Source organism: Channa argus, chromosome 2 (assembly GCF_033026475.1).
Source record: "Channa argus isolate prfri chromosome 2, Channa argus male v1.0, whole genome shotgun sequence".
Lineage (NCBI taxonomy): Eukaryota > Metazoa > Chordata > Actinopteri > Anabantiformes > Channidae > Channa > Channa argus.
Genome location: NC_090198.1, coordinates 23,182,541 through 23,470,898, shown reverse-complemented (window position 1 = coordinate 23,470,898; position 288,358 = coordinate 23,182,541). Strand labels below are relative to the sequence as shown.

General features: G+C 41.2%; 1 protein-coding gene and 1 long non-coding RNA gene across 5 annotated transcripts; one reads left to right on the top strand and one right to left on the bottom strand.

The window, feature by feature from the left end:
* The first annotated feature begins 72,680 nt into the window (after nucleotides 1-72,680).
* zfhx3b (zinc finger homeobox 3b) lies at nucleotides 72,681-242,248 on the top strand. 4 transcript variants are annotated; one of them, XM_067485311.1, is made up of 12 exons: nucleotides 72,681-72,747; nucleotides 95,806-96,170; nucleotides 153,152-155,668; nucleotides 155,842-156,421; nucleotides 159,226-159,722; nucleotides 183,970-184,201; nucleotides 214,702-214,809; nucleotides 225,300-225,436; nucleotides 225,991-226,191; nucleotides 228,787-228,910; nucleotides 229,538-235,093; nucleotides 235,633-242,248. In XM_067485311.1, the coding sequence occupies exons 3-12, from the start codon at nucleotides 153,188-153,190 to the stop codon at nucleotides 237,354-237,356; spliced, it is 11,640 nt and encodes a 3,879-aa protein (XP_067341412.1). In that variant the 5' UTR covers nucleotides 72,681-72,747; nucleotides 95,806-96,170; nucleotides 153,152-153,187; the 3' UTR covers nucleotides 237,357-242,248. The 4 variants fall into 4 exon arrangements, with proteins under 4 accessions (XP_067341412.1, XP_067341414.1, XP_067341405.1 ...); XM_067485313.1 differs by lacking the exons at nucleotides 72,681-72,747; nucleotides 95,806-96,170 and adding an exon at nucleotides 107,044-107,640 and having other exon boundaries at nucleotides 159,229-159,722; XM_067485304.1 differs by lacking the exons at nucleotides 72,681-72,747; nucleotides 95,806-96,170 and adding an exon at nucleotides 107,044-107,640.
* Nucleotides 99,146-108,629, bottom strand: LOC137104339 (uncharacterized). The gene is made up of 3 exons (XR_010911678.1): nucleotides 107,853-108,629; nucleotides 99,941-100,090; nucleotides 99,146-99,790 (listed from the first exon to the last, which is right to left on the bottom strand). It is a non-coding gene; the product is annotated as an uncharacterized lncRNA (long non-coding RNA).
* Nucleotides 242,249-288,358: the final 46,110 nt, after the last annotated feature.

Genomic DNA, 288,358 nt, shown 5'->3' with positions numbered 1-288,358 from the left:
TGGCAACATTTGGATCTTTTAAATAAAAAATAAGCTCCCAATCACAACCCCCTGACCTCTGACAGTATGTGTGAAGACTGCTCTGGTGTCAAACGATCAAATAGTGTTGGTTAAAGGACCCTGATAAAGGAACACTGCTGCACAGACACAGTAAAGTTTGGAATAGAGGTAGCTTGAAGAAGCAGGTCCTTGGAGCACACCCTCAGCTCTTACCCCACTCTCCAGGAATTAAAAAAAAAAGTCCAATAACGAATTCTCAAACAATATGTTTTTTTTTCTTCTTTCCTACTTAATTACTGATATTTCTCTGTAATAGGTGCCTGATTTGAGGAAGATAATTAGATGGGATATTGAAGTGGGCCTCCAGGGGGCTCAGGTCTGGTTGATCAGGGGTAAGAAGATGAGGCGAGACACCATCTTTTCAAATTATTCTGGGGGGCCAGCGCTCCCAAGCAGCTTATGCAGCTAAGGCTTGGTAATTAAATTATAATTTAACCTGCTGAGGGTGGAGTGGCAGGACTGGACCAGGCTGGGGGTAGAATGGCACTGACAGGATTTACACTTAATGAAATAATAAAGCAACACCAGCGAGGTAGCTGGCAGTGAAGAAACAGATGCACCGCCACTTGGCTCTCTGTTTATCCATTCGTCAGCACTGGGAGAAGGTTCAAAACTAACAAGTGGCTCCTTCTTCTTCCCCTTTTTTTATGCCATGTTCTGTTTGTAACTGCAAGTTAATATACTTTGTTGACTGTCTGTGCAGTCAGTAGACTTGTTTGTGTGTGTGTGTGTGTGTGTGTCTGGCCAGATTTTGTGAATGATTTGAAGTTCAGTGAAAAATAGCTAGAAACGTGTATAGGTAAAATGTATATAGTTATCCAGTTGTTTATATTTGTTCATCGTAAATCCCATCCAATATTAAAGAAAGACGAGATAGATTACATACTTGTTTCTTGGGTTTGTGCTGATGGCTGTATTACTGTGTATTTACACTGCTGCTTTTTGCTAAGGGCTTATGTTTCTACTTGTGCATACTAATTCTCCTTTGGTTGATTAAAGTGTCTCAGTGGGGAACCTTAAAGTGCATGTAATTAAAAACTCTCAAAGTCCAGAGTACACATAAAATGGCTCACCCTCAAACATAAATATTGCAAAAAGCAGTAAGTCTTGTTGTGAACAGCTTTGGTCTCAGTTGTGGGTGGTGCACATGCAATTATGTTTTTGAATACATTCTGCATGTTTCTCCTTTTTACCTTTCCTATAAATCAGCTAAAGCCTGGTACACAACTGTGTTTAATGAACAAAGTATGTCAGCAATTTTTTTTTTTATCTCCAGCAATCTGATTCCCACCATATTGAGGTGATATAAATGCAGAATGCAGCTCACTCACGCTCAAGCATTCAGCTTGATATATGTAATGTAAAGTGCTACCTAAATCCATTGTATTTTCTGTGTAACATGAGAAGAAGCCGGGAAATGAAAAAAACAAGGAGAAAGTGAGTGAGAGGGAAACAGACAAACTGATTTAAAGTGGGATGAGGTAGAGAGAAATATGGAATCCAAAACATCTGTTTTGCGTCTTTAAATCTTTTTCCTCTCCTTCCCTTCTGTCCTCTTTCTCTATCTCTGCAGCTGTGAAGATGGATGCCTCACAGCGGAGGGAAGAACCATGCAGTGTTCCTATAGCTCTGCATTGCCGCAAGCTCATTACAACCCTCCCCTCCAAAAATCATTCCCGCCCTCGCCTGCCCCACTCTCACCAGTCACCCGAGCCTAAATCTGCCTCCACCCCAGCCTCAGCCCAAGATCCAGCCCCAGCCAGCATGACAGACAGGACCAGTTAACAGTCCCTATAAGCGGGGAAAGAAAGCCGAGTAGAGAGGTAAAATGACTGGACCGCAAATGACAGGTGTAGTTAAAATAGTGAGGCGCAGAAAGGCTTGAGGACAGAGAGCCGGGGCGGCACTGTAATAAGCAGGATGAAGGAGCTCAAGCATTGCCTGAGTTTTCCTCTCTTCTACTAACATCCTTCCTCAGGCAAAGAAAGGGAAAATAAGAGAAAGTTAACTTTTTTCCTTTAGATACTCCGTCTCTTCATTCACTCATTTCACTCATGTCATCCCTGTCTTGTACTTCTCCTTTAAGCATGCAAATGATGCATTATTGCCACAATACAGTATATTTTTTAATGCAAGTCTTTTAATAACATGCTGTGTGACAGGGCTACTTGAATTGTAAATGGGCAAAGGGAGGCCATTTTGTTTGGTCCCCTTCGGACTCATTTAGATGGACACAGAAGGGATTTGCCTCCACTGCTGATCTGCATCTATTTCCTATGCCTTTCATCCATTTTCTCTGTGTTGCCTTTCTATCACAACCTTTCTGTCAGATCCCACCCAGCCTCATGTTTAAAATAATCAGGGTTTTTTTGCAGCTTCTCCATGCTGGGCAGGGCAGGATGTGGGGGGCTGAAGAGTGAATAGATTTAAAGAGTGTAAAAGCCAGTTATAGGGCACTGGGACAGGACTGTTATTGCACCACTTAAAGACGGTGTCTGTCGATCATCAGTCTCTTTTCTTCAGTCCAGGTTGTTAAATCATTATAATTATGAAAAAAAAGTAGAATACATAAAAATTACATAAAAAAATACCAAAAGTGACAATCTTAGCATGTGTTTTTAAAACAGGTATAAAATTTGCTTTAGAAGCTCATATGTGGTTCACGTTAAAATGGTATTGGTGCATTTCTGTACCACATTTAACAGCATTTGAGAGGACATCTCACTAACAGTGTGTGTGTCTGCCTCGTTGTGACATCATCAAGTCATTAGGATCCATCCGTTGGTGACCACGAAATTCTGTATAAAATTTTATAGTAACAAATGAAAGCTGACTGACCAGTGGACCAATGTTGCTAACATCTATAGAGTGTTATAATAAAACATGTGCCCAACAAATGGGCAAAACATGGTAAATTAATCACACTGTGTTTGAGTTGCTTAAAAAAAGCTTATAATAATTATAGCCATTAGTTGCATTTGGGTGTGTGTGTGTGTGTGTGTTCTTTCCCCGATGAAACTCCCATTACACTTTCATTTGATTATATTCTCCCTGTTCTCCTCCTCCTCCTCTTCCTCCTCCAGCTATCGCAGCCTGATTCTGATTCCACTGCATATCTGATTGGTATTAACAGGATTATCAATGCTGCTGCCATAATTAGCAGTATTGCACCACCATTACTGATATAGATCAGGGAGATTAAACTTCTTAAAGAGGAGCTTGCTTCCTGACAATACATTTAAGACTTTTTGGTCATATGGATTTTGTTGATATCTACATGTCATTATTTATAAAAGACTGTTTGCTCATGAGTTATAGTTTAATATAATTATTGGCTTTCAACCCACTTTAAGCCTGGCAGATACTGGTCATGTGAGTGGATAGTTTTCTATACTAAAATGGAATGTGGCCCAAACTTGAGGTGATGGCAGAGTGTTTGTTACAGTCCAGTATTTTGGGTGTTGATAATATATTTCATCTTTATTGAGCAATATTTTTAGAGGGTAGTGACAGAAGAAGCGGAAGAAATAGTGTTGTTATTGTTTGACCAGCTCTTCCTAATGTCACAGCACATCACATGGACCAGAGTCTACTGAGCTATAGAATGCCCCTACAGTCAAATACGAAATATTATCTGCTGTAACATACTAACATGTATTACATTAATCTCCAGATTCTATTAACCAGAATCACTGAGGGGCCTGTTGTTTCAGATCTATGGGTCATTGACCTATAGAATACAGAGTATGGCCATCTGCAGGAGCTAAATTTAGCAGGTCCTTTTGCAGAAGAGGAACATCTGTCTTTATCAGCAGCGGTTAACTCTACAGGAAACCCAGCACATGTAATTCATGCAATATTTAGATGTGAGGGTCAGAGAGCTCCTGTGGGGATGAAGGCAGTCTCTGTAGCACAGACTGCACCATTGACCTGGGCCTGGTCTGTGGAGAGAGGTGCCAGCTCTGATCTCTTTGAAGCATATGACAACAAACAGGGATGTCATGATTCACCCATTGGCAGAAGCCTTTATATAAAAGTAATGCAGCCTATTAGAAATTGGAGGATAAATGATGGAAACAATCACTGATGTTGAGATGAAATCAAATTTTGAATTAGTTGAGCATTTACATATTAGACTAAGTAAAATTTGCTGTCCTGGGATAGTGTACTGAGATTGTATTTATATTTTTGGAGCGTAGTACTTGTAGTTAAACATCATATTTTTAACAGTCCCACACAGAAACCCAAAACCAACAATGAATTGCCTCTATTCAGCGGTAATGTCTGTCAATTTACAAGCTTTATTTATTTTAGCTTTATTCATATGGCGTTATCTAATTAAAATGCATCAACCAGGCATGTTGCCACAAATGCACGGAATTGCCTGAACTTGGCCTAAGCTAAGGGTCAGCTCTGCATATGCAACAGATGATGTCCTTCAGCACAGACTTCTCAACCTTAGTTAAGAGTAGCCTCAGACTGCTCAAAGGGGCCATGCTGACCCTTGTCCTCCATGACATTATCAAGACCCCTAATATTAATGTTGTGGCTGATTGGTGTAGGTTTAGAAAATGTCCCTAACTGTAAAGTGGGACTGTATAATTTGAGTTGGGGAAACCAGGTAATTTTGGTGTTTTGTCCCGGTTTGTCCTATATGTTATTGATTGACTGAAAACTATAACTACAGCTAGCTAAACATTAACATATACAATATATAAAAAAAAAAATCCTTCCCCAAATTTTAGTGTTATTTTACTTTTGCTTGCTTTCAGTAGCATGCGGCTGACTGTTTTGAGAGAGTACAATGGAGCTCTTCTCTCTTTCTACGGTTGCCCAACTGCCACCTCCTCTGCCATTTTAAACACTCAGCATTCACTCAGTATTTCTTGGCACTGGGCCTGTCTTTTCTTAGGGGTGTCACGCTGTAGCGTTGCTCCTACATTGCTCAAATAAAAGCCTAACAGAGGCAAAGAAAGACAGAGGAAGGCTGAACAGTCCTGAAGTCCTCCCAATCCCCCACCCACACAAATGCACAAATACACACACACACACTTGTGCACATAAACACAAACCAGTGCTGACATGGATTCAGCAAAGACACAGACCTCATAAAGCTGCAGCACAGAGGTCACGTGGCTGTCTAGCTGTCAATCTCTGTCACACTAACAATAATATGATTGCTTCTTAAATATTGGTGTAGCTTATTAGCAAGTCCTACTAAATACCTACTACATGCTAGAAGCTGATCTGTCTTTTAGTGCACGCATGATATAAACTGAACTTCTTTCCAGGAGGGATGGAAGCTGTACTCCAGCGAGCTGATAAGCAGACAAAATGGCTGCAATAATATTTTTTTAAACTGTTTCTATAAGCTCCCATCGGGTAGAGAATCTCTATCTTATTAAAGCAGTCGTCCACTGACTGATACAAAATAATGCTACTTGAATAGTAACTTAAAAAAAGAAAGAACATTTACGAATTGGGCTGACCACTTTTTCCTCTCCTGCTAACATTATTTAGAAGTGTAGCCAATAACCTGTTAAGATATATGAAACTCATTTGTAAAATGTTAGAAGAATTGCTGCCAGAGGGTTGTGGATTAATGCATTTTCTGTTCAGAAGATTCAGAAAGGGGAGGTAAATATTTCAAATAAAAATAATATCACCATGAAACCATTTCCAAACTTAAAGGGCACAAACACACACACACACACACACACACACACATATTCTCTCAGGCTTTGAAATGACATGATATAAAAACGTTGTCCTTCATGCTCTGTAGCTGATGTCTGATATTTCATCCTCGTTGTTTTTATTAAAGATTTAAACAAGTTTACATCTCCAGCAAATACAAATTAGCCAATTTCTCTGACACCCACACTGATCTAATGGGGAAGATATGGAGAAAAGAGGAGAGAGAGGTGGAAGGGAAAAGTGAGAATGCAATGGTACATTATATTTTCTGTATGGGAATCTAATACATTTATAGAAAACATTATTTTATGATATCAGTGCTGAGGAGGTGGTGGCTCTGATACATTTTGTTGGATTTGACACGTCAGAATAGGAGACCGTGGGAATTCAGCAGGCTCCTAAAAGTCACAAAATACCTTTTTTTACTATTGTACATGCATGGAGGCATAATCTCACTGTAATGTATCGGATAATGGTTATGTAATGGTTACATATTAATAATAAATGAATAATATTGCTTCAATGTTAAGCTACAGTCTATCTTATGTTAACTGCGTGGAATAAATGGGAGACCTCTAGTAGCATCCCTGCAGCCATCATCTTATTTCTTTAACCTCCGTTTGTCGATCGACTTCTGGTGCCATTGTTTTATCCTTCACATTTACTACATTTAATTTCTCTGTCTCGCACTGTCGTCGGCTCTTATGTCTCTGCTCCTCTAACATCCTCAAAGTCAATTGATTATGTCCACGGCTGATGTTCTCGCTCTCATCTGCTGCATTGAGTATCTATCCCTGGCGTTCTGACCTGGGCAAACTCCCGCCTCGCCCTGTGGCTCCTTCCGAACTTTGATGGCAGCATCCATATCTATGTCACAAGTCTGACACTGTCCGTCCTGCATCAATAAACATTTGGGGAGGGCAGATTTTTCTATACTGAATAATTTATAGTGCATGATTAGAAACTTTATCCTGAGTGGAGGATCTGGTTGCTTGTGTGTTTGTCTTGGATCTTTACAATAAAACATGACCTCGTCTGATTAGAAAGTCCGGTGCCAGAGTTTGTTGGGCGTATGTATGACAGTGTGAATGCGTGTGTGTGTGTGGGAGAGAGAGTGAGAGTGAAAGGAAAAGAGATATGGCATGTAGCTTTGTTCTGAAGGGCCTCTGGATGAGCAAACTTAATAAAGTAAAACTCCATAGCATTCTCAATATAAGAGAGAGAAACATCCACTAAGCGAAATGTCTGTTTAATTTGTGACACTTCTGAGACATCATAGACTTGCAATTAAAAGGAATTGGCAGATTTTTGTGGAGCACTTCTGTTTGATATAATGAAACGGAGACTCTGATACTGAATATGATTTCTTTAAAAATACGAACATTATAACCTCATAAAACAGTGTATCACTGTAGGACATACAAAGACATGCTAACATTGTTACAGTTGTTCCAGAAAATTCCAATGATTACAAGCCTATGAAATTTATGTGCAAACCTCATAACCACAGTGTGGATACTGATGAATATGTACTTGATGTTTTTATATAGTTGAGTAGTCTTTTTGTTTAGTTTATTTCAAGCAGTTTACTTCAGTAACTCACTAAAGTTGATCTTGCATCTTACTTTCTCACCAGGGTGCCTCCAGTGAAAAATGAAAGCATTGCACTGACAGGGAAAATGAAAACTTTGAGCCATTATCTTTATTTAAAATGTGCATCCGTACCAACAACTTGTGGTTGTTTTTCTTATGATTCAGACACAATCCGGAGCCTCAATCTTTACCATCGACATCAGAAAGGATGCTAAACTTTAACTTTGAAAGTGATGCATTCCTCCCATGCCAACGCTGTATTGGTTTTACAAATTTCAGAGGAACATTCTGCGTCGTCTACATCCAAAACCTTTCAGTTTCTCACACTTGCTGAGGCTGCTGTAAGGCAAGTGTCTTGAAGGCACTGTTGTCCTTCACTGGGGCCTGCTTTGCTTTATGTTTGGGAGGGACAGTAGAAAGAGCGTATCATGAACTTCTCATCATACAGTAGCTCGAAGTGTGTGTTTGTGGTGAGGAGGGGTGTTATGTTCATTAGCACAGTCAAAATGCCTGAAGGCATAAGCAGAGGAGAAGTGAGTGAAGGAGCGGAGGGAGGGAGGGAGGGAGGGGGTGACTTGTATGGAAATTGACCAGTGTGCTGTAACTGTTCATCTAGTGTAGGCCTTTGAAGTGAGCTGTTCAACACTGCAGCCGGCCTTGTTCTTGATAATTGCCTAAATGATCTCCATGGAGCGCAGGGTTGTGTTACAACTGAACTAATCCAGGGGCAACCCACTGATGAGAGCTCTGCGCTGTGTCAGTCTCCCCATCCCCCCCCACCCCCCTCCTCACCCAAACAACAGCCCGTCTTCCATTCTGTTTCGTGTGTTTATTAGACTAACACAGCGGGGGGTGTCATGGTTCTGATGTGTGTTCTTGAGGCGCGAGGGGATTCTGTTTGTTGTAGGGATGATGGCCTCTGTGCTCCCCAAGCTTAGCCACACGCTTAACCCACACTTCTTGACATCATACCCTCCGCTCGCCCCCATTGATATGTTAATGAGCAGCAACCCTGTTTGCAAATGAGGGAGGAATAATTAGTCAGGAGCACTTAGCAACAACAACAATAATACACGCGTCTGATCCAGGCTGAGCTGCTCTCTCTTTGTCATTTGAGCTGCTCCTGGCAATCAGACAAACCCCCCCCACCACCACCACTCCCCGTACCCCTACACCCCCATTGCAGCTATAGAGACACTGGTGGGTGGTGGGGCATCCACAACAAGTACAGTGTTTGGCCTTTTGGAGCCTCACCAGGGTTTTGGAAGCCAGTGGAGCATGGAGGCCAAGCAGAGCCCTAGGCCAAGAGCACAGAGTACGGAGCGCAGCCTGGGTTGGAGACCTTTCAGCAGGGAGGTCAGAGCAGAGAGTGAACCGGAGAGGAAGTAATGTGGATACCCTGAGACTGGAGCTTTACAGGTCCTGAAGGAAGAAAGAGCACTGTCACACACATGTCCATGAAAAAGCCAAGGCTTAACTGAAAACATTTTGCTTTAGTTTGTCGAGGAAAGAGAAGATTAGTGTATACGGACAAAAAGTTGAGGGAATAAGCAAGAAAAAACTAAACAACATCCATGTCAGAATTGGACTCATTGACTGAGAAAAATGGATTATTGTGGCCAATTTACAGACAGCGCCGGTGCTTCAAAGAGGCGCGTGTCATGTTAGTGCTGTGGTGCCAGGCGTAATGAAGAGGCCCCGTCCTCACTGTCCCAGGACAGGCCCAGTGGCAGGGTATCAGGTAGACTGAGGTCCCATATAAAAGCGGCCCCTATGAATTATAAATCATAGGCCACTGGAGCCACAGCCTGTGGGATACAGAGGGGGTAAGAAGAACTATATTCCCGGAACAAAGGACAGCGATGGGAGGGGGTAAAGATAAGGTGGAGAGGTGGGGGGTTAGTTAAAGTTAAAGTAGGGCAGGCAGTTTGATGGTGTGGTCATTGCTGTCACTGTCTAACATCCAGAATATCGCTGTGATAACGTCTGAAGCATGCAGTGCATTTTTACTTTCTTAATTTACTCTTTTTCATTTCCGACTGGAAACATTTTTTCACACGTGTGCCACAGGGGGATGCAACAGGAAAGGCTTGGATTTCAGAATATTTTCTACACCATTTTGAGTTTTGGCACACACATAAGAATAAGCACGGCCCCATGTGTTCTACTTTATACTATGGTAAATGTGAAACATTTTGGACCCAGTTGGAGTTTTTTTGGTCCTCCCTATTGGTCAGTAGGTTGTAGGCCTGGTTCAGTCAGAGGTGATTGAATAGAAATATTGTTTTTTTTTTTTTTGTTTGTTTTTTTTTTTTGGTGGGGGGGCATGCTGATGAAAGGTTGATTGATATGGTGTCAGGCGCTCTGTGATGGATTAAATTGTGTGTGCAGACGTTGTGGCCCTGGCCAGTCATGGCTGTTGCTGCCTTTTCCACCAGCCACTGCTGCGGCAGCTTTAAGAAAATTTGATTTTCGCAGCTCAGAAACACACAGCAGCCCCTTTCTCTCCGCTGCCTGACTTCCATTTAGTTTGAGAGTGCACAAGTGATTCTTTATTGGATGAAATCTGCGCCGGATTGGATAAAGTGTTAGAGCGCTGAGCCATCTATCACTATCACCGCCCCAGCTCCAGTTTCATTTTAAACGAAAAGAATGAAAGCAGAAAAACAGAAAAGAAGAAGAAGAAAAACAGACAGCCATAGGATGTTGGAGATTTGAAAATTAACTGTGGCAAGGAAAAAAAGATCTATCCACCAACCACTAAGCCTGTTTCCTGTGTTGCAGGATACCAAGTTTTGCTCTGTAGAGATGCCTCCTTGACTCACTCATAATGTCTGGTGACCAGCTCGAGCCCACACCTGTTCACATCCTGCTTAGTAGGTCTAGTTCATTGCACATGGTGGTTGCTTTCTCCCCCTACCTATGTTGCCCTCCACATAACTCCAACATCTTAAAATGACAGAATACAGGACTTAAAGTAGATATTTGAGGACAAAGCAGAAGACAAGTGTAGGACCTGGTTGTCTGATTACACTTTAGGATTGTGACGTACCTGGTCACGCAGTTTAGACATCGCTTGCAATCCACTTCCACAAACCACCACTTTCCTGATTTTGCCATCTTTTAGAGATCTTTTAAACAACCAATGCAGTGTAATTCAGTTTAATTATATGGTGTCAAATCACAATAGAGTCGGGACCATTTTAGGGTCAGGATCCCCCCTTGGAGTTGAAAGTTTGGATCCGCTCATTCACTCAATTCTTAAATATTTATTAACATATTTCTAGTTTTTTTTTTTCAGTTTCCATTTTCCCCAATTATTTATTTCTTAATTGAAGAAAAATGTCATAATTAAATTAGCAATAATAAATTCTGATTGTGAAGTTTTGGACTGTGGTGTACTGTCTTCTTTTCTGACAAAGTGACAAACTTCTTGATGTTACAAATAACCTCCATATTCATCCCAGCCTACATAAGCGTCGTCAAACCCATCAGTCCCGCCTCTCCAGTGCATCCTACCCCAGCCCAACGGGGCTCAGTCAAAACCTGTGAATAAGTCAAACTTTGTTTGTTTGCTCACATCGGACCATCTCCGTCCCATTCATTTTTAAACACTATCCCTTATATCCCAATGTCTTTCCATTAGTGCTGGGCTGTATAAAGCAAATGGCTATGAATTTACCCCAGGGCGATGCAGACGAGCACTTCGTTCGGAAGAAAGAGTAGAAAAAGGAGCTGGGGAAACAGGCGGCAAAAACTGTGAAACTCCTATGTATTTCATTTTGTCTTACATAATTTATTTTGAAATGCATCTTAGATGATGTAAATCTGTTCAGAGGCACCCTCTATTCCAAGCCTTTACCCTTAAATGTCTCTGTGGTTGGAGTATCCTGAGGCAGTTTGGACCCACCAACCTTCCCCACCCCCAGCTATAATAAATCATTATGGAGCAGAGCCGCACTTATCAACCTGGTCAGAGACCTCTAATGAGCGCAGGGACCACAAGTCTGCACAGCCCCAGAAATATTTTATTAAGCGCACATTTAAACACACACTACTCAGGATGTATGACCACACTGGTGAGCCCCTTGTATCAAATCTGCATCATAAATAGCAGGCCTGAGACCGCAGACAATACTGTGCATGAGCTCAACACATTGTTTAAGCTGCCCACCGTCATGCAGCTAACTCTGGTCTCTTGTCTTTCTTATCCAGTGGCCACTAAAACCGAGTGTCCTCCGTGGAGTGCTTGGATTATTTCCTGGATCCATATGGCTCCTGTGGGGCCTTATGACCTTTGGTCTTATGCTCTAGTTATGATGGTCCTTCAGAGAAGAGAACATACTCTCAAGTCAGACTCTCTGAATAACTGTCTTCTGCTTCTTTATGTCCGTTGTGTCTTTGGCATGTGAAATCAAATAGACAGAATTATAAAAATCTACTGGTTTCTTGGAGGCAAGCCTCGACCAAGACCCAGTTAGAGATTTTGTATAAAGTATGAACATTTTCCTTTTACATTAAACACTAGGCTGGCTGAATTCATTATTCTTTTGAACTAAACATTATGCCAATCAAATACTGTAGCTCCCTCTTCTCTGTATCGCAGGCTGAATTAATTGGTAAAGTCAGATGCTGTACTATTGCACTGAAATAAATCACAAGAGAACACACTTGGTTTTGAACACCACTTAGCAATCTTGCTCTTTGTGACAGCTTTGTCAAATGAAACTTTTTTTTTTGTGAATAACAGAATTGCAGCTTGCATTATGTGAATGAAGCCACTAGCATTGTACGCAAACGAGCCTGTGTGGTTCTCCTTATGTGTTTTTTCCTAATGAATGAATGCAATTTCCACCGACATTTGGTTTTAAAATGAGAAATAGAGATCATATCACAGGTTAAGGCCACTCTCTTTGATACAGGCAGACTATCATTAAAGAAATGCTCAGGCTCTCAGCAACGAATCCGTCATTCAGAAATACAGTACCTGACCCAGGATAATGGCAAGTACATTGTTAATGCATCATTTTTTTAATAAGTTGGAAAATTGCTTAGGCCACTGAACAAAGTCAGATTGAGCAGAGACTCACTGACAGTAATAATAAAAGGTAAGAAAGTCTTTCTTTTACATTCCTTTTAAGTTTCCAACATCCAAGACTGGAGAAAGCTAGTAAGAAAAAAAATCATTACGTGGTTATTTCATCTGACTCTTTTCTTCCCCAGCATAGAAACACCGGGCTGATTAAAGATGACTAAAACCGACCAAGCTACGTACTTCTTCTCTTTCCTCCTCTCTTCAAGTTTTATTTTTAATGGAAAATCAGCCCCAAGCTCGTTTACTCAGGAACAGAGGGATATAAATGTTTTAAAATTTAACCAAAAAAGAAAAAGAAAGGAAAGAAAATGGAATGGAAGTAGGAAAGGATAGGTAATATGAGAAAGATTTTATTCTTAATAATTCATAAAGCAGCCCCTCACTGCTCTTTTTCTCTCTGCTGACTGGTGTTTGATGAAGATACAGGCTTTCTCTCTGCTGGACTCCAGCAAGGTAAATGCTGTGTGCTGTAGATAGGCCTCAGATAAGGCCGATATATGAGACACTTGCCAGGGGGAGTGGGAAAACGGCATTAGCCAGGCAGAATGTGGCGAGCAGAACAGAGCAGGACCGCATCAGAAACAAGAAACCAGGTTAGAAAGGCAGGAAGGGCCCTAAGGGAAGCCAGGCAAGACAACAAGTCAGACTGCACTGTAGGACCTAGGGTCGTGGGGTCAGTGAAGGTGTGGGACGTGGACACTTTAAGCTCTGAGAGCCCACGTTTGCTTATATCGAAATTCAGTAGAAACCTATTGGAAACCCCAATAAAACTTGCATTGGTCAGAAAAGGGTGAATTTTACTAGTATGATGCATTGATGGTGAGTGATATTAGTGACAGCAATGATAGTTTCATTATGGTGGAGATATGCTATTTTTAATGAGTGTAGCGCTGGCAGCAACAGCTTACACACAAGAAAGATTGAGTGTATTTTAGGTGTTTTATATTTTTGTCCAGAATTCAAACTAAAATGTTCAGTGGTTTGTAAGCATGGAAAGAGTGGACAGGCTGAGAGTGTGTGGAGAGAGCGGCAGAGATGAGGAGGAAGGAAGAGTTCTTTGCTGCTCTGAGGTACAGCCCTCTGATCTCCTTTTAAGTTGTGGCTCAGCGTGCTCAGCAACACAGCCAGTCAGGGTTCAAGCTCTGCTCAAAGGGTTCTCCTCTGTGAGGCTCCTCCGCGTAGCTGCCAGGCCATCGCTCCTTTCCACCTCAGTGATCACACACACTCTCCCCAACCAATACGAGCATGTTGACACAGTGTTTGAGGAAGCGTTCTGTGATAATGTCCCAGTATTGATCAGCTATCTGTGATGATAGTTGTTGGGAGAGCAACCTGAATTCAATCTGGAATGCTTGTTAATACTAGTTGGGCGGCTCAGCCTGCGGTCTGCCATAGTGGGGGTGAGGCTGCTGGGGTTCAGGGTTCACCAAAGGTGAGGGGCCCTCCTCCCCATCTGTAGTCCTGGGAGTCAAGTTCAGCCAGAGGGTCTATGGGGGACTGGAGGTCTGGACGCCATGTCCATCTGGATCAATCTGCATACATAGGCCAGCTGACTGAGACAGCCCCTCCTGGTTAGTGACAGGAGAAGTTGGCTGAAGCGGACGGTTGATTTGGAAAATGTGATTTTTCTAAGCAGTAGAGACCCAAACTGCCAGCCTTTATATTTGGTTAATGCAATGCAAATTGATTTTCAACATTACCATCACTGCTTATATCTCGCTGGTTCATGTTTATTTGACTTCCTGTCTGTATTTAATGGAGGGATTTGGTCAATAAATATTAAAAAAAAAAAAAAAAACCTAAAAAGTGACACTAAACATTTAACTTTGCAACTTAAATGTGTGCTTCTAAAAATGGCAAAAAAAACATTTTTAAGGCCTGCTAGCATTTAAACGTTTTTTAATGTTTCTTTTTTTTTTTTTTTTTACAATTCTTAGGGTGGACACTGACTGTTTTGTTTGCTAGTCGATGTCGTGTCCATGCGCGTGTGTGTGTGTGTGTGTGTGTGTGTGTGTGTATTCATGAGATTAGGGTGAACCTTGTTCTCCCTGAAGGTGCAGAGGCCAGGCACACTGCTGCCGCTCATATGCATCTCTTTTATTGTCTATTGTGTGTAATCACAGTCCTTGTGCTTCTCAGTGCCAGACTTTTGACCCTTTTTATTTTGCTGTCCATTTTTAGCTGCCCTGCAACCTAACAGGCATTAGACTACTGAACAGATGTGCAGGGGGGCCAGTCACTGAATGCTAATGAGTGCTTCTAAAATACCAAATCCCTTTCAGAGACTGGATGACAAAATAAAAAGTAGTGGTAGTATGTGCCATGTCTGGGCTAATTTTAACGAGATGATGGATTTGTTTAAAAAAAAAAAAAAGCTTTAATAATGGCCGAAACTTAAGAAGCCATCAGAGTCATAGACCAGGTGTATATTGTGCGTATGTGTGCGCATGTCTGCCTGTGTCCATGTGTGCACGTACCCCGGCGAAATGCAAGTGCGTGCATTTCCGTCGTGGCCGTTCGTGGCTCTGTGTATCTGTGTCCCCAGGCTAGACAAAGCGTGCTACTCCTTGGCAGCTCCCCCCCTGTCACTGCAGAGGCCTCCGTGTGCGAGTGTGTGATCAATCTCACGTGGACCAGTCATGGTGTCAGGGCAGCAGTGGATCTGACGCTCTCCCTCTCTCTCTCTCCCTCTCATCTCTCTTTGTCTCCCATTTCTTTCCCTCTTTCTCTCTTGCTCCTCGCCATCCATCCTTTTCTTTGACTGTGGGACAGTAGGAGTGCCGGGTCAGGAACGAGCCTGGTAGAGCACCCAACTTTCTAGAGGATAATTAATGCACGGCAAGCTTGAGGGCTGATCCCACCACCCAGCTGCTCCGAACAGGTACCTGTGCCTTGTTTTTCTGTGGAGCCGCCCTGCTCTGTTTCAACTCAGCTTTGCTGACTGACTGATTTGCTGACCAGCACTCACTCAGGGTTTTAGTTTTCACACTCTCACTCTCTCCCTCCCACCCTCTCTCTCTTTCGCTCTCGCTCTCTCTCACCCTCTCTTCACACACACACTCACTGTACACAGTGTAGTACTCACATGCATGCACAGCGATTACTGAGTAACTTTTATTAGCGTTTGCTGGAGTGAGAATAGCTTGGTTTCCCTCTTGATCTACATTGTGTGGGTTTACAGGTGTAGAGTTAGAGAGACACGTTTTATGCTCTGAGGTGGCAAATGTCATGTTTTTGAAGTTGAAGTGGGTTGTCTTTACTGCTCTGGGCTGTACTAGGTGCTTCTACACCTCTGATCGACTTTCTCAAAGGTTACAGCTTTTCTCTTTTCTGTGATTTTGTGTATTTGATGTGTTATTCCTTGCTGAGATAAAAACCAAAATATGTGGCAAACTGTGATGATTCTGAAGCAGTAAATCTGTTTGACTGCTTTGCAACATTGTTAGAATTTACCCTGAAGTGGTTACTGAAATATTGCAGTGTAAAGTCTAAAATTTAAATAGAAAGAAATTTAGGCTAATGGATATTTCCAACAAGTACCCACTTCTGGATTTTGATACATCAGTATTCACTGGTTAAGATAGTGGCACACATGGTACTTTGGTCTATTCACTTTTTATACTCACTTTTACAGACATGTCTTGGGTAACCTAATACCATATTGTAAATTATAATCGCTTGAAGTCTTCAGTTTAAGTAACTATACTTCAAAGTGAAGTGTTTTTCTTAGTTTTCCTTGCCTGGATCAACTTTCAGAGTCCTGTAGGTGTGTAGGCAAGCAGCTACTTCATAGGTTTGAGGGAAGAGGAAGAGTCGCTTCCTGCAAATGTCAGTCTCATTTTTAGATGAAAAGATATTTTTCTAAGGGGTCAGCACAAGAATTTATGGTAGGTGCTACTCGGGGAGCTTTGAGAGGGGGGTTAATTTGGAGAGCATGCGACCGTCTCTCAGAAATAGTAACCTTTTTCCGCTCAAGTACCCACCTGCTCGTGTACCATACGATCATCTCATGTGTGGTAGTGTATGTTAATATGACTTAAATATGTTAGCGTTCTGTTTATTAGATGATGCTAGTTGACCCATTTAGAAGTTGTTTTAAACTTAATTTACACGTACATGTTCACCAGTGCAAAAGGTTAATGGCTGACAAATTAACCCCTGCAGCATTATCTTACAAATGGCCTGCAGCATATGATAACCTATAATCAATATCACCAATTATGTGTCAGACAGAGGCTATTGGCCATGACCTGCCTCTCATGAAGAGACTTTCTGAGGAAACAGGATCTCTTGCACTATGCAGATGCAGCATCTCTCCCATTCTGATGTCATTACAGACACCTGGGACCACCTATCATCCACTGACTCCATCTCTTCATCAGATTTTGTTGCTGCTCTTCTCTGCTGCTTCTTCTTCTTTAGCTTCTCTACTTCATCTTTTACATCCTCATTTTGTCTTTAATTCATTTTTTTGTTTTTCACCCCGTTTCACCCCAAGTCAGTGTGGCCTGTCTTCAAGCTTAAAACACTGACAATGTAGTTTTAAAGGTTGTAATTGGGTTGTTTTTAATCTCTCGCTTGATGAGACAATTTCTGCTTGAATTAAAATACCTAAGACATTCTTGATAAATTAATGTTCACTGATATAACCATAAGCATAATGCTTGATTTAAATTTAGTTAGTGAAGCATATCATTGATGTTACAGAAAAAACCTCCAGTGATGAAAGTTTGAGAAACTTTGTATCTCTGCTCTCAAATGACAGCCAATTGGTTCAAGTTATCTTGGAATCTATTTTGTAAATTAGTGCAGGATTTAAAAAAAACTGAGCCTACTGTTGTATTTAAAATAAAATCTGGTGGTCATGTTGATAGGTGAGTGACACTCAGGGCTGGGTATTTTCCTCAGCAGGCCATTTCCAGTTTTAGGTATTACATTGTAATTAAATAATTAATTTGTAATTAATAAAAAATATATACAAAGATAAATAGTATTAAGTAATTTTTACAACAGTTTTTAAAGGTCACTCAGGTGTCCAGATGACTGGGATGCAACATTTTTAGGGTTTGCACGGTGATAATTAAGTCGATCCTTTCGAAATTACAGCCACTGTTCAGTTTCACTATAAAATTGTAGCTTTTAATTATTTTATTCAGAACAGTGTGAACAATAAAAAGAAGTGTGTGGCTAAAACTTTTCAGTGCTTGGACTAACGAATAAATTTGTCCAATTATGGTCCTCAGCGCAATTTAACAACTTCTTTTTCATTTGTTCTAATTAAATGCACGTGCTAAAATCCGTGTCCGACTTATTTCAGTGAGAATTAAAAGCCATTTGTTTTTTTTTTTATCTGTGTTTATCAAATGCGGAATAACACTTCCTTCTGTAAACAGTGAGAGATTGAAAAGTAAATTAAATTCAGCATTACTGCACTAAGTTCAGTGTAGTGTGGTGTAAATTGTAGTGGCATGTATTTCTTTCTGGATATTAAGTTTTTTTGTTTTTACTCTGAGCAAAATGTTAAAGCAGTGGTTAATATTAACGCATCGTTTTCAACTTTAAAAATCATCAACACTACTCCCACAAATACCGAGGTCAAACTCGGCACAACATTTAATTTCCTACATGAAATAAAGAATAATAATAAAAATAACAACAACAACAATTTATTATTATTGGATCCCTTCGGACTGAAGGCGCTGATGTCTTTGTCCTGTCGGATCTGTTGGTCACTGGCTGCGGAGACCTTGAACTTCACCGGATCTGGTTGGGGGTTCAAATGCTGGAGAGTGGGGACAGCAGCTGGGAGCCATATGCCTCCATGTGACTGCTGTGACACCCAGCGAAGACTGAGTGATGCTCAGCGGCGCTTATGGTGAGGACAAGTACCCACTGCCGGACAGTTTTTCGGTAATTCTAATTTCTTTGTGAACACCTTACTTTTTTCTCATAAATCTCTCGTTAGCTAATTTCAGTGGCAGTGATGCAGCAGCTAAAAAAAAAACTCCAATTGGTGACAACAATTAAAATAATAATAATAATAATATTAGGTTTTTAATCCCTAAACGTCTCTCGGGTTTAGATTTACATGAAAAAAAAATCACCTTGCACAGTGTTTCAGCTGTTGAGGCCTATAAAATATTCAGCCTCGACTAACTTGCTCAGTAAGTGATGAGTAGGGATCAAAAGGTGGGTTTTCCCCGCTGTTACACCCACCCAAACACTCATCCAGACTCTGTTCTTTCCACACCGCCTTCACATTTAGGCCCAGCTTTGCCCTTCATGGATAGGATGGCATAGAGAGGTGGGTGGGGGGTGGGGGGTAATAGCTTACTGTAACCAGTATAAATAGAAACACGCAGACAATTAATTATTTCTTTTGCTCTTTTCTAAATGTCATGGTTGTGGCTCGGCTTCTTTCATCGTCTGTTTTTTTTTCAAACACGAACTATTTTGTTTCACAAATGTTAATTGATTAATGATGAAACATTCTCGCGAGTAGATACATTTACATCCTGCATTGATGTTTCAGGTTTCTATTTTTGTTGCCCATCAATTTGGGCTATGTAAGACTACAGGCCATATCCTCTGTACGAAATGGCAGCTCTTGGCAAGAACTATGATGTCATGTTTGAAATCCCTTTGGTCTCTGAATGACTGAAAGTAGCTCCTTATAATGAGGACTAAATAAACATTATTGGGTTTTTGTTTTTTCGAGCGAGCAAATAGAGCGAGTTGAGACGAAGGTGAGGGATAAATAAATGATGTTTAAAGTTGAAACTTGAAAACAAACTCAGGTAGATAAAACGTCTGATTGTTTGAATATGATTCCTTTGCCCATTCAGCATCTAAAAAATAAAAAGTAAAATTCTGCTACAGTCAAGTAGCACATTTGCTGTTTAAACTTTGATAAAATGATAGACAAATATTAGGCTTTATATTTGTGAGATGACAAACAGGAGGCCTGTACATTAAATCCACTCAATTGCTAATGTGCCTAATTACAAATTCAAAATAAATATTACCTTTATATTTCGAGTCTAACGTAAAATTGAATGTGGAGCACCTGCTTTGTCTGTAGGATAAATGATATAACTATATTTAAAATATGTTTTAAATAATATGTTTTCAATAAGAAGCTCAGTGAGTGGTCTTACAAAATAACATGTAATCCCATCGTGTTGCTGGTCGGGCCTAATTGTATTCATGCTAACAAGTGTCCTATTAGAATATAATGAATATTAAATAGACGGAATAAACTTGTCAGTTTCAATTGGATCACTCGCCAAATTCCACAACTGTTGGCCTGCGAGGCAATTAATACAAGCTATTACCCCGCGATAAAGCCTAATTAACTCCCATTAGTTCAAAAAAAGGGAGGGGGGGGGGGTTAATTGAAAAATGCTTCACAAAGGGAGGTTGTGTATTGTAGAAACGGGGTTCTTATAAGCAGCTCTCAGTGGTAAATACCATTCACATTCAAATGAGAGTGACAAAGTTTGGCACAGGCCAGGAGGCGCCTCTGAAACCGCGCTCCGCCTTTTGTTAACCTGACACGTGTTTGGTTAATTCTGTAGGAGGATGGCACGGTGCCCGACAGCGTGGAGCAGGACCGGAGCTCCAGTCACGACCAACGACAATAATTAAAACGGCACCATCTGGATACACTTTTTTTTTTTTTTGGCTTTTTACCTTTTTAAATCTGCTATTAAATTATAACAACCACAAACACGCAAGCGCACAGAGTAAAAATAGACCACAGTGTACTAAAAATCTTACTGGAATAAAGAAGCGCGCGTGTGCGCGTGTGTGTGTTCAGAATGGACTTTAAATGCATTTCAGCTACAGAGCCTTGCACCTGTCTCCTTATCGTTGGAGACTTGCACCCCTCCTGCTGCCGGCGTTAAGGAGTCGGTGTGTGTGTGTGTGTGTGTGTGTGACTGGCCATGCATGTCATATTTCCGACCGAGACACACACTCACACACACGCAAACGACGCCTTTCCTGCGGCATTTGTCTCTTTCTTGTGCATTACAGTGAATATGTGACCTAAATAACCATTTTATTGTCTGCTCCCCCTTTTAGACTTCTCATAAGAATAATCTGTAATTTTGCACGTTTTGTTGCACCCCCCCTCCCTCTGTATGATGTAGTCTTCTTTGATGAGTGTAATATTAACATGATAAGGAGATGTCAATGAAAAGCTGTACCTGACTGAGCAGACAGCTCTGTGATATACTGGGTCTAATGTAATATTAATGCATGCAGGGCTTGTTTCTTACCAGCAAAGATCTCCCTAAAATTGTCCTCCACAGGGACCCACTTAGAATGAAGAACACAATATAGAAATGATCACTCTTTTTCAGCATGCATCTGAATGATATCACTCCACTTTATGCTGTAAGTGACAAGAATTTGAAAAGCCTAGTTCATTTAGGCCTAGCATATTTTTTTGAGTTAATGCAAGCATTTTATTTTTGTTACATTCACAAGTGCATTTCAAGCTTCTAACAAATAACATTTTATGATTAAAAAAAAAACCTTGAACTAAACTTAAAACTGAAAAAAGTCAAAAGTAATAAATTCTATTAGATTTTCTTTGCATGAGGAAAATCAGTACTCAGGCAAATCAGTGATGTCCACTTTAATTTCGAAGTGATTAATTCTAAATCCCCTTTTTTATTTAACTTTTTACACTGTTTCTGTAAATTGTTGAAAATAAATAAATTGGCGTTTCTTTGTGTAAATTACACTAACACACTGGCTTAACCTGTCAGATGCTTATTGATGTATTATATCTGAACATAATTCTAAACACTTAAAAATATGTTTGCATACAGTCTAAATATTAAATACATTTTTAACTTTTAACATTTTAATCAAGGCAGTTAAAATTGGTTTAATTGAATAGTGTTGTCAGGTGAGGGTATTGATTGTAGGACTGTGACGGTGTAGGTAATCTGGAGTGTTGGACTGTGAGCAGAGAGGACATAGGGATATTGAGGTGTAATTCTGGCTGAGACGGGGCCTCCTGCCGAATCCCAAATTATACCCCAGACCAAGTGAACATTCTCCTGGGGGCCATAAGGTCAAGTCCATGACCCCTGACCACAGAGAGTCTGGGTCTGGGGACGAAGTGAAGCAGGAGGTTGAACATGACTTCTGCTGATGATGGGGAGGGAAGTGCCAGGGACCTGGTTGTTGCCTGCTGTCCTCAGCTCTGCTCCTCCCCGCTTGATTTTAGCCAACACGCCATCTATTATTTAGCAGACTTATTAAAAGTTATTTCAGAGCCATCAGGTCCTGCCAGATGACCTGAGAAAGGGGGCATCCCAAGTGGCCAGACAGACTGGAAAATCCAAATGGACACAGTGGAACTGCTAAAACACGCAGGCTCAAAACAAACAGAAAACATAGTCTGCATTATTAAGAGCTGCATTCACTATAGGAGAAATAAGAGCTCTTCAATATTTCAAAAGCACATTGTCAAATATAGATAAATGTTTAATTAAAGCCAACCTTTACAGTAAATGTAACAAATAAACAAATAAAAACACTAAACAGTAAATTACATTTTAGCAAGGAATTAAAAACAAAAGAAAAATAACTTCACTAATACTTTTAATTGTATGCTAAATAAAAAAAAATATGTAAACGGTCATTATAAAAAATATCGTTAGTATCGCAATTTCAACACCTAAAATGCATGGAAATACACTTCTCAAATTAATTTAAATAATTTTATTGGCGCAAAACATCTGTAAACTGTCTCATCATATGTGGGTATTTAAACACTGCAACAAGCCAGAAAATCTAAGTCAAAGTTTTATTTTTAATCTCCTTCAAATAATTTCAGCCAAATTGACACCAGTGAAAGCAGTACTCAATTCAAATGTATTGGCTTATCCTTTTGAGACTGACTTAACCTATGTCTTGACACAGCTTTAGCCTGTGCATAGTTTTGAATATTCATATCTTTGTTGAAGAAGCGTGACATAACCTTTTCCCCCTAATGTGATGTGTGCACATGCACTTCCCAGCTGTGTCCAGAGAGGGCTGGGCTATCATAGGGAGTGGGGGGGGGCGAAAGGCATATAGAGCAGGAGCTGGCCGAGGCGGAAAGGTCAGGGGAGGCAGGAGACAGGCGGGCTGGCCGACTGCTAAAGCTTTGAACCTAACAGATGGTGAAGGTTAGGTGACGTCCCCTCGCCTGGCCTTTCCCCAGTAATTGAGGATAATTTGAGCACCAAAGAGAGCAGGCCTGTCCACTGTCAGGCCCAGGGAGGAGAGACGAGGTTAATATGAAAATGATTTTGCATTATGGCTGGCTTTGTGAGGCAGGCCGCAATCCTAATCCTGGCCTGAGGCAGCAGGAATGAAGAAGTGTCACCCTGGGTCCAGGCGCCACGCCATGCACATGAATACATCTCCAACCCATGGCCCTGTGCCCCCCATTAACCAGCACTCTGCCAGGACCGATTACACACTCCCACTCAGGAGCCAGGCAGGCTTTGGGGGCATTTTGGGGAGGCTTGGAAGTGAACTGACATCACCCCTTATCCCATAAGAACAAAAGAGGTGCAGAAAGGCCATGTGATATCAGTGGAGATTTTTCACCTCCCCACAGCTACTGTGGCTGAGCACACCACTCCCTTTATTGCAAATAAACTTGAATCACTTTTTGGAAGTTGTCAAAATGTTCCAAATTTGTTTCTGCTTTAGTAAAAAAAAAAAAAAAAAAAAAAAAAAAAAAAAGGGCAAGTGTGAAATTTTACAGCCAGTTGGATCATTTATTTGTCCCTACATTTTTAGAGAAACACTACATTTATAACATGAATAGATTGACTGGACTTACCCACAGCACCGTCTTGTCAAGTTGCAACTGTGGGACCAATTCTGTCCAGAAAGTTGCCACTTTGCTCTGATGAAGTCATTTACAACTATTGATCTAATAGTCAAACTGGGCATGTTAACCTGAAGAGCCTTGGAGGGAGTTTCTGGGAAAGTGGAGGAGCCCTGGGGACCCTCTCATAAGCTAAAGCGAGACACAGTAGACAGAGATGTAATTTAAAATGTTAGCTGTGGTCTGGGTCCTCTTGTAAGTCTTACTGCTGCAGTCCCGCCAGAGCTTCCTGGATCTATTGTAATAGTAAAGGTTTCACAGCGAAATCCATGGCAGGGTCTGTTGGCCTGAGACGAGTTACATTTCATTTGTAAAACAAATCTTTAAGCTTGCAGTAAATTAAAAATATGAAAGCCAAAGGTGAATATCACTGTAGAGGTAGATGAAGTAAGATTAGTGTTTCAGAGGAACATTTGTGTTACAATACACACAACAGTTAAAGTCTTAGTGCCAGAAGGATCAATGCAGTGGAAGAGGAAATACAGTAAAATCTAATTCATAATTAAAAAGCATTCATTTATAGTTGCTCAGTGTTTCAAGTATTAAAAAAGTGAGATATGTGACTTTCATACCCAGGGAGAATATTAATTGTGTTTTACTGCGTAGTTGTCTTGAACTCTAGACTGTGCAGCTTTCTGCTGCAATAGATTAATTAGATTAATTGTTTTTCAATTTTCTATTTCATTTATTATATGTAAAGTGTCCAAAAATGTTGTTCACACACTGAGATAAACACACATTCACTTTTTCTCTTAGGGTTCTGTGTGTGAAAGTGTGTGTGTGTGTAGAAGCTGCTGTTCTGTGCTGTCGAGCCGGGTGGCCCGTGGGCTCCCCCAGGTGTAGTCCAGATGAAGGGGTCTTTACAGGGGTGTCCCTGCTGCTGTGCCCTCTGGTTGTCTGTCTTGTTCCCCAGGAGTGGCAAGCTTTAAACTGGCTCGGCCTGTGACCTCCTCTTCCAGCATGGCCTGTCTAAGCAGGAGGGGGACCCCTCCTAGCCCTAGACGACTTTCCCCAGCCCCCACCCCAAGTTTCTGTAAATTGAACCAAGTTCAAGTTCATGTACAGAATGGAAATTAATAAAGATTTATTGGTTGTGCTCACACCACAGATTTTGTAGATACAATAATTGTAGATGAAGGAGTTTGGTTCAACGGGGCAGGCAGAGGGGCTTATCCTCCTCTCTCTAACCCCTCATTTTCCCTCAATGCCCCCCCCCCCCTTTTTTTTTTTTTTTTTTTTTGCTTTTTGGGGATTGGTCAGTTGTCAGGTCATTGGTTCTATCTGAGGAAAAAAGAGTGAATTAAAATTGACTGCTCCCCTAAACAATGAGAAAAACTGCTGTTTTGTCGAGCTAACAGGCCATTTTCCTTTTCACAGTGCAACACAAAGATGCACACGCAAGCGCACACACATGTACTCATGCACACACGAGTGGTATGATTGAATTTTTCCACTATTTTTTATAATGCAACTCATATTTCAGTAAATCACAATAATGAAAAAAATTTCTGGCTGTTAAAATTGTATTTATTTGCTCTCTCACTTATTGTATCTCTTCAATTTTTGCTCTAGTCAGAGATTTTATCTTGCATGTGTTTTCTATTTTACATTTGCAAGTTGGAGATGTGGTAAGAGCCAGTGGAGCAACAGGGCTTTCTGTATTATTATCATTTGATTATTTCATTTTTTTTTTTCGGGGGGGATAACATTCATAGTTCTTTTGACCCACAAGATCATGGCAGAAGTATGTCTTTGAAAAGTAAAACAAAAAATCCACTATTAAATAGGATCAATTGTAAACAAACTCAGGCAACCCTTTGAAAGGCCTCACCAAGAGATTTACCTTGCCCTGTGGCAAATAATATTTCTTGAACTGGGTTTAAATTTCAAGTGTCTTGGGTTTACAAAAACCTGGAACAAAAGAAAGCCAATCTCTGAACAGCAAATATTATCTGCCGGTTGGGCAAGATGTCAAGATTGCCTTTTTGTTGTCTCAAATACAGGGCCAGATCCAGTGTCTGGCAAATCCCAGAATAATCCTCAGAATTTATCCCTATTTACTTGAATTTGCTAGGATCACTTTAAAACTACATCTACATGCACAGTTTCAGATAGTCTTTTGTGTGTTGAATTTTCAAAGGCTCTATCCTTATAATATTTTTTTTATGTTTGGCTTTTAACAATGTTAAACTTCGGTCCAGTGCTATTTTGAATAGCACTGGAGTCTGCTGGCCAAAAATGTAATACTATATAGTTAGTGGCTCAGAACATCATACATCATTAGAATAATTTAGTTTCTATCAACTTCTATTTACACACTTGGCAATTTGATGTTTAATTTTAGTGAGAATATTTGAGACGTGGTGCTCGCTTGCTTTGTTGTAGATATATTTAAGGACAACAAACTGTTTACTGTATTGTTAGGAAACCAAGTAATCACCTGTTCCCTCGATCAGGCTCATATCAAGCCGTGATGAAAGCATATGGGAATTTATTATAGGAGCCTGGTGTGACACGCCATACTCCTTTATTTCCTGCAGTCTTACCTCTCTCTTCTCTCCTTTGCCCCTAATATCCCCAACACTGAGAATATAACCCCCCACCTCAGCATGCACATTCCCACCTCTCCATTCTGCCTGCTGCGACACACTTTATCTTTTGTTTGTTTATGTTATTTAAAAGAGAGGCACATCAGAGAAGGATGGCTAAATAATCATAAAAGCAAGCGACTGCTGCTGCACCTCCGAGTCACTTTTCTTTTAATTGGATGCAGCTTTTAAGTGAACTTCACTGCCTGGATCGAAGGAGGAGCAATACTGTCTGTAATTTGGTTTTCCTTTGTAGTGAGCCCTTGTCAGTGCCAAATAAACCCAATGCAGCTCACCGACCGGGCAACCTTTCTCTGCAAACCATTGCACCCCGGCAAGAGAGCCCTCTCTGTCATCTGATGTTCCACTCTACTTAAAACAGAGCAGAGGGGGTAGAGTGTGGGGTGTAGAGGAAAAAAAGGAGAAAAGCCACGGCCCCGCTATCATCATTTTATTTTGATTTTTTTCCCCATCCCATTCTTTAATCCCTCTGATGAAGTCTGGACAGGCAGAGGCATGCTCTCGCAGACAGCAATTTCACTGCACCATATGCGCCTCACACATCGGATGGCAGGCAGGAGAGGGGTCTGTCGGGAGCACAGCCAGGAGAAAGCATAAAGGAAGAAAATACACGACATGAAATCCAGAGTCGGGGCACACTGATACCCCGTGATGTTTTGTCTGCAGCATCTGCTTATGCTCCTTTAGCAGCGTGCTCATCCTGCATTCACTGTTAGAAAAATGCACCAAATGAAACATTTCACAGAGCACACTTAAGCTCGTGCTAAAATGTTAACACGTATGCAGGTAAACAAATGAGCCAGGTACTCACACAAAAGGAGGCAGGTACACACACAAAATGGTGGTGAGCTGAGCACTGCTTGGCCCCTCCCTGCGCTGAGGATGTAGTGCCGACACCCTGATCATGTGAGCAGAGAGGATGGAAAATAGCTGCACGTCGGCTGTGGTTGCCTTCAGAGTACCCTGGTTTATTCATTCACCCAGAGGAGATGCCTTTAATTTACTGTACAAAAGTGTAAGTGCATCGCAGAGGGACAAATAGAAGCACAACTAATATTCATTTATGCATTTAACACCTAATTTAACAGAAATAGGTTAAATTACTGATGCAGTAAGTTTTTGATTCCAAAAATCTGTGTTTTTGTGTGTATGAAACGTTTTGTTAGAACATCTTCAGGACGAGATGCCTGTCATTGTAAAGGGGACAAAAGGGGGGAAAGTGGATGGGTGGAGGCTAAAATAATTAAATTTTGGTCAATAGACCTTGCACAGTTACATACAAGGGAAGATCCATAACCACATTTGTTCCTTGATCTGCTTGCATTCTCAGCGCACACTGTGCTGACCAAGCAGGTTGCTTCTTAAATCTCACACTTGCTTCCTATATCCATAATATATCCATCTTACATCCTCTAGACCTGTTTACTCCCCCCGGTGAAATATGTGTCGACCTCAGGAGGGAAGCATTGCATTCTTTCCTCTCTGAGAAGTGGGGAGAGAGATTGAGAGAGGAAGGAGAGGGGGGGGTTTGGGGGGGGGGGGGGGGTGCAGAAGGTTACACTTAAGCTCTGATTGGATAGTATGTAATTAAGGCTGCATTTGGCAGCTTTCAATTTTAGGTGAGAATTGAAGGGGAATTAGAGTGACTGTGTCTATTACTAAACTCACCTGTGAGCTCAGGAGCATGTATCAGTTCTCTGAAGCTGAGTGCTGTCTTATAGATTACCCCACAATGGGCTGGCTAGGCTTGTTGACATTGAGGTGCTTTAAAATGGGCTGGCGTCTTTGGTAGTAATTCTGCAGTGGCAAAGCAACCAATTTCCTTATTTTTGATGATGGTGATTACGATACTCTTGCTCACTTGCAGAAACAGGAAATGGAGCACAGAGGTTCCCAGCTGTTCCCGACGGCGAAACATTCTTCACAGAAACGCATCGGCATCATTGCATCCATGCGGAGTCGGACAGTGGCCCCAGCGAATCGTTTTAAATGTATTTTAAATGGCGATAATAAGGCCTGCTGAGTGATTGATGCTGTCAGTGTACAGCGTATACCTATGCAACCCCGGGCCCAGCAGGTGTAGATCAGCAGCACATTAGACAGACAGGGCAAATGTGGCGCGCATGTGGCGGTGTCTGAAAGAAGAGACATACATCAGCTGTCCCTCAGCAGCAGCCTTACAGTACATGCTCCAGCCCCTGGAAGTGTGGTAAAAGCTCTGCCCAGGAGGATCTGTATAATGATCTTCATTTGCTGCAGGGAAAACGGAGACATCCCAGGGTATTGATCCAACTATTGACATCATTTGATGGTTCCTTTCGAGCATTTTGTTAGGCTGCCGAGGAAGTAGCGTGAAAGTGTATAGGGGTGATCTCTCTGTCATGTCCTGGTGTATGTATTGTAGTACATGAATATTTGTAATGTGTCCAAAAAGACTTCCACAAGACAACATGAGCCTCTTGGCCCCAAACTGCTGCGAGACTCAGACAGTTTTTTTAAGATTGTGGCCCACCCTTCCTTTATTTCTTTAAAATATGAGATATCACCAGAATTTCAACTATTAATTTGCTTTAACTGTATCTTTGCAACTAATTCAGTCGTCAGGTGAGATGTATTTGAACTCTAAATTTAAAAGTTCTTTCAAAGATTTTAGTATTTCATTAACTAATTTGACAGTTTCCTTGGTCCTGTGAGAGGCTTATGCTGTGTCCTGTAAGCATTTGGGCTGTGCAGGCTGCCCTTGACTTTGAGCTGTTCCCAGGGTCTTGAGGGCCATGAGGGGCTTGGGTGGGGGGGGGGGGGGGCAGCTTTGTGTGACGCACAAAGAGCAGATGTTCCTCTGCATTTGTGGCCAGTTTGGGATGCCATCTCTGTCCAGACTTGACCTGTCCTGACTTTTTAGGTTGATTAGCATGCTCCTGCAGTAGGGGTCCTAAAACAGATCTCACATATTCAGTGCAGCTTTGGAGTCAAGAATTAGAAAACTCAGTTTTATTTTAAAAAAGCTTTTTTTCATTCTGTGTAGGATGCTGAGTTTAGCAAGTTTAATCTTAGAAAAATTACTTTGATAGTTAATTAGGAAATTCGAGGCATATATGTGTAAATTATAAATAGTTTCATGTGTATTTCTTTGTTTTCCTCATTTCATGTAAAGTATGCTAACATGCATGAAGAATGATGGAATAAGACCTGCTGTGAATTACTATGTAATATCACATTTTAAAAATCCCACTGCATACTTTCAGAAGTTCAGCTTCAAGTTTTCACAGTATAATGGATTATTTTGACATGACAGTGTTTGTGTATACTGCACCTACTGAATGCACGGTGTGTGTGAGAACTCCTACACGCAATGATGTAGGACAAGCAACGGATCCCTGCTGAATATATTACACTGCTCTTAAATAGTCAGGTCATGAATTTACAGTGGCACCTCTATCTCTCAAATGGGGGTCCTCTCTGCTCTCTCCTCTCACTGTGTATGGTACAGTGGTGAGATGTTGTGAAGCTGTTCCCCACTGACCACCTTCAAGCCCCCGGGCTTTCTGTGGGGAATGAGCTACTTGCTGACCACTTCAATAAAATTCAATCATGGGTATCATTCACAATTCTTGTAACTATGTTCAGACTTTATAATGTGACAGGCTCTGTCAAAATGTAGATTATTGGAATAGAAGTTAAACCAAAAATTTCCTCCAGTGCATCATTTGTGAGGGGGTCTAATGCTGTTACTGAGAGGTGAGCTGAAAGGATGGAAAGACTTTCAGAATATTGATTCCTGTTAAATCAGGAAAGTTAACTTTCCTTCGCTTATCAAACTAAATACAGTGTGGGGAAAGTATACAGGAAACTGAGTTTGTCAGTGTAACTGACAGGATGATATAGGTTTCACTTAGTGTGGAGTCTGATGTTTATGAATTATGAACAGATTCTTGAGAAATAATAGTTTGTGTTTTCCTATGTGAAAATAATTTTGGCACAATGCCTTCATAATGCCTTACTTGGAAGTCCTGCTAAAATGCAAACCTTATGCTTGTTGTTAAATTATTACTAAAGCCCTGAAAATATGTATATTAAAGAGCAAACTGTGCCCATTAACCAGTATCACAAGTGAGAGTTGAATTTAAAGGAGTCTTGACATGTTTGCCAACATAATATTAATCATTACTGTGCCACACTTGTCCAAATTATTCAGGTCAATTAAAAAGCTTTGTGTTAAATTCATCCAGCTCCTTTTATAAGTCAGTTCTGATTCCTTAAGAGTTAGACTTTAAAAAAGTTTTGATTGGGTAGAAACGGTCTGTAGAGAAACTCCGCTCTCAGAGACACGCTGTACGGACTCAGGTTGATTTGACCTCAGCCACATTGTTGACTCTTTCAAGGTAATGGGACACATTTTATTGTGTTGTCTGACGTGCTGTGATTACTGCTTTCCCTATGAAAGTTTCTCTAGGATCAAAGACTCTCTCATGCATTAATAAAGGGTGTTTTGTGAGAGTCTTATTAGCTGTAATGTGCCTGTCTGGTAATTCATGTCTGATGGCAGCAAGCGTCAGTTGTAGGCGGAAGAATGAAAGCACACAGACAGTGTTGTATTTCAATATTGCTGCCTTTTATGGGCACTGAGGCTAAATTTATATTGATCTGAATTTGATAATGATTCTATTAGCTTTATTAAATTTGTATATATTCAAGGGCTCGGTCACACACCGAAACAGTAAAAGAGCCAAAGAAAACAAATTAGTGTGTAAGGGTGGATTGTGTTGCATGTAATATAAGAGGGGACCATTTGTGGGGATCATCAGGAACTGTCAGTGAAGTTAGAAAGAAGAGAGCACGAGGCCTTGTTTGTGCGTGTGTGTGTGTAAATATCTGGGTCTAAATTGCCTCTGGATAACTGTACTTGATGTAGATTTAATCAGTTATTCAGAGGGGTGTGAAAGTGTGTGTGCATGCATGTAGAGTGCATTTATTTCAAAATATCAAATGCTACCATTTTTTTTAGTTTTTGGTGCTTTAACCCTTTTGATTTTTTAATGACTATTTGTATTTGTACCCTCTGTCTTTATTTACATAAAGACACATGTTCCTATAATACAGAGACTGGGCAGTTGGTTGTTGACCAATTATTGGCTCCTCATTGACACTGGTCAGCCAGCCTGCCAATGCCTGTCTCTTACTATCATGGCCAGACGGAGGTCATTATCAGAGATTTTGGCCACAATGGGGACCTCAGGGACTCCACTATTCACTGGCTCAACAGGCCTATAGTCAGGACAGGTCAGGTCAACACAATCCAACACCCTCCCACCTCATCCTCCCTGTCTCCCTGCTCTGTCTCTTTCGGTCTCATCAGCTTGTTTTTCCCTTAACTCATGTGGCAGCTTCTAAGAAAGAGTTTCCTGGCACACCTGGAGATTTTCTTAGTTTCTGGGGATGTTTTCTATCAATAGATTTACAGCGATGTAGGTTATCAGCATTGAGCTTCTTGGAGCTCTGCCTGTGGCCCCTGCAGTTACAGTTGATATGGAGGAATCGTTGCACAGCCTCAGTGTTTTCATTTCAGTTTGCAGCATGATGCTGATAAATCTTTGGGGAAACACTCATTTGGATGGTATCCATATGGATATGTCCCTCGAAAGTAATGCGTATTGTATACTTAGGGGAATTAACATAAGACTTTTTACACAGTCTAAGAAAAATATAATTCATGCATAATTGATTGGCGGCATGATTGCCTGAGTTTACTGTCATTTTTCTGTGGTGAGACAAAGTCTTTCCTCAGGCTGTTTAGCCTAATGGGCTTTGGGGATGTTTAATTTAGGGCTGTCCAGGAGCAGAAATGGAGCTCCAGAACTCTCATTCTCTTTTATATAACATGCATGGCTCCCACACTCAAATGACTTTCATTTAGCATGCAAACCCATGGTCAGAGCCAGTCTAATTGCCTGTCATTTTGATAAACTCTATCAACTTATTTAAATGTGTTGTGCCTCACATCTCAGTTTGAGGTGCAGGTGAGAAGAGTGCAACTATTGGCAACCTTTCATGTTGTATTTGATGTGTTGGACCCAATGTGCGGTTAGATGCATGTTTCATTTTGAGCCACAATATGTGAGTCACGAGTATCTTTAGATGACATGACCAATGTAATAGAGATGTCGTCATTAAGAGTATGGTGCAGAGCAATAAGTGTGTAAGTTCACGTTTGTGGAACTTTTTGGGATGTTGCACATTTATTTTAGTGTGGTTTGTTAAATATACTCCTCAGTGATTTTTATCCTGGATGATTTTAGGGATTGGTTGACAGTTGCTCTTTTATACAGAGGGGTGGGATTTGGGAGATGGGAAATGTTGAGGATATAGGTTTTTCCTCAGAGTTATTCACAAGGAGCGGCTGAGCAGTCCAACATGGTGTTAACTGAAGAATGAAAAGCTCCAAGTGGCAATGGACTACAAACCCTGACCATTTTCACACCTAAGCACTTTCCAAGCTGCACTTCAGTCAAAGCATACAGCAGGCCTTATGATGGCTCGGAACAGGACTGGTTAATAACCATGTTCAGCAGCTGGCCCTTTCACAGCAGGGTGGACGGGGTGAGCAGAACATAGCTGAGCCCCTGGTCGCCGCTTCATTATCCCTTAGTAACCAACCACATCAGCAGACGCCTCCGCTCCAGCCGGCTGGGCCTGCCGCTGCACCGGCCACTCGCCCGAGACGAAAGGCAATGAACTCCAAAACATGCCGTTCATCTTCCAGATGGAGTGATTTACTGATTTAGCATGGGCTCTGTCCCCCAAGAGCCACCGCACCCATACGCCAGCATTCCCAACTCTGCTGAATAAACATTTATATTCTTTACCTTGATGTTCTGATATTATGAAAATAAAAATCAAGCAGTCAAAATGCATTTGGACCATTCAGTGCATAACCGACCGATGGAGAAAATAGAGAAAAATGACACTGGAGGAGTAAGTGGGGAAAAATGAATATTTCTGACTGGACTATGGTGCTCAGAGGGGATTTGAAGCTGTACTGGGGAGGGACGGGAGTGGGGGTTACTGCTTTTCCTGCTGAGCTGTACCAAAGAGAGGAAGGGGCACTGTTATTTTTATTTCCTTTTTATATTGCCTTACACGAAGGAGAGTTTTGTAGAAGCTGGATTTCACTTGGATAATTTTCTCATCACTCAGATACAGCCACCTGTGTCTAGTCAAGATCCCCTTCCTTTGTCTCTTAAATAATAAGCCTACATCCACATACCAAATGGGGTAAGGAGAATGACCAGGGAGGGAAAATAGAAGGTGTTAGAAAAGGAGGCGAGAGATGAAATAGGGGGGAGAGAAACTGCATTTAAAAAACCTGTATCCGCATTAGAAGACAAGAGGGTGGGGGTACTAAAAGATGAGAGAGGTGACCTTTTTCTCCCCGGCTTGCATCTGGCCATCAGTAAGCAGCCATGTTTGAGACGGACACCATTTTCTTGCCCCGCTCATTACTGTGCTTTATATTCAGCTGTGTTGGGAGGCGCTGGTCACTGCTCAACACCGCATTCATGTCAGGCATCAGTTGGAAGGTGTGTATTTTATCTGTGTTGTGTGTGTGTGTGTGTGTGTGTGTGTGTGTGTGTGTGTGTACACTTCAAGGGAGGGGCTATGAAGGGTAGCTAGGGGCACTCAGGATTAGACCCCCGGGTTGGAGGCCAGAGCTCAAGTTCATCACTGCAGACAATAGAAAGCTCTTCAGAAAGCAATTGGGCTTTCGGTGATACCGGCCTCTGTGGCGTAGGCTGAGCTACAAAACTCTCTTTAACATCCGCCGCAGTTAAGGCTGCACCTTTGCTCTGGCCTGTCCTCTCCCAGTCCAGTTCCCATCCCCTCGTGCTCATGCTTTTAATTATAGCCCGTAAGCACGACGACAGTGTCCTTTGTGTTTATTTGGGGTGTTTTTGTGCGTGCGGAAGACAGAGGCAATGTTTTTTCTAGGCATGTGCTCAGGGTCAGACATTGCTCTGAGTACAATACACAGCGACATTGCAAGCAGATACACATACGTGCACGGGGAGACATGCTTCCACCACCATTCCTCCTCCCTCCTGTCCTCCTCCCAACCCCAACCTCCTCCCTCTTTACACCCCTTCACTAGGACATCTGCTCCCCCAGCGTAGCTGCCATTGTGATGCTCCACACTAACAGGGGTTTTAGCCACTGGTGGTGTGAAATTAAACAGCCACCTCGTCCCTTGATGATAAGTGGCGTCCTGTCTTCATGCTGCGGCTATCTCCTGTCACACAGCACAAGGTCACGCTTTCAAGGGTGATCATGGGAATTAGAGTTCACTATTGTAAAAAAAAAAATAAAAATGAAGAGTGAACATGAAGGAGAGATGGTTTGACAATGTTTGGATCTATTTTTATTTTGTGCTATTTTTTCTATTGTTGACTTAACCTCCATCTGATGCTATATTGGACATAAATTTTACACTACATCACCTCTGCTATGCTGCACCCATGTCCCTTTTTGTGCCCCGTTTTCATGAAAGTGAATGTACTTGTCACTGTCTTGTAGTGAAAATCTAATATTCAGTAAATTGATGCACAGCCAAATATTCAATACATGATAATTACATATTGTTCACAGAACTACAATCAGGGAGCTACACTTCAAAAAAACCAAGAGTCATAAAAGTAATCAAAAGACTTTTTCCTGGGCAAATTATCTTCTTGAAATGAATAGTTAATATTTTAGTACTGCTATATATTTTTAATTTGCCCTTTGCATTTTTGCAAATATAATGTATCCTTCCATATTCATTTCACTGCACAGCCTTGATGAGTACTTCAAATCTGAATTAAAGCACTCCATTTTAGGAGGAAAATGAGTAATAATTCAGAGATATTAATAATACATAAAAATGCTATTCAGGAAAATTGAAAGTTGAAAAACAAAGGAGAAGAAAGGAGGAAACATTAACTCTTGGATTGTTTAGTGATGTTTTATGGTTGCCAATCTGGAATATGATGTACACAGAGTCCTGCCAGAAAACAGGGGGGCAGTTTACATTGATCCTGGTCAGATGGAGTGGTGCACTTGAAAGTTGTGAGAAGCAGGCTACTTAAACAACCACATGGCGAGACCATACCAGTTATTAATATTAACTGCCTTGTTTATTTTTCAATTTCCTCAATCTCTTGTGACATAATGAGACTGGCAGAGCACAAAGATGCTGCAGATGGACACAAGTGTGTCAGTGTAAGGGTCTGGGGGGGGAGGATTAGAGGTGACTATCACCTTCTTTCCTTGCCTCATGAGATATCACTTTCTTCTCTATTCACTTATTCTCACCCAATTTAAGATGGTTAAGCAAAGGAAATGAAATTTCTGATTTTTTTTTTTCTTACCAAGGCTTTTAAAAATAATATTAGAAATTCTCATGATTATGATAGTATTAAAATGATTGAGATGGACTGTTAATGCCAGTGGAGTAATTTTCCAGTTCTGCTTAAGCCCTAATGGTGGTGATAGAATGGCCTGGGTGGGCCCTGGGCTACATCATTTCTTTTAGCAGGTACAGTAGATGGACATCCTGTGGCTGCAGACCAAGCTGTTAACAGGCTTTACTGGGGGGCTGACAGCAGGAGACCGAATTAGACTTCTGTATAATGAAGTGTGGCACAGTGCGCCTCACCTGAACAGTCATGAATTCTATAAACAATTAACTTGAAATTTTTTTTGTAGGTTTTAAATTTAATGTGTGTTTATAAGTTAGGTAACTGTATCGTTGTTTGGAAATTTAATGATGGACATAAAATCTGTTCAAGTTTACTTTGACTGTGATATGCAGAAATTGACAATTAGGTATTCAGCTTGATGATTGGGTCTCTGTTGTGTTCGTTTGTTTCTACTGCCGAGGGAGAGAAGGAAGGGCAATAGTGCTGACAGATTCTTGGGGGTCCACTCTGCAGTCATGACTCCTGCCTGGCTCGTTGCCCCCATGGGTGCACATTGCAGCGGTCCGTTCACCAGCATGGCAACTCCAGCTTACACAGTCATTTCCAGCTAACCCCCCCCCCCCCCCCCCTGCCTCTCTCCACGTGTGAGAGTCTGGGCCTGACTGTATCCAAGCTTTGGACCATACTGCTTATTTATAGGGTCTCAAAAGATCTGCAACCACTATTTGGTGGCAATATTATTAATTATAGCCGCTATAATTCCTAGATATAAACTAAGGCCTTGTTTTTTGTTGCATACTTGGTTTAGCTTAAATATATGTATATACTGAATGGGATGAAATAACTCAAATGTATTTCGGAATTTGTGCTTTTAACACACACAGATGTCTTAGAGACTTCACTCAAATGTGTAAGTGTATGTTCAAAATTTCAAGTTTTTATTTTAATGGGTACTGCTATTGATATACTGTTTTTAGGTTTCACGTTTATTTTTTTTCCAAAAGTAAAACTAAAACAGTTAACAAAAGGACATTTTATCAAGGATTTGTTTAGATCTTGAAAATTTCCAAGTGAATGATAAAATAGTAAAGCAGGTCGTGTTTAATATTTAAATTTTTTATTAAAGCAGTTTTTATTGAGAGTCAGAAGGCTTCACCTACTTTTTCCTAACAGCTAAAACCTGGTTCATTCAGATAGTTATTATACTAATAAATATACAAATTAACAATTTAAATGCCTAAATAACTGAAATGTTTGTAAATTGTTTGCGATACAAAACCAGCTTAGTGTTATTAGAATATTAGAGCATTTCATTTTCTGGAATAATTTAATTGCGAAGTAGTCAATTACGTGTAACATTATTTGCGAAATTGTAGCTTTTTGAAATGGCATAGTTAAATCAGATTCTAATTACTTTTTAAATTAGTCGTACTGAAATTAACGTTTTCATTTTAATTGTGCATTTATAAACACAGCCATTGTTAGCAACTGTTTGAAAGTTTACACTTTTAAAATGACTGTAAATAGCTAATTGTTTTATGTATTTTGCCTTAATGTGAATATATTTGTTAATATTTAATATATATAATATTTGAGCAATATTTAAACATTAGAATATTATATAAGTGATATATAAGTAAGTTTTGTTTTTGATTCAGAAATCTTATTCACATTTTATTATAGTTTTTATGATAGTCTCCCCCACTCTATCACTTTTTCTTTTTTCTTTCTCGGTCGCACACACACACACACACACACACACACACACACACACACACACACACACACACACACAGTAATAAATTGAAGTCATTTTAGTGAAAAAAAAGAGCTGCTGTGTGATTTGGGACAGCTTGGAGAAGCCTGCAGTGATGTCATTAAGCAGCCCCCTGGATGATAAGGCAGTCCCTGTCATTGAATAAATAAATAAATTAAAATCATATCTTATGCATTTTTTTCACCTCCTTTCAGACCCTCACTATCCCAAATCCTGACCCTTCATCTCTACTCTCTACCACCACCCCTGCTCCCCCCAGACACACACATCACAAACACACCCCTTCACTACTGATGCAGTCACCAGCGCTGCTCCCTTCCCCCGCGTGTCCACCAGTATATCAGGGGGGAAAAAAATGAATGCAGCTTTTCCATAAATAATGCATTTTACTAATACGCATTCAGGTGGAGTCAGTCTTTGGCCCCCATCTCATGCCCATCCAGAGAGAAGAGAAATATAGAATCCAAGAAGGGAAGGCTTTCCTCCTGAACTGAAAGCGGTGACGGCTCGGTAATAGGCTAAAACAACGAGCATGAGAGTGAAAGAGTGAGTGAGAGAGAGAGTAAGAATGAGAGAGAGGGGACAGAAGAAGAAGGGGGGACAAGAGAGAGGGAGAGAGTGGCAAGCATATTATAAGTCATCCATGTGGATCACCCTAGTAGATTGGGAGCAATCCCTTGTTGAAATTGTCTTCTAAACACTTAGAGAGAAGGAGACAGAACGGAGCAGCCAGCCCATCTCAGTGTGCCTGTGTGTGTATTCTCACACTGCCTGCTATCCCAGCCAAGGTAGAGAGACCTCTGACAGACCGCTTGCATGTGTGTGTATTTCACTTGGCTTGCGTGCGCGTGAGTGTGTGTGCGCGCGTGCATGTGTCTGTTCCGTTGCCTGTCTTGCGAGGCAACCAGCTAGTAAGTGTGTGCATATGTGTTGGGGCTGGAGGGAGAGAGAGAGAAGATGTGTGTGTGCGTGTAAGGAAGAGGGGGTATTATGCACCCTGGATGTTGCCTCGTGCTTTAAACAGCTGCCTACAAGCCCAGGTAGCGCGCGCCGGCTTCTAAATAAGCAGCACATTCACCGTCCCCCTTCAGGACAGGAGACCAGGCTGCAGAGTGTGAAATCAGACTAATACTGTGGCGTAGGGCTGAGCAGGAGCAGGAAGCAGCTCCTGCATGACTTACTTAGACTAGAGGTTTAGAGGACAAGAACCAGCAGAAGAAAAAGAGGGGATTGGACGTGAGACAGAGAAGGGAGGAAAAAAAAAAGTAAGGTCAGTAAATCCTTTTTTAATTTCTGCTCTGTGGATTCTTTCTTTCAGTCTCCAGTACTTTGAGCACAGTTAGTGTGGAGCTGGGACTGAGGCTGTGACTGCTGTGTTTTGCTGGAGAAAGTATTGATTCTTTGTAAGTTTGTGGGAAGTGTGCTCCTTTTGATCCAGCCAGGTGAGAGCAGATGGAAACAGTGGATGTAGGGGGGCTGGCTTAGAGCGGCCCAACTCTTTACTTTGTGTGTGTGTGTGTGTGTGTAGCTATTGTTCCTGTGTTTACATAACTTTGAGCATAGATATATAAATTTTGTATGCCCTGCATTATGCACATGCTGTGTTACAAGAATAAATGTGTTTTATTTTTGGTATTTTGGAATTTGTGGAGCAAAAGTCAAGTGAGTGTGTGTACTGATATGCTGAGTACTAGAAAGAAGGTGACTGTGCATATAGGTCAAGGCAGTGCCCAGTAGCATTGGAATGGACTGAATAAGAGGAAGGGAAATAAAAGAAGTTATTCTAGGAAAAAGCATAAAGATAGAAAATCACTTTGCTTCCTCACTTTGTGGGAATGGCGTAAGCAGTAGACGTCACGGACAGACAGACAACATATGCTCCAAACCCACCAGTCACTGTGGCATGTGGTGACATCCCACCCAGTGATGGAGAGGGTCAGTGCATACAGGTGCTATAATAACATGTAACCACAGTACACACACACACACAACAGATGAAGTTCTCTGTTTAAGTGCAGAAACTTGTGCTTGCAGTAACGCTACACTTTTGGAATTGTTTTGAATACAAACATTTAATCCGGTAAAAGTTGACAGAACAGTATTGGATTTAAACCAAAAAAAAAAAAAAAAGCGTTTAGTTTATGAATTTCTAATTTTTAAGTGTGACATAAAGGATTTGAGCAGGTGCAAAATACCATGTGTTGGTAGAGGTTTGTGCCAGTGTTTGGATGTGTTTAGCCACACGCAAGCACAGTAAAAGTGGAAAAGCCAGGACTACCAAATTGTCAGCAATACTAAAGACATCAACACAAAAATTTCAGCCATCCATCACAGCTGTCGGCCTGTTTCTGTGGCGACAGTGATTTATTCTAGGGCTGAAATCCATTTGGACTCTCTCTCTCACTCACTCACTTTCTCTCTCACTAACTCACTTACTTACTCACTTACTCACTCACACTAACACACACATAAACCCAAATACCATGCACAGCAAGTCTCCCAATGTTAATAAGTGTTGATTTTTTTTCAGTTGCAATTACTTAGAGTTCTTGGAGTTGACAAGTGTTGATTGGAGAATTATCTGTCCACTCACAGAGCTGACATGGCTCTGGGGCAGGTGTTCAAAATATCAAATATGTTTTACTCTGGTGAGTCTGGACTTCCATGCTGTTTATTTTTGCACTTTTAGAGGCATATTAACCCTGATAGTTTGCCAATGTCTGAGTTTAAATAAACTAAGGAGCCACTGAGTTAACTAACAGCCATGTAAAGCACCAATTTGGGATTTTTATGGAGGCATATTCATAACAAAGGTTATTTTAGTCTACTCTTACGGATATAAATTGGATGGCAACAAACATTAAAACCATGTCTCGCTGTGACACAAAACAGTTCAAAGCAGCACAGACCACAGCCTTCAAAATGATTTAAGTTTCTTCTTAAACATATTTCAATGAAAACTGAACATTTAAACCTTCTGATGTATCACACTGCATTACTTATAGCTATGTGTGCCCAATAAACCCGCGACTTGAACTCGTACATATGATTAAAAGAAGAGACTTTTCTTGTTTTCACATGCTAAACTGTAGCATGTGTATGTATGTAGCACATACTCTATCCAACACATCAGGCCCTCTACTCCATGAGATTGTTGTGAACAAGACACAAAAATTAGGGAGTACTTTTAATTTCTTTTTCCATCGAGATCGTCATTATAACAAAAATTATAACAATTTTTAATAATCATCAGTAGGCCTCCTTTTATTCTCTACAGCAGAGTAAACAGTATCCATAAAGGAAAACTGTCACAGAGTGATGAGCCCGATTCTAGGGTCTGTAAATCCCACACAGGAAGTCTGACTTATTCTTACAAGCATACAATCCTGCTTTTGACACATGTATAAGCCATATGGTGTTGTAGCTCCCATTGTGCTCGTGACACCATCAGAATAAATGTAGAAACATGACTGAAAACTCATACACAGATTGAGCTGACAGTGTGTGTGCTCCCACATACAGAATGTGTTTGTGGGTGAGGATGAAGAGCAAAACAGATGCCTGTTGCAACGCTGGGTTTCTCCTCTTCTTCACCCCCCCCCTCCCTTTTAATTTCCTCTCTTTTCTCCACAGCTTCTCTTGGTATTTTTTCATATGTCAGATGATAACTCAGGTCCTACACTGTGCAGGAAGATTTATCAGTCAACACGCTGCCCCTGATATTCTCCATCTGCAGACAAGCACACCCAGTTCTTTAAGACCATGCTCTACCCCCTAAGCCTAGCCCAAGCCCAAAGACTTCACCCCAGGATTACTTTTGTGTGTGTGTGTGTGCGCGTGCGTGTTTGTGAAAATGTGTAAGTGCATGCTGTCACGTGACTGTGTGCTGTGTTGTTCTATTGGCTGATGGGTATTTGTGCCTCTGCTAAACATGATGCTGCTACGTTTGCATGGTCAGGAGCTGTCAGCTCTTAAAACAGTGTGTTTGTCCGTCTGCACAGCTATCTTAGATGTCGATCTGAGCTGAGTGGAGCAGAGAAGGCTCTGCTGTGTGCTCTGCTCTGGCCCAGCCTGTGTACGTTTGAAGGGGTGAGGCTAGCACTGAGGCTGACCAGAGAGGTCACTCAGGCTCTGTGAGAGCCAGTACTCTGACCGAGCTTTGTTGGAATGCTTCACAAAACACCACAGGAGAGGCGTTCACCTATTGAGTTAAAATCTATATCCTGAATGATGACCTCCTTAAGCACCATAACTGTGGAATTCCATTTGAGTTAATGTTTTTGGTATATCACACTAAGCTAAGTGGGAATATAAATAAAAAGAAGTCATTGATCATTTAGGAATTTTACTTAATTTTTTATGAGCATGGCTGTCATTTCAGTCCACTTGTGGTGCCACTCACATCTGAGTCCTGTGTGTCAGATGCAGTCGGTGATTCTGCATAGAGACTGAACTGCGGCTAAAGTCTGGGCCTTGCTATGATAATGTGCCAAACTTAGCTTTGCTCCTAAAATCCTGGATTAGTGCCTGCTTTAGAAACTTAACATGGTCAGCCATTGAAACATGCACTGGCTTGACTGGGCTACCTTGGCTGGCTGTTATCTCCTGCACAGTTTTACAAGCACACAAGCCAGCGGGGGACAATTTTAGCTCCACAACTGCCTGTGTTTCTCCACCCTGTAGTGCACAAGTCATGACACACTACTCTTCTAGGCAAAACGTGCATACTGGTAAGTTTCTGTATGTAAATCCTTCAGGATCTGATGGTTTATTTTGTAAAAAAAAAAAAAAAAAAAAAGAGTTATTTTTCTGAAGGCTCTGATCAAACATAAAACTGTCACTTTATGTAATTAAAAAAAGCATTACTTTGTATTTCCCAATCCCTTTGTTCCTTTAATGTAATTTTCAGATAAATACAAGAGAGGAAACGATACAGTAATTTAAAATAATATAGTAACTTGAATTTCCGAGAAATTATAACATTATAAAATAGCAAAAATAGGTTGATTTTAATATCAACAGCAAGTATAAGGAACATAAAACTTACAGTCAACAAAACTTTCTCCCTCCACTCCTTCCTTCCTTCCTTCCTTCCTTCCTTCCTTCCTTCCTTCCAAAACACCTGTTTTAATAAATACGATTTACTAAAAGTCTCCACCTTTTTCCCATTTGTGTGAAGTGTAATGTATAGTTGAGCAATACCTGTAAAATAATAATAACAGCACGCTACCGTTGCCAACGAAGTGTGATAGTTTTTCACTTCTGGCTATTCCATTCCATACGCCTCTTCTCCTGGTGGATGTCCACCCCAGGTGCTGTCAGTGCTTCAGAGGAGCTTGGATTAGATTGCGCCTGCCAGTATTGACAGTGTTTACTGACACCGAAAAGAGCTACAGCTAAATTCTTGACACTGTTGCTGCTTTGCTCACCACTTTCTGTCTGACCACAACAGTGGTGTGTGTGTGTGTGTGTGTGTGTGTGTGTGTGTGTGTGTGTTTGTGTGTGCTCAAGTTTGGTCAGAATTCCTGAGACACGTGCAGTGTCTAGTGGGGGCTGTGGAAAAATTGCACAGCCCCCAGAAGTTAGGAAGTCACATCAAGCAGGCAGAGAAGCTGATGTGTCCAGGGGATCAGTTTAATTTCATTAATGTCCCGGATTTCTGAAATTCCCCTTGACGTCCTTATTGCCTCATTTGTTGTGGCTTTCATATTTGTTTGCATGTTAAGCTTGCGGTTCTTTAGCCTTAAATCTCTACTAAACACTGTATTGAGTAAATATATATAGTCATCCTGCATCTTATTATGCCCTTATACTGCGGTCATGTGTGTGATCTCTTTATGCTTTTCTCATGTATGAGTAACTTTTTCACCCTCATCTGAAAATCCAGCCAAAGACTGTTTTACATCACTACACTGTTTTGTCATTCATATCTACTGGGAGAAATCAAATTGGTTGTTTGATTATGATGCCTTCTCAAGGTTAAAAATAAGAGCTTGGTATTTTTCTGAAAAAGCATTATCACACTTTGGCCTTCACAAGCACATTTGTACAGTATTTTATCAAGATTTGCTCATGATATAGTTGTCATAATGTAATTTATAATGACACCATTGTGCATAGCTGTTATTCAGTTACACGACGACCAACAGTTAAAGCACTATGCTGTCGAGTGAGCGCGACGGTTTGTTATTGTTTAGCTTTACAAACTGAGCTTTTGAATTCCCAGTGCAGAATTTCTCATTATGATGTACGGACTGCGTGTTTCATGGTGTGCTGTGTGTAAGAGTAATGATGGTGGGGTTTGGTGCTATGTTGATTCCATCTTGGCTGTTCTGCAATAATTCAGGATAGGAGGAGGAGGGGCAGGCTGGTTGGGAGGCACCATTTTGCTCCTCCAATCCCCTTCACCACAACTGGAATATAATCTGCTGTCTCCTGACCTTCAAATCATGCAGCGCTGCAGTCATTTCAATTGGCCCGGCCGCCATTAGCGTGAAATGTCCTCTAGCCACTCTGTTTCTGCACATGGAAGATTTCCTTTCTCCCAGCATGGTTTCCCTCTTCTACTTTGCTCCTTCCCTCCATCTCGCATTCTCGCCACCGTGCCCCCCTGTAGCCTGGCTGCGATGGAGGGTGGGAACCTCTTGCACTAAAGAAATGAGCCACCACAGGAGATGCTGTTGGTCAAAAGACAGGATGAAAAACACTCACTCCATTAGACTCTGATATGTTTGTGTTTCCCTATGTTCCATCAGAAAAAAATATTTTAGAACACATCTTACACTGCTTTTTAAAATGCCCAAGTGCACGTGTGACCTTTACAAATTAAAATGATTTTTTGCGGTACACTGTACTCTAGATTATGGGCTGATATTTTGCTCCAACTGCTAAATTGTTTGTGGGATTTTAAAGACACAAGTGACATTAAATAGCAGTGAACATAAGGAAAATATTGGCTTCAAACCGTTCTCTTAGGTGCATTGCCATCTGTGCATCTTTATCTCTTAATTTGAGCCCATACAGCAGATACAGTTTTAAGGACTGACACTTTGCGGTCGCAGGGTTTGCTGCTGCGTGCCCAGGGTGGTTCCCTTGGCCAAGTGCATCACATCTAGGGAGGAGCCTGTGCCCTCCTTATTAAACTGAATACAGGGAAGAAGATGTATACTGACTGGGGCATAGAAATCACATGCCAAAGCTCAGCATGTGTTATGTTGCTACGAGATAGATAGATCAATTATTGAGAGAGGACATATTTGATATGATCTGAATATTAAAAATATATCAGAGGGCAAACAACATTCATGGCTGTCTTCAGATCTGTGCTGAGAGATGTGTGTCAAATCTCTAGAGAGATGCTTTATTCAGAAGGGTCAAGAGGTTCTCTGAATGTTTGATAAGATGCAAGAATGTTTTTTATTATTATTTTTGTTGTTCATTTATATAAAAGTATTGTAAAAAAAAATGGCAGCAGTACCTTTCAAAATTATGTTTATTATCAGCATGGCTTATAAATTATTACTCCTCCATATTCATAACTGCAGATAAATATCATATGACCTAGAATTCATCTCACGATAAAACATCATTACACAAGCACACATCGCGTTTTCATATTTCTCCTGTTTCCAAAAGATGTTGTTTTTCTGCTTATGCTCTGAGCGAATTTGGTTCACAGTGACATTACTTATTATGTTTCTGGGACAATGACAATTGGAAATGTGTACTTCTATTTACGTATACTGTCTTCCAGACCGGTTTGCCAGCATTGGGAAAACAGTGACCCAGCTGCAGTGTGTGAAATGATGAGATTTGTTTACATACACAGCCGATGTGTCTCGTGGTCTTACACAAGTCCTCATCTGAAAGCTTCCCAAACTCCATTTCTTTCTACTGGTTGTTATTACATACACCATATATATTTATGATTAATGACTTCACTGGGGTATATCCATAATGCTATGACCTCAAGGTAAAATTGAAATGCATACACTGGATGTAGAGCATTCTTATATTATTGCCCAATATACTTAACAGCCATTACATTTGTTGGCACTGGGGAAAATAAAACAGAGGACTTTGAGGTTTCAAATCAACAAGGCCACTCTAAGAAATGGACTTATTGGAATTGCATTAAGTTGATTAGACTGAAAAATGAATACTGTTTACAATGAAGCAGTGTTAAACACTCTTGTTTCTCCCAGCTATAGGAGTGCATTGACAGACGGTCAGCATCAATTAAATCTCCTGATCTGTATATCCTGAGAGGCCGGACTTTTTGTCTTCTAATAAAGCCGGTCTGTGGCAGCAGAATGTTTCATTTCCTCTCGGAGATTGCCCTCAGTAATGCAGAGTGCTTATCGTAGTCCTGGAAAACGACTACAACAACGCAACGTTCTGATGCTTGATACCCAGATCAACCTGAGGCCAGTGCTCACAGTACTTCTAAGCAGCAGTTGGACCTTTTTTGATGCGCTGTCCATTTAGACTCAGAAAGCCTCTTGCTTTTTTATTCAGGGCGATGGCATGTTTGGTATGTGTTACTGTGCTGTGCATTGCATGGTAAAAAATTTGTAAAATATTTAAGTTGATGGGATTTTTCTGAGAAGAAAATATGTAGTGTTATGGGAATATTAATAGTTTGTTGTATGTGTCTGTATCTGTTTGTGCAGATGAAAATGATAAATGTGGTCTGGGAAGGATGGGGTTGTGAGGGGGCCAAGCTGTCCCTGGCCATTCATTCTATGTGGCCCCCTGTCTAATTAATGGGCCACGTTCATACACGTTACTGCACCAGAGGGTCTGTCACTCATTAATCACGTGACCTTCTGTGGCACAGTTAATGACCTTGGAGGAGTACATCAGCTGGAGATGGCTGAAGCTATGGAATTAAATTGTTTCGGGAAGTGGTCATGGCCACATCAGGCATTTTAGCAGCCACTCTGCTCAGGCCCCTGTTTCTGTCTCACCCACAGGTCTTTGCAGGCATGCCACAGGAATGGGCAGGGGAATTTCAGACACTAGGGTTCAGGATTAGCATAGGCAGGGGATGGAACCAATGTTGAACTCAAATCACTCAGTTATGACTTTATTGGCTGATTTCCTGCATGACCACTGCCTGTCACTCTGCAAATCACTCATAAAAGACCAAACTTGTGCCAACTTTAAAACTTCTCTCATCAAAGTTCTGGGTTGCGGCTTAATATTCAGTGAAGGTTCTGATTTTTTTCAAGTCTAGTAACTGCATGCTGAAACTCACAACTTTTTTCAGGCTTTAATGAACCCTCTAAATTCATTTTAAGAAACATTCCTGCAATACTGAAATAATTGTTAGTTGATTCAATGACAAGTAGACAGGTGTGGAATCATTTGTTTTAGAATGAATCAAGTAAGCCATTATTAAGCATTGATACTAGATGAAAATTGATTCCAGCTGTTCAATAACACAGTGTAAAGTGACACAGTTTACATAAAAGTCTGAAAGAAAATTAGATTTCCACAACAACATAATTTATAAAACAATTTAGTAGTAAATTAAATGCAGGGTACAGGGTGGTAAAGAAAGCCCTACACCAAGTTTGATGATGGTCACAGATTTATGACATTTTGTGTTATGTAGTGTTTGGTAAAGCCTAGACATTTGATGTCAAATCGCTCAATGGTGTTAGGTTTTATGAAGAAATATGTCATAGTGTTGTTTGAATAGTAGTGAATTGTAATGTGGTTTCAGGAAATGATTCACTGAAAACATCAAATGAGAAAAATCAGATGGCCACAGACAGTATTGTGGGTTACACCATGGTTCATATATGCCCCTCGCCACCGACTGATGTATGTTTACTCTGTCATCTGCATGACCAAAACGTGAACTACATACAGTATGTTAGTATGAATCCTTTAAATTTGTGATACCAATGACTCAGATGAGTTCCAAACTAGAACAGCTTTGCTACAATAATGTAAGATGTCTAAAATCATTTTTCCTGGTGTGAAGGCAAACAAGTAAACCAGTGAATAAGACAAATAATTTCACTGCAGTGGCCCTAAACAGTAATTAAATTTTTTGAATGAAAAAAAAAGAAATTACCATGTGTCCAAAGTTTAAATGATGATCACGTTATGGCTGCCATCCCCTTTTCACAATTGCAGCATTAAAATGTTAGCTTTCTTCTCAGTGACATTGAAATGGAGGGATTTTGTTTATCCCTGCCTTTGTTTATTTAACATTTTGCTCAGCGGGGGGAGTTTCAGATAGATTGTTTTCAAGACAGTCCCTGCAGACAGTGAGCAAACAGTCTACAGCTTCATCAAACAGAACAATCTTCAACTTTCCCCTTCTGCAGTGTGCAGGGAGATGTGACTGAGAGGAACATCATAATGGAATATGACTGAAAATGATCGTCATAATTTTTCTTTCTGAGCCTGTAACAATATGCAAGCACTGGTTTTTAAGAGGAGCTATTTAGAGCCTTGGGAAAGTGTAGCCTTACACAGAAAAAAAAAAAAAAACACATTGATGGATGAAAACATTTCATTTTTATGTGGCAAACATTTGCCAGTTTTTTTTTCTTATTAATGAATTCACTCATGTGTGATAGCGTCTAGATTTTTTTATTCCTCACTAGGAACGCATCAACAGACATCTGAGCATGTGAAATTCGACCTGAAATGCAGAGAGGGAGCTAAAACAAATCTTTGTAAGCTGAAAAGTGAGTTCACCTCTGTATGAAATGAGGTCTGATTTGAGCTCATTCCACGTTTGTGACTCCCTTTTTGTGCAACTGTTAGTCAGATACATTTTAGTAGAATTTAGTTTTTGATCTAAAGATTTATTTTTGACAAAGGAGTCAAAAGTCCATTGTCAAAAATGGCATGTTGTAAAATGGCAAGGCAGTGTTGGCACATAGATGTCCACAGCTTGATGGGGACTGGCATGGACACATAAAATCAAACGTGCGCACACACGCACACACACACACACGCACACACACACGCACACACACCCAAACTGTACTATAATTCTCTCTCCTCCTCCTCCCTTGTCTCTCTCGTACTATTCTTCCTTCTGTCTCTCCCTCCACTATCTCTTTCCCTGTTGCAAGTGCAGGCCTTGATTAATATTTTCCACTGTTCCGTAACCATGGCAATAACATCACTGCATATGATACTTAGTTGTATCTTCCCAGTGCTTTTGTGTGCATCTTCTGTGTCCGGACAATAAAAATCTTCCACTGATGACTCCAGCCCCTTTCCGTTACTCCACTCCCCTCCTCCATTCTTTTCATTTTGTGGCCCATGAATTTATTCATTTGTTACCTCTGCTACATCTTTCTTGTAATCCCTTTCTTTCCCGGCCTCTCTGTGACCGAGCCTTCCTTGTCCTGTCATAGCGATTTACTTTTTTAATTTTTTCTCAAACATTGTTCTCCAGCGTGCCTTGTCCTTCAGCAAGGAGCAGGGTGGTGTCATTGCTATGGTGTACAGCCACATTTTGGCTTTTTCTGTTTGTTTGGCCTTTTGTTTACACCCACCTGCTGGAACAACACTTGATGGCTTATTGTTCTTTAATGCCACAGTAATGCATACTACCTGGGTTCTCATTCTTTGGCCCTCTGATGTCTTCTTTCTTTGTAGGTTACTTACGGCTTTTCTCCCCATGCAGCATTTGCATACATCAGTCTCAGGCACAATCATTAAATTGATTTCAAACGACACTGATGACTCAAGTGGCGAAACAAAACGCCTGGCGGCCCGGAAACCATTGGGACACAAAGTAAGCCACTGACACAGGCTGCACTCTAAGCAGGTGTTCTGATTAATGCCTAACAAACTGGGGTCCTCTATGATCCGGACATAAGTGGAAGACATGTCCCCTCTTCACAAAACACATGAGCCAACACGTAAACACATGCAGACTGAGTCTTTGTTCACGCTAGTCGGGAGGCTAATCCATGACAAGAGGGGATGCAGGTTCACAGGGAGAAAACACTGGAGTGGATAAAGAGTGGAGGGGTGAAGAGGAGATGGTGGTCTATTTGGGGGGTTGGTTTTATAAAACAGCATGACCGACAAAAAAACCAATTCAGCTGTAATACATGGTTTAAAATACATTTTTAAAATTCTACTTTGTATATACTATGTAAATTAGACCTTTTGTGTTTAAATAAGTCATAAAAAAATTTAGTTTTTCATCTGGTAAAATATTATTAGGTAAAATATTATGTTTACTGTGGTAGTTGGCAGGTCATTTTCCTGAAAGGCCCATTTTGGTAATGTTATTAGATAGTAAAGGAGTTCTGCTTGATCCAGAAACAGTGTGACATTGATTCTGAGCCAATCATTAGACCCAAATAAAACAGAGAAACGGTGGATAAGTGTCGGGATAAAAGAAATTTACACATCAGATTTGACATATGCAGCATAAAATAACCATTAGCAGTTGCCTACATTCTAAAGTGACACTCTATCAATAATGTCACTCTGGAAATGGGACAGGTTTGTTGCTGTCTTTAAATCACCAGAGGCTCCATATAGCAGCAAAGCATGCAGGTACAGGAAATGCATTAAGGCTTTATGGTAATGGGTGTGGTGGGAGCAGTGGGACACACAGGAGCACAGAAGGACATTGCTCACCTCTCACTGGGTAACGTGCTTGAGACACCTGCCTGGTCTGAGAGAGTTAGTCCTGGAGACACCATCTCCTGTAGTTACATGTACGAGCTGATACCGGTTTAAAGAGTAGAAATGCGTTAGCTATTTTTGTTCTGTAAACCTATCAACTTTGAAATTATCAACGTGCAGTTTTATTATAAGATATACAATAATTCATATCGTATGACGACATTGATTTTTTTTTTAAGTTTTTTTTTTCCACAATTGCAATTCATATCATGAATGTCCTCCCCATAGGGGAGTGGCCTCTGTAAAATAAAGTTGTATTGAAACGTCCTTTACAGTTTGAATCTTAAACCATGCAACTTCTAAACTACATTCAATGTTACACTTGCCCAAGCAACTGCGCTTGCAGAAAAAAGGCACATACACACTGACTTGCATTCACTAACTGACCCCGTCCTCACTAATGGAGCATTTGTTCACAATCAAACTTTGTGTTTTGTATGAATGGACCTATTAATAAATGGGACGTGCATGCAGTGTCTGCCAGCTTTGAAAGCCGAGAGCAGCACACGATTCATTCCCACCACCGCGTTTATTAAGGAAGCACGTGGAGGCTATATTATGCCCATCTGCTCCTCACACACGCCCCATTTCTACCATGTGCTGGCGTAACAGGCAGGCATTGTAGCAACAAGTGTCTCCACATTACCACACTTGCCAGCTCCCCTCACTTGGCAGCGAGCCTGCTAAGCTGCCCGCCCCCTTTTGAGAAAAAGACTTGATTGTGCCAGGGGAGAGCTTAGGGGCAGGAAGAGGAATGAGGAGGGGGATTTGATTTACATACTGCAGCTTAGGCGACACTCATCTGATTTTAAACAGCTCCAGAGCAATTAAGGGTCATTGGTTCTTTTGTTTTCTGTTGTGGCACAATGTAGCAGTGACGGCATCTGAGGCGAAGTGCCCCCCTGTGGGGGCTGCCTGTGGGAATGTCAGCACTATACAGGGTCTGTCTCACACCCTTCTTCCCCATCCATTCATTCATTCTGCTACTCTGCCATTGACACTGCCTACTCTGTGTGTAAACAAACACTCAGCACCAGCCTGCCACTGCAAGGGAAGCCACTTTGGCAACCACCCAGCTCTGGAGTATGCAGCTGTTGATGGCGCGGGCTCAGGAGGCACAGGCTGCTTATCCTAATTATCGTGATCGTGACAACAATTTCTTTCATATGATATAATTTGCAAATTGGCATTCAATTAAATTTGTTTCTGGCAAAGACACATCTTCACACAGTAGCACAGTGTAAAGCGCAGTAGGAATTTCAGCTCATTTTTTAGTTTTATTGGCCACGTACAGTGTGATGGTGGATGCACCGTAAATCCATGTAATGTGTTAAATAAACATAACAATGCAGATATGTAACACTATTTATCACAAATTATGACTTTGTTTCTCAACAAAGATGCAGCTTATATTTGATGGATTTCTATATAGTGGCTGTACACTATTGGAAAATTTAAAAAAACATCTGAATTGAATATAATATCATTCTAAAAAGTGGATGTGATCAAGCAGATATTTTAAATAAGGTATAATACAGAGAATCACAATGCCTCAAGGTCAATCGCACAACTGTAATGAAGCCTGGGATCTATTCTTCACTATGTTTATGTCTGTATTTTCCATTACTCACCTAGCAGGCAGCGGTGTGTTAAGGACCCCTGCTACTGCGAAAAGGCATCAAAGGCAGCAAAGAGACAGGTATGGTATGGAATGTGAATGTTCACATGTCCATTTGTGTGGCTGTAAGACCCTTCTCAGTTGGTATAGAAAAACACTTACTGCTAATGTAAATAGCAGGGCAGCATAAATCAGGAGCCACACGCAGCCTGGGAGAATATCGTGTAATAGTTATTGCGAAATGAAGTGGCATTGGGATCAATATCCCACTATATCTCACTCTGGCGTAATGGTGCAGAGGGAAGCTTGAGGCCACGGGTGTCCCGTCCCTCCACCCCACCATGGGCCCATAAATCTGCCTGACCTGCAGCCCGCTTATTAAAGTGCATACACAATCGGCAGCAGCCCTCCAAAAATACAAGCTTACTTACTGACCTGGAGTCAGAGGAATGGCTGCCTTTACCTTGTCTAAGGGCAGGGGTGAAAGGCTGATCGAGGCAACAGTATCATCCCACCATACTGTACAGAGGGAAGTTTGAATGCAAGCAACACTGTAGATTCATTTGTTTCTGTCATAATAAGTCCAGTATATAGTGTGAAGGTTTGTATCAACTCATTTACCGATATGTACATTTGTCATTTATTCTAGTATCTCAGCACAGCGCTTATGGTAGTGCGAAGCTAGCAGATACGCTCACTAAGCTGTGGCTTACTCACCACAATGGAACCATATTTTGTTGTTTGCTGAGGTGCTGCTATTAATAATTAATTCATTATAAGTGAAACAAATTATTTTCAAGAGTGTGATTTTCCCTTTTGAAAACTTTTTTTTTGGATTCAAAGTTTGGTTTCTGTGACTACACAGCTACAGCTGGTTGTTTTTATGAACAGAATTAGAAAAGAGCATAAAATCAACTCGTGATAAATTCAATGACCATAGCAGCCGTGAAGTCAAGTCCAAAATTGATAGTAGCAGTGGGATAAATGCAGTTTTTGAAACAGTTGTTATTTGAGTGGGTAAGGTCAGCAGCTAACAGTTATATGAGCTGTATGATGAGAGTAAGGGAGTATTTTCTTTGCTTTGGTAACAGAGTTTGAGGAGGAGTGACAGGAGTGATTGAAGGGGGCCTAAGTTTTAGGAGGATGGAACAAGGTGCTGGAAACTTTTTCTAAGCTGCTGTGTTAGTTTATGATTTATATACATATATCTTTTCCAGGAAATACAAGTTGTTGTTTTTTTTTTTTTTAGTCTTTTATGTCTTTGGCTTTTATGTGTTTTATGCATAATTTGCCTGTACAGTGTCCTTTTCTTACCCGCAGGTTGTAATATAACTTCATAACAAACAGCACAGAGCCTGCAGGCAGAAATGAGTGCAAAATAACAATATCACGAAAGTGGCTGCCTGTGATTTGCCATATTATTCAGGTTTTATCCATTTGTACTCAAGATTTTGCTCTAAAATCAGTAAAGCCTTGTGTTAGATACAATTGGTCAGTAAGCATGTTGACAAATGATAAGGAATAGGTGTTGTAATAACCAAAACTAAACAGTGCGACCAGTGGTTTATGTCTGTTTTATGGAAGATGATTGTTTTACAGCTGAAAACTGTGAACAGTGATATATTTCTCTTATGTTTTGCAGGACTGCGAAGGAACCCTTCCTGTGTTAAACAGCTGGTAAGTGTTTCCTTGAAAGTTTTTTTTTTTTTTTTCCATTGTAATTGCACCATGTGTATGAAACTTTAGTGGGAAGACTTTTCTTTGAGGAAAGTTTGTATTTTATAGATTTAATCTCCAAACAAACTCCTGAGAACTTCAGTAGAGAAAATAGCTATCAGCTAAAGGGTTAGAGTTTAAATTATAAAAGAGGGTGCGTAGAAAGTCTTTACTGATGCATCCATTACATCCACATATCTCATTCTTTCCAAACCGTACCCTATTATTGTCAAAAAGACCTTGTCAAGGCTCTTTTGGGCAACATGTTTGGAAAGAACTTTTTCACTCTGAATAATTCACTGCCTGAAGCACATCATGGCTGTCTTTAAGTCTATTTAATGGCTCAAGCTAATTCTTTTGTACCATTGTGTAGAAATGATAAACCTAATAATTGATGAAGGTATGTAGAGGTAAAATGCTGTTTCTTGTTTGTTTTTTAATATTCTTTTATAACTGTGAGCAGTGGGTGAGGCATAAAATGTTAAAAAGTTGAAAATCCAGTTAAAAAGGTTTGTTTTTGTAAAATTAACTGAACTGAATCTATCAATCTATAGATGGATAACACTTATGTAAACAAGCTTAGTAATTGTGTTAATTGTGCCAGTGTTGTGTTTCTGAGTGACCGCTGAAGCCGTCCTTCCTCATCAGTTGTTTGTTTGTATTGAGCAATTGTAGTAATCAGCATTAATGAAATTGTGTTTTAAAATGATATAACGTACACAAGTATGAAAAAGCTATAAAAAGCAGCAAAGTACACTTACTGTAGATTATTATTATTAGATCTATTTTTTTAATGAATATTCAGATGCACACAAATCTAAATAACCATTTTTAACCATGTTTACATGCTGTTTTTTGTGAGCCTGCCTATCCCGAGCCTTCCTATACACAAACTGACACCATAGACACCGCTTCCCTAACCTGCCACTCCCCTGACCTTGAACCTTGAAGGGTTAGCAGGTTAGAGGACAAAGGTGAAGATGAGCAGGTGTGCAGATAAAAACACATGCTGATTTTCATGTGGAATGCAAGAGAAAGGATGAAGGTTTGGAAAAGGCTTAGGCGACAGCATAAGGCTGTTTGTGCTAGAGGTGATACTCTTAACAAGAGCTGATGTAATGATGTAAATGTGCAGGGCAGACTGACCATTGCCCTGTGTGTGTGAGGATCTGTGACCAGCGGCTGACCCGTAAACAATAGAGAGGCATATTGATCTGGTCAGTCTTCTGGCAAGAGGGTCAAGAGCCTGACACATGGCTGGAGTCTGCTTTGTGTCTGCAGGTAGAGTGACGTTAGCATGGGGCTCTTTTTGTCTTTCTACCAACTGTAGTCATGTGCTGCGTTGCATGTGGATCAGGCTTCTGTTACAGTTCCTGCGACATCCAGGGCTTCATGTGTCTGTTTCCATGTCCCTTACTTTGCTATTTTAATTAGGATTAAAAAAGGCTACGTCTAAAAAAATATTTAAAAAAACACATGGAAGGTTGGATGACAGTCTCAGGAAATAGTTTCTCTGCTCAGCACAAAGACGGCACAAATTGCCTAAAATAAAACTTATGCCTAAAAGCTTTAGTAACATAAACCATCTAACACCCCCCCCTCCCAAAAACAAAATCAAAAAAATAAATAAAAGAAAAAGCGAAACACATGTCTGCAAGATCCCTCTCAGAGCCCCCACTTTTCCCTACTGTGCCTGGGCGGCTGCTCTCCTCTGGGCTCTCCCAGAGAGGGCTGGCCAGCTCCCACATCTGGCCAGACAGAAGAACAGAGAGAAAGAAATTCTCCAGCCGACCACTAGTTCCCCCTGTTGAATACAGAAACCTTCCCTCGCTCTTGCTCTCTCTCACTTGGATTCTTTTGGAGTGACCGGTGATAGAGGAACATCTGGAAGGAGCAGCAGTTTTCTTTCCTTGTGTTTTTTTTTGGGGGGGGAGATCTAGGCCCCCGATAATCCGTCTCCCTCCTCATTAAAGGAGCTGAATAAACACAGGCCTCTTCCAGTTGTTCCTATGAATTTCCTCACCAGGCGTCAGGAGACCCAAGCAGGGGCTACTGGATCAAAGCCGCCGGCGGCCCCATGTGTGCCGAGAGTGAAAGTGCGTTCCGGGGTTGGGCCCATTACCTTTCTCCCTGGGAGCCTGGGAGGCTCCTAGGTCACTGGCTGTCAGCTCTTTGGCCCCAGCTCAGTAAAGGAGGAGGAACGAAAGGAAAGGAAAGGAAAGAAGGGGGAAGGAAAGTAAAGGATAGGAAAAGAAAATAATCATTTACTGAAGGAGATCAACAGTTACTATTTGAGAGTAAATGAAAAGACAGCACTTGAGACAACAGCAGAAACGTGGATGGAAACCGGCTTGCTGATACACAAAAAGGAGCTCTGAAGGTTTAGAGGGTGGTCTGCATGTTGGACTTGAATGGCCGCACACATGACTGATTTCGTCAGTTATTCTTTGAGAAGTTTTACACGTGGTGTCTGCTAGAGGGACTGATATGCAGTGAATTCATTTAAATGTAGGAAGAAGTGCAAAACAAACCCGTGTTAGCATGTTGTTACAGGTGTTGCAATATTGTGAACAGAGCGCATGTTCATATGTGTGCCACTGATGCACTGACCCTGGTGTGACATTAATTTTCTAATTCCCTGCACTTCCTGGCAGTCAACTTAGAGGGGCAGTGGTTCGCTGGACAAGTTTGCAGTGGAAGCAATTAAAGGCAGAAATCTAAGCAGTTGCAGCAACAACAGCCGCAGCTAAATCAACAGAGGCAGAAAAGGATGATGCCTTGCACTGTAATTGTTTCTCATTTACTCAGAAAGATGATAAAATTTATCAAATTGCATCCCTTGGGGCCCTAAAGAAAAAAAAAGTCACTCACATTATATGGCCAATGTAATTAACTTACCTGGCTACTAGCTGCATGGTGGGTGCAGACATGGTTGGAAATGACCATAGTGTTTGTATTTGTGTGTGTGTGTGTGTGTGTGTGTGTGTGTGTGTGTGTGTGTGTGTGTGTGTGTGTGTGTGTGTGTGTTTGTATAAATGACCCTGTGGTCGTCATCAGGCTCCCATCAGCCCCTCCATTAGTTACTGAGCTTTGGGTCCATGCTGGAGTCTACCTGCCTTGAATACAGATTAGGAGAGTATGGGCGGCTAGCACAATAGAGACAAACACAGATGCTCACACACACTCACAAAAGAAAACAATAAAAATATTTTCTACAGTGACAAACAGTGACATATTTTGACACACACTTTCCTGATCAAAGTAATTGCAGTTTACAGATAAATGACTGACATGTTGTATCAAAATCACAGAATGAAATAATTAAGAAAACAGTTCTGTGTAATGTCCCTGGCTGCAAAAAAGCACACACATCTGAATACTCACATGTGTATGCTATCACTGGACACTGACACACCAGCATCAGTGGAGAGCACTTCATCTGCCGTAGGCAGATCATAGCTTACGCATTCTGCAATAACGTCACACACAGCAGAGTACACACACTTGCAGCCCAGCACAAAGGCAAATATGGTCGCATACTTCTCTTCTCCTTCTGGAGCCGCAGACTCACACACTCGTGACAGGAAATCTGCAGGCAGTCATTTCACCAAGCCAAGCAAACACGCAGCCGCCACACTCACTGATAATGTTTTCACATGTGCCCCTGCTATGTTGGAGGCATAGCCACGAATATGTATGTGTGTACAGAAACACAAACACAGCTTAAAAATATAGTGAAATCTATACAGTACAAAAATCCACACTGAGGGACACTTTGAGTCAACATGAGGGTTTTAATAAAAAAAAATAAAAAAAAACATCATTTGAATTTATAGTCTTTCTCTCTCTTCCAGAAAGAATATTATCATGTAAAAACAACATTTTTGGGGTTGGTTGTGTATTTGGCTTTGGTTAATATTTCAAAACAGCATGTGAGTGTATCTCTAAAACATAACATTTTTTAAAATAGCCACAAACATAAATTAGTTTAAAAAAAAAATTAAATCAGAGAGGATGACTGTTTTTTTTTTTTTTTAATACTCTGTGAGCTTAGGACAGAAGAACAATGTAAGGTTATAGTAACCTCATCAGTAACAATGCGTATGTTTAAGGGGATGTCAGGAAAAAGAAAAAGTGGGTGGTTCAAGGCTGAAGACCAGGGCGCTGTGTTGGAGTTCAAGCAGGAGCTATAGGGCACGAGGCCTGGGGGAAGGGGAGAGGGTGTGGGATGGCCTCTGTGTGTCCCTCTGGCAGTGCAATGGGACCCTTGGGACACCTGGGTCAGGAGGCCTCCCTCCAGCCCCCCCTACATTACTGTGCCATTTAAAGCCACCCAGCATCTATTTCCTCCAATAAAAACTAATAACCTTTTCTGTCGGAAATCACGGCAGCTCGAGTGCTGGAGCAAAGGCCTGGCTGGATGGCCTGTAATTGCAGTCCAGAAGTCCCCCTTTAGTTTATTTTTTGCAGTGTTTTGGATTTGATTTTTTTCCCCCAGTCCTCTTGGTCCTCTGCGCTTTGCGGCTGATTGCCTGCACAGCTCACCCCACACTCAGTAATCAGACAGGAGCTGGAGAGGGGGCAAAACAGCGACTCAAGGACCTTTTGTAATTGGGAGGGATTTGGAGGGCAGTTGGACTTTACATTTGGTGTCAGAATAGTTGTGATGGTAACTGTGCCCCCATTGCAGTCAAGTAGTTCGCAGTGAGGCAGCTATGAATAGTCTGCATATACTGTATGTGTGCTCTGTTACCGTCCATTAGATGGTGGGAGTATCGTGGCATAATTTTGGAAACCAGCTAAAACAATCCATCGACTGGAGTTATAAGAAGAGAAGTCTTTAAAAACATTTTCACCTGGGCTTTAATGCAATTTCAGCATGTACCTGTTACTAAATCATATTTGGAGTCTACTGTAGCTTCTCATGGATTTGTAATTATTTTTTCTGTGATAGATGGTTGAAATTGTGACTAATAAGATTTTAGATGCAGCATTCTGTCTTATAAAATATAATATATACATATATACATACATACACACATACATATATATATATATATAGAGAGAGAGAGAGAGAGATAAGAGGCCTACTTCATTTTTGATAGTACAGAATTGTAAATGTTTATTATTTCTGTGACATTTTGTAATTATGTGTAGTATAAAGGTTTTGAATGAATGCATATGAAAACTTTAAATCTGTTTTGAGGTTTTCAAATCTTTAATAACATGTTAACACTGCATCGAGTAGACAGTACTTTTACCATCCTTTACCTGCCTGGACCTAAATGAATCTTTCAGTGCTTTTTCCAAAAGCATATTCTTAGCAGGAGATTAAGTCAACCACTCCAATTGGGTGTTTAAGTAGGGACTCTGCTATGTTGTGGCCACATTGTAGAATAATTTGGGACACCCAACAGTCTTGGTGCTGGACTGAGGTGATTTCAGATTCAGCTCTGTGCAGGATGCCCTGGGGCATTAGAGCCCAGCTTGCCCAGGACTACAAAAGGTCTAGAGTGTAGCCATAAGCAAAGTGCAGTGTGAAAAGAATTGGACTCGCTTGATTCTCCATCTGTCTTTGGATAATTAGAAGCTGGTGTCACGGTTGAGTTTATTTGAGAACCCAAATACGAAACGGAGCTAAGGAGAGTGATAAGTTTTGAACATAAACCACTAAGGGCAGCAAACGAGCAAACTGAAAATCTCCCCAAAGGTGGGCAAAACCAAAGGATCAAAGAACAGGTTACAACACTACAAAACTAGGCAGTGGCATACAAAGAAACCAGAAACTAGTCTGGAGAGGAAAGCTTAACTATTATGGGTTGGGACACGGCTATAAACAAGTAAGAAGGTAACGAGAGCTTACATGAGCGCAGGCCAAACAAAAACACGGCGGGATGAGCAGGATGTGAACTAGTGAGTTCAAAGACAAAAACTACTACAGACAGGAAGCCAGATACAGATGCTGTAATGGCTGACAGCACTACACTAACGGGGCACAAACAAGGCACTTACACATGAACCTGAGTCAACATTGGATAAAGACCAGAAGTGAGGCAGGACATGGAACAAAACCTCAGTCCAATGACCAATCTACAACAGATCACAAACATGAGCAGAGTCTGAGGTAAAGCGAAGAGAAAAGCTGACACTTGGCAGAAGCTGGAGTCTTAGGTGCCAGTGAGTTTGTTGCACAAGCTCTGACAACGCTCTGGCAGCGAGTGAAGGCAGTTGAGGGCGATATATAATGTGGCTTTATTGGTGAGCAGTTGCAGCTGGACATGGGTGTGGCTGATGGCAAAAGGAGGGAAAGTGAATAAAGGGAAACAGCAAGAAGTGTGTGTGGCCGGTAGCTAAGCGAGCAGAGTACTTTGTAATAGCCAGGTAATAGCCGACCGTCGGCTGGCGTCGGATGGTATCTCACGCACTGTTGGCACTAGTCTGAACGTTGTCTGCAGCTTTGCGGCCAATTCGACACGTTGAATCCGTAAATGGTAAATGGTCAGCACTTCTATAGCGCTTTTCTACCTATTAGTTCTCAATTGGGTACTTACACTGCTTCTCATTCACACTCACACACCGATGGGGGAGCTGCTACGGACTCACCGGGAGCGACTAAGTTGGGGTTCAGTGTCTTGCTCAAGACAAGTGATCAGACCAACAACTGCGGGAAATAGTGAACGACCGCTCTACCTTCCTGCGACACAGTCGCCCCAAGTGCGATCACTCTGATTGGCTGTTCAGCTTAGCGAATAAGTGAAACGACAGTATTAAAAAATTCTATTTGTACTGTTGTTGTAGCTTCTTATCAGACATATCTTCCATCAGAAGTAGTTATAAACTGTGGCAAGGCGAAGGGGCTTGAAAAGCTACCACTGCTTTGTTTATAGTTTATATATAGTATATCCACAACCCCAGGTTTTTGCTTTCTCATGCATGCATAGAACATGCAGCACTACAAGCTTAATGGTTCTCGCCTTTCTGGTGTGCTTTAGAGCCACTAGCGTTGGTTGACGTCAGCTTGATGGTGTCATAAGACGTGGAACCTGACAGCTGGTTTGATAAGCAGCTGTAATTAACCAGATTTGCATAATCAGTATATGTGCAATTTCATTCATTTACTTAAATATGGTTTACATATACTGTATACATTTTCTAAGACAAAGTCCACCATTATGTCCTTCTTCCTCATGTTTATTTCAGTATATTTATCTCAGATTAAGAAAATACGAAGCCAGTGTCGACATACAAGTTTTTTTTTTTTCTCAGGTTACTCGACAAAATAGGAGCAATTAACAAACTGCTCAACATACACTAAAGATGTCTCTTTAATATTTGCAGAAACATTTTAATGAATCATATCCCACAGAGAAGAGGTCAGTGAGCGTGAGGATTTGGGAAGCAAAAGAGAGCAAAAGGGGCTCATACTACTGGAAACAAACTCTGGGGTCTAATAAATTGGCCAGCTTTTAATTGCATGAGGGGAACGGTGTGCTTGGGGAGGCACTGCTGGATACTAATTGAGGAGAGCCATAAGCGCCCTTGAGGTCACAGTCTGGGGCTGCCCATGTATTGCACTGATATAAAGACAGCATGCCCCTTCTGCCACAGAGAGCCACTGCCCCCCAGGGCAAAGAGGCCACAGCCTAGTCTTGCTCCCTGACAGTACAAACAAATATCTATAGTCCAGCAGAACAGACAGTTTTGTTTCCACAGTGCATGACATTGGGTGGCTTTATCTTCTAAATGTATGGGGGAAGTACTTTTAGTTTTTTTCCTTTTAATACTACAGCCCATAGCCAGCTTTTAAATAAACTTTTAACTGTTGACATTGTGTTGCACAAAATATGTTTTATACAATTTTAACATGCAAACTGTACGTGTGTTTGTGTGTGAATTTTTTTCGGAACTCAACATGCACTTCGACAAAATCTGTGGCAAAAAAAAACATGGAACATGGAAAAGGACACTTTTTTTGGCAAACCTTGCCACAGCAAACTTCATTTTTGAAAAATATAAAGTGTGTGTGTACTGTGTGCTCGGAGTCTGATGGTGACTCAGGTGAGCTAGGTGTTTTGCTGACATCCCAGTTTAAGTCCTGTCACTTTTAAGGCATTGAACTTGACTAAAATTCTTTGGTGAATAATATAGCATAACGATCATATCAGTAATAATATTGAACATGTGCATACTGTTGCAACCATAGTTATTTCCATGAATGTGTTTGTATATTAGAGAGAGAGCGGAATTACTGTATGTGTTAAGAGTGTTAAGCACATGGAGCAACACAGTGTTGTCATTTTCAGAATAGTCATATTTTTTAAAAATGATTTCTTCTAGTATTGTTTAACCTCCTCATAAACAGGTTCGAGTCTGCTTTGACCTGTATTGGCTGCGGCTGGCTGTCTGACAAAATACTAATGAAAGTATTGGGGAGATGAGGCTTCCACATAAAGCGGTAAAGTGAGAGAAACAAGTGGCAAGATTTCCCAAGCTGCTCCCCAGCCTGTCTAAATAGCTACTATAAAATGACTTTTCCGCCTTAACTTAAATTAAATTTCTCTCCTTTCAAAATAAGGAGGGATGGGTGGAAGCGTAGCCTTACCTGCAAATAACAAGGCATCTGCACATGCAAAGTTATTCGGGAATCAGCGGCTTTTCACTTCTCAAATGAGTTTAAGCATGCAGTTTGTGCTGTGACAAAGTGATGTTTGAACGTAGCTGATCCTTTAGCACTTGTTGTCACGTACTGTATGCCAGAGGACGGGCTGAAGTGTTGGAGCATCATTGTGTTGTCGAGCCAGAGTCATGTCATTCCACCTCACCCCTCAGCCTGTGTCTGTCAGTGTGTATGCTTCAACAACTGAAAAAGCTGCAGTCTTTTAGAGTACGTGAATTTAGTCACTATATTGTACATATCTGTGATACTTATGTTCTTCCTTATAAACCCAGCGCTCAATTCAGACAGAACTTTAGAAACCTGCGGTCCCAGTTGTTAGAAATTGACCTCAGTGTGTCAATTTATTCGGAGAGTTATTACATTTAGAAAACATTCAGCATAAATGACAAGTACTCATGTTTTATTACTTTACTGGTATTCTGAAATCAAAGCAAGAACAAGAAGTATTTGTATTCAGGCTTAGGAATGTTCCTTATGAGGCCACACAAACAGAAACATTTGTATTTGTATACAGAAGAATGTGAAGTATTATAAATAAAATGGGTGTAATTTATATTGATAGAAGGCAGCCTCTGTTTTTGTATTTGCCTTTGAAAATCTTAACACAACCTACTTTAGCTCAGTGACCCTGAAAGTTACTGTCACATATGATAAAGCCAGGCCAAGAGCCTACATTGCCTGATAAATTAACCTTTTCTGCTTGCCTTTTTCTCTGTTCTTCCTATGTGTTCCTGTTTTTGTCTTTCAGAGTATTACTGCATGTTTGTGTGCACACTTCCGTAATTGCATTAAGAGGATGACGCACTTTCTTACTCTGTTTAAGCTCACTTTAATTGCCTCTGAATGCTGCGCTAGGGAAGCAGGGACTGACGGCACAATGTGGACATGCAATTAGCTATCTTTCATAAGACGCTCCAGGGAAAAAGAGAGGGCTCCAATACATAAAGGAATTTTGCGCACAAGGCAACAAATGCTATTTTGTGTCACTGCTGTAGTGGCATCTTGATGGAATGCCATTTTATTCATTAAAGAATCAGACATTCAGGGAAGGCAAGACAGAGAGATCCAGTCAAAGAGAAAGAAGAGGGGCTGTGATAAAAGGAAAAAAAAAGCGCAGTGGTAGCAGGAGACACCAAGATATACTGTAGGAGAGGTGCAAATAAAAAATGAGTGGAGAAAGACAGGAAGAGTAGGCGAAAAAGGAGAAGGGGTGAGGAAAGAGTGATCGAGGTGGATCACACTAGAGACATGAGGAGATATGTGTGCTCACCTCAGTTTGCAAGGAGTTCACCAATCATGCTACAGTGGCTGCAGAAACTCTCAGGCCTGTGCAGCAGTTTGCCACTACAGACATATAACAAGTGGAATTAGAGGAAGGGGCCTAAAGTTACGTTTTTAAAGCAGAGGGGTTAAACATGTAGGATGCTGCCAAAAAGTAATTTTATGCTTTACTGTTGATTGCGTATATTGTTGATGGCACTGCAGCTGCGTTCTGGTTTTGTTGTTTTGTTGTGCTCATACCTTCACCGAACATTTTTAGGGGTCTTTGATGTATTTCAATATTAATTCTTTAATAAATAGATTATTTTCTCAGATCTGTCTTAATTGACAATTAGAATGTAAGTAGCTCTTTAATATTAATATAGAATCGTAATCTAGTTTGTCACAGGCAGCACATGCATTTTTCGGCCGTATAAATATGTAAGTGTAAGGCATTAAGTACATGACGTCATGCATTAGGTTAATGGCATTGTTGTGACACGTATTTAATAGCATACAATGCAAAAGGTAGCTCAAACAGCACTACTGATGCTCTCTATCTCCTCCAGCTGCCCCTCCCTTTCCTTCTTCCTCTCCTTGTAGTCATTTTTCTATGCTTTTTTCCCCTTTTTCATTTTTCTGTGCCCACCACCACCCCACCCCTGTCACCCCTTCCCCCATCTTAGACAATCTCTCTCTGTCTCTTGCTCTCTCTCCTGTTCTTCCTCCCTCTCCCTCTCTCTCTCTCTCTCTCTCTCTCATCCTAACTCCATTCTCCCTATCCCTTCCTCCACTCTTCTTCATTTAATAGTGGACCTCAGAGTGGTTGCCATGTCGACCAGCCGGCATATTACTATGGCAACCAGTCTGAGCAAGACGAGGCTGCTGATTAGGGAGAGATGTCTAGTGTAGCCTGGCCAGCGGAGGGTGGGGAGGAAAAAGGGGAAATGGTGTTGGGGTGCTAGGGGGGGTTGTATATTATAGGTCTGAACAGTGTGTGTGTGTGTGTGTGTGTGTTGTACATGTGTGCATCTCAAAAAAGAATTTGCAGAGGCTGGTCAGTTTTCTAATAGTAAGCCAAAGCACATTTAACATCAGGTTTTAGATCAGACCGTTACCTGCAGCCATGTACTGTCAAGACGTGTCTGATAATCCTTTGGTTTCTTAAAAGAAATACAAATGTATCATATGGAGTTTTAATGTACAGTGACAGATTCTCTTAAGTGGACCACACTTATGGGCATTTTCTCCTAAAGAGATTTTCCATGTATATGATGTAGGAAAATACAAGGCTGCCATAATGTTTCACTCAAGGCCCACAGTGCTAAGCTACTTTGTTTTGCCGCTAACCTGAGCCAGGCTGGAAATGGTTTTCTTATTGTATTTGTGCAGAATCATATCTGGTGTTATGACATGTGAGGGACGGAGCAGACAGAGCTTTAAAAAGCTGCACCCTCCTCCAAGAGCACTAATGAATGCTGTAGAGGATGCCTCAGACCTCCCAGATCCATCAGAGAAACTAATTACAAGATCCAATTAAAGAGAGAGGAGGAGAAGAAGGGGAAAAGAGAAAGAGAGTGAGAGAGAAGATGGGGGGGCTCTCCCTTACCATTGACCTAGCCAAGCCATCAGCTCATTCAAGACAGTAATTATAGCTTATTTATTATTCATCCTTGAGCTAAATAAGAGCGTGACATTTCAATAACAATAATAAGGGCATAAAAAAAGGCAGCACAAACTACAGACTTACTAATTGCAGTGCTCAGAGATTAAACGACTGGAAAAATGTTGTTATTTACTTATTCATAACATCTAGACCAGCCATAAGAGCGTGGCAATGCACTTTGCTGAAAATGAGTCTAAGGGGTTCTCTCATGAGATCTCCCTGGTGGACATAATCCTCTACAAAACCGGGATGCCATGCTCCTCTTAACAAGTGTTTTTAGGGCCTGTATCACTGAGCAAGGACTTAATGACTTTCTCTTGCTGGTTTTTTTATTGTGACTATGTCTCGTTAGAATGAGCGGTGCACTCTTGTGTGTGGGCTTAAGTTTTCCACAGATCCTAAATTCTTCGGCTCTTGACTACACAATCAAATAATTTATTAAGGCAATGCTGTAACTCACAAAACAATACCAACGTTGAATTAATTTCTTGATAGTTAGAAGCTCGCGTAAGGCCTACACTCCTGGTCTTCCCACGCTTCTTTTCTTTCCATACACCGATCTTCCCACCTCTCTTTCCTCTAAGCTGAACTCTGAGGTACCTCATTAAGACTGCCAGCTCTTGGCCTCATTGGCTATGGCAGAGGTGAAGAATATCACATAATCATGAAGTGGAGATGGCATTACACTCATCACAAATTATAGATGAGCTTTACTGTGTGGCGGCAGGCCTGGCAGACTAGTGCTTAACTTAATTGACTGTTACATAGGGTCTGCAGGCCCCCTCCTTCCCTCTAAAACTGTCCCCATCTCTACAGCTGGAAGTTGCATTTATGAAGATTGTCTGTCCCAACCGTTTGTGTATTCTAGCACGCATAATGAAATAAGTTCCCATTTTTTCCGGGAAACTGCCCCTTCCTGCCCTGTCGTACGGAGGTACTGCATTGCTACTCATGGGGAAGTGCTGTTTTATCCAAATCAAATACTTTGAGTGGCACTTTCTCTTCATTAAAGATGAATATCGGTTTATTAAAATGCAGTATAGTGGATACAGGCTCAAACTAGAAACTAAGTCCATAAATAAAACAAATGACAATTGTAATTGATTGGTTGTTGCCTACCTATATCTACATTTGAATACATTTGATCAAACAGAGAAGACTTTGTTGTCTTCTGTCATTTACTTGCCAGGCACTAAGAATAACTGGTTTTGATCATACGATTCGTATGTTAGGCCTCATGACCAATTATTGCATTGAGCTGGGAAACCCAAAAAAAGAAAGACAAACTGCAATCTGATTTGCCTTTGATTTGATCTGTTTGCATTTATGTGTTTCTTTACTAAAGAGGAACACATAACACTAAGCTCCATAGCTAAGGGAGTAATCTATAAAAGTACAGTGTAACATACAGTAAGCCTGACCGTCACATTGCCATAGGGCAGCATCACACTGTTCTCTGCCTTGCTTCATTTTCAGCTTAATGCAATTGTCCTTCACTCTCAAAGGGACATTGTTAATAAACTTCTATTAGGTGAAATAAGCAGCCACGGGCTTCAGACGGTTTAAATGAATAGTCAATGTTTGGAGATATGGTAAAGGCACATAGAAAGAAAACTCGTTATCTGGGTCATTTTGTGTTTTTGTCTTAAAATACTTCAACAATAAAAAAAACAATGTTCAGCTATTGTGTTTTCCTTAACATTATACATAAGTACAGTCATACACCAGCTTGAACATAATGTATGGAACCAAAGGAAGAAACTGTGACCTTGCACAGCTGAAAGAAGGGTAGCAGCAGAGGATGTAGCAGAATAGCAGCTCAGTGACCTATAGACGATGGGGGCTTCTTTCACAGGGCTGGAAAGCTTCTTCGCTCCCACTCTTCCGGATTTTTTCACTCTACTCTTCCAGTTCTAACTATGTTTCTTCATACCCTCCTTTCGCCGGACGAGAAGTGACTGGGGCAGGCGGTGGAGGGGGGTTACGCCACTTATCAGCTGATATGGGCCATGTCCTCAGACGGAGCTATTGATTTTATTGATTGATTCATTTGTGGTTTTCCCATGGAGTTGTCAAGAGGGCTGAGCCTATGCAAAGAGTTATGGAATTTGTTTGAGGTGCTTGGCAAGACTTCAAAAGACGAAGGTCATTGTTGTGACTGTAGTAAAGAAATGAAAAGGTTCAGAAAGCCCAGTAACACATAATTTATATGTTTTTTTTTTTATTCATTCTATAGGTTAAATAAACTGAAAGTTTATTAAAACAAAGAAGTATCTATGCACAGCCATTGAAAATGTCTTTCTGTGCCATGAGCTTCCCTTTTACCCCTTTTCCCATTGGAGTTGGTGCAGAAACTGTGCATGTGACTGCATAGGCCATACGAGCCGGATCCCAACTGATGCACAGATAAACACATACACACTGACCAGATCACACCCCCTCGGGGCTGTGTGGCAGTGCTTGAGCGATGTCTCCCCAGGGGGCTGATATTTTATAGTTTGTGTCCATCAGTGCTGTAGCCCAGGGCACCAGGGTTGACAGTAAGTGCTCTCAACACCAGTGACACTGATTCATCTGAGCTATGACACAAATGAGAGAGAAGAGGGAGGGGGGACACTTAGAAAAGAAGTATAACACACTTAAAGAGCAGGTAACTCTTATGCGTTTTATTATGAGCATTTGCAAACCATTGCATTCACTTTTTATTTACATTTTACCCGGTGTCCCAACTTTTCTGGCGGGTTACAAAATGCATAGACTGTAAAGCTGTGCACGTATAGCTTGTGCAGTTTGTGAAAATCAAATGGTCGTCTCTTTAGTGCTTGTTGGTACATAGTTTCACGGTCAGCATAACACACGTGGCTGTACTATAATGTGGTGATACTATGATATCGTGATATGGTGGTCTAATATGGGCTACACTGGGCCAGAGAAATTGGCTTGAGAAAAGGACTCCAATTTAACATGGCATTTCAATTTCTCATTCCCCCTCATGGCTGTGCTGTGCACTGCTGCACCTCTTCTACATATATATAGGGAGGACGCCTCTGAACCCCAGCCTGCTGGATGCGCATACTAAGCAATCAATGTGTCACCTCTTCCTGACAATCCAATTTTTTTTCATATGGGGGCCATGCTCATTTTTTCTTGTCAGCAAAAGGTAATTTGCTGTATTGTGATTCAGTCCTAAAACTTGGTGACGAGGTGCCTGATAAGTCACTACCCCCCCCCTGTCTCCACCACTCCCTCACAGTCCCCCTTGCATCACCCACAATATGAAAAACCTAAGGTAGAGTACCCCAACCCCCATCCTTTATACACCCAACTGCACCCCCACACCCTTGTCCCTTCTTTCCACCAAGCCCAACATAGTTGTATATAAGGCGGGCGGTTAAATTAGATAAGCGGGGCTGTGGCGCAGCGCCCCTGATTAATAAAAGATGCAGTGCTCCCTGGGGATGGCCCCTCTGAGGGCCGAGCAGAATCTACCCACAGACAATGGAGTTTGCTTGCACACAATGAACAGGAAATGGAGAGAATGAACCAATAATGGAAATATAACATTTAAAGCAGAACTATCGTGTGACCCTCTGTAACATTATGCATGCATCATAATAGATAATAACTAATGTTAGAAGTGAAGAAAGAACAAAAATATGAATATATTCATTTATTTAGGGAAGCATATTGTGCCATTGACATATGTTGGATAGAACTGCACATTTCCTGCTGTTTTATGACATTCGGAGAAGCATTTCCAAGTCCTTCTGCACAACTGCTAAAAATCCGCGGTCAGTTTCACTCTTGCCCCTTATAGTGCAAGTTTAACACATTGGTTATTCCGCATTTGGCTGTAGCTAAAAAGAAAAAAGCTGAAATAAGTAAGCTTTTGACGAGCAGTAAAAATTGTTATAAATTGGCTATGGTTTTTGTTGCAGAACATTGGTGTTTTTTCTGGTTATTTTCTACTTTTTAGGGAAGCCAAGAGAAAGATAGAAGATACTCTGTAGCCGTTGTAGTACTTCCCGTTTTGATTGCAAACAGGGATAAGGTGGCAGCAACAGAGTGTATGAGATGGTCATGATTTTAATTAAACTAATGTGAAGATTTTATACTCATATTTAAACAGTAAGTAATTAATTAATGAAAGATGAAAAAAGGCATACTGGCATAATAATACAAAAGAAATCGATTCAAGTTTGAAGTTTATGAAGTGTAATTATCCTGTGTGCATTTTATTTACAATTTTAAATATAGTTATCCCAAATGAACGTCTAATTATACCGAACTTATACATCAAGACATCTAAAAGAGTATAAGGAGAGTTATTTCTGGCAGCGATGTGCCTCAATCTAACAAGCTACATATTAGCAACAGAACGGAAAAGACCAAGACTGGACTTCTCGGGTTGTTGTACATCTCCTTACAAAATACATTATATTTATAAAAAATTACTATCTGAAAGGAACATCTGTGGACTAATACTATACCAGAATTATTCAAGGGCGCAGCAAATAGACTTTCTAAGGAAATTCTAATAACTACCAACTCTCTCCTCCCAGCCAAAATGACACAGCAGTAAAATGTTGTGTGGATACAGGGAATTCAAAATGAGACAAATACAAAAATTCTTACTCCTGAAAGCTTATTTCTGACTGTACTGGAATGAGTTTTTACCTAGTTCCTTTCCCACAAACAGTTATTTTTCTTACTCTGTATATTAAAGTTTGGGTACATTATTTATTTTCTTTTTCTTTTTTTTAACCAGTCACATGCTCACTGGAAAGGTTTGTATTCCAGATACTGTTTCCTTAAATACAGCTACACTGAAACATGATTCATTTGTAAAAGATCACTGTAACCTCTGTCCATAAATATAATTTGAAATATTAAAGCTTCTTAGGTTGTAGTTTTTAAATATATCATTATTAAATTAACGGGGAGATGAGAGAGGTTAAATTACTTCTTAAATCCAGAATTGTGCCTAAAAAATGTTTGTGTGGGTCTCTACCTCTGTGGGAGAGTGTACAAAAAAGACTAACGGATGCTCAGCTAGTTTTCACACCCACAGCATCACGTTGTCATGTCATTTCAGTCCTACATCAGTCCTCTTCACATTCGTCACCTAATGGCTTTGTTACCAGGAGGATATTATCCCTCTCACTACTCGTGTTTATAAGACAGCCAGCAGTGATCCAGTTTCCTATGGAGACCACTGAAATCAAGGCTGTGTAATCATCTAGGTTTCCTTTCAAAATTTGCGCTGTGAATTGTGCATTAGAGCTGTTCATTTTAGTGCTCGCATAATAATACAAAAGCATTCACTGAAACCTGCTTGCCCAACAACGACAGGCAGGTTTACTAGACAAACACACAGCTACATCAGCACCAAACAATCAACACGAACCCCTTTACACACGTGTGCGCATGTGCACTCATGCAGTCACGCAGCTTCAGCAGACATGTTTCTCCTCTGCTCTGTTGTGGTGTGGGATTGTCGCAGGGATCTTGAACACTAGAGCATTTATCTTTAAATAACCTCCACCCCCTGTCGCTACTGAACAATAGCGAGATGCGTCTAATTTTCTGCAAGATAATGGTAGTCATATTGAGATGAAAAAGGTCAAGGGTTGGCTTGTGAGGTTCTGATTGGTTCGGAGCATCGTGCTGCCCCGGGAGATAAAATGGAAAGTGATATTTCATTTATAGCACCACCCTTCTAGACTGCATAGCAATTTTAGGTGATAGTTCCATGAGGAGGCCCAATTCTACAATGATTAGAGTGCATCTACCAGACACTAAACACAAAAATGTCTACTCTGATGTCTTGCATCAGCAGTTTTGTGTCGTTTTTTTATGATCAAAGGCACAAGCTGTAGTTTTCCGCATGCAGTTTTTAATATTTAGCGATTCAAATTTCCCCCACCCTTTCCAACTTGCAAAGATTGATGGGTTTTGTTTATGCAAATGTGTAACATGCGCATATGCAGTTGAACCTGTCTTTGACCTTCATCTGCTCACATGTTTTCAGTGAGCTGCCGCAGTGACACTTTGCATTGTAGTGCTTTAAAAAGAAAATATAACACGCCATGCATTGATTCTCCTCAATTCTCAAGCCTACATTTATCATTATTCAGAAAGTGCAGTTGCGCTTTATTCTGTATGTGCTTCAATAGAGATGTGGAGGATGTTACTAAAGTGGAGTGGATGAACCTATGCTGAACCTTTAATTTTTTTCCTCCAACACTCTGTGAAAGTGCAGTGCTGTTCATTGAATATTTAATTTATTTTTGGACCAAAATGGTTAGAAGATCACCACTCACTGGTATATGAATGTATGGAAGACCAAATTATAACTGACACATGTGACATTTACCATAGGGCCACACAGAGTCCACACAGCGTATAGTCCAGTATCTCCTGCACATTGCTAAAACCTTTATAGACCACAAATCATAAATGAGCAAAACTTAAATGACACAAACTCTCTCTCCTAACAGAGGTGCCCCTGAAACCTAAAGCAAATTTATTACATAACTCTCACATTAAATTGAATTATATTATGTAAATTCCCAAAAGTAGTAGACAAACAAGCATTTGTCTGGCCTTTTTTCTTTTGTGTTGTTTTGCCCTGCTTGGCAGCTTTTGCACAATCTTTTTGGCCTGGTTTCTACATTGTGTTTGTGCGTGTGTTTCTATTCCAGCCCGAGGGCCAAGTGCATCACACATTATGCAGTGACCCAAACTCCATTTCCCAAAGAGCAGTCCAGCCAGTGGGAGTGGCCTGAGCTTGTTGAGGAGACGGCCCTTTAAGGTCATTACAATGGTCATGCGATAGGCCGGTGGAGCCCCATGGGCTATGTGACAAACTGAGCTGCCAGGCCGAGGTGTGTGTCAGGGGTGTTTTTCCACAAAGCATTCTATAAAATTGTAACTGGGCTGTATTTGCCCTTTCCTCCTGCTATGCGTTCAGCCAACAGGCCCCTGAAGATCTCTTAAAAAGTGCTGATCCACAGAGCTGGGCTGGGGCTCTTGTAATCCTTCTAACTCTGCTCCACCTCCCTCAACAATCCCACCCTCTGTATCTCCTACTTCCTCCCTCACATTCCCTCACTGTGTCCTGCTGATGTGAGCGACAAGGTGATGGGATGAAGGGGCTTGTTTGGGCCCCAAGCTAATTACCACACATTAGAGCATGACTAAATAAATCTTAAGTGCTGCTAATTGCTTGGCAGTGAAAACAATAACGGTGGTACTTGCCCAGAGGCTCTGTGGTAGCGAGGGGCTGGGGCACTGGGGAACGGGGGCCCTGGCACTGGGCCAGCAGAAGACACCAGCAGCGTCAGTCAACTCCCTTACCCCCTCTGCCTTCATGTTAAAGTCACACACCACTTGGCACTGTCACAACGTATGCCATATGCCCACACCCACCACATCCACCACCCAGTCCCTAACACGCTCCCTGCAGCCCTCATCAGCACAGCATAAGCCACGCATGACAGGCGCAGACAAGCTCAGTCTGTGTGTAGAGCCATCATACATCACTGCATTAATAACCATGAATGAGTAATGGCACAATTAAACTGGGTTGTTCGGACATTTACTTGTACAATAATAGTGTTTGCCAATCTGCAGCCCCCTTTGGCCTGGACTCCAGGACCATCCGACCTTAGACCTTCAGATGTGAGGGATGGAAGGAGTAGAAATGTCCTGCTCAGTGTGTCTTGGTCACAGTTTTTAAAAAATTATTGCGACTTTCTTTTTTCTTGAAATGTTCATATTTACTAATATGTTGTGATCCGATGGCTTTACGCTGTGCACTGTATGTACAGTATGTGTGAATGTGTTTGTGTTCGCTTGCCTCATAGGTTGCATTCTGCTGTGTGTGTGAAGAAGACGTTTCTACTGCCTGTGCTCCCTACTAGATCTGCTGTGGCCCGAAGGTATGATCAACACAGACATCCTATCTGCCGCTTTGGATGGGGCATCATAAAGCCTTTCACAGTGCCACAGCACTGACAATTCATTGTACTTTGTGAGAATAATTTAAATCACAAGTCAAACTTTATCTCACTGCTTCCAACTAGACTTCATTCAGACTAAATTCAGTCAGTGCAGTTACTAGACACCACCCTGTCTGATCTGGACTGAAGAAGTGGTACATTTTGTTTCATATCTTGACGTATCGTGACCAAGAAATGCTTTACTCAATGCTATAATCACACAAAGGAACTAAGTTTGATTTAAAGTTGGGAACAGTTTATTTCCCGGTACGCAGATATTTTATTTAGTTTGCTACAATGCCACCTGACGCCTTAACGCAATATAGTAGGTATAATCAGAGGAACAATATGTCTTAATTTCAGTCGAAGTCCATTAGCATAAAAATATTGGCGACCTGAAAACTGTGTACCCATTAAACACCTTCCTTTTTGCACACAAACATCCTATTGTTTCCCTTTTTTTCTTTTCTTTATCATTTATCTCTCATTCAGTTTTGTTTTCAATAAGAGCATCACTTTCCCAACAATGACAGTGATACGTTTCCTCTCCACCACTTCCTGGTCCTCCCTTTCCATCCTATACCAGCAGCTTCTCATTTGCACTGTCACTCTTCCGCAGTGTGTTATTGCTTTCCCAGGGGACTTGTGCGCTTTTGTTAGCTTTTCTTTGAACACACACAGCCTAATTGGTTGATTAGTTCAGGTTGACTGGCCTGTTAATTGAATACTAATTTAGATTTGATGTGTCTAATGAAGATCCTAATTTATTGTTTGGCACTCATCCAAGGGTTTGTTTTTTGAGAGTAGGAATCAAACAAAAAGGATGAAAGGAAAACAAGGAAATGATTCACTGTCTCAGTGCCGCTTTGATAGCACATGTATTAAATCTTTAGCTAAGGTGATAGCAAGAAAAGGTGCTTATCTCACTGAAATTAAGCTGATATAGACAACAGGAAGGTACCAATATGAGTGCAAGCCACTGGAAATGTGATCAAATGATGCAGCCTTTTATTATCCAGTGAGCAAAAATAATGGGCCTATTTATGTATAAATATTTATGTATAAATATGCAAAAACTCCAACACAAAAATGAAAACATTGTTGAACCGAGCTGCTCGTAAAGTGGGTGAATTTCTCTTGTTGATGCTGTCCTATGTAGAAATTTTGTATCCATAAATAAATATCAAACTCAAATATACTTGTCATTATAACTTACCAAATACAAATGAGACAGTGGCTGAGAAGACTGGTACTCATATTTACCCTCTACACTATTTTGCAACGTGAACCTTTAGCTTTAATTTTGCAAGGCTTCATCTCAGCGATATTTATTGCACAAACTGATTTAGGCCACAGACCATTTCATACTATTATTTATGAGGCCCTTGATTTTCTTATCAGTGCCCTATTATAGTGAAATCATTTTGCCAATAGAAATTTTAATAACTTATCTTTTTATTGTTAGCACAGTGTTTTATCTGACTTTCGAATACTTTCTAATCAACTTCAACCCTCTGTGAACAAACACACTCCTCTCTTTCATTTGAATGGACCCAGGATGGCAGCGTTGTGAGGCTACTGACATAAGAACACAGGGATGATAAGCTGAATCTCCTCAACTCTTTCCACAATGCAGCATCATCAGCAAGGCACTACATGGGCAAATGAAGCATGTTGTAGATGTCTTTGCAACATGAACTCTATAGTTAACTAGTGGTCATTGTGACGAAAGAAAAAATAGTTGCTGCCATGATGACGTTCCAGAGTTTTAAAATCCTGTCAAACTATGCAGTGTTCTGGTGTCCAACACGTGTTCTGTCACTGCAGCTAGACTACTAGTAACTCAGCAGTATTTTTGTCAGTGTGCCCCCAACAGTGCAGTCGCCTCTGTTGTGTAACACAGAGCTGTTAGCTGCTAAAGGTTTGCTACACAAAGTTTCCCTATTACTGTACGTACTACCACTGCATGTAATAGTTTGTGTTTGCTTTATAACGTTGCACATAGCAGTTATCCACATGACATGGTTGTGACAGTTTCTCGTGTTTGTCTCTTGTCTGTGCGACCATTTTTAACCCTTGATCCAAACAGAGCCTTCTGCAAATGATATATTCTATGTAGTTTACGTGGCAATGGTAATGAGAAAAATTGATGTTTGCTGTTGCTGCACTGAACACATAATCTGTGTGTTGTGTACACTGATCAATTTGGATTCAAGCAGACTTTGTATTGTGTTTATTTTTCTTTCTCTTTTGAACATCATCACTTGTACTGTACCTGCACTACAAGTACTAAGTACACTAAAATACAGTACAGTTACTAACATGTACTAATTTGAGAGCTGTGTCCCACTTCCACAGTATATAATCATTCATATGAGGTTTAGTGCTTAAGTGTAGTCATGTGACTTTGGAAAAAGCTACATTTTATTATATAGCACATTTCATTGTAGGGTTCATTGTGCTTCAGCTAGTATTCATACTGAACATACATAATCAATAATGTGCAAAAAGGAAAACGCAACTAACTAATACAAACTTAACGTTATTGCATGTTTAAAAATGATTCCTTGAATTTTGTCTAATTATAAAATGGAAGTTGCAGTGTGGAGCTGGAACACAGCCAAGGATGAGTACTGCCACAGATATTTGCATTGTGCATTGAACTGTGATGTTTAATGTTTTTAGGGTTTATTACCATAAAAAAACATTAAACATACTTCAAATCCATACTTCGCATCCTTAGTAGATTGTTCATTCTTTTTATTGAACAGCATGTTCATAGATGTGTAAACTGTAGAGTTTAGGCCTTTTCCCCTTAGTGTTTCCACACCAGAGCTTTAGGGAAAAGTGATTTCATGAGCATTAGGGAAATCCCCACTGGTTTCAGAGGGATTTATCAATCCTTCAAATCCACAGTTATGCACAGGAAAATCACATTTAAAATCAATCAATGGAAACTTTTTTCTTTTGGTATTGAAGGATGATCCCAAAAGCCTTCTGACTCCTCCTCCCATGCAGCACCGCTAAGGGCTTAAAATTAAATGTTCACGGTGATTGTAAAGGGTCCAGCCAGTGGTCCATCCAGTAATAGTTTCAAAAACATTTAAAATAAAATGAAAATTTAATCCAATCCATTGAATGGTCAGTATGCTAGAAAAAAAAGTCCCAAATCTAATTATATCCACATCAGCTCAGAGCAGCAACAGTGTGTTTTTTGCTGCAGTTTGTTCACCTTCTTGCAGCAATTTTCGTTGTTACAGATCATTGTTCATTATACAATCAACCTTGCCTTGATTATTAACGTTCCTGTTCCTTCCTCTGAGGGTGGTTATATCCAGGATGCCGCCCACCCCATGCCTAGGTCTTTGGTTTTCTCCAGTTTTCAGATTTGAAATAACAGCTGAACCCAGGATCCTGGTGCTGTATGTGTTAGGCCTTCTGTCCCGTGCTGGCGCCCAGGCGAACTGGTGTTCTATGACATTTTTGCCACTTCGGTTCATAGGGAGGTTTTTCTAGACAAAAAAAAGAAAGAAAGAAATTCAACAACTAAACTGTCACAATACAGTGAGTATTAATAAAGCTGTATCATTACTTTTTTCAGTGCACACCATCCATGAGCTGCATCTTCTGCCTCCCTTTCTTACTCAGTCCCTTTGATTCTCATGCAGTCATGCACACTTATGCACATGCAACAATGTACCTGAAAGTGCTACATAGCAGGCCAAACTAGTACAGGTAGAACCAATCACAGGTGAGGGAATCCCCCCCACCCCCCCCACCCCCTTTCGTGCAAACATACACCTTGCTTTGCACTATGTCTCAATCTGTCACTTACCCGCATACTTACTTAATGCAGTAGTCATTAGTCGCCCTACCCCCTCCCTTCCTTAATGAGAGAGCAATTACCATAGTCTTCTCCCCAGTCTCACTGGCCTATTGGCATTGTCCGAAACCTGCTTCCTCACCTGCCTTCAGCTCTGCGACTGCTTTTCTCTCAGATTCCCTTCTCTTCCCTTGTACCTCTTCTCCCTTTCACTGTGGCTGCAGACTCTCTCTCTTTCTCCTTCCTCTCTGCAGCCTCTCTCTTTCGCTCCTCCCATCTCTGAGCTCTAGGCTGCTCTGGGTTTTAGACGGATCACTCTCACAATGGTTGATCAATACAGGTATTGATCCACTGGCAAAATGTTTATAAAATCATTCTGGGCAGCTGCGGTGCAGCGGGGAGGGGAGGCGGGGCGACGAAAGGGCCAGCATGCCATGCCATTCGCCTACGAGGGAGCAGGCATGGACCTGATTGGCTGTGTGTCCGCCTGCCTTGCCAGGAAGAGGGCTGGCATAGTGTGCATTTCTTTTGTCATTGTTGCTTGGTATACCACAGCCCTCCCTGGCTTACGCAGCTAAACTTTCCAGACCACCAAAGCAGAGTACAGCAGTTTAACCATTTCACCGCTCGATGCTTAAAGCTGCCCAAGCAGTGGTACCCTCTCCCTCTCCTTTCACATCAGCCAAGAAATTAATTTGCATAAATTAGCGAGCTGCAGGCAGCTCCAGTCTAATGATCCACTGTCATTTTATTTCCCCTAGCTCCCCTCTCTTTGCAAGAAAACACTCATTTTCTTTAGTGCCGCCCTGGTATTGCCCATATGTCCACATGCCCAGTGCGAGAAACGTGTCACTTCAGAGACGTGTGCATTTTATGCACACACACAGACATATATACAGACACACACATAAACAGACATCACACGCACATGCTGTGGAGCCCAGCATGTGCAAATTTAGGGAAAATCATTGCCTGGGAATATGCAGAAGAACACCTATCCACAGCATGTCCCTGTTGTACTGTCATGAGAAAACAGGGAACCGTCTGGGGACAGGACATTCCTGTGGCTGTCGTCCTTGCCTCCCTCCAGACACTCACACTTTGAAACTTACTGTATATGAAAGGACTCTGTTCCAGTCTTTGTTATTTCATTGTGGGGATCATTAGCAACATTAGCAGCTGTGCTCTCTCTACAGTAAAAACATACTGTTGTGCCACTGGGGAATGCTACTGACAGGCCAATTAACTCAAACATTGTAGCATTTTAGTGCCATGTAGCTAGAAAGTTGATTAAAGTTGTATGGTGTATCAAAGACTCTGTAATCCAAGAAGTGGTTTTTGCTCATGTCTTGTTGAGTGATGATGTATGAGATGTTTCTGTACACAGAGAAGATAATTGCAATGTGAAAGGAGTGTGGTGTAACTTTTTCCAGAATCACAACTCTTGTCGGATCAGACTAACATCTGTCAGCCATAAGGCCAGGCAGCCTCTATGACCTACAGTCAACCTCACCCCTTTGGGGGTGTGTGGCTTTGTCTGTCCCCCTCCCTTGCTGGCACCTACCCTACACCCAGATGCCCAGACTCTGTCTCAAACCGCAAAGTCTGGGCCTGCCCTATCCCCTCTCCCCTCTCCCGTTAAATAACAGTGTCAAGCTAATTATGGGAGATGATACATATGACAGTCGCTGCCTAAGTTTTACACTCTTTTAATTAGCTGCAGCAGTTGCTTCTGCCTGGCACATGATGGAAAAGAGCTCCTGGATTTTCTTAGTGGTCCCCGGAATATGATGAGCTCACATGCATACGTATAAACATGCACTGACAGACAGACGCATGGCTCGACAAACACATCCAGGAAGTGTCAGTCACACTAACACTGAAGAGTGGTAATTACTCTAACACATCCAGAACTGGCCACAGCCCATTCATTACCATAACATGTTGTAATGAAGTTTAATCCCTCATCATGTTGTCTGTGGTTGGAGAGTGGTGTGTGGCTGTTATCCTCCACTACTCCAGATGTCTTGCAGGCTGTCTCTCTTCGGCGCTCGACTAGACCGAAGACATGACATTCAGTACTTTCACCTTTAGCCATTTCCCTCTGTTTTTATCTCTTCTTTTTTCCTTTGTAAATTCTTTTTTACTTCATCCATCTTTGTTTCTTCCTTCATCCCCTATCCCATTTTTCACCTTCTGTTCCTTCTTCCACACACCCTACTATCTCTAAGAGAGTGCGTTATTTATTTCATCTGAATGCAGGGGCTCTTTGGTGCATGCTTCTCACAGAAATCAATTTCAGCTCAGACAGCATAACCAAACAAAGCACTGCACTCGTTTCAGCACGGGCATATGTGTAACCCATCTCTCTCATTTTCTCCCTCCTGCTCCTTTATTGGAAGACATTTTGTTCTCACTCTGATGCCATTATGTCAATCACTGCAGACACGTGGTGATGTGTGAATGCAGCTGCTAAATGAGTCATGGCAAGCAATGATCATTAGAGACTGGAGAGTTTACATCTATGAATGTATATGTCAGTTTTGTTGCATATGATTGTCACCTTTCAGTTCCTGTGCATACATAGAGGTTTGTAGGTTTTTCCTCCATTTCACAGCTTTTAGGATACACAGATGTGTGTGTGTGTGTGTGTGTCATGTTTAGATCTGTTTTCTTTTATTCAGCATCTCGCAACCTCCTTTCCTTATTGCATGACAACATGAAGTAAACCAGTCAGCCACACTGTGTGTCCTGACACCTGTCGATCAATTTTTCACATGATGACCCCTGTCCTTCACCACATTAATACCCAGAAGCATTAATGTTATGGCTGCTTAGTGTTTATACAAAAGGCCGGTTTGTCCTGCTGCTCAACGGATAAGGAAGACGCAAGCTGCCAGCTCTCATGTATCCTTTTCTCTGCCAGCCATCCTCTTTGTAAAGCAGTTGAGACCACCAGTTAATGCAGCCGCTGGATTGGCCTCTTTCCTGGCTCTGCTTTTATTGATTTCAGCCAGACACAGAGACAGACAAAAAGAAAGGGCCTTTTCAGGAAGAAGTTAAATGGTCAAGTAGCGGGTGGAGGGTGGCTTTCACCACTTTATTGACGAGGTGGAAAAATGTCACTATTATGGAAGCCCTTGCAGCAGATAGCGAGCTGATTGGATGAGTGCCCCCAGGTCAGAGTGGAGCACGTTCCCCCTGCAGCCAAACGAGAGCAAATGAAAGGGCAGAGGAATCCGCTTGAACTGGAGGTGAGGTTTCTCTCTTCCAGGCCTCTCTTTAGGCAACACTTCTCTGGGTGTATACAGCAAAGCACTTGGAATTTGGACTGAGGGCTGATCTCTGGTGGACTCCTTCCTTCTGAACTCCCTCCTCAAAGCATTCTGGGTTCACAACATTTTATAGCTTTTGAGATTTAAATGTTTCACATGTTACACAAGCCTATGATACAAAGATGTTGGACCCGCACAACATTTCTATAACTACAGCTCGATGGCTAGTGTTCATAAAAGTGGGTGAGAGATGAGGAAATTGATGAGAAAAGCAGAGATTGGAGGCGATGATTACTCAGATCACATGGACAGAATGGCCGACTGCCTTGAGCGTGACACATGTGCACCGATCAGCCACAGCATTAATTCCACTTGGTAGTTTTAATGTTGTGGTGAACAGGGGTCAGTGAGGGCACTCTGAGCAGTCTGCAGGTATGCAGTCCCATGCACAGCAGCTCGGAGGCACTGTGTGTTCTGACACCTGTCGATCATGGTCAGCATTTATTTTTTCTTCTGCTGGCTGACGTCCACCACAACAATAAAGCTACAAGGAGGTATTGATGTTGTGGCTAATCAGTAAATGAGTGATGCTAATGCACACATTTGTGCAAAAAAAGGATATTATTTTTAAACCATATTTGAGATCGTGTTTAAATATGCACAAGTATAAAGTCCAAAGAGTGTGGGGGGGAAAAAAAGAAGAAAAAAGTCCAGACCAGATGTGCTGTACGATAAGGACAACCGGCAAATTTAGGATTATGACTGCCCTTTAAAAGTTGGAAATGAAGAAAAACTTTATTAGAGTGAAAACAAATGAAAGAAAAATGCATGATGACGTATTTGCAAAGAGAGATTGTGTATTCAGTAGATAAAAATAAAATCGGGCTTCTAACGGCCTCTGACAGAGATACAGTTGTGAGTCCTGACAAATGGCCAAGGGTTCAAATACAAGCCACTCTGAGGCCCTGCCTGCTGACGTCAATCAGTCTAATTAGCCCAGCACATCATCTGGCTGGTCCCTCCTAGCAGCACAAGACAGACCTCTGGAAAGGTCAGCATGCCACAGCAGAGACAGAGCAGTGCTTAATCAGAGGTGAAATGGTTTCTCTTCCAAATTGATTCCAGTTCGGATCAGACAAGAGTGTCTTGTGTTGTGCCAGTTAAAGACGAAAGGGAAAGGTGGCAGGCACTTTTAATAGGGCTTTTAAAATAAGATATTAACAAATAAAAACTGCTCTGGGGACATCTGGACTGGGGCCCAAAGACCAGTGGGTCGCATGAAAGGTCCGTCTGTCTGTCTCTATCTTCGTCTCTTGCTGGTCTCTTTCATCTGTTTTCCCCTCTGTGCATCGCTTTTTCCCCTTCTCTTTATGAGACAGTACACATTCACATGAGGAAGCAGATACTCAAATGAGATGAGGAAATTCATGCACAATCTACAGGAAACTTTTTTCCCTCTACATTGTAAAAATTGTAAAATCACTTTTATAATGTTGACACAAAACAGTATGAAATAAATATTTTGTCTTCACTTTCGCAAAGTAAACCAAGTACCATTAACACCGGACCCCTGAGGCATTATATCTTTTTAGACCCTCTTTAAAACTCTTTTTACAACAGGCTTGTCACAACCATGTATACATAGGAGGAAACATCTAGGCTCGCCCGCACCCACACACACATCTGCACACTGCACATTCACCAACTCCCTTATGCGGAATGCATAATATATGTAATGAAATAATGTTTCCAGTGGGGATGGTTGTGACTGGGGGATGGAGATGTGTAGTGAATATCAATGTGGCTCCCCCCAGACTCCCTGGTTCAATTGGTGCGATGGTGGGGGGTAAATGAATATGTGGGAGTAAGAGAAGCATTATCCCTCTGCCCAAAGCTACAGTGTGGAGTCCACACAGAAAGAGGAGGGGGTTCTTCACTGGCCCACTCGCTCATTATGAACTTAAGATTCATACATTCTAACTGATGGTGTGTCCCCTGCATCACATGAGCAAGCTGGATGCTAAAATGATTGAATTCAGTGGTCTGCTGGCTCCTCCACATTGTCCCATGCTGGCCACTTTTAATGGGAAAGTGTTGGAATCTAAAGCATGTGGCATTTTTGCATTGCAGATTACAATAGATAGCAAATATGCTGTGCATGTGGTGGCGGGTTTAACCATGCCACCGACACTAGGCACATGGGTCTAACCTGCTCTACACCATAGCTTCACCGCGAAATCTCAATGAAAATCAATCGCATTTTTTCCGGCGCCTCACCTTGACTAACTCAAGTGAGCTCATCTGTTCCATCTTGTCAGAGTTAAAATGCTGTGTCTCTGTCAGCCAGGGCTTTGATCTTTTAAACATTACCATTAATAATGTTTTCAGCATCAAAATTAATTGCTTTGCTACTGTGTCCTGCTCTCTTCATCCTAAGCTGAAGCATGCATAAATCAAGACTAACTACCTTTGTCTTGAAATATTGAGGTCAGGAATTTGGGATGAGACCACATTTGAATGTGTCCAAGTTGGCGTGTGTGTGTGTGTTGCAACTACATTACATGACTCTACTTACATGTATGGTTTCACATACATCTGGTGGAAGATGTCTCATATATGTTGGAAAATAAAGGAAATACTCATATACGAAGCACAAAATCCACAGTGCAAATTTATGTGTAGACATTTGTGTATGGCCTGTAGGGATTAAGGGTACTTTTCCATGGCCTTAACTGTCGAAATTTGAGCAAAAGATGCGTGAGTATTTGCCAGAGTAACCGGTATGCCGTTCGGACATGGCTATGCTGTTTTGCAAAGAAATGTGAAATATTGTATCTGTCACTGAGTTAGCTTTGGGATGGCGTTCATTGCAGGATGTGGTGACATTTGAATTAGTTTGGATTAGACGCTAGAGAAGTATTTTTGTGACTTCCAGATGTTCTGTTATCTATAATTCCCAGCTGTGTTCTGAGAAGTTAAATGAGCTGGAAAGTTTCTGTCCAAGTTCTGTTATACTCATCAAACTCAGGGAAATGTAATTAGTGCCTTTCTGAGTTCACATTGCCTAGCAACTCACTCCTAAATAAACAATAAAAAAAAATTGCCTTCCATTTTTATTTAGCCACACCTCTTATTTGCCAAGCGCCTCCTCTTGAGTGGCTTTGGCCCTACCCAGTCTCTGGGGTCCTGCAATGTGAAGACAGGGTGAGGAATGTGTGAAGCATCCAAGGAAACATGAACTGCTATTTTCCCACAAGTATGAAAAAACAGAGGCCATGGCTGTGGAATCTTTCTGATGCAATCAGCTAGTGGGATGGCGGATGAGCAGTTGGGATTTTGACATGGCCTCAGGTCAGGGTGCTGTTAAAGCTGTAGTCTTACGGCTATAAAGACCTAAGTTGGACCTGGGTGGGTTACAGAGCTGCTGACGATTGTAAAACCCGATGAGCAAAACTGGACTGAGAGATGGCAGGAGTTTCTGGATGGCCCCGTTTGGGAGCATTCCATAGTTCCAGCTATTTCATTTTACTTGACATCTGTGGGGCTGCCTATTAATTGTTTGTTGGCCAAACCATCATTAAAAGAGCAGACAGCAGGGTGGCTTTTACAGAGACGTGAGACAGAACAGAGAGCTGAACAGGAGAGAGGATCACTGAGGTGGCCCCAAGAGGCCCTTCTAGAAACCTAGATGATTACCACACTAGAACTGCCTCTGTAATTCTTCATACATTAAGACACAAGGTTGAAAGGAATTCCCAAACACAAAAACAGAGCAAACTTCAATAAGTCTTTCTTTCTTTCCTGATCTAATTATTGCTGCCCCCATAATCGCTGTTATATTCATCATAGCGCTCAGTATTTATAGGGTCTGTTTTCATCATAGTAATAATGTCACTCTGGAATTCCCATGCAAAGAGAGAGAGGTGGGGGGGGGGGAGAGACATGCATCACAGAGTATGTAGAGGAAGCTGCTGGAAATAGGGAAGGCTGGTTCTTGGATCGACATATCATTTGATGTTACGGAGGCCACAACAATGCGATGGCTCCACTACCTCCCTGCGGTGTTGCCTTGTTTTGTCTGGACTTTCCCCTGGCTCTCCTCTGTTGAGTATGCAGATGAACTGGCTTCAGCCCTAACCTCTGATCCTTGTCTGGGTCCTGGAGCTGGCATTGAGCCTGCCTCACTGTTTTTGGCCCCTGCACACTTGGAAAGCCTACAGAAATTTCCCCATTTTTCTTACTTTAGTATCAACAGTCCTGCTGTTCTTTAATTCCCTCTTGCCCATTTATACCAGTATCATATATGGACGCAATCAAGCACATACAGCAGTTGTTGTTTCACGTCCTGGTTCCAGCAGGTCTCTCTGTTTTGTTTTGTATTTAGCTAAGTGCTTGATACACATTGATCTCATGGCTGTTGACATAGAGTGGCATCTGCTCCCCTATAAGACAGAAAGTATTAAGTTAAGTATTTACTGACAGAGGGCCCAGAAAGAGCTACATCTAAAGTCACTGTTGCTGCTTGGACCATTTTCTGTCCAACTAAAACAGTTGCAACTGTAATTTTGTTTAATTTTGAAAATGCTGATTTGCTTTAAAAAGCAGAATTTCAACGGTCCGAGCCACTTGAATTATCATAATTATTATGATTGTGAGAGAGTGCCAGTAAAAGTTAGGAAATAACATGGAACAGATAGAGAAGCTGAGGTCCCCAAAGGATTAGTTTGATTTCATTAATGTCAACGATTTGATTCCCTTTGCATCCTTTTGTTGTTGTTGTTGTTGTTGTTGTTGTTGTTTTTGTAGTTTTTCTTTCACTTCATGCTTAGGGTTCTTTTGTCTTAAGTCTCTAATAATTATTCTTTCGTTCTCTCTTCCTCGCTTGCTTTCTACACGCCCCAACTCTGTATCCAGCTCACTTACCCTGTTCCCTCTCTCAAATCTCCATCTCTTTCTGCCCCCCTCCACCACCAGCCCACTCCCTTTCCAAAGGAGCCCAGTGCCTCCTGTTCTCTGCCCCCACAATGTTGCTCCCAGTATTTGGGTATATATTTAACACCCACATGTGAGGCCTGGTGAAAGTGCCTGGGGAATGGAAAGGAAAACAAGCATGCCCTCTCTCCCGGCCCTTTAGTGCTGGTCTGCTATAAATACCCCGGGGTGGCGCGCCAGTTCCAGCACCAGTGGCATGGGAACTTCTCTCCCTCCTCTGGTCCATTGCTTGGCCACTTAAGTCCAGTATGGGAAGGCTTTAGCCAGCAGGCCGGCCCGAATGGTGGGTGGGTAATTAGGTGTGTGCACTGTGGGCGACGTAGGGAAAAAGGATGGGGGTCTGTGTACGGCAGTGGTGGTCTTCCTGTTTGTTTTGTCTGCTCCTCTGAGGAGCATCTCTGTGTCTTCTTCTTTTCTCCCTTCCCATCATCTCCCTTTTCAAAAGACTTCATGTATACTGTATTTATGCTGTTTTGCCTTATGAAGATTCTATGAATATGTGCTTTTCAAACAGCTAAAAAAGAGATCCCCTTTTCTTCACTGCGGTGAAGCGTTTGTTATGTTACTCCCCCAAAAATTGATTTAGACTTTTCAAAGGTTTGTTCTTCACAGTGCTGTCTCTCTGTGTCGATGCACGACAGGCTCAGCTCATATTTTCAGAGATTGAGGTAATAGTTTTAAACTGACAGACTAAACATCTCTCTCCTCGGCTGTTCCACTTCTACAGAGTAAATAGTTTTATATGTGCAAACACACACACACACACAAACTGGGTGACTGACTTAGTCTAATGATTATTTCTTTTTGGTTTGTGGGGGTTCAGGAGAATTTGCTGGGTTGTAAGTTTATGGATATGGGCATAGGGCCTGTAGAGCACTTTCTTACCTTCTCTGCTTTGAAAATTTAAGTTAGCCATTATAACTTTGTATACAGTTCAAGCCAGGCAGGCACACACTGTGTGCTTTTGGAATTTTTGGGTTTATTTCTACCGATAGCCACTGTAAGTTACAGATTTAGTCGTCAACAGACTTGATATAGATTTTTAGCAGTTGATTTTGCCAGTTCCTCTGTGAGCTAAAAAAAAGTGCTAGTTGAGATCAAACCTTTTTGTTTGGTCATTTAGCAAACAGAGCCTACAGATTAAATGTCTTTGTGTTGTTCCCTTTTTTCTCCTCACACCTCTTAGCATTCTCACTACGTCCGTTCTTTTCTCCCTCTCCCTCCCCTAATACTCTCCTTTCCTCTCTCCCACCCCTACAAGGCTCACTTGTTATTTTTTCGTACAAGGTCCTGTAATTAAGTTTGACATAAGCACAGGGATTAAATATGCGGTTGAGGAGGGAGAGAAAGGAGCTCTGTTACAATCTCAAGGCCAGCTGTAAAATGGAACCAGATTGCGACACTTGGAGTTGGAAAGTTTGGGAAAGGTGCCGAGACTGGAGCTGTGTTCTACCAACAACGGGATCTGGGTCTTTCTCCAGCTTTAAAGCTGCCAAAAGTCTACTGAATCCCTGGCCAAAAAAGCTAATATTAAAAATCCTTAGGCAGAAGACTAACACTCCGTCCGATCCAATGATGTTTCTTTTTTCAGCTTAAAGACTGCCAGCTCCTCCAGCTAAGTATTAACTATTGTCTGTCCAGCCAGATGGCTGAAATCTTTACCCCAGCCAAAATGTCTGCTGCCAACATAAAACTAGAAAGCAAAATATTAGCAAGTTAACTGCTCATTTAGGATCTATGAGCATAATGTATAGTCCTCGAACAAAAACAAAACCAATTTGTCTGCAAGTTCATACTCACAGTAGTTATCAGACCCAGTGAAGCGAAAATTGTGATTAAAACCAGATGGTAACTTCGTAAAAGAAGTGAAAAAAAGCATACTTTTAATTTAAGTTTACAGGTAACCAAATTAATCTTACAAGTGAAGACAAAAAGTGCAGTCACACCCATTACCTCCCACTGATGGCAAGAATGGAAAAGTGATTGTAACAGCAGCAGGAAAAACCATTTCACATGCTATCACTCAATCACTGACACCAAATATAGAAATATAGGCTAAGATCAGCCCCCAGTGCACAGAGCGTGTCGATAGGATTTTCTTCTGTTCTGAACTCTGAGAGGTCTCACATGGAACTTTGCATTCTTAAATAACTCTGGCAAAATGCTTTAATCTTAATGAGTCTGAACAGCAAATCTCTCATCTGCAGCAAAAAGGATTAGGAATGCAGAAAAAAAAAGACTGCCGTTCCACTTTGATGAATTGTGTTTAGAAAATCCCTGGGCATGAAGTTCCCCCCAATGAACAAAGCGTTAGGCTAGAACGGATGCTTTTAAACAACACAACTTATCTGAGAAAAACAGAACATGCATTTAAGTGAAAATACAAAAGCAGAGCTGATTTGACTCTTCTGCAAATGATAAAAGTGACTCACTCTTTTCCTCAATCCACTTAGCTATTTTTGGAATCAAACCTGGAGTAGCTTTGCACAAATTACGTGTATTGTGTTTTCAGTGCTTCATCAGTGGTGTGTTTATTTACTCTGCGTGATGCATTTTGCCACTGTTAAGCATAAATAAATGAATTCATAATTTTTTGTTTTTTTTTTTACACCTCTCGGTAGAAGCACTTGAAATGGGTGACGCAGTGATGAAGAAGGGAGTTGATGAACAGAGACAGTGAAGTGCCAAGAGGTGTTGCATTCAAAACCGCAAAAACTCTGCTGCTTCCAGGGTAGTTTGCTGTGGTTTTTCTCATTACTTAAAGAAGTGTGAAAATGGAGTTACTTAAGTAGGCTATTATGCAGAGGTGTTTATTTGTATTTGATTAATACATTATTGATAATATGTTAATGTAATCCAAATCAAAGCAATTCAGCGTTTACTTGATTAATTATTACTCTGTGGTGTAATTTCCCCAAACAGTCTCTCTGAGTGGTAGGGGTTAGAGCAGTAAGCCTCTGGCTAGTTCAGACTGCTCAAACTACAAAGAGCCTTACTGCACTGGGACCTGCTCTAGGTACCCCCGTTCCAACCCCCCACCCACCTTCCCAAATGCCCCCAGGCCTTTAGAAAACTACGCTGGCTGGTTTTCACCGTATTTATTTTACCTTTCCTCCCAAATCAGCGCTCCCTTTTGTTTCCCGTAATGGACATAAAAATGAGATACTGCCGATGCAGGCTGGACATAGGATCCATATTAATGAGAAACATCGTAATGCTAGTTATATTTCTTTCTCTTGTGGGTTTTTTTAACACATCTTAATAATTTTCTCTGGTCTCTGTGTTGCAAAGTGTCAACGTCTTGTGTGTGTGTGTGTGTGTGTGTGTGTGTGTGTGTGTGTGTGTAATGTAGTGTAGTGATAAATATTACCATGCACTTGACCTATATTGATCCCCCTGTAGGATGTATAGCTACTCCACCACGTTGAGCCTAAACATCTGGCCACCAGAGTGTTTCTTTGAATGACAGATAACATCTGGGAAGTCTGCTGCTATCACAGGAAACAATGTTCCAATCTCCCCCTCCCTGCCCCACTATCTCGCTTCAGTCTCTCCCCCTTGTCCCCCTTTGCCCATGTCCTGCTCATAAGCACATCCCTCTCATTGATTTCCCATTAACCCTTTCTAGACTGTGAGTAGCTGCCCACCCAGACACGCAGACACCACTGGATTGATTAACAATGTAATGGCATCACTGTGGTTGCCCGTTCTCATCAGTCTGACCAGGTCTGCAGGTCGGTCCAGTCCATGTCTAGGTCTGCTCCCACATCTTTCTCTCCACTTGCTATTTGGCTTTCACAGTATTTTCGGACATCCTGAGAATACAGTGAATACATCAACAGTAACTTCCTTCACTCCTCCATTACTTCCTTTCTTTATTTCCTGTTCCCTATTTCTCTTCCTTCCTTTGTTTTTCTTCCCTTATACCCCACTCTTTCTTGTTTATTTCATCCTCCAGCATGTTTGTCCTCGTCATCCTCTACATCTTCCTCCTCGCCTCAGTTCCCTGTTGATATTCACCTGGCATTCAGCCTCGGGTCACGCATGTACAGTAAAACCACCATCTGAAGCGCTGCTTCTCACTGTTGCTGTTTGCTTTCACAATACCAAGATAAAACATGTCTGTGTATGTTTCTTTGCCTGTGTACCGATATCTCACTTTATGCACGTGCGGTTACGTGCTGATTAGTGTCACTGAGGACGACAAATTACCCCTCGTTTCACAGAGGGGTCTTAGATGAGCTGTGATCTACATGTTTAGTTGCATCAAAATAGCAATGCAGCCTCAGCTTCAATTACTATGAAAACAAACTAACTTTTGCCATGGATAAGAAAATTAAACTTGGTCTGTGTGTGTGGGGGTGGCTGTATTGATGTGTGCTTATATTTAGATTTTTTCTTTTGTTGTTGAACAGACTGTGTGTTCAAATTTATACTTACTGTATATAAAAGGAAGCCATCCTATCTGTTTTACTATATATTTCCTCACTCACTTTGGCAGCTGCTTTGGTGGCAGAGATAAAGTAAATGTGTTTGTTAGGTTGTGTTTGTGAACCACAACGGAGGCAAGTTAGAAAAAGCCCTTCATTTAAGCATGGCGTGCCTCCATCAGTCCTAGTCTCTGATGTACAAAGAGCCCAGAGGAAGGAGCTTCACAGCTGTTTGTAAACTATGAGAACAGGAAAGGTCAACAAAGTAATGCAGTGCGTTTTTTGTAACGCATTTTCATCTCTCTCTGTTCCATAGTGAGACAGCAGGGCTGCGCCCTGCCTCAGTAATACTGGTGCATTTAAATTACTGTTCTTGCCTGGAGAATAATGGTGAAAGCATAACCCCATTGTATTCTTTGATAAACTCTGGAAAATGCATGGTATAAGCTGAGGAAGAGGCGCGGTTTAAGGGCACAATTGCCTTGCAAATTTACCATGGCAAAGTTTTTTCTGAGGGAGAGAGAGAGAGAGAGAGAGAGAGAGAGAGAAACAGTAAAGAATAAAGTGGTGGGAAGAAGGAGAAATGTTGAATTGAGGGTTGAGGGAGAAAGAAAGGGGAGAGGGAGATGGAGAATCCAGCATGTGGGTAGAGTAGGGGGGTCTGTGTTGCAGGGACATGTGTTATCTCTGGGTGCAGAGGTCTTTGTTTGCAGGGCAGAGAGGTATAGATTTCCTCTCCATGTCAGAGCCTTTATTTTGGGCTCAGCACAGAGGGGACAATAGCAAACTAATCCACTACTGAATCAGGATTAATATTCAAGCTGCAAATATTAATTCACAGCCAAAGAAGGAAATGCAGAATGTGTCAAAATGCTCAAACAAATAAAGAACAACAAAAAAAAAAAAAAAGCCCCAGATCCTTGACCAAAAATTCTATCCCGAGTCTTTTATATGAGTGCATTATTTTTACTGGGTCCTACAGTCTCGTCTCAGCATTCTGTTTGATTTCTGTATTAATCTTCATAATGATTTTCTATAGAAGAGTGAGAGCTTGGGGAAACTGAAGAGCTGCATGTTGTTTTTGGCTATTCTCCTCACTAAGCTCTGGATTTAAGATCTGGATTTGAATATTTATGATAGAAAATAATAGAGGTTATAAAAATAAGTCCCTGCAGAGCTGGGCTGTAAGTTATAGGGGTAAGCAATGCTTCCCACATCAAAGGCCAGTAGTCTGATGCCTGTAAAAGCATATAGCTCTCCATCACGGCCCACCACCAGAGTGCTCATGAGCACCCAGAATTGAGTAAAATTAAGTGATTTGGTTCACTTTAGTTTTGCCTCCCTCCAAACAAAAGAAAACAGCTCTGCCACTGGGGTGAGATCGTTTGACTTGTTTCAAATATAGTTTACTTGTTTTGAGATTGAAACAAGTGACATCATTTGTAACTGACAGGTGGATTACTACTCCAGTCTCAACATAATATCACTTGATCCAAGAAAATGTTTTAAACATGCTGGTTTGCATTTGAAACAAGTGACACTTTGCCTTCTGTTTGACAGTTTTTTCATTTTTCATAGAATACTTAGATGTTAAGTTTCAATACCAGACTTATGATGATGATATTTTGGAGATCTGTGGAAACGAAGTGCTCTCTGTTGTACTCCTCTTCGGTGTTTCACTAGCAGGGCAGAGCGACCTGTCCCAAACGCACGAGGAGTTAACATGGGCAAGGCTGAGCCTGACACTGCTGTGTTTCATAATACACTCGTTGTATGCCGATAGTGCCGGACTACCAATCCATATTTGTTGAATCTATTTAATGTAACAGGCCACATCTGTTAAATTGAGACGTTACATTTTACCTACTGGTCTCAAGTTGCTCTTTTGTTTATTTTTGTCCCACACGACTGTGAAAGGAGGTTTAAATGAGGGTTTTACACCGTATTAGTACTTCAGTCCTGTGCAAACAAGCGAGCATGCATGTCCACACCACACCCACACAAGCACAAAAATCCCACACCAGGGGGTAGAGGCCTGTTGTACGGTAACCATTGTGGTGTTCAAAGGGGCTTCACAGAGGCTCTAACCATTGATAAGGTCTAATGTGATGAGGGACTGTAAACTTCATCTTTTATACATGGCAACATAATGTGAAAGGTCAGCTTATCTTAATCCTCAAATCTGCAGCGTCCAGGCCCGTGGCCCAATTTCATGAAGTTAAAGAAATAATCTTAGAGTCTATTCTGAAGACGGCTCTTATTATATTCTCCACAAGGTCCAATCAGAAGATATCATTAGAGTGTACTATGAATGCACTGTAAGGAATGATTATTTCTTTTTTGTAATCGACCCCAATCATATCATCGAATCAGCTGGACTGTGTGCTCATGGTGAGAAGCTTTATTATGTCCAGTGATTAATCATCAAGCACTACCTTATCCCTCTTAGACACAGAGCACACTGCTGGGAAAGGAAAAATGGGAAAACGTCACCTTCATCAGCACAATGCTTACCTGATTTTTCATACTAGCTCACCCTCGCCAAGAGCCCTATACGGTAAAATTCTGTTGACTCTCTTGGACTCCGTGTAGAGGCTAATCAGTTTGGTACCAGTGGAATTGTGTTTTGCTCCATTCATTGTTTTAAATGTGCCAAACCATTCAGATTTTTGGAGGAACATTTTGTTTGTTAACGCTGTGATCTGGTTTGGTCCAAAATTTCACATTTCCTAAAAATTAAGTAACAGTGTGTCCTTGTATCGCAAAACAAATTGAGGACAGATTACATAGACAATCATGAGGTGGAAGTCGCTACAATATTTCATGAATTAATTCAGGTCATACAGGGTTCTTGTCTCAAGGCCACATTTGGGCAATTTGTTGTTTGGGAATTCTTTGTTCTCTACTGAAAGTATGTCAAATGTAGACAGATTGTGAAATATTTATTCCTTGACTGCGGATCATATTAGAGCGTTATTGTTTGTTTCGTTTTGTATTCCTCCCCTAATTTGCCAGTGGTACACTTTCTCGGGAAGTCTAACAAACGCACATCAACTTTAACAAAGGTAGACCCCATCCTGTAGACTTAATTAGAAGGAAATTGTAAACAGACGTATGCCTTTCTTTTACGGATTATCCATACTTTATGACTGAATGTTTGAAGTTATGAAGGATTCTGAATCAGCACAGTGCGAGTGGTGCTCTTATAGGACATTGTTGTCTTCAATTATTTTCAAATATTCCAGTCTGTAAGAGGCAGGGATCATTTATTATTTAAAGATGCAATCGTTGCTGTTTATCTGGGATTTTTAAAACCGGGTTATCTTTTCACATAGTTTTTTTGATTAAAAGGAACAAAGTGTAATAAAGTGCAGTTTCAAATAGATGCTTGTCTCTCCAGCGCGAGAGCTCATCTGCCATTATTGTGATTTAATATGAACGGTGCCAAGCTGCTGCCGAGAGACAAGATCTAACGAGCGTCAGGGATGCTTTAGTATGTACATAAAGGGTCCTCCACAGACACCAGGTGGGACAGACGCACACACACGCACAAATACACATTAGTTGCAGACTAACAATCACTCATATCTTTAAGCATATGTTTTAGCTTTAAGATGATTATGAGAAAGATTCATAACTAATTGTTTTTGCTAGTTTTTTTTTTTATGGAGGGTGATTCGAAAGAACACTTTAAAGCACCACAAATAATAATAATGATTGTTGAATTCACGAACGATTGTATCCTGATCTGTGTGTCTGTTTAGAAGAGAGCAGCAAGGATCATCGTCGACCTGCAGGTCTACATTCAATTAAAGTAAAGTCTCGTCGCTGTTTAATTTCACTTTGCTATAATGTCCTTTCATTTCTCATTAAACTAGTCAAATGCAGAGCTTCATCCCCCAAGAGTAGACCCTTTTCTGTGTTTGAACAGCAGCGATCCTTCTGTCCTGTTCTTACTTTCCACTGTTCTTACACATATTGTTTTGAAATCCCAAACTTCCACAACTCTTGTTGTGTCCCTCTTATGGTCACTAGTATCCACTCACCCCACCATCACTCTTGTTACTTCCAATACTTAACTTTACACTGAAGCCTTTGCCCTTGAGACCCGAGTGTTGGGAGATTAGTCCAGCCTCAACCGGAGTAGACAAAGTGCAATCAATACCTGATATAAGCAGTCCGCCTGGGTCAGGTGACCTTGCTGTATGGCGCCCAGTGCAACTCCAGTAAAGTCCTTATAAATTCTGGGTGACTGACCCCTGACGACCTGGGCAGATAAGGTCAGTCTAGTCACAGTGACCTAGAGCCAAAAGGCCAGTGTCCAGTCAGTCTGGTTGTCCTATAATGAAGTGGTCAGTATTGCCTTTCTGTCACTCTGCAATTACTGGGAGAGATATGGAGCGATAGATAGGTGCTGAATGCACAAGGAGGCAGTGGCCACAGAATTACATTCACGAGGCAAAGGACCAGTAAAGTGACATGTAAACTACTCTAATGTGGACTAGTAATGACAGAGAGCAAGATGGATCGAAAGGTGTCTGACAACTTCAATGGGACTGCATTACTGCGCGGGCAGGCGCAGGAAGCACTACTGTACAGCTTATGTCCGACAGCTGATCCTAAAAGTCTGACGATTTGCATGTAATGACAATCACACTTTAGATAATAATTAAATTTTTCTATTTGCAGAATTATTTAAATACTGGATGTGATCAACAATCCTGATTATTACAGACTTTATAATGTATGTATCAGGGCTTATCCAACATAATCAACTCCCTAATGTATTAATGGCACAGGTGTAGGTACACCTGTTAGAGAACTGACCTGGTTAAAAGACAAACGGATTGACATGTAGGCGGAGGTCACGCTGCCTGCACAAATACAGGCCTGCACATGTCACAGTTTTTCTCCCATGGCCTGTTGTGCTCCCCGACACTGGTCAGGGGCAAGGAAATCCCCAAAGCCATCCAGCTGCTGCCATCAGAGACTTTCTGCATTCTTCTCTCTGCTAACTATTTAGTTGTCAGTGATTTGGTTAAGTGGAATTGACTTTTATCTGCGGTGTGCTGTGGGGCTGCCACTGGCAATTCAGAATCCCCCTTCCTCAGTTCCTGTCTTAGCTTGGTGTCACATCCAACACATTGCTATTGGCAGCTGAGCCAGGCCTAATCAATAGCCCAGGTCAGGGATGGCCCGCGGCTCTGCTGTGGGTGGGCTATTGATCCGACACACACACACTCCCACAGGTCGCCCTGACAAACCGGGAAGTCGTGGCCTTGGACGAAGTGAGAGACAGTGGAGGAGAGACGACAAATTAAGAGTGCTGCTTTCAGCCGGCTGCAAGTGCTGACAAAATTCCGTCATAAAAAAATAAGTTATTTATTGCTTGGCAAGTAATGTACTGTATACTCTCTGTTTAAGCAGAAGTAAGATGATTCCGAAAAGCTGAGCACACATTACAATCAAGATTAAGAAAAAGTGCTAAACCCAATCAGATGCGGGCCCTCGGTAACCACACACAACCTCTGCCCTGCCTTCTTCTCTATTCTTCTTACTCATTCTTCTTTCTCTTTCCTGTGTGGATCCTCTATTGTCACTCTATCAGACCTGTGGCCAATGAGCAAGAGTCATTGGTTATTTTTGTTGCAGTTTTAAATGTTGCTCCCCAAGCTCCTTATCAGCCCCACAATAAAAACTCTTGGGAGCAATTAAACATGGGCTTTGACTCAAGTCAAACCACAGAGGTAAAAATAATCGTACAGTGTTTCCAAATGGATGTGGCTTCAAAAGAGCTATTCAGTTATCACAAGCCGTCTGTCTCTCCTGCCTGTATTCCCAAACTAAATCTCTGTCACTGTGGAACTATTGGAACATATGACAATCATATTTACCCAGCTTCACAAACCAAACCCATGTGGAATTCAAAGCCTTTTTTTTTTTTTTTTTTAACATGTTTTTTTTTTTTTTCATCGCTGAAATTGACAGTTGAATAAATATGTATTGTCTATCAGACTTTGTTGTTGTATACAGGAGATCCTCTGCAGAACAGGCAATTATATATGCTATTACAGGAATATGTCTTGTTCTGGTTACAGGGAAATTAAGTTTCTCCGGAAATCTTTTTCATTTCTCATTTTGAAAGTCTTCAGTGGTATGAGAGGGGAAAAACTACTCACAGCAGCTCATTTGCTATTAAATGTAATCTTTAAATCATAAGAGGCTGTCCTGCAGTCGGAGCATACAAATAATTATAGATTAATGTTATTGGCTCAAAGAACAGCTGATTAATTTTAAAGTCTTGATGGAAGTCATGCGGCTCTGGTTTGTTTCTCAACAGAGACATTTATTATGTGCTCAGATTTCGGGGATGAGGTACAAAAATTGTGGGTGTTCTGACAGGACTGCAGTGGAACTCTGTCGTGATTTTTCAGCCCTGTTTCTGATGCCGTTTTCCTTTCTGTGTTTCTTCTTTCAGGTGATGGTGTCATCCTGATTTCTTCTTCTTGTGACCTGGGAGTCCCTAAATCCCAACCCATATAGCTTTGGAAAACCCTGGAAATACCTGGAATTCTGGGAGTGTATCACCAAAACTTCGTAAGGTGCCCAGGCACCGGATCAATAGCTTTACATTCTCTTTTATTAGTTTTCGTGTATACAAAGAAAGACACAGAAGTCTGAACGTTAGCAATAGCCGCTGGCCATCCACCGTTGCTTCGACAAACCTGCTGTGACCAAGAGGGCGTGACCTTTCTACCTGCTGACTTCAAACAAGCACTTGAAACGAAAACACAGTCAGAGAGGCTTCCGTGTGGTGGCCACCCAGACCAAAAACCCCATCAGGTAAGGCTATGAAGTCCCCATTGCTCCTGCTGTCCAAGCCCTAAGCCCTTTAACTTCTCCATGGGCTTTGAAGCCAATTTGTCCCCAGACTGTGTCCCCCACATGGTTAGCTCACCTTCAGAGTTTGTGTAAAGGAAAGGCGGGCCGATAAACGTTCCGCTTTCATGCTCTGCTGACCTGTTTGTTCTTCTTGGATTAGAGGCTCTGAATATGTTGATGTTGTTTGGTCGACAGACGCTCACCCTGCCTTCACTTGCAAACTTGGTCAAGTCGGCGTGTGTGACCAGATGGATTACACACCGCATACACAAACACAGTATCCTTAGCTACTGTAAGTGTCACATTGTGTGGACGGGCAAACACATCCTGTACTATAATAAACTTGATCAACACACATAAATGCTCGATAAGATGGCTGGGAAAGACACGTTATGTCATATCTGGTGTACATCTCCATTTACAGTTATCAGTAATGTTGTCATTAATGGGATGTATGAACCAAGATATAGGTGTTTTTTAGTTTACAAAGGGGACGAATCGTGTTTTTCTAGCTGATAAAATGCCACCCCCATTTGAGTGCGTCTACAGATGGGTGAACGTTTTCTATGTGAGGGCCTGATGCGTATAAGAATAGATGTACAGTGTGTTTAAATCATGTCTCATAAATGTGCAAAAATGCGAGATTTCTGATGCATACATGCATTTTTGAGCTTCATAGCACGTGATTGTGAAAGGATTTTGAAAACTGCTTCAGTCTTCTGGTTTTATTAGCGTTCACTCTCCTGGTTGTTTTGCAAAAACTGACAATACATTTCAGTGATTAAGACCTGATCCCATCTGGACTACATTCAATTATTCTGCTTGGTAATAGAATGTGTATGATTTTATTTTTATCTTAGGCAATGAATTAGAATCAGAATGTGCCTGATAAGACTTTGCACCTGCATGGCAAAGTACTTCCTCCCCCAAACACTGTTAGCAAAGACAATACTGCTAATTTTAGCTCCTCAGCTACAGACGTGTATGTTGTTCTTTACTCTAAAAATAAGCTAATTAAAACACAGAGGTGTTTATATAATTAGTGTAATAAAAATGCACAGTGAACACAGGTTGACACAGTGAATGAGATGAGTTATGTCTTTAAGGATCTTAAGAGCTTTGTTGAAAAGTTCAAAGTAATTTGACAAAATTTGGGTCACCGAAATTTGGAAACCAGCAGCAATTTGTTGTTCTGAAAATGAGAATGAAGGAACGGAAAATAAATAAATAAACCGATTTTTTTTTTTTTTGTTTCTCCTGCATCTTTAAAGATTATTTTTAGTGTTGGGAAAAATAAAACACTTGAATGCACAGTAAACAATATTTATTATTGTTGAGATAATTAAGGACGTGACCTGAAATGTATTTTCTATGAAGTCTGATTTAGGACCCAAAGGGTCAGCTGCCTCACAATGGTCCAACAATCATACAGCAGGAGTCAGGAGTGGAGAGGGCTCCAGTCTGGAGGAAAGCAGCTCCCCTCCTGAGCATGTGCACTGATGGAGCTGCACTCCTTGCCCAGGGCTTCGACACTAGACCTTATTTTTCATGTGGGCTGCACACTGTTCTCTTGCAGTTGTGGTTGCTCCCTTTGTGCCAGCCCTCCCCCTTTTAGAGAGATAGACATGCATGATTTCATACATGAAAGCTATATGTAATTGACAGCAGGGTCTATGCAATACATTTACTATTCTAAACAGACCAGTTCCCTCTTTCTCCCCTCTTCCCTGGTTTCTTCCTGAGGAGATTCATGTGCACATAGTCAAAAAACATAGGATCACAAAGTAGACAATACACAAGTTATCATTCTTGTTACAGCCTTTGTCTCGTATGAATGATGAAATTGCACAAAATCCACAAGCACTACCAATATATCTCACACAGGGAGGGTGTGACTGTAGTCTTCAAACACTACAAGAGGAGAAATTTTGCTTTAAATAAAATTAAAATGTGAATTTATGTTTGCTAAAAACACTGGACACACTGGGGTCTTATAACAGGAGATCTCTTCCAGCAAAATACCAATTTATGCAAAAAGAATCAGAAAATTTTGACTTTTAATTCGAGTTCAGGATGAGCAAGAAATCAACTGGTTTGTTTCCAAATTTATTGACAAGCGGACATGAAGTGAATGAATGTGGGTCTGTGATCCAATGCATTTTGTCCTCTAAGCTATGAAAGGGAATATCACATCACTGTCTGTCATTTGACCACAGGGAGGGTATGGCCTTTTGGAATTCAAAGACAGTTTTTCATGTTGATATCTTTTTGCCTTCATAAGCAGCAAAACAACGTGTTTAACTGGATTAGATGCAGCGGATACAGCACAAAGCTGTGAAGATGCACAACACTACAAATTATTCAGTAACTTCATAGCTGATAGAATTGGTATTATACTGTTCCCAATTTATTCTAATGTGAAGTCAGACCATGTGAGCTGCAGGTAACAGGAGCACCTAAACCTAACCGCTCCACTAATCACTTGGTTTTATAGGCTTCAGGAACACTTAAGTCTAGAAGGGGTCACCTATATTAAGGTTTTTAGGGCATAGGGGCCGAACCAGCTGATAGACAGGCAATTCTCAATGACCCCTGCCTCTCAACTCACCAGGTGCAGCAAATATGGGTGGGATCACCTGCCACACAGACAAAGTTTAGGTGATCTGGTAGGATTTACGCATCCATAAGATGCTCAGCCCATCTGAAATTACTTCCACACAACTCCAGGTGGCTTTTGGTCCAGGGCACTTCTGCACAGCTCTGGAGGTTTGATCACATGAGCCCTCCCATGGCTTGTTGGTTCTCAACTAGATGCTGCACGGATGCTGTCTGTCAACACGACTTTGTGTGCAATATTGTGATATGAGTTGTTGATTTTCACGCATGTAAAATTCTGCATGACCCCCCCACCCCTACGCCCCACCCCCTATGTCTGTATTCACTTCTCTGGCTTGTTTGAATAGCAGCCCACTGTGTGCGTGACTGTGTGTAGTAACTGGGTCTATGTCACTGTCAAACGCTGAATAGCCACTGAGTATGCAAACGACAGTCAAAAGCTGGTGTTTTATTCATTGTGGTTAGGCTTCTCCTGCCATTATCGTCATTATATAGACTATGTGTCATTATTAGTCACTTGGTGCCATTGTTGTGCATGTTAACGTCATTGATGGAACTGTAAAACTCATTATGTCTGATTGATTCGCCAATAATCAGCAATTGGGTGTGTAATTTGACACATTATTAGCCTGCTTAGCCACTACACACGACTTTGTTTAAAACTCTATATCAAATGTGTTATAGCCCTCACTTGATATTTATCTAGTAGTTTCTGGATTGAACATCAGGCCTATACGTAGTTTGTTTTATTTATTTTTTTTTTGTTATCAGAAGACACACTTGAAATGATTGCTGTCTTGACCCAGGCTCTGTACTTGAGGATAGATGATGTGGCGGCATCCAGAGGTAGTGTGTGATGCAGGATTTGGATTTGACCCCAATAGTAATAATCCCACATGTGTGTTTGCCTTTTGTGTCGCTTCCCCCTGTCATCTTTCATCTCTCCGTGTTGTTTGGCGCGGCTCCTGTCGACAACAGGGAAAATGACTCTGTTTAAGTTTGTTATATTCAAGTGCAAATGCAGCCAGCACGAAGGGCCCATTTCAGTCGGATGCATGGATTTGTGCCCCCCCGTTTGCTCGGGTCGGTTTAGCATCAGCTAGGGTTGCTGTTACCTGGAGTGGTCATATGGCTCTGATTTGGGATCCCTCTGCTTCAGGGAGCCTCTTCAAAACGCGTGAACCCCCACGAGTCGCGCCTGTCTCTCCCCCAGTGTCTGTGACAGCAGCTTTCAGGTTTTCTCCATTATTCACTATATCTGCGACCTGAAATGAGCATTATCAGAAAGCCTGCTTATTTCTGCAAATTCATCTCCCGTTAAGGGTGTACGCATATGCCTCAAAATAATGCATATATTTAGTACACAACTGACGTGGTTAAATTCAGGGCTTATTACTGTATCAGCCCTGCGTCGATGTTTCCTTTTCATCACTATTTAGTTTGTGCTCTTGCGCATTTCACTGCTGAGTTTTTTTTCCCTACTATTCGTAAGGTGGGAATTCATATCTGGGTGGACTTGTAAGCAATTGAGATCTGAAGGCTACCAGCAGCAAAATTGTTAAAAACATTTTCCTTTTTAAACGTACGAAAAAGTGAAAAGCACAAACACGAACAGAACTTTTTTTTAATTATGATGCCGAGAGCTTTAATGGGCTGCGCAGTTAATCATAATATCAATGGCAGGTTTGGCAAAGAGCAGTTTGACAGCGATTGTTCTTACAAAAACAGATCATGAACTTGACGGTGTTGAGTGTGAGGAAGCAGGATGGAGGCTCACAATATAATAAAAATAATTATTATAAAAAAATTTGTATTTCTTCCATTTATATCTAATTTTAAATATGACAGGACGCTACAGTGATACCCTCCAAACACACACTAACACAGGAAGGGGTGAGCGAAACAGGGAGAATAAGAGAAAAAGAGTCATGCTCGCTGATTTTTGGGGGGATTTGTGCGTGCGTGCGTCCGCGCACGCCAGGCGTGTGTGTGTGTGTGCTCTGTGACTCAAATTCATCGCAGTGGTCAGGATGAAATAATCTGGACAATTGAGTAAAGTCAGCAGAACATCGGAGATTTCTGGACGTTTTAAGACATTTTTCAAATATTGACAGACTCCAGATTTGGGATGAATATGTATTAATCAGACGGCTTTTCTAAAATCCAAACGTCAAAATTGTTTTTGAATTATGCATAGGGACATTAATAAGGTAGCACTGGCTGAACGAGTAAACGGATGAGAGAGAGAGAGAGAGATAGAGGGGGATTGATATGCCTTCTTGTTTTCATGTAAATGAGGCAGACTGACCAGACGGCCGCTCGTCATTTATATTACTCCGTCCAAACTCTGAAGTCACACCACCAGCAGCACAAAACGGGTCCTGATTTTTTCCCCACAAGCTGCACTGAGAAATGATGTCAGGTTTGCCCCAGCGTTGATGGTGTGCATACGATCTAACGTTAACGTGTATAAAACTATTTCACATTGTGATCAGAAATATTTGACTCTCGGTTCAATGCTGAAAACAAACGGGCACTTGATACATCGAATTCTTCCAGGAGCACTTTAATATTAAGATTTTATTTTCAGAGTAGAGACTTCCATCAACAAATCAAAATAAAATACACACACACACACACACACATATTATATATATATATATATATATATATATATAAAACATCAAAAAATAAATAGAAGCATATTGTCTCTAAACAGGCAGTAATGAAATGCAGCAAAGAGAAAAACAGTAGGCCAAACATTCCCACAATAAGACGTACAGAACATGTGGAATAACAACACAAACACAAAACTCCAGAGCACATGAGTTCAACATAAGAGCAATTTTACAGGTTTACACCAAATGTCCACCAATATGAACAAGATGCGGACATGTGAAAGACTAAAGGCAGATTTCTACTGTGTGGATACATTTATGCTTTTCTAATAACGTTAAAAGCAGTTGAATGATGAATACATGAACTGACATAAGAAATGCCGTAATACAAACATCTCTGTAAGTACAACAATAACAATAACAAACGTTGCATTTCAGTTTGATGCAGAAGGCTACAAACACACACACACACACACACACACACACACACACACACACACACAGAAATCCCCACACAGAGCTGTTTCCTCTTCAAGTACATTTCCCGTGTGTCAAACATGACACAAATTTAAAAAAATAAAAAAGAAATTGGGGGGAACTACGAGGCCAGCGACGGATTTGGAATTAGAATATTTGCAAACTCTGTTTAGAAAAATTACAAAATAAAGAATGCATTCAAGAAAAGGTTTGGAAAAAGAAAATGTTCTGTCCACCGGGAAAGCTTCATAGTGGAAAATCATCCAGAGTGAAACACATGCTGCATCTGCAGACACAGGCAAAGTAGAAACCGGGTAAAAGGTTGTTTTTTTCATGAAAACGTGCATTTCCGTAGAAAAGATGTTATTTTTTCTGAATGTAGATTTGTATGTCAACTGTGCTCATTTCTGCAGGATGCTGTGCTAATTAGGCCAAGTTCAAGTTTGATCTGAGCAGAGCTTTTGCTTATCGTTGCTCTTTAACAGTCAAGTGAAAAAAAAAAAACATTTACAGTTTCGGATAAAATGCACCGTCCTCAGTGAACCAACTGTTGTGTTGCAATGTTGACCTGAAATGATTATGATTCCCGCCGTGGACACTCTTCATCTGCTTTGGCCAGGCAGTAGCTGACCATGTTGATTTGCATCAATTAGTCGCGAGGCAGTCTGATATATAATGTTGGACTGAGAGGCAAAGGTGCGCTTTTATAAAAAAAAAAAAAAAAAAAAAAACCCAGCTGATCCGCAGGCGCATGGCTCCTGTAAAAGAGTTGATGTGCTGCTTGATCCCAGTGGTCAGGCTGAACATAAGAGGGCGCTCCCATTGCACCTGGCTGCGCTGCCCTATCCGCCCTAGACACATGGAGAGCCGGACACCAGCCTCTCATATGCACAGAGATGTAGCGGTAAACTGTCCAGTTTGAACACTTAATCATAAAAAAAACACTAACAATTGGTATTGCGAAAATATATAGGTCTATTCAAATATTTTCTCAAAATTCAGATCAGTCGTTTTCCCTTTTTTTACATCCATAACAAAGGACTGTGCTAATATTAAAGTTATGCCAAAAAAAAAAGTTTCAGTGTTTTTCAATCTCAATTTTAAAAAAGAAAGGGGGTGGAGGGGTTGTCCTCCATTGCAAACGTGGGGTCCAATCCTCTTAGACAGTTGTCAGCCCATGTGCTGTGACTGACTGGAGAATCCAACCTGCAGGCGCTGCATGTGGCTCCCCACCTTCTGAGGTGAACTACAATAGCAGTTTAATTTTTTATTTTAAAAATCTGCTCAGCGTTTCTTTTTTTTTGTTGGTTTGTTTTCTTGAACCCCAACGTGGGCTTCCGGTTCATATACACTATATATATCACAATATATATATATATATATATATATATATATATATATATATATATTTCTATATATTTTTTAGAAATATTTGCATTCCATTATCTCACTCAGACTCCTTCCTCAAGAATGTCGGATGCCCTTTTCATCTGTGTTTACCATAGACGCCCTGCTTGTTAACCCTACGAGCATCTGAAATCCGCAAATCCTTTGGAATATAATGGTCGTTATCTCTTTATAAAGTTATATGACTTTTCCAGATAGCAGCGTTTATCTTTAAATACTTTCACCTCTTCTCATTTCCTCGGTTTCCCTTTGTGCTTTGTCTGGGATTGCGCGTCCGTGCGCCGGTGCGCGTGCACGTGCGCGCGTGAACACACATGTCATAGCTGGTACATAGGTGCAGTAACACGCATTTGCATTTAATGCGAGGTGAGTGTAATAAAATGAATGTTTCTCAAAGTTGAGGAGAAGTGCACGCCGGTCTGCGAAATCCCCCATCAAAGAAACGACTGTGGCGCGTTGCGGTTCTGGTGATGGTCAAGCGCTTTCACGTGCCCCGCATCTCTGGAGCAAGTGTTTTAAGCTGCTCTGTGTTTCTTTGTCGTGTCCAGGGGCTGTCATAGCCACAGGTTGTGTTGAATTTGCAATGCCACTCATCGATGTGTGCCTATTGAGGCTGGCACGTGGACATTTATCCTTCCCACAGAGAGGCGCAATTGAATGCTGGCAACACAAAAGCTTCAGACCCTGTCAGTTCCCCCTTTTTTCCCTTTTCAGTGATGCATAGGCCCTAAAAGCATCAAGGCCTCCGTCTGTCTCCTTTTGATTTAGCCAACACTACACTCAACGTGGCCACTGATGGAGTAATGTCAATCAGGCCTTTGCATAAATTTGTAAACTGAAGTTTGCATTGTTGAGCTTTAGGCGACTGACTGGCTCAAAGCTGCCTCCTACAAGCCTCAAATTACACCACACTCTTTTATTATCTCGTAGCCCCGTTAACTCCACTTGCACGCTATTTTCAACCTATTCGTTTTTACAATCTCTTCTTCCCGAGAGAGCAGACACGTCGCAAATCCTCGGGATTCCTGCAGTCTGCCTCTCACATTGCAAAATGTGAGCTGTTCGCCGGGGCGATGCGGTTTTCTAGTTTTTGGGTTTTTTTAATTTTATTTTTTTCTGAGAGAGGCATGTATGTACAGCAGATGCTACATTGCTTAAAACAGGTATCGGTGCCTGCTTGGGCTCAGGGAAGGCAAGTGCTGAGGTAACGCCGTGTTACAGCACACCATATATTTCAGCAGCAGAGAGGGAGAGAGAGACAGAGAGGGAGTTGGGTCTTGGTCCTATGAGCTACAATAGAAGAAGTTTGATTTTCATAGGCTTTTCAAAGAGACATGTGCTATTTAATCTGCAGAAACGCTGCGTCCCATGGGGGGGTGGGGGGGGGGGCTTCATAACCTTCCTAACCTTCCTAACCTTCCTAACCTTTAAAACAAAGGCTTTTGGAAAAAAAACATGAATACAACCTATATATTTCATCAGCCATCCACACCACTACAACATCACGGAAGTCTGCGTAACACGTCAGTTGTGTGCAGTTTTAGAAAATAACAAAATAGACACCCGATTTAACGTGCCATGCATTTCCAACACACGGCTGAATAAATAAATAGGCCTATTTCCGAGCATTTTATTAACCTAGATATAGCTCGTCTCTTCTAAAGCATTGTTTACTGGCTACTTTATGTTCTGTTTGGACCACGCTTACATTCATCTACACGTGCCATTCAACTATTGGCTCTGCATCGGAATTCACTGTATAGGCGCACACGATCAAATCCGTATTGTTTCAATAAACATAGCACGTTATGTGATCAGTGAAAGCTGCTGCTAGTATTCAGTGGACTAGGACTCTCCACGGAGGTGTTTTCACAGAAAGTGTGCACAGTGAGAGTGAGGGATTGTCCATTTCCTCAGAGAATCAACAATAAAAAATTATCATAACAAAGAGCACAGAGAGACTCAAAGGTTGATTTTTTGGCAGCAGTCTTTTCATTCGGAGGACACGAAGGACAACAGTTACAGAGGTGCTTTGCGGAAATGTGATCAAGAAAACAAACGCTATAGCCTCTGCAGGTTTATGTGAAAATCGATGATAAAGGTATTTAGATATTCCTAATCTCGAGACCTATCCAAACGAGATGTGACCATCTGGGCTTGTTGGTTTAATATTAGAGTAACTCTGCTACTCAGAGCAGATTTCATTTCACACAGGCCGGAGATGACCACACGCCTTGATGCAACTCACACATCTATATATTGTTATTTAAGAGAACCTACACGTATTGACAGTGTTTTCCCACCAGTTCCCTAATAGATGTCACGATAACCTGCCCCCCCCCCCCCCCCCTTCCCTCCCCCCCATCAACCCTCTGTGTTACAGCTGCACTTACAAGTATTTCACTTGTGTGCTAACACAATCACAAACCTGTTTATATTTTCTAAACACACATATTGTAAAATTTAAATAAATAGTTTCAAACCCATATACGAAAGAGGAGGCTTCAACAAGTATTTATTAAAAAAAAAAAAGGAGCTCAACTTACTTTGCATAATGTACAAAAACAAAGCAGATTCCAGGAGTTTCCCAATTTCACTGGGAAAAAAAATAAACCTTTATGCTATGATACCCTCACATTATTAAAACAAATCTTTTATTTGTTATTACAGTAATGTTAGAAAGTATCATAATAAATTTCAAGTTGCACTCATATTTTGAGATGACAGTAACTGTAACAACGACAAAATCCTTCCCGTCATGTTTAATCTTTGGCACATTTTATAAAACTGAATTTTACTTTTTAATATTTTGTTTTGAGTTTTAATAGCTCTGTTTTATTCAAATAAATCCTTGCATGCACACTGGGGTTCGAGTTGGAAAACTCTAGGTTTTACTAAAGTAGTCTTTAGTCTTCGCTTATAATTAATCTACATCAAATTAATATTTTACATGATTTTATTCAGTTTAAACATGAACATAAACAGGGATTTTCGCAGTTTGAATCACGTGAAGTTGATCAAAGTTCAAATTTGAAGCTACGCATCAAGACTATTTAATGTGAGTTTCTCCCTCTGAGCAAGTGGGATTTCTGTAAATATAGAAGATATTTTTACCGATACAAATACACTGTTCACTCCAGTAACACCCAGGTGCAAGTGTACTTACATTGTACTTAAGATGAGCACTGCTCATTGCAGATGACAACTGTGCACCGCAGCAGCCTGTGTGTTGCTCTTGTGGACAGTTTTTTTTTTTTTTTTTTTTTTTTTTGCAAACATGGAGAAATCGCTTTAAACGTCCTTTTAATTTTTGGGGTAAAAATCTGTTTTACTTGCTTTACAAACGCCACGGTTGTTTGCGAAATTATAGGTCGAGTACACACAGGAATATAGCAGCTGTATTTCCATTTTAGCCACTTTGGTCGCCAAATGCTCTGTTGTGTATTTTTGATAAGTTGGTGTTGAAAGGTAAAAGCAACTACAGAGACACAGTCCGGTGCAGCTTTGACACCGCTAAAATGACCGAGCGGGGTTGAACAGGAGCGAATAAAATAAAACACGATCGCTCGTGTGCTTTTAGTGGCTACTGCATGTGCATGTGTTACAATACTACTACTAATAATAATAAAAGTGCCAAAAACCGGGAGGAAAACGTTGGAAAAAGTGGAAAAGAGCGGAGGCAGAGCTGCGCCTGTAGCGCCGGGCTTCGCCTGCTGCGGCTGCCTGCTCCAGTATTAACTTTCACTGTCTTCCGTCTAATCAAACTCTTACTTTCCGCTGTTCTTAATTCCATATTTTCAATTCCTGATCATTACTTTCCTCTTTTTCTACTTGTATCTATCCATCCCTCCCTCCCTCGTCTCTCTCGCTCCCTCCCTCCCTCTCTCTCCCGAGCTCTCTCCTTTGCTGAATCTTATTGATCCAGAAGGCGGCTAATTAGCCCTTCCCTTCGTGCCTGTGTAATGAAGCACATGCGCACTGAATTAATCACAGCCATTTTTTGCAGGAAACTAATTAGCAGGAATAAAGATCCAAAGAGTTTTTTCTTTTCAATCATCAGATCTCACTTTCACCTCTTCCTCGCTCCCTCTAACACAAGACTCATCGCCTGCTTTGCATCCAAATTATTTTTATATTGCCTTTAACAACTAATAGTACCTACTTCGTTTTTTACACTCCGCAACAACAATGATCTTTCTTTTGCCACCCTAAGCGCAAACTGACCAAAAGCGGACTGCCTTGATGGGATCTTTAGCTAAATCGTCTCAATACTGGATTAAAAAGCGAGGATCACAAAGCGGCAGCGAGAAATTGTAAGTTTCAACTTTGCGTTTGTCTCTTTTCCTCTCTGTGTTTCCACGATCCTATTCTTTTCGCTGTAGACTTATCTGAATCTCCTTCCTATCTGTTTGTAGTTTACGTGTAGCGGACCTGGCTTTTCCCACATTGTGGGAATTGGCTAGCGATCACAAGTTCATTTCATGCAAGTAGTTTGCTTTATTCTCGATGTTATTTGTATCGTTACCTGTGTTTACATCAGCGATCGTCCTCTTCTCCTCATGAATGGAAGATAAGAAATGGGCAAGACAGCGATCCTCTCCAGGCAGTTGATCGCAGAAAAGCACGGTTTTCAAAACAAATGTGTGCGTTTCGGTGGATCAGGAAAAGGTACAGAGGGCTTATGGTGGTCGAGAAGCGTGTTTTGAGGCACAGATGCAGTAAGAAAGGGGCTGTGTGGAGCGTACGGAGGGCAGCGGTAGCTCCACATGAGAGCAGCCCAGGGAAGGAGCTTCAATTCCAGCCTGTGGGTCCGTGTGCGTCCGGCAAAAGGAAACATGTCTCGGGCTCTGATTTTGACAGATTTGACACTCGCCACATCCACGGGTTTTCAGCACCGTCGTGTGCTTATAAAATCCTCTTCTGGATAAAGACATTTTTGTTCTTCTCCGACACGTCTCTCTCTGAAATGTGCAATCCCTCCGCCCTGCCTTAGTTCCTCTAGCTACACTTTTCCTTTTTTACCCCACTTTGTCCATCTTTTCTTTTTTATTTTTCGTGGGTCTTTGCCTCTTTGAAGCGATGTTTTTGAGTCGATTCTTGCTCATTCCCTGACGAAGTCACATGCAAATCGATCGACCTGTGTGTGTGTGTGTGTGTGTGTGTGCGTGCGTGCGTGAGTGAGGGGTTTGTGTTTGCGAGGGTGTGTGTGTGTGTGTATTATGTGAATGTGTTGTGAAAATCGGAGCCCCGGGTCTCCTTCATGACAGGAGCGGATGAGCAGGACCTTGTGCACGGACAACCCGAGAGTCTGAGTTGCGTTTCAGAGAACAGACATGTGGTTTAGGGAGGACATAGGCAGGCTGTATCTGCCGCCTCGAACTACTTGGCTACCGTATCTGACTTTCTAGAGAACATTTTTCCCCGAGAAATGCTGACCGGAATGAAAACAAAACACTGCCCTGTTAGTCTGACCTTAAGCAGAGATAATCATTCCAAAGTTACTGCCGGAAACTTAAAGTACGGTTCAGGCTAAACCTATAGGTCACTGCATGCATTTAGTAGCCACTTAGCCAGTTAACATTTGTAGTTTTTTTAAAAGTTAAACTACACAAGATATTTTCCACATACAAAAAAAGCAGAAGAGGCTGCAGTCTGAAAGGAAAACACAGGCGAGCTTTGCAGAGAGACACTCTGTCTAAACTGAATGGGCCTTTTGCACAAATATACTTCATTTCTGCCTGTAGCAACATTGTTACCAGGCTCACAAAAAAAAAAAAAAAAAACATTTTGTGGAAAAAGAAAAGCAAAGAAAAAGGGAAATGCAGCTGTTGACGTTTTGGGTGTAATTGCAAGCCGAAAATTCCCATGAATATGCTGAAAAATAGCGAGCACTTTTCGGACGGGATGGAGCTGCGTAGAGTGAGGAAAGGCAGCGAGAATTACAAGTCAGTCTGTGATGTTTGACGCGACACAGAGTCGAGAAAAGAAAGACAGAAACAGGAGATTTTGCGAGCGAGCAGAGGCACAGATAGGATATGTGTACCGTTGGGGGAAACAGAAAGGGGACTGAGAAGCTGTGTGTGGGGGGGGTGGGGGGTAGGTCAGATAGCAAGAAACAGGGGGAACAGGGGTCATGAAGTGAGTGCAGAGAGGATAAAAAAAAAGAGAGAGGAAACCCCCTCGCAAACATCAGAGGGATGATGGGGAGAGAGTGGGTCTGGCTGGGAGAAACGGTGATGGTAGTTGTTGATGTTTTGGGAGCCACACAAAGTGCATGTGCTTGTTGGTTTCTGTAGGATTTTTGGCTTTGGTATAGGATGAAACAAAAAAACGGTAACAGGTTTAAAGAAATAAAATGTTAACAGAGGGGGGCAATGGAAAAAAAAAAGGAGGGGAGGGGGGGTGAGCAGGGGGGTTGGGGTGGAGGGGTCAGATAGCTATGGGCCACAGAGGAGGAATCAGGGGAAGAGGTCAGATAAACAGATTCCTACCTTTCAGACTGGAGAGGAGCAGACGGAGAGAGATTAGCTGGGGGAGAAAGAGGGGAAAGCACTCGTACTGGATATGTCTAATCAGGGACAATACTTTACACTCTGTTTTGTTTTTGGTTTAAACATAATGTTTTACCATAGTGTGTGTGTGTGTGTGTGTGTGTGTGTGTGTGTGTGTGTGTACAACAGGAATTTGTGTGTTTAGATTCCAGCCATTTCTAAATGTGAAGGTGTTATCGGGTGCAGGACAGGTAGGCTGCTGTGCCAAAACTGGAATGATCTCCCTTCCTCCCCTGTCTGACAGTAACACTCCTCTCCTCTTCCTCCTCCTCCCTCTTTCCGTCTTCTGTTACAAAACAAAGACAGCAGACATGTTTACTGTCATCTCACCTGTCTGATATTCATGTCTTGTCTCATAGTCATATTTATGTTTAATTATAACAGATCCTGGCAAAGGTATAGAAGTGTCATCTACCTAATTTTTTTCAAATATACAGTATTTGTGTCAGACATTTTGGATGGAGATAACTATAGTATCTTAAGCTCATCCCTGACTGTGGTACTGGAAGCATTTTGTACATGATGAAATGCCAGTGGTGATGAACACAGGCAGCATTATAAAAACATTTTTCAAAATTTGTTTTGCTATTTGTTTTATTCAGAACTCATGACTTGTGGCCATTTTTTTTCTTTAAAAAATATAGCTTCTCTCCCTCACACACAGACACACACACACACACACACACACACACACACACACACACACACACACACACACACTCTATTCTGCCTGTATTCAAACATTTAGGTGTAAATATTATTTTCCTTCAATTTCAGTAAACGAGAAATAGTAAGCAGCGTGACTGGATTAAAAGTGTAAAAAAAATTCCTCATGCAAATTCTTTCATCATCTTTTTATTTTAAATAATTTTAAATATTTAATTTTAATTTGTTTGGAATAGTTTTTTGACACTAGGTAAACATTTTAAACAATTACAAATATGGTTTTAAAAGAAATTGACACTTGTAAATGTAATGTGAAAATGTTAGACACATAACACAGTTTGTACTAAATCAGAAAAATTGAAATGATTAAAAATGATTTTCTTCTAGTTGTTTTGTTAATCATGTAAGTGCATATGGGTTCAGTTGGTATCAGTGTGTTGTTGCTGTTGAGATTATTAGTCATAAAATGAAGAGGATATTTGGTGCTGTAGTGCTGCGATGATGTGATGACAGTTTTCACTGTAGAGATGTGCAGTGATCCTCCACCAGCAGCAAAGCGGATGTCCACTGTTTGCTTAGTCCATATTACCATATTGAATGGCAGGTAAATCCAGAGTATTCAGGTGTCATTTGACTGTAGGAGTGGGAATAGCGCGTCCAGTTGAGGAAACAAGATTAAGGCGGTAGCAGTCGTCATGGATAGGCTTGTTTCATGGTTTCGAGGTAACACAGAGAAAGAGGAGACAGCGCCTCTGGCTGTCATAACCCCTTCTCCTCCTCTGACTGTGTCTCTCCCCCTCTGTCTCTCTCTCTCTCTCTTTCCCTTCCATCTCACTCTCTATCTGTCTGTGCATATCTCCCTCCTTAGCTCCCACCTTTTTGTGCACTGGCACCGTAGGGGAGCTCACTGCCATGTCCTTGGTCGGAGAGAGCCCTCTTTGGGTGAACAGTAGGCTAAGGCCATACATGGGGAGATTCAGTACTCCTGTGCTAAAGTGTTTGCACAAAAACAAAAATGATGAATAAACAATTTTGAATTATTATTTATTCAAATTATTACTAGTATGTAGATTATTTGCATTTATAGAATTAAATTTAAAGGTCACCAGTCACTTTAAATGAATTGTTTTCTACTGTTTATTTTATGGTAGTCAAAGCACTTTTAATATGAACTGGTTTGCCTTTGTGTGGATGCAGCTTCACTGAAGTCACAGTCAAATGTAAAGTGTCTGCCCCATTAGCTGCATAGCACCCGTTTAGATGAGAGCAGTTGACGCAGATGATGGTTTGAATCTTGCGTGTAGTTTTGAATATGCAAGCTCATGCTGTGAGGACCAGTTCTTCCGGTTGTCCTGCAGCCGAGGCCAGTCTACATGTTATGCTACCGTAAAGCAGGCAGGGGCCGGGGATCTCGGCTCAGCAGAGGGGTGAACGAGAGAGTGGAGGAGATGGTTGGTCATGCCGGGTGTGTGTGTGTGTCTGTGTGTTTTTGAATGCTTGTTTGAGGTGTGCATGAATGTTGTATCTGATCTTTAATCCTAGTGACCAAATGTCTCCTCTTTATCCACAGAAAGGGCCCCCCGTTCGCTAACCCCCCTTTCTGTCTTCTTTTTGAGCTTTTCTCCTTCAATGTCATGCTTTTATCTTTTTGAAGTGAAGTTGGCGGGGATTTTTGTGGTTTGCTCTTTCACAATATGTTATCGTGTTAACAATCTTGGTTAAATCATTGTGGTAGACTAGATTTATGACTGAGATGATGCGCATGTGTCTCTGCATGTGTGCGCACAGCCAATTTCTGATTTGTGTGCATGCTGACATTATGAAAATTTCATTCCTATTGAATGTGATACATCAAGGCCTTGTTATGATACACTTTTTCATAGTCATTATTTTTGATTAATTTTGAAACACAAATATAAGCGAATGTTCATATTCAGACAAATCTCTGCAGACCTATGTTGTCTGTGATAACACAACATCGCTCAGATTTTCTTGCAGTCATGCAGAGGATGGAAAGACGGAGGGAAGCAAAAAAATTATTTTCCATTTGGTTTGTGAAAGCAAAGTGTGGGATCTATTTGGACTTTCTCTCCCTTCAGTTAAGGAAACAGTGCAATACTATGTGATACAAATTTGTATTCCATTTATTAATTCAGTTGCCATCATGGAAGGGGACTATAGTGTGTGTGTGTGTGTGTCTGTGTCCTTGACTAGAATATCAATATTGTTTCTATAATAAATGTACATTATGAGTGTTGTAGCAAACAAGGCTGTTTGTTAAGGTAGTGGTATTGTAACACTGATGAGGACTGTTGTATTTCTGGCTTGCTGTATCGACTTTTAGTAGAAGACCTGTGTGATGCATGCCTGCCCAGGACTGGCACTATTGTAAAAGCTAAGTGTGTGTGTGTGTGTAGCATAGCAGCTTCAAGTGACTGTGTATGTTTCCTATTTGGGGCAGCAACAGTAGCTTGCTCTAGTGTTCAGGGTTGGGTGGAACAGCGGTTTAGTGTCTGTATGCCAACATGCGGGCAACGCTGGGATGACAGGGACCAGTCCAAGGGCTGCGAAATTAAACTGAGTTGCACCCCAGCCCCCCTTAGACCCACCCCTCTCTTGGACCCTGGAGGCCAGCATTCCACCCTCCGCACTGGTGCTTATCATCACAAAGGACAGAATGCATAAAACATGGAGGACGCTTAGACAGAGGCGGCCCAAGTCGCCTTTCTCTCCCCACACTGAGACCTGGAACAATGCACGGGCCCTCTGGCCTGTGACTCTGACGACACACACGTCGTCTTTTTATCCTCCCCTATTTCTTTGTCATCCTCTTCCTCTTCCTCTATGTTACTGTGCTCCACAGAGTGATAGCTGCCCTCGCATTGTTTATCTGTGTCTGTGAAATCTGCATTGTGTAAGTGAAACATAAGTGTGCGGACATGTGCATATTTTGGGGGGGGGGGAGAGAAATAGACAGCGAGAGAGAAAGAGGTTTAAAATATTGACAGTCCATCAGCTGCTTAGCTCCCGCTTTTGTTTTATATACTATCTATTGTATTTTAGATTTTAAAATATGTTTCATATTATTTAAACAAAAAATAATGTACCCATCAGATTTGCATTATAAAGCTTGATAATTGAAATCATTTAATTTTGTATTAAAGTCAAAAATTTGATCAAAGAAGACATGTGAGGTTCAGACCGTCTGCATGTCATTTTGACTCATCACTAATTTTAGGGCAGGTCACCTGATGATGACATCATGACTAGTGCCAAATATAGTGTGTGTGTGTGTGTGTGTGTGTGTGTGTGTGTGTGTGTGTGTGTGTGTGTGTGTGTGTGTGTGTGTGTGTGTGTGTGTGTGTGTGTGTGTGTGTGTGTGTGTGTGTGTGTGTGTGTGTGTGTGTGTGTGTAATCAGCTCTTCAGCTTTTTTGTCGTCAGTGGGCTTAAGTTGGCCTGAAAGGCCAGATCAAGCGTTGAAATGTGAAAGTCCTATGAGCGTTGTGCTGTATGAAGTCCATTTTCCTTTTCTCCATGCTAGTCTTGCTTTTGCTTTTCCCCTTTTTTTTTAATTTGTTTCTTTTTTTGTCAAACTTTGATATTTTATTTCAATTTGTTTGTGAACGCTCTGTTTAGATTTCGGATCTAGGTTCTTTTTTTTTTTAATTTTTAATTTTTCTGTGGTTGCTCTGACAAATAGCAGTTATGTTCGGGTTTTAGTCTGTGTGTCTGATAGCTGGGCTATAGGAATGTACTTGGGATGTGCTGGACCCCAGCAGGTCTATGGCACTTCCTCTCTGTGTACCTCACAGCTTATCCTCTTCAGGATTATAGAGAGAAGAAAAGAAAAGAGCACCCTTTCCCTCTCACACCCTCGTCCCCATTTTTTCGATTCACACACACAAAAATCTCAACAAAAAGTGTAATTCACTTGCAAATGTGTAGTAGCCCGTCCATGTTCCCAGTGGAGGAGAGAGAGAGAGGGAGAGACAGAGAGAGATATAAGGAAAGGGAGGGGCAGAGATTGTAAGACAGAGAGAGCAGGCAGCAGTGCATTTCAGTGTGAGACAGAGCTGAGGTGAAGCTACCGACTGCTTCTTCCTGAACAGGAATAGCAGCCGACTGCACCTGCCCATTGATATATTCTTATGGGGTTTGAGCATGTTTGGTTTCTACTGTGTAAGTAACTGAAGGAGGGTTGGTCTCATACGGTAGGTGTATGAACTGTGGCCCACTATTTGTCATTCCCCTAGCTTCTCCTGAGGTGGCCTGGTGTTGTTCGCTCAGTGCCCCAGGCGACTGATCTGCCAGTAGTGAAGGGGTTAAGAAGCAGGGATAGCCCTCTTTTGTCTCTGCGGCCCTCTTTGCTATTGTTGTTGTGGAATTGAGCTCTGTGCTCCTCACTTGACCACAGCAAAGCGATAAAATGGCCTCTAAGTGCTGTAGCCTCCGTAGTCCTGTGATGTCAGCTCTCCTCCAGCGTCTGCTTCTGTTTTGCTTAAATCTACAAACACATGGGCATGTTTCTGTGCACTGGACAACATCTGCACTCATATAATGTATGTTAGCCAATTAGCCAATTTAATTATTTACTGACGTAAGATTATGCTCACACGGTTGATACCTGGTAAAAATGCATGTTGGTTAATTTTGCCCGATGTTGGTGCTTTGCATTCAAGCACAAAATACATAAGATCTATATGTATACATAGATTGTACATAGATTTTAAATGACCTATTAGCACCAGTTCTGCTGAAATGGACACATGTTTATTAGATTTAGACTACATATATTTTCAGAGTAGTAACAATGTTTTTAATACTCTTTGTGTCTGCCTCTTTAAATGACAGTAAAAATCTAGGCCGGTGTGACGCCACCAACTGATAGTCATTATCAAATCAAACAAAGAAGTTCTGCTTTTATAGCTGTTGAATGAGCTTGATTCAGGGTTAGAAACCTGTGTCCCTTAGCTATGCACTGTTACACCATTTATTTATTTTTTCAGTTGTATTCTTATGAATAATGATACAAATAATGTGCATAACAAATTTATTTTTCAGTTTGAGAATGTACTATTATAATGTATAGTGTTGGTGGTATTGCATTTGATTGCACAGATGATTGTTTATAGCAGAGTCCCACCGCTGCAGACATTGTAATTAAAAAGAAGATATACTGCATGTGCGTCTGTCGCCATCCCATCTCATCTCGTCAAATAAGCATCTAGCTGAACACTGAGCATGTCAGTGGATTTATGAAAGATTTCTCATTGGTTGAATTATAATTGGCACTGTCCCGAGTGTAAACCATTTATGCCAGGTGTCATACAGACTGCATTAAATGTTGCGCCAAACTGCAATTAAAGCAACATTTCTTCAAAGCCACAATATTACACCGCCAAATTATTCTGAAGGGTGTCTCTGTCTTGTGTGCCGTTGCCTCACCCTTCTCCTCTCCTGCCCTCCTCCTCCTGGAACACGTGGGATTTTTCTCTCTCGGTCTCACTGTACCTAAAACAAATGCTCTTTCTCATTTTCCTTGTGTTAAATGAACAAACATAAGGACCTCGGTGCCTCATAATAAATTGATTAGAGAGAAGCACACTCACACAGCAACACCAAAAACTGGAGATGTAGTGTGTGTGTGTGTGTGTGTGTGTGTGTGTGTGTGTGTGTGTGTGTGTGTGTGTGTGTGTGTGTGTGTAGCCTGAGGAGAAGAAGACATACTCTAGAGACATAATCCCTCTTTCTTCCTAACATACATACACTAACATAGCAACAACAAATATATATTTACTGTATACAGGTTAATGGCAGTTCTTATGTGCTGGTCCTCATGCTCCCACCTCTCTGGCAGGCTATGCTCTAACCACTGTTTTGTGCCCACTGGTTGATGGCTCATGACAGCAACAGTGCTGTAGCGTTTACGTATTCCACACAGAGCTCTCTGTGACTGTTTGGTTTTCACTCGGATGTTCAGTGCCACAGAGCAGAGATTTGGTCTACACTGGAGGGGGTGGGGCAGGTCTCATGGGGCTGACACAGGGCTAGACGGCCGTGAAAGACTGGTGACCTCGGTTTTGTGACGTCATTTGCCTCGTCTGGTCACCATGGCATTTATTTCCCCTGCTGTTTAATGAATGAAGATAGGGGCTCGGTTTATGCAGCTATTGGTGATGTTCAGGTGAATTTGGATACTCCAGTGGAAACAAAAGAAAGCCTTATTGCCAATTTATAACGATGGCTCGAATTTAAAGCGTCCTTTCTATTACCCAATCATCTGCTGTGTGTCTGCAAGTCTCTCACTCTTCAGTGTAGGTTTAATTAAAAGTGACATTTTCTTCTCTTTTTTCAATCAGGGTTCAACATTAGACTTTACTGTTTTTCTCAGGTGGTAACAAATGGCAAGCGAGCATTGTTGTGTGAAGCAGTAAAACCAAACACACCCTGACCACATATAGGAAGTCAGCCTGAGGTAAGAGCTAGGCTCAAAACGGATACTGACTGTTAGAGCATTTTTCCCCCCTCCTCTTTACATGCCAAGTGCCAGTTCTTTCACAAGAAATGCTCAGCTTTTCATGTCTTCTGCTGCTCTCTCTGCCTCAAAGCTAAGGTTGAGCACTTTCTTCCCAGAACCATTGTAAATCATGCACATTTCATATGATATAAACATCACCTAATAGATTAGGTAAAATCAGGGCAGCATATCATCTGTACATTCACTGTTCACCCTGCAACCCAGGCAAGGTGTGTATCCATATCAGGAGGAGGATGGCTGTAAAATAGGCAGCTTTTTGTTGGAGCCAGGTGTTTCCTCATGTTGGATCATGCCCTGATGAGGAACAACAGGCCACATGACAAGTTTTTAATACTAGTGGATAGCTTTTCACTCTGTGGTCTTCACGTGAGCAAAGCTCAAAAACTCTTGCAAGCAGTGCAGACTGATAAAATTACACTCCGGGCTGAGGATTAACACAGGAAGTAGCCCTTGTTTGGTGCAGGGGCTGTGTGGATGTACGTTTCCCTCCTAGCAGCACCAGGAGCAGAACAAGTGTGTCGCTGACACAGCCTTTGTTTACACTGGAGAGAATATGGGTTTGGAGGAAGCAGAAAAAGGAGGGAGGCACTGGTCAGAGCAGGAGGAGAGAGGGAGGGAGGGCACTGACACCACTCTCTTCCTTCCTTTCTATAGTTTTCTATACGTTTTCATTATGAATCCTTTTGTCAAAACAACAGTGGACTGAAGGGGAAGCATAGAATGGCACGGGCAACATGAAAAAGATTTTGCATAAATATTGTAGAAAAAGTGTGATTGGAATATTGTTAAACCTTGTGTAAATGCATTCTCCTTCTGACTTCAGGCACTACCCGTCTCCCAGACAGACTACATTAAACAAACGTGCATGTTTTGACCCCAACACTCATTTCTCACACTCTGTAGATTCTCAACTTATGGAACAGCTCCGTGCATGTTTGTGCGTGTGTGCAGATGTGTATGGATGTGTGATTGTACATGTGTGATATATTTAATATGAGTACTTTCCTGTCTCCCACATAGAATTTCGATATAAGTAAAAAAAAAAAAACACGCTTACACCTGCACCCTCTCTCTTGTTGCGTGTCAGTCGTGTGGTCAGGGCAAAATGTACTTTCACATGACAGATGGCTATGTGGGCCTTTAACAGGAAGCCTGGCTACAGTGTTTCACAATCTTTCTAGAAACGAGAACTGAGTACCCACACTATGGTGTGCTACCCGCATTTTGTGTAATGGATGCCAACTTGCCTGTAGTGGGTACAAGCACGAGGGGAAGGGAGGGGGTACCCTGACATAAGTGGACCCCTGAGACCTCCTAGAGGGGTAGAGGTGTGGCGAACGTCTGTTTTGGGCATGGCTTGTGTCATAGTGTTTAGTGTTTGCTTGTGAGGGCATTTATATGCAAATGCTAAACAACCTATTGGGCTGCCTAATTACAGCAGGTCTTTTGTGTGTGCCAGTCGGTGAGAAGCAGGGAGTTTCTAGCAAGCCAGGCCTGGACTTCCCCTGCTTGTTTACTCATTGTCTTTCCTTATTACCCCCTCATTGACACTCCCCTTTTGTGTGGCGCTGCCGTTTGCCTGCATGCTGGCTCCTCCCCTTGTGGTGCTGGAGTTAATGTAGTAGATTAAAGAGGCAGCACTCTGGCCCTGTTTACTTCCTCTTTTATCTGGTGGCCCTGCTCTGCTTTACTCTACAGCCAGCCCACCACTCTGTAGCTCTTGTGTCTGCACCACCCATTCAGGAAGGATTGAGGCTCATAGTACTCTCTCTCTCCAGCAACTAATACTCAGCTAATTACTTTGGGTGATAAAAATGCATTTAGGTCAGGTTCTAATGCAATGCAAATTTATGAGCAGACAGAAGCAAATATTAACTTGTAGAGTCGCTGATAGTTATTGGCTGGAGACAAAGGTACATTTCCCTTAACTGTCAAATATAAGGGTTTTTACGTGCTTTCTGTATGGCTGCCTGTTTTTTTTTTTTTTTGCTTTTTGTTTCCTTTGTTGTCAGGGATCTGAGGACAATGACAGCAGGATCCTCTGAAAATCTTCTAACTCTATGGGCTGCTGTATAAAGATACGTGTATGATGACAAAACAAGTAAAGCCTGCATACTAAGCTCTATTTTTATTATTGTGTAAAACCTGAGTTTAAAATATAAATTAAAGTTTCTCTTCCTCTTCTCGTCCTCCCCCCCTACTTCTGTTTAAAAGGTGTGAATGCTGTTTTTAATGGTTAAATAAGAATGTTATTACTATTGTAACTGTGAAAACAAAAAATAGTAACACTGGTGTGCGTGTCTGCGTGTGCACATGTGTGGTTCTAAGTGAGAGAGGGAGGACAGACACCCTGTAGAATTGCTTGGCGTTTGTTGTGACTTCACGATTTCATCTCTTTTTATGATTAAGAGGTTTGCACAGAGAAAGGCAGCATTTCGCCTGTTTTTAAGGTCCAGATTGAAAACTTATTCACACTGTTAGTTTTTCCGATTTAGTTGAATTCCTCTTTTATTTTATATACCGTGCATCAAATACACACTGCACCAATACCCCTGTTTATTGTAAACCAAACTGCATTTTGTCCTTCTCAAAATATGTGTGTTTGTCTCACTATTCACTTACTTCTCTTTTTTTCCAAAAATTGCTGCTGAATATACACAACCATATAAAACTGGCCCTGCTGCATTCCTGTGAAATTATTTGTCTTGTGCTAAAACAAAGAGAGAGGAAGAGAGCAAAAGCCCTGGTTTAGAGTTGCCTCTCACTTCATTTTACCTCTTAAGTTTCAGCGTTTGTTCCATGGTTTGCCACCAGTTGTGCCCCTTAATGCGCCAATTACGCTGCCACTTTCATGCATTCTCCTTTCTGACATACACATACCCTGAGACACACTCATACATCCATACACAGAGGGAGACTTGACTGGCCCAGGAAGCCAATCTGGATCAAAGGCGCTGTGAGGGTGTCAGGGTACCTCGTAGAAAACAGCTGCCCCTCGCTGTCTCTGCCTCTCACCCTGGCCTGACAGCAGCCAGAAATATGAGGCCTCCCCAGACCTCTGTCCTGGGAAAAAAGGACAGGACAGCACACATACACTGAGAAAAGCTTTTGTCTCTGCTCCCTCTCTCACTCTCCCTCGCTCACTCAAACATACAAAGACGAAAGAAAGCCATTTGTCTATGCTCATTCATTCAGTCACAAATAGAAATTTTCGTTTTGCGTATACATTCCCTCTTCCAGCCTCACAAAACCATTAAATTATCCCATGCTTGATTTCTCTTTATTGTCTGTTTGTTAAACTCTTTCATTAGCTGTTTTAGTCAATTTGGTGCAATTTGTCTGTCAATCTTACTCTGCGTTTGCCATTCTGTCTACTTCTCTCCTATCGTCAACATTGTGCCTTCTCCTTCTGTGAACCAGGCCTTCCTCAGCACTGTCTGAGGGGGCTTTTCTCGCCACATGTCTGGGATTTCTCTCTGTCTGTCTCTCTCTGTCTCTCAATGTCTGTGTTTCTCTCTCTCTCTTTCTGTGTCTCTCTGTCTGTCTGTCTGTCTCTCTCTATCTCTCTGCCTGTCTCTCTCTCTCTCTGTCTGTCTCTCTGTCTGTCTGTCTCTGTCTCTCTCTCTGTCTCTCTCTCTATCTCTGTCTGTGTGCCTCTCTCTCTGTCTGTCTGTCTCTCTCTCTCTCTCTCTCTCTCTCTCTCTCTGTCTGTGTGTCTCTCTCTCTGTCTGTGTCTCTCTCTCTCTCTCTCTCTCTCTCTGTCTTTCTCTCTGTTTCTCTCACTCTCGCTCTCTCTCTCTGTCTATGTCTCTCTGTCTCTCTCGGTCTCTCTGCTCTGCTTCTCTGGCGTGTTTAAACTCTGACAGAATTGAGAAAGGCATTCAGCTCCTTAATCCGGGCTCCCTCTATCAGGAATGCTAATACGTGTGATTGTGTGACCCACTGAAGCCCAGCAACATCTGCAGGAGCCTATGGCGAGCCCCCAACCTCCCACACCCACCCGGCCCCCTGTCTTTGAGCGTTCACTCACTGCCATTATTTCATTGTTTCACTTCACGCTTGTGACCGGGCAGTGCAGTTAACCCTCTGCTTGGCAGGCCAGGCAAGCTGCAGTCCTGCACACAAGGCCGGAGGGGTCCTGAGGAGGGGTGTATGGGTTTGGGACACCCCTTTCCCAGGAATGGCCTCCCTGCCTGCCCATCTGGACCCCTACACACAACTCCACTCCTCACACTGTTTATTTATGCGTTCCACTTGTAGTCAATGCATTTGTGTGTTCACCTAGTCTGTTTAAAAATGTTGTCACTTGTGAGTTAAGGCATAATTGCAGGAACTGCCATCTGTGGCTCACTGTTAGACCTTCTGGATGAGTAAGATTTTGCTTTATCAGCGACATCAGGAAAAGGAAACTCGCTCTTGATAGGATGAGATCTGAAGGGATAGTGGAGTTAGCAAATGAAAACCTGTTATTAAATTTTCACCAACCCTTTTGCCAGGTATTGGAGTTGAAAGAAATTATTGTGAGGATAGTGTCTGTTTTCAGAAAGATGAATTACTGGTAAAGCACAACTGACAAAGTGAATCTTTGTCAGGCTGGAGTGCTGCTGATTGAATTACCCTTCTCCTCAGCACTGGCTGTACTCCTGCATATGTATTCAAGCTACACCATACCATAGAGAAGCAAGGGAGTAGATTGGATTTCTGTGTGCCTCAATCACATCCTAACATTAAGCTATTAAAGCTTTAGGATTGTTAAACCTGTCAGAATCCAGCTTGTATAATCTGTTTTTACCGGATTCCAATAAAAAGTCTGTGTATACCACGTAAATTGTAGTTTCAGAGCAATGCAAAGCTTCTTGGATGAGAAGAAAATTCAAGCAAAGTTAATATTTTATAGTTGTTTGTACAATATACATCAGGCGATTGCCTGTGGGTTTTCATTAGATGTCCACTCTCAGGTGTCTAAGTAATAATTATTCATTCCAGGGAGTAAAGGAGCAGCAACCTTTGAGAGTAGGTGACCTGAATATGTCCATATTCAACACAGTAGCAGTGTTCCACATATTTTACATCAAAACAAAACTACAACCACATTAGTTGTAAATTAATTTTAACGTGTGCTACAACCCACACACAATAAAAAGACACTTATTGTCTAAATATCAGTTAATTGAGTTTGCTACATATGGGGAGGTATTTCCCTGCAAATCTTTTTAAACTAATTCTACACAAAGAGTCTGATCTGTATCCATTCACAGTGCATGTGGTGACCATGAGTGTTCCAAGTTCAGAGACAATGTTCAAATACTCGCACACTTGTCCTGTTAATGTTAGAACCATGATTTTGTCCATTGTTATCAAATCTGGGATTAATCATTACATTTGGGGCCATGTTCCCACGGGGGGGTATATGCTTTGGATATCCACAGAAAACTTTACAATTGTTGTACAACTCTAGGTTGTGTCTAGAGCTGCTACAGGCCAAAGTATGTAAAGAATCACTGTTTTGGGATTCTCTGTCTCTTCGCCCGACCTCTGTTGTTCAGGCTGTGCTGTGCTAAAACACATTATTGGACAATTCAGCATGAACGTTTCCTGCATTCCTCTACTGGTGAATGTCATCGTAGATTTATTTTTTTTAATCCCCAATGCTTTCGTAACATTATGAAAAGTTCCTTTTTCACTCTCCTAGTATTCTTAACTGGCTGCACCAAAGACAAACAAAAACAACCCTAAAGAATAATATTAATAATTTTGAAATTCACATTGTGGAGATATTAAAGGCTATTCTTAATCACAAAAGTATGTGCCTATTCAAAACTATGTAAAATCATACTTTTTATTGTTTGATTATGATGCCTATTGTGTCTGTCTTGATGTGCAAGGCCTAACATAATTGAGGGAACATTATCTACTGTTTAGAGCCTATTTTACAGAAAGTAAAAGTACTAGAAAAAAGAATTTATTTTGTCAGCCTTCACTGAATGTGCATCTGAATATGAAATGCTAAATTGAACCTTTTTTAAATTGCCTAGAAATGTATTAATGCCTGATAATAACATTATTCCATGATGTTTGGAAATAGATGTGAATGAATAGGCCCCAGAATTATGTTATACTATTAAAATACTGTGGTGCCACAAAACATAATTAGTATATGAAGTCAAAATATGGTTGAAAAAACATTTTCCTTCAACTTCATTCAAGCAAGTTCCCTACAGATGAGAAACAGAATTGTAATACCTGAACATTATCAGATGAGACAAAAGGTTTTTGTGGGACTCACCTTTTTCTCTGATATTTCAGATGTCCTATGATTTGACTTGCATACATTTTTCATAGTTTCCTAAATCGGACTGTCAAGATCTGTCCACTTGCATTTTTAGTTTATCGTTCTTCCCCACAGTTTCGTGTGATAACAGCTTTGCTTGTTCCCTGCAAAAACCATTTAAAGTGAATATGAGCCATAGGGGAATGTAGATGCTCCTACCATTCCAGTTCCCAAGATGGTTCAATGAAACTAGGGACTAAAGGATGTTTTCCGATTTTAAGATCCGACTTCAAACCATAACAGGACTTCCTTACACCATTTACATCTACAGCAACACATTGCTCTGGAATGATCATCTACTGTGCTTAATTATACACACTGTGACATTGTTTTGAATCTGTACATTCTAGGTACATTCTGTCTCACCAATATAAGATGTAAATGTTTGATTGAAATAACTGCTCGTCCATTCCTTTGTTTACAGGGTTTCAAGACAGTTTAAAAGGAATGGGCTCTACAGAGCCAAATTAGATCTCGGTATGTAAATACTGCTCTGATGTTTAATGAGAAACAAAGTTAGCTAATTATAGCAGCTCTGAGAAACATGAGGAGGACAGTGGGAAATGTTTCCATCACTCCCTAGCTCTATAGATTACTGCCTAATTGCCTCAATCGAATCAGGCGGAGACATTAGCCAGAGAGGCAGAGAGTGAGAGAGAAACATGGGGATGGGGCTGATTATCCGTTGGTGGCTCTTTAGATAATCCAGCAGAGGACCAGCAAGACGGCCTCTCTGACATAGCATGAGCCCGTCTGTCTCCTTTCATCTGCATATAGCCCATGTTATGCTCCCCTCCCCCAGTGCAGTTATGAAGGTGAGGAAAGCAGTGTACTGTTTTCTCTCCTGCCACACCAGCCAGCTGCAAAGGTGATTCATACTCCCATGCGGAAGTTTTTCAACTGTAATTACATGTAATTCTGACACATGTTTATGCCTGATTTTACCAGACAGCGTCTCCACTAATGATAAAGTAGGACATAACATCCTCCCAAACATTTGTTACAACAATATTTTTCTACCTTATTATTGTATGTTGTAATTTTAACTGCTAGGTGGAAATCATGCAGAGCTGGTTGGGCTGACCTGTTGAGAATTTGGGAGAATTGAATCTTTCCTTTTACAACAAACTACATATTATGTGTTATGTTGACGGATTGTTTTAAAAAATGTCCTGATGCCAAAAAACCAAGCTTATATTTATTCCTGTTTATCTACGTCTTAGTGGAAATAGGGAGGAGAGGGACAAGTCACTTATTTGCTTTATGTGAAATCTTCTAATTCCTGTTAATGGTGGTGGAGAAATAAAAGGGAGGCATTTTTTTATATACAGCCATTAAATGTCCTGCCTATATCTTGTAGACAGAGTAGAAGAAATAGGAAGCTCCATTGGATCCGTTTCAACCTCACAGCACAGTGATATTCAGGTCAGCTGTCCAAAACGATCTCATGTTAAGGAATCGACGAGTCAGCAGGGTCAGAGCAGAACCGCCATGACAACACTTTCTCCACGGTGATAACACTGCCCTCCTTTCCCTCCCCTTAACTTCCTCTGCCTGGGTGTAGCATAAAAGATTCTGAACTGTGTCTGTGCATTTTTAAACTCAACCAGAATGGTGCTTCCTTTGTCATCCCACAGAAACAGACTGGGAAATCAGGTGAAGATAGCCTTAGTTAACATTAATTTGACCTTTACAGTTCAGATGATTCAGAGCTGCCTCGATAATCCTTCCATTTTCTTTAATCCCAAACAAACATCTGGACTGCTGACAATAGCCAGCAGAAAAGAGCTGTTTCCTGCATGTCATGTGAACAATTCTTCCCTTAGTTCCCCATACCCCAGTGGATTCATTTTTAACATTTCCGTTGGGGAAGTGGGCACTGTGAACATATCACCAAACTCATGCAGAAGGGGCTGGAGGAAGGAGGTCTCTCTTCTCCAGACATTGGCATCTTGGGAAATCCACGTGGGCGTGAGCGAGCTGGGCATTTTACACTAATGCTGATTTACATTCCACTTTTCCCGCCGATGTGTCGGTAGATAAAATGCCATCAGTTGGCTTCCCAGCTGTTGGACCAAATGTTGTTGAAGCGTATTGAGCAGAGCTTTCAAGGTTTGTTTTTGTTGCTCTTAGGTCATGTGCACCCATCTCAAGTGACTGAAAATAGACTTCTGCTCAGACCTCCTTTTCTATCCTAAAATCAGTCACATGTAACGCAGGTCTTTCACTTTCTCACTCTCACACTACTTTCTCACCCTTTTCTCTGACTCTCTCTCGCACACATGTTCTGTAATTTATGGCTGCTGGGTCCTTGATCAATTGATAGCAGGGGATCCTTTGGTAAATAGAGTTTTAGACACATTGCCAATAGACCTGGGCTATTGATTGGAGTGTAAATTAAAAACTTAATCAGGTCTCTGAGATAAGATTTATCTCCGCCCCAAGCAAATTACAGGGCTGACTTGGAGACATAAAGGCAGGCCGGTGGGCAGATGAGCACTGCCCCTTCGTGGGTGCCAAGTCTGGTCATGATTCTCTGTCGCCATCGTGCTACTGGTGGTGCCACCACCTCTCCACCACTTCTAGGTTCACTGCCATGTTGCAAAATAGACTTTAGTGTTGACATAATAGATGAAGACCTTTCTTAGTCTTTAGTTAGTACATGAGTGACATAGACTAACAGCGTTTAAAGCATCTGGTGGACATATTTATCCAATAGGTCTTATTGTTCCATGATACACTTTTAGTACGACTGACCCAAGTGGGAAGTAGTTTTATTTCTTTGTCATTTTGTTCTGTTTAGCAGTTTGTCTTGTTCATTCTTGTCAATAACCCCCCCCCTCCCCCCCCTTTGCTTTCTCACTGTGTGTTTAATCACTTACTTTCATTGCTGCCTGTGATAAAAGATGTAAATCATTACACCAGGCTTTTATTTCTTCAATAATATTCTCATCTTGTTGAGGTCATTTTACGCCACGATAAATTCATGCACATTCATAAACACATGCAGTGTTGTCTATATTTTATATGTATTAAGACAATCCTTGGAATTGCACATTGATCAGTATATGGATTTCCACAGTAATTGCTGAGGGAAATTTTCTCTGTCTCTACTCTTCTTCATTATTAATATTGGGAAATGGGTATACATCCAGAATGTCTCTGAGTATAATTTCATCTTAAAATAACGAGAGCACTTTTAATTCATGCCAGCTAACACAGAGCAGCATGCATATGTGAACAGGGCTTTCCTCGGGTTTCACAGATAAGACCCCCTCACTGAGGATCTAAGGATACGTACCTCGCAGGTATCTGTCTGGATCTTTTAGTCTGTAATTAAAACATACACCTTTTTTGTGTGATTAAGAGCGGTATTAGCTGCCTCCTAAGGGATTATAGTGCTTCACATTATCTCTGCATATAGTCCTCATATGAAGAAGCCATAGAAATGACATTGACCCGGAGAGAGAGAGAGACAGACAGTGAAAGCGGAAGATGGCGAGCAGACAGTTGAGGAGGTCACAAGTTTAATAGCAGACAACTTTAAATATGCACAACTATTAAAAATGTGCAACACCCCTGAGGACTATTAACAATGGTGGTGAATATATGGACGTTGTTTTGGCTTGTGAAGTGCTGGGTAAGTGTTATAGGTCCCCAAAAGAGCCATGCAACCAAGCCATTCAGTGGCTACATAATGGTGGCCAACCTTTCTCTTTGTCTAGTTGTGGGGGAGGCTGAGACCATCGGTAATAGGCTTTTTGCCTGATAAGCCCGGAAAATACTTGTTTAGTTAGTGAAAGTGCAGAGGGATCCTGGCCTGATAAACCCGCTGTTTCCTTCTGTAATACCCAACAGCTAAAATCAATAGCTGGGATAATTCACCCGCTAGTCGTCCAGTCTCGTTTATCTGCAGGCTTCCTCAACTCATGTACATGGGGGTGGTGGTTAGCTGGAGTGTGCCTCTGTGCGTATTAGAGGTTACATGTTTGTAGTTGCACTTACATATAACTTTGCTTGTTTGAATGTTGCTTGTATTTGTCTTAAATGTTTTTTTCATTGCCACCATTTGACAGTAATGGCCAGAAGTTTGCCATAAAGCTAGGAGATTTCCTCACTGGGTACCTGGAGGGCAACCTTATGGTTATTTTATTGGTAAGAGAGTCCTCATCACGTGGATCCAACTCTCGGCAATCAGCTCAGGTGTTGTCTCAGAGTGAGTGCATGTATAAATCTGGTGGGAGGAAGTGGCTGTCAGCACTAATTCAGCCTGGCTAAGAGCACTGTGCTCTGTCAACACAAGCTCTATGTTCTGACACAGGTGCTTGATTAGGCTTAAAAATACAGCGCATTTAGTGCCTTTGACACAGCCACAGGATTGGAGGGTTCTGACAAGAGAATTTAGGGAAGGAAGTGAATGGAAGTGATGCCCCAGATGAAGGGTTTATGTTAAAACACACGGAGTTTTCCCCTCCATGAGCTTCTCCATACACCTTGCTATTGAAGTTGTGCTAGACTGCTTGATCCGTCATGGTTCAGAACACAAAATTCCTCCCATTCCACTTTAGCCAGTGATATCGTTTTTGTTGGCAAGGTCTCCCAGAGTCAGTTTCTGTGTAATCTTCCTAGCCATCGTAGCACTGCTGTAAAAAATGGCCTCAGGTGTTAGTAGGCAGGGTTAGCCTGCAACATGGTTGCCTAAAGTGCAGTGTATTAAAAAGCAGTCAGGGTCCTGGATCACAGTATATCACAAGGGAGAGGCAGCGATAAGGCCTGCCTGCAGATCAATGAAGGTTACTGACATCATATCACAAAGTGAAAGCGAGTGCTGCACCCCTAGCTATTTATCAGCATGGGATCAGACCTGAAAGGAGGTGGAGGAAGAGACAGGACAGCACTTTTCCCCCTTGTAGGGGCTCAAACCTATAGACTCATACTTCCTATAAAATCACTGACTCGTCCTCTAGACTCCAGTGGCTCATGTATGGCAACATTTTTTCTGATGATCAGCACAGCCAATCACACACTTTTCACAGACCTTTCTCTACTGTTCTCTGTGTCTCTTTCACTTCCTTTCTTTCTACTTTTGTATATGTGTACCTCCAAGGTCCTTGATTGCCAGATGAATTCAAACTTTTTCATTTGACAATTAAAATGGGGAGATTTGTGTTAGGCCTTGGTCCATATTTCACTTGCCTTCCTGAAATATGAAGCTGCCCGAGGCGCCAGAGGGATATGGATTTTAATTGTTGTATGATAAGTTAGAAAGGGACAATGTCAGCCCTGAGACAGAAACACAACAAAGCTTCATCCACCGCACACTTGTCTGTATCTCCTTTTTCTTCGTCTCTTTACCTTTCCACAGCTTTATCAGTTTATTGCATTATATATCATAAAGCCCCCATTCTCCTTGCTTATGTCTGCATTAGAATGGTAGTATTGAGCTGTGTGTATGTGCAAATGCACTTATGCGTGTCCATGCGTAGGAGATCATGCTTACAGGTACTGTATGAGTTCCATTTATCAGCTGCCTGGGGCACAATGTGGAGGATTTCCCCCAATGGGTTAGTGTGTAACTGCTCTGTCAATACATGCTTGTCAAGGCTGGGAGAGTGTGTGTGGAGGGGGGAAAGGCCCCTCACTCTAACGCACTGAAGCCACTTATTGAGCAGCCAATAGCTATTTACCTCTTGACGGTGGCAGGCGGAGAGGGGGCCCAGCCTGGCAACAGGGACTGTGTGGCTCAGTCCCCACTCCCAGGGCTTCGCTGCTTCTAGCTTACTAGGAAACAAGCCCATCCTGAGCAAGGAAGCAGAACCAGTGGCTCAGGCAGGAGACAGGGAGGTCTGTGTTTATGTGGAGCAGGTTGTCCTCTCCTGGCTCCTGGTCTTTGCAGGTCCTGGCTGTGTGTGCAGCTTGCTGCTGTAAAGCCCTGCTTCCTCTCTGGAATCTCGGTGTTGACAGAGAGCATCTGGGCCCTGGGAGAGCTTCCAGCCTGCTGGGTCCTCACATGTACACACACAGAGGGAGGGATGGAGGAGGGAGAGTCAGAGAGGTAGAGTGCAGGTTTCTGTTAATACACTGCGAATGTGTTTATCCGTTCTAACTTTGCTGTGCCCATTGACCAGCACACAGGCCCACGTCTAACTACCCCCCTCCCCCCTTTCCCCAAAAGCACCTAAAGGTGGTATGTTTTATGAATGGGTGTTTTGATGGGTGTTTCTTTTATCCTCGTCTACTTTGATTCAACAAAGAAAAGAATGTTGTCAAGGAGGTGTTCATCTTTCCTCTTCCCCTTTTGTTTTTTTAGTCCTTCGTGCTCTGGTGAAAATCCCCCTTTTTGTGGGCTGTGTAGATCCCTGCACTGTGTTTTGGAGTTGTGGGTCGCTTGTCAGGACATGTCCTGTATACCTGAGTCACAGAAGGATTAGTTAACCCTCACCGTACTATTGAGGAAAGTCTGCCAAACTATGCACAGCTGGAGTTCAGTTAAATGGAACGAGAGAAGTTGGGCCAATATTTCAAACTGTGCCACATAAACTGATCACAGTCTACAGGGTTAATCACCTAATAAGGTACTTCTCTCACAGCCAACTCTATATGTGTTTTATATATATTAAACTGAAATGCAACATCAGCTTTGCACAAAGTAAGCCATACAAGAGCAGCTCAGCGAGATGCCCCGCTGTTACAGAACAGCTGTACAAACAAAGAGAGGGGAAAAAGAACAAGAAAAACACATTATATCAACATTTAACAACAGTTGCTCTGTAATCTGGTATTACTTCCACAAGCAAAGGAGGGGCCTGTGTCAGGCCAAAGTGAATTTGGATACTGTTGTGGCAGGAGGAAGCCAAGTGCTTTCAAGAGGTTAGCCCGAGATGTGAAGGTCCATAGACTCATCCTAATCTCGGAGGCTTGTACTTAATCGCTTTTGATGTGCATGTGAACATGACCTGCTTCAACATTCCAGCCCTGACCATACCAAGTTCAGAAGACCAGGGCAAGGCTGAGCAGAGGGGTGAGGGTGAGGGGAATAGGGGTAGCGGGGGTGGCTTCATCTTGCTTGCACTAATTGGCTGTAAGGCTTTCCTATACAGCCTGGGGCAAAAGGAATACCCTGCCCTCAACCCCAAGTGTCTTCCAGCTGTTCCCTTCAAAACTCTTTTACTATTTCTCCAGACCCTCTGGTGTCCCCACAATTTAGTGTGTGTCTGTGTGCGTGCTCATACTTGCACATGCATGTGTACATTCTCCTCTGTGTAAGCTGGCACATTATTAAGGGGAATTCCAGCGAAAAAGAGAAGTTGAACAGAGAAGGGTCTGTCCCTGGGGTTTGCAGTGGGTGGCATCCTTGCATTCTTCTTTGTGTGTGATAACTGCCCACAGTGACCCTGTTTATTTCTCTGGTCCAGTCAGTGTTATATTACTGTCCGGTGGCACATAAGACTCTTCCTTGGAGCATGAGAACTCCCATCTGCCTTAAGTTCACTGAACTTATTGTGGAGGTTCGCAAAGACTTGGAACTGTTGTCAAGTCGGGTTTCGGTAGACTAAGTTAGAGAGATTTGGCTGAGGCGGGATAGAGCTTTGCAGCCAGGCAGTCATCCAGAGTGACAGAGCACAAAGATGGAAAGGGAAAGACTAGGGTAATAGGAGCAACAGGGGATTAACAAATGAAAAGTCATGACTTGGCATCTGTGAGTGTGGTTCACACACAAATCCACGCACATACACTTTGGTATAGTGGAGGAGAAAATCCTGGCACACGGTAACATCTTCCCAAAGCATGGAGAGAAGTGCAGGCTGTGCATAAGCCTGTTCCTGTTTTGTCCCTGTGTGTGTGTGTGTGTGTGTGCGCGTGTGTGTGTGTGTGTGTTGTAGAGTGGTTCAGGTGCGGTTAATGTTGGCACCAGATCTTCAGGCCTGCGGCAATAAACAACAGAGCAGGCAGGAGGCCAGATGCAACTCCACAAACTTTTAACCTCTCCCTCAGCTAATCCCTTGCCACACTAGTAACTCTTTCTTTTTTTAACTCATTCTTTCACCTCTCACTCTCACTCTGTTCTTTATTTCTCCTCCCACTGCCTTCTCTTCTTTCTCCCTCTCTCACTCTCTCTCTCTCTCTCGCTCTCCCCTTTAGTCCCACTCTTCTTTTAAGTGAAGTCAGTGTGCTGACCTCTAAATAAAGGCTGGAACACTACAGCTGTTACCAACTTCAAACAGCCAGTGCGCAGAGTGGAGCCTGTGCGGGCGTTAGGGGTAGAAATAATGTGCCTATTAAAACTAACTTAAAGCCCTCTTTACTCTCAAGGCTCCCTGGGTCTAAGTTGACAACACTAAACTAGGCTTGATACTTACTGCGGCTCAGCCGACACAGTCACAGTGCAGCCAGCCCTAACCCAGCCTAGTGTTAGATAAAGAAGGAGCTAAGACAAAAACACTGTTCATTTTGAGTCCACAGCATCTGTATGATTTCCACTCTTTGATATAATCTTTCCATGGTGAAGAGCAGTAACAAAGGGTCACCTACACTTCCTCACATTAGGCGCCAGTTACATCATTTGACTGGATATGACCTAATGGAGTCTCATGCAAAACCATTGAGGTCCCCAAATTGTACATTAGTGGTTAGTTCTCTGTTCAACACTGTGTTTTTTAATTTCTTTTTCCTGGCACATACAACAGTTAAACAAAAAGAATTAAAAAAAAATCAGTGGGTTCACAAGGACACACTAGAAGTTTTAAACCAATAAATGTATGCTGGTCATAGTCGTTATTAGTTAGATCTTGATCAGTGGAAAAAGTTCACCTCTGTTTTCATGGAACAATTTAAGCTGACAGAAGCCAGATTTGCTTCTCAATGAATCATCCACCTCAAACCCATATTAATAGAACTTGTAAAAAAAATGGAGGCTGTCTTTTATCCAAACACACACAGAATGTCTTTTTGATACAAAGACTGAGCCAGAACCCAAATGGAAAGCATCGGGATTAGTCACCTCACTCTTGTGATTGCTGTAAAGGGAAGGGTTTCATGATATATAGTCTGTACAGATGGTTTTCATACCTTGACTTATCCCCCTTATCTAAGTAATGTTTACACTTAGATAATCTTTATCAGTGTTTGTCCTGTTTCTGCAGAAAGCTGAGTTACTTTGCAGGGCATGCTGCCCTTTCACTCAGTTAACGTGTTTACAGGGGATGCTGTTGCCTTCCAAATCCCCTAAGTGACTCAGCATGTAAAAAATAAGCAATAAAACATCATAGGACAAATTTGTGTAAAATACAGTTACGCAGTTTGTGATTCAATAATAAAATGACCGTGTAGCACTTGCAGTAGTAAGCATTAATCGAGGTTCAGAACAACAAGTACTGTCAACGAATTCATATAATTATGTTCCAAAGTACATTTCTTTTTAGTAAACCACACACTTGAAACCTAAATAAGATGTTATAAGTTAATTATTATGCCATTTGTATGTCATCATTATTTCACATTGGTTACTGTGAATCTTGTCTTGAATGCTGGATTTCTCATTTAAAGGCACTATTATCTGCTGGGCCTCCCTTTTTTGTGTTTTTATGCTTTCATGTTTTTATGTTTTATGAATACGTCTGTCTGTGTTTGTCCCTTGAGAAAAAATAATTACAAGTTGCACAAGTTGTCATTATGAACCTGGCTGTCCAGCCTTCCCCCTGACTGCAGGGCTGCAATAGGTTAATTACATGTCTGATGTTGATGACGTCACTATGTTGGCAACTTCTCCAGGCTTGTGGACACAGACTCACTTAAGCTGAACTGCAATGGCTCTGGTTGCTCTCTCAGTTGTAATAGCTGCTTTAGATGTTTCCATTTTTTTGTTTTGTTAAAAAAAGACTAAAAAGTTGTTTCAAAGAGACATTATTTTGGATCGTCTTAGTCATCAACCACAGAGAACTCTCTCTGCATATAGCCTTCGTCCTCCTGATGTTTGGTCTACTGTATGTCTCAGCTTTAATTTATTTGTACTGTGCATGTGGTTATTTAACTTGCCAGTTGAGAAACAGATAAGTAGCTCTGTAAGTCTAACAGGAATGGACCTATGCCAGAAAAGATACTGGAAAAAATGTATGTGTGTTTGTGTTGTGTGACTCATTCTGAAAATATACCACTTGACCTTTTCTGAATGGTTACAGGAAAAGCAAGGCAGATTTTCAAAACTAAAAGAGAGTATTAAAAGATAACTTGCTATTATATGGAAACTAGTATAGTAGTGTTACTGAAGTCGGTGAACTACGTGTAGAATGCATTCCAGGCTGAAGTGGATGAATGGGCACGCCCAGCAATGGACATAACATTCCTTATGGAACACCTGAAAGGTTAGGCGGATGGTGGCTGCAAGCTAAGAGCATGAGTGCAAATCTCTGCCAACAGGCTGTGCCTCCTGCTCTGCCCCACCTGGGGAATGTGTTACCTAATGGGCCACAAAACTGCCTGGAGACCACAGCTCTCTTATCGCAGATATTAGATGACCCTGCAAAAAAACAGGAATCCATCATGAGGAATAAGACCCTTGCAGAAAAGTAGGATTGAAGGCTTTTTCCTTTTTCTGTGGACAGAAGGAAAGAATGGTAGGTAATGTTATCTTGTTCACAGTTACCAGAATCCTGCTCGCAGAGGCTATGGGTTTCAAGTTTCTAATATGTATATAAAGTTTCACTGCACAATGGATCTTTTGTCTAGAGCAAACTGAACACTCCCCCTCCTACTTTTCCTCCCTTCTCTTGTAAAAAAAAAAAAAAAAAAAAATGCATTCATGTGCTTGTGGGGCTGTGAGGACTCAGGTTTCTGCTATCTTTGTGTGCCATGTCGTCACTCGCCCCCGCAAGCTGAAATGTGCATCTTGCGCAGGCAGGCACATTGCCAGGGGTGCTTCCAGCCACGGATTAGGGAGAATCCAGGAAACAACGGATTCCTGACAAAACAGCAGCATGACAGGTAACTGAAGTTGCACTTGGGAGAGAGGAGGCAGACGATAATTACAGAGCTTTTTGTTTTCTGGGCACTCTTAGCTGGCTACTTAAGTGCCTGATCTGAAATCTGTGCCTTGTAATTACAGTAGTGGGCCCCATTAGGGCAGAGGTCTTGGTGGGGATTATTCTCCTTCTCTTCTTTCTTCTGTATGAGTGTGTGTGTGAATGTGAGACCTCCCCACCACCTCCTGCGTCATGTGAAAGCCACAGCAGTCCGGGCAGAAGGACGAGCAGGAATTAGCCTTCCTCTTGTCTGACTGTCCTGTATGCACAGTCACATTCACACATGCTGCCAGACCCCAGAGCCACTGAGATCGCACCACAGCCTGTACTTAGTGTGTCAGGCTCCCTTTTTTCCCACTCACTAATACCTTTGCTCCTCATGCTGACGCTGAGAGATTTGTGTTGATTATGACAGGGTTGTCACTGTGATGAGTGTGTGGCGTGGAGTGTGTCATGTCGAGTTGACAGGGACTTTTGGCATGGCGTCTGCTGAGATGGGCTGTGGCTCTAGGTGAAGCTGGTCTAAACACCACCAGAACTGTGTCACCAGGTTGATGGAAGAATGCCAGGAGATTTGCTGCTGGAGTTCAGAGGATAAACCTTGGAAATACCTTAGCACATGACTGTATTTTTGTGCCACCGGCCAGAACAATAAAGAAACAGAAACCCAGAGTCAAACGGTCATGGGCTTGAGTGGAGTCGGCACAAATGGGGTCATCAAATGCCTCCAACCTTTAGGCACAGAGATGCAGATCTTGCTACCAACATTAGATAGATCCTGCCTCTTTAAGCTGCTAGCCCTCCTAATAGATTCTTAAGCACTGGCTTTAGTGCATGTTAAACCAGGATTACCCAATCAATTATGGTCAGTACAAACAAGGATTACTTAAAACAGTACATTTTTCTTGTTGAGAGGCTAAAAGCAGGGTAAATGGAAGACGCAGCGCTGCTGTTGATGCGAAGAGCAGTCACGATGAGGTCACGATAACCCCAGCCCTGGGCACCACAGGATGGAGGTAAATCCTCGTGTTTCTTTGATTATATTCAGAGAAATTTGTACAGGGTCTCCTCAAATGTTTGCTACGGTTTCTGCAACAGTAACGCCAAAGAAAACTGAATCAGTTTTACTATACAAATCTGCATTTGAGCCTCTGCCTGTCTGCGTAGGCTGACAGCAAGACCACATTTTTCCAGTAGGTGTAGAGGACTGTGAGAGTTGATCAACACTCGAACTCACATACTCGCCCTTTCTCTGAACTCGGCTTTTGTTTACATTTTAATCACAATCAACAGCTGTAACCTCCTTCACAATACCCAGCAAGTAAGGGCATATATACTTGCCAAACCAGATCCCTGCACTCATGTGTGTCTGTGTTTACACATTTTCCCTCTCCCACATGAACCACCACACACCCTTTAGATACTGAAAATACATAACCCTAGAAGACAGTGTGGACAAGTGAACCAGAGCTATTGTCTCAGCGTCCTGAGGCAGCAGTAAGTATATGTCATTAGAAAGGATACGCGATGGCTTTGAGTGGGCTTATGTGTCATTTTTAACCTCTGCATGTCAGTCCGTCTTTAGAGAGCAGCCAATTCTCGCAGAATTCTGAAGGATCAGGACTGTTGGACTTCTCTCTCTTTCTCTTTCTCTTTCTTTTTCTCGCTCATTCTCATTCACAACACACACACACACACACACACACACACACACACACACACACACTCCCTCTTTCATTCAGTTTTCCTCATGTTGTCAGTCAGTGCTGAGTGAGTGGTGACTAACAGCCCTCTCCTGTGTAAAAGGTCAGCAGGCTCATTGGAAAGAAACAGTCAGCTGTCTCTTTGCAAAGCAACTGTTCCCAAAGCATTCAGTTCCTCTGTCAGTTCGTCCGCCATTCCCAATCAGAATATGTTGTTAATGGTGAAGGATGGTGAGACTGTGGGGTCTAGATAGTGTTTGTGACAAGGGGAAGTCTACAGTGACTGGTACTTATTAGAATGAATTGTTTTATGACCACAGCCAGACAGGAAAGGCAAGGTGGACTGTTCCACAACAGTACTTGTGGCATTACTGTTATTATCAACAGCTGCTGTTTAATAACACTTCCTCCAAGGACTTAATATATCAACCTATGTTTATTGTCAGGTTTTATTATTATATATCCCTGTGTTTGATTAGTCATTTGACAGACTGGTTTATGCGAGTATGAAGAAAATGCTATTGTTTTGGTCACATAAAAACAACTCACCAAATTAGTAAATTTAAACACAACAACCTCGCTCTCCCCTTCCAAAAAAGTGACTGTTTGTGCCCATTTTCAAATAAATCTTACTTAATTAAGAAGCAATAAGAGTCCAGAGATAGCATTCCTTCATTAGCTAAAGCTGACTGCTGTAACCAGATCCACTGCATTAATGACAACACAGCCCTGTGAAAAGCATCATTGTTCTCGAGATAATTGTCCTTTTAGTTAACGCGGCCCAGGAAGGGCTCTCCTTGTTAGAGGAGCTGGCTGGGACCAAGGACAGCCAGAGGCAGGGAGGGGACTGGGACTGATACTGGCCCAGTGCCCGTTGTGACAAGCCCACTTGTGCCCTCTGCTTAAATCCCCTTGGTATGCTGTGGAATTAGCTGTCCCCAGGGTGTGGCACCAGGGGGTTGGTCATTAATTATATACCCTGAATCTTAACGAATGAAGAGCAATCAATAAAATAAAGCAGATGTATGCAAATAGCATGCTGATTATATTGCCTAATGACATGTCATGTTGTTGGCAGGAGAGAGCTGAAGGGGGGAAAAAGGAAGGAGATGTAAATACACAATGAGCCTAAATACCAGTCCTGTCTCATACTGGAAATGTGCATGTTTTTGGACATAAACATTGTAAACTACTTTACTACATTTTTAATAGCAGTAGAGTTGAGCATTGTTTTGGACTATGAAGCTGCACTGTTTCATTAGCTCGTTAGATTCTGTTTCAGATCTTATCACTGTAGTTTTATGTTTCTCTGCAAGACAGGCTGCAGTGACTGTCAGCCAGGAAATGGTGTGAGACTTGGGGGTTGAGTCGGCTAGAATTTGAACAAGATAGGGTAAACTCTGTTGCAGTCTGAGGCGTAGGGATGTTAGTGGCACTGCTGTTGGAGGACTGATAAGAGCTATAGGGAAAGGAGGAGAGGTTAGTTCACCTGCTTGGAAGTCTGCCCTTGCACTGAGATCTCCATTGTATCCAGCCAGCTGGAGCTGTTGGAAACTCTATACCTGCCTTTAAGCAAAGAGGGAGGGCAGCCAAGAATTAACTGCTGCCTCATCCTGGCAGCCGCCAAGGATGCTGTCTGGCTCCATTCATGGCAAGCGTGAGAGGGCAACAAGGGAAGAACAGAAAGGGGAGGGGAAAGAAACAGTGCCGACGATGTGTGTCACCAAAACCTGAAGGAAATTGTGAAGAAAAAGGGATTAGCTGTATCAAGAGGAAAATGTCCTGCACACTGTGTGTGTGGAGACTTGGTCTGTGCAACAGACATACGATAGAAAAATGTACATCTGCACTTCCTCAAGGTGAACACATCTCATATTGGTGAGTAGTGTCAATTTCATAGCCCAGCTATGTCTTTTTATGCTGCACCCGGTGATATTTTTGCATATTCTCTTTGAAAAGCCTTAACACAGTGCACTACACTACTGACGTTCTGATGTGGTGTTCATTGACTCGACTCGGCGTTTGATTATGGTACCCTATGTTCTTCCAGCTTTCTTTCGGGATAGTGAAATCCAAGACATGGGCAATTCAGATAGTCCCTGATAGTCCAAGGAAAGGCCAGAGGACAGGTGGTGACCCTGTGCCTGCGAGTATATTATTGACCAGGCACCAGCGGCCAGATTGATTACTTTATTGTATTGCCATGAACCTCAGTGGCCAGAGACCTCTGTATGACCCTGGCTGGACAGCGCATCGCTGTGACCCTCACCTTAGCTAAAGAGTTATGTGGCTTTGACCTGCTCCGTAATGGGGAGGTCTTGACCTGCTCAGCCACCGGCCTGAGTACAGAGCTAAAGTGGGCCTATGCTTCTCCCTCCTTGGTGTCAGCCTCTGTAATTTAGAGGCTGGGAGTAGGCCAGGGTCTTACGTGGGTACCTAGTTTTTTGACTGACTGTGTCCTGACTTTAGACCTTTCTCTGACCCACCAGTGTTTATTGTGTCAGCAAGATGGGCAGAGCAAGGGAAAATGTAAATTAATCTTCACCAAATTACACTAAAATGGTGGGAAATCAATACATCTCTATCAGATGTTCTCACTTCCAGCTAATGGGTCAGATGGATGACTCATGGTGAGGAGGATTGATAGTTTTAATAGAACATTGCATTGCTAAAAAGGTTTGTTTTTAATATATCCATATTTTTAAAAGCTATAGTTATGCTGTTACACATCTGAAGCTGTGAAGAAGACATGTTGATGCCAAAACATCAACTTCTGAAATAAGGACTGTGATGTGCAAGTGTTGTCTCACCTCTCGTTTAGTTTTTAATAGATTTTTCTAATAATTAAAAAGGTAAAAAGAAAACTACATTCTATTTTTGATTGTTTCTCACGAGCAAATGTAACCTCACGGTGCCGTGTGTAGTACTGCAGTTTTCTGGGCAGGATGCCACATTGACTAACCTTGTGCCCTGTATAAACAGGGCAAGACAACAGGCAACACAAGGGAAACCGCCTTTACTCTGGTCGAGGCTGTTTCCCCTCAAATCACTTCCTACTTCCACTTAGCTGACAGACAGAATATCTGTCAGGCAGGTTTTTCCTGTGCTCTACAGACTTTTATAGTTGTCAGCTGCAGCTTCTCATCAGAAAAAAACAATAATGCAGTAAAAAAGCTGGGTAAACAGTTGATTCGGCTATGCCTCTTCTACTACCCCTTACACGGTTGCACTGCATCTGTTGCCTTTGTTTAATCTGTTCGTTTCTTCACTAGATTTCCATCAAAAATGCATAACGTGAAACGGATGCTTAAATGTTTGAATATTGCAGTCTTATTTTTTACTGATGTATAATGCATCACATCTGAGCTACTCTACCTATGAACAAAAAAAAACAATCTCCCTACTTTACAATGCAGATTTTTTTTTTTTTACCTCCATCTTTGGCTCTTGTTTTCTTCCAGTAAATTGAAGGCTGTTGAGTGGAGAAGAGTTGATTTGCTTTCTCTTTGAAGTGGATACTGTGGCCCTGCTTAAAAAAACAGGATGTGAAGGCCACTTTTCTTTAGTGCAAGTATCTCCTTATGACTGAACAGTGTCTAGGAACTCCTCTTGTTGCATTGCTTGACTTAGTTTTTTTTTTTTTTTCAAAAACATTCATATAAGTGAACAGTCAACCACAGGCCATAGTCGCCCTAATTTCATTCCAGGCCCCAGTTCACACTTGCTGAATCTGTCTTACTTATGTAGAATGATAGAATGACAGCATTGTCATTTTCTAAGATGGCACATGTAAGTAGTGAGGGCTACTTGTGGAAGTAACTCATGGGGGCGGCAGGAGAAAAAGGGTAGATGGTGTGTTTTATAGGTGCTCCCTGCATACCTGCCCAAAACAGGGAATGCATGACTGAGCCCATGCAACTGCAGGCAATGTGGTTAATTACCAATAATCATCTGGCGATGGGCCGGACAAACAGATGTTCCTGCAAATAACCCCCCTCTCTGTACTACCAACTCAACACACATTATTTTCTAGTTGTTTTTCTTCTGAAAAACATTTCTCAGCCAGGCAATTGTGTGAAAATGCTGGCAACATTAGGCAGCTCACATTAAGACACTGTACAGCATTTCTACCAGAACTGCATTGCGCTTCATCACCCGCCCTCCTCTTTCTATGTCCCAATTAACACTCAGCCCCCATTACATTGATTGGGAGAGGTGTAGTATTGGCTGGGTGGGCCATGAGCGCATTGATCACATTGACCCACCATGTGAACCATGAGAAAATGTTGAGCTGCATATTTCTCCGTTTTCCCAAAAAAAAAAAAAAAAAAATTACTAGTGGACATGAATCTGTTGCATACTGCCAATATATACACACAATATATTGTGTGAGTGTTTTTGTTCTATAGATGTGTGACTGTTTGCATCGGGTGTGGCTGTGCTGTGTTGTGACAGGTTTCAGTGAATGGGCTTTCATGTGGTTTTAAGAACCTAACAAGCACACGCCACACCTAAACTATATTCTTTGGGGGCCCTAGCTAAAGAACAGTTTTTTCCCCCCTTATCTAATGATGCCTAGCCTGTTGCACGCACATCCATAAACACACACACACACCCTTATAGCCAGCCAAAGGGCAAACCGCTGCCCCACCTCCTAAAGGTGCACCTGGCATCTGCGAGTCCACTCCAATTACATTTCCCCAATTACAGGTTATGAACCAATTAGTCGCCCTCTCGTTTTACACTGCCCCTATCACCCCCCCACCCCCACCCCGACACAGACATCTTAGATATGGGGGCATCTGTTCGAGATGGGGCAGAGGATCCTGTCGTTGATCACATGAGAGAGGTTCTTGTTTGGGGCATTTGCTGGTCAGTGTAGCTCAAGGGAGATTATATTCTGTTGTTCTTTTCTGTTGGGGAGAGATAATAGTTGACATGTAAATACCTCATCCAGAACAGCTGTCTGGAGGCAGTCGCCTCAGCAAACTCCAACATGCACATACATTGTAAGAAACACGTACTGGGGATAATTTAAGCTGTCAACTTGTAATTTGTAGTGGCACTCATCTTGAACTTTCAGGGTGAGCCAGTTGGCCGTGCTCTTATTCTCACCTCCTCACTAATGTGTGTGTGTGTGTGTGTGTGTGTGTGTTTACCTTTAGGTTTACTCTAAAGCTTTGTTGCTCTTAGTGTGATGTGTTGGACTTTGTGTGCGTTTTTCTGTGTATATGTCTATCCTCCCGGCCTTATGGCTTCATTTCCAGTTCTGGTTCACATGTGTAAAGATACTGGCACAGCAGCCTGAGTGGAAACTCACAGCACCATAGCAAGAATTCATTCACAATATAGCACTGTATCTGCCTGTTATTTAGTCCCATGTGCAAACATATGACCTGACACATGGGTGTGTGTGTTCACACAGACAGCGTGGTGCAGAGCTAACAGTTTGGCAATGTGTGCAAAATATTTCTTTACTGTATGGGGATTGAACGGAGGCACCAGGGTTAAGATCCAAAGTGCTTTGGCTGTGATGTCGAGGCTTTGTGGTTCCTTTGGTATTCTGATGCCGCTCTTCACGTAGCTGGACCTCGTTTATCTTGTTTGTTGGGATGCTCATTCAATGTCAAAACAAATGATATCATTAATTAAATGTGTATTAAATGTGCAGTTGTCAAGGATCACTAAGCATTGCTGAATCTGCTGAGTGAGGTTTGGAGAAAAAAATAACAAGTTTTATTATTTGTATTTTTTTGCCACTAGATTAACAATATGAGAATATTATAATACAAACTCTTTACTTACGCAGTTGTCAGTTGTATAATGTCAAATTCCTTTATAACCTTTCCATTATAATTAGGTCGTATATTACTATACTCACTTCATTCTTAAGTCCATTAACGGATTTTTCTTTATTCTGTGAAGTTCACATAGTGGTTTGTATGCCTTTTACACATGCTGCCTGTACTAGACTAAATCAATTAAAATATATCAATAAAGTAATGCTGGGGTCCTCTTTATGTGCTTGCTTTTTCCATCGAAGAGGCATCTGTCATTGGCTTGAGCTGCTGATCCTGAAGCTAATTACCCAACAATGTAAATTACAGTAGAGTTGAGTTGAAGCTGGGCTTCTTGCTCTGTCCCCTTGGCTCCTTTTTTTCATTCTCCTTTTAGACATGAAGAAACCCCCTTCTGATCCACCTCAGGTCCCTGTGGTGACTTTTAGCTATGAAGAGCAACATATCATACCAAACTCATGACCCAAATCCCTAGCAGAAGATAATTTGTTATTCTCACCCTTTACCTCCCTATGTGCATTTTTCACTTTTTTTTTTTTTTTTTAAATAATTCTCTGTGTGCCTTCATGCTTTTATGTCTTGTATATCTGTTTGAGGATTCACCCCAGACAAAGATCCAAGTGCTTCAGAATACATTTAATATTCAAGTATAAAGTTCGTGGGTAGACTTGTGGAGTGGTGGGAAACTGGAGCGTTAGCTAGTTCATGCATCCGAGTTGGTGCAAACCTACACATGCTTATGCACGAAAAATGTGTGCCTGTCCTCTGAGGAATGTGTGGGTTCTCTTGCAGTGTTTGACCTTCAGACCTCAGGCTCACGTGACTGAAATTCCACTCACAAATATACACACACATGCTTCATACAGTATGCTCACCAACACACATACACTTGCCTACTTTTATCTATAATTTACACCACTTAAAACTACGATAACACCCACAACCCCCTAAAGTGAAAGGGATAAGAAAGCCCAAAGATAAATGGCAGCAAACAACACTCTTTAAAATCATTTTCTGTTTTGAAGCTGTTCATGGCTCTTACTATGAATCCCTGTAGCGTGGGTGCTTCAGTGTTCCCCCACCTAGCCTCAGTTGTGCTACGCTGTGCTCACCAGGCTACCCAGCTGGGGCCCAGATGTGGCAACCATGTCATGTGGAGTTGGGAGGCAGAAGATAAGAGGCCGATGCTAGGCTGGCTTCTCGGTCTAGGGTCTGTTCTGCAGCAGTTCAACTAGATGTTGCGGTTGGTGTGATCTGAACTTTGACAGCCCATGTCATGCTTAATGCCTCACTTCCCAAATACAGCTCAGTAGGGCTGATTTATATCTACCAGGTGCTACAGTGTGCAAGCAGCTCTGGGATGAGAGGAGGCATGTGGCCATTTCATTAAGGCAGATGAACAAGGGCTACAGTGTGTGTGTGTATGTGTGTGGAGGTGAGGGGCAGGAGGCTGGTCTTTCTCAAATATAGCTCCAAAGTACTGTAGCTGTCACAACACACAGACCAGGCCAGGAGAGGAGAGGAAGAAGAGGAATGTATTAACGCACACTGCATTTCTTAAAATATCGCAACAGTTTGTGGTTTCTCCCAGCTTTCATTTATCTATTTCCTCTGTCTCTTTACATCTACCCATACAGATAGGACTTTGGAAAGTGCTTGGACACTTCTGGGCGCAACCATGCCAAGTTTAACTGCAAGCACTGAGCTGCCAACAGCTTTAATAGCCATATATTTGTTGATTTTTCTTTCAGCTCCTGTGCAGTAAAGATGCGTTGACTCTGCCCCTAGCTCCCTTTCTGTGGTGCTTCTCGTAGAGGGCTATGTTTACCACCCTTGCCTCATCTCTCTGTGCCACACACACCCTTTTAGTTATACAGCTCAGGGGTAGACGTTTTCTAAATAGGAACTGCTTCATTGTTTGCAATTGCATTTTATATATATTTTTTTCTATTTCCATTTTGTAGTTTGATGGCAGCTGCTTTCCCTCGTGTTAGACAGGTCTCCCTGGAGGTCTGCAGCTCAGAGCAGAACTCAAATTTAGTGCATATGAACACTTGTGATTACTACTGCAAGAGGAACTGTTGTCTTTTAGTAAAATTTAATCTCTTTGTTTCCTGCCAAACTGTTGTGTTTTCTTCACACAAGGGTCTCTGAACACTGTGGTCTGCTCTGTCAGTGCTCAGTGTAGCTACAGAAATGCTGTTTGATGTTACTTGCACACTTCAGAGTCAAGTGCTGAGGTGTCTTTCAGCATTGCCCTCCAGGCCACCTTGTTATACACTTAACAAGTTGTTTTCTTTTTGTTTTTCTTCCCTTTTCCTCTGTTGACAGTTCCTCATCACTGCTCTACTCAGAAGGAATGCACATCACCTTCCAAGGTTTACCTTGGAATCTGTCCTTGTAAACTGTAGGGCAAGCTCTGCACTCCTTTCACGATGACGATTCCATCAAGTTCTGATTTATTTTCTGTTTATTTTTATTTATAAACTGCCTGTGTAAAGATTAGGCCCCCTATCAGCTGGGCTGCTCTTCCAGAAGCTACATTAACTTTTTTGTTAGTTTGTTTGTTTAATGCGGTGAAATTTTAAAAATATATATGTTCTTGCAATTATGTTTTCCTGCATTGGGAATTTGAGAATTCTGAATCTGATAAATGTAATTCCACCTATCACACTCCCTCCTATTTATGTCAACTATATAAGTGTGGGCACCAACTGGAACAATTGTGGCACAAGCATAGTCATATATCAGTCACTGAATTCCTTTAAAGTAGGAATCCTTTTAATATTCAAAGCAGTCAAAAGTCTTTGTTTTTAGAGTTTAAAACTATTATTACTCTTTGCTTAGTTCACCCTGAGTGTTTGGACATGTAGTGTCCCAACATTTCTTGCTCACTTCCTTTTTTAAAACACAGGGCACATTATTCTTTTAACTTTATTAACTCTCATAATTCAGCAGGGGAAAGGGGCATTAGAAAACACTTTTCCCCTGAGGTTTATTGTTTAAAACGGGTGCAGTTCTTTCCCAGGGTAAGAGCTTCAGCTAAGCAGAGAGGAATTTGGGCCAGGCCTCATAAAAAAAGTATTTGTGTACCAGAAAGATTTTTCGCTTTTCCTTTCTAACTCTTTGTCATTAATGACTTTAGCAAATGTGAAGTGGGGAGTGAATGGCGCTGCTGCGCAAAGTCTTCAAAGGAACCCTCTAATTATTTATCCAGGATATCCTACTCTAGAATTAGAGGCCAGGTCACCATTGGCTTTCATACCTTTTTTTTCTGCAAAGAAATAATTTCCACAGAATAGTTTCATTGGGCCACCCTCTAATCCCTGCTCTCTCTCTCTGTATGTGTGTGTGTGTGTGTGTGTGTGTGTGTGTGTGTGTGTGTGTGTGTGGACACACAGGGGTATGCGCATGGGACCCCACTACTCCTCGGTATGAGGTGTGTAGCAGTGATAGTACGTTTCCATTCTCCACACATAACACTGCATGACTTTCCACATCTTTGCTCGTACCCCAGACAGCTTTCACTCAAGACAGCTTTCACCCACATTACTCAGGTTTCCTGGTGATTTGGCCTTAACATGCCTTCTCAAAAAGGATCTTATCACCCTGCTCAGGTTTAGACTCCTACCTGCCTAGGGGCCCAACCCTTGGGCTTGTGGCCTCACTGTTTCACTGCTGAGCCTTTGTGTGTCTAAACACATGCCCTCATCCCATTGCACGCACTCCAGGGTCCAAGCTGTAGCACTAAATAACTGATATTTTAGAATTTGTATCTATTATGTCACATTTGTTTTCATTTGTCTTTATTTGTTGCACAGCATTTTTACACTGCAGTGGGGGGGGGAAACGGTATTTCGATTATTCAGTATGTTCTGTACATATTGCGAATTGACAATACAAGCAATCTTGAATCTTTAGAGTCACATCATAAATGTGCTTATTTGAATTTGACAGCTTTTCCTAAGAAAATAGACTCTCAGTCTACTTGTCAGTGTCTTGTGAAATTCCATTTAGCATTTTGCTAAAGGATTATTGAAGGAGTGTGTCCCCTTTAAGAATGCTCTTCTGCCGGGTATATTTGTCTAATTCCAGGTGCCACAGAACCCTGTGTTTTACTAGGTGCAGGACTGGGCCATTACAAAGGTATTTGTTTTCCAGATTACGAAGAGAGGCTCAGGATTAAAGACACATTATCCACGTCCCCTATCTGTCTGTCAGGCCATGATCCCTGCATGGTGCCTCGGTCCTGCTCCACTGTATGGTCCTGTTTTCTGTCTTGTCTGCTTGAAATCCCTCAGACCACATCCCAGAGCTACTAGGTTGGTCTGTAGACCAGATTCCCCTTCTCCCATCTCTCTGTCATCAGCAGGTTTGGTATGCTGATCATTACTTGATGGAAGTAGAAGCAGTGGTAGTGACATCTCCTTGTTCACCCCCAATCCCTCCTATCCTTCAGGTTTTGGATGGCAGAGAGTGTGTTGTGTGTGTGTGTGTGTGTGTGGTTGGGGGTGAGTGGGGTTGCTACATCCCATGGTGGATGGACAGCTGATGGTCTCTTCAAAACATTTACATAAAGCCCCACAATTGTGATAATAAACCGTTTTATCATTGGGCTTTCAATCAATAATGCGGCTCCTTAAGGTTTAATATTTCAATGGTATTGATCATTTTAACAACTGCGTTTGTGGTTGAGTTGCCTTAACGGCAGTACTGCAGGAAGGTGTCTGTCTGTGTGTGTCTGTTTCAAAAAGTACAGATTCTATGTTTTATTCAGCCTTACAGTCTTGTTCACACTATGTTCTGTTCTTCACTTTCCAAAATAAGTTGTGGTCATTTGTTCTCTTAACCCCCATCTACCAATCTCATCCTGTTACTATAGAACAAATGAAATGGAGCGAGTGCAAACATAAGCTCTGAAAGCACTGTAGTTAGCAGATTTCACTTCCATCCTCTCTTGAGAGAACGTCTGCTTCCCGCAGATATAAATAGGGGGAGATTTGATAATTAGTAGAAATGAAGGTCCTGGGGCTCAAAGACTTTGATCAGCACATTTCCTCCTTGTCCCTGACCTTTCATTGGACACGTGTCTTCTCTCTCACTTTCACTCCTGCTTCATATCTCAATCTCACTTTCTACAGGATGTGTCTCTGTCTTCCTTCTCTCTTCTTTGTAATGTAAGAACACTACAGAAACACAGCTTTACGTGCCCTATATCTTCAAATATCTGGGATTTAGAAATATTTTACATTTTCATGGACTGATTGGTGCCAGGCTTACTAGTGTAGAGTATCAAGTGTCCTCTCAGCATTTCTGCATTCCACACGATGGGAAAAGTCAGCACTGCATGCTCAGTATTCAGTATACATGTCTATTGGTCTGAAAGCAAGCAAAAATGAGGCATGTGTATCTAACTAATATTATTACTAGTATTTGAAAGAGACAGCTAGAACCCCCCCCCCCCCATTACAGCTTTACTGACACCCTACTGAGTATATACCCAGTTTGCTCTGAGCACTGGGTTGCCTAGGGGCGAACGTTAGTTTGTGCCCGATAGCCCTTCTCCGATTTTACATCAATGCCTTAATTCCAAGGATAATTTATGCTCTTATAAATTACAAAGCTTTCTAAACAAACCACGTGGGACATAACAGGAAAATGTTACAGTGCACTCTTTCAGTACGGTTTGTTCATGAGGAAAGATAGCTTGTGGCTGCTGTATTAAGTTGCTTCAGCAGTAATTAAAATAGTCTCTGCTCTCTTGTATTTCTAATCCGGCATTCTTTAGGAATCTTAGTCATTATCTTTTTTACCATGACTCTTTCAAATTTCACTGCAACTTAATTTTTTTTTTTAACAAAACTATAGTAAAACATTCTCTAACAGCATGGATATTAAACTAGAATGCGCTTTGTCTGCTCCCACTTTATTGCTTCCCTTGCACTGAGGTTTGAATGAAATGATATGAGCTTTGCTTGAAGCCCCCCCATGCTGGTTGCTAATTGGCGGGAGACTGGGAGCTTCCTGCTGTGTGTTCGCTGCTTCCCTTTGCTTTGCCACCCCACCAGGTCTTTCACCAACACTCCGCAGAACCCAGTAATTAACCCAAAGCTAATTAACTACTTCTAATTACACCAGCACGCTGTTTCTATCACACCCTCCAAAACCAAGGAAACACTCTAGTGCCGTGTGTAAATCCCTTCTGGAGGGTTTGGGAAGTTAGCTGAGCCCCAGTCAGATCATTTAATCAGACTGCCCTGCACTATGATTTCACTGCTGCTTTGTCTTAAATCACTTACGTTCTGCAACACTGAATGGATTAACTGATTTTGATGGTTTGGTGTAAAGACTAAAATAATTTTCAAGGTTCTATTTCAAGTCTATTAACGAAGGAGGCAATTGATACTACAAACAAATCAATTTTGCTTGTTCTGGACAGTGTTGCTAGTGCAAAATGGTTACTAAAATTGAGTGCTGTGAAACTGGGTAAGGTGATACATTTGTTACACTAGTTTAATATATAGAAAACACATACAGATGTTTTTTGTGTAACTCTTAGTCTTGTCTCTATATCACCCAATGCCTCTAGGATTTACTGAATGTAACATAACAGAAGCTGCATGCCTCAGTTCTGCTATCACTGAAAAAAGCTCCCAGACATGCCAGTGACTGACCCCCTCACTCACTCACTCACTCACACACACACACACACACACACACACACACACACACACACACACACACACACACACACAATCGACACACAACACAGCACTGTTCTTTCCCTCTTCAGACTCAACACAGCCACGGCTATTTCTGTTCCACGGACTGATAGCTCCTACTGAAGATCATTGATTTTACGGGAAACCCTGTTTACAGGCTGAGTGCCATCGACCTGAGGTGACTTTTTGTCTTCTGCAGTTGGAGCAGTACTGGAGCACCTTTATGTCTGCATTAGCAGAATTGTGGACACAATATTTACAGTACATGACAAACAACAATGTTATGCATGGTTAATTGCCTGATTTACAATGTTTGGGATTATGGAGAACAAGATCTCCATTTACCTAACAGAAGTACAATAGTGTATTGTTTCTAGAACTGGTTGATAATGTCTGAAACCACATGAATCTGTGATGCAGTCTTGGAGTCTGAACAATGATTTTCAGATTGTTCAACTTTTGTCAGTGTATATTTTAGGTATTAATAAGTTGAATTAAAGTCGATTGTTGCAATCAGCTTGAATCAGTTTAAGTATTGGATGTTTTTTTTATCTTTTGCCACAAATCTGCAAGTCTAGAACCATGTTTGGCATGGATATTCAGTATCTTAGTTGAGTGTCAGGCTGTTGTATTAGGCTTAGACTACAGTTAATTATGGTAGGGAATAGACAGTAGACAGAAAGAATTCAATGTAAGAGCACAGGGTAAAACCAGAATTTAGTCAAAGTCATGTCAGGCATTATAATGGACTTATGTTAAAGAGTGCAATGCATGCATGCTTTCATCTGTGATTTAATTGGAGAAAACCTTGGAGATAAACTTGGGCCTCACTCTGCCTGAGGACTACAATGGTTCCCCCATCAATGAGCATGTCCCTAGTGCAACATCAAAGGCCTTCCCCTGCTTTATCAATAAGAACCCTTCCTTCCCACATCTTCCTGTAACTTGCTTAGCGTTCATGCCATTGATTTTCCAATAAGCGCCCCTTACCCTGCGGTGGCTGGCCAAGCTCTGTGATGGTTCAGACACCAGACACAGACAGGCAACATCACTGAGGAACAATTGAAAATCAGATCTGGTGTATTGTTAGGAATCCTAGAGGCGTATTAAGAAACAATGTTTTTCTGTTTTAAAGAGGTGTTCCCCTAAAGCTTACTGTTGCGTGCGGATAGGAGTCAGGGTCACTGCTACATCACAACCTTAGCCCAGCAGGATTCACGGTTCGGGCTGAGTCAGAGCTAATTCCCCCAGGAAACCCTGGAGAGCAGGGTCCTCTAGAGGCAAGGACCAGCCTTCAGGCAGGTGATCAGGCATGCTTGTAATCAGATGCTTCCTTAGCCTTTAATTCCTCCCTCAGTTGGACATTAAATCCCCACCTAATAAAAGGACCCATAACTTAAAATATATCCTATTCTCCATTCCTACCAAATCACATCCAGACCCGCTCTCTGACAATGTTGATTAGGACTGAGGCCTTTTCATAATATGCAAACTTAGCTGCTGTCATACGGGAAATGGGGATGGTGTGAGTGTGTGTGTGTGTGTTTGTGGGGGGAGTGCAGGGTGCAGGGAGACCCCCTGGCATAAAGCCTTTGAAGGCAGGTGTGCGAGTGCAAGTTTTACAGTCAGGAACTGTGCATCAGCATGTTCCCCTCAGTTCAACCTCAGGAATCCTGCCTTTTCTTCTCTCTGTTTATCTCTTATTGTCAGCCAGGGCTTGTTTTGGCTGTCTACAGTCTACTTTTTGTCAACTCAGTGGGCCCACATTTAGAATTATGATACAACAGAGGAGAAGAAGAAACTATGGCAGGAACACTTGTTTTGTGTAATTAGCATTAAGTGCCAGTATGCAAAATAATATGGAAATTTTATTATACACATAACATGCTACATATATAATATGCTCAAAAAAGGACAGTAACATCATTTAGCAGTAGTTACCTTTACTAGGCTGTAATATCATTTTGACTTGTAGTTACTAACACAGTAAGCACAAAGACACCATCCTCCTCCACTTCCCCTTTTCTTCGACCGCGTCTCTTTGTCTGTCTCCCGGACTTGTTTAGTGCCTCCAAGAGATTAAAGCTTTTCCTGCTTTAAACAGGTGTCACTGAGCCAGGCAGACCTCCGAGAGACAAATAGCGTTATATCAGTTGGCCCATCTGCGACTTGCCGACTCCAGACAATCCCATTGCTCATCAGTAACCACTGCAGGTTATTGAATTACACCATCTTGATTTTAAAGGGCAATCCTGTTTTCTGTAAGCAGTGGACACACCAAGCTGGCTCAGAGCTGCAGCACTGATCAAGAGTCATCGTGTTATCCTGTCTACTGCTAATTGCTTCAGGTATCTTACAGCAGTAATGGGAATGGATGGGTACAGACCCTCAGTACAGTAAACTGCAATCTCTCTGTTTGGATCCATGAGGGCAAAGATGCGAGTAGAGGTCATTGTTAACTAGCAGTCAAAACTACTAGATGTACATGTGAGCCCTGTGATCCCAGGCCTGGTCAAGACAGGCAGAGGAATCTGGAGGGAGGGGCTGAGAGCACAGATTACAGGAACAAGGTGTGAAACACTCCATGTTCAGACAGGACATATGGAGACTTTTTTTCTTAAGAGGCAGTCCTTTGAGACAAAGCACATTTTCTGCTTTTTTCAATTTCATTTGGTGCAGTTTATCCTCATGCTTTTAGTTTGAAGAATCACTGTCTGTTTGACATGTGGCATATTTTTTTTCTTGCATTACTCTCACTGCCCTCAGTCCATTTGTATGAAATGGCTGTTGAGCTCATAGCCTCTTATTAATGGAGCAGATAATAAATACAGACCAGTAGGGCTAGTATCCCCTCACTCAATATGGCAGCCATCTCTAAATCATGTCTGGCTGTATAAAGCAATCTTGTTAATAAGCCAGCCAGTCTAATATTCGTTCATTTTGTATGCAAAGCAAGAAAAGGGTCATTTGAGTTAGCTTCTTCGGTGTGTAAACGAAGCAATCAAGTGGACCGTACTTACAGATAATGTCTGCCTCCAGGTATTTATGACATTAACATATACATGTTAGCAGTCATTTTAAAAATGTTCTAAAAGTCAGTAATTTATGATTATGCTTCGCCTTTTTATTACTTTTCCCACCATATGTTTCCGGCCTGTTATTCATTAGAAACTACAAATAAAAAAAAAAACATGTCTGTGAAAGGGGGGGGGTTATTATTTTGTTGCTTTTAGTGGATGTGAGCTGGAGAGGTCTCAGGTACGTTGTGTGGGAGTTGAGCTTCATCAGACATTCATGAAGATGCAGACAGACATTATCAATCTCTTCTCTCCCCAAGTGGTTAATATGTTAGGGTGTGGGGGTAGACTCCATTCTGATCACAGCTGAAATTTGCATCCCTAAGTAAATAAGTAAATAAATCAAGTGCAAGCAGAGAATGTGCTAATCAACCGGGACATGGCAGTGAGCTTGGTGCCGGGAAACTTTGCTCATGTAATATTCAGTATTGGTGGGTTAAAGGGCAGCCCAGAGTTATTGGTTTCAGCCCAATTGCCCCCTTTAATCAATGTTGGCTGCATCCCTTTAATAAAATTATTAGCTCAGCAGTATCTCGCGCTATCATTTTATCTCTTCTGTGCTCTAAATTGCAGCCTGTGTTGGGCCTCTCAGACGCTCGGGGCATGGCCAGCTCCCGAAAGCTCAACTCCCATTTATTATTTCAGAGGCGGAGGATGGCTGAAGTGTTTGAAACCAGGCTGAGCATAGAGGTTATTGGATGCAAGATCTAAACACAGCTGCAGTAAAGTCCCAACCCAGCTTATGTATTTTCGGGCTCATAGAAAAGGCTGCCTTTTATTGCTCTTGTTTGAGTTCATACACAAATCTATTTACAACTTGTAGTTGGAGTGATAATGGTGATACTCTCAATAATGTTTTTATTTAGATTTCCCTCTTTTTCTTACAGTTATGTGAATGTCCGATGTACTGATGGGTGGCTTGTCAGTATCTAATTATCTCACGAGGAATCTATTTGATCCATTAAGTTAGCCTTTTTCTCCTTTTTTGGACGGCGAGTTAATTAAAAACGGATATAAGATGTGCAGAATATAAGATTAGGGGTGTTGTTTGGAAAGTGAAGATAAAAGATGGCGACTTCCTGATATGGCAGGAAGATGAATCATGTACGGCTTATTAGTGCTCGTCTCAGGTATTGTGTTTAAGTACCTAATCTAGCATAATGAGCACGTTGTCATTTTCCCAATTATATCTCAGTGTTTTGACTCTCAACCAATGTCACATACACTTGATTTTTATCTCTAAAGGTTGCTATACATTTTATCAGTTTCATATTTTCTGTGTCTGATTTCTTCCTAATAAACATTGTAATATTTTGGACACAGTAAATGATGACTTGTGTGTGCTTGGGTACAGTATTTTTGTTTGCGCCAAACATCCAATTTATAACTCTAATTCCAATCAATTCTGTGTTTCTCCAGGCCTGGATGCGATGAACGCCTCATGTAGGCATCAGCATGGACAGCTGTGAGTCTCCCGTGGTTTCTGGGACAGACGATGGGCTTGGCTCCTCCCAGCAGCAGCAACCACCACAGCCCTGGAACGATCACTCTAACTCACAGGTCCCTTGCACCAATCAGGCCCCTTCTCTGGACCCCCTGTCTCTCTCTGCTCCCTACCCTTCTCAACCCCAAATCCCCAGTGCACCTCATGACGGGGTGAGAGAACTACAGTCTAAGCAGCAGCAGCCAAAACAGGCATCACCCCAGGCCCGTCATAATAGCTCTGCCGCAGGTCAGCTGCTTCCTAGAAGAGAAGGTCTAGAGGAAGAAGAGCAAGAGGGTGTAAGCTTTGGAGAGGAGGACGAATCTGAGGACTTAGATGAAATGGAGATAGACAGCTGTTTCCCAAGTCTTCAACCTTTTCCTGGGGTGCCAATGGCTTCAGGGGGAGGGGGCATGCCCACTCTTCTGCGACATCAGCCCACACGCCAGCAGGGAGCACCTGAGAGTGGGAGTGAAGAAGGAGAGGAGGAAGAAGAAGAGGATAGCAGTGATGTGGAAAACCTGGCTGGAGAGATAGTTTACCAGCCAGATGGCTCAGCCTACATCGTAGAGAGCCTCAGTCAGTTGATCCAAAGCGGTGGGGGCATGGTACCCAGCTTGCTTCCCACAAACTCTCTCACTAGTGGGGGAAAACCGGGGGAAACTGCTGGGACTTCATCCTCGGTCTACCCTCAGATCATCAACACGTTCCACATAGCCTCGTCCTTCGGGAAGTGGTTTGGCAATTCAGACCAAGGTTTCCCCAATACCTCAACCATGGCAGGCCTCAGCCCTGTTCTGCACAGTTTCCGTGTCTTCGATGTGCGGCACAAAAGCAACAAGGATTACCTGAACAGCGATGGGTCTGCCAAGAAGTCCTGTGTATCCAAAGATGTTCCCAACAATGTGGATTTCTCCAAATTTGATGGGCTAGCTCTATATGGCAAGGGTAAGCCCATTCTCATGTGTTTTCTCTGCAAGCTGTCCTTTGGCTATGCGCGTTCCTTTGCCACTCATGCCGTCCACGATCACCGTATGACACTGTGTGAGGACGAGCGGCGGCTGCTAGGGGACAAGCATGCATCTGCCATCATCCAGGGCATTGGGAAGGACAAAGAGCCCCTCATCAGTTTCCTGGAACCAAAAAATAAAAGCACTCCTCTGCCACCTACCCTGCTCTCCATTAACTCTGGCCAGAGCTTCTATGGCACTTTTAGTGGTGTCCATCTAGAGGCTGGAAGCAGCAGCGGGGGCAGCGAGACCCTCCTGAACAAAGACTCTGACTCTGGCCTCCAGCAAAAGCAGCAACAACAAACCCCATTAGGCTCAGTTCTCTCTCTTGGAGGGTTGAGCATTCCCAAAGCATCCACTCTTACCTCGTCCTCAGGCTCTGCCAAAGACTCCAGTGCCCTACCCAAACAGGGAGGGAGAACAGAGGAGCCTGCTGGGAAAGAGTTGGCATGCAAGGGAGGGGATGGGGACAATGAAGGACATGAAAGCAAGGTACACCTTTCCAGCCAGATGGGGGGCTCAGAAGAAGAGGAGGAACTGTTATTAGGGGAGGAGGAAGATGAGGTGGAGGCAGAAAGCACTGCAGTCGCATGTGGTGGTAACAGTAGCAGTGGCGGGGGTAAAGCGGGGGAACCAGCTGTCTCAAACCAAAGCATTTCCAAATCTACTTTATTAATGCCTAGTAGCGCTCTCCAGCCTTCTGCCTGTACCTCTGCGGTCAGTTCTACGCTTAACAGCAAAGCCCCTGCTTCCACTTCCTCTTCTGTCAAGGAAGCAGGTTCAGCTGCAGATGGTGGGGGGAGGACCACAGAGCTCCCTCTGAGCTTTAACTGCCAGGGGCCCACTGTTCCCATGGCAATGGCGGCAGCTGCCGTCAGAAGGAGCGAGGATGACACTGCTGGCACTTCCTCCTCACCTCTGTCCTCCAATGCTGCTGCAGATGAAAGTGCCAATCGAGATAGTGCCACAGCTCCAGAACCAAATGATTGCCCAGCAGAGGGAGAGGAGGAAAATGGAGCCCTTCTGCACCATCACCACATGCACCACCATCATCATCACCTCCACCCTTCATCTCATGGCCACTCCCATCCGCTCCCAGGGGGCACCTGTGACATAACAGGAATGGGTGAGTGTTCACAGAACCATGGGGCTGGTGGCAGTGGAGGAAGTGGGGTAGAATGCCCTAAATGTGACACCGTTCTGGGTTCGTCACGTTCCTTGGGTGGTCACATGACCATGATGCATTCACGCAACTCATGCAAGACACTCAAGTGTCCCAAATGCAACTGGCATTACAAGTATCAACAGACGTTGGAGGCCCACATGAAAGAGAAGCACCCAGACTCTGGAGGCTCCTGTGCTTATTGCAGTAGTGGACAGAGCCATCCCCGTCTGGCTCGTGGAGAAAGCTATACATGTGGATACAAGCCCTTCCGATGTGAGGTACGTAGCAAAAATATGTGCCAACGCAAATGACTTCAAGGGTTGCAAATAACTTTAATATAGCGTTTTTGTGTTGCTGATTTGTTTCAGACTTATGTGAGTTTTAATTTGTTTTAAAAGCAATGTCTATAACTTTTGTTGCTGTTCAAAAGAAAGTGTCTTACATTTTTTAGGTGTGTAACTACTCAACCACCACAAAGGGCAACCTAAGCATCCACATGCAGTCGGACAAGCACCTGAACAACATGCAGACACTGCAGAATGGAGGCTCTATTGGCTCTGCGCAGGAGCAGGTGTTTGGACATACCCCAGGAGGAGTGGTGGCTGTCCCCTCAGTGACCCAGGCCAGTAGCCATCACCCTCCCCATCACCATCCTACACAGTCCTCCACCCATATGGCTGGACCGTGTGGGGCCCCCTCACCGACCAAGCCGAAGAGCAAACCTACTTGGCGGTGTGAGGTATGTGACTATGAGACCAATGTGGCACGAAACCTGCGTATCCACATGACCAGCGAGAAGCACATGCACAACATGATGCTACTCCAGCAGAATGTGACTCAGATGCAGCATGGCCGACTTGGCTTGGGAGCCATGCCTTCGCCCTCTGAGGCTGAGCTCTACCAATATTACCTAACTCAGAACATGAGCCTTCCACCAGGCCTCAAGATAGACCCAGCTGGAGCTGAAGCCCAGTTCTTGATGGGGAACTTTCACCTGGATCCCAACATGGCTGCCCTGGCTCCTGCACTTGGTGAGCGCTTTTTCTGCCCTCTCTTGCCCTCAGAACTGCCTTATTCATTCACAATTCAGGGCACATTCTTTCATGTGGAATCAGTTTCAGTTTGAATCGATGTTGAGTCCTAATTTATCACTTTACACAGAACTTTAATGCCACTCACTTTTGAGGACAGAAATATCAACATTGTGCCACTACTTAGTTAGGCAGCTGCCAGTCTTTTCATACACTTAGCTTTTGCAAGTATGCAAGGTCTTGTGAACTTGACAGTTTTACAAGGAGTTTGTCACTGAATCACAGAAAGAATTGACAGAAATATTCATTTTGGACAATTTTACAGCCTTAATATAGACCCTCTCTATACATTCTTGCTGATTTATATTTGCACAACAATCTTCATGATTCAGTTTCTCAATTTCACTTGTATAGTGAAACCAACCAGATCACTCTACCAATAAGTTTCAGCTCCAAATGTACATCTACATGTGTGTCCTGTAGCATGTGTCATCTTATTGGTAATTTGTTTTTCCTACTACATAGTCCTTAACAGCACATCCAAGTGCATGTATATTGATGTAATCTTCACAGAATTTTGAAGTTTACTTTGCAATACCCAAGCTGAGTTAGAGGGCCAAACCTCTATGTTCGTTTCTATCTGCCCTCTCCCTCAGGCAGCAAACCTCAGCCTTTTATATCATTATCCCCAAACTGCTGCTGAACTTCACCAGTGGAGTTCTCAATTTTTCCAACTTTATAATTGCAGCTATAAATTTTATCTTGGTCAAAAAAAGGAGGTTAGAGGGCTCAGCAAGGGTAATTCAGCAGCATAGTGGAGTGTTTAGCGTGCCAGTTACAACCCCACAGTTTGTACAGACTTGTCTCGAACTGTCGCCAGTTCAAAGACGCAAACAAAAATTGATTGCTGTGACTAATTCTTTTTCCCTCTTCTGCCATCTGGTTCATTTTCCTGTGAGGTGAGTTGTAATAAGCATGTTACAAGGGAGGCAGTGATTACACAGTCGGGACCCATAAACTACAGTGGTGTCATCCTCGGTCACACTTTAAGGGACCCTTAAAGCAATCGCACACACACACACCCTGATATTAACTCAACAGCATGATACAGAAGGCTCAGTAAATCTCTTGAGAGAATCTGCCATAACAAGGAGATCTAAGCTAAAATGAGAAGTGCCTTTTCATGCTTTAACTGTGGATTTTGTACTTTTGAGTGTGTTGCCAAAGGGATGGATAACAAATGTTGACCTCTAGTGATCTCAGCGCTGTGGTAATCCTTGTTCCCTAGATTGAGCTTCTGTAGTGAAAGATTTGAGATGGGGTGCAAGAGAGGTCAAAGGGAGGGAGGGGGGCAGCACTTGTTGTTGTTGTTGTTGTCTATCATACACTGCGGAACAGCACCATAGACCAGCCAGACAACTATTCAATTCAAGATTATTTTTGGAAAGATAATGTATACGTTTCACCTAGAAGTAGTAAACTATTACTAAATGTGGATAGAGGTCAAAATGCATATCTGCACAATATTTTGGTTAGAATTTAAAAGATAGCATGAAAACAGATGCAAAACTACACTACAAATCAGAGTCTTGGTCTAAAAGTCTACAACAAGAATGTAGTGAGAAATAAGATCCAGGTCTGTGGTAAATCATTGAAGCTGCAGAGTAATGGAGGATGAGAGCCAGGTAGCAATGAAAGATGATGAGCAAGATGCAGAAAAAGACAGCCCTTGGATAGTGTCTGGGTCTGTTTATGCATCGGTGTGTTTGTAAGAGAGAGTGTGAGGAGCTATGATTGGGGACCTGGGTCTGTGAGTGATTTCAGGGGGCTTCTCAAAGGTCTCTCTCTCCTGGCTATAAAATCCCAGGTAATGGAGAAAAGTCCAAGAGCAGGCTGCATACTGCAGCAATAAATAAAAAGGAGCTGCTGGAATTAATTTAGTGTAAAGCCAGGCGGGGTCAAGCCTGCATGCTCAGTCCAGGCAATGAAAGATTAAAGATCAGCAAGCAAAGGCAAAAACTGCAAGTACTCTTACCTCATTTTTTAGTATTCATTTTTAAAGTTAGCCTTAGATTGTAAAAACTCAGTTCTCAGGTTGTTGAGGATTTTTGCTTGCTGTTCCTTTTTTCTTTCTGTTGATTTATAATTTTTAATCAGAACCGAGCTGAATTAATCTGCTAGGTCTCCATATTGCTTTAGAGGGGAGACAAGTCCAAGGAGACAAGTGGATTTTTGTTATTATTCAGTCAACAGCCCGTAATGAAGTAGATGTACAGTAATACGTACTTGGGAACTCCTTAGTTTTTTGATAATGATAAATACCTGGCTTTTTCGGTGGCACTCGTGTACTCAACCTTAAAAGTTTACCCATTGAAACAGAGCTGCATGTGCATTTTTTACCTGGCTGTATGATGTTTTTTTACTAAGGAAAAATCCGGGCTTTCTTCTTTCCTACCCCAAAGAACAGTTATAGGTCCAGAAATAAATACATTCTACATTATCCCCTCCATGTGTTATGATGCCAACAGACAGAATATAGATTTTCAAAGTTTAATAGCCTACTGTGTTATTCGTGATGAGAATGGCAGGATTCGTTATTTCCTTTCAAAAAAGCTGTGGTCAAAACTAAAAATAATAAGCTATTTTTTTCCCGAAGGAAATTACAGAGACATTAAATTATTTTTGAAAAATAATAATTTATAGTCTAAACTTCTATGGTGAAAATGTATGTTTGAAACAGTTAAAATACCTTTATTCACAGTTGCTCTCGTACATTTTGCCTGTCTCTGTTCCCTGCTTCCTAGTAGGTGGGGAGATCCCTATGGATGTGCGGCTGAGCAGTGGCCAGTTGGTGTCTGAAGAGCTGATGACCCTGGGAGAAAGTCTATCACAAACCAGTGATCCCTCTCTCAAGCTCTTTCAATGCGCTGTGTGCAACCGCTTCACCACTGACAACCTGGATGTGCTGGGCATGCATATGGGAGCTGAACGCAGCTTACCGGAGGAGGAATGGCGTGCTGTGGTGGGCGACTCTCACCAGTGCAAGCTGTGTCACTACACCACTCAGCTCAAGGCCAACTTCCAGCTGCACTGTAAGACAGACAAGCATGTACAAAAGTACCAGCTTGTGGCCCACATCAAAGAAGGAGGCAAGGGCAATGAATGGCGCCTGAAATGTGTGGCCATAGGCAACCCTGTGCACCTGAAGTGCAATGCCTGTGACTACTACACTAATAGCCTGGAGAAGTTGAGAATGCACACTGTCAATTCCCGACATGAGGCTAGCCTCAAAGTCTACAAGGTGAGTGTAACTCAAGCACCTTTGTCAAAGCCATTACTCAACCTTGTCTTTACAATGGTCATCTTTTTATATGAATGTGGAGTATATACACAACTGGCAACATTTATAACCACAAATAAGCATTGTTAAAGGGCAACCTCACAGATTTTCAACTCAATTTCTACGGCTTTAGTTTGGTGTGTAAATGTACAATAATGCAGTTAAATTTCCCTTTGACTTCCCTATATTATAATATTTCTCTGCTTCTAGTTGAAAAACTCCTCCAGATGAGATCACCGGGAGGAGTTTTTCATCCTTAGGGGTTCAGATGATGTCATTTGGAGAAGCACTGAAAAAACTCCATAGTGTGAGCAGCAAGAAGACAATATTCTGAACTGAAGGTTCCTCTGAGTGATGTCATCTGGAGGTGTTTTTCAGCTAGAAGTAGAGAGATAGAAGTTTAATAGGGTTCATTTGCATGTACTACTCAAACTAGAACCAAAAGAAGCAAGTTCAATATCAGTGAAGGTGTCCTTTATTGATGCTTCTATTATTCCATTATCTGAGGTGTTAAAATATGACCTGGAGAAATAGTTTGTGTCATATTTGGGAGTGTGTATGATCCAATTGAACTTTGAGTTTCACACTAATGGCAAAATGTGCCCTTAATCCTCTCCCTGCTAACTTGATACTCCTCCAGAAGACACATTAAATGCACTCAGGTTGCCCACACCACTGTACAAGCTGATCTCCCAAGGCATGAATGATAGCCTTTTTTTAATAACTCTCGCCTTCCCAGCGGCTATATACAGTAGAAGCAGGGCCACGCTGCTGCCATGAGATGAACGTGGCAGGTGAAGCTGGTTTGGAGGCTTGGGGGTGAATGAAGAAGTGTGAGGAGACAGAGGTTTGGTGCTAATACTCCTCGGAGCGGGAAAGGCTGAATCGTTCTCGACAGCCGTATTGATTTTTGCTGGACTTGGAGCTTCACCTTCTCCTCTAATCATTCCATAATAGCCAATGGATGAACACTCTCCGAACAAATGGCCATAAATCTAACAGGCCTGATTCCACTTAGGTACCTATCCTGTGTGTCTGCGGCTTTGGCCACTCTGTGCTTAACCCAAACTGGCATAGCTGCGCACACGCACACATTCAACACTCTCACAAAACTGATACAAACGCTGACAACGCATACTGCTTGTAAGCCTACATCACAACCTCACCAACAGAATCTAACATGTAACACTGTAACTCAGACATTTTGACTTCAATGAAGCCAACTTATTATAAATGGTGTTTGACTTCTACAAGATAAACAAGGAAACTATTTGAGCAATTCTATTTCTTGACACTTTTCTATTGGCATCCTAGTATATGATAGTATGAACTTCCTTTGCAAGGAGGTATTAAAAGGCATGTGGAAAATGCGCTGCTTCCAGCCGGGTGTTTTTAATCACATTAAAAACTAAACTAAAGTGGCGCATTTAAACTCCCTCAAAAAGGCTGTCCATTTGAAAACTATCCAGCGTTTTGAACGGGTCCTCTAAACCACTGGCCTGGCAGACATGTTTCCTGTCTGCAAAGACTTTGTACTATGTACTACAGTGTTTTCTTAGGAGTGAGAGGGTGCAAAGCAGGACTCATGGTGCAGCTGTATGAGAGGGCCATGGGACATGGAGGTGTTGAGAGGAGTATATGTACTTTGACTTGTCAAACCTGGTTTGCACCGGGACAACAGAGGACTACAGAGCATTTTTACTGTAGCTACACAGGGTATTCTTGGATCCAGACTAATGTAAATAGGCTAGATTATCAGTGACTGTGTGAAATCCGTTGTGAGACAGCAGAAAAGCATGGCCTTCTGTTTTCCTAGCCTATTGCCATCCTCTCCTGGCCTTAGCTGCTGGCCTCACCGGCCCACATACCAATAGCAGTCATTAGACCAAAATAGACATGCTCTGGCATACCCTCTCTTCCTCACACCTTTGGAGGAGGCTTGTTTTGTCTCACAGGATAGAGTACAGTTTATATTACCTTATCTGTGTGCTTTCCACTTTGCTGTGAACCCAGAAGTCAAAAGAGAAACACGTTTTTTTTTTCCTACTGTGTGTTTTTCCGCTCAAGTTTTTAAGAGAGAAGCACCATATGTCATACTACTGCTCAGGCTGTGGGGGATTAAATATGTACAACACATCCAGGCATGATCATTTTTTATGACTTAAGCCTCTTAAGATGGCTCCATGTTTCTTAAAACCAATTGATCTCTAAGTAAGAGCTTGTGTGCATTTGTCCAGAAATTACCTGCTCCCTGAACTTGAGAACATTGTGGTCCTCATAAGCTCTTGTCATCCTCAACACTACTCTAAAACATAACGATATTAACAAGTTGACAGGAAAAACTGTAATTCAAAATTTTATAACTTGCAAATATGATTAGTGCACAACAAGTATGGTTGCGACGCCTCTTGGCAGCACTGTTTCCCCACTTGACTGTGTCACAGCCTTCGTGCTGCGCTGGATTTACTGTCCTGGTAGAGATACTGACAGGCAGAAACCCACAGTGGCCCACAAGCCTGTAAACCCAACTTGGTATATTATGCAAGGACGAAAAAAGAAAAATCACCATTCATTTATTCCTCCCCAAAGAAATCTGATGCAAATAGCACCATTTTTAACCTTTTTTGGGAAGAAAATAAATCATCAAGTCAGCATAAACAGACTCTAAGATGTGGGAGATGCTTGGGACACTTCACCCAAATCAAACTGGTTTGCATTAAACAGGCCCTTTGTGTGCACAACTCCATATAAATTGGAGCCTGTAATTACTGGAATTAAAAAGGAAGGTTTAAACTGAGGGCTAAGCTGGATGGGATAATTTGAGAGTCTGTGGTATGCGGCCCATATTAGGGTTTTCTAAAAATATCCCTCCCACCACCCCATGTATTGGAATGTTCCAAAAGCCCACAGAAAGATCCAGCAAGTCATCCTGACCACATGGACCACCACACAGTTAGGGGTGATGCTGTCTTCTCTTGCATATTGTGTGCCCAGTTGAAAGACACTCATTCTACTGTAAGCACTGTGTTCGGCCACCACAGCTCTTTGCTCTGATGGAACTGTAACTTTCACCATCTCTTATCCCGTGGATCATGTGGTTACGTTGCTCTGATGGTCACCAATCCTTTTCTAGAGTGGTCACTCTGTAGCGCACGAACATATACACACACATACACACACACACACACACACACACACACACACACACACACACAGATGGATTCTTTTACAGTGCAGACAATTTAGCCCTTAGTATGTGTATAACATTTTGTGTAGCTCTCCCCTAAGACTCCTTATCTTGAACAAACCCAGTTTCCATTCTCATTTTACAGTTGGCCACATACCTAATATGCAAATTTGACAGCCCTTATAGTACCAGTCAGTGTGGAGTGTTAGTGTTAGATGAGTGGATTGAAACAGCTCTCAGGCCCTGGCTGCTCTGGCCAGACAGAATGGGTGGGGACTAACCAGGCCCAGCCACAGGCCTCAGCTTCCAGTCAAGGCTTGGGGGAAAGGGGAGGAGCGTCGGGGGGTTAGCTGGCTACCTTCCTTGTCTCGGGGGCCGGTGCAATCGGCGGTAATTGAGATTGATTGGATGTTATTTTTCCTCTTGCAAATGTAGTCCATTAGCTTGGCACATGCATAATCAGTTTAGAGCGCAGTTAGCCGAATGTAATCATGTTCCTCGGTGTCTGCTAGCACAAAATCCACTCCAGATGCCGCTTGGCCATGGAAAGAAAGGGAGAAAGTGCCGTCACTATCGGATGGGGAATCTTTAACCACAACAGTCCTGTCACCCCTCCCCTCTGTCTTGGTCCCGCTCTGTTGAGCACACACATAGCTGTACAAACTTTTCCCCCATCTCTGTCTACCTCACGTACATAGTCACATCCATTGTCTGTTCCTTACTTATGACAACAAGGGCTTTGATTATATTTTCTGCAGTTTGAACTGCACTAACATATTGTTCATTAGAGCGCATTAACAAAAACGATACCGTTGTATCTTGGAGCTGCCGCTCTGACTTTACCCTTCACTGCAATGCAAAGGAATTAGTGACTGCTGAGGAAAGAAAATGTCTACACTCTGCTGAGAGCAAATAATCACAATGAAAGGTAATAGAGAAAAGAGGCTGTAATGTAAATTAAGGGATTAGTGGTTACATGAAAAGGCATTAAGGTGTTCCACTAATGATCCTACTCAGCAGACACACTGGCTTCTCAGACTCAGGTATGCAAGCCATGATGACCTCTCCCCATTAAGGATCACAGCTACCTAGGATTTGCTCCAGTCCTCTTGCACTATACGTTATTATGTAGCTGTGGTTTAATTCCCAGATAGGGTGTGATTGTTTTTTTTTGTTTTTTTTAAATAAAGCGAAAGTGCATTTTGTACCCCCCTTTGCGCACGTAGACTCAGGTTGAGAGCCCTGTAGTTGGCTGGTTGATTTTGGCATCCCAGGTGAATTTTCAGGTTTAGAGCATCGGATATTGTTATGCAATCTTGTTACCTTTCGCTCATGTCACAGGGTTGTTTTGTCCATGATTGCCACCTAAACATGTGAACTTTTCTGTGATGTCCCAGTCACCCTTTATAATTTCTTGGTGGTCTTATAGTGTGGGTAGATGAATGAGCCCAAATATCGCTCTGGCTAACATCACGACAAAAATTATGGCAGGTAACGTGAGATGTTCTCTGGCAAAATGACGTCTAGTGGGCGCCTGGCCTTACCGACTCACCCGCCAGACATTTCTAAGAAGAGGAGGGTATGACGGTGGAGAGACAGACAGGATAGAGGGGATGGGGGGTGCGACAGGAGGGTTGGAAGGATAGATACTCTGCTAATTATCATGGCTAGCCTATGATTGTTCAGTAATAGTGCTCAGTGGGAAAGGTTGCAGCAGTTCCAGGAAGAGCTGAGCTCTGATTTACTGGTACTACCGCTCTAATAAAGCGCTCACTGCACATCCTGGGAGACAGCCCATTCTCCCCTTTCACATGCACAAGCGTGTGAATACACACGCACATACAAATACACACACACACACACACACACACACACACACACACACAGAGGGCAATCTTTTAATCAAGTGCCAGCAGATGACAACATAAGGCTCATGAAATATATTATTTTTAATTGTTCACAGAGAACTTGTTATAATATAATTCTGCAGAACTAATAAACATGTGATCAAATGCATAAGCACTCTGAGAAAGTACTTAAACTCTGTATGGGCCCCAGTAACACCACCTCAGCCAACAGTGTCATGATACTGAACCCAGGTAGTTAGCACACTAGCGCCCAATATCAAACAGACCTGAGTGGTGGGTGAAACAAGGAAGGAGTGGTATACAACAGAAAATCAGGGCGGATTGGAGAGGGGAGCTGTCAAGCAAGTAGGGGGGAGGGGTCTAGCAGGGTTTATGTGTTTGGCAGTATGTAAGAATTTCACAACTCTTGTAGCTCCTACCATTGAGAAGGCCTTAGAAAGGGTCTGTCTTTGACCTGCACCACAGCTGCTGCTGCTGTTGCTGCTGTTGACTAGGGTAGTTGCACATACATGTACAGGGTGGATGTTGCTGGGTCTTACAAAGTGACAGCAAAAAAAGCAAAAGGGGGATACAGAAAGCTCTGCAGACAGAGGAGGCCGGTCTTTTCCCAGATTATTTTCAATGGCTGTTTACCACAGTTGCCACAGTTAAAAGGGCCTAGTACATTACAGACCAGGGTCTCCATCCTGGGTCTGTGGTGGAGATAGAGATGCATTGTCTGTGTTCCATCACAGACAATGAGCACTGGAAAAAGAACAGCAACAATGTGTTACATTGCCATCTGGGAGATCTTGGTCATTGTGTTAATTATTGTTGTATTTGAGTAGAATTTTTTGTTTTTTTTTTAGGTTTTTTGGAAAAGAGCAGCAGGGAACACTTTTGCCAATGTGCAAGGATGCTGCTGCTCCTGTTATCTCCAGCCAGATCATCAGAAAAAGGAGATACATATGGTTAGGAGGAAAGGCTATATCAGTTTTTGTGACCGGGGTTCTCCACAGTTCAAGGCAGAGATAAGTTCCAAGGCAGTGACGCATCGGGTAGATATACTGTACAGTTTGAACCTCCCACCAGATTTCCACTTTTTACAGCCTAGAAACCATTTCAACATCTGTTATATCCTCCTATCTACATTACATTGTTTTTTCCCTCCCTTCTCCTCCCTGTTCACTGTTTGTTTCGCCCTTCGTCATTGCCTCCACAAGGTGAATAAACATGACAAATACTCTTATCCCACAAAACAAACTAGTATGGATAGTGAATCAGTGGGTGGTCCAGAAATGTGTTCTGCTTGAGGTTAAATATCTATAATCCAGCCATGCCAGCAAACTAAACATTCTTATCCGATATACATCCTCTGCCTGCATCTCCCATCCCACTCCCTAGTCTTCGGTTTCTTAGAAGTTCTTTGCTTTGCATTTAAAAGCTAAATACAATTACCCTTGCTGTCAATGCAGGAATTCTCTCGTTAAACCAATAAGTCACATTACATAGAAGACCCATCCGGGCTTATGTTTGTCTCTAAAGTTTGTAATTATGACAATACTTTCTGTAAAGAGAGAAGAGAAGACAGTATTGTAACTTCCACAGTCTCTTGTAAAGATGGCATTACAGCTGTATCGCTCATGCTCCTGTCTTTTAACCAGTCCCACAAAACCTCCACTGCAGAGATGCTAAATACGTAGTATTTTTTCTGCCTTGTCTTCAGAAAGACCCAGATAAGATTCCATGTAATCAACAGCCTGTTCAATTTTCTCTGAACTTGTTATGTATTTGGTAGTCAAACTGCAGTAAAATGAGTTTCCATGTAGGCAGACTGTCATTACATTTACATACACACAAATATCTCAATTACAATGAATATCCAGATTAAAGTGATTGATAAAGGCCTTTTTCTTTTCTTTTTTTTTTTTTTTTTGGTAGTTTTTTGTTTTGTTTCATTTTCACTACCCAAACGTTCGCAGTAATCAGGTATACATGCTGTTTGATGGTTACTCTACTTTCTGGAATTATTTGTGGTTTCCTACAGTTAGTTGTAGTAGGATGAAAGCTGCTACATGTGGCTGAAATCTCTTAAAGATACCAGACTTAGCTGGTCGGGTGTAGTGGGTGTATTTAAACCACAAAACAATCACACTGCAGTCTGCCAAAATGATCCATACATCTAGTGACCTACAGCCACTACACCTGAAAGACTAACAATGGCAATTGGCAGGTAAATACAGCTTTGATGAGGCCAGATTGAGGCTCCTGTGAATCTATGTAGCTGCTAAGCTGAAGGGATGAAGAGAGTGAGGCAGGCAGACTTAACCGGCTCTGTACCATCAATACATCAGTGGCTTAGCCACCAGATTAATGGCCTCTGAGTGGTCAGGGCCACAAAACTACTCAGCTCTAAGGTCTGTGTTTAGTGGGGCTGGACATGAAAGCAAGGTAGGGTGAAGAGACAAATGAGGAGAAGAAGGAGGTCTGAGGTACCAGAATGAGCACACAGGGGCCTCTTTCTTGTTTGGGTTTGGCCTCCAGAGCACTGTCATGGGACAGATACATTTCACAGGATGATAGAAATGTGGCCGTGGTTGTTGTTATTTTATTCCTCCTGCCTTCTTCACTCCTAAGTTCAAAAGGATTTTTCAGTAGCTAAATATAATATCACAAGCAGTGTTAAGTAATTCTTACACATGTAGTCATAATTGAGAACATTTAGCTTCTAACGATGAGATGTAGTGCCTTTGACAGCTCTCTGTGACTGTACAACCTGTTGGCTTTTTGTTTGTTGGAGGGCAGTGGAATTTAAAACCCATGCTTGATTTACAATGCTGCAGCCATTTAACTTGCTCCTAAGTGTGCATAGCATGTACTGTTTTTGTTTTACCTAGCTTTTTCTTTGTTTTAACAAATCTGCCCCTCAGGTCTTTCCATTTTGTGGTGCATCGATTACTGTTGCATTGTAGAACTTCAGCAATTTCTCGCCTTGATTTCATTGGCTCTCCGTTGTTAGTGATAGGTCAGATAGATGCTGATGCCTGCAAGCGTGCCCTCTTCAAAGCAGTCTATTTTAGATGGGTTATGTAGCGCAAAATCTGATGTGAAGTACTCTGTGCAATGAAAAGTCCCCCTCACCTCTATGTGACCACTGTCAAGAGTTGAGTAAAAATTAACCATCCTCCAGTTTCCTGAGGACCATTTTCTATGTAGAATTTTTATTTGAAACAGTGGGGCGCCAGAGGCTTTTTCTGTAGTGCCAAGAGAGAATGGCTACCTCTTCCTGAAGTTCACGGCGCTAGATGTCCATCCATGTTTGGCTAATTGCTGTGTGCTGCAGTCCAAGGTTAGAACTGGGAGCTGTAAATCTATCAGGGTTATGCGGACAATGTTTTCTCCAGATGTAGAAGAAAAGATTTCATCCTTCTGTAATTAAGCGGTGCAACCCAGGGTGTCGTGTGTGTGTGTGTGTGTGTGTGTGTGTGTGTGTTTTTTTTTTTCCTCTTTCTTTTATTGGGAGATCTGGAAAAAATCATTTTGCACCTTGTTTTCTCATCAAGCCTTTTATTCTTGAATACAAAAGATGGATACAACGGAAAGATTGGGGGGGGGGAAGCAGCAGAGAATAGAATCTCTTGTTTAAATTATTATATGGAAATTACAAGGTGGTGATGTAAGACGTAGCATGGGGTGGAGGCACAAAGGGGACAAAAGCTTAGTCTTGAAACCAAGGCAATTACATACTTCCTCAGATGAAGAATATCAGAAGAAATATATTTTAACCCCAGGAATGTTCCCAAATGTTATGTTCCCCATGGGGGCTGTCTTCTACACCTGTGTTCCACTTAAACTTGCTGCTGGAGTCAGAGAGAGAGAGAGAGAGAGAGAAGGAGTGAGTTGGGGAAAGTGATTGTAAGTGAAAGAGACAGAGACAGCTTTAAGAGCTGGGGACAAGAATGCTCTTCAGATTCTCAAGGGCACTGATACTTTATGGCCTTGACATTCCTTCATGACAAACTGATGCCCAAAATAGACAGTGGTGTTGGAGTGGGGGGGCGTTTAACTACTATGTCTTTAGGACCCACCCTGGCATATCGTCTACTGTACATTTCCTTTTCACCTTCACCTCACCGTGCTTCATTCGCATGACAAACCTCAGGTCAGTCTGTTTGAGGCTTTTCTTTTACCAGCCAAAGCTGGTGAAAGCAACAGACTGAAGTGCAGGCTTTTGTTCAGTGTAAGCAGTTTCACACATTTGTGTTTTATAAAGTCCTTTTCAGTCTCATGTTGATTTACAGAGGCCTCTTTCCTCTGAGATCTCATCAGAGACGCAGACAGTAGAGGAAGCCGCTGAACTCCTAGGCTCACTGCAAGATATACTCTCATCCCTCACTGCTGTCCTTGCCAGGCCCACAAACTATTTTTTATAATGTCACCACATTCAATCAACACTCGCCCTAAAATTAAGGACTGCTGAATAATTCAAACTTGGATCCTTCCATCAGAAGGCCTTCCTCTGTCACTAGTCAGGAGTTTGGTAAATTTATGCTTGTTAGGTTGGAATAGTCATGTTGCAATAATTTGAACCATAAGGACTATCTGTGCAGCTACTGTTTAAATGAGAACTCTGGGAGCCGTTAAAGTTTGAACATGATATTGTGAGATCTGGAATGCAAATTATTATTCAAATGATCAATGTATTAATTTGCATGCTGAAAGGGATGAGGGGCAGAGAGAGAGAGAAAGCATCTTAATAAGTTCTGTAAAGGAACATATTGTATTATTTGTTGATGTTTTTGGAGTGAGGGTGTATTTATTTTGCAGTTGTGCGTCCTAGTGTGACTAAGATCTTTGACACGCACACACACACACACACACACACACACACACATACACACTCACGGCATCATTATAATGACATACACACAATATAAACATGTGCTTCTGTTCTTACTAATTTTAAGACAAAACATCCTGGAATCTAACAAACCTCATTTCTAAGATGATTTAAAGATGAAGTGCAATGGAAAAATTGGGGATGACTCCACCCACATTACCTGATCAATCCCTTGATCACTCCTTTGTTTCTTGGCTTTTACAGGAGCATACACCTTCTACATTTCAATTCTTTTACTTTCTTCAGTCTAATGTATTATTCCATAGAGTATTAATCAGAAACACAAATCCTTTATCATACAATTCAGATAGTTATGTGTTTAGTTTATTTATACGCAGATGTTGTTAAATGTTAACATCTATGGATTAATAGGAAATGAAATGACAGTAAACTATACACTAAAACCTTACTCGGAAAACTCTGAGATTTTTTTTATCCTACTGTTAGTACTCAGATTTCCTACCATGTCCCTTTACACATAAAATTGAGCTTATCATTCAATTCTCCTCCATTTACAGTTTTTTTTCCCTCCATTTTTCTAGGTTCAGTTTATTCTTTCTAGCCTGCACATCCATTACCGATTGGTTGGGTGAGAAGAACAGAACAGTATGATGATAGGTCTTTTGGTATTTAGGATCATCTTGGATCTTGGGGGATTTTCGATTATCTGAGTGGTCATATATTAGATCAGAAGGTAGTTTGGGACAAAGCAACATGTGAGGATGAGTACTGTAAAATGATGCCTGAGATTGAAAAGTCTGAATAGCACAAAATGGAGAAAAACATGTGTGTTGGGAATTTCCCTCTAATAATTTATCACTGGAGGACTGAGTGGCTTATAGTAGAATACTAACCATAAGTGGTGAATGTAGTAGAGGGAGATCAGTCCTTACATCTGGAAGGGAGGTTAGGGCTTTTTAAATGAGAGATCCAGCATTGGAGTATTCCCAGTATTCAACTTAACTTTTAAATCATTAAACATGATGAAGCCATCTCCACAAAGTCAGGGGTTTATATACAAAAATCAAACACCATCTGCCATCGCTGATCAGAAGCAACAGCCATCAGGCCAGGGTTACGAAGGCAGAACAGGAAAAGCCATTAACTGCCAATCACTGCATCGATCGACAAGCCAGTCCACCACTACCATCCGCCCCCACCCCCTCTGCCCACAGACACACACACGTACAGTTCATTGGCTTTTACTGTACAATGCATGTTCATGCACACACACACACACACACACACACACACACACATTCGCACATAGCCTTGCATAAACCACTATCTTTTTGCTCACCCGCACGATGTGATGGGTGACATTTAGTCGGGGTTTGTCTCTTTCCCGCTTGAACCGCGATATCTTTTAAATTATCTCGAGTCTAGATTGCAGGATCAACATTCTGTTCAGTTTAGATAAAGGTTGTCTGACTTTTTTATACTGGCTGAGTAAACCCAATGTGTTACTTGAAGGACAGTCAAGATGCTGCTCAAAAGATATTTCCTTTTGAGCACAGGTTTTTAATCTCCTCATTACCGAAATGTGTCTCAGTAAAGTCCATTGCCTTGTCAAAATGAGAGTAGACACTCCATTCTGTTCAGTCTCCCTCCACATTTTTGGAGTCAAACCTCAGATAAAAAGGAAACTAATAAACTAATAGAGTCAGTGAATGGCAAAATGGAAAGAAAAAAAAGATTGATTTTTTTTTTTTCCTCCATTTTCAATGGTGTCAGTAGAAGTGAGGGTCATTAGAAGTATATTTACCTACTTCCCAATTTAATAGAGATGCTGTATATTAGGGTGATCTGGATCAGAGGTCAGGGCTGGGGGGAGCAATTAAAGCCTATGGATCCAGAAGTGCTAGGTCTGTCCCATTGTGTGTGTTGTAGGCAAAAACAGATAGGTGAGCTAAAAGGGAGGCAGTGTAACAGACATGGCTGTATGAATTTAAGATTTGTTACTAATGAACTAGTGATACCTTACTGGAAGTTCACAAGTGTGTGTGTTCACCACTCAGGCCTGAACAGGATACACAGACTCACATTACAGACTCACAACACTCACATAGCACTAGGTCAACTGTTATGCACAATTTTTCAGTTGTAACACATATGTGCTTTGCAGTTTGCTCTTTTATTTCTACTGGGTGCTGCTGTCTTTTCCGTTACCTAGTTTGGGTTAGTCAGTCTTGTCTGGGCCAACACAATAGCCAGAGACAGACCAGATATGATGGATGTGGCCTGGGGCCTATATGCTCTCTGTGTGTCTGCGGTGGCCTCATCCACACATCAGCCATGGGGAGAGGGAGGGCAGAGATACAAACCAGACCAGCCATTTTCCTCGTTCCGCTCATAAATATTTGTGTGGCTGATTTATAAACAGTGGAGCAAGAGAAGGGATCAAAGTGAACTGTAATGCTTATATAAAACTGGGGCTTTTTTTCACAACGCTGCCCTACACACCACGCTTGTACCTATTAAAGACAAAGCTATATATCACGAGGCATATTGGCAAGAACACTGAATGGCCACTCACACTTAGGGCTTGGTCTTCCCCCAGTTGTGAGTGTAGTTCTTATAGCACTACCATCCAAGGTTCTCAAACACTAGTTAAAGACCATCAATACACTATGTGTTATAGCTAAAGCTCAACCTGCTCTCAGCTTGTGTAAACTCCCCTCGAGGTCAGTGACTTCTAAGATGGGTTTTAAATGGCTGTAGTAATGCCAGGCAGCCATATTAAAACATAGCAATGCAGAGAAGAGTCACTGAGTCCGGGTCGTGGTAGAGCAGCGTTCGTCACAGACAGCTGCACATGCTGATTCAGACAACCAGCTGGTCACATGCAATACAAAGGCCAAGTCTCCTGAAAGGGGCAAGAGAAAAGATTACAATGGGGTAAGTGAGTGTGTATATAAAGTGTGTGTGTGTGTGTGTGTGTGTGTGTGTGTGTGTGTGTGTGTGTGTGTGTGTGTGTGTGTGTGTGTTGGAGTAAAGTGCTGGCTTTGCATAGCTTCATGTATCTAAGTACTGACAAGACAGGCACACATATCCTCTGCTATTTCACTCTGGGCCTTTTCTACGAGCAGAGCAGACATTCCACATCTACAAGCATCCCCACACCACCACCACCCAGTCATACACACCTCTTCCACCTTACCCACCCCCACCATTCATTCCTGGCCTGGGTGCAAATGTGGGGGAGCAAGGGGTACTCTCTTCTGCCTCTGACCCTCTCCCTGATTAATAACAGTTATAGCTGGCAGATGCAGAGGAGCACCACGAAGATGGCTGTTCAATGACCTCTGTGGGTGGGAGAATAGCACGGGTAATGGAAGAGAAAAGAAGACCCTTTCCTCAATAGAGATTCCCCCCTTTGTCCAACAGCATGACAGGATGTGCACGGTGTGGTTAGGCTTGGGAGAGTCGCTGCTAAACCAACCGTCTTTCGATCAGTCTGTCGGTTGTGTGAGTGCCTGGAGACATCTGGTTCTCTAGCTGCGGGAACACGGTGGCTTTATTTTTCTTTTATTTTTAGCACTAGGTGACGCGATCGTCACCTAGTGCTTACATAACAAACCATTTCAGGTATGCATGTGCTCTTGGAATGGCTGCATGAATGCTAAAACCAGTCAGAATGCATCATTGTACGTTATTCATAGCTTGGGGAAACGAGAGAGCACCTATGGAAATCCAAGAGTACGCTGCTATGCAGAACAGCAGTTAGATGGTGCACCCCTATGTCCTATAAGTTGCTGCCTTTCTCATTAGAACCTGGATTTACATTGTTTATGACTGATCAAGCACATTCTGATCAGGTAGGCAGGTGTTGTAACAGGGTTTGAGAGAGAGTAGACTGCAGATTGTTTTACCCCTGGTGTGTCTGAGTTTCTGTGCAGGGAGTTCAAAGTCCTGCTGAGCATCAGAGGACTGATGCTGAGTGAGGCTGACTAGCTGAAGCCTGTGGTCTGCGAAGGGTTACTGAATTATTACTGATGGTTTCAGGGGTAACTGTCCAACCACAGGACTGAGGAATATTAATCATTTATTTGATTGTCCGCATGTGCTGATTAATCAATTTGAGTAGGATCTGCAGGATTAACTACCCTATTATTCCCCTGTAAGAACAGATAAGAGATAAGACTTTAAAATATCATATTCCATTTATCATTTATTTTTAGTTCCCTGCTGATGAGGGTGAAATAAAAACTGAGGTGAGATTAGGCAGAACAGCAAGTGTTGGGGGAGAAGTATAAGAGAAGGAGCGATAAGGAGAGAATAAATCTGCAAGATTTTTGTGTTTCAAAAGCTGAGGGAAAAGTTACTTTGTATTTCTTCAAACATGGCACAGGAAAGCAGGTTGTGCAGCTGGGAGTGAGTGAGCTGAGAGAAAAGGAGGGCGGAGAGACAAGAGGAACAGGAAGTTGATGGGAAAGTGATAGCTGTCTCCACCTGGAGTATAGCCTGAGCTGTGTGTTAAGAGGGAAGGCGAGGGAAGGGAAAGGAGGGAGCTGCTGCAGTTAACTCCTATCCTGTGCTCTGATGAGGTAAGTATGGCTCTCATACCAGGCATAGATATCTAAACTGGTTCAACAATGGCACTATTCCTGGTTGCCCCACTCAATATCTATTCAGTCTATAAATTCTCAATCTGCCAACTGTTTAATGTGTTATGTCTTGTGGTAATGCCTTTGATTCCAACATGCCTCCGTTTGTAAATACAAGAGGCACTCAAAAAGCTGTGGTTTCTTTACAAGCATGGCGCCCCCGGCGCTTTGGTTGGGAATGCGCTGAGAGGGAGAAGGATTGAAAGAGTAAGGGAGGGTTTGAAACTGTATACACTTCCCGTTGCTCTTCTGCCAACCCCTCTCCCTGCTGCCTCTGGTCGCACAGGCAGGCAGTGAGTGAGAAATGTGAGAGGGAGGAGTATCCTCTCTCCTGGCTGAACACGGCACCATAATTATGCACTTTTCAGCAGGTTTTACCTTTAACACTTTCCTCCCGGGGTTGAGATTAGTGCTCACCATGCTTGATTTACTGCACAATTACTGAACAAGAGCTCTATCTAATCAATAAACAGGAAGGGGAAAAGTGGTAGGCTTTGAAGTATAGTTTGAGATTTTTTGCACGGTTGAGCAGTGTATATGGTATAGATGGTGAAGGCAGCTTGGCTGTGATGCCAGCTTCTGAAATACCTGCTCTCTACTCTACACCGCTCAACCACTGCAGGGGAGAATGACATCTTTTTTTTTTTTCCTGACCACTGCTTAAACACAGAGGTCAGCAACGAATTGTCCGATAAGGAAATCCCTCCAAAACAAAGAAAAACTCGGGGCTTAATGTGATCCCATCACTTATGTGCACAAGTTACATGAGAACGGACACAAAGCGTTCTTGTGTGGCATCTCTCTGTGCCCTGTATTAGATGTCCCCAATTGGGCAGCCAGCACAGTGACCTCGGTGATGACACTTGCTAATGGCGCGAGCAGTTATTTCGGGAAGCTACTATGACCGACCAGCACAAGTCTTTCTGGGGCTTTGTAAAGCTTTTTGCCAGCACGGCCAAAGCAATAGGCCTCCTCCAATTAGTCTGGTCTAGGTTTGATTTTTAGTGATGACAACTATATCTCAGCTGCAATTATGCGGCACTGGGGATGATTAGGGTTTAGGTTATTGATCCTACATTGATCAAACTGATCAATGAGCACTTTTGTTTCATTTCTATGGAAAGTGGAGTTATGTTTTTTTCTCCCTTTGGCTAATGAGCAGCCCGAGCAGAATGACCCTGTTAGGATATCTGTGTTTGTATGGGAAGGAGTGCACAGCACAGAGCACAATTCTTCAACACAAGTGCACAATATGAGTGCAATCTCCCTGTGGGCATAGGTCAAAGGCGACAATAGGTCTTTAGAAGAAGGGAAAAAAAACAACAAATGCAGGAAGGGAGGTGAGAGGGCAACAGCTGTATCTTTTTGGGATTTTAATCATATGGTTCTAATTTAAAACGGCAATAGCTTAAACACTTCCTGACAAATGAACATGAAAGTTCAGAGAATGTGTATTATTTTATTGCATTGACCCTGACACTTTAAATAATCCAAAATTATGCAAGCTTTTTAGTTCTATTAAGAGTCTGCATCAAAAGTGAAATGTCAGGTTTCACTCATTTTTTTTTTTTCACTCCGCTTTTTAAGAAGAGTTGACAGGTGAAACTGGTGGGTGTTTGGCTTAAGAACCCTCAACAGCCGTTTCACACCAACAAGGTACTTCATGTTCCATGCAAATAAGCCCACATATAGGCCCACTTTGTATATTCACCTCCACTCAACCCCACTCATTAATTTTCATTTTAAGGAGAGTACCTCTCAAAGGCCATGTTGTTCCTTTTGTCAGCGCAGTGCTGCTAAGAAAGATAGCTGTGTAAGACTGGGTTAAATATTGACACTGAGCACATCATTGCTGTTCTTAATTAGCTGGTGTCTCTAGCGAGCTTGTGTGAGGGCAGTGCATGAACAACTAAACATTTCCCCTTACGAGATCTATGAATTTTACATAAAAAGGGATACAGGATAGTGAGAAAACATACAGCGTTACAGCTATCACAGCCTTATTGCGTAGCCTGAAGCAGCAACCAATTATGTGGTAATGAAATATTTACACTACCAAACTGAGAACGCCAGGGGTGAAAGTTAGATAATACAAGCCTGAGGAGACTGTATTCTGTGTCTCTTCTGTGCTGTTACATCAGCAAAAAGGTGGAACAGGAGACCAGCTAATGACAATAGGCTAAGAAGCGAGAACCTGGGCACACCTGCAGGTCAGTGAGCATGGCTTTTGGTCACCTTTACTGCTGTGGCCATTTTAAGGCCTTTTTCTGGGTTCAGTACCTAACAAGGGAGGATGGGGACATACGATCGCAAGACAGATTCTCTAGAGAGCCACGTCAGGCATGTTAAGTTTTACTTCTGGAGTCTTTTTAACTTCTGATGGCTACTCCCTCACAGCAACATGGCAGTGGATCTGCATTCAGGCCAGAGTGTGATGTTTGTTCTCTAGGACTAATTGTGTTTGGGTAATGTTCCTGCTCAGAATTTAATTCTCACCGACTGCATTAATCATTACAAGTGTGTTTGCCTGTATCTTAATCCAGCGCCCCTCTATCCCCTGACTCACCATCTCGCTGACTCTTTTATGGCCCATTCCCCTCCGTCCTCCAAACTCTTTTTCGTCCATGGTCTCCATCTAACAAGCTTTTTGCTGCCCACATTCAGAGCAACTCCACAAGGCCATGCTGCTATTGTGTGGCTGGCAAGTGACAAATGAGAATGCTGGAGACTCTTTTCAGCTGTATGGGTGCCGGGATGCCTCTGCCTTTACGCTACTAACACATAAGTGACTTACAGTGTGACCAGATCCAGTTTCAGGTAGTTGGTCAACTTGTTTTTATCTGGTATGCAAACGCTTCCATTAACAGCCCTGCATCTGTCTTTAGTTACAATCCTATTTTCGTTTACATCACATGAAAATATATGGGAGGACTCTGTTTGATTGTGAGCTTTAGTGTCTTTAGTGCATCACACACTCTAAACACTCTCACTCTAACAATCAATGCAAAAAACAGGTGTAACCGAATTGTGTCGTGCAATATGCAATTGAGATGTTCTCATTTTGTATTTTGTTTCTCATTAGCACTGTCACAGCTAAAAGACTTGATACAACGCAGAATTTGTTCTCGTCTCCTTTCTAATGCTGAGGTATTATTGTAATGGGAGTGTCAGGAAAAACGATGCAATGAACTATTATTCAAACTCAAAAGTCTGAACATCCCGGCCTGCTGTGTGCCACCTGTGTTGTTGAAATGAAAAAGAAAAGTTCTTTCCCCAGCTCTGTGCAAGTAATTATTGCCACCGCTGTCCAAAATGGAGGGTTGTTATGTTGACATAGAGCTGATGGTAAGAGAGAAGAGGGCCAGGGCAGGTCCTGGTTTGCCCCATTCAGCTACCAGATGGTACCTTGCCAGTACACATGTCATCAAGTGGCTGTAACAGTTGTTTGGGTACCCCCATGGCTCCACCCTGCTCTCGCCTCCTGCAGGCAGACTTATTGTACTGCAATTTTGGCAAACTCCTCCCAGCATGGCTTTCATAAAAGCACCAGGAGGTTAAGCTGTTAATTAGCTACTGAAAGAGGAGGCCAACAGCTTGCTGTTGATTTGCTTTACTCCCTTTTTTTTTTTTTTTTTTATTCGGGGATTGACATCATTTCCTGCCTGTTTTCAAGACATTGCTTTGTGTCACAAAAGCAAGACCGAGCTCATTAAGAAGGCGGGAAATGTGTTTATCTGGCTACGATTAGAAGTGCACATTATGTATGTATAGCCATGCTTATCCAAATGTTCTTAATGAGGGAGACCCTGGACGCCAGCGTGGGGCTCCTGTGGGCATAGGCCCAGGCTCGTTATCACCACACAGGGCATTGATCTCTCCACCGCCCGCTTACTTATTCTCCTCCTCCTCCCCTTTCAAAGACAGTGACTCACACATGAATTATGTGGACACATTGATCAGCTGATTGAGAGCTATTGTTTAGAGCCCTGGGTCATTATTGAAAGAGGGATTACCCAGCTCTTGTTTTGTGTGCGTGCATGTGAGAGTGTATTACTCAGATCCTTGTCACAGCCCATACTCCCTATAGTTCACCTTAGATTTGCAATGGTCACACAAAGGTGCACACATTGTCACACACACACTACATACAGCAGCTTACACAATCAACATGGCCCAAATGACTGCCTGCATTGATTGCCTTCCCTCTGCAATTATGTTCCCATTGTTTACTTTCTAGCATCTTACTCATTCAAACGGAATTCAATAATTATTGCTTTATTTAATGTTAAAGTAACTAAGAGTGGTGGGTGCGGAACACTAGTAGCTGTACTGTCTTTAAGTGTCTCGATGACCCCTCGCAGACTACTTAGTTTCGTAGACCTATGTTAAGTCATCCTCTCCAAGGACACCTACAGTGATCCATCTTTACCTTGCTGCCCTCTGTTACGAAACACAGGACCGATTTGTTTCTCTCTTTCCTCCCAGAGACAAATGCCCGGCCTGTTTTTATTCACCGGTAGTGATGGATCATTCCTACGGCAAGGCAGTAGAGGAAGCAACTTAGCACATTATGGGCTTTGAAACAGAGGGACAGGATGCGGTGCAGGGGTGGCAGGGATTAGGAAGAGTAAAGGGGAGGAAAGGACAAGGGTGGGGATGAGGTTCAGGAAGCAGTAGGTAGGCAGTTTGGGCCTAGAATACACAGTCCCCTTAAGCCGCAACCTAACTTTTAGGCATGTTTCAGCTTGCAGTGGCTAATTCAAAGCAGCCACCACACTTGGCACCCAGTGGGGCCTCTGTGGTTGGAGCTGTTGTGCACGCTGCTGGCAGACAGGGAATAACAGGCCAAACTGCAAGCACTCGCTGACTCCAGTCACTCTGTTTGGCTTTGCTAAATAACCTGCTTACGTTCCAGGGGAATCCCAGAGTGCAGATTTATGAGAATCAAGTCCTCAACAAATCTATGCACGTGTATAAATACACTGCCGCTGGGAAGAGAGAGGTCATTACTTTGAAATATTTTTATTCCCTAGACCCTAACCCAAACTTGATCCTCATCATTAAAGTCGTCTTTTCCTCAATTTAACTTAATCCTGATTTATATTGTTCAGAACTAGGCAGCAGTTGGGCAACTACCTTTTCAGATGTCCTGTGTTGGAAGCAGTTTGGACTGTGTCCTCCTCTTTATGGCCACAGTGTGTTTTCCAACCCAGCAGGCACGTTACATTGTCTCCATTCAGAGTGAAATACAGTTACCTCATTGGTCATAATTGCTGCCATGACATCACTATGTTTAAATATCAAAGGTGCAGCTTGACATTCTAACAAATCTCAGGTTGTCATTTTTTTCTGTGATAGAGAAAACCTGCCTCCATCTCTGTGATTTTAGCTGATATAATCTTCTGATTCCGGTCTGCTTTTTTGCAGTACATTGCATGTCTTCAGGTGTGAATGGCACTTTTCCAACCCATGTAAGCTTTTCATGAAGCAAATGTATGACTGTGTACACACACACACACACACACACACACACACACACACACACACACACAGAGACACCGGCTTTTAGTGCCGAGAATCAGGGAGACAATTACAAAGCAATATCCAGGCAGATACTCACTGGCTCTCTCACAGAGGGAATTTGGCAGCTCTCTTTGAATTGATAGCTATTTAGCTCACAGATAGTCATCTGTTTTAATGCATTAATTTTGTATTAACAGCACTGCCAAATTTAATGGTGGAAATTAGGATATGATCATAATGGTATGTGGCTGTGTGAGTCTCTATGTGCATGTCTGCATGTTTGTGTGCGTACATTTCTGATGTTCTTTTTGTCTATACTTTTGTATGTGTTTGTTGCGTGACCATGCTGTATTATACAGCTCCGTTGGGAGCCATTCTTTGGAATTACCGGCTCTCTGTCTCCCTTCCACCCTTCCAGTAATACCCACCTCCATCTTGTGTTAGTTGGACTCTCTCAGCAACCACACAGTTTTGTGTTAAAGGTGCACTTTTACTTTGCATTTAAGTGGATGGAAATGCAGATGTATGCAGTGTTCTGGGTGGGTGGTGAAACTGATACAGGCATGTATTGCCCACTCAGAGGGCAAGGTGCACTGTGGAATTATGAGAGAGAGAGGATGGGGTGGTGCCCACACCGCCCCTGTCCCTCTTTACCTGAAAAAGCACAGAGCACTGCTTCAGCCTCCACAGAAAGAGACAAGGTGCTCCATCGAAGAGAAAGGCTTGAACAACCAGCACTTTCAAATCAAAACCACCATAGTATAAATCAAAGCGTAGAACTGGACCTTTCAACTGAAAAAGGTGATCTGTCATTGTAAACACACTTAAGACAAAATTGTAGTTAAGGAGAATTTAGGATCAACTAATCTCTGTTTTTGGATAAGTCATTACAAAGAAAACTGTCTCAAACTTTGATCACTCACAAATTAGAGAAACTAAAATGATTTGAAGTACTGCACACATTAGTTGTAGAAATCTATGATATCAAGGTTTGTAAGACACCTCTAGGCACGTACTGTCTATGTGCCTTTGCAATCTTTTCTGTTAAATTAGACCACACATACAGAACATTCACACTCGCACACAGTTTCTGTTGCCGAGATATCTGCATACGCAGTAACTTGCTCAGCTGAATCTCCTATAGGACTGCTGTAAATTCCCAGACAGTTCAGTGGTTGAATCTGTGCCACTGACCCAGCCAGCTCCCCCACCCTGCCTCAAAATGCTCCACAGCTCCCCTCCTGTTGGGGCCTCAATAGGGCACTTAGAAACCCCAGAGCCAGGCCGACCAACTCCTCCCAGCTCAACATGACTTTTTCATTAAGCTGCCAAATTCCTGCACTGCAGTTGGAGGCGATTTATCAACTAGCGGCTTCATTGCAGGTTCTTATGAAACAGACATAGGCCCCGTTTTTAAGCATTATTATGTTTCACATTTAAAGCGTGTATGCATGTGTTTGTGGATGTTTGTTGGAACTAGAGATGGGGTTGGTGCTCTTAGATATCATCCTACGAGTCTCTCATGTGATCATTTCAAAGGAACCAGTGAGAAACCATGTTCGAGAAAGTTTGTGTATGTGATCAGCATAGTGCTGTTCTCATGGATCAAGCTGTGCAGATCTGCACTGCGGTATCATTCTGCCTCTCTGGAACACTGAACGTGCAGGGACCACCTTACTGAGCGCTCTTCATTGGCTTGATCTTTTGCTTCTTTCGCTGACTCTAAAATGACTCCCAGACCGCCTTGGGTCATGGCCAGTGCAGAGTTGGTGAAAGTGGTGGTTTACAGGTGTAACCGTTTGACATTGTAGACAGAGCTACAAGTCAGTTGTGGCCCTGCTGAGCCCATCTTCCTGACCAGTCAGGTTTATAGTGATTTATGGCCAACTCTGGGGCAGGCGGGCTCAGGTTTACTCCTATATAAACCCTGTGCTTTTTATGGGAAACTATAAAACTCCCAGGATTTTTTTCTACCTCCTGGGACTTGCTTTGAAGTTTTGGTCAGGTGCTGTCATTTTTTTTAAACTCGTCTTGTAGATTTTTGGAGCCTTGAGTCATTTGCGGCAAGAACTCTCTTTTTTTCAATTCAAGACATCTGCTATGACTAAAAGCAGTTTTCATGATTTATTTGGTGATATCTATAACTGAATCAGTCTCTCGGATTTCTCTCTACCTTACTTCTGATGCAATATTTGTGCACAGAGGAAAAGGAGGAGAAGGAGGAGGGCCCCCACAATATCCAGCAACACCTATTCATGACATCATGGATGGCTTAAAACGAGGCGAGAAAGGAGAGCACACAGAGACACAGAGCCTTTTACAATCACCTAATAACTCTATTACACCGAGCTGTGGGGCTCACAAAAAGGAGGAAAAAAAACCCTCCTATTCCTTTTCCTGGAAGTGGTGTCTTAATGCACATTTTAGGTGTAGAAGTGAGAAATATGAAACCAAAGAGAATGAAACACAATAGCTTAGAAAACCCCTTAGCAATATTACAATATTGCCAGAAAATTAAACATTAGGAGAAAGGGACAAACGCATTTTAGGGAAGCATAATATTGTTATGACTTTTTTTTTCACTGGCCTGTCAACACCTGATTTAGATGTAATGCGGTTAAATGTCTAAAGTTTCCATTGCTTTTTAGATTTTCTGCCCAGCTAAACAGGCCTTCCAGTGCAGGAGATGATAGGCAAGGTGCTTATCAATGAATGATTCAGTCTGATCCTTTATCGAACTTTAGGCCCGATCCACAGTATATCACACGTTAACACGGGGATGTGAATGCTTTTTTAATTAGGAATTACATACAACGGAAACTATAAACTTTCAGCACTGTTAATGATTTGGATAATTAGATTTTTGTTGCAGATTTTTTTTTTTCAATGTTCAGTTTACATAATTGGAAATAGCAGGTATTATGGCTCGGAGCATTGATTTGCTGTTACTTAAGTCCAGTACGGATTCACGCTAATTTTGGATTTACGTTGGATATATGTTAAAAGCTGGTCAAGTGTCCATATTAATCCAAACCTTTTGTGGGGAACATTACAATGTACATCTGTTTTTTGTCCTCTCAGCAAGCCTCACAGGAGACATGGGGGCCAAGAAGATTAGTGTGAAAAGAGGAAAACTTTTGGTGATTGACATTGATTGCAGCCACAGAAATCCACAGCGAGAGGCCAGAGTTTGATATCGGAGCAGCACATAACAGGCATGACACAAGTGCCCATACCGAGTCAGGGTTTTTTCATTGTAAACATGCAGAAACCATCAGTGTGGCGCTTTAGGATAATGGTCAATAACTCTGTTGCTCACACCAGGGCCAGCCATATTGTGTTGGCCTTGCATCATTGATTGAGGCACGCAGGAGGTAATTAGACTGGAGCTCTGTGGTGTGACAAGAGGTTGTGGTGCTATGGTGTCACTACAGGGTGTAACGCATGTTGTGACAGTACGGAGGGTGGGCAGAAGGCAAGACTAGATCTGCTGTTGACTCTTGGAGGAAGTGCTGGGGTTGACAGGTCAATATGGATGCTGATTTCCTGTCCTCTGACTGTTGTCCTCCTGTTGTGGAATGTTCCAGTTTGTCTCAGAATGAATCTGCCTCCTGCCTCACCACCAGCTGACTTGGCCTCTTTGTCTATGAGAGAGCGAGGATTTAACTCACTATGATCAATATTTAGTATCCCATGCGTGAAACAGGCAGATGTTTCGAGTTTCCTTTTCAGAGACGAGAGGCTTCTGTTGAGTGAAGGGGATCAATGCTGAGGCTGTCGACCCACAGCTTCTGAAGGGTGGCTGGTGTGATTCCTGCCCGCCTTTGGGCCTCTGAGATTTGTGTGCCTCCCAGACCTCTCCTGTCCTGTTAGCCCATTGATACAGACACTCACACAGACAAAGTGCGCAGTCCAAACAGTTGTCCTGAAGAGGAAGAGGTCTGGATGTTAAACAACAGGGCTGTGATTGGGAATTGATTTGTTCATTTGCCAACTGTGTGAGTGAAAGTGAGTCGGTGGTGCCTAGCCAGCTAGCTGCCATTTACAATAACCTCTTTCTCTCCTTTTTCCTCTCTCTTTCTCTCTCTCTCTTTCTCTGTGCACCTTTCTTTCCCTGTGTCTTTCTCTCCATCCCCTCCCACAGCACCTGCAGCAGCACGAAAACGCGGTGGAGGGTGATGCCTGCTACTACCATTGTGTGCTCTGCAACTACTCAACCAAGGCCAAGCTCAACCTGATCCAGCATGTGCGCTCCATGAAGCACCAGCGCAGCGAGAGCCTGAGGAAGCTCCAGCGCCTGCAGAAGGGCCTGCCGGAGGAGGAGGAAGACCTCAGCTCTATCTTTACCATTCGCAAATGCCCTTCTTCAGATACAGGTCAGAGCCAGCCCCTGTGGCCCCTCTTATAGTTGTCTTTATGTGTGTATGTCCTTGTTTTTCTTCCATCTTTGCACCTCATTCACATAAACACACAACCGTTAGCTAACAGAAACATTTTAAATGCCTTTGTGCTCATAATTATAATATAATAATAATAATAATATAATAATCATATCAAAAAGCACATAATCGTAATCAGTGTGTACGTTAATGCACAGCATCTTTACATTTGACATTTCAACATTGATGGAGGTTTTGTGTTGTTTTTGTGTTTGTTTGGCATTTGGGCTGAGATGCTGCAGTGATCAACGGCTTTTGGAATGTGTTTTGGCATGAGTTTTTACGCCGCGGATTCGAACCCGGTGCCTTCTGCATCGCAACCCAATGCTCTACCACTGAGCCACCAGGCCCCCTGGCTGAGATGCTACAGTAATAACTCAAATACATATGTAATACACTCAAATACATACATGACTTTTAAATGGGATGAACATTATATAGCAGCACTGAGTATAGATTTTACCACCATAGAGGTGTGTGAAATTCGGAAAATCTAGACAGAAGTTCTAAATTACTTCACATTAAAGCCATTAACGGCGTGAAACTTAGATCCTGACATTCTTTGACACAATAATGTAACTATAAAATCGATTTTTGATATAATTAGCACAAAATATTCATGCAAAGCCTGCATTACCCAGTCAAAGCAGACGTTGTTAACAGGAGTTGTTCAGTTGTCCAGTTCAGCCATTAATGACTTACTGAGCCCAAACATTAAGGCCAGAGGAGGAGGAGCCGGACAACAGCAGCAGCTGCAACAACAACAACAAGAACACCAAAAAACAGACACAGCTACAACAACAGTAGCATGGCTGAAACAAAGTGCCTTGACTGCTCATTTATTATGGACTGATTAGGAAGAGTGAGCTGTGGTCAATTAACACTCTTTCTTCGCAGAGATTTGGTTTTCTAATCACTTTAACTTCTGTGCCCTGACAAAGGAGCTCTATTGTGTGTCCCTTCAAGAGGGAACCATTACTTCCCTTGCACACATACTCGTTGTCTGTGTTGTGTGTGTATGTGGGGGGGGGGAAAGGCCAGCCTGTGAAGACGCTTTGTTCCAAGGAGGCAGGGATAATGAAGCCAGCGGCCGGGAAATTGCGCAAAAGGCAGTCACAGATCTGAAGCAAATCATTAGAGAACATATTTAGCTGAGCAATTAGGGACAATTAAGCTTTCTGCTCGCTGCACTCCAAATATGTTAATGACTACAGTACAGTGGACAAGCGAACATGCAAAGGCAAGAGCAAGGGCCATTTAGGTTAAAAGGGTTGGGGGATGGGAATTTACTTTTTGTGTTCAGGCAGAAGGAGTTGTTGTGCTGTTTGCAAATAAATGTGTTTTCTGTGTTTTTAGTAGATGCTGTGTTTATCAGTGTCTCCCTTCCCTCTTTTAACCTTTGATGTGCTAGATGCCCATGTTTGTGCCAGCAATCTGAGCCTTATGTGGATTAAAGGGCCGCTGCAGTGGGGCTGTGTGTGGAAAGTATCAGTGCATGCACACACACACACACGCACACATAGAGCTCCATCAAATTACAGCGACCATCACTTCTTGAACAATCCGTCAGTATCCAACAAAATGAGAAACTTGTATTTGAACTTAAGTTGTCAGTGTGTTTGGGGTGTGTCCTATTTCTTTAGATCCGTGTTGTTGTTTTAATTTAACACGATCTTCATTTGTTCCCTTTTAAATGTGTTTTTAATAAAATGAAGTGTGGAGTTGACCAGGCATCTTGATCAAATTACTTTCGTCTGTAATCATTAACTCTGAAATTGCTGACAGCACACCCCTCACTTTTACCATTTCACACCCTAAATGCCTTGTTCCAACAGCATCAGCATCAGCCAACTTGTAGCTCCACCCCTGCACTATGACTGAACCATTCCCCTCCCAGTGTAATATTTAATTTCCTCTCCGTTAGCTCTTCTGTGGCACAGGGCTCTTTTTTGTGGTTGAGGCATAGTTGCTAAAGTGGTGGAACGTTCCCTGGCTTGTTAAAACAAAGTTGCCCCTGGATTTCTGGGTCACCTAGACAGTAATTCCCTCGGCTGCTGCTGTTCTGTGATCCTGCGAGTGGTTCTCTGCTTGTGTTAGGTGCTGGGCTTCTAGCCTGCCAGGGAATTTTCCCAAAACATATGAAGCCTGCTTTTCACCCCAGAAAGTTTTCAACTGTCATCTAAAACATAATAGAATTACGGAGAGAGTCCATAGGAAAGTAGGGGAGGATGACATAATACAAAAATGCTCAGAATCCTTCTATTTAAAAAGGATAATTTGAACCAAACCTTCAGGTTTAGTCACCTGACACCTTGGAGAAACACAATGAAATAAGGCAGAATGAAACAAGTGGATGATCTGGTATGTTTTCCACTTTACAGCTTTGCATATTAAGGCCTCTTCTAATAATGCAGCATACATGGACTGTAAAGATTTGGTGCCACATATCTCCTCTGGGCTGGGTGTCCGAGGAGAGCAAGGGCAGCAGAAATGAGGTTCCTGTCCAATTAGACTAATGCAAGGATAAAAGGCCTGCATTGTTTTAATTCTTGATCATGCTGAAAATGTGCTGCTTAGGCATGTTGCTCTGTGGCCACGCCTCCATTTGTCTTCTTTAACCCTTTATCTGTGGGGAAACAAAGGAGGCCTCAGAGGGACCTCAGCCCCACACAGCTGCCCTGTGTGAACATCACTGAACAATGCTCAGCACTGTCTTGACTTTTCAGCACCCACGCAAACCTCTAGTTTATATATTATATAATCAAGTAGCCGGCATAGACAAAAAGCAATTGAGAAGGGAAATGTTGTACTTCCCAGAAAACTGTTGAATATGGAAGATGGCTGGCTTGACAAAATATAGGTTAGTTTCAGAAGTTACAGAGAGAAACTGAGGGTGGAGAGACCGTGTTGACGTTACAGTGGTGACTGGTGATGCTGACTTACTGTTAATGTAAACCTTTTGTGGAGCATGATTCCTACCGACACCAATTCAGTATATGGGGAATAAGGAAGAGTACTCAGGATTGGGTGCAGAAGGAAGAAGAGAAAACAAGTTTGGGAAGCTTGCGTGTGACAGCTAGTGTGACACTTGAGTGTATGATGACCCTATTTCATATGAATGATGTTCACCAGGGCATATAACTCAGTGACACATTGAGGTTTCTCATTTCTTAACATTTAATCGACTAAAGTTCTTTTTTGAGAACAGAACAGAATGAGCTCATGCCTTTAGAAAAGGAAAAGTTAAATCAGACTGAAGGGTAGATGCTCCTCTGCAAGAAATGTTTGCTTTGTTGTGTTTCTGTGTGCATGAGAGAAAAATCAGGAGAGCACATTTTCTAATGGTAAAATATGAGTATTTCTCACTGGTGTATGCGTGTATTTATATGTATGTGTAGAGAAGAGGCAGAGATGGAGAACAAACGTGGCTGACAGTGTGGATTAGCTCCTGCTGTAAATCTGCCTCAGTCACAGATGGCAGGCCCTTGATCACTGGGCTGTGACGGCTTGGCTCTCATCGCAGGAGGAAATCCCTGTCTGTGAGCCTAGGAGGCTGGGGCTGCCTAGGCAGCCACCAGTCATTGTCTCCCGTCTGCGTCGACAGAATCCTGGGTATTCAAGGGCGAAGGCTGATTTGGGGAGGGGTTGTCTTACTTTGGCTCAAGGTTTGTTTCATCCACCACTTGGTGAGAGCTTGTAAGTGGAACTTAAGCCTCCAGTTTAGATCAGCGTTACTTTTAATGACCAGTTTGAGAAACTGGGCAGGGGAGCTGTGTGCATTATTAAATGGAAATGAGACCAAAGGATGCATACAAATTACTGCATAATAGTGGTATCCAAAATGAGATCCGTTGCTTGTTTCGCTAAAAGGGGTGCACTTTCAGGGTCACACACCTAATAGCAGGGCCTGTCCTGACAACAGAGGCATTTCTCCCCCCCCATGCCTCCCTCTCTGCCTCATGCATAATTCTTAAGATGCTCAGAAAAAGCCAGAAAATGTGCTGTGACATGGAAAAATGCACAATTAAAGCAAATAGAGGAAAGACAACTACACCTTGCTGCTCACATTGAGGATCACGGATTGCAAATGGGGTGTGTCAACAACCATTCTGTCAAAATACCCATTGATATGCATTATATCAAGCAATGCCATCATCCTTTTGTGTCATCCTCTGAATAAAACTGCCCTTTTTGCAACACATTAACAAAGATTTAGTCGGCTACTGTACTTTTGCTATCGGCATGTCCAGTGGCTAAGCTAAAGCTGTTAAAGCCAGGTAAAATCAGAGGTGAGCCAGGCCACGCTCTGATGGCATGCAAAGGCCACAGTCTGAGCATTTGCTCCCCACAGGCAAGAGCGAGACAGACAGTAGCCATTTCTGGAATGTCCTGCTTTATTCATGCTTGTTAAAGTGCAAAGTAAACCTTTGCAGAAACAGGATATTGTAGCCCCTAACCACCAGGCCCTTTCTACATGCCACATTGTGGCCAATCTGAAAGTAAGTTGTATAGACAGATAGAGAGACACTGTTGCAATGCGCTTTTAATAAAGGCTGTTATTGCCCTGGTGATGCAAAGTGGATATGAGGATGAGGACTGTGCAGGCCTGGATGAGCAGGGCCCCAGAGGGCCCACAGCTCAGTCAGGCCTCCGTCAGCTGCCTGGCTTCTAATCCCTGTCCGAAGGGCATCTAGGCAGCATAGGAAATTGTTTGCTGTCCACAGAACGTGCCAGGGAATTCATAAATACATTACTTTTCATTTTGAAAATATTACAAAAGACTAGACATTTATTAAAAAGTCCAAATGATGGCTTCATAGATTTTCCAGTTGTGTATAAGCATTCATATGACTCAGCTGCTCTAACTAAAATAAGCAAGTCTTCTCTTTTCCTTTGACACCCCCCCCCCCTCTGCTTTATAGACAGACTATGAATTCCTATGCTGGCTCATCCTGTGCCACCACCTATTTCAGGATACGCAGTGGAAAAATGTCTGCTGTCCACATTTATACTACCTCTCTTGAGTGAATCCTGATTTTTTTGAATGCTGGTGAGGTTTGGCCTCAGAGCGGTAGGTATGTAAAGTCTGGGTCCTGGTGTGCCTGCTTGTGCCATGCAAGAGTGCCAGCAGAAATGTCAAAGATATAGAAAAAAGATGAATTCACTGAAGACAAGTGGAATCACGCTACAACATTAGCAACAACCTCTCAAAATTAAAACACTGGCTTTTCAGTGCCGTTGTTGTACACGGTGAGATTGGTCATGCTGAGGTCACCTTCTGTGTGCTCTGTATGTTTTATATCCCGTGTGTGATTTCACTGTGACTTATATCGTGTGGGTGTAAATATGCACTTGATTTTATTTTGCAAACTCGCATAGCCATAAATGAGCACACACATAGGTGTCCACACTGAGAATCGGGCCGTATGTGGGTGCGAGATGCTCTCCCTGTCATCAAGCACATTTTCAGAAGAGACGGCAGCACATTATAATATTGGTTTCCCTCTCTCTTGTCATTACCAGACACTCTCCTTGAAAGCTGATCCAAAAGATAGACAGTCCATCAGGAGACAGTCATCTCATTTGTTCTTACTAAACGTGTTAATGAGTTCTATTTTCAGGCCTCGAGGCTTTGCTAGCGGATACTAGAGCAGAGGTGCCGATCGGTGGTGCAAGGTGCTGTATTGCAGGATCAGGAGGAGCTCTGAGGGAGGAGGTAATGCAGTAGCCCCGCTGCCCCTCATGTCACTCACATAGAGTGACCACAGCCTCCACAGGGGCTGTCAGTCAGGACCGAGGGCGGGAAGTCTGTGGTTACAGACACGCTGACAGCTGAGGAGAGAATAGATTAGGTGACAAAGACATAATGGTTGTGATGGGTTTAATTATAGCAGCCGTACAGGTAGATGAGATGAAGGAGAAACGAGTCCATTTAGGACAGAGGGGACAGACACTTTCTCAATGTATAACTTGGTTTTAAACCCAAAACACAGTAGCTTGACATTTCTTATCAGGAAATAAGACGCAAGGTTTTAGCAACAGTTACCTTTTCACAAAGTATAACTTATTCCTTTTAATGTCACAAGGAGCCAGTTGGGTCGGCCCCTTATTAATAAATCCACTTAGGTTTATTGCCAAAGATTGCATAGCCAGCACATACTGCACATTAACATGTGGTTGTGACACAATGCAATTTTTTCTTTATTGCTAATAAAGCCCTTGTAATATTTTATTTTTCATAATTTTTCTGCACGCTGCTCACTTGAACCCCCCTCCCCTCAGGTGCACATTATCATCTTACATTCAGCATGTTCTCATCTATGGTATTGATTGTAGCACAAGTGTATGCCAGGTAGTCTAGGAAGAAGAACCAATAAATTGTTAAACACTTTGATTGCTTCATTTGTTACTGTGTTTTGGTATTGGGTTAACAGTGCTGCTCGCTGTCAGAATTACGCAGCTCAATTTGACCATAGGTAGCATCAGAGGAAAAAAAAGCAGGGGTAAAGTTTGGGAACTATTGAGTCAAGGCTAGGAAAGTTTTATTTAGCCATTTTTAATAAGGCTGTTTGTGCCCCCCAGAGAGAGCTGGTGGATGAAAGGGCATGATCTGTGCTATGGATGAGTTCACCCTGGGTCCAGCCGAGACGATCAGCCTCGCTGACAGCAAAACAAAACCAGAGAGTGAAGGATGCCCTATCCAGCAGCATGTTGCCCTCACTCTCCGAAGGCTCCATTAGAATAAAGGCAGATGAAACAAAGGCTGGCTGAAAGCACAGATGTTGTGATTCATTATCCACTCTCTGATAGATAGGCATGAGTAGTGAACAGAGCGTGTATAAGTGGGTGTCTCTAAATACACACGTGTGTACAGTATGTTGCCGAATGTACAAATTCATGTTGTGTCAGTTAGAATTTGAGGAAACATCCTTGCACACAAAAAAACATCCAGGATACTCTCGAAGCACAAACAGGCATCCGTGTTTTAAGTGCATTAGCAAAAAGAGTCCGCTGCAGTGCCTCAACCACATCAACTAAAAGCAGCCAGGCAGATGGCAGCAATGAGAGAAGTGCAGAAATAATTCAATAGTGAACCTTTCTAACCTTTACCTGTGGGCGGGAGCACCAGTCATTGATTCACACTGTGCTTGACTGTACTCTACACACCACCTGAGGAGGGTGAGAGGAGGGTGGATGAAGAGAAATGGATGAGTTTGGATTAAAACACACACACACACACACACACACACACACAAATGGATAATAAGAGTGGGAGGCAAGCTCTCCTGTATGTGGTTTAATATGTGTGTGTGTGTGTGTGTGTGTGTGTGTGTGTGTGTGTGTGTGACATTAAAGGGAACTTTCCACATATATTGGGAAGCAATCTCCCTTTGTCTGTTTCCACAAATATTGGGTTTATTGCCCTCGTGTAGCATCAGCGACAGACAGCCCTCACACCACTTTTGAGTGTGATACCACTAGTGTAGGCCGCAGTAAGCCGCCACTGATCTCAGAACACGTACTTACCTATGCTTCATGGGAATTTTACTGTGAGCCTGACGCTCGGCAAGACAGTGGTTATCTGGGGATAAGTGTCGTGACGAACACCGTGGTTGATGAGCAGAGAACTTACATGACTATGTGTGTTGTTGTGTTGTGGCTGCTGATTGGCCAGCAGTGATCCTGAGAAGGCATGTTTGTTAAAGAAAGGAAGTCTGGGTTGTGAGTGAGCTCAGCCCACAGCCCGACCCTGTTTAACTAGATGTGATTGCCTGCTGAGTGACAGTCTGAGACAAAATAGTATTTGTTTTGTGTCAAACTTGGACATTCTTACTGTTTGACTCAGTCAGATTTATGGTATCCTTCCTGGTTCAATGGATGGCCTATCTCTCACAGACGCTCTTTGTCTGGCTAGAAACACTGTCCTGTCGCTGTTGTTTTATTAGTTGGCAGCGGATATATTCTTCCCACTGTCCATTTGGAGCAAAGAAGCTTGGATGAGCACAGTGATGGATAGTATTTAAGTATGGGAAAACGAATGAGGAGCCAAGTATTTACACTGTAGATGCACATCGGAGAGATAAAGTCCCACCATAGTAATGGAAACAAAGTTGTGGTGTAACAATGTGATTTTGAGCAGTAAACATTTTTGTAAGTTGTGTCAGAGGTTTGGCCGCCTAATCAAAAACAAAACAGGAAATTTGTATGTACTAGCAAAGCTTTTTAATTACTCCCAGTTCCCTTTGTACAGCTGCTTGTGTTTGGCAAGACATGCATCCTATGACACAGACATGGACAATGAAGAAGTGAAACTTTGGGCATGTATTTCTGCTCGACAGACCTCAGAGTGCTAATTTCAGTAAATGTGAAGAAAAAGTAGCTGTTTAAAGCAAATAGTGTCTGAATGTCCTCATGCCTCCAAGTGATTACTGCATATTTAGTCATTTTATGAGGAATTCTGAATCCTGTTCCAATTTAGAACAATTTTATGCTTAGTTTTTCACATTGTGGATCCCTTTGTATTCCTGTACAGATTTATTTCATTTCAAACCAAATGTGCAATTTTACTGTATATGGTAATAAAGCAATTGCAAATATGTGAGAAACAGTAGCAATCCACACCCTGGCCGATTTGTAGCATCAGGATAAATAATCCACCGTTTATAAAGCAAGCAAAGGTCAATTTTTAAGCTACGTGTTCAGTAAGAATAGAGGAGAGCATATCAAGTGAATTCAGCTGCTCTGGAGTCAAGAGCGATGGATATGGCAACTTCACTTTTTTCAGACTGCTCTGCAGATGATATAGTTTTTAATTTTTTAAAGTGTATTTAATATTGTAACCTGTGTGTATGGGTGACATTAGGAACTCACTCTGCTGTAAGTCGCTTGGGGTAATTTGTGGTTGTTGATGAATCAATGATCTTATAAGCAGGGACTCAAGTCATTACTATGTACGTTTCACATTCATTTTATCTAACATACACTAGTTACAGGTTTAAACACTGACTGCCTCTATTAGGTGGTGCTGTGGATATCTGATGGACGACCATGTCCACATGCAGAGGGACATAGATTGGATTCTTAAATAATCCAGGTATTTTTCAGTGAAAGACTGAAGATTATTAACCTTAGCAGTGCCTGATGACTGGGGCTTCTCTGGAAATGAGTTCCTCTCATGTATATGTTAAATAATTTAAGCACTCAGGAAAGCTGAGATGGGGCACATATTTCTGTGTGAGCTGTACAATGGAGGACACAGTGGATGTGTTTGAATTCATGTCACAAGTCATTGTCAGTCTAACAGACAGGCCAGCACTCTGAGGCTTATTCGATTTAAGGTGGCACAGGGGCCAGTGTGGCAGCCAGAATTAGGAAAAATGGCCTGTGTTTTTGTCATGTTAAACCGGGCAAAAGAATCTAATTGGCTGGGGGAGAGCGAATGGCAATGCCTTCTTTGTTTAAGAGCCCTCTGCAGTCACTTTGCAGGACCCATTGTGCATTGACCACAATAGCATTAGTTTGTGCTCTTGTTCTGGGCTCTTCTTTTCTCTGGGTCTCTGCAGTCAGCTCCTGTCCGTTCCACTCTGTCTCCACGCTTTACTTCCACGCTCCACCACAGCTCAGGCAGGGACCCTGAAAACCTGCCCCCCATCATGATCACCTCAACCTTGCTCTCCTCCTCTCCTGGATTATAACACCATCACTATGCTAAATCCTTTCTGCCTTGCTTTCTTATCCTTATTTTCAAAAATAAAGACTGTAAAGCAAAGCCATCTTTTTCTGCTTTGTGAGGAGCCCATATTTGTCTAAAGGAGAGAGCCTTTATATTTTCTTCTTATCAGCTTCAAATAACCCAATAATTTATTGAGAAGTTTTTCAAATTGACTGCTCTATGAGTCCACAGCCTTGAAAAGGTGCAATGAATGATTTACAGTATGATCACGAGAATACATGTATTTTCTAGCAACATAAAATAAAAGTGGGACAATAGTTTTATAAAAGTACGTTTTCTTATAATGTGTCACTCTCAGCTAGTACAGAGCAGCTGCAAATCTGACTGTCTGTGGTTATTCACTAGACCTTAACAGTGGTGTAACATTGAAAATGACTTTCAGTGGACAACCATTTGGAGTATACACCAGTACTTACAATGATTCCTCTCAACTAAGAGTTTTCATATTTTCTATCTAAAGATAGGGACCATCTTTAAATTAGTGCTTGAGCCACACTACAAAGAAGGGCACTTATCCTTCATGATGTCTTCTTAGAGCAAGCCAGAACAATTCTTACGTTGCTTGGTGACCAGCCTGCCACTTAAAGTGGATTATAATGCGCAAGAGGTAAAATGCATTTGTGGCCTTGATGTAGAAAATGGATGTAAATCCCTATTAAATATTTCTCAATTAACATTTCTTGAGGAATATGCTATGATCAACTGCAGCTAAATAAATGAGGCTTTTATGTAGTAGGACTTGTGTTACAGTCTTCCACTACCCATGTGCCAATTGTATAACAACTAACCTCAGTATATTTAGCGCATTGTTAATGGCCTTCTGCCATGTGAAGGTGTAATCATGCGTGATGAAAACCGAGTCCAAGTTACTAACCTAGGAGCAATCTTGTGTGCATTAAAGTGTCCTTTTTTTTTTGTTACAAAGGTCATTCATAACTTGGTCGCGTTGTTGATGTACAGTGAGAGATATTGATTGATTAATGCATTAAGTGCTCACAATCCATTAGGTTCTGTGAAAGTGACTGGAGTGAAGACTCGCTCTTTCTCTCGCTATGTATTTTCACAGCTCACTGTTGTTCAAAGGGCATCTTTTTTTTTTTTTGCTGGCAAAGTTTAAGGGACAAAAGCAAGAATATCTGCCAAGTAATGCATTCAAAAGATCATTGGTTCTCATAAGTGTCAGTTGAATTACTATGCAAAGTGTGACAAGGAATTGCTATTACATTAGCCCTCTGCTCATACTGACCCAAAAACATTTGTGGTGTAAAACAAGCATACCTCAGCATCTGAAAGTATGAAAGAGATTCACCATCATCTGTGTAATTCTGAGAAACAAAGATGTACAGCAGGTTCACAAAATTATGCTCCTTGACAATTTTCATTGCTACCTCAGTGATTATCACTCACATGAGAAGAAGCAAAGAAAAATATAGTATATGTCACATTCGGTGATGACAACTACTATTATTTTCAGCCTCGCCGATGTTTTGAGCTTATTCTGTCAGCCTATTGATGTAGTCAGAGTAGAAATATTTGGGCTTTTTTCCAAACTCTGTGTACCTTCATGGGATGGTTTTCACTACCAGTGAGAGCAAAGGCCATGGGGTTGCTGCCTTACTACTTAGTGACAAGGAATTGGAGACCTTTATCGCATAGGCTCTAAGCAGAGAAACCTGTGAGAGGTGCCTGAGAGTCAGTCATTACCTTAGAAACATGTGCTGCATTAGAGATTCATAACAGTGTGCCATCTCTGCACCTTTCATCTCCACTAGGGCCAGCTCCATTAGGATCTTTTATCTTTGTGCTGATGGCTGCTCTTGATAATGGGGCTGCCGAGAAATTCCAAAAAGTAAAGACTCAACTCTGACACTATTGGCCCTCCCTTTCTTCAAGTAGAGTAGTACATCATAGTACAGTACACTACAAAATATACAGGTACTCCTGTTTGTAGTCCTAAAACCACATTTGCTAGATTTTATTTTGTGAACATTTTGCTGAAGAAAGAGATATTCACTAGTTAATGGCTTCACCCCAGCATAGCCGTTGCTGTCCTGCCCGTGTCCCGTGGTAACTGCAGTTTGGTCATGATGATGATGATGATGATTCAGCCAAAAATATCTAATATTTTTTACATGTCTTTTGTTAGGTTTTAAGCTTTAGTAATATATTGGCATAATTCCTGCAGAAGCCTCATGAAAATACATTAATAATATCCCATGCAAAGCCTCATTGAAAACTTTGCTTTTGGGCAGACAAACTCAACTGCATAATGGTATAGTAATTCATGCAAGCCGATGTTTTTCAAATGTTACAGTAATTATGAAAAATATTCTTACTTTTCCCCCACATAGCCGCAGCAGAGCAAATCTCATTTCCAAGGCAAAGCGGAGAAGGAACACACTGAATAATCATTGTGTTTAATGCTCTGGTCATAATCCCAGGTTTTATGATGGTTTTCTAATGATTTTCTAATGATGTTAAATATTAGTAGAGAGTACAGCCATAATTTGAACACAGCAGTCGTTTTTTTCAGTGCTCTATCAGCACACCCGATTGCAACTACAATGAATATTACACTGGGAATGTGATTTAAGAGCCATCCCTTTTGGTGTTTTATTTTGCCGTCTCCCCATCTGCCATAAATCCTCATTGCTGTGCTCTTGAAGCCTCCGCCCTTGCCTGCCTTCCCCAGGTGGGAATACAATTAGGTGCAGGGGCCATTTCATTCAGTGCCACTGTCTGTCCACCGCAGTCATTCGTAAAAAATGTTGGCGCTGTCCCAGTGGAGAAAACAGTGGACCCCTGGGAAATATAAAAAACAAGGAAAAAAGAGGGAGAGAAACGGAGAAGAAAATAGTGGAGAGATGTGCACAAAGACAGGGGGGAAAAAAATCTCCAGAATTGCTGTCAGAGGAGATACATGCTTGGCCTCTGATGAGTGACAATACTGAGCAAAATATGTATTGGAGACAAAGGCTTTGTCTCCTTCCTGTGCCTTTTCAATGAATTACACCTCTCCACCCCCTACCCCCAGCTTTTTAATTAAATGGCTGGAGCTCCATCTCTCTATCCGTAGCTCCCCATTACAGAGGCTAGATAAGGGATTGCTATCTGTAGCATGTTAAGAAAGGCTGCTGGGCAGCCAAGCCTCATGAAATTTGTCACAAGATCTCATTTTCCTCATTGCCAGACGTGATGCTTATAATTGATGTGGAGGCAGCAGTAATTTATTGGCCGTCCGCAATTATCATCCCCTTCTAACAGAGGGATGTGACTGCAATTTATAAGTGCGTGCGTGTGTTTTGTTGGTGTCCAGGGTTGGGGGGGGGGGCTGACATTGCGGTGTATAAATTAATGCCAAAACATGTTTCTCCTTATCACATGTTAAGTGTATATGTGTGTGTGTGTGTTTGACACATGCTAAGCAAATGACAGGCTCCATATCATAAACAATATGGGGCCTGTTATTTAGTAATGTTGACTTGAGGTGTTGCGGCTGTCATTGCGCCAGCTGGACTTTCACACACAGCCGGCGGGGGGGGGGGGAGTGGAAGGGCAATCAGAAGCACGAGAGGTGAGGTGGGGGTGGGCGGTCAGAGAAGGCGGGCCAGGGAGGCAGAGGGGGCTGGTGCCATAACCCTTTGTCCACTGTTCAGCCTTATGTTTTTAGGGTTTCTTTTCACATAGTAAAAACAATGACCCTGGGGGAAGATTGTTAATAATGTCGTCATCTGAATGGTGAGACTCGACGCGGTCATTTACTAGTGTATTTCAGTTGAAGGGTTCTCTTCCTAACTTTTCACTTACTTCAGAATAAAGTGAAAGTGGCATAAAGCCTCTCCCTATGCCAGGCAAACCTGGTAGGACTAATGACTTCAAGACACCTTCTAACATTTCACTTTGCATGGAGTATATCTCGGTGCTGCTCATACCACCGCAGAGGCAAAAATAATACATTTTCACATTGCCAATATGATCTGCAAAGGCAGTGCATTAATAAAATCCCCATTCATTAACATAGGAACATCATTAGTGATATCAAGGCAGCACAGCTCAAAAAAATGAGGAAATTCATGACTTCCTCGTACGATGGACTAATGTGAACTCGCCAGGCTGAGGACAGTGTGCTGCAGCCAGTGCTGTCCACACATTAGTAAGGCGGCTTAGGTTTTCTTCAGTGTGGGTCTCTCTTCTTCTGCCTTCGCACACAAAAGAGAGACAATAGTAGTAAGTCTCCACACTACATGTTTTTTTTCAAGGTCTTATTATTTTGTGTTATTTGCTATACAAATAAATATTGACGATTGTGAAATAAAGATTATTCAGATCTTATTTTCTCTTGGTAGAAAATACTATTTCGACGGCGCACACACGCTGCTATAATAATTGAGGGGAAATGTTGCATTTTCTGTGCCTCGTTCTTTAGCACTCTGCACTTTTGTATACGCGCTTTTCTGTATGTTAATGGCAGATTTAGTGGTGCACAGATTTTCCTGTTGCACAGCGGTGAGCTCCATGGTCAGAGTGGATTGCCGTCATGCCATGGTGGGGTAGAGAATGAAGAAGATGAGGGCTGTCACTGGAAGCCACTCTGAGCATGCTCTGTTTGTCTGGGGAAATGGAACCTGTTTGTTTTGTCTACCTGCACGCCTGTTGTGTGCAGTTGCCAAATTAGACTTTCAAATCAAGAAGCCAGTGGGAGACCAAGACTCTAGTTTTCTCCTTCCCTTTAATAATCATCCCTGTTTACTCTTCAGGGAGTCATCTTTATATATTTTTTTTTCTTAAATGTGCCCTCTAAGCAGGGAGAGTGTCTTTAATAAAGCAAGCAGGCAGTGTGCCATTCCAACATGTGAATTGCACAGGAGAGAATTGAGAAATGGAAGCAATAGAGGAACACCAGAGGAGGGGGAGTGGGGGCTGCTGCCGCTGCACCCTTCATGCTATTATCTTTATGGCATAGCAAAACATGCTTCAGGCAATCAGCATGAAATTGTTAATTGCTCAGCCCACTTGTGCATTGCTCAGGGGACAGGGGCCTCCAGGAGGTCCTGCATCCAGCGAGTACAGGTTGTCCAACAAACTGCCTGCACATCTGGTCATTGGCATGACTCATAACACTGTCCACCAAACGTGTTGCCACCTCCCGCCCTTTGATTTGCACTGTAAATCACCAGAGGCACATTACAGATAGTGTATTTAAGAATTAATTCTAACTACAAGAGGAGGTGAACACTTTTGTTCACAGTGAAGTGGATACACTTAACTGTCTATTAGATTTCCAAGGAAAGATAAGACCAAAATGTTGCCTTTTTATATGTGAACCAAAGGTTCCGTGTACATTGTTCTGGTTATCTGGATTATTTCTAAAAATGCATTTCTCTTGTGTAAACTTAGAGGCACAAAAAAACTTGTTTAGCCTGTTTGTGTGTATGATGGATTGAGATGTGCTGTATCAGGTTATTGTTGTCCGTGCTGTTTTCTCTGAAATGTGATGTGTGCTGCCAATTTCTCATGGAGCCACATATGTAATGTATACTGAGATGTGATTTGGAAATGAACGAACCCAAACTCTATGCAAAAACAGGCTTTTTTTTTTTTATGTACTCAAGATGCTTTGTCATTGATTTGGTCGGGGAACAGTGTGGGCTTCGACATGATTACACACACACACACACCTTCCTACCCTTGTTCCATGCACTTGTCTCACCTTCTAAAAAGTGGCTCCAGGTGGCTCAGAGGAGGATATGTAAGACATCTTTTCAAAACGAACACCACCCCTCCCGTTACATGCTCAGCCAGAACATAATGCCCCTCCTCCTTGGCTATCAGTTTTGTTCCTGTTGGAAGAGACGGAGAAAGAGCAAGGTTACATGGGGCGTCATATTAATGGGGCCTGTCATGTGCGTTGATCGTCTTAGGCGTGGAGGAGGATGAGCGCTCAAAAGGTGTTGTCTTCAAATAGGATTTCTGCAAGTGAGACATCCTCGTTGGGTGATATCCCCCTCAGAGCAGCCACTTTCTTATAGAATGATCTGTTATTAAGCAAATGAAGTGCTGCGGGCCCAACGGTAAATCCCTCCACTTTGTCATGGTGTGCTCTCAGTTATCACCCTGCTCCCTCATTCATTCCTGATGTTCTACCCATTTCACCATGTTATACCAGGGCACAGCAGCCCTGTATTTGAAGTCAGTCACCCGTTTTGTGCACCCGATACACAGAGGATTCCAAGTTGTAATCAATGACTTCTTAAAAGCCACATTGATCTTGTGTAAAAAGGAAGTTTGAAACTAAGTAGGCCTTTTCTCTCAGTACAACAAAGTTAAAGGCACAATTTGTGATCCAAAAGTAAATGAAAGGTTGGACCTAGTTAACATCAGATCTCAGGATTGAATTGTGCTACCATGTGAAGATTAACTTTTGACATAAGGGCTTACAATTCAAAACAACCTCATCTTATGTTTGCAGTTGCATTTACTTGCATATGTACATGTATTAGCAATTAACTTGAAATAATTCTTTTTTCGGTTCATTCCTTTTTAATCTTGGCAGTGTATTATATGTTGCACTGCTTGTATGTCATCTCACAGCTTGTAATCACTGGGATCACTCTTACCAGTGTCCAGTCAGAGGAACGTTTTACCACAATGATGTAACATCACCTCAATCAGTCTATTGTGTAGCGGTCTCGACTTAAGGAACAATTAGCGCATCGCTTAATAAACTTGGGTCCGACGTGGGCCTTTTGTCCCAGCCATCCAGATGCATGGCAAAAGAGAACGAAGGGGTGATTGGAAGGGGATGGGGTAGACAGGGGGAATGGCAACTGCAAGACAGGAATTGATTACATTAATTGATATGCCAATATGTAAGCTTGTTACATCCACCATTGCTTAGGATGATGGCTAACAGGTCCTGCTGATCAATGTAGCCAATAAAGGCTTCATCCATTAATGAGCAATGTGGTAATTAATGTTATCCTTAAACCAATTACCTCCGGCAGTGCATCTACAGGAAAGCACAGCAAATAGTCCAACCAGGTTATCGCTGTTATGCTCTTAGTAATTTTCTCATGTAGCCTCTTTAATGCTCGGGGAGTTAACATGGTTTTAAGGCTGCAATCTCGTGCAGTCTATTCACAGCCAATAGGAAAAAAAATACTGTGAAGCGATTCTAGAGGTTATCAAACTAAATGAATTCGTATTTAATATTATATTTAAATGACACGACATTGTTTGTTACCTTGGCATTGAAGAGATAGAACAAGCTAAGTAGTTACAGCTTCATATTCTAACCTTGTCTAATTCATCATTTTCCTTTATGTGAGAACTCAAGCATTCAAAGCTGAAACTTAATTGTCTGTGTAAGAATATTTTTTTTCTCTCTTAAATCACCATGTCTTCCTCCTTCTTCTTCTCTAAAACGCTGTACAGCAGATGCAAAGCTGCAATACAGGATTTTTCAGCTTGTTCAGATGTTTTTCCCTTTTCAGACACGAAAACAAGTAACATATAGTTCAGATGATGTTGGGCAATACCCCTGGAACTATGTAATTATTACACCTCTAATTACACATGTTATGTGCACTGTAGTCTCTGTGGTGACGAATATGCCTGTAGTGCGTGTCCATCGGCAAAAAAGCCTGATTGTTTTGACAGCTAAGACAAAGAGCAAGTCAGAAAGTCGGATCCGAGTAACAAACCACACCTCTCTTTGACAGACACTGTCTGTACATGAATGATAGAAGGCTTATCAATCAATGCTATTGTTTTTATGATTGATAATAAGAACAGTCCCACCTGGAATGCATTAACAAATTCATTGCTCAACATTTAGTTTCAGCCAATTTTCACAGGAAGTAAACAAAACAGGATTTTCTGCATTTAAGTTTGTGATTATTGTTAAGTAACAACAGAAAACGTATAGCGTGACAGTTGCTGCTTTACTGTAAGCCTGACTCTGAAAACAATGGAGTGGTAAGTTAGTAAAGTGACAGCCATATTGTTCCTTGGGCCCTACCCTCCACATTTTTCTTTGTCCTATTTACAGTATATGCTTTTTGGTCATTGAACATTACACGGTGGCTGCAGTTGGTTTCAGTTAATTAAGGAAGCTTGCCTGAAATAATGATTGTTTTTGTAGGACACAAATATCACTTAAATGTGTTATGTTACTTAACAAGCACATCAAGATGTGGCAAAAATAATGAGTCTGTATGTAGGCATTTAAAATGTCTGCATTTATAGTTTATTTTTGTTTTTTTAAACTTGTAGGGCAGAGACATGAGGAACATATAAAAATATATAATAGGTAAAATAATAGAAAAGTTCATTTTCAAACAGCTTTTTTCAGCTTTTCACACCTAAACTAAATAAGAAACACAGTTAAGTGTGAGATGATGACTTATTAGTTGGGACAAGCCCTTCAGACTAAAATCCAGTTATGTAATTGGTGTTGCAGAAGTGCAGAAAGGCCCATCTGTCTCCCTGCCTATTATCCAAAGCCTTAATCGGGACTTACAGCAGGGCAGGCTAAATAAACAGTAAGTAAGTTGTCTTGGGTAGAGGAACGTCAATGCCTGCAAGTTGCTCAAGCCTTTGCTCTGAATGGTTCTGTATTGACCCCTAAGGACCCCCCGAGAATTCCCTAATTGAAAATTAATATTGAATCAATGCCGCGGGCCATTTGCATATTGATTATAAACATCCAGGAAGGCACCAAGTATGTCTGGGATCAATAGGGCCCTTCTGCAGCAGGCCGAGTGCACTACATCACATGGCAGCTGCCTGCTCCTGAGGTTAATGACTGCTGCTTGTTAAGGAGCTCGAGTCAGGTAGAACCCACCCACAGGGTCTTTCTTCCAAAGCTCGCAGCAGGTGAACTGTAGAGGGTGAATGAGAAGGTACAGATGAGGTGGAAGTATGAGATTCAAGCAACCCTTTAAGTTTTAAGTGACAACCAATCCAAGTTCATCTCAGCACTAGATGTGTGCAGAATCACAACTCTTTTTTTTTCTTTTTTTTAATTTTTGTTTTATTGACCCTTTGTAATGTTATGTGTATTTTTGGGCCTTGGCACCCTAGTGTTTAACCCTGACCACCCCATAACACAGACCGCAAAAACACCACAACCATGTGTATTTGTACTGTGTGTATAACAGAGGATAAGGAAGGGAGGCCGATCAAAGATAACACCAACCGTTTCCAGCCCCTGAAGGGAGAGAAAACAATATTAGGTAGATCAAAAAGGCCCTTTTTAATTTGAAATGAAAGTTTCATAGCATTACAAGACAAAAGAGAACCCAGAATCCTCTACTTTAGGTACTGATTATGATTCAACACATACATTCCTCTCCCAAACTCCCTATAATAGTTTCCACATGTTGAAGAGATGTGAAGAGGTGGAGGCAGGAGAGAAGGGATGGCAGTGAAAATTCTAGTTTGTGGCTAGTTTAGTGGCAGTATTGAAGCCGGGTTAAACTAATTGGGCTCTCTAGAACTGGATGATTCTCTGAACCCACAGGAGACAGCAGACCTGGTGTGAAACACATGTGAGAGCAGCTTATCCTCCAGTCTATGAAAGGCAAGGTCTTGAATTAATGCCGCTGCGCAGTCTGTGTCCATTCTCCCCATGCCACCACCCCCACCCCGACCTACACCCTGCACTGGGAGCTAGGCTCTAGGAGCCGAGAATGGAGTGCCGGGCCCAGAGAACCAGGCTGCATCTGATTGCTTCATTACAGGCCCTTTCATTGACTTGGTTGCACTGAACTGATGAACTGAGGCAGTGGACAAGAGCACATAATAGGAAGAAATGAATTCCTATCACAGCCTTCTCAGGAGGCCACTGGTCCTGACTGGAGCCCACAGAAGCCATGGCTGAATGAAGAGGAGGGGGCTGTATCTGGGCCCATTCATGAGCCAGGAGCGGGATCTAGACTGAGGACATGATGGAGATTTAGGATGTTGGATCAGTACACAGGGGAAGTAGCATGAATCCACTGAGAGCCGTATTATTGTAGGCGGCTTGTTTTAATGATTAGTTTGGTAATTAGTGTTTGTTTTCTCCTGGTAACTGACACCCACAGCGTAATATTTTTTCAATTGTTTATTCCAACAGTCCTCCAGAGGCAGACCTCTGCTAGTTAGAGTTCCTGCTTTTGGCCCCAGAGCAGCACCCAAACACCAACCACTGAAATGAATAATGAATTTTGTACCTTATTGGGCTTTCACCCCCAACCCTCCAACCTCTGGCTAATGAGTGAGAAGAGTCTTCTGCAGCAAGGACAATAACAGCACCCATTATAAAAACAGCAGCAACACTAACAGCCACAGCCATGCATACAACAGAAGCACAAGATGTGGTATAGCACAGCACCAACTGAGCAGCCGGCTTGGTCTCCACAGAGCAGGGGTTGTTAATCCCTAACCATGCCTTGGAGAGGCTGGGGACTCAGCATCTCTGACCAACCTGCTCATTTCCATGCCTACATGCACAGTCAGCATAAAACCGAGGAGGAGAAGGAGGAGGGGAAGAAAACCTCTGGTCCTTAGACCTCTAACAGTTTCCTGTGGAAGTTAAAGTTACTTTAAATTATCATAACGTTTCGCAAAGTGAATACATTTGAATTGTATTTAGTGCAGACTGCTGATGAGCCAATCAGGTGCCACGCCTACCTGCCAGTGTGCTCTGCTCTCCCCTCGTCCTCCCCGCTGCCATCAAATCTTTCCCCTTATAGTCATACCTGTTCACTCGGCACAAAATGGAAACTGCAAAGCCGTTTAATTGGCCTCCACGACGGAATCTAAGGGCATTTGAAATGTCTCTTTAATAATATCTCTTCCCCTACAGAGCTGTCGTTGACAGCAGTTTGGGAAGAATGTACTTAGTGGTAAACGGATGTCTTGTAGTCAGTGGACATCAGACAGTCTTCTGAAGATGTTTTGGCCTCAGTGATTGCTACAGAGCCGTTGTGGGTTTTCTTTTTTTTTCCGCATGGGGTAAATGTTACAAGAAGAGTATCAGACGTACTATTAATTTTGCTCATTTTAGATCAGCTGGTTCCTGTTTTAGCCACATCATCAGTTCCATTTTTTCTTTTCTCTTTCCTGTCTTGTCCTCTCCCTCTCCTCTGGCTGAGCCAAAGATAACTGAGTAGCAGTGTTTGACTGTAATCACTCCAAGCCTCTTTCTCAGGAGAGCAGCACAGCGGGCAGCACAGTTCCACCCCTCTAGGAGCTTTTAGCCCACTTTCACAGTATTATGACATGTTCATGAAGAATCGGACAAAGACAAGTTTGGTTACTTCAGTGCATGTATTGCACAAGCACACAAGTGCTAGAGCCAGACATTTGAATAATCCTAACAACAAAAATAAATTGAGTCCTCATGCAGCCGTGTGGGCCAGGCCTGTCATTCTGAGGCGTTTTGGAATCTCAGGTAAAATTGAAAGCATAAAGCAATTTGGCATACTGATTAGGCTCAGATTAATACAGGCTGGATATACCACTGAGATTAGGAGGATAACTAGTTTAAATCATGGCTGAGTTGCTGCATTGCATCATATCATCTGACTCTGAGTCTATTTTGTAATTAAGGCTGTAAGGTGTGTGCATAATCTAATAAATAATAATTCTGCCAGAATTATGTGATAATAAATTAATACATTATAAGAAGTGAATAAAGGAGAAGCTAATTGCACAAGATGAGTCTTTTTTAATTAGCTGTTTGAGAGGAAATTTCATTATATGCATCACAACCCATGGTGCCAGATAAAATCCAGTTTTTAAAGCATGCAAATAATTATGCAGTAAGTATTATGTTAGGAAACTCATAAGAGTCATAACACGGCACTTGAATAAACATCTAGTTGTGATTTTGTTGTTTAGTGCAGTCCTTCCGTCCAAATAGTGGCAAGTAGGGCTGAGAGGAAAGGACTGAAACCCAGAGAAAAGGTGTTGACCCATGCTGTTAGTCTCTGTGGTTTAGAAGGTTTGTAACTTTCTAGGGTGAGCTATTTCAGGCTTTTCAGGAGAGATGAAAATATATCACAGCATGAGTATTTTTTACTTCGCTCAAATATTTACTTATATGTCTTGACAGAAATAACACACGAATGCGTTTTAGGTTTATAAACTAAGCGTAAAGTGATCTGTCTTAATGTGTTTGCACTCATACGAAAATAATTTGCAGCATTTCCTACATACTTAGAGCACCATTCACCTTGCAGTATTGATATTCATTTTTGTTCTTTAGCTCTACCTAGTGTTGCGAGCAAAAAATAAACTTGGTTAAATGCATCTTCAATAATTGCACTGCAAAGTTGGTAGATTGTTTTTTACATAATTACAGTGGAAAACAACCTGCCTATTAAGCCTTTAATGGCAGTAATACAGAAAGCAATTACCATTACTTTGCTGCTCACATTGAAAATAAAGATTTCTCTAAATTAAAAGGATCCTCCGACTACTGCTAAGGCTAATTGTGTGGGGTCTTGTGCAGACATCTGGTTGTACATCATTTGTAAAGGCTAAATGCTGATCAGTTAGGAAGGCCTTTACAAGCTGTGTCCTAAGTGTGTGTGTTTTTGGGACTGCTCTGCTGCCAGGGAGTCTGATAGCTCTTGAATTATTTATCTATCAGGCTGCTGGACGGTAGTCACGGCGACCTAGGCCCCATAGTGGATGTCTGGCGACATCTCCCTCCAACAGTAGCCATTAACAGACAGGCCTAAGGGTGCTAATGAGCAGAGTGCAGTTTGTATGGGACCAGAGTTTTCTAACCCTCCATCCTTTCCTCACATACAAACCCTCCACAATGAATAAAGACGCAGGAAAGATTTACAAAGATTTTGAGTGCAGAACTTTTAATTAGGGAAAAGTGAGCTTGGAAAAAGAAAAAGATTGAAAAAGAAAGATAGAAACAACCACCCGTTTTCCTATTAAGAAGAAATGTCAAGCGCGGTAGTGAAGCAATAGCCTGTGTGCATCCCTTTGTTGTCCTCCCTGACATTGAAGGCTAATTTTTCATGGTTATTTGAACTGGAAAATGAAAGAGAGGTTTGCGATTATTTCCTATAAATGACAACACAATCGCATTACGCTTCAGTACAAACACAGAGAGGATATTGCCTTTTCATATTTCATGTGAAAGTAATGGATGGGCTATGCAAAGAGGAACAGAAAGAAAGACAAATGGTGAAAGAAACCTCCCTGTGTTTGATTTGTATTAGAAACTGAATGGATGGAGGTAGCAAGATTTTCTTTTTCAATAAGTGGTAACACTCATGGATGCTTTAAAGTGCTTGCACACTGTAATCTTTGGTTTTCTGCAGCAACTGGCTGTGACCATCTAGCTACGATTGTTAGAAGAAAAGTTGCTACACTCTTCCATTGCAGCCTCTTATTTTATATTTTGTATCTATATCTATCTCTCTCTCTGCGTGTGTGTGTACAGTATGATGTAATAATTAAAAAACATGTAAAAGTAACAAAACACCAGCCCTTCATCTTCCACCCGCTCAACTATCCTGAAACATTTGAACTTAACAGACGTTAAACTTTTGAGAGCAAACACACATCAATGATACACTATATTTTATATTTTAAATAATATTGATTAAAAAATTTGGGATTCATAACCTTGTCAGATTCTGTTTTATCTCACCGTACGCTTTCATAAACAAACAGCCGGTCAGGCCTAGGGCTGTGGATGGAGACAGGGGGGCAAGATGACCATTGAAGAGAATGGCAAACCAGCTCACTCTAGACAGGCATGCTGAGAACTGTGTTTGTGTACTTTTAGTTTACTAAGATTGAAGGACTGGCAGGAAAGCCTCCGCCGGCAGGACTCATGTAAATAGGACCCATGTGGGAGATGTGAGCCGGACTCCTAACACGCGCCGAGGTAGGCGCTACATACATCCAACCATGGCAACATTGATTTTCTGAGCTAATACCTCCACAGAACAGTCCACAGGCAGATGGTTGCACTACAAAGATATGCAAATGGCGCATTCAATAAATCGACAGCGCGAGATCTTTTTCAGACAGTCCACTGTACTGGTCTGCAGTGCCTGAAAGGATAGATAAACAGATAAGTACCTGTTAATGGACACATACATACACGTACACAAGTTGGCACAGACAGACAAATGTACAAGCACCTGCCTGTAACCTGGCAAAAGTTAGATCGATAATAGTTTCATGTTAAGCAGAACCACTTCAGAAAAACACATCGAATAAATGCTGGGACTCTCCAGTTTTAGTTCTTAATATGAAAGTACTATTTTCAATGCACCATACTACATTTTTAATTTTCAAGGTTTTCTTCAAGAAAGCTTTTTGTACTGTATCTTGTGTATAATAACAAAACAAACTGTGAGTATAGTCATATTCAGTGCGCTTATTAGTCAGATATGAAACAAAAGCTGCTGGGTGTATGTCATATATAATAGATGTGGGCTGTCTTGTTAAGCCCAGCAGGCTGTATGTGGCTGTGTCTCTGTGGAGAAAGGCTCTGAAGCTTGCTGTACCTGGTAATTAAAGAGAGTTTGTGGCAAAAGGCAAACATCAGGAGAGATGAGCTATGAACAAAAGAGCTGTGACAGTTTCAGGTTATGTGATTTCTCTGTCCCTTTTTTGCCAAATGAAAAATCAATACATTTTCCGGGTTATACATATTCAGAGTGTCCACCATGCTTCCGCCCTGATGGAGAGAGGGGCCGAGGACTGTGGGCTAGAGTGGGGGGGGGGGAGTCGCCCGTTCGCCTGTCATAACTGTACCATCACATTTTCCAACCCACTGGTGAATATTTCTGAGTTGATGTGATTGCCCTTCGTGACAGCGGTGATGCTTTTTTTTTTTTTTCCCCAGACACCCCTTCAGCCAGCCCGCACACACACACATGCACACACACACACAGCAAATTCACCCCAGTTCGGTTTGGTCCCTTACAATAGCTGCAAATAGGTGAAGAAAGTGTAGTATGAGCTGGAGGGAAAAGAAAAAGATGCTTTAATAAAAGGAGGTTGATTTAGGAGGAGGGAGCAATGGAAGACAGTAAGCAGATAGGCAGAGTGACTCTTTGTGCGGGACAATGTCCCTCAGGCAGAGTAGATGGAAGAGCACTGCCCAGTGATGTTTTTGCCCCCCATCCAAGCTTTTAGCCCACCATCCTAGCAGGGAAAAGTACAGCCTGATTCCTCCATTGTGGACATAATGTGTTAGTGAGCGGCCATCATCTTGGACATTCAAGAAAGTCACTCTTTGTGTGTGTGTGTGTGTGTGTGTGTGAGATGGGGCAGAAGAGTGAGCAGTCCCTGAATGCTCGCTCTCTGTGTAGCCATATTAACCTAAATCCTCATCTCCCCTTTATCATTGAAGTAAAACCCAAAGAGAAAAGAACTAGGCACTCACTTTATCCACTTTATTTGTAATGTCTAAACATGCCATTATCACGAAAAGTATTTCTAATTAGTATAATTTCCCATGAGATACACTTTAGGGAAAATATTTAATACTTTACATGGTGCTCAGTATCAATTTGTAATTATCAAGAGCACAAAAAAATCTAATTGGCCACATTTAGTGTGTTTAAATGTATTGTTTTTCAGTAAAATAATACAAATAAAAACATGACCTCTGCATGTTAATCTTTGTGACCTAAATACAGTGAAGTTTAAAAGGCAAGTGTTGTGTGGAGCTGGTTTGATGAGCGGACACCACCAGGGGAGCAGTGGAGGAGGGCTGCCCATGATATTGTTCTAAGACTGTGTGAGCTATCACTGCTGTTTGTGATTAACTTGCTGCTTAAAGTTTTTTTTTTTTTTTTAGTTATTAGCTGCCCTAACCCCGTACCCCTCCTCCATTCTCCTGCACCTCCTCCTCTTCTTCTACCACCCCGCCCCCTCCTTCTCCTCTCCCCTACTGCCCTCAGCCCCATGGCAACACAAAGTATTCATTCACATTTAGATCCTGAGGTCACGGCAGGGCCAGCAATGGAGAGGCCGGCATGTTCCCCCGTAGACAGGTCAGGAATCTAACACGTAACTCCGACCAGCGGCGCTGAGGTAGCTCACTCTTCTTTTCCTTTCAAAATGTGAAAGTGTGTGGGGGAGTGGGAGGGAGAGCACGGGTGAGAAGAGACAGAGACACTTTCATTTCATGTGTGTGTGTCAGTTCTAGTGTTTGGTGTGTTTTCTTCTGACATAGTACTACACTGGTTACGATGTCCAATTATGTTCATTTTTCTGCTTTTAAAGGCTGTGGACATCATGGTTACTGATTATATCACGTTGGGGTTTATTAGTTCTTCATAAGCAAAAGACCCTCTTGTCCCTGGCTTGGTTGTGGGCATGTTGTGTTCTGCTCTGGTTATATGTGAGGTAGCTGATGAGGATGCAAGGAGGGGTTTCTGTGAGTGTGTGTGTCCGGGGGGGGGGGTGTTAGGAGGGGTGGGAGTGTTTTCCTGTGTGTTGTGCTTTTAAAGGGGGGTCTTGCATATGGGAGGCAGAGGTGCTGATATGAGGAGTGGACAATGCATGAAAGCCCTCAGCATGGGTCCTGTGTCTCATTGTCCCATGGTACCCTCCTGTCACTTTCATTTTGCACCCTCTAGTCCAGAGTCAAGCCAACTTTGATATAAGGAAGGGGTGCAAAGGCTGATGGGGGGAGCAAGAGGGGGATTTTTAAAAGAAGAAGTAGGGGAAAAAGATAGTCTGTGGAGTGTGAAATAAGATTGCTTTTTATCCGACAGTGCAGTGCTAAAGAAAAGGAAGCTGTCCGGCCCTGGATAAAGCGAGGGAAGCACACCTCTCTGATTTACAGTGCGGTTTTGTGACACCTGGTTAAAATGATAACAACAGCCTCAATAATTATAATAAGAGTAATGAGAGCTTAGACTCAGCTCCACACTAGAGCCCAGAGAGAAGCAGAGCTCAACCCCTCGCTCCCAGCACTCGAGAGCCGGGGAGAGGGAGAAGCTCAGCTCAGCCCCCGCGTTGGTTTTCCAGGACTTAGAAAAGCCAAGAGAGATAGACAAGACAGTGTTGTTGACTGAGATTCTGTATATGCAACACAAAAGAGCAGACTGTCACTGCTATTTGAGGAACACTGGAGCCATTCTCAGGTAGGACTGTAATTCTGTACTTTAAGGAAGGCAGTTATCATCATAGCGGTATGCTCTGCTGAGGCCGAGAAAGGAGGAGGAGCCTGACCTACTGAAAGATATCCAGAGTGACTATTATTACTTGCTGCAGCTCTTCTCTACAGTCTGAGAAGGAATACTGGAAAGTGCAGTGGTTACCATCAATTATTTATTAGGCCGTTTGTGCTTGTCAGTCTGATTAGCATTAGTGTAATCACTGCTCTTCAGGGGAAAGGAAGGCTGCTCTCTCTCATCTGAAGGTAATCTTGCCATTTTCAGCGTCTCATCTTCACTGGACTCCTCTTGCATAGCATCTGCTTTTGTCATCTCCACATATTTCTTCCCTTTTCCCCTTCCCGATGTGTTTCTGTCTGTTGCTGCTCAGCCCCCTTCCCTCCCTTCCCCCCTCCCCCCCCCCTCCCCCCCCCCCTCCCCCCCCCTCCCCCTTGCACCTTATTAATGTGTGTGAGCAAGTTGCGCTCTCCCAGCTTGTATAGAGTGACACCTATGGGCCTGATTACGCCTCTGCACTCACCGGCACAACACGAGGGGAAGACTGCAAAGCCGCTGGATGGTGTGTGAGGCTGTGTGTAAGCCTGTGTGTCTGGCTGCGTGATGCTGGAACGAGGAGCCCGTGGACTGTCCCCGCCGAGTGACTGGCAGAGCAAAGCTGATATTTATATGCTCAGAACAGATGAGTGTAATCTCTGTGCTGGCAATGAGCTTATTCAGCTTGCATGATTAGATTAATGGAACTGTTTCATATCATTGTATTAGGATGGTTAATGAAGACAATTAATTAGAACACAACCTTCAGGCTATTGTCCTTTACATCTCTGAGATTTGGGTTAGAAATGGCCCGCTGCCATAGCTTTGAGTTTTTCTCCTCATCTATTTTCAGGGTTAATCTATGGCTACAATTTTAGTCTCTTCCATTTGCATCCTAGTCTTAGGCCACTCGTGACCTTTCGTTAATTATGGTTGGCCTGGCTTTAATCATTCTTTAATATCATTGGAGATGAGACAAGATATAAGCAAAGGCACTTGCCACTTAAAGCTGTAACGTTGCTCCTGGAATTAAATATCTGCATCTCTGCATAAATTATGGACAAGGCTCTGTGTACATGTACTGTATGTAGATTAAACATCTAAATAAAGAGTGTTGAAAACATTAGGAAGAAAAAATATCAGTGCAGATGTGAGGATCTTACAGTGTGTGTGCAGGAAGTTTAGGGTGGTTGCAGGGAAGCTGAATAGCATTACAATTTTGGCTGTCTATCACAGTAATGTTTAAGCACAAAAAGTGTGTGTTAATGTGTAGGTGGGAATTAGTCTCACTACAAGTGTCACATAGCTAAGAAATGACACCTTGCCCCATTTTTAAAGGTGAATATTTTTACCTGGGGATTATTTTGTAATCTGAGCACCTATGCGGCTGTACAGTATCCTAATTCTCGTGCAGTTGCGGAGATTTATGGAGGTAGGAGTTAGATAGGATTTTGGAACTCGGCAGCAGATCTCTGGTTTTCTGGGGGTGTTTAAGATCTGTCTCACCACCATGGGACAGGTAACAAAGAATAGGCTACCTATTCACGGGCTACCTTTTTAACATCATAAAAACATGGTTACATTTAAATATAAAATGCAATCGTTTGTAGGATTCAGGAAATATTTAAAAATACTTATTAGTAAAAAGCAGTCACCATTTGAAATACCTTTTTATTTTAAACTAAGGGTTTAATCAGAGGCTTTTAACAAGAACGCGTGAGAACACCATCCGTACACTTATCATTCTGCTCAGCTGTTTCCTAAAACATCTCTGTTAGCAAGCAGGAAATGTAAGATATTGCCTCCATCCTGTCAGTAATACAACGGTTTCCATTAACTTTGACTGTTTAAAAAAACCAAACACACCCAGATGTATAAGCATGTAGTTGTGTTTAGAAAAATGCAATTATTGTTATGGTAATGTTGATCATTTTGCAGCTATAGGGTGCTTTTAGTCAGTCCGTAAGAAGGACGGCAGTTTTAAATGCGTCTTAAAACAGCAAAATATGTTGTAGATACTTCTAAATATTCAACCTTTTTCCTTTGAGGGACTGGGGAAAAGGTATTCGATTTTCTTTCACATACACAGCAGAGAATTAAATGCCGGATAAAAAACAATCACTTCCCTTAATGTTCTTTTCATTCATAAACATGCCTTATTTGCATAAGTCATTTCTATTTACACCTTTTCTGCAGAAAAAAAACAGAAATGTTTCTAAATATTCTTGCTTATGAGTACGAATTCTGTGGAGAAGGATGGTAAGAATAGCCATGTGTTTCATGGATGTATCAGTAACAATGAGACACGTCAGAGTTTGAGAACACAATGTCAACTTTATAAACAGTATATGCAAGGTCTGATAACTGACGGGATAAACAGTGAGTGGTGGGGATAATGTAACATCATAAAAGTGGTTTTGGCTGTGGGTAGTCATGTGGTGAGCTAAGATTGGATGTGTGATGACTGCAGGGCTGAATACTTGAACAGGATATTTCAGTAGCTGTTGTAGCATTGTCAATATATCAATAGCTCATACAGTAGACCTGAGCATGAAAGCTTTTTCAAAAGACCATTTAAGTACATTTGCTGAGAATTAGCTGACTTGTGTAATAACTGATAGGGCCTATTGACTGCGGCCTAGTTTACTGTTGGCAAATCAATGCTATTGCATGCAAGTCCCACTACTTTTAAACAAACTTAACAGGCAAAGGGGATGTTCAGGGGGCACTGGAGGGAAATAAACACGATTGATGCCCTTTTTATTATCTGTTTTTGCTATCTTTTCCTCTGTGTGTTACTTACAAATGGCATTATCGGATATCCATTGTTTGGACTTTGATGCTCCTAAATGGCCTGATATATTGAGCTGAGGCTTTTAAGGTGGTTACAGGGGATTTCTGCCTTTGACTTGGCATAAAAATAAAATGAATTGTGGCTCTGAAAGTTTTAAATATTTATGATTTTTTTTTCTTTTTTTTTTTTGCAATAGTTGAAGAACTGAAATGAGAGTTGTATTGGTAAGTAACCTAATAGATTGCAGCAGGGGAGAGTAATGCATGTGTGTGTTTGTGTCTGTGTGTGTGTGAGTGTATATGGGAGATTGTCTAGTTTATGGTCTTTCTCTTGAAGGATCCTACTCACACAATTATTTTTCTATCTGCCACTTCAGACCACACGTGTGTGTGTTTCCTGGAGTTTTATGTCCTCGTTGAACAGAGGAAACAATAATTGTGTCATGGTGCAAATAAATTAGCTACAATTAGTCTAATTATTATATGAACAATAATAATATTTTTTTTTAACAAAAAACATGTCACAGATATAATCACACAGGACAGAGAGCAGAAAACAGGATTCTGCCCTCTTTGTCTGCTACCCTTGCAACTGTGTGTCAGCAAATGCAATTGTTGCAAGCTCCTATAGAAAAAAATGCTGCCGTCCCTTTAAGTGCTCCCACCAATTCTGATGGCGTGGTGATTTACATATCCCGTTCTCCCTCCCCCTTCAGGAGAGCTGAGTGAGGATGTGGAGGCTGCTAGTGAGACCACCACAGACCAGGAGGACCAAACCAAAGACAGAGAAAGTGGGGGGGAGAAGGAGCTCACCAAAGGGACAGGTAAGGCCAATATTTACACCACACAAATTTAGGGAAAACTATTCACAGGAAACGTGTGGCTCTGCAACTGAAGGGTGCTGAACATCAGGCTTTATGCCTAATTAAACTAAATATAACAACAATATTGAAAGCCTTTTTAAACATGAAACAAGCTCTAAACTCCCTAAATCAAATTCTAGATTTCAGAGAGTGCTCTTTGATGCTGCAGGTTTCCAGGCATTAAATCCCATCAGATACAGTCAGGATAAAGTGTCAATTTAGGTAATATGTTCAGGTGACATGTGACCCATGTTTTGTCTTTGCTCAATAGGTGATGTAAAGAGAAGGGGCCTGTATGCGTAATTCCAGCTGAGCCATGTGTGTACACACATGTGATTCCCCCCCCCCCCCCCTTACACACATACACACAGCTTTATTACACAGGAACACAAACAACACTCACCTGTATTTAATGTTATCAGATCAGGTGGTTTTATCAGTGGTCCTTTTATTGACAGGTGTAGGTGGTGACTCCTGAGCATGGGGGGGTGGGCCTAGGATTATGGGAGGAGCTTGAGGTCTAAACAATCCCTGCACAAGGGCGAGCAGTTTCCTGAAAAGCATTTTAGAAATACTTTTAGGTTCTCATGTAATTTGAAATTGAAGGATTTAAACAGTTTAACACTGACAGCTCCTGAATGTTTGTGTGCATTTTTGTTCTTTTGTAAAGACAGTTTTAAAACAAAATCCTAAACTTCAAGTCATGTTTTTCTATCTTTGGAGTCTTTCTGGTGGATCCTTTATTGTTTTAATGTGAATTGTTTTAGTGAATTTTTCTGTTGCGGTTCTTACAGCAGTAGTTCTATTGTTCCGTTATTTAAACAAGTACATTTGTATTAAAACTAGTACAGGTGTGTGGAGACGGCAATAAGCAGCAAAGGAAGTTCTTCCAGAGATTTGAACATGTGAAAGACGTTACGGTATTTTTAACACATACACCATGTGGTCGCTTTTACCTCCTCAGCATGAATGAAACATGAACTTAAACTCGAGCATAATGAGACACAAGGTTAAAGCAAGAGTCTTAAACTAAATGTTGTTCCACATGGGGTGTGTGTGCTTCACTGCATCCAATTACTTGCTTTCATTTACAGATTCTATTCAAATTTTTGAAACGTCACTCTAAATGAAATATAGTTTTTCTCTGCCTGTGTTAAGAAAACAATGCTGCCACAGAAGATATCTCTTATTCAATAGAGGAGATTTCTGATAATGATGACACTGAACAGTAACAGGCCGGGATAGATGCTTCTCACTTGTCTAACTTCTTGTGTTACTGCAAGATGTTTTGATTTACACTAGTCAGGTTAAAAGCTGGAAAACAATTCAGACCTTTTGCATACCTAAGTTTTTTATAAAGTGCAGCAAAAAACTTCATCACAGTGTTTGAAGCCCAGCCTTTGTAAAATGTCTTTGATATTCGAACTTCTATTTTAAATGAGGCTGAGTTGTTTGTGCTCTTTGAAAGGGCGACACTCTTCTTTGATGGAAGAAATAATGATATGCATGCCTGACTGAATATGGCTAAAAGTATGTTTTAGCACATCAAAATAAAGCACTTTGAAAAGCATTAAAATGAGCTGGCCGATTAATAATTCACTCATACCTGTGGTGCACAGGAAGACGACTCCTCGCATTAGGATTCCTCCTTTTTGAAAGGCATGCAATTTGATACAAGCATATTCAGTTCCTTTCCTCCCCTCTGTCAGTCGCTAATCACCAAATAAGTGTGTTTCTGTGTTTTCACAAAGGAAATATGTGCTTGCATATGAAAAATTTACAGCTTCCCAGCAGCTTATTAGAAACGCTTAGTTAAAAATAGCATGTGCATTAGGGAACCGGGTCTGAGGTTCCATTTGATGTCAGTAAGAAAGGTGGGTGGGTAGGCTGGGGTGGTGGGTTCAAGGCACTGTTGTCAGCGCAAGTTAGACAGCTGTAGTTTAATGGAAGGATCCCTTTTGTACTTCAAACTTTCTGCGACTGATGAATACAATGCCCATTCAAAGCAGGCGCCGTAAAACCCATCTTGTAGGAAAAAAAGGTGAGGAACACCCCATAATGCATTTGGTAAACAGAGGAGCACTTGTTTGGGCTGGTGATTGTCTGAAGCTGTTTGTACAGTAGATATACAGATGCTGTGTATGTTAGAATACGGTGTATGAGTATCTTGGCCAACCTGTTATTTATCTCAAAGGTGCTCAGTCTCCCACTGTCTGAGGTTCAGCTGTTTCTAAGGTCCATCATTAGAACTACTGAAGTATTTCTTCTCATCATTGTCATGTAGCAGTTGGAACAGAGCACAACATTGTTCCTTTACAAATGACAGTCACTGTCAGACAGACAGCATTAGTGCACACAGAAAAAAGGCTTCCTTCTTTTTAAAGCCACTGTCAATCTTATTTTCTCTTTCTTCTTCCACAGCTCCTCAGTATTCATTAAAATCATTTAGAGGTACATCAGAAGCCTTTGTAAAATGCATATGTATTCGGCATGTCAGCGCCTGAAAGATGCATTCACTATTCAGTTGTTTTGTATTTATCTCAAAGATAATACATATATGTACATGTTCAGGCATTCAGACATATGTAAATGTCATATGCTCCCAACACTGCGAACAGTATGTGGAGCAAAGTCTTATAATTATACAGTATGTTATCATCAGTATGTATCCTAGAAGCAGAAAATACAAATTAAGGTAAAGGTAATTATAAGTGGAGTGGATGTATTTGGACAGTGATGTTCACGTTGGGGGTAGCTGCACTTTAATCATCCCGTATGATTAGTAATTCAAAGGGTCATTTTTAAGGCTAGGTATGAAATATGTATAGATGAATAGCCATGAGCCTCTTTTCTCTCTACCTAGCTAAAACTGCCCTGGCAAAAGGGAAAAGATTCTGCATAGGAACAGGATCCTTATGTTCATTAAAACAGGTGGTGTATTTATGCAGCAGCTGAACATGCGGCAAGCAGGGAGGGTAGAAGGTGAAGAGAGCAGAAAGATGAGAAAGCATAGGAATCGTTAATACACTGCAGACCTGGGCACAATGTGATTTGACATATTTAACATAAAAGCATGGGAAAGGTTAAATTGAAAGTAGGGTGGTTTATGTAGGGAGGTGGGAAAGGGAGAGCGAAGTAGTTTGACCATTCTAGAGCTGGGAGGATGGTAATCCTCGGAAATTGAGCTTGATAAATAATTCTTTTCATACCTCTTTCCTTACATTCAATTCATGAGAAATGGAGTTAGAGGGGTGAAAAATTATATTTCAGCTTGGGCCATTCCACTTTCTAAGACCAGTAAAGCCTTTGCATATCAGACTTCTACAGTAAGTAGAGAAAACCAAGTGATGGTAAACGGGGAAACAGGCATGTTATTGACATTTAACAACCAATAGTTTGAACATACTTGCTTATTCAGATAATATGACTATGAATAAATGTGTTTTTAAACAACTCGGTTTCCCTTGGCAACTACATACGCAGCCCTTCAAGTTGTAGAGTGCCATAGAAATGAGTCTTAACAAGGTTTTTTTTAATGTGGTGTTAGTTGCATGCCTGAAATTAGGTCTGTAAATAACACAAGGTCGAGCTATTTTACGTTTTATTCTCTGACATAAATCATAAATCAGTAAATGATTATATTCTCCACTTGTGCTATTTTCGAGCTTTGAGCTGTCTTTAAAAAGTTGGCTGTTAACTGGTGGCTAAATGAGACTACAGAGGTCCTTGGGAACATTAAACGTCATTATGCTGAAAACGAAGAATCACATACTCGGTAGCCTGTCTTGCCTCAACAGCCTTGTTGAGTTTATAACTTATGATCACTAGTTGTATCTGGTCACTATGTTAAGAAAGGCTGTTGTGGACAAGGTGAATGTGTTTAGTGGAGATAAAAGTTTAGTGGAGGTGATGTTAAGTCATGCACCTGTGTTGTAGTTCATTTATGGCCCAACAATCGTTTTTTGCTTCTGGTTACAGTGGCTCTACCAACCTCTGACTATAGGGTCAGAGGTTCGCGCCCCACTCTTTCCGACCACATGCCTACAAAAAAAAATAAAAATAAAAAATACTTCCTGCTGCACTCATTTGTTATTTCTGCCATCTTTATATTCCAATAAAATGAATAACTGTAAATAAAAAGACATTGTTTAGTGTTTTAACATAAACCTTGAAATCTGTGTAAATGTCTCTATACGCGTAGCTACGCGTATTACTGAAATGCCTATTTTAGTTAGTGTTAAGGTTATTGCAAAGTACCAATCAATTAATTATTGGTTACCAATTACCAATTAATTTTTTATTCAGTATTAAAATAGATGCTGCAGACTGATTTCATTTTCACACAATCTGTGTACAAATATTGCTTGTTTTGTGTAAATAGTATTTCCCTATTTAATTATGTCTGTAGACATATTGGGCGTGATCAGTAAAAACACAGTAGTTGAACTCTATTTACTACTAATTAAACCTTTGTACATTTGTACACCCACAGCCAACGTGTTGTTTTTATTATTGTGAAGTGGAAAGCATGTACTATAAACTTATAAGATAATTTTCATTTGTTTGTAATTAAAAAGTAACAATTTCTAATGTGATTGAACTAAGTATGCCCCAACATGTTTGTACCAGGAAGTGAGTTTGTACCTTTCTCCACAGAAAGATCCAAGTATGTGCTGCGCTTCTTCCATACAAGGTCTTCCCACAGATCTGCTTGATATGTGCTCCAAACAATTTTCAGTTAATTGTTCACAATAATCCTGTGAAACGGTTTAGCATGCACGTGGGCACAGTTACGTGGACTGTGTGTAGAAGAAGGCAGTGTTGTGTTGAGTGTAATGAACTTGATTATTAGCATCCCCTAGACACAGCACTGTGGCACTGCAGTCTGCTCCTTTTTTGACATGCTGTTAGTCATTTGGTGTTGCTCACTCAGGAATACAGAACCAAATGTTAAGAATTGTTCTCAATATAAAAGTGCAGATGTGTAGATTTAATGTTAGCTTTGGTTGAAGTTGAAATTGCATCCTTATGGCTAGTTACAATCAAATTGTTCAAGTTTATGTTATAGTTCCTCTAAACTGGGAGACATTCAGTGCAGTGGTGATTTGTTATTGCTTTAAAACACTAAGTAGTATGAGAAATCAGGAGACAGAGCAGTGAAAATGTTTACATATTCATATCACGCCCTCTGAGTGCTTGTCATCCCTCAAATTATAATTCCTTTTGTCTTTGAAGATAATAGGCCATAAATTGTCCTTGTTTGTGAGCCAACTCCCTGAAAGCTCTGTGTTTATGAGTTTTACCACGGTTTCTAATGGCCAAGCACCAGTGCTGTCTCTGAGCGTCCTGTAAAGGTGAACGCCATGTCATTCTGTTGTTTAGTGGTCTGGAGATTAATAGCGCATTAGCTAATTAATATGGCATCTCCATTTCTTCATGTTGGATTTGGGTTTTTTTGCAGTTATGTTGTTGCTGCAGCAGAATCATAATTGTTAAAAAAGACTCTATATGACTCCTTCGTATAGGATACAGTTCAGTGTGTTGTCCTAGAATTGCAGGATTGGAATTCATAAATAATAAAGAAACGATTTCATATCAAGCGTTGTTATCAGGTTTAGTTTAGTTTTCCAGTTTGCCCTACATTACCCAGAGCAGTGACACTGGCTATAAATTAAAAACCTGGACAAAATGGGTAAAAAGGAAAAGACAATATTCAGATATTGTTAGCGTAGCACTAAAAGAAAATTACTTGAAGCACTGGGGGAGTTGAATCATCTCCATATTAATGGACAACTTGATGAGGGAATAGAGGTGAAGACTTGTGCAAGTGCAAGAAGCAGAGGGGTGTCAGAAACCTCAGCAGTGTGAAGGTGAAAGGTTTTGGGGAGTTGGGGATCAGAAGAGACCCTTCAGAAGGTGGGCTGCGGAGAATCCTTGATTGGACTAGCAGTAGAATTGTGGGCACGATTGCAGATTGTAGCTGTTCTGGGAAATGTGAAATTAAAGCTATGAACCTGGCTAGTGTGGATGGGATGGATGATTTTTTCTGTTTTGTTTTTAACAAATGAAGGGCTGTAGCTGACATGACAGGAAATGAACGGTGTTAATGATGGTGCAGAGGCTCTGGAGACGATGAGGAACCCTTTTCAGTCTGTTGGGGGGCAATTCCCCTTTAAAACACCATGAAGTTTTGTCCCATCTTCCCCTTCCATGCACACTGATCGAGTGTAACTACAATTTTAGAATAAGGATAACCGCTTTTAAGACAATGCCGTTTAATGGCAGCTGTGATTGCACTGGAAGAATTCGATGCCAGATGACCTGTGGTGGTTAATTCAGTCTGTGCTGTGTCAGTCACTCTGTCCAGCGGCCATCTTTTTTCCCCTTGAAAGCACAACAAGGCTGTGATTGCTCCAGAGACCACTGCAGTGTGCTGACAGCCCTTTTGCTGCTTGAATAATACAATCCAGCTATGGGAGGTGAGACAAGGTGCCAAAGTCCAATTCACTTACGGGATGCGACGGCACAAAAGCCTCTGATTTACGGAAAAGGGGCATGAATTAATAATCACCTAATTGACTCTTGGGTTTTTCTGTACTCCTGCTCTGCCTTTTGTGCTTTTAAACAAAAGCCCACCCTGTGTATCTGTCAGAAGAGGTTTGGTGTGGATGGTGGCTCTGTGTCTAATGGCCAGGCAGAACAGCAGAACAGGTCAGGGTTACAGGCAGACTCCTGACAGACATTACGGTCACTAACAGTGGAGGACTATTGTACATGTGAATCGAACAGGCACTTATAATCTTATCAACTACTGGATTTCAAGTATGCAAATATTTAGTAGTTTAAGTTCTTTTTTTTTTTTTTTTTTAGCAGTATCACACATGAAGCTCACTACAAGCTTCACAAAAAGAAAAATAGATTTCACCAGTAGCTGTCATCGACTATTTTTGACATCCATAGCAAATCTTTGGACTGTGGAGAGTGTTCTTACAATAGTCCTATACTCTGTTCCATCAGAGCCCAATGTTTTGGTCATTGGTTCTGATCACCTGCTCATATTGTAGATCCAGGTTTCACACATGTGTGATCACTTGTTTTTTATCTCTATTTTATCTGTATTTCATTGTTTTTGTCTCTATTTCATCCCTTGCTGTTTTGGTCATTTTTTATTCCCCTTGACGAGGAAAAACAGGATACAGTAGTTGGGTGTTAGTCATGGTGCTGGTGAGGCTGTCGGGGTGTAGGATTCTTAACAGAAGGCGATTGATCAGATTTATGGAGTCCTAATTGGCCGTGACGAGAGACTGCATCTGAGTAAGCCTCACCAGCTCTCCATCTGTCTGCCTCTCTCTCACTTTCTCTCTCTCACACACATAAACACCCTGAGCTGGAAAGCCGGTTTGGGCCCTCCTAAAGCAGCTCTCCAGTGCCTTAGCATAAACAGCCACTTGTTTCACCTCTCTGATGCTAATTGGGTAATTGTGGAAGTGGAATATACTTGTAATCAATTATGTTTATCCTCTTAATCACGAGGCTAAGAGGGCACTTGTGTCTACTTAATCCAGGCTTACTTTCTGTACTGTATGTATGCACTTGCTAGCTGTGGCACAAGCTGCGTTACCTGCTCTTAAGCACACATGAAAATTGTGCTTACCCTCTGTCCTTGTCTGTATAAAGAACATTTAGCTTTGTAGCTAAATGTAATTTTCACAGCTGTCTATGCTTTTAGCTATGGAAATAAAGAAGTCAAGTACAGTAGGTGCCCGTTGCAATAAAAAGCTGTTGAAGGAGAGCGCAAAGGCCAAGGCACAGAGATTATGTTTTGTAGTTAGCAAACCCAAAAAGCAAAAGTGGAAAGAAATATATGGTAAGGAAAAATGTAAAGAAATGATCAAAAGGTTTGGTATGGTGGTGGTATTTAGTGTACAATCAACCTGATCACTGAAATGTGAAAAGTTGGCCAGAGGTGGCTGCTTTTGCTCGTCCTGAGAGATGAATTCCAGAGTAGTAGGAGTGAGCTTGAGTGGACTCAGGGAGGAGAGGGAATTGGTGAGGACAGTACCATGACTGAGAGGTTAATGTCAGGGAATGGGAGGTTCCTTTTGTTTAACGTTCCCTTTGTTTATTGGCGGATGTGTTTAATAGGATTGACTGTGACTGGACCCTAATAGGGCCTCCCTGGCTGATCCCAGTGTCTCTGGGAGATCCAGCAGACTGCTCTGTCCAAAGCCAGGTCCCCCACTGGGTAATCAGCTCAACTGCCCTCGTCCTGATTGGAGCTGACATTTTAATGTCTGGAGCAGTAGCGTGGTCAGCCCTGCTTAACCTGACCCCCACTACCAAATCACCCCTCCTCTACCGATGGCCTCTGTTCTCAATTTGCCCTTCAGGACTGTACAAATCAGGCCAAATTTAACTCTTTATGGGCTTGTTAGAGGCTGGAAAGGCAAGTCCTTAAGTTTGGCAGTGAATTATTTCTATGGGTGCCAAAGCATGGTGCTACTGCAGCTCCCCATATTAGCTCCATGTGGATTTAGCTCCTCAGTGAGCCAACACTCTGGGCTCTACTGCGATGCCTCTTTTTGTACCACATCTGGTTTGCATTCTTCTTTATAAAGTTTTTAATTGTTGACTTAAAAAAAAAACCAAAAAAACAACAACAACTATGTTGTTAATAATAGTGTTGTTTGCAATAGATGAAATGATTTGGTATGTGAGCAAGTGAAACTCGAAGTAAATATATAGGATAAAAAAATCTTTATATCTACTAAAGCCAACTGGCAGTGAGTGCAGCACATTTTAACATCGCTAAAGATCGGTTGTGTCCTGTGAATGTGCTTAGGTATGAGTAATTATTCGTCTTCTGGCATTTTTCAGCCCAATAGCATATTTCATATCTTAGAAACATGAAACATTAAATGAAACCATGTTGTGTACAATCTAGCTTTGGGGAAACTTTGAGATCTGCTCAGGGGTTTGTCCTAGTTTTCTGTGTCACAGAACCAAACAAGATTTAGCTTGTTAACAAAATGACAGTGAGACAGAAGCCCTTTTTAGACAGTGATGGTGACATTTTGCTCTTCTTCAAGGCAGCTTTTATTATTTACACAAAATTCTAAGCGGCGAAATGCTATCCCAGTCACCTTTTTACTTAGCTGCCTAATCAGGTTATCAGAGGTAACATCCACATGACGCATCACAAATACGTTGTATATCCCTTTCAAAACGATAATGGTGAACAATATGATTCAGACTCTCAGTCGTTGTGTGTCACCAAATGGATTAGTTGATTTGATTTTCTACGACGAACATCTGAGTGATTCGAAGGAGGAGCAGAAACACGGGGAGTCACGACGACCAGTGTGACGTGCAGCTCGAGAGTATGTTAAGGCAACTGGTTATGGTTTGATTAAGATTGGGATCAGGTTAAGAATCAAACCAATATGCACATCGTGAGTCTCCCCGTTTCTCCCCCAGTGTAGCGTTATATCTGATTCCTCAAACATTTAGCTTAAATGACTCTGAATATGACCGTAATCATAACATGTTGTACACAATGCACAAAAAACTTTCCTTGAGTCTGAATCATTTCAGTGTAAATACTGTTTCTCCTCTAATCTTCACCGGAAAGTCTCCCAAGAAAAACAGCTCTGTACGTTGATCTCAAAGTAAAACATAATCAAAACCTGACACTCCCTTCTCCTCCAATATAGGCCTGAGAAATTTTCCAAGCGGGGTCAAACTGTGGGCGCTTTGATTCCTTCCTTAATATGCTTGTATTACAATATAATGATCAATTTACTATTGACACAACTGTTAAAAACTATGGCTTTAAAATACTCCAATGTGAGCTAATGTATAGTATCACAGTGCAGATGACCAACAAATACCCATAAGGTCTTATACAGATGAGGACTTTTTAAGTAATTACAGAAACAATCTGGTTAAAGTTGAGCATGACAGGCTTCTCTTTATCCTGATGATGAGGTTGCAAGATGTTTGTGTACCTTGTCTCAAGGTTAGAAGCTCATGTGGGCTGAAAATGTGTTGTGGTATGAAACCTAAAGCTGCACCCTGTGGAAAACTAATGTTTTCATTAGCTGTTTATGGTGTTGTATGATATCCTGACAAGCTAACATTGAAAGAGACAACCCAGCAGAACGCATTGGCTGTGTGTCCCTTAGCAGAAGCCTGGGAAGACTAAAAAAAAAGTGTTTTTTTTTGTTTTGTTTTTTAATGGAGAGATGTGTTGAAAAAAATACATTCTCAGCCTTATTCCCATTATATGCGGTTATATCACATTTAAGAAATACATCCCAAAGCCCTTTATCCACCGTGTTATTGATTGACCTGCTCTTAAACTGCCAAATCCGCGCCTTGTCTTGACGTGTCTGCTTTTTTTCTTTATCCTTATGTGTTTGTGTGTGTTGTGTGAATGTGGGCATGTTCAGATTTGTCCGCCCACCTGGAACGGAACCAGACAGATTCCCCAATCCCTTCCAAAAGGCCCTCTTCACGGTCTGAGACCTCTGAGAGCCCGCTCTCCTCGAAGCGGCCCAGGACAGCTGAGAAGAGCACTGCAGAGCAGGTGAGAGTTACAATCCACCGAATTTAGTTAACATCGATACCTTCAGATGTTCATAAAACTCTTATCAAACTCTTTGAATTAAGGGATCTTGCTAAAGGTTATCTCATCCTCAATTACCAAGCCCTCATTATAAGCCTTAAACTTACACATCAATTAAAAAAAGAAACGTAAAATGTTCTTCAAATAAATTTCAGTTATTTAGTTATCTCACTCACCCTTTACCATATTATGCAGGATTTTTTTTTTTTAAATCTTCTCGAAATAATTTTTGCCTTTCTGCTGCAGTTGCACTGCTAATTGTGTATAAGGTGGAAAATCAATATAGTATTTGACAGATGAGAGCACTTTGAAGTGGGTGCCAAGACTCTGTGGTGTTCAGTATTACACACTTGTCTGTGATCAGAAGGATCTGGCTGCTCGAGGGAAGGGGGGCCTCTCTTCCTCCTGATCTACAGCTCCTCTTCAGGCACTACTCATTTCATCCCATTAATCCTATGTGGATCTGTTCTCCCCACCTCTCTTTCTTTGTCTTTCTCTATTGCACCTTCACACAGATGTACCAGTGCCCCTACTGCAAATTTACCAACACGGACCTGAATCGTCTCAGAATGCACGTGATGACACAGCACTCTGTCCAGCCCATGCTACGCTGCCCATTATGCCAGGACATGCTCAACAACAAGATCCACCTGCAGTTCCACCTCACACACCTCCACAGTGTGGCGCCTGACTGTGTTGATAAGCTTATTGCCACAGTAAGTTCTGTCTTTTGTGTATTCTGCATGTGATTGCACCCCAAGTGGTCACAAAAGTTTCAAAATTGAATATTCTCTCCAACAATCTATGTATTACCTTTGCATGGCAAGTGCACATTGTTTCTTCTAGTCATCTAGTGATTTAACAAATATATGATATATAATACTTTAACTGATGCTTTATCCAAAGTTTATAAGTCAGTGGATGCCATAGAACAAAAGCACAACAAAGGGACTACATATGTATGAGCTTGCTCCTCAAGTAACGAAGCAATGATCGAATGTTTCCGAGTCATCTGTCATTATCTCCAAAGTTGTTCTCCAGTCAAAGCTGCTCCGTTATGCATAGAGCTAGCATAATGATACTTCCACACATTATGGCCAGCAGGACAGCTGTCAGTGGGTCAGGCCAAGGACAAGTTTAAGGATTCAGCAATGCCAAGATGATGACTCATTTGCTCTTAATCAGTTCCTCACCCTAAAGTGGCACATTAGCTCTGAGAACAACTGTCATTCCTGTTTTTGCTTCTCTAAATAACCAACATTCAGCTCTTTATCAAACACAATGAAAGACTGTTAGTTGTGAAATGGCTGCAGGAAATCCTATTGGCTCTTTGGTAATGATTGGGCCTTTTTAAGATGCCCATTTTTTTCTTTCTCTTTTTCATTGTCTTAATACAACCATCATCAAAGAGCCTTTTTAAAGCTCTCTTATGATCACAGTCATTTGGGGAGAGCAAATCATAATATGTTTTTGTATTTTTTAATGATTTCAAGAGGAGCATGTCTCTTAGCTCCGTTTTCATTTATTACTACACTGACATTCTTGCCATGTCTATGATCACCTGTGTGCTAGTCAAAACAAAGCGTTTTATAATGAATATGTTAAAATAATTGTGACAGATTAAACCAAATTTAATGAATTGGTTTCAGCACTCAAGTACCACGGTGGAAATTCCCGATGAATCAGGGCAAAAATCAAGTGTCATATAATCTATGAATGTATCTATAGGTTGTTACAAACAAAACACTGTTTTTAAGCTTTGGATTTGTGTCCATTTTTAAAATTAAACATTTTCTAAATTATTAGTCTTTGTAGCTTGAGTCATTTTTGTCCCTTATGTCTGTTAAGATTGACCTCAGCTGCAAAGCACTGGTGAACTCTTTCCCACACTGAAAATAGTTTCCTGGTTCCTTTAATGCTCATCAAGGAGAAATAAAATTTTATTTGCACTGTTTTCTTGTAAATCACTGAGCAAATCTTTGTTCTGTTCTATGCTGTGAAGCTAAATAGCTGGACAATCGCAGAGTAAAACATTGCTCTGTCTGCTGCCTAGCCATCTTCATCTCCCATCTAGAAAGTAAATGGCAAGCACATTAGTATGGTAGATGGCAATATTTATTTCTTTTATAGAGGTAGTAATGTGCTGAACCACTACAAGAGCGCCGCGATAGAACAGAGGTAATATAACACACATTAAATCCAACACCTTTTTATAACTGGTGAATGCAGATAGAACGGTACTTTATCCTTTTCACATGTCTAAGGAGAGGAGCCTAATTAATTCTGAAATAGGTGACTTTTATTTCTTGCCAAGCATGCATAATGATGCGTTCACTCTTCCACCCTTCATCCATCTATCGCTTTTTTCACTCCCCCCTTTCCATGCCTCTCATGCCTCATATACACTTTATACAGTATGCAGTACAGTATATATAATATACACACAATTCTCCAGTCCTCCCTCTCTCACTGTATGTCTAATTTTCTGTCTGTGTGAGATAGGGGCGAAGAAGATAATTGTGCTTCATTAATTCTGAGTCTGGCTGGATGATAGCCATTTGGAACTATGTTTGCCAATTAGACGGTCCAAATTAAAAGTGACCTTGGGATACTCTGCTCTTTCCTCTAATCGCCTAATGAAGCAGTTGTCTAGAAACAGTCCACTTTGTAATGTAAATCATAGCTTTTTTGTTTTTAGACTTTCTGGCTGCATTCATTTTCCAGTTATTATTTTAAGCAGATAGAGAGGTAACAAACGTAAAGAAAAAAAACTGGCCGGGTGTTTTCTGATACATTTGTGATCAAATGAAATGCTATCTATTGGAAAGTGTTAACTTTTCTGCCTTGAAAACCCAGTTGCTTAAGGATGATTTTGATCCATTTGATCTGACACATACCAAAGTCCATTCAGCTGTGTCTTTACTTTGCCTATTAGGAGTAATTAATAGCATATGGCAGATTGGCCAAAGCATCAAGCATACAGACCCAACACAGCATCTCTTACTTCTTATTGAAAGTTCAATCAGATGTTTTAGTAAATTAAATATTCATTTTCATTAACTGTGTGTACAGTAAGCAGGTCTGTCGTCCTAATATGCATATGTACCAAAATGTCTGTTAAGTAAAATAGTGAAATCCATATTTTTGAAGATCCCAGCATTGTCTCTTTGTATCTACGTTTAGCATTTACAAATTTTTGTATATTATTGTTTCTCTGAACTTTTCCTTTAAATGAACTGAAATGGAAAAACTCCATTATCATTTAGCAAGATAATTAACACTTTAATTCCACTGTGCTTTACTTTTTCTAGGTAACAGCAACTGAAGTACTGCCAGCAAGCATGTTCATACCTGTACCTAGTCCAGACAGAGAGTCCCAGAGCACCCATCATGCTACAGCCAACTCTAACTCTGAAGATGCAAAGAAGCAAGCTGGTTAGTATCTGGCCATTAGGAAACGGGGAGGGGGAGCATAGGGGTTACTCTAAGGGCCGTGACAAACAAAGCTGATGTCAAAGAACTAGAGGTGACAAACACAAACTGCGGCATCGACCGATGTTGCCTTTGTCTCGACTGACAAAAGGCACTTTAACAATCCACAAACAGGAATCATAAGAACTGGGGCCGTGTTTGTACAAACCGTATCCAAAGCAGCATTATAGCATGACTTTTCACTCTCACTCACTCCCCGATTTACTGCATAGCTGCTAATCAAGGATATGTCTGAGGTAAAAATTGTACTGCCCTTGTGTGTTTTGTTGTCTCCTTTCATTTACTGATTGGCTGAACAATCAAAGAAAATCGGTCCTTCTTCCAGATGTGAGCCAATTCAACACGCTGAACCACCAAAAAAAAACCTAACAGAACATGTTTAATAGTTGCATTACATTTTTCACAAACTGTAGTGGAAGACAAAGTGCCTTTACATTTTAATATTTTACTTTCATTTTCCACTTTTGTATAGATACTAACAAAATGCATGTTTTAATTCCCCTAAAATTATACTTTGTAGATTAAGGCACATGATACATTATGCTCTTCTTTTGGGTTATTTATTCACAGATGCATCTGATGCTGATCCAGAGAAGGGGGTGTCACTACCTACAGAAATAAGTGAAGCTCGCAAGTCACCTCTGGAAGATCAACAATCAGAAAGAGATGATGCCACAGGTTTTCTGTGCTGGAAGAAAGGATGTAATCAAGTGTTCAAGTCCTCAAATTCCCTCCAGATGCACTTCAATGAAGTTCACAACAAAAGGCCCCAGTTGCCTGTTTCAGATCGCCATGTCTACAAGTACCGCTGTAACCAGTGCAGCCTGGCTTTCAAGACCGTGGAGAAACTACAGCTTCATTCACAATACCATGTGATCAGGGCAGCCACCATGTGTTGTCTTTGCCAGCGAAGCTTCAGAACACTACAGGCCTTGAAAAAACATTTAGAAACCAGTCACCTAGAGCTGAGTGAAGCTGATATCCAGCAACTTTATGGAGGTTTACTGATGAATGGTGACATTATGGTAATGGGTGATCCGTCCCTTAGTGAGGAGCATGGGAGTCTAGGAGAAGATGACAAAGAGGGAGATGAAAGTGACCCAGAAGAAAAACAAAGCCCAACAGGCAGTGACTCTGGTTCACTGCAGGAAGATTCTGGATCAGAACCTAAACGTGCTTTGCCCTTCAGAAAGGGCCCCAATTTTACTATGGAGAAGTTCTTAGATCCATCTCGTCCTTTCAAATGCACTGTCTGCAAAGAATCTTTTACACAGAAGAACATTCTTTTGGTTCACTATAACTCTGTTTCCCACCTACACAAAGTGAAGCGGGCTCTTCAGGAGTCCACTACTGGTCAGCCGGAGCCTACCAGCAGTCCTGACAACAAGCCATTCAAATGCAGCACTTGTAACGTGGCATATAGCCAGAGTTCTACTCTGGAGATCCATATGCGCTCTGTTCTACACCAGACCAAAGCTAGGGCAGCCAAACTCGAAGCAGCAGGAGGTATCACTGGCTCTGCCAGTGCTCCTGGTTTAAGCGGTGGAGGATCTAGTAACAGCACTTCAACATCTAGTCCAAGCCCAGCCAGTAACTCAGCTACTAGCTCAACCAACCACAGTTCATCTGCATCCCAAACCTCTAGTATTCTTGGAGGAAACCACATGAACCAGACTCATAGCATTGAGAGTCTTGGGAATTCTTCAGTGAGTTGCCATTCCTCACCATCGGAGAACCATGAAGTTAAAAAGACGAAATATACTGACATGTTGTCTGCTAGGGGGCAGCAACAACAGCTTCAACAACAACAACAACAGTTGGCTCAGGCTCAAGCCCAAGCTCAAGCTCAGCTTCAGCAAGAGCTCCAGCAGCAGGCTGCTCTTCTACAATCACAGCTATTCAACCCAGCACTTCTGCAGCACTTCCCCATGACAACTGATGCACTTCTCCCTCTGCAACAGCAGCAGTTACTATTCCCTTTCTACATCCCTGGAGCAGAATTTCAGCTAAACCCAGAAATCAACATCAGTAGCTCAGCCCTTGGACTAACAGGATCCTCCACATCATCACTGCTGGAAGATCTAAAAAATTCAGCCCAACAGGCCCAGCAGAGTTGCTTGCAGCAGCAACTGATGCACCACCACCTTCAGCAGCAGCATCAACAACAACAACAACAACAGCAGCAACAACAACAACAGCAGCAGCAGCAGCAGCAGCAGCAACAACACCACCAGCAGCAGGCTCACTCACAGGCTCAGGGGCAGATGGCATTGCTGCAACAGAGTGCATCTCTTCTTCAGACTGAAAAAACACAAAAAACGTCTTCTCAAAAAGAGAAAGAACAAGAAATGCAAAGAGAGAAGGATACAACTGAAAAAACAGAGGAATATGTTAAAGATCTTACAGATAGCAAGCCAAAGGAGAGGAAGGACATTCAACACATTTCAATTAACATAAGCCATGAGAGTGGCTTGCCTCCACCTAGGATTGCTTCAGATGCTCGAGGAAATGCAACTAAAGCCTTGCTGGAAAATTTTGGCTTTGAATTAGTAATTCAGTACAACGAAAATAAACAGAAAGCCCAGAAAAAGACAGCTGGACATACAGGATCAAGTGGTCCAGGTGGGATAACAAGGGTAGTAGACCCTATTGAGGGATTAGAGAAACTGGAATGTGAAGCCTGTGGCAAACTGTTTTCAAACATTCTGATTCTAAAGAGTCACCAGGAGCATATCCACCAGGCTTTCTTTCCATTTCGGTCCCTTGAGAGATTTGCCAAGGAATACAGAGAGCAATATGATAAACTCTATCCACTGAGACCCCCTACACCAGAGGCTGCACCAGCTCCTCCACCACCTCCTCCTCCGCCCCCACCTCCACCCCAAAGAGCTCCCACACCAAATATTCCTGTCTCTGCTGCCTCGCTCACTCCTCCAACTGTACCTCCACCACAGCCTCCAGTTTCAATGGCACAGATTCCCATGCCAATAGATTTGCCCCTGTTCTCTCCACTCATGATGCAACCCATGTCTCTTCAGTCCTTGCCCACTCAGTTGACTTCCCAGTTGCCATCTGTTGAGCCAAGCCTGGCCTCAGACCTAGCCCAGCTATATCAACAACAGCTTACACCAGCCATGCTGCAGCAGCAACAGAACAAGAGGCCAAGAACGCGCATCACAGATGACCAGCTTAGGGTCCTGCGACAGTACTTTGATATCAACAATTCACCGAATGAGGAGCAGATTAAAGAGATGGCAGACAAATCAGGGCTGCCACAAAAGGTCATAAAGCACTGGTTCAGAAACACCCTTTTTAAAGAGCGACAGCGCAACAAAGACTCGCCATATAATTTCAACAATCCACCAACAACAACTCTAGATGAAACAAAAATTGACTCTAAACCTCCTTCCCCCGAACCTCAGAAACAAGAATTACATGGAAGCAGAAGGTCGTCCAGGACGAGGTTTACTGACTACCAGCTAAGAGTGCTACAAGACTTCTTTGATGCCAATGCTTATCCTAAAGATGATGAATTTGAACAACTCTCCAATCTTCTGAGCCTCCCCACTCGTGTTATTGTTGTGTGGTTTCAAAATGCTCGTCAGAAGGCAAGGAAGAATTACGAAAACCAGGGTGACGGGGGAAAAGAAGGAGAGAGACGAGAACTGTCAAATGACCGCTATATCCGCACCTCAAATCTGAATTACCAGTGTAAGAAATGCAGTTTGGTTTTCCAGCGTATATTTGATCTAATAAAGCACCAAAAGAAGCTGTGTTACAAAGATGAAGATGAGGATGGACAATATGACAGCCAAAATGAGGATTCACTGGATCTTTCCCATGAATGTTATACTCCCTCTGGATCATCATGCCACACCCCAATGCCCTCTTCTTCAAGTCTCTGCCCACTTCCACCTTCCACTTCAGCATTCTCACACCTCCCATCCACTGAGAAAGAGGAGGCATCACCAGCATCCACCTCAAACCTCTACGATGAGAAGCCCAAGCAACTCCCAGAAATTTCTACCGATCCACGAGAAATCCAAACCTCTATTAAGCAGGAAATTGTACATCAATCCCAGTCAGAGGCGCAACACCATAGACCTCAGAGAGAAGAAAAACTTCAGACTATTTCCAAAGCCAACAAACATTCATCTCCTTCTTTCTCCCAGCAACAGCAGAAGTGTGGTCCCTCAGCCTCTCAGACAAGTCAAGCCTCATCACAAAGCTCTCACATGAGCCTCAATCCACACCTGACCTCTGCCACACAACAACTGGCACAACAGATGATCCCTTACCAATGTGAGCAGTGCAAGATTGGATTTCCTTCCTTTGAGCACTGGCAGGAACACCAGCAATTACACTTTCTTTCTGTGCAAAATCAATTCATACACCCTCAATTCCTCGACCGTCCAATTGACATGCCTTTCATGCTATTTGATCCCAGCAATCCTCTCCTGGCAAGTCAGCTACTCTCTGGGGCAATACCACAGATTCCCAGCAGCTCTGCCACTTCTCCGTCCACCCCCACCTCCACTATGAACTCCCTAAAGAGGAAGTTAGAGGAGAAAGCTGGCACTAGCCCAGGGGAGAACGATAGCACAAACAGCGGAGAGGAGCCACAGAGAGACAAGCGGCTTAGAACCACCATTACACCTGAGCAGCTAGAGATTCTTTATCAGAAGTATTTATTAGATTCCAATCCTACACGTAAAATGCTTGACCACATTGCTCATGAAGTGGGATTAAAAAAGAGAGTTGTTCAAGTCTGGTTCCAAAATACCAGAGCTAGAGAGAGAAAAGGTCAGTTTAGAGCAGTGGGGCCAGCTCAAGCCCATCGTAGGTGCCCTTTTTGTCGAGCTCTTTTTAAAGCAAAAACTGCCCTTGAGGCCCACATTCGCTCTCGTCACTGGCATGAAGCCAAACGTGCTGGATATAATTTAACTCTTGCTGGTATGCTACCTGACCATGAGGGTATGCAAATAAAAATGGATCCTTTAGAGACATCAAGTTACTCTCAGCTGGCCCCTACAAACAGTGATGGACAAAGCTCCTCCATGTCACCAGTAAATAAAAGCATAGATTTGTCTCCCAGGGCCTTACTGAGCCCATCGTCTATTAAGGTTGAGGGAATGGAAGATTTTGAGAGTGCAACCATGTCCTCGGTGAACCTCAGCTTTGATCAGAGCAAATTGGATAATGATGACTGCTCTTCTGTGAATACGGCCATCACAGACACAACCACAGGTGATGAGGCCAATGCTGATAATGACAGTGCTGATGCAAAGCACAGCCAAAATAGTGGCGATTACCTGTCCAAGTCTGGTGGCACAGCTGCCATGCTTGAAAATGATGACCAAATGTCCTCTGGGCTTGTAAGCCCCGCAACAAGTTTTTATGCTAAGGACTATGAAAATGAAAATATGATTGACCACAGTGAGACATCCAGCTTGGCTGACCCCTGCTCCCCAAGTCCGGGAGCCTCAGGTAGCAGAAGCATTGATAGTGGCGATCGACCAGGCCAAAAGCGCTTCCGAACTCAGATGACTAATCTCCAGCTGAAAGTGTTGAAATCCTGTTTTAACGACTACAGGACTCCCACTATGCTGGAATGTGAGGTACTTGGCAATGATATTGGACTTCCAAAGAGAGTTGTTCAGGTGTGGTTTCAAAATGCACGTGCCAAGGAGAAAAAGGCAAAGCTCAACATGGCCAAGCACTTCGGAATAAATCAGACATCCTACGAAGGGCCGAAGACTGAATGCACTTTGTGTGGTATCAAGTACAGTGCTCGGCTCTCTGTTCGTGACCACATTTTCTCCCAGCAACACATCTCTAAGGTGAAGGATACTATTGGTAGTCAAATTGATAAGGAAAAAGAATACTTCGACCCAGCCACTGTCCGCCAACTCATGGCCCAACAAGAGATGGACCGCATTAAGAAGGCCAATGAAGTTTTGGGACTGGCACAGCAGCAGGCCATGCAGCAGCAGGGGATGTTTGATAACCCAGCTATGCAGGCTTTAAATCTCCAGTCAGCCTATTCAAATCTGCAAGGCATCCCACCTGTCCTTTTGCCAGGGGTTGGCAGCCCCTCTCTTTCCAGCTTTAACTCCTCTAATTCAGGTATGTCATCATGTTTGCATGTAATCACTGATATGCTGGGTATAACTCAGGTCCAGAATCGCAGATGGGGTTTTTCAACTGAACTGTAAATATACAGTGTGAAATATACAGTATGAAAAAACTGTACTGAACTAAAGCCTAATAAACTACAACACTAGACAAAACAATTTCTGCTCTTCATAATGAAATTTCTATTCCCACCAGTCAGTCATGTGAACTCATTTGCACTGACACACTGCATAATGTGCAATATAATTTAATGGCATTTTTGAGAACTAAACTTTACAAGCAGCAAGTAATTACACAACTATTACACAAACAAATTCCACAACAAAATGAACACATGGCACACTGACTGAAGATTACAAGAGCATGTAATCATCATCATGATCATCATCATCTCGTCTGTATCCTATATAACTCTTTTGGGGTTACAGTTGTACACTGTCTTAACAACATAACAAAAAAATTAAATAATTTATACAAAGAAAAATGCACAGTAATTCTTACAGTTTTGTCTTTATTTGAAATATTTCTAGCTTTAACTCCTCCAAAACCTTCAAACCTCCTGAACATGCCTGGTGCCAGTGTTCCCTCACCAAGCCTCCCAACATCCGGACTGCCCAACAAGCCTGCCTCATCTCATGCCGCATCCAGCCCAGCCCAGAATAGCACATCTGCTTCCCGCTCAAGCCCCTCCTCCACATCCAACTCGACTTCGTCCACCATCCAGCCTGGCTCCCGACATGAACCTCCCAAAGAACGTGATGGTGAGAGGGTAAGAGAGAAGGAGAAGTCCAAGGAAAAGACGGAGAAACCCCCAACCCCATCGTCAACTGGAAGCACCCCTGCTCCTTCAACTTCTGCTGCCAGCGCCAAAAAGGAGAAACCAGACACAGCTGTACCAGCCACATCTATGCCCACACCAGGCATGGAGTATGTGGTTGACCCTGCCCAGCTTCAGGCCCTGCAGGCTGCTTTGGCATCAGACCCCACAGCTCTCCTCACAAACCAGTTCCTGCCCTACTTCATGCCTGGCTTTTCTCCATATTATACCCCACAGATTCCTGGAGCTCTCCAAGGGGGCTACCTACAACCAATGTATGGTATGGAAAGTCTTTTCCCTTACAACCCAGCATTGTCACAAGCACTGATGGGCCTGTCTCCAGGGTCCCTGCTGCAGCATTACCAGCAATATCAGCAGAGCTTGCAGGAGGCACTACAGCAGCAGCAGCGGCAGCTTCAGCAGATCCAGCAACCCAAGGCGAGCCAAACTCCGGTTCCCCCTCAACTGTCGGGGGACCGTAAAGAATCTGCCAAAGATTCAGTAAAAACAGAGGAGCAAAAGGGCAACCCTCACAGTGAACCCCCCACTTCCTCCTCCTCTTCTCATAACAAAGTACCTTCTGAGCAGAAAGAGATGGATGGCAAAGCTGTGGACCCCCACCTAGACCAGTACATTGTCCCCAAGGTGCAGTATAAACTGGCATGCCGCAAGTGTCAAGCAGTTTTCACCAAGGAAGAAGCGGCTATTACCCACCTTAAATCTAACTGTTTTTTCGGTCAGTCTGTGGCAAACCTGCAAGATATGTTGCTGCGTGTCCCCGGTGGCGTAAGTGCAGGGGCTGGAAGTCTGTATGACTGCCTGGCTTGTGACACTACGTTGGATGGGGAGAAAGCACTCAGTCAACACCTGGAATCGGCATTGCACAAACACAGAACAATCAAGCGATCAGCCAGAAATGCCAAAGAGCACGCTACTAGTTTATTACCTCACTCTTCAGCCTGCTTCCCCAATCCTAACACCGCATCTACCTCGCAGTCTGCCACTCATTCCATCAGCAGCCCCCCTCCCCCACCAACAACATCAGCCACCATGTCATCATCTGCTGTCTCCTCTTCCCTGTGCTCCTCCTCTACGACCCCACTCAACACCACAGCTGCCGGCAAACCCTGGTCCCAGGCCCCTTTCTCCAGAGCTTTAGCTGGGAAGTCCAATGCCAGTCCCTCCTCTTCTTCCTCCTCTTTTCCTCCAGTGTCCTCACCTTCAACGGTTACCTCAAGTTCATTGAGCACCTCAGGAGTTCAGACCTCGATACCAACAGACGTCTTTACCGACGAGTCTGACTCTGACAGCAGTCAGAAGTCAGCAGACAGGCTGGGCAGGACGGCGGAGGAGCTGCAACAGCCTGGCTTTGTCAAAGACAGTAGTAGTTGTAGTAGTAATCTTGCTAGTGTAGGAACAGACTCCATCAGATTGTAAAAGAGCTTTCAGTGATGGACAATATTTAAAAAACACTAAAAAGACAAAAAAAAAATCACAAACTGAAAAATCATAAAAAGCAGCAATGTTAAAAAATACATTAAAAGTATACAAACCAATTTCAGAAAAAGATGTGTAAAGACTAACTGCAATTCCAAAGCTTGTAACCAAAAATTTAAATGTTAGTGGATTGTTTTCCCATATCAACATGCTGGTTTTATTTTTTTCTTGTTTCTTGGTTTTTCTTGTTTTTTTGTTTTGTTTTGTTTTTTTTACTCAACTGAAATACATGCATACTAATAAATGAGAACAGAAAAGATCGCGGCAGTTATGTTTTTGGTAATGGTAGGGGAGCGCTGTACTGTATGGCAATGGACTGTCTAAAAGTTGACAAATGGCCCAATAACCCTTTCGAAGAAACACGAGTCAACAAGCTGTCCCTTTGTTTTGTAATGATTTCTACTTGATAGCACAGTCACAAAAAGCCAGTATGTACTGTATGGGAGAATAGTCTATCAGTTTTCTTGCTATTTAAGCATTCAGATACCAATGGCTTGCAAAAGTTAAAGAATAATGTAATGTCTATTTTATTCTCAGGTCAACAGTTCACAGATGATTTTCTGTTACAGAAATCCATGTTTTACACCTTTTGTTTCAAACAAGAGATGAGCATTTTTCTTTTGTTTGAGAACTTGATTTAAATATAGAAAGTTTAAGTTGAATGAAATTTTAACAAGGCATCGTTTCTGGGCATTCAAAAAGGGTAAACGATTTGCTGATTTTTAACGTTAAAATCCTTTTAAAGGGGGAAGATTGCACTCCCACTATACCCAGACAAGGAGAGCATTGCAGACATAGTAACATGCGATAAAAAGTTTTGGTTTAAAAAAAAAAAGAAAAGGAAAAAAAAAAACAACCTTCTGTATTTATAATAGATATGAACATTTTTGGTGTTAAGTAGATTGTTGCATTGGAAATGAATTTAAACAGTATGGTAGGTTGAAAAAAAAACTTTGTGTACATTTAGCTTTTGTATTGTCCAACTTTAAGACGCTTCATTTGATGTTGTCTTGATCATTCTGATAGACTAGATTATGGACAGGTAATTTATCTAAACTTTGTTTCTGTCTAATTCTCAGCTTTTTGGGAAACATTCACCAAAATGCCCCACCTGACAAGGCAGGATCATCTTTTAGAATTATTTAAGTGTTATGGTTTGGTTAGTGTTGCACTAACCAAAACAAAAAAGATCCTGGGTGAAATATTGAGAGTTTTATTTAATTTAAATTTTGTGTTACCTTTGTGCACTTATCACTGTCTGACTCCTAGTTCTCATTCTACTTGTTTCTTTCTTCGCACTTATTTTTTCTCAGCTCTCCTGTTTGTAGACGTGTACACTACAAAGCAGGTCTTTTGTTCTTCATGTAGTGTGGCTACAGTCTTTATTTTCATTTTTGTTGTCATAAATGAAAATGAAAAAAGAATATTAATAATAATTCTCACGCTTTAAGACAAAAAGAAAATCCAAAGACTAAACACTCTCACCATTGGTGCATAAAGATGAGAAAAGAGGCTTCTTTATACTTGAGAATTTGTTGCTGTTTTTAGAGGAAAGAAAACAAAGTTTTAAATGATAAAGGAGTACGCATCAGAGTTGCCGTTTTTGCTTCTTTGCAAGCAAACAGGTGGCTTTTTTACGTAAATACCAAAAACCAAAAAGGGCCCTTGTCCTTGCATTGTGGAGTAGCACCGTTACAGAGCCATTGCAGTTTGTAAGATAGAGGTTATTAATCTTTGTTTGACTTTTGTCACATTCAAATGTCCATTTTTTTTAAGAAAATGTATAAGTTCTGGTCTTCAAGGACATACGTTTTGCTGCTAATGTAGAATTTTGAAAGAAAAAAAGAGTACCTAGATGCATGCTCATTTTGCTTTTGGCTAAGCTTTAACTAAAACAAACAATAAACCAATTTCTTGCCTCTGCAACACCTTTTTTTTTTTTTTTTCCTTGTTGCAAAAACGGAACTTTGAAGACTGTGAATATATGTTCCAAAGGACATTTTGCCGATTTTCTGTTTGAACAGACCAATGTTTAAAGCCAATGATCTATAACGTTTGTAAAGAACAGTGCATTCCAAATATCACAGTGGAGTTTTCTTAAGCAAGGACTGATCCTATTTCATTTAATTGCATTTAATTGACACAATCTATTTTTTTTTCTCATTTTTAAAGTGACTGTAAACTGTTGTGTAATTTTTGCATAATTGGTTACTGAACAAAGTGACCTCCATATATCATTTTGTGCTGGAATGGAACATTGCTGAAAATCTCCATCCAGTCAAGGTTGTTGCTCACTTGTTAAGCAAGTAACAGTGGTTACCAAAAAATGTATATAATACATCTGGTACTGATGCATCTCATAGGTTTAGTAACATTTATGCCAGTCAGCATACAACTAGTCTCAGAGGGAAATGATGGCTGTTTTGCTGAGGTATCGTTGCTCCCTTCCTGAGAAATCCACCATGACTTGTCTCATGTGTCTGCAGGGTGCCACTTCCACACATAGTTTACAGGTTTTTGAAGGGACATCTTCATTCCAAAGCATCATTTCTGGAAAAAGTAGGAGGTTTTTTGAAGATGTCTCTTTGTTTTAAACAATTAGGAGGCTTTCATACCCAAAGAAATCACCCACTTCACATGTTTTGTAAAGGAAATTGTTTTGCATAGGTACCCGCTTCATCTAACTGATGAACAAAAAAATTCATTCTTTAAACCAAAACATATTTAAATTCGAAGAACTACTTTTTGGCCACTATTGCCAAGCCAGTGTGTTTGTCCTATTAAATACAAGGCACAGTCTGAGAAGTGTGCTTTAGGTGCATTGTGGTTTGTTGGTAATACGACAGCATGCTGTTGTAAGTCAGATTTGATCAGCAGGCCTGCTACTTCTCTAAAAGTCCTGTTCCCTCAATTACTGTTCATATGTACTTGCTTATCTTGGGTATTTCTTAAGTTGTACAGTTTTTCTCAAATATAATTGCATTATTTTAATTTTCAGACATGTATTGTTATTTTCTTATAAGTATTTGTATTTTAGTTTCTGTACATTACTTTTTACCATAACTTAACACTAGCTTTAATTTGAATGACTAAAATTATGAAACAAAAACAAATATGACCCGGCCACTTTACGGTGTTCTTTATATTCATTGTCTCAATGATACAGTTTGTGCTCTTATTTTCTAAGTGTAATCTTTTGGGCTCTTTTGTGGAAGACAAAGTTGAGGTCTCTACACTAGATTCACCCATTGTTTGTGTGTGCGTGTGTGTGTGTGTGTGTGTGTGTCTCATAAGAGCCAGCATCTTTTGTTGTTGTTGTTGTTTATTTTTGTTTTTTTGTTACACACCAAAACAAACTGAACCACAAAGCTGGATTATGAACAACTGAAATTTAGAAAATCAAATTTTGAAGATAACAATTAGAAATGAAAATATTGATACCGAAGCACTGAGCAGTTTTTATTTTGATTGAATATATGAATGTGGCCAAAGCTTTATGCAGTTGAAACAAAAAGAAAAAACCTACAAGTTGTGCCCCAGATAAGTGTATATTTTATTGTGGCACACAGCGCTACTGTGGATAAATGCATCCACTGACTTACATTGGGATACTTGATTTAATGGACATTTACAAAGAGAGATAAAGACAAGGTTTTGCTGTAGAGGTCATCTTTTGCCCACTGTGAAAACGAGCGTGTACCTGTATACAGATATAGATATATTTAAAACAAGACATCAACTTTTTTTTGTTTTTTAAAATGAAGAAGGAATGAAAGAAACAAAAGACTCTGGGAAGCTTTGGAGATTTCGTTAGGAGGACACAAGAGGCTGTGGGCACACCATAACTGGGCATGGGAGCCGAAGGCTGGCTCGAAACAGCTTTAAAACCACCTCCTTATTTGATTACTGACAGCTCTGTAATGGCAATGGACTCTGGAACCAATGGACATGTGACACAGAGAGGAAAGTCCTTAGATGAAACTGAACTTAAGTGGCTCCAGCTGCCTCTTTCTCCTTTCTGTCTGTCTCTTTCTTTCTTCAGCTCTGCCTCTGCTCTTTGATGGACATTTTCCAAACTTCAGGACAGGATGGACAGAGATGCTTGCTTCATTTCTCCCAGTTCATGTTGCTACCCATTTCATTTCCTTGTGCTTGTCTCTGGTTGACAAGTAAAGCTCTCCAGTCAAGTGGCAGCTCACCCCTCTCTCTGTTGACTACATAATCTAAAAAGAAATTAATAACAGAAAGAGGGGATGGGTTCTCATAGCTGTCATTCTTAAAGAGGCAGTTACACTAAAAAAGCGTATTAACCAAAATTAACAACCAAACTAACAACCAAACAACCATTTGCTCCAACTTCAAAGATGAACTGTTACTTGGAGCTCTCTGTTCCTTTTGTGACTTCTGGTGCCACAATGTTTTTTTATGCTTTTAGTTTTTGTTTCCTTGAATTACTCCTCCTTCGAGCCTCATAAGCATGGCTCTGTGGCTCCAGGCAGCCCATCTGAGGGTAGAAAAAACAGCCTTGCAATGTACAAAAAAGAGCAAGTTAAACCAAAAATGTTGTTCTTGATGTCTTTTCTATACTGTAGTCTTGTTAGCTTTTTTGTTACTGTAATTATGATGAAGATTTCCAGACTGTACCAAATTACATGGAAACTAACATACATACAACCACATGGAACTTCAGACTTTTAAAGAAACTTTTGTCACAAAACCTTGTTGTCCTAGTTAAGTTGATTGTAGATGGTAATTGAATATACTCCTTTGAAAATATTTCATCAAGTATGTTTCTTGCTCATTGTGATACATTAAAAAAGTATGAGCATAAATTGTACTGGTTTGGAGTCATTTTTGAAAGTTATAACATCAACTCATCACTTAATAATAAATTATGTCTTACATTACAAACTTTTTCGTGTTTACTGAAAGTTTTACTTGATCTGTAAATATCTAAAATATTTCTTTCAATTTTGACTTTATGGAACATAAAATAGTTTAAAATCAAACTGTAAATATGTGTGTGCGCGCGCATATGTGTGTTTATGCTTTAAAAACAACACAATTTAACGCAGTGTTCACAACTGATTGCTAGTTCTAATGAAGATCAACTTTTTTAAAAAAAGGAATGAACATTCGAATATAGTATGGAATTATGGAGTAATGTATTAAATGATATTAAAAATATGAAATTATACTTCTATATTTGCAGGGACACAAGTAGTGTTGTAGATTATACAACTTAGAACATTCTGCTACTACTTATGTAAATTCTCTTATACTACTCAAGTAATGTAGTGGGAAGCTTTTGTGTTTCATATTCAAAGTTAATTAAAATATAATGAAAACCGGCCACAAAATATTGCTACCAGATATCAGCACACGATAGTAAATGAGGCCTCAGTAGGTGAGATGACATGTCATGTCACATAAACATCCATATTTTGCCTAGGTGGCTAAATTTCTGCCATCTGTCTTTCACAGGGTCACAATCTACACCCACCTTTCAAATGCTGCTCCAATTCTTACTTCAGAAAGACTAAAATGCGCACAGAAAAAAAGAGAATTTACTGGATAGTCAAGAGGGGATGGACCACTCCCAGTGCAAATAGAGCCGCTCTAGTACTAACTGTTGAGCAAGATTTAATTCTCAGCAGGCACTGAGGTAGCATAACAGGGGGACTGGCTTTGTAGAGCACCACCCTGCTGATAATTGATAGAAAATCTGTACCAAGAGCAAGTAAGATATTACTGGTTAAATATTTTGGCTTTTTAAAATTATGAGTGTTGTAATGAAAATGTACATCCCTTTAGTTTCGGAAATTCTATCTGTCCATACATTCTATTTAAACTGCCAGAGGGTATTGTAATTGCCTCCACTTTATACTTATTAAAGAAAATCAGAATTTAACTATGAACACTGGCAATGAAGCCTCAAAAATGTAACGGAAAATTAGGAGAGTAACAAGTGTAGTAAAAAGCCTTTTTTAATCCTATATTAAGTGCATCATAACTATAATCATAAAGTAACTACACAGTTTTTCTTTCTCAACCAAGCATGGAAAAGACTATTATGACTACTTACTGAAGTAGTAGGAGTTGACATGCATCCTATAGTATGTTAATATAAAGCAGCTATCATGTACACAGTGATTTTTTTTTTTTGCTTTGCACACTTACTCAGAGAACGAAAAGCTTTTTATCATATTTTTATACATTAAACTTATTCTGATGAACTTTGTTAAAGGTGTCCCACCTAAAAAAATATGAAAACTGCTAAAATCGTGGAGGAGCATCGGTCATTTTAAAGAGAGTTTAAGGAAAAGGCTATGCTGTGTCAAGCAACAGGCAAGATTCATTGGCCATGTTGAGCCAATCAACACGCAAGGGCACATCTCGAAAGAATTAAAAACACCATAATCCGATCAGTGTGAAAAGCAAGGCCATTTCCTTTCACAGGCCTGGAACAGATGGCACTCACACTTAGATGCTGCATTGAAACAGACCAGGCCTAGTCACACAGTGTGAAATTGGGTTAGCGCCTGAGTCTAACATAGGCCCTAGGCATTTGTTGCTCTCGAACCCATCTTCCCCTGGCCTAAAGGTACAGGGCCCATCTTGCCCATCTTTGGCCTCATATTTCATTCTCATTCTCAATGCACTTCACAAACTCAGTCACTGTATTCTTTGTAGCAACTCAGAAGACAAGCCAAGTTCCTGTGAATATCACTGACTTTGTGGCGTTGCTAAGTTCTTGCTTTGTTTGCATAAGGCCTTGTTGGGCTTTCTGAAGCTCTTCAGTATCACTTTTCACCTTCTGCAGGAAAGAATTGGTACCGTTGTTGGATGATTTTTGTCAAGATGACTACAAAAGCAGTAATTGTGCTATGTCATTTTGGGCCTTGTCTTGTAAAAAAGTTCTACAATGGTTGTTTGGTTTAATGTTGGTTTTACCACTTGACATGACAAAGGCAAAAAATGAGGAGCAGGATTGTAGGCAAACCACACATCCACACATACCAGCAGCCAATTCTGCACTGCTATGGTCAGAGCATCCTGTCTCAATAATAGCCAAGGGAGAGGGGGTCTCTCCTATTAAAGACCCAAAAATGTGAGCCAATGAGTCTACTTTGCCTTGAATTGTCTTGCACTATCATCTACTGTGATGAAGAAATTGATGAGAAATTGCAAAAATGTGTAGACTTTGAGCCGAGCATTGTCACTGGTACTGAACCTCTTCAAGCATTTTTAAAAATGTTGAATGCGGATTTGTGTGTGAGCTGTACTGAAGTAACAAATTGGAGCATGTCACCAGCAGATACTACGGACATACTGGAAACATTTGGAACTAAGCTGAGCTGCTTTGCACGTGATCGGTGTGCTCTGCCACTGTCAAAGGTTAACCCCTGAAAGGCAGGCTGGTGAAATAGACGGCCATGAATAACTGGAATTTAACCAGCAAATCTGAAAGCTACAAAGTCCTTCATTCCACATTGCATGCCTATAGCTCTTCCCTGTTTTCCACCCCCACATATACCTCTTTGCCTCACCAAATTGTCTTCTTCCCCTATCAATGTCAAAGGCAAATTACACTACAGCCTTGAGGACAGGTCAAACTAATTCAATCTTATCTGTCAGATAAAATGATGGGTGAGTGAGGATCAAAGAGAAATTGAATGGGATAAAAAAAAATTAAATGGAGAACATTTTATTTTGAATCATAGCCTAAAGTTTCCTTATTCAAATGGGCACACTTGCCTTTACATAGGTTCATACTGTACGACTAAGAAAAATAAAACACACGCACACAATATACGCATCAGTGTCAGCCCACACCTGTGCTGCTTAACTGAGTGGCTTATAAACCTACTCTACCTAAACTCAACCTCGCAGGCTTCCCACCCACATGGGATTCATGTAGGGGAAGGTGTGGAGGTTGCCTTGGCAGGCTCTGTGACTTACCAAAGCATTTCCCGTCCCCTGAACACAGGATCAGGTGTCGCCATTTTCACAGCACCTTCTGGTTCTGTTTAACAGGAAATGAGGTCCATCAGAAGAACTCTGGCCAAAACTGAGCCAGAATGGGCCCTGACAGGCAGGAATATTAGCCTTTGACGGCAGTCAGTAATTGAATGATCTGCACCCCCACCCCCACAACTTGTAATGAAGAGAATATGTGCTGGGAATGTGTTTGTCCTTCTCTATCCACTGTCTGCCCTCTGCTTTTCCTCCAGCCTCTGCCAACCACCCCCCTCTCCCTTTTTTTTTTACCCCTTAATAAATCATTTGTGGGGGCAGAAATAAGGGATAATTTTACATCACTTCAAAGTGCTTCTCATGGTGTCATTTCTGTAACCTCAAAGTGATGATGCATTAAAAAGGCTTCGGGTGAGCTCCGCCTCGGAGTGTTTTTGCCTTGAAATGAATCAGTGCTGATAGTGTCGTGAGAGAGTGAGCTGAAGTACATGAGAGATCAATTATCACACCTCATTTTGTTCTCATATGCAAAATGATAATGGGTGGACCATGTCAGACCTGAACCATCAGGTGGTGTATCCTTTCTCTATAAATGTGTTTCACAGATTGTCTGAAGGGGTCTGTTAAATCCCTTTAACAGTTAAAAGCTGAAGGGAAAGAATTTCACTTCTCCTTGATCTGTCTTCAAATGCCCCTCCGTGGACAAGATTTAAAAGTGATAAACCAACAGAATAGACCTAACACTCAACATGATATCACAAGACAACTGCCTTCACATTGGAAGGTTTGTAAAAAAGCATTATCTTGCATTCTTTGCTGCATGTTTGTCAGCAAACTGGAGAACAACTATATTCCGGTGAGATGGTTTGCCACAAAGAACGCTTGAGTTTTAGTCCAGAGTGAGACAAGGTGATGACGATCACAAAGCAGGAGGCACAGCTCTAAGGTGCAGCATCATATTTCTCATAGCTTTAGGGAGCATGTCAGCTCTGAGAAGAATTCTAATACAATAATTGCTTTGAGACTTGTTCTTATTAATATTTCTTTGACTTTGGTTTTGTATTTTTTAAACTTTAACCAAAATCAGTTGTAGCATATTGCTGCTGGAATGCCTGTCAGACTGGGCCCTGACCCTGAGCTGGCTCCTATAATGATGGGAAGATGAAAGAGCCAGGCCCATTCCCAGGCTGCCCTGTTAGGGGGTGCGAGCCTGTGAAATGGAGAGATAATGGAGACCAGGTGTGCTGTGGATGTCTGAGACACTTCTCTGTCAGTCTGAGAGCTCCTCTCAGTGAGGAGGAGGGCACACTACCACTGTTAAACTACTAAAAACAGATTGAGTTGCAGTCAAGTTCCTCTCATCATATTTCTCTCTCTCTCACACACACACACACACACACACACACACACATTATGTATATAATATGGATATACAAATACAGTATGTGTTTACTTAAGTTTGTGGAGTTTTACTAATTAATTACTTTACTAATGTATTCAAAGAGCTAAAACATGGGCTGGAGAATGATTATTAGGCTTGAGTTGTGTGTGTGTGTTTGTGTCCATGGTATTTAAAATCTCGTAATTTGACCATTCAGAACAACTATATTTAAGCATTTACCTCCTTGTGTCTGTCATTAAAACTTCTTCACTTTAAGTTAAGAGAAAGGTCAGACACAAAAGGGTTTATAATCAGAACAGACAGGCCCACAAAGCTCTGCTGTAATTACAATCTAATTAGCAGACAGCTGGTAGAATCTAACATGCCATTTAACATCAACAGTTTAACACTTTATGGGAACCCTCTAAGAACATATTTCAAAGATTCTAGCACATCCTGTGGGAGAAACAGTCTGCCTCACTTCTGTCTTGTGTAGGAGGTCAGTAAATGTCAATTGGAGAGAACTGAAAATGTTGAAGAGGGACTCAAGTGATGATAAGTTCTCATTAAAGCCTTCTCCATAAGAGCTTGCTGAGTGATAAATATTAAACATTGATTACATACAAATAGGAATGACTCTCTAATCATCACCGACTATTGTCTTCCTGAGATTATCACATAATTAAATCTAACAGGGTCCTACTGAGGTCTTTTTGTCAAGTGAGTGAATTACTCATTATTCCCACATGAATAAGGAGCAATCACAGAGTCTGGCATAAGAACAAGCATGCAAAGGTAGTCGATCCATATGAATGAGAATACTGCAGAAGCCAGATTCCTATTTGATTTACCCTGTCTGGCCATTAAGATCGCTCTCATTAGGAGTGACCTATCTTCTGAGTTTAAAAGTGGTTTTGTATTTTGGAATGTAGTTTTCAAATTGTGGAAGTCACTTAGTTCTCTAGATAATTTAGAGGAGACAGAAATACCTTTTATAGAAATATAAAATGGCAATAGAGTCGGTGGGAATATTTTTTCAAGCGTATATTGTGTATAAAGGAAACATTTTACCAGATGCAAGTTCTGTTAGGTTGAACACAGTCAAAGTGGCTGTTTGAAAAGTTGTTCTATTTTGGCTATTTAGTTAAGTAGTTGATATTAGATTTGATCCCATTCCTCCAGCGATGTCAGTACATGTGATTGGTCTGAACAGGATATATATTAGCAGTCTGTGGAGGAGGCTACATGTCACGGATTTGGCCCAAGCTGTGTCCTTGTATCTTTTCACTCTATATTACAGCTGGTGCATGTCACAGCCTGATCTTGTTTTATTGTACCACCCTCACTCCCTTACCCTCACCATACTTTTGAAAAATAAACAAATAAATAAAAATGAATAACGTAAAGTCTAACGAGAAACACATTCACTCTTTGCATTTCTCTGCCCTTCATTCTCTAAAGCATACTGGTAGTTCATATTACACCACCTACACAGTAACAAAAGTCTGTTGAATACTGGAAAGAAGCAGTTTGAGTTGTGAGTTTTCTGTTGGGCTACAATTCCTGCAATTGTGAATCATACACAATTAATCTGCAGCATACTGCCTAGAGCCCATCCCTACCCCCATTGCACACTAAAGCAGACACACCCCATCCTTTGGTCTTCCCCGTATAGATATGATGCTCTTGCCACATTGAGCCAAGGTCACTGAACATCCATCTCAAATTTTTTCCTACAGTTGCAGCTGTAAATTAATAAAGACCATTATTTAAATGCTACAGTTACCAAACTTGTGTAACAAATGCTGGGCAATCTTCCCACAATGCACTCTTTTGCACTCTTTCCCTCTCCCCTTGCCTGGATATATTAATTTTTGACCAAACATCTCTGCTTGACTACTGTAACGAGGTATGATATATTGAGCCTTGGCTGTTGCCATGGAGACCACAGTCCCCTCTTACTTGTCATTAGAGCACAAACAAGCACTGGCATCTAATGTCATTCCAGTCAACATGAGGGAGAGTGATAAGAAAGGGAGAGACTGTGTTGGATCCCTTACTCCCTTTCCTGAGTTTGAATTGGTTTTTGTGTGGATTATTTGTATTTTTCGGGATGTTCTGGGCCAGTATATTCTTTGCAGGGGCCTTGTTAGGTCATATACCTGGGGAGAGGTGCTTTTACTGTCATCTTTGTATATTTCTCACATACCGGTGCTTTGATGTTGGCCTGCAAATGGAAACAGGTGTCTGGATGTCACAGAATAATTACCTGTCTGAGGCCTCCCACCTGCTAGTTTTGTTTAGCTCTATGTCTTGGGCTGTAAATGATTAGAAATTCATTTCAATAGTCTGAACGAATTTTACCATGATTTAGGGAGTAATAGTAAGGAATATTCATTTTTGTAAGTTGTTCATCATATTGCTTCTCAAGGGAAATTTATTTTCGTGGTTTTGAAGTAAAATCTGATAACATCCTTGCCTTGTCATTTTCTGTACAGCTGAGATAAAATTATAGCCTGACAGGGTTTGAGAAAAAGTAACAACACACAGCATCTATAATACAGAACACAGAAAAACAGCAACAAATGAGTCATCAATATCAGTAAAATGCAAAGCAGTTTTTGTCTGCTAGTATGATTTCAAGCTGTGTTTGAATAATAACATTGTAACTAAGTAATAATACTGGAACAGCTTTGAAATATTAGTTTTTTCCCTTCAAATTAAGATAAAGCTTTCTACTTGATGTCTTAGCATGAAAGTGTGCCTCATTTTCAGATGTTCTTTCTACCCTCATTTCAGTTTTAATCAGTGGCTGTTTTCTAGTGCCGTTGTTTGAGGTGAAAGTGTAGCTGTATGCCCCCCCGTCTTTTCTCTGAACATAATCTCTTCCTCACACAGAACAATAATCCTACCTCATTTTCTCTCTCAGTGTTGGTCTTTTATTACTTCCAGGTGTTAAGGCCCTGTCTTCCTTGCAAGCAGATGTGCTAGAGAAAAAAATGCCCTTTGTTTGTAGTTGTACTATTTGAAACTGAATATTCGGTTGGCAATGTTCTCTGAAGGCAGACTACGAAAACGGCCAAAAGAAAAACTGGGCGAATGAGTTCTTGATTTAAAGAAAAACTGTGAAATATGTGGGGGACTGAAAAAACAAATGGAATACAGACCCAACCTGTATGGTGTGTGCACTAAAATAGTCATAAAAGTGACTCAGAAAAACAGACCCAGAAACTAAGGTAGAGGGGAAAAAAAGTGTTTCGTTTTTAAAGCTACAGTAAAGTTAGTTATTCACAGAGTCTACAGGACAACACAGTTGGGAGATGTCTGTTTAATCTGGTATGATTACAGTTTTCAATTTTCTGCAGTGATCAGTTTGCCAGTTACAAAAACAGCTTAACACTGGTTGTTTTTGTAGCGGTTTGCTACTAAATATAACATCTAGTTGCTTTATGTCTAGTTTTCTTGATGTACACCTGCCAAGAGTAGTATTGAATGCTGCTGACAAGAAGCACAGGGCCTGTAGCAGTTGTTATAGACTCTCTAAAATATCCATTTTGGACATTCTCCTTTTTCCTGCAAGCAGCTAAACTGAGATCACATGTACTCGCAATGAAACGTGACAGGAAATTGACTAAAGCATTGGAAATCAATGGAAAGTAAATGTGCTCCCTAAGTACAAGTGAACAGCTGATAGCTGCCTTCTGTCTAGCCCTCTCTCTCCAGCTTTCTCTCTCCCTTTTTTTTCTATGCCTTTTCACCTTCTGTCTCTTTTTTACTCACATTCTCTCCATCTCTCCATCTGCTAAGCCAATATGTACAAATGAAATATATAATTGAATGGTTGGGATTTTCTGTGTGGGGTTTTACAAACAATGTGCTGCATTAGTCTATTCTTAAAGCCCATGTCGGTCAGTGAATACAAATCACAGATAAAGTGGTAGCCTAAGTGAACATTTGGAGAATCTGTAGTGTCACTAGTTATTTACAAACTAATCAGGTTACAGTAATTCCTAATAGGAGGTTATTAAAAATGCTACAGCTCACCTCATACCCAATTATTAGAATCTGTAATTGCAGCACTCCCTTTGGCCAACAAGCAAAAACTCTAAAATCAGTAAAAAGATAAATAGTATGTCTTGATTGACCCTGTCACTAATTAGCTGTGAATTTAATATTCTGAGTTAAGCAAACTTTGTGCCTGAAGTTCACTCAAGTTAGTTTTCCTTATTCCCAAAACTTATTAACTGACGATAAACTAATTATTAATCTCTAGCTCAGTTAAATTGAGTTTTCAAGGCAGCAGGTGAAGTTGTTTTACCATGTGTCGGATAGAAAGAGAACTGGAGTAGGAAATATCCTGACAGAGGAGTTTGTGAGGAACGTTCTAGAGGTGAGAAGAGTACCAGACAGGTGGATGAGTCTCAAGCTGGAAATTTAAGGTGTGATGTTCAATGTTGTTAGTGAAGAACTCAGGTGGACTACATTCTGTGTCATTGTAATCTGAAAGAGATCAGTGACTGCAAGTATTGGCAGGGGAAAGTATAGCCAGACAACACAGAATCGTGGTGTAAATAATGACTCTGGTGGTGAGGAAGATTAGGAGGACTAAGGCAGTGCAGAGGATGAAGTGCTGGAAGTTGAAAAAGTTAGAATGTTGTGTAGTTCTCAGGGAGGAACTGAGACAGAGTCTGGGTGGTCAGGAGGTGCTTGCATACGACTGGACCACTACAGCTAATGTGATCAGGGAGACAGGTAGGAGGGTACTAGGTTTGTCATTGGGAAATAGGAAAGCGGACAAGGAGACTTGGTGATGGAACAAGGATGTTCAGGAGTGTATACAGGGGAAGAGATTAGCTAAGAGATGTAACGTAAGGTGAAGGTAGAGGTGGCAAAGGCCAAACACAGCATATGAGGACTTGTATGCTCGGTTGGACACTAAGAAGGGAGCGGTGGATTTGTACAGGTAGCTAAGGCAAAGAGATAGAGATGGGAAGGATGTGCAGCAGGTTAAGGTGATTAAAGATAGAAATGTATTGACAGGTGCCAGGTCGGTGATGGCAAGATGGAAGGAGAACTTTGAAAAGTTGAAGAATGAGTATTATGAAAGAGAACAAAGATAAGAAGAGGTGACTGGTGTGAAGCAGGAAGTAGCAAAGATTAGTAAATGTGAAGTGAGGAGGATGTTGAAGAAGATGAAGAATGGAAAGGCAGTTGGTCCTGATGACACACCTGTGGAAGTATGGAAGTGTCTAGGAGAGGTGGCAGTAGTGTTTCTGACTAGTTTGTTTAACAAGATCTTGGAAAGTGAGAGGATGCCCGAGGAATGAAGGAGAAGTGTACTGGTGCCCATTTTTAAGAACAAGGGAGATGTGCAGAGCTGTGGCAACTATAGAGGAATAAAGCTGATGAGCCAAACAATAAAGTTGTGGGAAAGAGTAGTGGAAGCTCGGCTAAGGGCAGAGGTGAACATTTCTGAGCGCCAATATGGTTTCAGTACAACAGATGCAGTATTTGCTTTGAGGATGCTGATAGAGAAGTACAGAGAAGGTCATAGGGAATTGCATTGTGTCTTCGTAGATTTAGAGAAAGCGTGCCAAGAGAGGAGCTGTGGTTTTTGTATGAGGACATTTGGAGTGGCAGGGAAGTATGTTAAAGTGGTGTATGAGAGCTGGTGAGGTGTAGAGCTTAAGCAGAGCTTGAGATGTTGAGGTTTTCTTTGGGAGTGACGAGGATGGACAGGATCAGGAATGAGGACATCAGAGGGACAGCTCATGTTAGATGTGTTGGAGATAAAGTCAGAGAGGCCAGATTGAGGTAGTTTCGACATGTTCAGAGGAGAGACTGTGAATATATTGGTAGAAGGATGCTGAGGTTGGAGCTGCCAGGCAGGAGGCCTACAGGAAGACCAAAGAGGAGATTTATGGATGTAGTGAGAGAGGACATGAAGTTAGTTGGTGTGAGAGAAGAGGATGCAGAGGACAGGGTTAGATGGAGGCACATGATTTGCTGTGGGACCCCTGAAAGGGAAAAGAAGGAAAAGAAGAGAAGACGCAAGACCTTTAACATGTTATCATGTTTAGAATACCCTTCTCATGATCATTTAACACACAGAGAAGAGTGGGAGAAAAAAAAAAACAGCCAGCCATGGATAGAGAGTATCATGACATCATCTTGACTGTTCAGACCACCACCCTCGATTCCATTATATTGTGATATTGTATGGTGTACTGACTGGGGTATCATTAGATAATCTTGTAATTCAAATATCGCAAATGCTTTTAAAAGATGCTGCTGATGTATGTAAGTTGCATAGGCATCGGCTATTCAACAGTGGAATAGATTGTGCTAAATTTTAGCCAGCAATAAGATAAATATCTGAACAAAAAAGACATGTACTTACAGCACATGCTACTATATACAATTAAACTTGGTAGTGGAGAAACTATGTAGTGGCAAGCTGTTTTGAAACAAAAGACACATCTGTAGTGTTTTTGTGCTACATGTCTGCGATACTTTATGGTGATTCTGGCTGATACTGTTAGTACTGATACTGTCTGTAAAGATCCTGGTCTGGCTGCAATAGATTTCAGAAAGTTTTGGATCTAACACTGACAAAGTAAATGTTTTTGGGTTTTTTTTTCAAACAGCTGAGTGTGAGCAAACGGGCCAGAAAAAATCTCTAATGTTCTTAATCTTTTATTGTTGCTATTGAAAATCCCATGAAAATAAATACAAAAGAGACAGCAGAAGCATTTTAGAAAAAAAAAAATCAAATAAAAACAAAAATCACAAAATTGGCCAAGTGAGTGTCAGCATCCAAGCTAATTTATTGATTTTATAACTGAGGTTATATGGAAAGATAATACATTGTCAAACCCACAAAAACAAAACAAAAACTAGTTGTAACCTAATATTCTATTTTTGGGCGCTATTTCATGTGAAGCACATTTTGAAATTTAGTCAGCTAAAAAAATAAATGATTTCGGTAACCCAGATCATGAAATTACTTGTTAATGGCATCTAACAGTTTCTGATTTGAAAAGAAATTATGTTCACTGTTGTTTATAACATAACTCTTTATTATCAGAAGATTACTTGTCATAAAATGTGCACTCCCAGCTCTCATTCTGAAGCCAGTACAATGAAAATACATTTAGATACTGATGTTTAGTTTTCACAATTATGTTCATGTCATTAATCAGTTCTCTCCAAGTCCATTTGCCAAGTTCGATAAAAAAAAGAAAGAAAAAAAAAGGCTTAGGCAATTCTTTCATAATGCCAGGTCCCAAACACGTTTAGAGGACATTAATCCTAATCCAGACCTCTTGTCCCGCTGGAGATCAATAGACAAAGTGCTAAATCAATACAATTTCATAAAGGTCTATCAGTTTTCCACTGTTCACCAAACTGTGCTAGCTCATGATCTGTCTCTCTGTCATGCATTCAACCATTTCATATCACCAAGTGACTCAAATAAAAAACTATTTAACTCAACACTTGCATACTGAGGCTGTGGCCTTTTTCAAAGAGAAGGAAGGCCTTGGACTAAGGTTCCTACAAATATTTTGTAAGAGGATGAACATTTTAGTAGTGTCAAAATTGTGCTTCAGTTATTATTGTAATTTTATCTATGCAGCAGCACAGCCTACATGCTAATACCAGTTGTGATGTATGGGAGCATGAAGATATGTTTTCTGTCTTATGGCATTGCCTTTATTTATTTATTTATTTATTTTTTTTTTTAAGGTTTTATTGGTGAAGCTCCTGGTTGTGTTCCCTAAATGCTTCTTCTGTAAAATGTAGTCATCACCTGGGAAAATCAAGTTTAGGTGAAAAATGAATTTATCAAAATAAATAGGGCTAAAATATGAACAAAGAAACATGAAAACAAAAATATTTGTATGCCACTCTGTCCACAACACCCATCCTTTCAACACCCTCTTTCTTCCTGCAGATACTGGTTTTAGTGTGACTAGGCAGGGGTTAAATCTATTGCACCATAAAAAGGAGCTGTTCATAAAATGGAGGAATAAGAACCAGAAATAATATTTCAAGTATGATTAGTTCATCCGCAGGGCACCTTGTGCGATTGAGGGAGGGGGTGGGAGGGGGTATTGTGCACGGCAAGCAGTAAATTATATCTAGCCTTTGAATGATTCCTGCAGACCCTATTACGACAGTGAGGGGGACTGGGGAATAGTGGGGGGAATGGGGCAGTTGGAAGAGAGAAAAGCAGTGGAACGAATCGGATGAATTCTGTTTCCAGCTGTCCGAATGATGGGGGAGATGAGGGGTGGAGGGATGCAGAGAAAGGACAATAAAACAATTCTGCCCCTTTCTCTCTAAAAAACTGTTATGTAGACTTGCTAACATACAGTTTTTCTCCCTTTTAACTTCATCCACCTCTCTCCCTAGATTTTACACTTGTCGTCCTGGAAAATGGAGAAAAACACTATCACCCATTACCACCCATGCACTACTCCACCCTCACTGAATATTTGAGAGGCGCTTGTCTGCTATTTGTCACTTTGACTGGTGATATAGTCGCTGATAGTGGCATTAATGTGCTGCTGCAGCAGATAGTCCTCACTGGGTAACAGAGATGCTGAATTTATTCACTCATGGCCTCAATTTTGACAATGGTTACCAAATATTGTACATCAGTTCTTTTGCCTTTGTGGGTTATTAATAAACAAAGACAATATCATACAGTATTAATCCCTACATATTAATTATATAAAGTATTTTTTACAGTTTTGGATGTCTTTAGTTATTGTTTTACAATGTATGAACGCCTTACAAACGTATAGCTTTACTTCACATTCAAGTTATGCTAAAATACACAGACTGTCTTATGTGATGCTGAATGAATTTGCTTTGTTACGTTAACTTTTTGAAAATATCTTTTAATAAAATACTAAGTCAGTAAGGTGTAAAAATAAAGATGTGCACAAACAACACCTCAACACATAAAAGTGCATTGTGTACTCTGAACCATCTGAGTTGGAAACTATATTCGGCGAACAAACAGCTGCACAACACGACATAGTGAACCTCTGCTATAGGCTATGTATATAGGTGAAGTGTTGTAGAAAACATCACAACTAGTCATCATATCAAATACTTATCGAGGAAAATTTGTTTTATTTAAGAGCTTATGCAGCTTACAAGCCGGATTACAAGATTACAAGTTTTAAATTGTCAAAATATAACATTTCAAATTCTTTAATACGTGAAGTACATAATGCAATGATCACAAATCTAAACCCAGATATGTTCAAGCTTAAATGTTTTTCTAATTTATTTTTAACACAATGAGGTAGATATTTTCATTACTTTGCAATGCCGCCCGCTATAGTCTGGTATAAATGTACTGATAAACTGTTAGATTTACTGTATCTATGAGTTAATTAATTAAGCCTAATTTTAACAAACAAAATTTTGAATGATTGCCAAAGCACAGGACATTGAGTCTGGACATTTGGTGCAGAGCATTAATAATAACAACAAGGGAGGAGGCAAAATGGAATTAAAATGAAAATAATAATAATAATAAAAAAATTATAACTAGAAAAAGCATTTCCAAAAAGAAAATGCACTGTGAATGCTTCGGCACTGAAAGGATTTTCCAAGCAGAGCTGAAAAAAAATGTTTTTACTGAGAGAGCTGAAATGTTTGCTTTTGCAGAAAGCTGAATTGAAGCTGACCTATTTAAAAATATATTTTGCTTTTCATAAAAGAGCTGAAACGTTTACTATAAAAATTTAAAGAAGTTTGAAAAAAGTAGAAAATAATCACAACCGAAGGTGAACTGTTTTGCCTTGAGTTGATGTAACATGAAATAGTAGCATAAAAATCCTGGAAACTGTAGAAATAGCAGGGCAAAGTTTCAGTCAAACACCCAAAGAAAAGTAGAATTTATTAACTACTATGACCATTTCCAAATATCATGTTAAAGCTGAAATCTCGGTAGCTGAAAATTGACTAAAGAAAAAAAAAGAAAGAAAATTGCTAAAAGTTAGAAGTTAGAGTGCATGTGATGTCACCTACTCTAGCTGGGCCAACATTCTGCAATAAACACCAAAAACATACCTCAAACTTAAACTGTGATGATTCAAAAACCGTAAAAGATATTCAAAAGTAGAATACAAGACTGATAGCTGAAAGTCTTGGAATTGGCTGAGAGTTCAAATGGACTCTCTATGCTGAAGTATGCCCAACTACTTAAAGCTAAAAGAGGACAAAGCTGAAGAGTAGCCGAAGAGTCCATTCATCTGAATGAGAAAATAAATTGCTGAAAATAGCTGAATATTATAGTAGAATATTAAAGTATAAAAGATATTAAAAAGTGTTTTGCACACATGTCCTTAATAAGCTGAACGTTTTGAAGTAGTGTTTGTAGCTGAAAGTAGGCTGAAGTACTTAAGTGCAATAAAACGTATGGTACACAGAAATCAGAAGAAGAATAAAGACGTGGAAAACATACTGTGAATGCTGGAAGCAGTAGATGATTCTGCATCCAACCTCCCACTTTAATTGGAAATTTTAATTTCCTATAATAGATAGGACATCTTAAGTCACCAAAATCCATCATTCTGAAGGGTATTATTCCTCAATTAACCTGTCACCCACACCACCACCCTGTGTCTTTCTGCAGGGTGTCCAAGTGAAATGAAGAATTTTAATTACTTTGACATCTAAAGCAGATTGATAATGTACCCTTCTTCCACAAACATACAGTCTAGTGCATTCAGATATTCAAGTCAGCAGAAGGCTTACCCTCACCTGACAAAGCATTATTGCAATATCAAACATCTGAAGTGCTTCATGTCCAATGACGGAATGCAGAAACTAAAAAAAAAAGTTGGCCAGTTGAAGCAGAAATGCTGCGACTCAGAGACTGAAAAAGTCTCATAATATGTAAGCACTCTTAATATTTTTCAAATTATGCATTACAGCATGTTTTTAGATTTCCAACACGGTCTTCAAAGTGCTCGACCCACGTATAGTAGTAAACACTAAGATCAATAAGAAGGAAAGCTGCATCCATATTTGCACTTGCACGAGCTGAGGCCACATGTACTACAGCTGCTATTAATGTCACACTCTTCACAGCTGTGACTAATGTAATGTTCATCTTTGCTCACCACAGATAGAACATTATCATGAGCTGCCACGATCTGCCTTGTTGTTACTATATATATGTCCAGCACAAACACCAACCACCACAACCACCAGTGCCTTAAAACGCAATTCCTCTAATGGCAGCTAGAATATTTCTCCTCAAGAAGCTAGGTTCTTAAAATCTATAGATTAACGTCATGAATGATTGTCTGGTATGTTATTTAGGCATAGTCAACAGGTCAAGGTACTATACTGTAGTGATTCAAGTTTTGAATCACTGAATCAACTGCAGAGTTTACTACAAGAATGCTGGCACCAGTGAATTTGTGAGTGCCGTGCAGTCTCTTTTTTCCCCACTTGACAGTATTCACCTCCCCTAATACTACAAAGGTGGCTAGGAGACTATATTATAAAGTATTGTAGACTGCAGAGATGCTCAAACCAATATTCAAACTAATAAATCATCACATAACCCAAGGTGGAAAAACTGTGTTTGAATAAAGGGCACCAACAGAGGGCAGTTACAGACTGCATCTCTAAGGAGGTGGGTGAACAAATTAGGTTAAAAACAAGAGCTTTGATTTCACAAATCTTGTAATCAAGCATGACTCACAAAGTCACCTGCATTATCCTTCTCATCTCATCTGTTGTTGATCAGCCATAGATCGCCAGAATTAGTGACATAAACCCTTGATATTTTCTCTGCTGCTGATCCTTGAAACACTTAAATTAAAATACAAAAATCACAATCAGACTAAATTAATTTCAAACACAAGGTACAAACAAATTAGCTGTCAGTTGTTCTGCTATTTACATGTACATGCAGATACTGCATTTACCTACAAATGACAACAAACATAGAGCAGCAAATGGTGGGGGGCAGACATGCTAATAGCAACCGTTATAGTGGATGCTTTTTTAACTTATCTATGGGATGTGGAAAATTGCAAACACGAACACAATTCATTATTTCAGAAAGACAGGTACACTACACAGGAAAGCCAGGATGCTACATGATGCTACATTTTCTAAGACATTCAGTGACTGTATTGTTACATGCTGAACACGGTTCTTGTGTGTTGCTTAAGCCCTGCTCCCTTAATTCTAGTTTTCAAATATGCAATTGAAATTGAACAACCATTCAAATGTTACCTTGAAATTGCTTGCTTTCAACATGCCTATCCACTTTTACTAATGCCCCAGTTACCAAATTTCCATCATAAAGATTCATTAATATCAAGTTTATGGTGAGAACAAAGCAGAATAATGTCTATGTCTGTGCTTTATTACGTTCCATTCCTTTCTGGGCTGGTTGACATACTGACGTCTATTTAATAAGATTCAGAGGTAACTTTTATATGTTACTAAATCAAAATAATTGTTTACACTGAACAAGGCAGAATAAAAGCAGGTCTGGTTCTAACCCAAGAATGACCCACATATATTAATCTTGACTGCACCTCCTAAACCAGATTTTCAAAAGACTTCAATCCCTTACTTGAAACATGAGGTTTTGTCTTTGTGTTTGTACGTGAAATGTTAATTCATGCATGATATTATGTGAATGTATTGATACATATGGCGCCCAGCTTTTTTCTTTAACTTTCAGTTTTACGATGTGTATGAAGATTATTAAAAAACAATAATTAAAAACTTACATTACCACCACTTGCTTTTAGCATGTCTAGCAACTTAACTTATACGACAATTACTAAATTCTTCAGTGTAATGATCCATCGATAGAAAAAACAAAAGAAAATAGCAAAAAACAACTGGCTTTCGGTGCTCATTTACATATTAATGCAGTTGAATTGACACACTCATTTTTTATCTAATTTGGATCAGTCATGTTTTATGTGTTATTAAATCAACATAATTGTATGCTCTACAAGGAACATGTTAAGATTAAAGCAGGCCCACTTTTATTTCATACAAAGAATGGCCTGATCTAGTAATGTGCACTGCTCGCTAAACCATTATACCTTCAATAGAGTTTTACACTCATAAATGCAGCAAAAATAAGCATTTTGAGTGATCTGACTTATCCCAAAAATAAAGAACATTGGGAAACATAGAAGACAATACAGGCAATACAGCCAGTAATAAATGTCATCATCATGAAGCCAACAAGCATAAGCATTAAAAAAAAAGAAAAAGATTAAAAAAATAATAAGTCATCTGCCTGCTGGCAATATGCAGTTCTAGTTGGCAGGCATGTAGATGTTGACTGTTCTGTACTTTTGTAATCATTCAAATTTAATTAAAGGTTTAAGGAGAAAATGGCCTGAGCTGATGGTATAATGAGTTGCCAAGGGACATATTTTTAATAATCTTAGTTTGTAACAAAGATGCTGCCAAGTCACAGTCACATTATGAGTCTTGCATACCCTGTTTTACTGGCCAGATAATTCACACCGGCCCCAAGGAGTCCACTTATTTCCACAAAATCTTCTGACTAAAAGGATGATTTCATTTCAACAATCAGTAGTAATCAGTGTCATGAAACATTATCATTCTTATATCATATTATAGATTCCTGTACATATTCAGTATGTCAGGGACCAGCATTTCGTCTTCCTCACCCATAAACAACTCTGACCCCCCACATTAAAAAAATTATTAAAGTGGTAGTTAACACAAATATATGACCCCAATTCCAAAAAAGTTGTAAAGATGTAAAAACTTGAATAAAAATAGAATACAATAATTTGCAAATATCATCAACCCATAATTTATTCACAATGGACATAAAAAACATATCAGATGTTGAAAGTGAAATATTATACAATTTCACAGAAAATATTAGCTCATTTTGAATTTGATGGCAGCAACACATCTCGAAAAAAGTTGGAAGAGGGGCAAAAGGCTGGAAAAGTAATTGCCACAAATCAAAAACAAATGCAGGAGCATTTGACAACTAATTAGGTTAATTGGTAACAGGTCAGTAACATGACTGGGTAAAAAAGGAGCATTTCAGAGAGGCAGAGACTCTGGAATGTAAAGTTATGCAGAGGTTCACTAATCGGTGACAAACTGCACCAAAAATAAAAGAAAAATGTTCCTCAACATAAAATTGCAAAGACTTTGAAGTTTCCACCATCTACAGTATATAATATCATCAAAAGATTCTGAGAATCAGGGGGAATCTATGTGTGCAAGGGACAAGGCCAAAGGTCAAAACTGGATCCATGTGATCTTCAGGCCCTCAGGCAGCACTGCATTAAAAACAGACATGATTCTCTATTTGACATTACTGCATGAGCTCAGGAACACTTCCAGAAATCACTGTCTGCCAACACAGTTCAATCCACTGTGCAATCCAAAAATGTCAGTTAAAGCTGTATCATTCAACGAAGACGCCATATGTGAACACAATCCAGAAATGCCACTGTGTTCTCTGGGCCAAAGCACATTTAAAATTGTCTGAGCCAAAAGGGAAAACTATTCTATGGTCAAATGAATCAAAATTTTTAATTATTTTTAAAAAACATGGACGTCGTGTCCTGTGGACTAAAGAGGATAGAGACCATCTAGCTTTTTTTCAGCGACCAGTTCAAAAGCCGGCATCTCTCATGGTATGGATGTGCAGCTTACAAATCTGGAAAGACACCATCAATGCTAAAAGTACGTAGAGGTTTTAGAGCAACACATGCTCCCATCTAGACAACGTCTCTTTCCAGGAAGTTTCCATGTTTCAGCAAGACAATGCTAAACCAAATACTGCATCCATCACAACAGCATGGCTTCACAGGAGAAGAATCCGGTTGGTGAACTGGCCTGCCAGCAGTCCAGACATTTCACCAAGAGAAACCATTTGGTGCATCATAAAACACAAAAGCAAGATGCAGATAGAATCCTGCATCAGACAAGTATGGGACAACATTCCTCTCCAAAAACTCCAGCAACTGGTCTCCTCACTTTACAGTTGTTTGCAGACAGTTGTTAAAAGAAGAGGCGATGCTACACAATGGAAAACATCCCCCTTCAGTTATAACATGTAGTATTTTTTATGTTCTATTTTAAATAAAATATGGGATGTTGAGATTTGCAAATCATTGCATTGTGTTTTTATTTATGTTTTATACATCGAGGGTTTTGGATTTGGGGTTGTACATACTACAAACATAATTTATATTTTATACTATTTAATTTAAATTTAGTTTGATTACTTAATTAGAAACTTTTGCAAGCTTTAGTACTTGTAAGTCTTTCTTCATTGAAGCCTCCATTTAAGGCCTTAGACATATTTACCTGCATTTTCTTAAAACCATCCATGTTAACTCATTAGCACGCTAACAAAGCAGAACTACTGTTCTGACAAAATATAAAGATTCTAAAGTCCTATCATCATATACTTCAAGACATGACAAATGGACCAAATTCCCAGCACAAATTTTTTTTTTGAGGTACTGCATGATGCCAAGGCAAATGAGAAGTTGAAAAGAGTTGCCCCCAAAATGACACACACAAAAACCATCTGTTCCAAAAACTGTCCTCTGAGTGATTATTACAGTCCATTCTGAGCAAGACCAACTGTCATCTCAACATATTCCCCAGAAAAAAACATTGCTTTCCACCCACATGTGTTTCTTGCCTTCTGCTACAAAAATCAAGTGTCACATGTCCTGCTATTTAATGCTAATAAATGTTAAACGATTGAGGCCCCAGCAACTTGTTTCATTCTGCAGTACAGAGTAAACTAAATTCCTGGTAAATATTTTGATGGATGTTTGGTGATGCATTCTAATGACTGATTTTTAATGCATTCCAGCATAGTACCATAAAAGATTTTACAGCCAAAGTGTGTTTCTAATAATAATAATTAAAAAGCTAATCTCATAGACATTTCTGTTATTTTGCACTAAAGTTATATAGTGAAAGTTGTCAGAAGCCTCTTTGGTAGCACTAGGACAGTTCATAGTACATCAGTGATTACAGTTGTTACCACACTGCAACACACTGCTGTCTTACCTTAAATGGCTTAGGATGACTTCACCTGTTTATCTGCTTTGTCGAGCTGTTAATGTCTTTCAGATGGAAAGGTACCATTTATGGCAGAATTTCAGAGGCTTGAGGATGTACGATAGGTCATGGCTACTTGAAGTTATCTTCATCAGGCTTAGGTTTCAAACCTGGTGAAAAATGCATAACCCCAAATGTTAACCTTGTGTAAGTGAGTTTGAGGTGCCAAAAAAAAAAAACATCCTATGATGAGGCAAAATCAGATCTAGGTCTATGCAGCTATAGGCTGTGCTACTGTAGGATTAAGAATAATATCAGCTAATACAAAGCTATACTTGAAACTAAGTTTTATATTGAATAGTCATCATTTTATCATTAGATCTGGAACCGATATGAATCAGTAGAGTAGCTTTATACACATCAATCCACATACACTAGCTAGCATCAACTTTGTGTTTCATAGTTCTAAATTGTTTGCCTATCGAAGCCATTAAAACAATTTATGAAACTTTGCAGACCTGTAAGGAGATTTAATTTATTTTTTATTTATTTATGTTTATTACAGTGTTAATATGTTTTACAACGAGATTAATTCACTGATTCTCAATTAGCTATGGTTAAACTTTGTCTTGTGTTAAAACTCTTGCCCCGTGTTAATGATTTTTAATTCCTTAAACCTTAAGCAAATAAAAAAGCTGACTTTTCTGCATTTTGAAAAGAGATGGTGGTTAAAGCTAGATAGATAATATTAGGGTGGAAGAAGCCTGGTTTTAGAGTAGGTTACCAATACCTTCAGGTTATTAGGCAACACACTGCAGGCAAAAGCATTTTCAAATTTCGAAACTACAGTGGAAACAATATTTAAAAAGAATTGGAAAAAGCTATGTAATTTCCCACCTGTTTCATTCTCAATCAAAGATGGCAGCATGTCGTGGAAAATGGCGGAGAGTAGCGAGTAGGTCCGGGCCGAATAACCAAAGGGTCGTTATGACTAAAAGTTTTTTTTTTTTTTTTTTTTTTTTTTGGTATCGTGTGAGTTCACGGTCGCCACAGCGGATCTTTTTTTGTCCGCACGGGGATTTGGCACAGTTTGTACGCCGTGTTCCCCCTTCCTGCTTCTACCGGGCTCGGAGCTGGCGCAACAGGAAATCCATAAAGTAGCCTAAGCAAAGGTGCAAACGAGAAGCGAGCTGGGATTAACTGTCAGCGGACGCGTCCGCAGGCCCCGAGGTCACCGCCACAGACGCTGCTGTAAGTCCCGGTAAATACATTTTCTAAAGTACCGTTACTGTATTCAAACCTAAAGCTACAGCACGCAGCTTAAGCTAGCGCTACTGTGAGCCCTGAAATCAGGCCACTCTTCTGTTTTTCGACGTTACCCCACTACATTTATTTGACAGTGTCACCCTACACACACAATTCTCCATCTAAATATTACCAACTGACATTAGAAAATGGGATAAATTAACCACCTATAAATTTGCCTTATACATCTCCCCCCCCCCAACAAATCTAAAGGACGCTTGCACAGTCATGCTTTTAATTTTATCAAGTCACCTTTGTAATTTAATTTTACATTTTGTAAGTATATTTGCTTCACCTACATCACAACTGTAGTTTTTAGTGTAATTGGTTGACTTAATTATATCCCAAAATTGGAATTGCACATCATTTGCTAAACTGCTAAAGCCTTCGTTATATTGTTAAACCTTTCAAGGTTAGAAGCTGATCTGCTGTTGGTAGCACCACTTCTGTTGGTCTGCATACTTTCCTGCCAATCTCTTGATACTATCCTCTTTCTCAGTGGGATCACTCTAATCCAATTCCAAATATATTACCTGGTCCTTAGTGAGATAAGGGATACTGGGCGATGTTAGCATATCCATATGAAGTAAATGGACGGCAGCTTTATCAAGATCATCCAGCAGGTCACGGCTAGTCTGCAAGGTGATATGATGTAGCTAAAGGGATATTTATCCTAAACGGTCTCTTACACCCACTCTACGTTTTCACCACCCACATCAAAGGAAGAAAACACCCCATATTTGTCATCAACATATGATTACCTACAGATATTCTTGTATGTGTACTGTATACTGTATATGATCCGTTGTTTTCCTGTGGAGAGATCAGTGGTGCAGAATTATTTGGTTGAGTCCAGTTCTGATTTTACACTGTACTACTTTGTTAAGAATCGAATTTGAAACGTAACCGAATTCACTGCTGAGACATTCAAAGGGCATTGCACACTGGTCAGATTTAGCTGTTTGTATTTTAAGGTTTTGTTCCACTGAATTGCCCCCTCCCAAATTGAGATAAAAGGGACCTGATTTTGAGGACTATAATGTAGAGTCAAGTGTATAAATATTGATACAATGATATTTTTTTCCCCTTTGGACACCACCAAATTGACTTGAAATGTTACAAACAAAATGTGAGCAAAGTGAAGACTTTTATTTTTAATTCAAGGAGTTTTACCATTTCATTTATACTGGTATTACACACACATATACACACATATTTAGTTGCTTTCAAGTAATTGGACAGATGGACAGGTATGGCCTCATCTATTGTTACTTCTTGATTAATCAAGCAGATAAAAAGAGTAGAGGTTGTTCTAATTGGTTTCTTTGCATTTGGTAGCCGTTCACTGGAACTCTCAAGATAAGGTCCGAAGAGGTATCTATGTAAATGAGATGGCCATCAATAGGCTACAAATAACAAAATAAAAAAGATAGTAAAACCATTGGGAGTGGACAATGCAAAAGTTTGGAACATTCTTAAAAAGAAGGCATTAACTGGCAAATTAAGCATCAGCAGAAGGGCCTGAAGACAGCTAAAGTGGATGACCTACAGACAAGAGACAGCTTTATCAATGTAAATATAGAGGCATCACAACAAGGTGAAAAGCTCCTGATATTGCCCATGTACAGAAAGGCCAGATTACTCGTTGACAGAAAACACAGAAAAGTCCGCCCAGTTCTAGAACAAGATTTTTTGGACTGATGAAACCAAGATGAACTCAAACCAGTATGATGAGAAGGAAAGGAACGGCTCTCATTCTGAAGCATACCACATCATCTATCAAACATGGTGGTGGCAGTGTTATAGCTTGGGCTTGTATGGCTGCCAATTGAACTGGGTCACTGGTATTTATTGATGACCTGACTGTTGATAAAAGTAGCAGAATGATTTCTGAAGTGTACTCTCTGCTCGGATTTAGCCAAATGCTGCAAAACTATAGGACGCCATATCATATTGCAGATGGGTAATGATCCAAAACATACAACCAAAGCTAGCCAAGAGTCTCACGCCAAATAAATTAAATATTCTTCAATGGCCAAGTCAGTCACCTGATTTTAACCCAATAGAGCAGCTTGACACTTACTAAAGAAAAGACTGAAGACAGAAAGACCCACAAACAAGCAACAGCTGAAGGCAGCTGCAGTAAAGGCCTGGCAAAGCATCTCGAAAGACTCAAAAGAGGAACTCAGCATTTGTTCATGTCCAAGGGTTCTAGACTTCAGGCAGTCTTTGACTGCAAAGGATTATTATCCAAGTGTTAAAGGCAATTGTTGTGTTTGTAATCCTAGTACAGTAATTTGCTCTGCTATTTATGAGCCACAAAACGGGTGCATGTGTGAAACCAAGCTAAAGGTCTTGACTTTGCTCAATTGTTGTTTCATTTTAAATGCAGTGTGATGGTGTAAAGAGGCCAAATGCCAAAAAAACCTATCAGTGTTCCGATAATCATAAACCTGACTGTATGTGGTGTGTGTGGCCATTATGACTAATCGTATTTTTGGTAGTAAGGTGGATTTTAAAAAGGTCATTAATGACTAGTTTCTCTAGATTACCTTGTTAAAGACGAAACAATAACTTCTTATGATGACCTGACTCCCAATTTGTCCATCTGTTTAGGCTATTTGTGTCTGGCTTTTGTGTAAATCTGTACAGTAGGTGTTGATCTGCATAGTGGTCTTTTTGTACGTCTCTCTATGTTTGTCCTGAGATGTAGCAATGACCTGTCCAGGTATAACTCTGCCTCTAGCTCTATGGCAGCTGGGATGGACTGGGATAGATTCTATGGCAGCTGGGATGGACTACTGGGTTCCCAAACCGGTTAAGTTACAGCTAATGATTGGCTGAATGAATAACTGCCACATAGAACCCTAGTGTGTAGTATCCCTTTAAAGCATTTATAATCAATTTACAAGTGACCAAGATATGTAAATATTGAAGCTTCTCTGTCCTAACATAATTTCAAAATAAGTATGCAAATTTAGCCTTTCTCAGCCTAAAGTTGTTGTTTATGATTTGTTTAATATATCAGTGTTAACATTAGCCCGCTGTATTGACTGTCTGCCTAACCCAGCGACTACAGCAGATCTTAATACGACATGTTCAAAAATGCCTTCAAGACTTTTTTCTTGTTTTAATAATTTGAAAAGCACTATAGGAATAAAATGTATTATTATTTTATTTTTAAATGGCTCTCTTAATTTTAGTTTAGAGGTTTGTGGCTCAGTTTATGTTTAAACAGTCTACCTAAGGGCTGTGACACACTAAGCAGGGGCACTAGTCCCGACAGTGGGTAAGCAGTCTAGTTTTTGTGGGGTGCCACTCAATGACTTTAAGAGATGTGAAAATACCTGGAGGAATCCAAAATGCTGCCAGTATCATCTGTTTTAACTACATTGCTGCAACTGCATTTTAACTACAACAATTGAAGATCTACCCCAAAGATGCTTCACAGGTAACCTTGCCCATGCATACTGTGCACTTTGCACGTGATCTATCAGGACCTGTTGAAAGTTTGCAAAAATAGAAATTTGATATTGAACAATTTATTTAAAATGTTCTCCAACATTAATGTCTACTATTGTCCATGTAAACCAATCAGGCATAACATTATGACCACCTGTGCAATTTAATGCAATCCAATACAGCACCTCTGCCACAAAATTTACTTTTACAAGGTTACAGTTTTTAAGTTAAAACTGCTTATTATGTGGTCAAAATGGGTAGTGGAGTCGTACTGGAGTGCAGTATAGGAAGAGGTGCTTCCAATGTCTTGGCCACCCTTTTGCATGTGGATGATAACCCTGTAAACGTAGAATTAATGGCAGTGGCACTGAATTGGATTGTATAAAAAATAAATAAGAGAAAGTTAAATTAAAAAATACAGTTTTTTTTTTTTTTATGTGTATACAAATGATTTAGAATATACTTACCAAATATATTGCCCCATCAATAGAAGTAAATGAAAATGGGCAAAATTTGGAAATTTTCTAACAGCTTGTTTTTGTCTACATCAACACATCATGAGTTAGTATAACGCTACCTTCACGACCACTTCTCACTAAATAATGTAAAGGAATAGTATAGGGTGATGTAAAGGAAGTGTGCACTTTCAGTATTGTTTGTGATGCTGTGCTTGACTGCAGTGCTGTTCAAAGTCAGTCTTACGAGCTGTTATTTTGCTAGTGTGACTGTGCCAGCATTTATTTTGTTTATGGGATATTGCTGTCTACCTTTATGGGGGCATGAACATTGAAGGAAATTCTGCCTTTTTTTTCCCTTTCAACTAGCACACGGTTACTAAAAGCTGGTTTGTCTTGAAAGCATGACAGTTTCATTTGTGTTGTTTCAAGAATTAGCATGTCTACATCAAAAAGCTATTTGCATTAAGGGGAATCCATCAAATATTTTCAGGTGTTAGGAAAATGTCCTTTTACCAACTCCTTATCTGAAAAAGCTAGAAATATTAAATATCAGTGATGGCATAAAAAGTAATTTCATTTCCCCATGTGTGCTCTTAGTCTTTCCAAGTTTATTACTAATTCATTTTTTTTCTCTTCAACATTTCACAATATGATGTTTTATCATAATCATCTCCAATGGAGAATAATGAAAATGATGAGGATGAACAGAGCCTTTCTCACTCTGCATATCATATTAGTGCCTTTTAATATTAGGTATACCCACTGTGACATCAATAATTTGGCTGCCTTTGCTTAATTTACTAAGCCCTTTGGGTTGGAGCTTTTCAGCAACTTGTCACTGGGTTGTTTGGAATGATCCTTTGTGCTCATGATGCTTTATTAAAATCTGTTCTGGACAGAGTCTAATGTGTCAGTGATGTGTCTTAGTGGATCCCCACTTAGGGGGGGCTTAGGGCCAACCTTTACCTGTCTAATATAACTTCTCTGTACAGCAACTGAGACCTATTCTGTTGCATTAATGTAACGCAGGGGGGGTTGATATGATCATATCAACCCCCCCCACAATGATCCAATAAGTCCAGTTTGAGGGACGGCATGCATTTTTAATGAAAAAACCCGGCCCAAAGGACAGCAAATGGTTTGTTATGCTGACAGACATCAAGTGGAATGTTAGTCTCAGTAAATGCTGTTTCATCTCTGGTTGTGGCAATCTGGGTGAACAACAGAAATAGAAGTGAAAATAGAATAGTATAGAAGACGTTTTTTTAACTGTCATTGTGCACATTTACCACGTTACGACAAAATTCTTTCTCTCCAGCGGGCAGCCACAGGTGGCACCCAGGGAGCTAGCTCTCAATGTCTTGCTCAAGGACACCTGGTGTGTGGGCTGGAATCTGATCCAGGAGACTGCTGCATCCCAGCCCCATACTCTACCAATTGAGCCACCAGGCTGCTGTAATATGGCGTTCATGTCTCAAAATAATGGGAAAGCATTCTTGCATGCCTTTGACCAACAAAAAGACGTGTAGATGATGTAATGTTGTGTTGCATTGAACCACAACCTTTTTTGTATTCTGTACACAAGGCTACATCATTGTCAGAGCACCCAGTGGTGCTGTTCTTCTGTGTTAAACACCTTAACTCACTGAAGCAAATGAGAAGAGCTGCCTTTTTATTTTTTATTTTTTGCACACAGTGAAACTGCACGTATTATCAACAGATAATATGAAGGTTATTTTCTTAATTGTTTTATCAAAATGTCTGAAAATGTGAAAAATAGCCATTGTAATTTCTGTGTACACGCTGACTGTTCTAATTTTTTTTTATTGATATTCGAAGATATTCGAATTACATAATGAACCAGAGAATTGTCCAAACCTTAAATATTTGAGTGTGAAAACATAAATAAGTTTATTACTGACAAAAAGTAAAAATGTATTCAAAAAATTTTAATTTAAATGATTATCCCAAACTTTAAACATAGTTTACTACTTTTACACTTTTTATTTGTTTATGTCCTAAAGGGGGATGTCAGAAATGTTTGCATCCAAACAAAAAAAAAACAAACAGTTGGCATTAACATCATATTATATTAAATTTATTTTAGCACTGGCAGTTTCAGGAGATGGAATGGATGAATGAGAGATGGCTAAGACAAGAAGCTGTCTGTGGTCAGAGGATGTGGTACACTGCTTGTGTTGGATGATACTTGATCTGATGTTAATGTGCGGCATTGTGTGTGGGAGGGAGTGGGTTGAAAGGGAGGGAGAGGGGAAGATGGGCAGATAATCCCGTCTGCCTGATGAGATTGAATGCTGGGATTGATTGATCGCCTAATCATAGGAGGAAATGGGCCTGAAAATGAATGGGACTCTGCCCTTGGCTTGCTGTTGAGTTGGGTGGTTGGGTGAAGTGGGTGTTAGCAGCAGAAAGACATGGCCTTAATGTGCATAAGACCTGATTTCATTTGTGTCTGATATACAGTTATATGATCCTGGCTAAATGATCAAATAAAAAAAAAGGAAGAGGGGGGGACAGTGAAGGAGATGTAAATCAAGCTTTATTGCTGGAATATTACTTTTTCATCTCATCTGAAATGGATGCATTGAGAAAAGAGCAAGTATAAAAATGTGTCATGAATTTCAAATTGATGGAACTGGACGTAGGTTGAGATACCTAATTCCTTGAATCTGCTGCAGTTCAGTGTTTTTTCTATGCAGAGAATAACGAGGCCGCTGGCTCTGTCAAATTTCGTGCCGCATCTGCCTCATCGAGACTTTGATGAGCCTCTTAATAGAAAACATAATTATCTAACTAATGTCTAACCCAAGCATCTGCGGCAACGTACAAGTTTCACCTGCGTTAATAGTTCTGTTAATTTGGGAGCAAACCTTACATTATGGCTCTCTTGTCACATCTTCACTGGTGCTTAGATTATCTTTTTAATCAAATTTTACACGCTGTTTCTCCTGTTAGCAAAGCTCAGCTAAAACTCTTAGCTAGCCGCTTCTGCTAGTTGTTGCTAACTACCTTGTGTGTTTGTCTGCTCTCTGTCAGTCAGTGGGAAACAGACAGCGTGCTGATTATTTGTTTATAAGATGAGATCACTCTGTAACATTGACTTTGTTTACATGCATTTAGGTTACAAGGTTACTCAGAGAAACCAGATTTCTCAGGGTAGTCGGAGAATGAAGTTTAAACGTGCTTAAGAAACCTGGTTACAGGAAACCCACATATACATGCAGCAGAAGAGTAACGTAATTTCTCCTCCGCCTCAGACTTCTTTAGGGAGACCGAATTTCAGATATGAAATGTGCAGTGACCGTTTAGAGAACAACGCCGTGTTTACTCTTGCCTAAGGTCACTTTGACATGCAGCCAGAAGGGACCGGGAATCAAACCACTGACCCTGTGGTCTGCGAACGAGTGCCTTACCAACTGAGCTACCTGGGGAAATGAGGTTTCCTTAATCCCCTACCCTGGTTTCTGTTACCAGCTTTCCCCTTCACAGTTCAGAATTCAGCTGTCCCTTGAAAGCTGACTTTAACCTGGTTATAGTTATGTGCATGTATTGGACTGACTGATGGGAAATTAGTCTTTGTGTAGTTCCAATGTGGGTGAAAGGATTTCTCTAATTTTTTTTCTTTTACTCTGTATTCTGAGCGTCTTTGGCAGAAACATTTCTTTAAGGATGGTCAATTTGATCTCAATTTTACAGGTTGTTACCACCACTTAGGCTGCCACTCAGAGCACTCTCTCTTTTCAGCCTACTTTATTTTTGTTTGTTTTTGTGAAATGCTAGTATTATCCAGATAGGAAGATATATGGTAAGAAGCAACATCCCAAATTATGTTGTTTTTAAAAGCAGCTTATAAATGTATAAAACACTGTTCAAGTCAAAATATCCACATGATCAGAATGATACCACCCTCTCCTCATTTTGAGTCAGGAAAAATCCTGTAGTTGACTGGACAGTACTAGCTACTGGATTATGATATTTAACGTGCCATTATTAGCTTTACAGTATTATTTTTATCTTGGCCAAGATTGTATGTCAGGTCAGATTGTTTACACCATGAATTAAAATTGGTTTAACCAATAATATTCTCCTGTTGTCACTTTGTCCTCACTGTCCTCGTTCTGACAAGGCTACTGAAAACGTTTCCTGGGAAACAAAGAACCCAAATATCAATTCTCAAAGGCCCAAACACTACTCCCATTCTTATGACTATTGTGTATATGGGTCCTTGCTTTTTATACAGCATCACAATTCAGAGTAAATGCTGCAAGATCTTGGCCCCAATAGGTCTTAAGTGACAGACTCGGCCTGCTGTGAAGGCAGACTCAAACCAATAAGCTTGCTTTGTTTAAGCTAGGTGTGCCATCTGTCACTTTGTGTTTGTCTCGACTTCCACACTAATAAAAGATGCGTTGAAAAGTAAACTCCTGCCAGACTTGCACCATTTATCACAATTTTTACCTCACTGTTGACAGCAGCAATAATTGTGAGACACTAAATGTAACCTTAAATTAAGTCCAGTATTATGAACGTTTCCTGCAGATAAGACAGTCGTGCAGAGAAAGTAGATCTTGAGCATTATCAGTATTAGAATGATGGAATCTGCATAAGTTACAGGCATCACAGAACTTAAAATCACAATTTTTGGTCATGGCTTAACAATGCTTGTAATCTTTTGTAAAGGGTAATTATTGATTCACCTATTGATGTACTTATCCCTCCAAAATCCTTGTATAATTTTTCAGCTTAAAGCCTAATATTATGAGTGGGAGGCTGCTGCATATAACTTCACTTATAGTGAAATATAGTTGTTATAAACTGCACTAGATAAATATTGCCTTGTGATGTACCCATGGCATTTAATTCACAAAGTCAGATACCCACACTTTTGTAATCGAGGTTAACCCATGACATTGCTATTTTCTTTATTACTGTATGACCTAAGGTAGAGTAGAGCAAGCGGGGGCAGTCGCACATAAAATGAAAACGAAAGAGACAAAATAGTAGTTTTGTGAACGTGGTTATATATTACATATTAACAACGTTTATGATAATACAGGTGATATGTCTGTTAGGCCATGGAACAAATGGTTGTTCCAAAACAGATAAGATTAAATGAAGAAAACAATGCTTAACTACATAGATAACTCAACCATTTGGAGGACTTGGCTTATACTTTGTTTGTTCTTTAAATTCACAGTTTTTAATGATGTTAGTGATACCTTTTTATTATGGAAAAATACCATATATTTACATTTTAATAATTTAACCATGAACCAGTTATTTGGTATTAATGGCCAGCTACTGCTTGAGGTAATTGCTTAAAATAAATATATGAATAAGCTTAGTGTTTAGCTTTTTAAATTAAGCTTTTAATTATCTTGCCCTTGCACGGCCTACACTATGTTGCATGTGTATATGGTGCTTTACAGAACAGCTAAGATTAAGGGAACTAGTTGTTTGTTGTGGCCCACCTCTCTGTCTCCCTCTATAGCTTAGTGTGTAGGCTGCATTTTTTTCTTGATTTGAGTAGAAGGTTGTTGTGATCTGGAGCTTGAAAACTGCAAATCGGATAAGAGGGGAAAATGAGCAGCTCATATGCAGATGTTGTGCTACTATGGGTTAAATGATCAATGGCTTGATCAACCAGTGAATGCTGGAGTCTGTTTACACTTTTCTATTGCCACTGTGTTAAACTAAGCATGCTCTAAGCACCCACCTTAGGGACCTTCTAAAAGCTGGCCTCACACCCATCATTGATTGACATGTCGATTATCTTGGAAGTTGTTGACAGCACAGTTGTTAGCCATCTTAAACATTAATGATGATGGGGAGTCGTTGCCCCGAGTTACAATCCCACCTAAAGGCATTAATTTCCAAGCATAAAGCAACTCTGAGTGAAGTGAAATAAACAAAAAATAAAGCCGCTGTAAACAAAAAAAACTGCAAATAGGTATGTGTCATGAAGTAGTACTACCACAGAAGATGTAACATATCTTGCCTTGCTTCTGTCCCTTCAGTTTTAGAAAATGTACCTAACTACAAATGTCACAATAACAAACTGAATGATTTTTAGTTTTAAGTATCATGATTTCAGAGTTTTGATTCTATAATTTTTGAAAAATTCTTAGGTCACACTGATTTATTTATGTCTTTAAACTTGCTGTGCTCTTTTTATTAACAAACCAACATCTAATCCGGCTGCATATCTAGTCGCATCTATACAAAAGACAATGTGACAAATCACTCATTTCATTTTATGTATTAAAAATATATTCAGATGTCATTGACGTTTTTGTAGCAATTTTCTTCATTATTGCTATTTGAGAATTTGTGGAGCATGAATTACTCCCTTTAATGTGTACCTTAAGCTCCTTATTGCTACTGCCAGCTTTCACAGGCCTTTTTTGCTTGGACAACACATTCAAAATTGTGCTGCCACTTCACAAGTGTGTGTCTAATTGTTTGCCTCTTCCATGTCACCTCAAAACGTGTGGAGGCTGATATGATAATGATGTGAACCTGTCCAGGGTATTAGAGTTAAGCTGGCTGATTAGGCTGCACATCGATTAGTCTATCACTCAGCACTGGCCAGGCCCGGGCATCGGGGTGGGAGGTGGGAAGGGCGATAAAGGGAGAGGGAAGACTGACAACCATTCTGCTTAAATGACCGCAGTTGAGGTGAATCACAAACCGAACAAACAAAACCTTTAAACATTAGCGGTAGGTACACTGTTTCATCATCCTATTCCCCTGTTACTAAATGCACCCACTTTAAACAAACTACATTTGCTACAGTATATTATAGCTTTTTCCGCTTACTATACACACATTACTATACAGCTTGCTATTATTTCTCAACAACCTCCTTAGGTATTTTTATGTCTGTGAGTTAAATTTCCCTTGTGACAGACTCTAAATTACTGAACAAATTACTAAAATTATACAATGTTACAAAGACATTTTCATGCTGTGTCTAACAGCTGAGCTTTATTGCAGCCTTGCATTATTGCTGTGATAAAGCTCTTCATAAGTGTGCCTTCTTTACTGAATAAAGCAGATCATAACAGAAGAAAGATGATGAAGGCTATTTAGAAGAGATCTGTCAGTGTAGGAGGATAGAAATATCGCAAGAAAAATGCCATGTTATCTACCTTCTTAGGTGAAAATCACTGTGCCCTGATGCTACAGCAGGGATGGAGATCAAAGCTATTGTGTTTTAATGTGAATCTTGTTCTGACCATTGTGATTTAATGACCCGGTACCAGACGAACATATCACTGGCACTAATGTAAACCACAGTAGTTAACTATCAAATCTAAACCCTTGACATTCTGCTGTGATGTAGGGTTGATAGGCCTCCACAGCATATTTTATCAATGTTCTGTGACTGTCCACACTCATTTTGGCCTTCATTTGGAAGCTTTGCTGCATCTGCACAAGTCAAAACAACACTGTTAAAATACATTCAATAACCTTTTATCATTTATTAAATATCTGTTTCTGGTGTTTTGCTAAGTGCACATATTACCTTGAGGGTTTACTTACTGTTAAACAGCCACACAAGACAGAATAAACTTTGGGATTGAGCACTTGTCCTCCTCAACTAATAAAAAGTAACAGAGCTCCTTACTTCAGCATAATAAATGCTGAATAAATACTTTACCAAAGACAAGATCTGACCTCTTCATGATTAATACTCTCTCACAATTTGCAGTTGTTTGGTTTTGTTTGAATTTTCATTTTTTGTCACAATTGTTTATACACACAGATAAGTCATTTGAATTCTCTTAGTTTCAGCTATCAGCTAAACAGAGAATGATAAACATTTGAGAAGCTATTTGTTATTTCTTAAGAAATGTGGGTATTTAACCAACTTGTCACAGCATCCAAAAGGTAACTGGTTATTAGAACTGATCCCCACTCATTGCACTGACTATACACTAATGATAGTACCCACCATGTATTGGCATTTAAGTTTGAATTCTAACAAATACAGTCTGCAGAACTCATTGCTTAAAGGCAAGATTAGGCACTTTCTGACCACAGGAACTTCATCGTATGTGTCCGCAGCACATAACCAAGAAACCCTGAACAGATGCAGCGGTTATAGCAAAAAAAACTTTGAGCAGGTTCAAAGCTCTAATAATTTATGTCCCAGGACTGGTATTATTGCTATTTTATGCTCCTTTTTGTAGTGTTTTAAAATGCTATAGTTAATTTTTGAAGATAAATGACTGGTAGTACTGCCAGTTTGACTGGAGAAAAGTTTGAAGAAACATGTTTTATATATTGCAAGAGTCATAGACTCACCACAAATCAATACATGAATAGGCTACAAAAATGCATACTGAACGTCGGCCAACTCACACTACTTTAGGCCTACTACTGGCAAGGGACTTTTAATAAAAAAACAAAAAAAGCTTTTGAGTGTCTGTAGTTGTCGGGGGAGCTCCAGTGGGTACCTGCTATAGCAGCACGTTATTCCTCCCTTCAAACCTTAGTAATGTTAAGTACCACAGTGTAGGGGAATTAGGCATTTGTACTTGAGGACTAAAAATGTAGAGAATTAAAAAAATACTGAAATAAAATTGTATAATAAATAACAACATTTTAAAAATGTAATGACCTAAAAAAAATTGTTCAGTAATTTAGCACAAAATTCTCTGTCAATTGACACTGGCTCGATGGTAACACATTATTGTAAAAAAAAAAAAAAAAAAAAAGAGTAGGAGACAAAGGTGCAATGTAGAAAAAAGAAGCGTTAGATGAATTGGGGGAAGGGAGGTTGCATCAGGGTAGACGGTGTAGACGAGGAAAGGTTAGGACCCTTGCCTTGCGTGAACAGTCTGAGGCTTTTAATCCCGGAAAAAAAGTCAATAAGGTTCATAGCTACAGGAGAGACCAATTAAAAGCTGAGCATAGGCAAAAGTCTGGAGAAAGGCATCATTTGCTGCAGGAACCCGGGCCTTTTATCAGACCAGTGGGAGCTCTCCCTTTTGCACCCAGGAAATCTGAATGCCTGTTGGACATCTCCATGAGATGGTTTTTATTATACAGAATTCACTTTCACAAAGAAATGGAGGATTTAGATTGGCCAAAGCCCAATGAAAATTATCGAAATATTTTTTTCACCTCTGACATTTTTATTCTCCGTATATAAGCTCATTGAAACTTACATTTAAAGCTTGACAGCTGCCAAGCTACAGCGCAAGGTTATCAAACTATCTAAGTACACAGAACTGTATGGAATGTATCTCCTTTTAAAATATATTCCTGTTTTTAGTTTTATACAATCACTTTGCTATTAAACATACTGTCAGTTTGACTTAATAAACAGTCATCTCCCATCATTCCATGTTACACACATACAACATTATTCTTGTACTTTCCTTTGCAGACTAAACTACACACTATATAGAAATCCTTAATTATCCCTCTCAAATCTCCATTTTGCTCCAATTAGCTACGAAATCTATTTGTCTAGTGATTTAATGCAGGGATTCAGTGGGGGCAAGGTTTCAATATACTCTTTCTTGTTTACAGAAATGATTGATATTATCAGATTCTTGGTGATTAAAGGGCTCATTTAAGTATAAAAGGGCTTAGCATCTTTGGCTGAATGCAAAGCTCAACAATTATATCCTGATTTTCCCCAGAGTGAACTAATTACTCTGTAGAGATAGTCTTGCCGTGGAGCATAAAAGAGGGAACAATGTAGGAGGTGTTCATTTTCTAGTAAGTACTTCTGTGGTTTCTTAAATTTTCCATTTCCAGTGATACATAAATTATGGACATTCACACTGTTCCTGTAATTCACATTTTGAATGATTAAGCTCTGACACAGAATTTTGACAGAATTGCCACTGGGGATGACAATGGTAGCATACATTTTAAAAGGCAAAAGGGGAAATTGTTAAAAAAGAGAAAAGTAAAAGACAAACAAAATTTAGCAAATAGTGGAGGAAAAAAAATACTTGATGTGTTGCACTTTTTTTATAGCTATCTTTTTTTTTATCAGATAGGTAGTGTTGAAAAAAATAAGGTCTCAAAATTACCTATAATTTTTATTTATTTTTTGACCTTTCAGTTTATCCCGTGAGTTCAGGGTCATCACAGCGGATCATTGTCTGCATCTTGATTTGGCACAGTTTTTATGCCGGATGCCCTTCCTAAAGCAACCCTCCCCAATTTCTGCCGGCCTTGGACGGCCACTGCAAAGCTGAGGATGGGAAAGGGCTGTTAGGGGTTCAGTGTCTTGCACAGAGACACTTCGACATATAGCCGGGACCGGGTATCGGTCAACTGCCCTACCAACTGAGCTACAGCCGCCCCTTCAAAATCTGTAATACTACAATAGAAAAGAGAAGAAATATGGAGACAGAGGAGCATGCACGATAAAGTGAAGTCAATGAAACAACCTATTGCCATCCAGTTTGACCAGTGTGACAGCATGCCAGAGTTATTTTTGGGCACACAAAGAATTTAATGCATTATACCTTCAATTTTACAATTAATTTCAGGGTGCCCATTTCTTTATTTTTCTTGTTTGTCTTGTGGAAATCTGATAAATGTTCAGAGATCAAATACATTAAAGTTCTTTAAGTTCAATCATAAAGCCTATGTGGACTGTAACGGGAGTTTAGTGTGGGGCAGGTAAGAGTTGTGTAAACTGTAGGCTGTGATTGTTATTTTTTTATGATCAAACACAAATCAAAGAAAAACATGAGTATTAAAAACTGAAAAGCAGGAACCATAAGCATCTGATTAATTAAAATGCAGACCCTAAACTCATTAGTTAAATGTTTTGTAAAAAATAAATGTTTACTGGAAGTGCTGGTGCATGTGTGTCAGTAACTCAATAAGATGGATTTTATTTGCGCTTGAATAGATGGGTAAGACTTAACTAGTTTATGATTGTTGCTACACTTGGTTACTGTAAAAGGATCGACCCAAAAAGTGAATAAAAAGCTAAAAAAAAATTGTTTATTAGCACATGTTTAAAAAGTAAAACTGTAATATTAACTCTGCCTGTAATCTCTCATTCATCATTGCGTTAACCACAGGGAGCTTGTTGGCTGATTGATAATTACAGTGAATGTGCTTTACTGAAAGTTACTGAAAGCTAACTGTACGTAGGCTATTGTATGGTGCCTATTTAGCCCAATGTACAGTACTACAGCACAGAGGTTCAGTGACTGAATCACTGCTTTTTCCCTTTTTTTTTTCTTTTTCTTTTTTTTCCACCCACTTTTTAACGTCAGGAATATTTTTTTCCCCTTTTTATTTGTTTGTGTGTTTATGGGATATTTTAATCTGTGTTTAATAGAGATATTTAATCTATGTTTTTGTACTTTTTGAACTCTAATGCAGAAATAAATTACTACTCAGTCAGTTAATAGGGGACATCTACAGCCAAAAGTAAATCTTTTTAATCTAACTCTCCTACAATAAATCTTCACTTCATGAAGGTGATGGTCTATTTTTTTAGAGGAGTTGATTAAGCTTGCTGTATGATCATTGTTGAATATGCTGCCATTAAACAGTATCGTACAGAGAGATGTATCTGGTCTTAGCACATAGCTTTATTGATACAGTAGTGGTAAAATAAATAACAGAAATTCTTGTTGTTGTTGCAGGATGCGACACAACTCAACAGCTTCAAACACTACAGCCTCTAAAATTACTGTACAGTTGAATCAGCACATACAATACAGTAAAGTAGTTCTATCAGATATTCTTGTTGCAGCTCTACAAATAGTATTTTTAAAATGGACATTAATTCTAATCTGGTTTGAAATTATATTAGCTTGCTCAGTGCTAAATGTTTGTTTTAAATTACTTTTAAAGGTTCATTTAAGGTGAGCATATGTCTGTCATTTGTTATTATTAAATTGTATATAATGTGACAAAAGGAGAGAGAGAGAAAGAGATGGAGAAGCCTACTCTGTAGTCCAAAAAGACAGTGAGACCTGTTCTTTCTTCAAAATTGTAGAGTTTAAGTCATTGAAAATAAAAATTAATGAATCAAATTGTACTTCAGAATCTAGATATTCAGTAGTCTATTTAAAACAAGTAGCTGTTAGACACTAAACTGTGCCAAAATCAGCAGACTGCTTATATTTAAATACAAACAAATGGCATGTGGTCAATATTTGCATTGATGCGTTCTGACGACCCTCACCACTGCTGGTGGGGCAGCCACCACCTCAAGTATGATCAAATTCTGTGGGAAACACTGTTATTCATGGTACATCTTGTCTGGTTAAAAGGCTGCTGCCTGAAGGGAGGGTAGGTTTCAGTGGACCACCATGGGAGATGCAGTATGAAGCTGGATGAGGTGGGCTAGCCGTCCTCAGCCAGGAGAACCTGAAACCTATTAATAATAAAACATGCTGGGTTGTTCAGATTCACATATCATGACAATAGCTTGTTAGTTGCTATTACAGCCGTTTTGCTTCTCTTCCTGGCTTGCACTGGTGCCGGAGTTTGTGAAAGGCTCAGTGGGATTACTCTTAGACCTCATGTAGACGTTTTAAGTTATTGGTGGAAACTGGTGTTTGGCTTGTATAATGCACTTCATGTGGAGTTGTGGGGAAGTCCCACCACAACCAGTGTGCCTGTGAGTGGCAATCAAAAATGCCCAGCGTGCTGACTTGCAGATGGCTGGAATTGTTTTTTTGTTTTTGTTTTTTTCAACTCAGGATGGACGATTCTTAGAATTTTACCTTTCAGGTTATGTTTGAGATTTAGTGTGGCGCCTGCCTGGTCTTTTTTGTCAGAATGTCTGAGTAGATGAGGGTTTCTCTTTTTTTTTTCACCATATTGCTAGAATAAAATACTGTAATGGCTAAATAATTCATCTGAGAACAGTGGGATGGTAGAAGTGAGAATATTTTTGCTTTATTTCAGAATACAACAGGTACCACTGTGTCCATAACATGCCAGGTTGCAGGAGGAACTGAACATCATTCAATGCCTGTCATTATTTGCAATGCTGATTGATAGCTTTTTCTCTCACCTCCTCCACTTCACACTGCTACTGTGGTTTGCAGCCTCTTTATTCCATCGCTTTTTGGCTCCATTTCTTTTCCTTTGCTCAGCTTCTATGCCTTTCTTTATGCCTCTCTGTAGACTGTGAGCTGATATCATCCTTTGAAAAGGTAATGATCCCACTGTGTTGAGATTATGTATGTGTGCTGCACAGTATAGTGGCCTAGCTTTTTATTGCCTGCCGCATACTAATCCCACAACTGAAGGAATGAGATGACACCTGCAGGGAGCTGTGTGCGAGCTGCAGCCTCACATGAAAGAATGGCCATTAAAAATGATCAAAGAAATTACTGCACTTGGCTGCACAACACTGCTCTCATGCCTGGCTAGGTGTACATCCCTCTGCCCCAACACGCACATGCACTGGCATGCCCACATACACATGCACTCATGCATACATGGACTTGCACTAATTAGTTTCTGCCTCTGATGGATATTTTCCAAGAGAACCTCTGTGGAAATGTCCTGCACTTAGTTGCCTTAGGCTCTCACCAGATACTGATGCACCCACGCTTGCAGATAGGAAATGGAGGACAAGCATGAGTTCAAAATGATGGTCTGTTCTCTATAGCCATACCACAAATTATTCATGGACATATTATCACACGTATTTTCCAACTGAATTTTTTATTTTATTATTTTTTTTTAGACCTTTTGTTTCAGGGGTCTTCTATAAGAAATTATTTTAAACTTTATTTGTTGCATCTGATTTTACATGTCTGCTGTGTTGATGACAAAAAAGTTTGCGCCATGAAATGGAAAGCAGTCATTGGGAATCATACATTGGGAAAATACATTTTAACAATTAGCAGAGTGAGGTTTTGCAGTGGAATCCTGGTTTAGTCACTTCATCCTTAGCAGACTTTCTGATTCCTAACGTGTTTTACTGCTTCCATTCAACTATGCTAAACTTGTGAGTCTTGTAGTCCTGCTCAGCCGCAGCTAGAATCACTTGCTCCTTGTTCCCATTTGTGTGTTCCGCTGATTGTGCATCTGTCTGACTCTGCCCTCTGCACCAGGTGCAGCACCTTGGCTGCAAGTGCATTGTGGTGGATGACCTATTGTAAGCTATGCAGCTGTACTATCAGTGGCTCTTCTGTGTCGGCTAGCAATTTCCGTTTTCTTTAGTCGGTCCATTGCCTCCCCCAAAACACATTCACTGTTGAAGCACAGACACACTGATAAATGCAATTTGTTTTCCTACATTATCTGGAATAATAATGCATTCACTTCAATAAATGTGTGGTCTGTTATGGCAACCACTTCTATAATACTGAATGACATTATATTAAAGTTAACATTTGTAGAAATAATAGCACGGGTCTTATTTATGGCAAAGAGAGTATAGGCAACTGTACAGAAAAATAAATAAAAATTGTTTTTATTGTAAATGGTTGTTGTAATGTATACTGTTACTTTTCTTTATTGAAAATAGGCTCACCAACGTGAAGAGAACATGGTTATCACAGGAATCTATTTTACCAAGATTCCTTTTCTCAGTACTCCTCCTTGTCCCCCTTCGCCCCTCCCTTGCTCTCTCTTAGCAGTCCATTTTAGAACCATGCGGCTGCATGGTTTGGTGGGTAATTTTGCTCCCTTTTCATGTGTCGGAGGGCGAGGAATCCTGCTCCATTAGGTAGTGTCATCTTGTGATGTATGATGTATGCACAGAAAGGCAATCTGATGTTTATTCATGACTTTCAAGGCAATGCCTCCGCTAAGCCTTATGATTTCCTTTTAAGGAACAAAACTACGTGAGATTGAGACTTCAGTTTAAAGGCATACAGACTATCCGGCAGCACTTCTTCTATGTTTCCCTCTTCCCCCTCTTTCTCTCTCTCACACCAATTCTCTCCCTCTCACCCACAGCTTTTTTTTATCTCTTTAAAGTCTCCCTCGATATTTTTTCTGTCAGATTTAATTTATTTGACCCTTAGAAAAAAAGAGCACATGCAGTTATTTCCTTCTGATTTTGCCTGGCTGTCTCCCCATCTTGCCTCTGTACTTAACTAAGGACTTTGATGAAGAGATGAATTTAGATCATTTTTATAGTAGGCTGGCACGTTAATGAGACACCACCACTGTGAGGCTAAAAGGCCCTCTGGTCACAGATGACGCACAGACACTCGCACACACTCACACAAAATACATAAATATACTGTGTATGTAAAGCAGCTATGGCCATATTGTATTCAGCCTATTTATAGAATTTCCAACACGCTTGTTAAGTGTAATGGTTTCATTAATTTTGCAAACAATGCAGTGGTGGATGATATTTGAAGATATCAGTCATCACATTTCCCAATCAACAACTTGTTCATAATTTTAACTCCCCACCCAATGTGTTTTGAAGTAACCATAATTCAAAAAGCTTGTCCCTATTTATCTTGTAAATTACTTCTTAATGGAAACAAAGCCACATCTATACATCAAACTGCACTAGTCTGTGCAGGCCTCTGTCCTCCTCCCATGAACAAATTGTATTCTCAATGATCAACCTTCCAATAGTACATGCATCATAATGTAAGAGGGTACAGTACCTACTGCCAAAATAGGCTTTAATGTGCATGTTTATTATAGCCAGGTAAGCAATGTAGGTGTGTTTTATTATTTGCTATTTATTAGAAATTCTGTCAAAGCTCGAGACTGTAGTGACATCTGGTTTCTAGTAAATTGATACCCGGATATCTGGTTTAAGGACTGGTTACCAGGACAACTTTAGTACTTAGATCTGTTTACTTGGCTTTGCTTGTACCTTTTAACATTATATTTTAACATTAACCTTAGAGGCACAGACAGGTCCCCTCTCTGTCATCCTATGTTTGATTTTAATAGCTAAAATGCTGTTTGATCGTGTTATATTTTGGGTATGCATTGGAACATGAGTAAGGCAAATGAGTGCATTTTTGTGTTTTAACATTTGTAATACTCTGATAATAACCATGTGTTCTTGCTTTGAGTGGTGCATATTCCAACCTTATATGATAAATAATGCAAATGTAGCAATCTCCGCAAATGCCAGAGAAAATGAAGTAGAAGGGAGGTAGAGGGCAACGGAGTGAAGGAGCAGAGAAGGGAAAATGATAGAGCAGGAGCTAGCATAACTAACTGATTGTTGTGCTGTCGAATTGATTTGCATGAAAAAGGCCAGCCTAATTGCAACACTTAGCTGCAACATACTGATAATACAGAGCAGGATTACAAAAGGACATGGAGCAGCTTTTATTAAGAAGGATTTCCTGGATATCTTTAAGAGTTGCACCACCTTCTGTTTCTGTGGGGGCCCCTTTAAAATTGTCTGTTCCTCTTGTTGTCCCACACTTTGTCTAAGCATTTTGATCGCATTTTGAAAGCATTCCTGCTTTTTGAAACCTAATAGGTTTTTGGCGAAAATTTACTATTGCCGGAAAAGCGTCATTCTGTAGAGAAACACAAAACTACAGGCAAGGATGAAATTCTTCTTGGCGTTGTAACACACCAAGAAAACAGTTGGCCATCAAAGATTGTCGGGCCTTTGGGAGAAGTCATTGTTTGTGATGACACCACAGTATTAACAATGGCAAGACAACTTGAAATGTTGTTGAAATGTCGTTTCATTTATTAGAAATGGTTATAAACCATCTGTGGAGAGTGGTGTAAAATAGTAAGCTAACTTTTTAAGCTGCTTTTTTAAATTTTTTTGTATATATCTAATTCCCAGCTGTTCCATTTTCTCTTCCTATGACGGTAGTCCAGAATGTGCTATGCTACATCATGACTTTGCAATGAGTTTTGCTCACCAATTGTTGGCCCAGACAAAGCTGACGTTACGCGGCATAGAAACTGGTTTTCTTTAGCGCTAATTCTTTGATGTCGGCTTGTTATGTCACGGCCCATACAAACACGTGTTGACTTTTGGTATTTGTATGAATATGGTTGTAGAACAAAACAGTATCAGTCCAAAAACGGCTTTCTCAGAGATCTGATTTATATTGAAGATTTTTGAACCTAGCATATTTAAAAAACGGAGTTGTTTGATCAACACTTAGACAAAACAGAATTAATTTAACAGGCCTGTCATTGTATCGACCTTTACTGGGAGAATATTAAAGCTATGTCTCAGAATAAGACAGAGGTGATGCCATCCTGATCATATGCACACACATACATGTGTGCTCTGCCTTCAACTGGATCAAGCAAACACTTCACAAAAATAAACAAGTGAATTATTCAAAATCACAAAAGTGTACTATTTCAACCTTTTTAAATACCACAGTCTGTGCACTGCCGGTGCAAGCCTGGTAGAAATTGGGGAGGGTTGGGTCAGGAAGGCCTGTGCTAAATCAACATGCGGTCAATGATCTGCTGTGGTGACCCTGAACTCACGGGATAAGCTGAAAGTACAAAAAAAAAAAAAAGTGTGTGAGAAGTCCACTGCATGACATCTTTCAAATGTGGTGTAGATACACTGAATACACGTTTTAGTCCAGGTCTCAATAAACTTGAACTTAATTATGAAGAACAATGTTATCTGTAAAATTATCAATCCAAGAGAGAGAGAGAGAGTTCTGACTTGCAGCCTAATGATGTTTACGACCTGGAGCTACAACTTGAAAATGAGGTCAAATTGAACTGAATTCTTCAATCAGTCCCTCTAGGAATTTGCAATGTTACAATTGCAACAATTAATTCAAACCAGTCCCCCTTGAATTCTGCGCAACCTTGCAATTCAAAACTTCATAAACACATGCAATATGCATCAGTGTTTTAGAAAAGCCTTCGTGAAATCAGGCATTTCAGGTTGCAACAATCAAAAAAAGGTCAGAAATCCTGGAGGGACTGCTCAATCCATGTCTGTTCATTGATCTAATTCATTTATTGAAATCATAATATTAAAACTTTACCTACAGTAAATGGGAAATTGTGAAATTAAGGCCACATTCTTTTTATATAACTGTTGCCTCATACAATCTATGGACTTGCAGTGGTGCTGTACTAAAGTCTGTTTTCCCCATTGAGAGCAGACCATAGTCACCCTTTGGTACAGAAACACGCACAACAGCAATTTTCATTTTGGCCTTTCATCAGTTTAATTCAGTGAAATAACATTAGCTAGTGAGAGTCAGTGAGAAAATTCTTGTAGTTCTGGAAGATGTTTTGTCCAAAAGGCCTGCTCAGTTTTTTATTTTTATTTTTTTATAGGCCTGTTTATCTAGAACTGAAGATGCCTTTTGAATGAGAAATCAAATATCTTCAAGAACTACAAGCAAATCCAGTTGCAACTAAACAGAATTTCTTGGATTAGCTAGCGACATCTGATCAGCACTGGCTAAAAATAGGAAGCCGCTAGCTAAATGTTATAGCTTTCCCTGAGATTCTCTGAGAGGCGAAGAGCAAGCACCTAAAAGCTGTCGAAAAAACAGAGACATGGCATTTTGTTTGCTCACACAACCTTTTTTTTACGTCACTGCAGATGTACATCTCTTCTGTCATATGCACACAGACATTCGGATAAAAAGTAAACACGAGTTGGCTTGGAGGCAGCACAGAATCTGACGGGGGCCCTTTACGATTCTCTATGCAGGAAAACCCTGTTCGTCCAAAAAAGAGCTGTCATGTGATTCAGGTTTGATTAAGAGTTACCACGTTAGATTGGGTGGATATAAAGGTTAGACGGCTTCACTTTTTGTGCACATTTAACTGTGAGGTAAATTTGACTTAGAAAGAAATTACATTTATTTTATCAATTTACACACTATGACAAAGTTAAAAATATCTATTTAGAAATTATAGCAAATGTACTAAAATAAAATGTATAGATAAAATATAGATCTGTATTAAATTTATGAGATGAAGTGCACAAAAGTGAACTGGTCTGAATTTTTCTTTCCCGAGATGTAAGGGCTTATTGTCACTGCGTTATATATATGTGTAGAATCTCCCCAACTACAAAAAAGCCAGTTTGTTTAATCTGTAGTTGGATGTATGTATCAGTTCTTTGTTGTATATATGTGTGTGTGTGTGTGTGTGTGTCTATATATATATATAGACACACACACACACACACACTTCACCATTGGCCTAAATTACTACAACAAATTACAAGCAACACCATCTAGTGATTCAGAAATATTGAGTCTACTTTTGTTTTGTATGTTATTCTTGAAACTTATATTATAGTAAGTACAAGTATACTAAGCATAGAGAGCCTGATAAATCAGGGTAGATGTTATCTTGACACATACAAGATGCCTTAATAATCTTCTCATAATTGCTTTGTCAATATTTTAAGTCTTACCTATTTCAGAACTTACAAATGCTGTCCTTTACTTTAAGACAGTTCTTTGCTAAAGGTACACGTCATCTCTAAGCTACATCCATGGCCATAGGTGCTAAGTATTATCAAACGAAGTATCATCAAGTGCTCTTCAAGTGCTAAATATACCTAGTTCACGCGTCTGTAACCCATTCTTAAATAATTTCATTTTAGGCCTTCTATGTCTGCCATTTGCCTTTCTGTATAGTCCCATCAGACGTTTAGTCTTCCTTCCCCTACTTCACTGTTGCTCAAGCCAATTGTCACTCTCCCTCCTGTTCCTTGTTCATATTCCTCCCTCTTTTCCCTGCCCTGTCTGATCCTGCACATCTTCTTCACTGTGACTAGTATGATGGTAGGCAGGCAAGAGCATAGCACGATAACGAAGCCATTAACAAAGAGCTTTGGCCGGGAGGAAGTCTGGCTTTTTTTTTGCTAGTGCTGCTACTCCAGAAATTGGCTAATATTTCTGTCCACCACATTTAGAAGTATAAGGAGAAATAGGCATTTCATCCTAATGAACCTTTTCCTCAGAGTGCACACACAAGGAGAAGGCAAATCTATAAAAAAAAGTTCAGAGAAGTAAAAGGCATAAAAGGCTGTTAGCCCTAAAAGGCACATTTCCTGCTTTTGTTCTGGTCATGATCAAGGTAATTATCTAGATTCGCACTGAAAACACTACTTAATGTCTTTGGCTAGTGGGAATAAAAATGAAAATGGGTCTCAAGGTCCTTGTTACAAGTCTCCCTTGTCAGTCATTTTCAAAAAAAGGCCTTCATTTACAATATGCTCCCTCCATCTGGGCTTGGTACTCTTAAATAAACCTGGACATATGTACAGACCAGGCATTGAAGTCCATCTCCTTTGACTACAATAGTCAAATAGTCTATTGAGTTACATGAGTAAG

What these genes read in the sequence shown, in the direction of transcription:
- zfhx3b (XM_067485311.1), top strand. Translation starts at nt 153,188, where the DNA reads ATGGACAGCTGTGAGTCTCCCGTGGTTTCTGGGACAGACGATGGGCTT. An exon ending in GGAGCTCACCAAAGGGACAG is followed by an intron (nt 214,810 to 225,299) that starts GTAAGGCCAATA and finishes GGGCATGTTCAG; the next exon opens with ATTTGTCCGCCCACCTGGAA. An exon ending in AGAAGAGCACTGCAGAGCAG is followed by an intron (nt 225,437 to 225,990) that starts GTGAGAGTTACA and finishes ACCTTCACACAG; the next exon opens with ATGTACCAGTGCCCCTACTG.